The sequence below is a fragment of the Carcharhinus amblyrhynchos genome, chromosome 24 (genome assembly GCF_965287045.1).
Source record: "Carcharhinus amblyrhynchos chromosome 24, sCarAmb.v2.hapA, whole genome shotgun sequence".
Lineage (NCBI taxonomy): Eukaryota > Metazoa > Chordata > Chondrichthyes > Carcharhiniformes > Carcharhinidae > Carcharhinus > Carcharhinus amblyrhynchos.
This window is the reverse complement of record NC_137347.1, coordinates 22,801,434-23,089,791: the sequence shown is the minus strand read 5'-3', so window position 1 is coordinate 23,089,791 and position 288,358 is coordinate 22,801,434. Positions and strand designations below refer to the sequence as shown.

Genomic DNA, 288,358 nt, shown 5'->3' with positions numbered 1-288,358 from the left:
TAATTAAAATGAGAAGTACTGTGTGCTGTGCCTCAATATGAAATATACCGTTCAGTTAAATCCAATAATAAAAACAGTACAATCAATTCACAAGCATGTGATTCCCTGATTCATGCTTTGGTGACTTAAAAAGCAAACATGTTGTTCAGAGTCAGGGCAAATTTTATTCCCTTTATCGAATGATGCCTGATTTTTAAAGTCCTATTTCTTCTGTGTTGCTGGAATAAACTGTTCAGTTTGTCGGACTGGCGCTCTGTCAGTTACTTAAATCAATAGATCCCAAATTTATTTATCTCTTTGGGGATTTCTTTTCCGCCCTATTTAAATTCCTGTCTTGTTCTATCTATCTTGCTGTGTTCTTTGAGTGGCAGATCTGACCTGTGCCATAAGCTGACAGGCAGATATATACAATCTGCTGTTAATAAATCAGCCCAAAGCTGTCTAATGGCCTGTGCGCCTGATTCTTCATTCTAACACAAAACATCACAAAAAGCTTTATTCATCAAACAGAAACCCACAGGACGAATGAGATTATTTTCCTCCACATGTACATTAAATCAATTCAAACATCTCTGCAGTCAGTTCCTGTTAAGTGAATCGTCTGTTACCCACATTATTCCATTTTTCTCCGCTAATATTCATGGACTTTTTTTTATTGCAAGTGACATATTTTCCCAGCGTTATTCTTTTTTTCTGAAGTTACTCGGCAGTAGTGTTGAGGAATAATATATATATATATATGCAAGAGGCTGCTTTGTGAGCTTTATACTGGAAATGGACAGAGGACTAATCACGTTTGCAGTAGATTTGCAACCAAAATCGCCCAGCAAAGATTGCAAATGGTGCTTATCCTGTGTTTGCCTTGGTATTGGGGAAATGCAAAGTGATGATTTTTCAACTGCAGTGCAATTTAAAACCTGTTGTGCCACCACTAGCGCTAATCACATTATAATTGTTAATGTTTCAGTCCGGATGTCATCAAACATCAACTGCCTGGAGCATACAGGCTGCCAGCATCAGCTTGATCATTGCTTTCACAGATTACTGTGTCAAGTGAACCTTCAATGAGACCTTTTAATCCCTCCTGAATATCCATTATGTTCTATGCAGGAGCAAATGTACAGCAGGGGAGTAAATTTTTAAATTCTGTCTCCAGTTTGGCAGCAGATGTCGACGGTTCTCCATGCTTTGCCCATGTTATTTTTTGCCAGCGAGGATGGATGGAGTTTTCCAACAGTGGCGATTTGCCACAATCACCAGTGGCAAAATTCTGTCCTGGTGATGTATTCGCGGCAATGACCCTTGTGGAAGCTTTCCATTTCTGCTCTTGTTTGTAACACAACAGTTGCTGGAAAGGTTCTTAAAAAAGAAAGGTTGCGACCATTCCCTTCTCCCGATAAATGTAAAATACTGTGGATGCAGGAATCTGAAAAATGCTGGAAAAATCTCAGCAGGTCTGACAGCAGCTGTGGAGAGTGAATAGAGCCAATATTTTGAGTCTTGATCACGAGGCGTCATTTAAATTTGAAACATTGGCTCTGTTCTCTCACCAACATTTCGAGTCTAAATGACCCTATGTGATCAAGACTCGTAATATTGGCTCTGTTCTCTCTCCACAGATGCTGTCAGATCTGCTGAGATTTTCCAGCATTTTCCTGTTTCTATTTCCTTCTCCTGTACCAGTGAACGTGGAAACCAACAAAAATGAACAGGAAAATGCCACTTTGTTCATTTTATTTTTTAGCGTGTGCAGTAATCACCAATTCAAACAATGGCTTTCACATGGCTAACTGAGCCTCTGGAGAATTTCATCAGGAGGGGGAAGTCTTAAATGATGCGAGTCTATGGGCAGGGTTCTTCGTATGACATGCCATGGCATATTTTAAAGTGGCTTAGGCAGCCCACCATTGGCTAACGGTGGTGGGATCTCTTGATCCCGCTGCTGTCAAAGAGATTTCCCGTTGGATGCACCCACCCATGCTGCCTGGGAACCCGCAATGGGTTTCTGGCAGGAATGGCCAGAAAATTCCAGCCGTTGTTTGAGGTTCACAACAGTTGCAGCCCGGGTTCCCTGCAAGGCCCCACTTCTTCCAATGTGCTGCACAAAAGACCTTGGCCGGTGCAGAAACGGTTGAGGAGAGCCCAATGTTGGCAAGGCAGGTTGAAGCCGGTGGGCGGGCTGTAGGATCTATGAAGAAGGAATGGTTTTTAATGGTGACGCGTTGGTTCATTCAGTCCAATCAGTCCAGCCTCAATGCAGAATCAATCATTCTCCTCCACCATAGAGTCATGGGGATTTACAGCATGGAAACAGGCCCTTCGGCCCAACTTGTCTATGCCGCCTTTTTTTCAGAAAGCCCTAAACAAATCCCAACTGCCTGCATTTGACACATATCCCTCTATACCCATCATACTCATGTAACTATCTAAATGCTTTTTAAAAGATAAAATTGTACCCGCCTTTACTACTACCTCTGGCTGCTTGTTCCAATCATTCACCACCCCCATGTGAAAAAATTGCCCCTCTGGACACTTTTGTATCTCTCCCCTCTCACTTTAAATCTATGCCCTCTAGTTTTAGACTCCCCTACCTTTGGGATCTATGCCTCTCATTATGTTATAGACCTCTATAAGGTCACCCCTCGGTCTTCTACGCTCCAGAGAAAGAAGTCCCAGTCTATTCAGCCTCTCCTTATAACTCAATCCACCAAGTCCTGGTAGCGTTCCAGTAAATCTTTTCTGCACTCTTTCTAGTTTAATAATACCCTTCCTATAATAGGGTGACCAGAATTGCACACAGTACTCCAAGTGTGGCCTTACCAATGTCTTGTACAACAAACTTTGCAAACTCCAGGATGAGGAACAGCAACACAAAATAGAGTTTAAATCAACTTAGGGAAGGCTGGGAACTCCCTCTCAGACCCCAAAAATTAATGAAGAAAGATGCAGGATGTGACAGTGTGCTGATTTGTTGTGATTGTCCCTTTAAGGGCAACATAGCAGAAGAGGGTCACCTAGCTTGATGGACCCACTGTTTTTATTTCCTGAGAGTGAGTAATCAGCCCAGGGGGTGGAGACCTATCTTAGGCAGAAGATATATCGGGAGCTTTTTTTTATTTGTTTGTGGGACATGGGCGTCGCTGGCTGGCCAGCATTTATTGCCCATTCCTAGTTGCCCAAGGGCAGTTGAGAGTCAATCACGTTGCTGTGGCTCAGGAATCAGATGTAGGCCAGACAGGTAAGGATGGCAGACTTCCTTTCCTAAAGCGACATTAGAGAACCAGATGGGTTTTTCTGACAATCAACAATGGTTCCATGGTTCTCAGTAGATTCTTAATTCCAGAATTTTTTTATTGAATTCAAATTCCACCACCTGCCTTTGCGGGATTTGAACCCCTGTCCTCAGAACATTAGCTGAGTTTCTAGATTAATAGTCTAGCAATAATACCAGAAGGCCATCAGCTGGCCTCTGTAGAGTTTTTCTTATTAATAAACATTTTTCTGTTTGTGATGAAGTTTGTGAAAGTGCATCATTACACACAGAGACTCATAGGGCACAATTTTCCTGTCCCGCCCACCACGGGAATTGTAGCGGGCGGGACAACAAACCATGTCCGTTGGCCTCGGGTGGAATATTCCGACGTTGGGACGAGTGCGGCTGGAAAATCCCATCCATAATCCTAGCAACCCCTCATCTAACATTTAGGATATGAGGACATCAAACTCCAAATAGAGGAAGTTTGGTGAATTGAGTTGTGCTCCATATGAATAAAAGCATGTTTACAATTGGCTGTAAATTGCTGCCTTGGGTTTCAAAGGTTTAATAAAACAATCAAGGTAATACAAAATATCATGCCGATTTACTTCTTAAATAAAACTGCAATGTCACTCCTGCTGATTATAATCAAAATGCAGTCAAGCTTGCAAGTGGGTCAGAATCATAAATATTTGCAACATTAAAGGAAGTTATTTGGCCCATCGGGGGTGATTTTATCTTCTCCCACGTGTCAGTAAACTGACTGGCTGCAGTGTTTGTTTTATGCTCCAACTAATCTTAAAGCCAACAAGTATTGAATGGGATGCCCAATCAATGTTACACCCAATTTGCAGGTTCCCCATGCAGCAATTTTGTAACATAAGACATAGGAGCAGAAATAGACCATTCGGCCCATCGAATCTGCTCCGCCATTTAATGAGATCATGAGTGATTTGGTGCAATAATCCTCGACTCCACTTTCCTGCCTTATCCCTGTAACCATTGATTGCCTTCTTAATTAAAAATCTGTCTGTCTCAGTCTTGAACTTTCTTAGTAACCCAGCTTTTATAGTCCTTTAAGGTAAATAATTCAATACCTACCCTCTGAGAGAAGGAATTCCTCCTTATCTCTGACTGAAATGAGTCACTTCCTACTCTGGGATTAGGCCCTCTGGTCCCAGACTCTTCCTCTAGGGGAAATGACCACTTGGTTCCTACCTCGTCAAGCTTCCTGAGAATTGTATGGGTGTGATCTTACTGGTATTCATGTCATGCTCCCAGTGCAGTGAGATCGAAGAATTTGGCACCAGCCAAATCTCCGTTCACTGCAGCTGGAAAATCCTGCCAGCATGAATGGCCATGACATTCCGGACTGTTTGTCTCTATAAGGCCGTCTCCTATTTTTCTGTATAAAGCTGGTTCCATACTTCTTTTTTGCATTCAAGGGATGTGGATGTCACTGGCAAGGCCAACATTTATTGCCCATCCCTAATTGACCTTGAGAAGGTGATGGTGAACTGCCTTCTTGAACTTCTACATGTCCATGTGGTGTGGGGGGAAGGAGCTCCAAGATTTTGACCCAGCGGCAGTGAATGAATGGCGATACTTTTCCAAGTCAGGATGGCGTGTGACTTGGAGGGGATCTTCTAGATGGTGGTGTTCCCATGTATCTGCTGCCCTTGTCCTTCGAGATGGTAATGTTCAAGGGTTTGGAAGGCGCTGAATATGGAGCATTGGTGGGTACTGCAAAAACTGAACTCACTGCCCTGATGTCTCTTCAATAATCCAAATTCTCCTTAATTCAAATCAAAAATATCTCCTTTAATAAAATGAAATGTTATCTTGTTCAACCACTCCTGCGGTAAAGCAATCCAGAATTTAACAATTGTGTCCCTAAAGCATTTTCTCCTAAACTTTCTCCTTACTTTCAGTGATAATTTTAGTCTTTCTTTTTCATCACCCTATCAAAATCCTTTGTAATTTGGGAAAAAAAATCTATTAAATTTTCACAGCCTTCTCTGCCCCAGTGGAAATAGAAGGTGAAAAAAGCATCATCCAGCTTTTATCAGCTCAGGTATAACTAGGTCGCATACAAGGACAATCTCATTTATTATCTAGTTTACACCTTATCCTCAGCAGACTTTGAACTGGTTAGATAATAGTGTCTAAAAGGGAATGGTGGCTTGTTTGATGGAGAGCCATGTTAAATTAGGTTTGTTTTGCAGTTTTTAAAAAATATTTCAAGCATCCTTCAGTTCAGATTTGGCTGGAGTAAAGACTTTGGGTGCGATCTTACTGGCCCTTCACGCCACGCTCCCACTACAGTGAACTTGAAGAATTTGATGCCTTGCTAAATTTCCATTCACTGGTGTGGGTTGGGCAAATCCCACCATTGTGAATGGCCATAACATTCTATTTGTTAAGTTAAACGTGAATGGGCTGGGCTTTCTGGTAACAATGCCGCCGGTGTGATTTTGAATTTTGCCCACTTCTAAAAAAGTGAATTACATTTTCTCGTGGCAGTGTCTGGTAGGTATAGGTTTGCTCAACACCAGACCAACACCACTTTGTGGGATTTGAAGCCATGCTTGCTCCAAAACCAGAAAATCCCACCCACAGTCAACAGAATTTTGCACGGTCCACCCTCTCCCCACTACGATTACTGGAAGGTAGGATGGGAAAACTCCCCCCACCCTCCATTATCTTTTGTCTTCATCACAAAATTTGTTCCTTAGCCACCAGTTCCATTCCTCTCCCTGGTGACTATTGGATGCTGAATGAGGCTGTTCCAACCTTGGTGAGATATTTGACCCCAAGATGAGCTTCTGACTGCACATCTGTGCCATCACTGAGACCAGCTATTTCCATCTCCATAGCATCACTCAACTCAGTCTCTGCCTCAGCTCATTTGGAAGATCCTCTAATCTGGGTGGGTGCACAATCATGCGGCAATTCAGAAACATACCATGCACAAGCAGTGGTCCATTTAAGATGTGTGTCTGCACAGCCATGTGACAAACTTAAAGGAACTGCTCAGTGTGATAAAGAGGTTAGAATCATCGAATCATAGAAACCCTACAGTGCAGAAAGAGGCCATCTGGCCCACCGAGTCTGCACCAACCACAATCCCACCCAGTCCCTACCCCCAAATCCCTATACATTTACGCACTAATCCCTCTAACCTATGCATCTCAGGACACTAAGTGGCAATTTTATCACAGCTAATCAATCTAACCTGCACATCTTTAGAGTGTAGGAGGAAACCCATGCAGACACGAGGAGAATGTGCAAACTCCGCACAGAAGTGACCCAAGCTGGAGCTATGAAGCAGCAGTGCTAACCACTGTGATACCGTGCCACCCATACCATGTTGCACATAGTAACAGAGAAGCTAGAGGGTGCATTGTTCCTCTGCAACTAAAACCTTCATTCATGCCTTTGTTACTTCTAGACTTGACTATTCCAGTATTCTCCTGGCTAGCCTCCTATCTTCTATCCTCCACACACTTTAATTCATCCAAAAGTCAATAGCCCTTGTCCTAACATAAAATAAAGTTTATTTATTCGTCACAAATAGGCTTACATCTGCACTGCAATGAAGTTACTGCGAAAATCTAATAATTGCCACACTCCAGTGCCTGTTTGGGTACACTGGGGGAGAATTTAACATGTCCAATACATCTAACCATCATGTCTTTTGGACTGTGGGAGAAAATCAGAGCACCTGGAGGAAACTCACGCAGACACGGAGTCATCAAGAGAACATGCAAACTCCACACAGACAGTGACCAAAGCCAGGAATCAAACTCATGTCCTTGGTATTGTGAGGCAGCAGTGTTAACCGCGTGCCACTGTGCCGCGCCTAACACATACTAAGTCCTTTTACTCCTATGCACGCTGACCCTAATTGGCTCCCCGTTAAACAACACCTCAATTCTAAAATTCTCATCCTTCTTTTTGCATTTTCTGTTTTTACTGCAGAGTATCTTTGATTATCACTTGGAAAAATGACTGAATGTACATGCTAATTCTTTCTGGTAACTTGGAATAATAACAGGCATTTAGATTTCTAAAGAGATAGATATCTGCTGGATACAAGATACTAGTTAGACTTCAATTGGAACATTGTGTACAGGTCTGGGTGTCACATCATTGGGAGGACATGAATGCATTGGAGAGAGTGCAGAAGAGGTTGACAAGAGTGTTTCCATGGATGAGACACATCAGTTAAGGTTGCAGGAGTAGGGACTTTTTCCTTGGAGAGAAGAAAGCTAAGAGGAGATTTGATAAATCATGCAGGAGATGGACAGAGGAGATAGGGAGAAACTGTTCTGGCTTGTAGGAGGATCAAGAATGAGAGGATACAGATTTAATGTGATTTGCAAAGGGAGCAAATGTGATGTGAGGAAAATCTTTCTCACACCACGAATGGTTCAGGTCTGGAATGCATTGAATGGAAGTGTGGTGAAGACAGGTTTAATCGAGGCATTCAAGAGGGCATTAGGTTATTATTTGGGCAGAAACAATGCAAAGAGTATGGGGAAAAGGCAGGGGAATGGCACTGAGACATAATGTTCCTTTGGAGAGCTGGTGTAGACATATTCAGCCGAATGGCCTCTTTCTGCACTGCAACAGTTCTGTGATTCTGTGAAGTCCACAAGTTTCAGCAATTACAAGTGATTGCACAAAGAACACTTTTGGAATCAGAGCCGATTCTGTCACTGAACCCTGCATCCCTTAATTTATTAGTTACATTTCTCCTCAACTTCTTTTCTATTTCATCCCTTCATTTAATGTGACAAAGAAAAGGACCTTGTTCATTCTCTCCCGTAAGATTTACTAATTGCGTGCGCGGAGGTGTGTAGTTAACTCACTCTGCAGCAGATGTTACTATTCAGAGCCAATGGGATTTATAGGCTGACGATGAAACAGGATGTAAAGATGATTTAAGCTTTCTCCCAAAGTGAAAAGCTTTCTGGTAAGCATCATGGATCACGACAAGATATTTCATCACTGCAAACACCTTAAAATATTGTGCTGGAAAAATAATTGCATTAGTATAACGCAGTGCTATTAAAAAGCAAATGGGCCAGCAAATTCGGAGGATTATGAAATTGCCATCCATCCAGAACTTTAATTTATGCTGTTCTGCTATTTACATTTTGCCCTTGGCTTCCCCATTATTTTTAAGATTTGCACAGTTGTTGCCAATTAAACTCACTTCAGAAAGCCAGGGGTGGAAGTTAGCGGTGGAAGTATATTTTTAATGGTGTGATCATTGTTAAGGTAATGCCACTGAACAGACTGAAATCCGTCTCCACCCAGCCCCGACAGAGACAGCTTTCAAAATAGGGTGGGGAGAGGAGAATGTGATCGAATGTCATCGGACCCACTCTGTGACATGTCCCCACTTCTGTACACTTTTCCTGGGATTTGGATCCCAGTAATGAAGACTACCCTCAGCAGTCGTGGGCAGCAAATAAGAACATAAGAACATAAGAAATAGGAGCAGGAGTAGGCCATCCAGCCCTTCGAGCCTGCCCCGCCATTCAATAAGATCATGGCTGATCTGTCGCTGCTCAGTTCCACTTTCCTGCCCTCTCCCCATAACCCTTAATCCCCTCTCCTATCAAAAACCCATCAACCCACGTCTTAAAAATATTTAACGAGGCAGCCTCCACCACTTCAACGGGCAGAGAATTCCAGAGATTCACCACCCTTTGAGTGAAGAAGTTCCTCCTCAACTCCGTTCTAAAACGCCCCCCTTTTATCTTGAGGCTGTGCCCCCTAGTCCTGTTGTCTTTTTTGAGCGGGAAGAGTCTTTCCACCTCTATCCTATCCATCCCATTCATCATCATATACGTCTCAATGAGATCTCCTCTCATTCTTCTAAACTCTAACGAGTACAAGCCCAGTTTATTCAGCCTCTCCTCATAGCTCAACCCCCTCAACTCCGGTACCAGCCCAGTAAACCTCCTCTGCACTCCCTCCAAGGCCAAAATATCTTTGCGTAGGTGCGGTGCCCAAAAATGCACACAGTACTCCAGTTGCGGCCTCACCAATGCCCTATACAGCTGCAGCAAGACCTCCCTACTTTTATATTCAATCCCCTTCGCTATGAAGGCCAGCATCCCATTCGCCTTCCTGACCACCTGCTGCACCTGCAAGCTGGGTTTTTGCGACTCATGCACAAGGACCCCGAGGTCCCTCTGCACCGTCGCCTGCTGCAGTTTTTCACCTCGTAAGTAATAGTCCTTCCTACCATTTTTCCTACCAAAGTGGACCACCTCACACTTGCCAACATTAAATTCCATTTGCCATTTCCTGGCCCATTCGCCCAGCCTATCTAGATCCTTCTGCAGACTCTCCACACCCTCCGCACAATTTGCCGTTCCCCCAATCTTGGTGTCATCAGCAAATTTCGACACTCTACACTCGGTTCCCTCCTCCAGATCATCTATATAAATGGTAAAAAGCTGAGGCCCCAGCACCGACCCCTGGGGCACTCCACTAGTCACCATCCGCCAATCCGAATAGCACCCGTTGACCCCCACTCTCTGCCTCCTATTTGACAACCAATCCTCTATCCACGCTAACACCCTACCCCCAACTCCATGTCCCTCGACCTTCTGCAATAACCTCTTGTGAGGCACTTTGTCAAACGCTTTCTGAAAATCTAGAAAGACCACATCCACCGGCTCTCCTCTATCCACCGCCCTAGACACATCCTCATAGAACTCCAGTAAATTTGTCAGACACGACTTCCCTTTAATGTAGGCACTTCTCTGGCAGCCTTCAGTTCTACAACACCAGGTTAAAGTCCAACAGGTTTATTTGGTAGCAAAAGCCACTAGCTTTCAGAGTGCTTGCTGCCCCTTCATCAGGTGACCCTACTTGTGACTAATAAATAAACTTTAAACTTTATGGTGCTCATAACTTTCTCAGTGACAGTGTTTTCCCAGGAGTAAATTCAAGCTAGTGTTCTCCTATTGCATTCTGTGATTGCCTTTGTTTGCAGTGGAGCTATTTCCTTTGCTGATGAACCTGTTGAGTTTTTGATCTCTTCACAACATGCCCCAACATTCATTGTGTTGAAGGATATATGGATATCCTGGCAAAGTTGAAACCAATTGGTACATCACCTACCAGTCTGTTAGACTTTAATTCAAGCAGGTCTTAGTGCACTCAGAACTTTCTCACCCAGATCTCCCTTGTAATTAATGGGAGCAGATGACTTGACTTCAATGACAGGTTCTGTCATAGTGATGATAGCCCAAACCAGTCAGAATCTTTCTGCTGCTGCGGCTGAGATAATGAGTCTGCATTTTTTTTAGACGGTGTCTCACAGTATGTTCCATTTTGCTTCTGCACTCTGTGTGGGAATGCTGGAGAGGATCTGTTCAACTCAACTGCAGAGAGTTAATAGAATTCAATGAAATCAAAACAATGACACAAGAACACAAGCAATAGAAGCAGAAATGGGCCACAAGGCCTTTTAAGCCTGCCCTGCCATTCAATACAATCATGGCTGATCTATGTAGGCCTCAACTCCTTTTCTGTGCCATTTCCTCAAAGCCTCGATCTATCAAATATTTATCCACCTCCATTTTAAATACTTATAATGATCCAGCTTCCTTTACCTTTTGGGGCAGAGAATTCCAAGGACTCAATACCCTCTATGAGAAGAAATTTGTGGAGATTGCTCATTCTCCCATGTCTGTGTGGGTTTCCTCCAGGTGCTCCAGTTTCTTCCCACAATCCAAAGACTGGTTAGGTTAATTGGCCATGTTAAATTGCTCATTAATGTCCCAAGATGTGTAGGTTAGGGGGATTAGTAGAGTAAATAAGTGGGATTTTGGGCCTGGATAAGATGCTCTGTTGGAGGGTCAGTGCAGGCTCAATGGGCCAAATGGTGTCCTTCTGCACTGTAGGGATTCTATGATTCTAGGATTCACATGGAACTGTTGGCTTTATCTAGAGAGGCTGAATGGCTGATGTTAATGTGAGAATAGACAATAAATTAGAAAGGGAAATTTGAATTTAAATTTCTGCTCTCTCAAGTGTTGCATCTTTACTTGAGTGCACTGTAGGGAATGGGTTTGTGTCACAGTCAGCACTGTGGTAGCTGTGTGTGTTGGGAATGCTGTTCAGAGAGTCACATCTGGTGATGATCAGATCCAACTGGTGTCAATGCCCTGATCTCAGACATTTCCAGGACATTGTGTGGCATGGTTTGTTAGTTAGCTCGTTTCACAAAGCTGACGGTAGCAGCGGAGCTCAGATTGTCCATGTCTGTTCTCATTTAATCTTTCCCAGGCCATGATGTCAGAGGCAGTAGGAGTGTGCCTCATAGCCTGCACCCACTCTAGCATTGAAATATCCCAGCAGCTAATAACATTCTGACTTAGGGGGTGAGATTTCCTGGCCACACTCACCCCAAAACCAGAAAATCCTGCCTGAGGTTTACAGACTTTTTGTATGGTCTACTGTCCCCCCTGCCCCCAAACCCCTACACCCCCACCCACTACGATTTCCATGACGGGCAGGACAGGAAAATGACCTCCAGGGATTCTGTTGATAACCGTGTCAAGCTTGTCACAGAACAGGTCTTTCTCCTCTGCAGTGCAACATAGAAACTTATGAGGTTAATTGGCCAGGTTTGAATTGAGAGGTGGACGGAGAGAACACATTCTCAACCATTTGTAGTGGGCCGTGCATGATCTAGCAGTGAAAGCCTTACAGCAAAGGCCCCACCTTGTTTCTTTCCTCTGAACTCCGTGTTTTACTCCTACGTCTTGTTTTTACTGAGCTCTTCCCTGGCCAGATGAATGTACAATGTTGTTATTTCAGTCAACTGCTTTCAATGAGCCCGGTCTCTCATAGGGATGCTGTCAATGTTCAAACTATCAGGTCAATCACTGCTGTCCTCTGCACATTATTAGCCAGCTACAAGTAATCTGTCAGTCCTGCTGGCATGGTCCAGACATCCCAGTTTGCCAGAGTTAGCACCTTATTTATTTCATTTGTTTGCGTGCTGCAATGGATTCTGTCTGTTTGTTGAGCAGAGATTCGAAGCTCCATGCACCTCTCAGAGTTGGGTGCCAGCTGCCACTCCTAATTAAAGTTTTTTTTATTAGTGTTACAAGTAAGGTTTACATTAACACTGCAATGAAGTTACTGTGAAAATCCCCTAGTCATCACATTCCAGCGCCTATTCAGTACAAGGGAGAATTTAGCACTGCCAAAGGAATCTAACCAGCACGCCGTTTGGATTGTGGGAGGAAACTGGAGCACCTGCAGGAAGCCTATACAGACACGAGGGAATGTGCAAATTCCACACAGACAGTGATCCAAGTCAGGAATTGAACCAGAGCCTTTGGCGCTGTGAGGTAGCAGTGCTAACCACTATGCCATCGTTCAGATAGCTCTATCAGAGGTGACCAATTAAGAAGATTGTGTTCAACATTCCAACAATTACAGTTGGGCAATAAACACTGACCTTGCCAGGGATGTAAATAAATTTTTTAAAAAATCGTCACTTCCTCATTCCCAACCCAGAAACACGGCCAACATTGAGCCCATGATCCAAAAAGCAGCCCAACATCTCAGGCCTAGAAACAAAACTAAAGTATAGACTTTGGGTTTCTTCCTTTTCTTTTCTGCCTCTTTTTTTCCCCTTTTCCTAAACCATTATTACATTCCCTGGCTTTATTTTTCATTCTGGACCTGATTTCACTCTAATTCATCCTCCTGCCCTTCACCCCATCATTTCTTTCTCAATCCTTAGCCATCATTAATAATGGACAAACACTGTTTCTCCCTCCATTCACTAAGGAGCTAGGGGCCTTGTTGCCCTTGCCATTACCAGTCACACCTCCAGCAGGTTAGAGTGCAATGAAGCAAGCTTGGGTGGAAAAGTGCTGGAGAAAGGTTGACACTGGCACAAGCTATGAGATGTCCTGCTTTGGCAATATCTGACCTCTTGCTTGTGTGCGTCAGGGCGCAAGGGGAAGGCCGCTTGGCCGTGAGATCAATCATCTGCGACTGGTTTAACCTGAATTGACCCAACAAATCTGCACTAATTTGGTGATCCCGACACAAACCCTCAACAATACCATTGTAAAGTGCTCACAATGCTCCCGGGAAAACACAAATGCAATTTTATTGAATACATTGAAAGTGACATTTTGATGCATGGAGAATTTGGTTTGTGACTGAACATCTCAATAGAACATGAAGGTCAAGATCCTTCCTGTCTGCTAATGTTGCCACTAAATGGACAGAATGACTGTAACCCAGGCAACGTCAAACCCATCAGATAGTGCGACGTACAGCTAATCAATCTGTAATGAATCCTGCTGGTCTATTGACTTTTCTAATTAAACGTTACTCAAAGAACATTCTTTTCCCTTCACTTTAATTATATGATGATGCTTCTGTTTGCATTAGGACTCACCACGATTCATGCAAGTTTCCTCGACAATAAATCTAACTTCTTAATAAATATTTTCGCTGCATAGATTACTCACATTAGTTTGTCGGCCAGACAGTTTCAAATCTAATCAGACTTTCAAACTCAAGCCATTGAAACAGAAATAGCTGAGACTACTCGAGAGTACAGTGAGTGAAGGAAAAAAGTTTTTGGATCAGAGCTCTGAGTACAGTTATTGAGACTGCTCTCTCACTCAGAGGACGAGCAACTTGCATTCCCACCATTTTCTATATATGTTCCAGTTATGTTTTTAATTTGCACTTCTAACTCAATGTGCAGATTTGCCTCTGTATTACTTTAATTTGCTTCACTATACAGGATCCTCCAACTGCTTTAGTGGATGCCAATAATCACCATCTGCATGACACGTAGTGGTATTGTCACTGGATTAGCAATCCAGAGACCCAGGGTAATGCTACTCACCATGGCAAATGATGAAATTTGAATTCAATAAAAAATCTGTGATTAAAAGTCTAATGATGACCATAAAACCACTGTCAATTGCCATCTGGTTTACTAACGTCCTTTTGGGGAAGGAAATCTGCTGTCCTTACCCAGTCTGACCTACCTGTGACTCCACAGCCACAACAATGCGGTTAACTGTAAGTTGCCCTCTGAAATGGCCGAGTAAGTCATTCAATTCAAGGATGTTAGCGGGTTTTTCTGACGAGGTGGCAATTAAACTCAGGAAACCACTGTCACAGTATCAACGTAAAACCTTAATAAAAATCAGTGACCAATGGGAGAAATTATGTCGGTGGTCTCAGATACAGAATACCCAGACTGCTCGAGTAAGTTCCAATGTTATCAGTAAAAAACAGAACAGTTATACATTTTCTTAATCTTACATTTGTTTAAAAGTAATTTCATTTCATTTCCTTCGTTGATATAAATCTTTGTCAGATACTTCAACCAATCACTTAGTACTTTCCAGCATAATGGTTTCTCATTTGTCCATTACAAACTGTACGTAATCCCATCTTGGCTAAAGCTACTTCCTTGTTGCCTGGATACAGTGGACATTACCTTAAGGGGCAGAGTGGAGGTTCACAGTAGTTTCTTTGCAGTGTTATTGTAAGTCTACTTGTGACAATAATAAATAAATAAATACACTCACTGCCAAGCTGAATAGACATGTGTTCCTACATCCAGATTCATGGCTACTCTATATCTGGGCTGTGAATTGACCAATTCATGTTGTTGCAAAATATGTTCCATCATAAGGATCTCCCAGATATGAATTTGCTAACTCACAGGTTCCCAGGCTTTTGGCTCTAAACTATACAACTTTCCCATTTCATTACCTTGATTTGATTTGATTTATTATTGTCACATGTATCAACATACGGTGAAAAGTATTGTTTCTTGCCAGCTATACAGATAAAGCATACCGTTCATAGAAAAGGAAACGAGAGAGTGCAGAATGTAATGTTACAGTCATAGCTAGGGTGTAGAGAAAGATCAACTTAATGCAAGGTAAGTCCATTTAAAAGCCTGACGGCAGCCGGGAAGAAGTTGTTTTTGAGTAAGTTGGTATGTGACCTCAGACTTTCGTATCTTTTTTCCGAAGGAAGAAGGTGAAAGAGAAAATGTCCGGGGTGTGTGGGGTCCTTGATTACGCTGGCTGCTTTGCTGAGTCAGTGGGACATGTAGACAGAGTCAATGGATGGGGAGCTGGTTTGCATGATGGATTGAGCTATATTCACGACCTTCTGTAGTTCCTTGCGGTCTTGGGAAGAGCAGGAGCCATACCAAGCTGTGATATAACCAGAAAGAATGCTTTTTGTGGTGCATCTGTAAAAGTTGGTGAGAGTTCTAGCTGACATGCCAAATTTTCTTAGTCTTCTGGGAAAGTATAGGCGTTGGTCAGCTTTCTTAACTATAGTGTCAGCATGGGGGGATCGGGACAGGTCATTGGTGATCTGGACACCTAAAAACTTGAAGCTCTCGACCCTTTCTACTTCATTCCCATTGACGTAGATAGGGGTATGTTCTCCTCTATGCTTCCTGAAGTCAATGACAATCTCCTTAACATTGAGGAGGAGATTATTGTTGTCGTACCAGTTCACCAGATTCTCTGTCTCATTCCTGCACTCTTATCTCATCATTGTTTAAGATCCAACCCACTATGATGGTGTCATCAACAGACTTGAAAATCGAATTGGAGGGGAATTTGGCCACACAGTCATAAGTATATAAGGAGTGTAGTAGGGGGCTGAGAACACAACCTTGTGGGGCACCAGTGTTGAGGATGATCGTGGAGGAGATGTTGTTGCCTATCCTTACTGATTGTGGCCTGTGAGTTAGGAAGTTCAGGATCCAGTTGCAGAGGGAAGTGCCGAGGCCCAGGCGTTGGAGCTTGGAGATGAGTTTCTTGGGAATAATAGCATTGAAGGCTGAATTGCATTGCCTAAAAGTAAATATTACTTTGGTAAATATTTTGAAATGCATTTAAAGTATCAACTGATATATCTTAAAATCATAGTTACTTGTTTTAATTCTCTTACTGCATTCACATGTGGGTATGTTATCATTCCTCTTCCTACTGTTAGCGCTGTCAGTGTTGGCATTCTGTCTAAACTAAGAGAAATCGAAAATAATCGCTTTCAAAGGGCAATTAGGGGTGGGCAATAAATATTGGTCCAGCCAGCAATGCCCACACCCCATGAACAAATAAAAAAGAAATGGGTATTCATCATCATTTAGGAGGCTTTCCCAGCCCAGCCTCAATCTTCCCTGGGTGGGAGGAACTCAGCACCAAGGAGGAAACTCCTCAGCTGATTTTCGCTCCCCAAGTGTCTCCAAAGACCACCTCCCCCCTGGTTTCATCTCCCAGAAACCATCCACACACTTAGCTGGTCCTGGACTCTGAAGACTTTGAATCTGAGGACTGATTTGTGACCCCAGTCCTGGCCACTGTACTACTAGTTCTGCTGGGAGCTGCCAGCCAAACAGAGTTTTCCATTGACTCTTTGATGGTTGGCGAGGAGAAGGCCGCCATCTGAAAAATCCACTCCCCTGATTTAAAAGCCCGGAATGCGGTATGGTGCGTACTTGGCCTAAATTGGTGACACACCTGAGCAGTCTGGAGGAGTGGAGGCCTGGCCCATCTTAACAATTGGGATTCACTGACATAACCTGTATATGGATTTCCAAGAGTCATTTGACACAATGCTGCACAACAGACTCACAATCATTGGGCCCTATTTTATTATTCTAATTCAAAGTGCTGGGTGGACTTGAATCCGGGAGTGTTTCAGATCCAACTTTTAAGCCCATTCTGAGGCAACCCCATATGCCGTCTGCCTGCAAAAACATCAGTGACCCTGAATCACGCTGCACAAGCCTGTGGGCGGGGCTTAATCTGCCCAAAACCCCACAGCTCTGCACATGCGCAGGAAAAAAATGATAGAACGCTGCTCCCCTGGCACATCCCTCCCTGGCCGGATAATGCCTCCCCCTAGTCCTCACAGACATTGCTCCACTCCCCCCAACATTACTGACCCCTTTATCCCCACACCCCGTCTGCCACCCAGACCGATCGGAAGCCCCTCCTCCACCTTCCCCTTTCGCCCACTGATCTCAGGCAGAGTGACAGTGGACCCCCATTCCCCCTCACCACTGATCACAGGCAGAGGGGCAGCGGAATCCCCCCCTTCCCCCTCACTGATCACAGGCAGGATGGCAGCAGACCCACCTCCGCACCGACCCCCTCCATCCCTACGGATCTCAAGCAGAGAGCTGTCAGACACTCGGCACTCACTAACCCTCACTGACGGAGCGCCTGAATCGGATTTACATGGAGCATGTCTGTTTCGCGCCAATTCCAGATGGGCGAACATGGTGGTAAAGGGGAAAGTGGAGGTAAAGTTGGGTAGGCAGCCCATTAAGCCAATCTAAATGCATGCAAATGTATTTAACTGGCCATTGTGCCCATTTCAGGTGCGGTCCCGATTGCAGCCATTTTTGGGCCTTGGTAAAGGGGGAAACGGCGTGGAGGTGGGCACTACGCACCTCCCGCCCAACTTTACCAAGTTTTCACATCCATAAACGGGCACAATGCAATGGTAAAATTGGACCCATAGAATCATAGAGTCCCTACAATGCAGAAGGAGGCCATTCAGCCCATCAAGACTGCACTGACCACAATCCTGCCAGGCCCTAACCCCATAACTGCATGCAATAAGCCCACTAGTCTCCCTGATGCTAATGGGCAATTTAGCATGGCCAAGCAACCTAACCCTTCACTCACCTGAAGGGGGAAACGACATTCCAAAATGCTACTAAATAAACCTGTTGAACTTTAACCTGGTGTTGAGACTTCTTACTTTGGGAGGAAACTGGAGCACCCAGAGGAAACCCATGCAGACATGGGAAGAATGTGCAAACTCCACAAAGACAATGATCCAAGCCTGGAATCAAACCTGTGTCCTTGGCATAGTGAGGCAGCAGTGCTACCCCAGACTTGTGAGCAAACTTATGGCTCATTGAATAACAGGAACAATGGCAACACAGAAATTCACTGAGTGACAGGAAGCAAGGGGCAGTGGATAATGGATGTTTTTTGGAAGGTTTGCCATGGAGTTTTCCAAGGGTCAGGTATTGGGATCCTCGCTCTTCCTGATATATATTAATGATCTGGACTTTGCTGCACAGGGCACAATTTCAAAATTTGTTGATGACACAAAACTTGGGAGCATTGGTGAATTGCGAGGAGGACAGTATCAAACTTCAAAAGGACAGAGATAAGTAAATGGAATGGGCGAACAGATGGCAGATTAAGTTCAATGCAGAGAATTGTGAAGTGATTTGTTTTGGGAAGAAGAATATGGAGAAATAATACAAAATAAAAGATACAAACAGGGTGCAGGAGCAGAGGGACAGAATCACAGAATTGTTACGGTGCAGAAGGAGGCCATTTGGCCCATTCTATTTTGTTCTGAATGAGCAACTCACCTTCTGCTACTCTCTCCTGCCTTTTCCCCGCAACCCTACACATTCTTCATTCACAGGTAACAGTCTAATTCCCTTTTGTGTCCTTCGATTGAACCTGCCTCCATCATACTCTCATGCAGTACATTCCAGACTCTAACAACTCTTCTGCGTGAAGGGGCTTTTCTTCATATCGCTTTTCCTTCTTTTACTAATTACTTGAAATCCATGCCCTTTTATTCTTGACCCTTTTACAAGTGGGAGCAGTGGGACCTGGGTGTACATGAGCATAAATGATTGAAGGTGGCAGGACAGGTTGAGAGAAAGGTTAACAAAGCATACAAATTTCCAGACTCTATTAACAGAAGCATAGCGTACAAGGGCTAGAATATTGTGTTGAATTTTATAAAATACTAGTTCTGCCTCAACTGGAATATTACAAGTAGTTCTGGGCCCTGCACTCTTGGAAAGTTGTGAAGCATTGTAGAGAAATTCATTCAAGTGATTCCAGGGATGAGGGACTTATTCTCCACCTAAATCCTCCCTACTTCCTCTCCTTTGTCTTCTCTATCTTTCTGTCTCCTTTTGGAGGAAACCGGAGCACCCGGGGGAAACCCACGCAGACACGGGGAGAATGTGCAAACTCCCCACAAACAGTAACCCAAGGCTGAAATTGAACCCAGGTCACTGGCTCTGTGAGACATCAGTGTTAACCACTGTGCCACCATGCTGCAATAAGGATCGCTGTTATTGATTGCAACATCAGAGGGGGTGAGGTCAAGCAAGAGGGCAAGACTGTGAGGGTGGCCACTGGGAGTTGGTAATCAGAGCAAAGTCGAGAGAAGACAGAAAGGCAGAGAAGACAGAGGAGAGGAAATATGGGAGATTGAGGAGGATTTAGGTGGAGGCTGAAGTTTTTGAGGATGGGTAGTCACTTGGCCCAGATAGGTTGTCAACTGCAGAGATGAATTGAAAACCTGGAGAAAGCTATCATGATGACACAGTTCTGAACTAAAAAAAGAATGGAAAGGAGAGAAAAAAGTGTAGCGTGAAGAGAAAAACAAGCCTAAAGAGTAAGGAGAGAGGCTGAAGTGAAACAGACTCAGCCTAAATTGGCAACTGAACCTGAGGCATTCTGGTTTACATGACCTGGGTACTCGTTCTACAACGAAAACAGAAAACGCTGAAAAATCTCAGCAGGTCTGAGCATCCATGGAGAGAGAATAGAGCCAACATTTCGAATCAGGATGACCCTTCATCACCACTCGTTCTACTCTAGCGGCACGGTGGCACAGTGGTTAGCACTGTTATCTCACAGTGCCAGGAACCCAGGTTCAATTCCTGGCTTCGGTGACTGACTGTATGGAGTTTGCACATTCTCCCTGTGTCTGTGTGGGTGTGCACCGGTTTCCTCCCACAATCTGAAAAATGTGCTGGTCAGGTGGATTGGCCATGCCAAATTCATCCTGTTTACCTGAACAGGTGCAGGAGTGTGGTGACTAGGAGATTTTCACAGTAACTTCATTACAGTGTTAATGTAAGCCTACTTGTGATGAATAAATAAACCTTATTTTACCACCATCACACACTAATCATTAAAGACACAGCATTTGGGGAAAAGCCAATGAATCCTGTTATTCCTGACAAAGATACCTGAAAAAAAAAGTGAATTATTTTATTCTTCAAAGCGAACTATCCAGAATTGAAAAGCAACGCAGGGAACTTAGCAACAGAGGAATCACCTGTAAGAAATTAATTATTCAGCTAGGATTTTCAGAGCACGAAACCAATAAATATTTATCTAACAGAGCAGAAATTTTCAACCAGTACTTGGAGGTAAATAGCAAATGTTATTGCATTTTGAGAAACGGGTAAGTGGAACTGGTTGAAGCATCTGGATTTTTCTCTGCAGTACAGGTCGAGGGACTGGGGAGATGAAAAGTTGAGGTTACAGAGACCCCATTGGCACAATGATGGAAGTGCAGTTTACAAAGGCAGTTCCCATTATTAGTATACACCGGGATTTATAATGGGTAGGTTGACACAAAACTGGGCCAGAAATGTGACAATAGGAAATAGAGTATGTATTCAGGTGACATGCTAGTACAAGATTTTAACATATAATAGATTACAACTCATTTGCTGAATAGAGATTCAGATTTTTAAAGAAAGTGTCAAACTATTTTTATTTCAGGAGAGCAGAACAGTTTAGTCCACCTCTTGGCAGTTCTGGTACTTTCACTCTGGGTGACATATTAAACTATACTTAGATAGATTTGTCCATTTACACCACATTGTTTCCCCTGCAGCATGTGACAGTGAGATAGAAGCAAGGAATTGGCTTATGAGTTTTGATTTGATTTTATTTATTATTGCCACATGTATTGGGATACAGTAAAAAGTACTGTTTCTTGCATGCTATACAGACAAAACATGCCATTAATAGAGTACATATGGGAGAAGGAAAGGAGAGGGTGCAGAATGTATAGTGCAGAATGAACAGTCATAGCTGGGATGTAGAAAACTATCAACTGAATATGAGGTAGGTCCATTCAAAAATCTGATGGCAGCAGGAAAGAAGCCATTCTTGAGTCGGTTGGTATGTGACCTCAGACTTTTGTATCTTTTTTCTGATGGGTGAAGGTGGAAGGGAGTATGTCTGGGGTGCATGGAGTCCTTAATTATGCTGGCTGCTTTTCTGCTGCTGTGGGAAGTGTAGACAGAGTCAGTGGATGAGAGGCTGGTTTGTATGATAGACTGGGAAACATTCACGACCCTTTGTAGTTTCTCAGACCTGTCTGAGTTGGGAGGGAATGTAAGTCTAACACAGTTTTAGGGTGGTCATGCTGGGTGTCATTTTTTAATTTAATCATTTTAAGGATACGGATGTCACTGACAAGGCCAGCATTTATTGTCCATCCCTCATTGCTCTTGAGATAGTGGTAGTGACCCATCTCCCTGAACTGTTGTTACACTCTGCTGATAGGTAACAGGTTCCAGAGATTTTGACCCAATCACGGTGAAAGAGTGCCGACATATTTACTAAACAGGATGGTGAGTAAACTTGGAGGTGACTTTCCCATGAAGCTACTGTCCTTGCCCTGTGCAGTAGATGTTGAAGATTCAGGAGATGCTGTTGGACAAGACTAGGCTGGGACAGATCTCCCACAGAGTCAGCCTGCCTGGGTGTACCAATGTCAGAATCCGGTGTCTAGATTGGACGAAGGCTCACTTCACTGTTCTAGATTGGATGCATGCTTTAATATCCAGGGAGACAAAAGCAAATCATAAAACATCTTGTCATGGCTGACTTTGATGTGCCAATCTTTCCTGGAAAAGAAAACTAAAACTGTTTGACATTTAAACAGACATCTCCTGCTTCACTTATTCTCAGAATGTGCCTGTCATTGGCAAGGGTGGCATTTATTGCCAATCCCTCAGTACAATGAGGGGATAGTGGTAAGCCATCTTCTTAAAGCACTATATAACAGTTAGATTAAACTGAATGATATTCTAGGTCATTTCAGAAGGCATGTTCTAGGTAATTTCAGGTGAGGTTGATGGTCTAGCAGTTTTATCGCTAGACTATCAATCCAGAAACTCAGCTAATGTTCTGGGGACCCAGGTTCGAATCCGGTTATGACAGACAATGGAATTTGAAGTTAATAAAGATATCGCTAGACCCTATGATTTCCCTTTAGGACTTGGAGCCCACCCCAGGTAAAGTTGGAACAGGGTGGAATGACAGTGGAATTCCAAAAAAAATCTGGAATTAAGAATCTACTGATGATGTTGTTAATTGCCGGAAAAACCCATCTGGTTCCCTGAAGTCCTTTAGGGAAGGAAATCTGCTGTCCTTATCTGGTCTAGCCTATATGTGGCTGCAGAGCCGCAGTAATGTGATTGAGTCTCTACATCCTAGGGCAAATAGGGATGGGCAATAAATGCTGACCAGCCAGCAACGCCCATGTCCCATGAGTGAATAATATTTTTTTAAAAGTTCTGAGTCAAACCCATTTTTGTGGTTCTGAAGTCATTTAAGCCCTTACCAGGTAAGGAGAGCTCATTTCCTTCCCTAGAAGATCAAACCCAATTCTGATAGCATCTATTCTGATACAAACTTATTCTTCCAGATTGCTTTAATTAATCAAATTCACAAGCTGCTACAGTGGTATTTAAACTCCCCTCTCCCAAGCATTAGTCCAGACATTTGGATTCTTAGTGCAATAGCATGACCAGAATCTCCAAAGATAGATGTGTGCATGTTAGGTGGATTGGCCATGTTAAATTAACCCATAGTGTTTCAGGTGAACTAGCAGGTTACATGTACAGGGATGGGTGGGACTGTTGTTGGTGCAGGCTTGATGGGCCGAATAGCCTCCTTTTGCACTATCGCACTCTATGACTGTCACTGTCCCCCTCACATTATTTGAATTCCTAAAGGTAATTTGGAAATAAACTCACTTTCCAACGGATAAAGTAATGCCCTCTGAAATAAAAGAAATAAGATTAGCAGTATTGTTTAACCGATATTGAGAGGGGGCTGAGCTGGACACGTTGCAGCTTTGAACTGACAAGAGAAGGATTGTATATGTAGCAATGCAGCATTGAAAATGGTAAGCTGCTTTGTTAATCATTCCCTGCAGCACAATCACTTTTTTGTGGCCTTTTCAGGTTGTTTGGAAACAGGGCTGGCATTCGATCAGCTTATAAAAATGGAAGTATCACGCTGCTCAGGGATTCCAAAAACAGGTTGCTTAAGACATATGGGAGGAAAGAGGAGGTATTTTCACAAGTGAATGTAGTGCAGACTGGTAAAGGAATACCCCGCAGTGCCTTTATCCTTGAATCATCATGTTGCAATAGAGCCCTGTAATTTAATTTAACAAAATCTAAAATTCATTACACAGCATTCTAATCATTTTAGTCAAAGTTTCCAGGGGCGCAGTCAGTCGTCATCTAATTTTATCCCCTATTACTCCTCCGCTGTTCTTGGGGAACAATCAGTGAGGTACAAACAGAAGTGAAAAATAAATACAGAATGTCAAAGCTAAATAACAAACCCTGGAAGTATTTGTAAAATGGCAGCCTTGAATTTGAATAATCATTTTATTAGGAGTTTAATTCCACTGTGTTAGATGTAGGAGCAGAAGTAGGCCATTGGGCCCATTGAGACTGTTTTGCCATTGATCATTGATTGATCTGATGTGATAATCCTCAACTCCACTTTCCCGCCTTATGCCCATAACCCTTGATTCCCTCACTCGGTAAAAATCTGTCTATTGCGGCATTGAACTGGCTTAATGACCCAGCCTCTATAGCCCCTGCGGGAAAGAATTCAACAGATTCTCTACCCTCTGAGAGAAAAAAATCCTCTTCACCTCAGCCTTAAATGGACAACCCCTATCTCTGAGGCTATACTCTTTGGCTCTAGACTCTCATACAAGGGGAAACATTGGCATTGTGAGCCAATCCACAGCACGTGGACCACAGCATGAGACAGCACAGTGACACAGTGGTTAGCGCTGCTGCCTCACAGCGTCAGGCACCTGGGTCCAAATCCCAGCATGGGTCAGTGTCTGTACGGAGTCTGCATGTTCTCCCCGTGTCTGCATGAGTTTCCTCCAGGTGATCCTGGCTTTTTTCCACAGCCCAAAGAGGTGCAAGTTACAATGCTCAATTCTCCCCCAGTGTACCCGAACAGGCGCCGGAGTGTGGCGACTAGGGGATTTTAACAGTAACTTCATTGCAGTGTTAATATAAGCCTACTTGAGATTAATAAACTTTTACTTTAAGGTAGCTCATTACCTAGGGGTGGGCAATAAATGTTGGCCAACCAGTGATGCCCGTGTCCCACGAATGAATGAAAGAAAATTTCTCAGCGTCCGTAACTCACTAATACTTTGGATGTTGAATTCAACAATTTGCAGTTGCAGATTACAGAGGTCCTTTTACAGAGGTAGAATGTATCTAAGGTAACAATTAGAGGTTGCGTTTATATTGTGACAGTAAAGTGCCTCGAGATGTTTGCACAAGGCTGTTACCAAATAAAATTCAGCATCATAGGATTCACTGCTGTCCCATTGCTGAGAGAACAAATGTAACAGTTTTCTCAGGGTAGCCAGTGCATCCACAAAGGTGGTCTAACAAAGTGACCTTCAAATCCCACAAAAAATCAAGAACATGGGAGAAGCTCAAACTTGAACTGAAGCCACGCGCTACACTTTGTAAATTTGGTCTACAAAAAGCAAACAGTATCCCTTGCAGGAATATGAAATTTCATTTGTAAAGATAAAGTTAATTAATAATTAGTGCCTGGGGCAGTCAGTGAATTGAGAAATTAGCTGAGGAGAGACTTTTTTTAATGAAAGCTAACACTTTCGTCTCTCATAATCCATTGTAACATGGCCCGTGAAACTGTAAATGTGTCATTGGGCTTCTGGAGCATTAAGCCATCCAAATGGGATGAGATGGGATGGATAGACGGTTGCATGGAATTCCGGAAGAGCTGAGGAGAAGCCTGTTTTAAAAACATTTGTTTAGCAGGTGTGGGAGTCTAAACAATTTCCTTGAATCGGTTATATTCCGTTAGTGGGGGTGCTTCAGTTTTAATCATTCTCCCACCTGCTACAGTATCGCATTCCAGGAATATCCATACAATATCAACCTTCAAAGAGACTGATTCACTGATAACGGTGCAGTAATCTAGAGATGCTGGTTAATGCTCTGGGGACACATAGGTTCAAATCCTACTAAGGAAGCTGATGGAGCTTGAATTCGATTAATACGTGCAGAATGTATAGCGAGACACAGTAATGGTGACCATGACAACTCTCACTGAATAATACAAAAACCCATCTGGTTGACGAATACCCTTTAAGGAAATCTGTCATCCTTACCCTGGTCTGGTATTCATATGAATTCAGATCCACATCAATGCGATCGACTCTTAACTGACACTGAAGTGGCCTAGAAAGCCATTCATTCAAGGAGTGGGCAACAAAAGCTGGCCTTGCCAGTGCATCGCATAAAAGAATAAAAAACAAGTTATTCCTGATGTACTCAGACACCATTAATAGGAAATGTATTGATATAGCATTACTGAGCTGGTGTCCAAGCTGTCTAGCACATTATGCTTGGGGCATCTCCACATAACTCTATGCAGCACAGGATAAATTTTAAAAGGAAGGGCAGGAAAGAAGGTTTGTTGGGGGTGTGCCTCGGCAGGGGAAGGTTGTGTCAGGGGTGTGCCACAGGCGTTGGAGGCAGGTGCTAGGGGGACATATACAGGAAGGCCACGGGGTATCAGGGGATGAATCCGACATGGATGGCACAGTGACGCAGTGGTTAGCACTGCTGCCTCACATGGCCAGGGACCCAGGTTCAATTCCGGCCTCGGATCACTGTCTGTGTGGAGTTTGCACATTTTCTCCGTGTCTGCATGAGTTTCCTCCGGGTGGTCTAGTTTCCTCCCACACTCCAAAGATGTGTGGGTTAGGCTGACTGGCCATGCTAAATTGACCCTAGTGTCAAGAGGATCAGACAGGTAAATATGTGGGGAATAGGGCCTGGGTGGAATGATGGTCAGTGCAGACTCGATGGGCCAAATGGCCTCCTTCTGCACTGTAGGGATTCTATGATGGACATTGCAGGTGTGACAGACTGGACTGATGGCAGGATGGGATGGACACTCATCCTTCCTGCCCAAATAAGTTCATTCATTTTCTTCCAGTTTTGGCATCCTGTCCTCTGTGTCAGTGCACAGGGACTGACTGCTACCATCACTGCCTCCTAGGTTTCATTGCCGGTCCTACACCTACACAGATGTGTCGAGTATAGGGCTAACGGGAGGACTTTGAATAGTGTGGAAGAGCAGAGGGATCTAGGTGTATGTGTACATAGATCCCTGAAAGTTGGGAGTCAAGTAGATAAGGTTGTTAAGAAGGCATACGGTGTCTTGGCGTTTATTGGTAGGGGGATTGAATTTAGGAGTCTCAGCGTCATGTTGCAACTGTACACAACTCTGGTGCGGCCGCACTTGGAGTACTGTGTGCAGTTCTGGTCCCCACATTACAGGAAGGATGTGGAGGCTTTGGAGAGGGTGCAGAGGAGGTTTACCAGGATGTTGCCTGGTATGGAGGGGAGGTCCTATGAGGAGAGGCTGAGGGATTTGGGGTTGTTTTCACTGGAAAGAAGGCGGCTAAGAGGGGATCTTATTGAAACATATAAGATGATTAGAGGTTTAGATAGGGTGGATAGTAATAGCCTTTTTCCTCTGATGGAGAAATCTAGCACAAGGGGGCATGGCTTTAAATTAAGGGGTGGTAGTTATAGGACGGATGTCAGGGGTAGGTTCTTTACCCAGAGGGTGGTGAGGGATTGGAATGCCCTGCCTGCTGCAGTTGTAAATGCACCTAGTTTGGGGGCGTTTAAGAGATCCGTGGATAGGTTTATGGACGAGAAGGGATTGGTTTAGGTTAGTGGGTCATTGTTTTGTAACTGGTCGGCGCAACATCGTGGGCCGAAGGGCCTGTTCTGCGCTGTAATGTTCTATGTTCTATGTTCTATGTACACCTGGCTAGGCACCTGTCCTCTCCTCCACGGTATCCAGTAGACAGCCCAGCAGCCCTCAGTAAACTTCGGGGCCACTCTGTCTGGTGCCATCTTCCTGGCATGACTGCCTGCGCGTCCATCACTGGGGCTTATATGAAGCTCTCTGCTGTTCATGCCATATAGCTGCAGCCACTTTGGGCGAGTCACACGCGTGGAGATCCCCAGTGGCGATTACCTACAACCCACAGAGAACTCGGTTCTCCTCCAATTAGTGGGCGATTATGGGATTTCCCAACCCTACCCACGGACCGGGAATTCCCGCCCAAAGTCAACGGGCCATCGGCAAATGGTTTGGCAGATTTTCCATCCCCCCCGCCGCGATGGTTTCCAGCACAAGCGAGCTTGGAAAATCCCAGCCTGGGGTTGAACTGATCCACTTTTAGGAGCCGTGTTTTCAGATGTGGAGGCCCTAAACTCTGGAATGCCCGGCATGAGTCTGTCTGTCTCTCTTTCCTCCGTTAAGATGCTATTTAAAATCTCTCGTTTTGAGCAAGCTCTTGGTCCTAATATCTCCTTTCGTGACTCGGTGTCAACCTTCTGTTTTCAAGTGCCTTTGGCAGTTTTACTGCATTAAACCTGCTATATAATGACTTGTTGTTGTTGTATCTGTTGCTGGATCAGTTAGCACAGGGCAAAGGCCACCGCTGCTATTCACAAACCAATTCTTCACAGAATTCCAATAGGTCACTCAACTTTTACAATGCCAGACCTGAGCACTGATCACCATGGCAACTGTCATGCAGCAACATCCATGGAATTCTCCAACTATAATGATCGTGTAGAGATGATTGTTATTTTAACAGAATTCGATGCTGAATCTGGTTACCAAGGGAACTGCCTTCCAGGAAGGTCTGAATAAATAAATCTGTCCCCTTGATCAGCTGCCCTCTTGCTATTAAATATTCAGAACATGGTTGGCATAGGATTAGACAGGGTAGATTCAGAAAGAATGTTCCTTATGGTGGGGGAATCCAGAACCAGAGGTTTTAGGATAAGGAATAAGAATTGAGGTGAGGAAAAATTTCTTCACCTAGAGAGTGGTGAATCTGTGGAATTCACTACCATAGAAAGTAATTGAGTCCAAAATGTTGTCTGATTTCAAGAAGAAATTAGTCATAGCTCTTGGTCCTAAAAGGGATATGGGGGAAAGGCAGGATCAGGATACTGAATTTGATGATTGGCCATTATCAAAATGAATGATGAAGCAGGTGTGAAAGGCCAAATGGCTTACTCCTGCTTCTATTTTCTATGTTTCTGATACTTTGGCAGCACTGGGAGGTCCGACCAGTAGCCAATGACGGGCAGTCTCAGCCTTGGAGAATTCCGCTCTAAAACACTGTTTGAAAGATCAATTTGTAAACATTGAACTGTGGTTTAAAGTCTGTTTTCAAAATGGGTTCTCAGGATCACTAGACTTTCTCTTGTGGATTGGGGTTGGAAGCCCTTTCAGCCATACAAAAAGGGGACCTCCTCATAAACATATAGGAAAGGACATCTGAAATTCACAGTGTGGGAGAGTCCAAAAGAATAATTTTGTTGGTTTCTCCTTCAAACCTGGAGACACTAATTGATAAGTCACTGTAAAAGATGTGAACAACATTAGCCCTTTCAAACACGGCAGATGATTAAAAAGAATTCAAAATGTAAAAATTACCACTTGCATTATGTGAAAAAAATGCTCAGCATGACTACAGCATTGGAGTGGGGGGAGGGGAAGTGGGGCGTACATTATGTTTCACCCTGTTTCTAATCCTTCATGAACAACTTTCCTCTTCTCATATGCTGGTCGCTGTGTTGCTGTGTGTTCCGCTGTTAATATAAAGGCCCATTGACAAGTAGAACTGGGTCCCAGATTTGCTTTAACAAAGACCATGGTCGTGACCTGACAGTTCACACGTAGACCCTGATTCTTTTGGGTTTTTAAACTTTTGGTTGACAGTAGGTTGGGAGGTTTTGGAACACAGACAGTGTAAAAAGTATCATGCAACTCAGCTATATAGCTCTGGTGTAAAATAACCTTTTTTTTAGTAGTGTCACAAGTCAGATTACACTAACACTGCAATGAAGTTACTGCGAAAATTCCATAGTCACCACACTCCAGCACCTGTTCAGATACACTGAGGGAGACTTTAGCATGGTCGACGCACCTAAACAGCACATTTTTCAGACTGCGGGAGCAAACCACAGCATCAGGAAGAAATCCATGCAGACTCGGGGAGGACGTGCACACTCCCCACAGGCAGTAACCTAATCTGGGAATTGAACCTGGGTCCCTGGCGCTGTGAGACAGCAGTGCTAACCATTGTGCCACCGTGCTGACCTGTTTGGAGGAAGTAATTCAGGTTCAAGGTTTCCTGATTTTAAGTTATACTTCTTTCTTTACATTCACTGATGAAGTTAAATAACCTGCTTGCAACGTTAAAGCTCCCAGTATTGTAAAGACCTAGCCGACATTCTCTCTTATTCTTTCTTTCACTGAGGACAGTGACAGGAGTAAGCTGTTTCCGCCATTCAGTAAGAACATGGCAGCTCCACGCTGCAATTTTATCCATCTTTGATTTATATTCCTTGATGTCCCCTTATCTAATAAGTTTTCAACCTCAGTCTTCATGATGTTAAGCAGCCCAAAGTTCACAGATTTTGGGGAGGAGGGGGCCAGGGGCGGTGGATGGGGGCATTGGTGCAGGGCAGAGGATGAAAAAGTGCTTCCTGGTTTCACTCCTGAATGGTCTAACTCTAAACATGCAGCCCTCTGTTCCAGATTTCCCCACCGGAAGAAACTGTTCTCTGAATCCTACCCTGTTGAATCCTTTTCATGAAATGAAAGGCCTCGATAAGATCACAGTTCAGCCTTCTAAGCTTGAGGGAGAACAAGGCAACTGAATGCAACCTGTCCTTTAATTCAGTATAATTCAGATGAATCTGTGCTATGTCCCTTCCAAGACCAATATATCCAGTCTGAAATGTGGCACTCATGTTTCTTTCTCATTTAAGGTTACATGCAAGATATTAACATAGCATTAGCTGTCAGACACTAATGGTTTGCTGTTAACTTCAAGCATTTTCTGCCTTTTTCTCTCATTATTTTGAAATAGGGTTTGTCCAGCCTGACAAATTGTATTTTCCCATGTTATGCATTGTCAACCAATTCACCTTTGTGTACCATGTCACATTATTACATGGTGCCATCATCAGAGGCATTAAGAAGATTTTCCCTCTCTTCCATCCTGGACTATAAGCAAGCAGCACCTATTTAATGAAGCATTGCAAACTGGTTAAGTTACCCACAGTGTGGCAATCTTTTCATTCTTTTATCTTTGCTGTTAAACAGAGCTGACCATTTTAGACTACAACACCTCACGCCATGAATGATGATACAGTAAAATATATTTCAGCTTTCTGTATTATTCAGCAGCCAGGAAGAAAATGTTCCCAATTTTCCACTTTGCTCAATCTCCGAGTCACGACAACCATACCTCATATGCTGTAATAACTCAGGAGTCAGCTGTAAAGAAACAGTGCTTTATTGCAAAGTAAAACCACAAGCCTGTGGTGAACACATGCAGGTACCAATCAGGATGATACAACAATGGACCCACTCAGGGGCCTGCTTTATAAAGGGCTCAGGATACCAGTTCTATCCGTTAAGGTAATTACCTATTGCTATGGGAATTCATATTCTAAAAGTCCCACTGGGAGGTCAATCAGGGATTCCCCATGTGAGTCCCGGGGATTATTACACATAGTAAGATGTCTCACAACACCAGATTAAAGTCCAACAGGTTTATTTGGTAGCAAATACCACTAGCTTTTGGGGCTTTGCCCCTTCGTCAGGTGAGTGGAGATCAGAACTCCCCACTCATCTGATGAAGGGGCAAAGTCCCGAAAGCTAGTGGTATTTGCTACCAAATAAAGCTGTTGGACTTTAACCTGGTGTTGTGAGACATCTTACTGTGTTTACCCCAGTCCAATGCCGGCATCTCCATATCATGATTATTACGTATACCGTGGCTAGAATTCTCCAACCTTGCCTGGGTCTGGCACTCTCCAATCCTGCTGCTACGAATGGAGATACGGTGGAGCACCAAGTTCTTCGTTCTCACGGGCACTAGTGGTGAGGCGTTCGAGACCAGAGAATTCTGACCCACATGTTTGGGCAATAGCAGATTCTTGCCATTGCATGAGGAAGGTGCTAAGGCAGCTATTGGATTTAGCACAGTGTGGCTGAGAGGGAGACATCCTAAATGGCTAAAATGACCTTAGCATCAAGTGAATTAGCAGGGTGAATGAAGCTTGGGTGGGATTGTGGTCGGTACAGAATTGATGGGTTGAGTGGCCTCTTTCTGTACCATAGGGATGTATAATTCTACATTCAAATGAATTTATGAAAAAACAATAACAACAGTAGAAGAAATAATTTTCTGAAAATCTGGCTCATGTCAACCAGCAGTTTTATGATCCACTGAACTGTTAGATACACATAAAGTAGATTTGAGTTATTGAATCCCTACAGTGGAGAAGGAGGCCATGCAGCCCATCGTGCCTGCACCAGCAACAATCCCACCCAGGCCCTATCTCCTTAACCCCACACATTTACCCTGCTAATTTCCCTGACACTAAGGAGAAACTTAGCATGGCCAATCAACCTTATCTGCACATCTTTGGATGTGCAAGGGGACACAGGGAGAACGTGCAGACTCTGCACAGACAGTGACCTGGGGCCAGAATTGAACCCAGGTCTCTGACACTGTGAGGCAGCCGTACTAACCACCATGCCACTCTTAAAGATTAAAAGGCTGTCTATTCAACACGAATATTATTTCATTAATGGGCCCAGGAGTCTAACTCAGAAAGCAGGATGCACACCTCCTTTCCTTGATGGGGAAATGGTGAATGCAATGTGTTTAAGCACAGGCTTTGGTTTCTGGAAGTATAGACATAAACATAAAACACAGATAGTGAAGCAAAAAAAATAATCAGTTTGCAATTATTTTACCCTGATTGAACTTTATTTCTTGACATTCCCAGTGCTGTATGAGTCACCATGGGTTTTTTTTTCCCCTGATTAGATCAGTGTTGGCTTTTCATCGCTAATCAGCTAAATAAGAATGAGGCATTTAGAATCAGTTCATTAATTCTGCCAATAAAGAGCAGTTCTGGAAATTTCAAAAGCAACAAGAAAAGAACAAAGAATCTCAGCCCTCCAGGAACACAACATGCAAACAAATTTAAGTGAGGTTTTAATCTTTCTCCTATGGAAGATAATGTAAGCTTTCTTAAAAAGAAGTTAAACATCATAATGATATGATGAACCCAGTGGCCAAGCTTTCAACTATCCCCACTGTCAATTACACATGTACTGATCTGCGGGAGAGGCAATTCAAGAAGAGCCTCGAGTGGACTGAAGTATTTCTCTATACTATTGGTCTAAAACAGAAGAGATAGTACAATCTGCAGCCAATTTGGCTTATTGGATAAGCCCACGAGAACGTATATTCCATGGGCTCTCTCATAGTGTGCATACTAGTGCTCTGCCGCTGATCATCCTGGATGGCATTACACTCCACAGACTTCAGACTTGTGGGCTGCAATTTTACCACCCTGGGCCGCTACGGGAATTGGACCGGGTGAGGAGCGGACAATGGAAATGTCCATTGATGTCAAGTGGGATTTTACGATTTCGGGACGAGTGTGGCTGGGAAATCCTGTCCAGAACAGCACAGAAACAGGCCCTTCGGTCCACCAAGCCTGTGCCGACACATGATGCCTTTCTGAACTTTTGCCCCTATGTGGTCTGTATCCATCTATTTCCTGCCTTTTGCTGTATCTGTGAAGATGTCTCTTAACTGTTGCTATTGTATCTGCTTCTAACACCTCCTCCTCCAGAAGTGCATTTCAGGCACTTACCACCCTCTGTGTAAAAAGAACTTGTCTGTCACATCTCTTCAACTTATGTCCCCTAGTAACTAACGTTCCTACGCTGGGATTTGTGCATTAGAACTCCACGTGTCTTGATGTGGAATCCTCCATCCTCGCTGACACATGGTGAAAGCTCCAAGGCTGCCCATTGTATCCAGCAATCTCTCATGGCCAAAGAATGTAGCTTTGGACGGGAGTGCATGAAAGGATCCGTAACGTACAATGAGCAGGAACAGGTGGTGTTAATGGCAGGGTGACTGGATGCACTATTAACTCACATTCTTTCTCTGAACAGGATACATACCTCAGAGGTCACTAGCATTTGGCCTGCACCCTGAGTTATAGTCATCTGCCTGATGTAGGGGCAAAGAGAGGCCCAAGGATTTGGATATTGTTGGCATGCCAGGAATTGGTTTTCATCATTTTCGTCACCAGACCCTGGGGTTTTTGATTGCACATTAATGAACTTGTTTGCAATGAGTCAGCTGTGAGGGAAAGAGTAAGGTTGTTTACATATGCTGGAACGCATTTCCGCAAAGATGTTGAATAGCACCATTTCAGGAAGGGTAAGAGTTTGGAGTGTCTGGGAGGTGGACGGTGTGTGAAAAGTTGGTTAGGGGTGGTTTTGTTTTCTGTCTGGAAATTGGGAGATAAATAACATTGTAAAAAAAACTGTTACCATGTTAGCACGATGACCAGAGCAGGCATCAAGCCTATACAATAATTGGAGTTGCTAAGGGAAGCACCTCTTCAAAGAATGAAGTAAAGTGCAATGGTGGCACAGCGAAGCCTTCCCAGCTACTTAATTGGCAATCATGGGATGATCTCTTTGAGTCGATAATCATCATACCCTGCTGAGTACAAGTAATGAAAAACATGAGTGTGATTTTTTTCGTACATCTGGTAAAAAGCAAAATGAATTTCTTACAGCATTGTTGACAGGTATAGGCTGCTGATATGGAAGTGAGAATTGCCAGTTCTGCGTTCTAACCTTCCATGAGGGTTAGTTGGACACTGTGTCCATCTGTGGTGTTATGTGTGTTGGGGCATGCCCCTTTAAGGGAATGGGTCAGGTGACGTGGGACTCACCCTGAGTGGAGGTAGCCTAGGCAGTCTTGTGTTGCCCTGTGCTAGAGAACAGACGTTTTAATAAACAGGGGCAGCACAGTGGCGCAGTGGTTAGCATTACTGCCTCACAGCGCCAGGGACCTGAGTTCGATTCCCGGCTTGGCTCACTGTCTGTGCGAGTCTGCACATTCTCCCTGTGTTCGCGTGGGTTTCCTCCAGGTGCTCCGGTTTCCTCCCACAGTCTGAAAGACATGCTGGTTAGGTGCATTGACCATACTAAATTCTCCCTCAGTTTACCCAAACAGGCAACGGAGTGTGGCGACTGGGGGATTTTTCTCAACTTCATCGCAGTGTGAATGTAAGCCTACTTGTGACTAATAAATAAACTTTACTTTAAACAGTTCCAGTTAGCTTACTTCCACTAACCTCGTGGTATCAAATCTCAAAGATAATATGAGGGAAATTGGATGTCTTGGTCACAAGACTCCATCAAATCATCTCTGTCTGTAAACCTACATATTCCACTGCTCTCTCATCCAGATTATGGGTGGAATTTTTCCATCCCATCTGCCATGGGAATAGTAGCTGGCGGGAATGGACCATGCAAAGGTTTGTTGACCTGGGGCGGGATTTTCCGATCTTGGAGCGAGAGTGGCCAGGAAATCCTGCCCTATATTTCAGGAAAGGTCCTCAATCATGTTTTCCATCTTTGACCACGGAAGGTACTCCATCATGTTTAGTACGAATCTGTAAGCAAGTTACTAGCTGCTATTATGTGCAAGATTTTTAGCTGATACTCGCTGTGAAGATCATTAAAACCCAAGCACAAGTAATTGTGGTCACTGAAGTGTGGGTGATTTATGCTCTTTTCAAATGGGATGGATTGGCAGCAAATTAATTATTCAACTCAATAAAATTGGATAAAATCATTAATGAATGTTAATATACTGATTGCCAAATTAATTTATTTCAACTAGGCACTGAAAGTTCCAGCCATAGACAAATGAAATACAATAATTATTAAATGAAATTTTAAGAAAAGTACAATGAATGCTCTGTAGATTGTTTTGATTTGATTTATTGTCACATGTACACAGTGAAAGGTATCATTTCTTGCGCACTATACAGACAAAGCATACTGTATATAGGGAAGGGAAGGAAAGGAAGGAGTGCAGAATGTAGTGCCACAGTCATAGCTAGGGTGTAGAGAAATGTATTTAATACATTATGTCCTCTGTAACACCATTCAGTTTTGACAATAAGCAAATCATTCTGTCATTTCAACTTCCAGCTGAACTCGCACCTTCAGTCTCTGCCCTCTTTACCTCCCTGAATTTCATCTTCCACATAAACACAGCCACAAATATACATAATCATATTTCCTCAGCTTTGTGACATTACTAGGCCTGTTGATCTTTATTGCCAGCAGAGTTTTTATTTTCAATTATTTTCTCCACCTCAATGTTGTGAATTATGGATTTTCCCACGACATTTTTGGCTTTTTGTAGAGTCTACCTAGGCACTCCAGACTCTTTCCTTGGTTGGCTGGCCTGATTCCAGTCCAAATTAATCTCCCCTTCATTCTCATATCTGTCTTTCCACATCCTGAAACATTACCTTATCTGAGATTATTGAATGCCTATTGTTATTGTAGCTAAACTGTGCGGTGTCAATACAAGATTAAGGTTATTGGAAAAGAAAAATTTCTTAGGAGTCCCATTTGGGATTTGTGTTGGCTCTTTGAAGTCTATCTATATTGTTAAAAAGCAAATTCTAACATTATTGTGGAGTCTGTTCAAGCAGACCAATGTGAACCAGTTCCACACTGCCCAACACCAGCATCCAGGAGTGACCACAGTCCAATTCATACCAGTGCATGAACAATGCCAATGGAGATTAACTATTTTTGATGATTGTGTATTCCTACTTGATTGGAAAGAACATTAGACCCATGAGTTTCTACGCTGCTGGCACCAGTGATGTTTTATGCTGCATTTATGGTTTTAATCTGTCTTAAATTTTAGTCAGTCTGAAGTCCTGCTAACCCAGAGGCTTGGACTTTTATGTGGGTAGTGGGAGTCAGGTATATTCATGGATTGGCCACCCACTTTGGTGAAAGTGCCTTCAGAGACAGGGTCTTCAATGCTGTCCGGTGGGTATGGGCTGGAGTTGGGCTAGCCGACCTAGGAAAGAGTTCAGATGTTTCCACAGGAGCTGTTGGGTGTATATAAAAGGCGCACCTTAGTGCTGTGAGATTTTGTCCAAATTAAAAACAGCCTTCACCCCTCTTCACCACCTCACACAAATCTAATGCTCCATTGATGCTTCCTCATGCCTCCACTGCCACTATTGTCCCCATGCTAAGGTAAGGCCTCCACACACCAACTATGGTTACTCCTGTCCCTCTACCCCGATTCACCCCAATGCCAATGTAAGCCCTCAACCAAAGTCTATAACTCCTCACATGGCCCATGCCAAGGTAAGTCCCCCACCCATTCATCCCTAGAGACCTTACATGCCCCTCCCCAATGCCAGGCTATGGCACTTTCATGCTCTTTTATCCATTATACATTGTGTGGAACCAAAGAATCCTATAGCGACAATAGGATAAATTAAAAAAAGCTTTCACAAAATAGACATTCATTGACAATATTCCACTTTGTTAAAGAAAAGCTCATTTTTACTATAGGGCAATAAAAGTGTCAATCATCCAGACCCTTTAAAGTTTCAATAGTTGAAGCCATAGGCACATGAACCCTTAATCTCGTGTAAATGAATATAAACATTGTGAAATTGAGAGTAGAGATCAGCGGATTAAGCAATGGTTCCTATGGAGCTCAGGTGTTTTCATACTCTAATGGAGGTCTGAACTCTTAATGAAGCATACATAATAAGGCCTGGCTGAAAGCCCAGAAATTATCTTGTGGGGCAAAGGAGTTTTGCTTTTTAAAGTGTCAAATGATCAATGAATGATGTTTTTTCCTGCTTTTACATATCCTACTGTCATTTTAAAGTTAATTTGTTCTATACAGTGCAGCAGATGAATGGGCATGGGAGTGCTGTGGCATGGCATGGGGGTATAATCAGTCATACAGGGTGGATGAGGACCTTATCTTGACATGGAGGGTATGAAGAGGACCTTTTTTGAACTTACCTTTTGAAAGGCAGAAGGGGCCTTTCAAAAGGTAAGTTCACAACATCTCTGATAGGCCATGAAACACAAGTTATTTCAAAGCTGGCCTGATACTATAGAAGTTGCAGAGGGAAAGGATATGCCTGTCCCTGCAATAGAGCTAGCCAGGTAGGGAGTGCAGGACACAGACCTTTGACCATCTGAGTCAGTCACAGCCTTTAAAACCACTCCCGAAAATTGGACCACCCAAGAATGAAGTCAGGAACCCTGGAATCAGGACATGCCCGCCATCTTTAAAAGTGTGTGTTCCCTCACCCCCATCATTGAAAGCCCAATGTTCTTGTTTACGTGTCCTTTCTTGAGAATCAACATGCTTAAGTTACTCCAAGCTACCATTGTACCACTACCCAAAATTTGCGTTAATCTCCCATATTATATAGTCAGTAAAGCTTTTTTTATTTATTGTCGCAAGTAGGCTTACATTCACGCTTCAATGAAGTTACTGTGAAAATCCCCTAGTTGCCACACTCTGGCGCCTGTTCAAAAACACTGAGGGAGAATATAGCAAGGCCAGCGCACCTAATCAGCATGTCTTTCAGACTGTGGGAGAAAAGTTGAGGATCCAGAAGAAACCCACGCAGACATGACAAAAATGCACAAATTCCATACAGACAGTGACCCATGCCAAGGATCAAACCCAGGTCCCTGGCACTGTGAGGCAGCATTGCTAACCACAGCGCCACCGTGCCGCCCCAGTAGCAAGTAGGTGTCTGAATTCTACCAAACCTTGTGCAATCTATTTTGTTGCACAATAGCTTCTAGAAGAGGGTGTCTAGCATTGGGAACAGCAAGTGATACCAAAAATTATTACCTCTTTTTCTATATAAGGGAGAGAGAGGTTAAGGGGAAATTCTAGTTTCACCATGGAACTTGTTGTGCTATCTTTGGAACAACCTCAATGTAAGATTCCCCATATGGCTGCAGGACCATCTGTCAGACTGCAGCCACTCCTCAATCCTTTATTAAGGTAGGTTAACGTTGGCAAAGCATTCTGGTTTCCCCGTGCCCTTTGCACAGTTTACAGGTCCAGCTGATGGATAAAGATTGGGAATAATAGGCACTGACCTTTCAGCTACCAAACAGTTACACTTTTGATTTCCTTAGTACAGCCATTGAGAGCAGCCCCAGAGGAGACATGTCTATTGCTGAAAAATACCACAAATCTCCCTCTGAGATTGCTGAAATGAGTGGCTTGCTTGTTCAATAGATTTGTCAAAAACACAATGTTGTTTTGTTCACATTTTATCATCCACTGCTATTAACCCTCTCAACCCCAGTAAGCAGCAGATCCAACAAATTGTTCTCTCGTACCAGTGTCGGAATTGGTTGCTTATGGTTGTAATAACGTATAGTCCGATTTAATTTTTTTTTTGAAAAATCCTTTTATAAAAATCAAGCCTGGCCATTTGGATTTGAATTGGATACAATGAATTGGACACGTCATACAAATTTGGAATAGAGAGTATATTCATGGGCTGAGCTATAACAATCTGCAGAAAAGGAACACAATGGGAAAAGAGAAAAGTGTGCCAGAGGCGATACAAGAGAAACTGAGATTGACTAATGTGACTGTTATAAATCAGGTTTCCTCACAGATCACCTTCTATACAAGTATATTGGTGTGGTATGGTGGCACAGTGGTTAGCACTGCTGCTTCACAGCACCAATTCCAGGCTCGGGTCACTGTCTGTGTGGAGTCTGTCTACTCTCCTTGTGTCTGCGTGCGTTTCCACCGGGTGCTCTGGTTTCCACTCCTGTGGAGGTGGGTTGGCCATGTTAAATTTCCCCTTAGTGTCAGGGTAAATGCATGGGGTTATGAGGATAGGGTCTGGGTGGGATTCTTGTCAGTGCAGACTCGATGGGCTGAATGGCCTCCTTCTGCACTGTAGGATTCGATGATTCAAATCCAACCCAAACAATTGCTACCCCATCTGTCTATTCTTGATCATCAACAAAATGATGGAAGCCTCATTAACAGTGATATCAAGTGGCAATTAATCAGCAATAAGCCGCATACTGAATCTCAGATTGGGTTCCACTGAGGCTGCTTACTTCAAAGAATGTACAGCACAGGAAGAGGCACTTCAGCCCTCCAAGCCTGCACCAATCATGATGCCTGCCTAACCTAAAACCATATGCACTTACGGAGTCCATATCCTTCCATTCCCATCCTATCCATAATTTCATCTAGTTGCCCCATAAATGTCGATATCATACCTGCTCCCACCACTTTCCCGAGCAGCGCGTTCCAAATATTCATCATCCTCTGTGCAAAAAATTTGCCTTGCACATCTCCTCTATACTTTTCCTCATGCACCTTAAATCTATCTCCTCTAGTACTTGACTTTTCTACCCTAAGAAAGAGTATCTGACTATCCAGCTACTTCATTACAGCCTTGACTCAAACACAGACAAAAGAACTGAACTCTGAGGTGAGAGAAACTGCTTTTGATATCAGCTATTTCTGATGAACAATTATTTCTGGGATATTATTTGGGTGCCCCTACAGGACAAATTGGTGGTCCAAAGATATGTGGATTAGGTTGATTGGTCAAGCTAAAGAAAATTCCCCTTTAGTGTCCTGAGATGCGTAATATAGAGGGATTAGTGGGTAAAATATGTAGGGATATGAGGGTAGGTCCTGGGTGGGATTGTGGTTGGTGCAGACTTGATGGGCCAAATGGCCTCTTTCTGTACCGTAGGGTTTCTATTTCTATTTCTAAATTTTGACAGATGCAAAACATCCATTCAATACTTCCATCATTTCCTTATTTTCCATTATTAATTCCTCAAAATAACTTATGAGTGCGGAGAGTCAGGGCTTCCATGCACAATGTTGCGTTGCTTATTATCAAAAATTTACATCCTAATTGAAAGCACGAATGAGGTTATTGGGCATCAGATTAAAAATTACCCTTTAACCGAGATGTTTAGCCTCAGAGGTTGCATGGCCTATCCACCAATAAACCTCCAGAAAAGCTGAAAGTATCTAAGCAGCCCATAAAGATGAGGCAGTTTTGAACCAAGGTCACTGGGAGATTAAGAATACAATTTGAATAATGATTTGCATCACTCATTAAGAAAGGCATTCTCTCAGTCACATTTTTCATATTAACCCTCACAAATAGATAGAGATGTTATTCCTGTCTTGGCACAAAAGACATTAATTAGTTTTCTTTGTTCGCTAAAATGTCAATCACAGGTCTGGAAATGGACGTGAGAATTCTGTCGAAACAATCATATCAAAAAAATCAATGAAATGCACTGTGAATTACTCGTACACCAACAAAAAAGAATTAAGCAAGCATGTAGCTCCGGATTGTAATATATATGGAAATTACAATACATCTATATTGCAGAATTATTACCAACATTTTTGCCTTGATCTCAATAGGAGTTTAATTAGGTATTCTACTTAAAGGATTTAGACTTATTGCTGAAGAAAAATTAAGTCTGACATTAAAAGACGGGTTAAATCTATCATCCCAGTCGATTAAGCTGGCGACAGCAGTGGAAGACATGCTGCAACATAATTGTCTTTTTATTTTGCTCAATTTCAGTTCCATTTTAAATTAAAAGATATCAATCAATCGAATGCAGTATATGCACTGGCAGTCATCCCAGAAACCGATCCCATCACACCTAGTCTTCTCGTATCAGAGGAAAGTCTTTGACCTTCCTTCGAGACAATCTCCAGGAATTGATTCATCTCAGGAACGCTTCTGTAAGCAACCCCAGAGGCAATCCCAAGGGGCGGCATGGTGGCACAGTGGTTAGCACTGCTGCCTCACAGCGCCAGGGACCTGGGTTGGATTCCTGGCTTGAGTCACTGTCTGTGTGGAGTTTGCACATTCTCCCTGTGTCTGCATGGGATTCCTCCAGGTGCTCCAGTTTCCTCCCACAGTCTGAAAGACATGCTGATTAGGTGCATTGACCCAAACAGATGCTGAAATGTGACAACTAAGGGCAATTCACAGTGACTTCATTGCCGTGTCAATGTAAGCCTTATTGTGACTAATAAATAAATTTAAACTTTAAACCATTGGGGCATCAAACAAAATGCTATCTTTTTTTCACACTCCCTTTGAATGCCTCATTCTAAACATTTTGGGCATTGTCAAAGTTCTTTACCTGTGTCAAAGAAATTAATATGACTGGATAATGAGCAGTCTACTGCACTTTGGTAGCAGAGTATAGTGTACCTTCAGGATGGATCTTTGCTGGGTATGTGGATGCTGTGTGGTTTGACGCAAGTGTGATAAACCTCCAGCAATGCACCTAACCAGCACTGGCACTTCTAGCTATGTTAATACCTAATCTGAGAGGGACATGGGGTCATTGAAATCTGGGGCAGGCAATAATATTTAACATGAAGGTGGAATTATCTGATCTCATCCATACCCAGCCCACTGCCAGCAAGACTGGAGAATCTGGTGCTCAGCCGAAACACCAATCAATGACAGAATTGCAGCCGTGGATGTGGTTGGAAGTTTTTGGTCATGATTCCCTTCCATTAATGAAAAATTTCATTGATTGTAACTTGGCTTTTTCTCCTGCATCCCACCACTCAGAATCCCCACCCGCGTTCATCCCTATTAATACAACTCCCTAGGAATGCCAGATGAAGCCTGGTGATGGTCCTTGGACACAAAGAAGAAAGGCCTGATAGTCTCTTTATGAAGGGCAAAGGCTCATTAGCCATTCCACTCCCTCGAATATGATCTGGTTTCGTACATGATAAACCCTCAATTTCAACCAAAGCCTTCATAGCCAGTTATGATGGGTTATCTGAAGTCTCACCATGAGAATTCCTGATGGAATTAAGGAGAATCCCATCTTATGTTTTCAAGTAAAAATTCCAATTGCTTTGGAGGATTATTTTTTTGAAAAATAGAAGGAATAATTTCCAGAGTAATTCCATAGGATAATTGACAACAATCTGATTATCTACGACAGTACACTTGTACACCTGGTAGAATGGGATTGGTCCTCCCAATATTCCTCCCCCCACCCCCCTTACAGGAACCACTAGGCATCTGTCGCTGTGCTCAGGACTGATGTAAGACCATAAGATCATAAGATATTGGAGCAGAATCAGGCCAATCAGTCCAAAGGGGCTGCTCCGCCATTCAATCATGGCTGATAAGTTTCTCAACCCCATTCTCCATAATCTTTTTCCCTGTAATCTTTGATCGCTTTACTAATCAAGAACATATCTATCTCTGTCTTAAATACATTCAATGACTTGGCCTCCTCAGCCTTTTGTGGCAATGAATTTCATAAATTCACCCCCCACCCCGCCCCCCCCAACTCTTTTCAATGTGATTGAAATTGAGATTCATACCGTAATTGCTGTTCAGAAATCTTTCAAGATCTCGAGATGAAGCATTCAAGTCTAATTCCGATAGATCTGGTGTGGGCAAAATATTGGGATTGAATGGGTTAAGCAAGACTTCAGCTTGAATCATTAAAGCTCCTGGTTTTTAATCTTTTGAGCCTCAGTTGATCTTTTTATCTTTTAAAATGCATTCCTGCTTCTCATAGAAATCAATAATGTGATACGGCTTGCCTGAAGCGCCATAGTCGTTCAGGCACAAGAAGCTTGTAATATTAGATATGGAGACCTGAAACTTAGTCTATACCCAATGGACTTGATGTGCCGCAGTGCAGCACTCTCAGTCAGTGCACGATCTGTGTGCAAGGTTCATTAAAGGTGCAGCTTTACTTAACTGACAAGTCCTTCCTTTGATACAATGTGGAGCTTTAGAAAAATGGCTGATATCCTTAACACTGCATTAAACCCGCACTACCAACAAGATCCGTTCAATTCGACTGGGCTGTCTTTAAAGGTGGAGCATTGAATTTCTCAGCAACGGACCATTCAACAATACCAAAACATTGCAGATAAAATGATTGGGGTCTTCCTCGTAACAGCTTAAAGCTGTACTTAGTGACTGTGAGAGGCTGTTTGAGAGCTTGTAACTTTCAGATTCTGAAAGAGAAGGATTAATACAATAGCTCTATAACAGACAGGTGATATTGTACACTAGATGTTTCAAACAAATATATTCAGATTCTTACACAAATGACCAGAATCTGGTATCTATTATTATCTGAAGAAACTAGTCAGGGCCATTTTAAAAGCCTGACGAAGCCTTAGCTTTGCATTCTGCTTATGCAGATTTGGAGGCCAGTTGCAACAAAGGGGTGGTTTGTTCAGTGGCGAGTGTGGAGAATCTCTATCACAACAGCACCATATCAAGCAGGTAACTGATGCACTGCTTCCACATTTTGCATGGAAAGCAGTCAATAGGGAGAAAGATCCCTCCAGTTGAACTCTGTGGCAAGGATTCACTCAAGGATTAATTATCAATGACTACACATGTGGCTGCATCCTGAATGTGATTCCCGAATAGAGGCAAGATGGCTTTTCCCATCTTTGTACATGTGTTGTTATCACAGGGAGATAGATCAACACAAAAATGTACATTTCCCCAGAAACACCCATGGTTTATTCGTACTGTGCTGGTGCTGGCTTTTTGGCACCAAACAAGGTGGCTTGGGAGAGACCAAGCACAAACTATACCTACAGCTTCTGACCATCTGAACAGTATGGTAACCAAGGCCAAGTACTCAGGAACGGTTTAGCATGTCACCACCCCCTTCCACTGGGCCCCATGTGAAACAAAGCTTTAGCAGCCTGAGAGGCTGATCGCATTGTTTGGACTGACAGGGGGGTCTTGTGCTGTGTAACCCAGCCAAGGCTGCAGAATTATTAATCTCATGAGACAAAGAGATTTAGCACTGGAGCAGGCTGAAAGAGGAAAGGACAAGTGTGGGAGAGGATCGTCTGGCAGATTCTTACATTCATCAGGCAGGATCTGACAGTCAAACCTCCGATTAGAAAACTTTTACCATCAAAACAAAAAAAATCTTTGCCAAAAGATGATGAGTCTGCATTTGAAATAAATTTCCCCTATTTGGGTCCAGCCCACATGGTTCATAGGGCCAAATGGCCTACCCCTGCTCCTATTTTTTTATGTTTAAATGTATAATCCCCCTTCCCCCCACAGCTTGTCAATAGGTAAATCATTGCAGCATATCACCTAAACACACAGTTAAGGTTGAGGTCACCCACAACCCAATCACCAATGGGAGATCTCTCTGATTACACTGACTCAGCCTTCAGAGGGACTTCAAAAGTTAAGCTCGAACCTCTGGGTTCAAGGACACAATAGATACAAAGGATCTGAATGTTTTATTTCATTTATTAAAACGACTGCCTAGTACATTCCAATCCAAATACAAAAGTTATTTAAAATCATTGGTGGCAATTTGTGAGATTTAAAGGTGCATATTTTTTTCATTTTTAGCTGTACTAACCCACATTTGCCAAGCATACTTGCACATATTAGGAATATTTTTAAAGCTTTCTTTTAAAAATTGTATTTTAAATTGCTACCCAATTACATTGTTGCACAGAATATTTTGTATTCAGTAATATACAAATGAGTTTTAGCAGAACTCATTTGCGATGGGAAGGGGCAGGGGTGAAGGGGACTGAGGGGAAACAAAAGGCTCAAATGATTGCAAATACGGTTAGAATCACTGATTACCGTGGCAGAGTGGTTAGCACTTCTGCCTCACAGCACCATGGACCCAGGGTCAATTCTGGCTTTGTCTGGAGTCTATGTGGAATTTGCATGTTCTCCCCAAGTCTGCATGGGTTTCCTTTAGGTGCTCTGGGTTCCACCCACAATCTAAAGATGGGCAAGTTAAGTATAATGGCCATAGTAAATAGTCTCTTCATGTCTTAAGATGTGTAGGTTCGGTGGATTAGCAGGGTAATTACATGGGGTTACAGGGATAGGGCCGAGGTAAGATGTTCTGTCAGAGTCAGTGCAGACTCGATGGGCCAAATGGCCTCCTTCTGCACTGTAGGGATTCTATGATATACCCAAACTGGAAACTCTACCCCCATTGCCTGTTCAGAGCAGGTTACTCACATGCATCCAAGCCCATTGTGATCAAAATTTAGCATATTTTCCAATTTCTCAGCTGTCTGTAGCACAATAGATTCCCTCTGAACTTTTTGATCTCCCACCTTCAAGACATCATGCTGGCAAACAGTTTTACTAGTGCCAATCATCTTCTGATATTTCTGAGTGTTTCTTCACCTTGGAGCAGTGGTAGACTATTAGACTGCGTGGGGCATCATGGCTGAAGTTGATCCTTTCCTCACCACATAGCCACAATTCTTTAAGGAGTTACTGAATGAGTTGTCAGAACATAGGACTTGGCTAACTTCCCAACATTTTAGTGTCATAGAATCATAGAATCCCTACAGTGCAGAAAGAGGCCATTCAGCCTATCGTATCTTCACCGACAACAATCCCACCCAGGCCCTACCCCCTAGCCCCACCTATTTACCCTGCTAATCCCCCTGTAGGGGCAATTCAGCATAGCCAATCAACTTAACCTGCACATCTTTGGACTGTGAGTGGAAACCAGAAAACCCAGAGGAAACCCACACAGACACAAGGAGAATGTGCAAACTCCACACAGACAGTGACCTGAGGCAGGAATTGAACCCAGGTCCCTGGTGGTGTGAGGGAGTAGTGCTAACCATTTTGCCACCGGGATGTCAAAGCAATATGGAGTATTCCCATTGTAGCTGAGTTCATCCAATTGCTTTCAGACCATGGAATGAATCTGCGACCATTTTGGTTTGCTTATTATCACATGGCACCAGTTACTGATCTATCAAGGGAGCTACAATCTGTGCAACTTATCTGCATTTCAAAGTTGTTTTATTTACTTTTGTACACAGGATGTGAAAAGCACTAGGCAAATGGAAGTTCTTTTAACATAACAAACACCACCCATCACATTGTGTTTTTTTACTGTTTTTAGTGACATTACTTCGACAAGGTCCCAGCCTCTCAGAAGCCAATGTTTCAACTGAATATCTGTCACGCAGCAGCTACTGAGTTTTCCATTTTTCAAATTCATTCATAACACGTGGACGTTGCTGAATAAGCCAGCATTTATTACCCATCCCGAATTGCCCCTGAGAAGGTGATGGCAAACTGCCTTCTTGAACCACTGCAGTCCATGAGCTGTAGGTGCACCCACTGTGCTATAAGGTAGGGAGTTCCAGGATTTTGAGCCAGTTACAGTGAAAGAACAGTGATATATTTCCAAGTCAGGATGGTGAGCTTCTTGTAGGAGAACTTCCAGGTGATGGTGTTTCCATGCATCTTCTGCCTTTGTCCTTCTGGACAGTACCATTGAGAGTTTGGAAGGAGCTGCCAAAGGAGTTTAGGTGACTTCCTGCAATACATCTTGTAGATAGTACATTCTGCTGCCTCCATGCATCGATGGTGGAGAAGTGAATATTTGTTAATGGGTGCCAATCAAGCAGACTGCTTTGTCCTGGATCATATTAAACTTCTTGGATGTTATTGGAGCTGCACTCTTCCAGGCAAGTATAGAGTATTCCATCACACTCCTGACTTGTGCCTTGGACAGGCTGTGAGGAGGCGAGATAAGTTATTCATTGCGTGATTCTTATCCTTTGACCTGCTCTGGCAGCCACAGTATTTATTGGTGAAAAGAAAATTACTGGGGATGCTGGAATCTGAAACCAAAAGAGAAAATGCTGGAAAATCTCAGCAGGTCTGGCAGCATCTGTAAGGAGAGAAAAGAACTGATGTTTCGAGTCCAGATGACTCTCTGTCAGAATTTTAACAAAGGGTCATCTGGTCTCGAAATATCAACTCTTTTCTCTCCTTACAGATGCTGTCATCTTAGATGGAAAAAGACTTTCCAGCATTTTATCTTTTGGTATTTATTGGCTAATCCAGTTTAGTTTATGGTTAATGGTAACCGATAGGATATTGATAGTGGAGGAGTAATGGTAATGTAATTGATTGTCATGGGGTGATGGTTAGATTATCTCTTATTGGAGAGATCATTGCCTGGCACTTGTGTGGCATGTATATTACTTGTCACTTGTCAGCCCAAGACTGGATATTATCCAGGTATTGCTGCATTTGAACATGGCCTGCTTCAGTATCTGAGGAGTTGAGAATGGTGCTGAACATTCATCAGTGAACATCTCCACTTCTGACCTTAGATGGAAAGAAGGCCATTGATGAAGCAGTTGAAGTTGGTTGGGCCTAGGACACTACCTGAGGAACCACTGCAGTGATGATCTGGAGCTGAGATGATTGACCTTCAACCATCTTATTTTATTCTGAATATGGTTCCAACCAGCGAAGAGTTTCTTGGATTCCCCTTGACTCCAATTTTGAAGCTACATTAAGTCAAATGCTGCCATGATGTTAAGGGCAGTCACTCTCCCTCTGGAGTCCATGTTTGACCCAAGGTTGTATTGCGGTCAGGAGCTGAATAACCTTGACAGAACTCAAACTGAGCATCCATGAACAGGTTATTGCTGAGTAAGTGCTGCTTGTTAGCATTGTTGATGACTCCTTCCATCATTTTACTGATGATCAAGAGTAGATTGGGCGATAATTGGCCAGGATTTGTCCTGCTTTTGGTGTACGGGACATACCTAGAAAATTTTCCACAATATGGGCTAAATGCTAGTATTGTAGCTGCATTGGAGTCATTATGTATGCCCCTATGGACTAAGGGTGCCTAAAGAATCGCAAGATAGGCTGAGTAAGTTGAACATTGGGAGTTGTTTATTTGACGTGTGCACTGATTCACAGTCAGGTCTAAAAGAGCCCCACAAGGTCCCATACTAGATGTAATTGCTCAGGGGTCACCTGACCCACACCCTTAAAGGGGCAGTCCAGACCCCAATATATGTTATATATGTTATGTTACAAGGGGCACACACAGCAAGTCCTGGAGCACAGATTTTCAGTACGATTGCCGGGATATTGTCAGGACTTTGCAAAATCCACTGGCTTCAGCTATTTCTTGATATCAGATGGACTGAAGACTAGTGGAGGCTGAGATGGATCATCTACTCCACCCTCCTGGCTGAAGAATGCTTCAGCTTTATCTTTTGCAATGATGTGCTGGGCTCCTCCATCAGCCAGGGTGGGGGGTAGTTGTGAAGCCTTCGCCTCAAGTCACCTCCGGATAGAGAGCAAGTTCTGTCTACACAAAGCCCTAGGCTATAAGGTGGATTAATAGGAATTCAAAAGCAAAAGGGAGCTCCTGAGCTTGTGAGGCTTTTAGCAAATTGAAAGAAATTGGGAGGATAAAGTATCAAAGTTTTAGTGAACAGATTGAAAAAAAGAGTCTTAATTATCAGTTATTTGCTTTGACAATTCAGTTTAAAATTATTTTCTATTCATTGGAAAAAAAATCAACATGAGAACCTTGCGATCTGTGTGTTGGTTTATGGAAACTAATTTGCATTGAAGACTACATACATGAGCAAATCCATTCAAGCTACATTAATTTTTTCACTTGTACACTCCCAAGTGTGATAGAGAGTGTGATGGCTCAAGCAATTGAGCATCCTCATCATTTTCGGTCCATTAATTTTGAGCAGAGGAAAAGAAAAGACTTGAACAGACTGTCAAAAAGTGGCGATGGCGGTGGAGATACAGGTGGGAGTAAAAGGAATGATGTACAGGTCAGGAAAGGAGGCTAATGATCAGGAATACAATGGAGGCTGGAGACTGATCGCTACACTTGAATACACAGAAGTTAAATCCCAGTACTGCCAGCTTCTAGTCCTCTGTTCCAGGTTTGCCCCAGTGCTGACAAACTGGTTTATCTAATAATACAACTTAGAGCTGCAAAATCTCTTACACAACAGAAGCAGCACCAAAGGAAATCTATTGTTACATAGGTCATTTGGCCCAGTTTCCTCATACCATCTCCTGTCTATCATCTGAATATTTTCATAACCTTCTATTCCCCTTCTGCCTCTATATTTAACAACCCTTTTGATATTTTTGGAAACTCTTTCATCATCACTGGGTTTTTTTTGCGATTCAAGGAACGAGGTAATTGCCAATGGATTCTGATGAAAGGCTATCAACATGAAACATTGGGTGGAATTTTCTTTCCATCTGGACCATGTCCTATGGCGAAGATGAGAACATGGGAGTGTTTCCCGTTATGGAGGCCAGTCGGAAAATGCGCCATATCTTTCAGTGCTGACCTCATTGGTTATGCAACTAGGTGTTTTGCACAATATTCTGTGGCAGGGGCAGGTCTAATTTGGCATGTAGTCTGCTGTTGTATCCAGGTGCCATATTGAAAAAGTGTCCAACATCATAGACCAACTAGTGACAAAAGATGATGGACGCGAGTGGGATACAAATCAGTTTCATGCCAACCTCTGGCTGGTTTCCTAATTCGTCATGGCGGGCACCAACTGAAGTAGTCACACTCACGGGAAACTGATTTTTGCACTCAAATTATTTTTCTTCCTCAACACCCCCCCTCCATGAACTATGGGAGATTTCAGTCCATTAATATGCCTGCTGAATATTTCCTTTATTTTTATTAGATATCATTCACTTCCTTTAGTAGTGAGTTTCACATTTTTAATTCCCTATTGCATTTATCTTGCATTGGTAGCCTCATTATACCCTTCCCCACAGCCTGGCAGCTGTGTACTGTACACCAACTCACCAAGACTCCTTTAGCAACACCTTGCAAACCTACAACCTCTGCCGCTTAGAAGGACAAAGACAGTAGACACGTAGGAACATTACCACCTTGAAAGTTCTCTGCTGCCCCCCACCCCTCCCAATCACACACCGTCCTGATATTTAGGAAATATAATCACCATTCCTTCATTGTCACTAGATCAATATTCCAGAACTTCCCTCCCAACAGCACAGTGGATCTACCTACACAAGATAGGCTCAGTGTTTAAAACCACCTTTCCTAAAGCCAGTTAGGAATATAGAACAAATGCTGGCCTTGCCTATGACATCCACGCCATCACTTTTTTAAAAAAATTGTACATAGAGCTTCTGGTGTGGTTCAGCCTAGATGCAATACAAATGTAGCTTCTCTACTTTTCTCTCCAGAATAGATACTGTTAAATAAAACTTGAAATATTATAATGTTTATTGGACAAATGCAGGAAAATGGGATTAGAGCACCTTTAGTGTTGCCAGTGCAGACTTGATGGGCCGAAGGGTCTTTTTAGTGCTGTATTATTCTGTGACTCTAAAATTAACTTGTGTCATTACGTTTAATGACATGCATACAACACTAGGAGTGAATTATTCACAAGTTCACACTGCATCGTAACCACCAGCCCACTCATGCTACACCCAAAGTAGAACTCCTGAGCTTAAACACTGGGGCTGGCATGTTCCAGTTGGACTTTAAACTGGTGTTGTAAGACTTCTTAATGTTCCAGTCCCACCAGTAGGACAGGAAACTTTGGAGAGCAGCCAAAAACAATGATACCGGTCACCAATGTGGTCAGGAAAACCCCAACCCTCGTATTCAATACCAACATTACTCTTTCCCCCACACCCCCCCATCTCCAATATCCTTCATTCTTTTAACCTTCAGAGTTCTTTCCCCAGTAGATAGTTTATCTCCACCACAAACAGCAGGTGGCGCAGCTGCCAAGGTTCCAAACTTTGCAATGAATTCCCCCAAACATCTGATGCTGCTGAAACGTGGGCACTCTCCTTCCCATCGCCCCCTCCTGAAAAAAAAACATGGTGCCAAATCATACGCAATCCTGGGGATTTTAAGTGTGGTCTTGGGTAGAAAAAGAGGAGGGCAGCCTTGCCGGGTTTTCCCACCATATTTTTCAACACTTGGGAAAGAAATGGAAGGGGCGTGTTTCACAACATTGTGCTACATTGGTGGGCCTGTCCCATCAAGCACCCGATCTGAAAAGTTAGAAAAGGCCACCAAAATATTAACAAATACCAGTGGGGGTCTAGACCCCATTGGAGGGGACAATCTCAAATGGAAAATCCCACTACGTCCTAAGCCGTTTGGGACTCCCCATGGATTCTCCGGCCTTCCTGTCTGCCAAAAACAGGTGGAAATATGACACCCCTCCACCCAGTTTCTGTAGCTCAATTCATGCTATGGTTATGAATATGTGGAATTCCCTACCCAATGAAGCATTGAATGCTTTTAAGGCTAGGGATAGATACATTTTTGAACAGTAAAGGAATTCAGGGTTATGGTGAGTGGGTGGGCAAGTGAGACCACAAAAAGATCAGCCATGATCTTACTGGATGGCGGAGCATGTTCGAGGAGCCAGATGGTCGACTCCTAGTTCTTATGCTCCAAATATAGCAGTCAGAAACCTCCTCCCAGGAGTTTGCGGTGCAAAAACAAAATGATTGGGACTCTAAAATTCCACCCTAAAGTCACTGGGCTTCTGACCTGCTTTAACTGCATTGCCAAAAATAGTTTATGCACACAGAACATAGAACATAACAGCGCAGTACAGGCCCTTCAGCCCTTGATATTGCACTAACCATGTGAAACCAATCTAAAGCCTTTCTAACCTACACTATTCCAACATCATCCATATGTTTATCCAATGACCATTGAAATGCCCTTAATATTGGTGAGTCCACTACTGTTGCAGGCAGGGCATTCCACGCCCTTACTACTCTGAGTAAAAAATCTACCTCTGACATCTGTCCTATATCTATCACCCCTCAATTTAAAGCTATATCCCCTCATGCTAGCCATCTCCATCCAAGGAAAAAGGCTCTCACCGTCCGCCCTATCTAATCCTCTGATCATCTTATATGTCTCTGTTAAGTCCCTCTTAACCTCCTTCTCTCTAACTCTCTAACTGATTGTGAGTTGGGAAAATAACTTCCCACGTAACCTTGCAGTCATGACACAATTTCTTAACAGAAGAGACCTGCACAGCTCAGTTAGTCACTAGGGGAAATGCTAATGACCTTGTGTGACTGCTTGACTTATGAACCCAATCATGGAACAGTTCTGCCTTTCGGTTAGAGTGACATATCTCCTTAGAATTCACAATGCCATTTGATCTTCAGCGAGTCACAACCAATTAAACAGGACAATGCAATATGATTGCTATGATATGTTCCACAAGCATCTGCTCCACTGATGTGATCCAAGAACAACAACTCCCTGAGAAGCTTGTTCAGCAGGATCTTTGGAGGTGATGAGTGACAGATATTTCAGTTACGGCTGTTTGGTTTCAACTCCCATGATAGATGCCTCTTGAGATGGCAACAGCATCAAATAGTACCGAAAGTTTGGTATTGCTACCATCACACTCCCCAGCATAAATTAGTCAGTTCATAGAAAGAAAAAGGAGTGAAATGGTTACGTACAACATTAGAGCAATATCGTTAAATGTTATGGATGGAGAACAGTACGGGGTTCAATTTCAAGCATTACAGGACACAAATAATATTTGTCAGAAAAGACTGCATATTCAAATCACTGCAAATACTGATTTTATTTAATTGCAAGTCAAATTTTATTTAATTGCGAATTAAAACACAATAGGTTAATCTCAACTAACAACCAGGTCAGACAAATATTGAGAACGCACATATGCATCTTTGGAATAATTCTCATCAATCCAAAGATTGACAATCCCAAGTTGATCACTTTGTGCATTTGCTGCAGCCAGTCTGACAGCTCTAGCAAAAGCCCAGGACCACATCACCAGATGGTCCAGAATGATCTGTGCTACTGAAGCCAAAATTGGAAAACGGACATTCTTCCTTCATGATAAAAACAGCAGTGCAGGTATTGCTTTGCTAGCGATAAAATGGGTTTTGCCAAACTAAATTAATTCATTAAAGCCTACCAATACCAACTTTCAATACTTAGTCTTACATTTCCACAAGTCAACAATTAATAAAAGTGTAATTCTGACAGAGCTAAAATGCAAACTTATTCCAGCACCATTTTGCCGTGCCAGAGATCAAACCAAATAAGGCTCTTGTACAATGAGAAATTTAGCTGCCATAAGCCCGCTTGTAAATTCTCGACTTATGGTTTTCAATAAAAAGTCACATTATACAATTCTCAGAGAGACTCCAAAATAAAGCAAGGGTTTAAAAGTACTACAAATTTAAATCATGTCAAGAGGCTGCTTTTAATTTTAGTCAGAAATAGGAGCTCAGACTCCAGTTTGGAAGCATGGGTAACAGAAATCCATTCAGTATAGTTCTGTTTGTACAGCTGGTGGATTTTAAGTTTGGGCTCTTAGTTTTAAAGCCTTTTTTTAAAAAAAAATCTGGAACAAAGTCATATTCTGACTCTGGTCTCACAAATCCCATTTTTCAAGTCAGATGCTCCTGTCAAGAGATTTCTGAACTATGAGTTCCATCATACAGAAATCCCAAGTAGAGAAAACCTTGATTGCTCAACGTGGAGCCACTGCCATGTGAGGTACAGACAGAGAAGAGCATGCTTTGACAGCGGGTTACCTTCATTGGATGTGTGAAGATAATTGCACCCACAATCAATCAATCAATCCAAAAGATATTTTTTGCGCGAGGTCACAAAGTGTTGCAGTACCTTTAGGAGTTGCTTTGAGACCAGTTAAAATAACCAGCTGTAGGATGAGTGGTCAATCCCAGTACATAACAGATCATCTCTGGTGTCAAAGTCTTGCCCCCAACTAAATCATGCCATGCTTGGTATCTCGAACACCATGCTTCAGACTAAAAGTCAGCATCCAGTGTGAAGTTGTTATCTTCTGCCTTTGACATCACACCCATCCTCTGATATTCAGCGACTCTCTTTTCAAAGAAGTTGGTCTTCCCTTCCAGGGAAATGTTTTCCATAAAGTCAAAGGGGTTTTCAGTTTTAAAAATCTAAAAAACAAAGTTTATTAATCACACGTAGGCTTACATTAACACTGCAATTACATTATTGTTAAAATCCCCTAGTCACTACACCCTGGCGCCTGTTTGGGTACACTGAGGGAGAATAATATCATGGCCAATGCACCTAACCAACATGTCTTTTGGACTGTGGGAGGAAAGTGAAGGAAACCCACACAGAACGTGCAGACTCCGCACGGACAGTGACCCAAGCCAGGAATCGAACCTGAGTCCATGACACAGTGAGGCAGCAGCGCTAACCACTGTGCCACTAAATCTGAAAAAGAAAGAAACAGATCAAGGCGGTTAAATTTCAGTCTTTTCATACAGTAATAAAGTCGAAAGTGATTTGCTGTGACTTCAACAATTAGCAAATTATTTCGGATATGCTCCCCTGCTCCCCATTGGCGTGGCTTCCTGTGCAGCCTCTCCATAAGATCCAGCCCGATCACGTGGCCCTCACAAGATTGCCTGCTTAAAGGAGTCACAATTAGTTTATTATTGTCACAAGTAGGCTTGCATTAACACTGCAATGCAGTTACTGTGAAAATCCCCTAGCCACACTCCAGCACCTGTTCAGGTACACGGAAGGAAAACTTAGCATAGCCAATACACCAAACCAGCACATCTTTTGGACTGTGGGAGGAAACCAGAGCCATGCAGACATGGGGCGAACATGCAGACTGCACACTGACACTGACCCAAGCAGGGAATTGAACCTGGGTCCCTGGTGCCATGAGGTAGCAGTGTTAACCACTGTACCACCCATACCATACATGCATGCACATCTCCTGGGGTTTGCCACATGTCAGTCACAGCCTCTATGTGGCTGCATAAAGCCAATAGCTTTCAAATTAAATTTATCACAAAAAATCCAAGTCAACAAGTGATGTGCTTTTTATTTCAAAATCTTTGCAAAGCGCTGCTATTAAATGTGCAAAGTCTTGTGTATGTAGGCATTTGAAAAGGGCAAAAAAGTTATATGATGGTCTCAAAACATCCACATTTTTCATATCAGTCAATGAATAGCGATCAGGAGTGGGAGCAAAGGCCAATTCTCTTCATCTCCACTGACTTTTCATTAGGTTTTGAGAAATGGAATACAACATCATAAACCATCCTGGCTATTATTTCAATGAACAAAGCACTTTGTCAGCTGTTGATTTTAGCCTGAAGATGCAGGAACATTTTTGAAGTTATTTTTAAACTGGGGAGGGGGGGGGTGTCACCACAGATTTGCAATGCTGCTGTAACACAGTCAGGATTAATACATAAATGAAGACTAACCTTACTGAAACCCAATTCCAACACCAGGCGGTCAGCCACAAACTCAATGTAACATTTCATCAGGGCGCAGTTCATGCCTATCAGGTCCACAGGGAGAGACTCCGTCAGGAACTCCTGTCAAAAAGAAGAATGAAAATGGTGGCCGTTTTGATAAGGGCAAACCAGTTCTTTAGCAATAAAAGGACAATAAATCCTGGAATACCATTTGAAAAGTCACTTCAGTACTCTTGATACAGTAGAAATAGCTAAAATGTTTAAACCTCGGAGGATACCTAATGTTATTTTTCAATCTTAATAGTGACTTTTTTTAAAAATCTGTCGGTGGGGGGTGGGGTGGCAATTAGAAGGGTAAATAAGTGAGGTTAGGGCTTGGGTGGGATTGTTGTCAATGCAGGCTCGATGGCCCGAATGTCCTCCTCTGCACTGTAGGGATTCTATGAAAGGAAAGATCTTGAACTGCATTTTTGGACCACCCTGATGGCAGGGACAGAGGCAAAGATGATGGAACATATAGGCACACTCATTTCTTGACTAGCTATTCTTGCCAAGGTGGGTTCAGGACCAAATATCCATTCCAATGGATGGATGGGGGTGGGGAGGCGGGTGGAGGGAGAGTGGAGGTAGTCAACTAGGCTTGTTAAGCCCATTTTAAGAGGATGTCCAGTTGACGTTCCCGACTGTATAGGGTAGGGACGCAGGGCAGGTTAACTCCCTGCAGTTGGGCGCCTAACAATAGTGTGTGTACACACGTCTAAAAAGCCTCTCTATAGGCACAGCCGAGGGCACCCTGTAGAGGGGTTCACTCCCACCACTATCAGTGGTAGCCTGGCAACTGCATATGTTTTTTGTAAAGTTTAAAAATATTGGAGACTCAATATTTTGAGGTGATACCTCAATGTTGAAGTACCCTTTCAGTTCACTACCCTCTTATGCTTGCTGCTTCCCCCAGCTGAAAGGCCTACAGCTCGGAGCTGCCTGACTAGCCATAACCCAGTCCCATGCCAATTAAGGGGCTGCCCCCATAAAAGATTCCAGAGAGTATCTGTTTGCCCCTTGCATGGGACTCAGAACCATCCCAGCTCTGGCTTCCCACCCAAGAGAGAAGATCTAACCCTCAAGCCTCAAGCATTAAGCATGAAAGATCTTTACCTGTTCAATCCTCACTGCTTCAGTGATGACTTCTCGGACTCTTGCTTCAGAGGGCTTGTGAACCAAGTGTTTGAACAGAAGACAGGCAAAGTCACAATGCAGACCCTGAGAAGAATGGAAGTAAAGTTTATTTATTAGTCACTAGTAGACTTACATAACACTGCAATGAAATTACTATGAAAGTCCCCTAGTTGCCACACTCCAGTGCCTGTTCGGGTACAATGAGGGAGAATTTAGCACAGTCAATGCACCTAACCAACATGTTTTCAAACTGTGGGAGGAAACCTGCGCAGACACAGGGAGAATGTATGTGTGGAACTTGCACAGTTATCCAAGATGGCAACTGAACCCGGGCCCCTGGCGCTGTGAGGCAGCAGTGCTAACCACTGTACTGCCCAAGATACAGCAAAACAAAAGCACATGAATTTCAATGAGATAAGCTTCCCTCAAAAATACTAACCATGTTCCTGCAAAAACACACAATTCTTGTCTGTCCCCATCAAATTTATGTTCTCTGACAAGAGTCTGTCACAGACCCAAAACATTAACACAGTTTCTCATGTTGTCAGGCCTGCAGAGTGTTCCCAGCATCCATTATATTTTGCTTTGATAAAATCGGACAAGTGTCAGCCCGGATGGGCTACTTAAGGAGATTGGCAGCATTGTAACAATCTGTAGTGACTGCTTTGGAGAGAACCCAAACAGATCAGGTTGGATATTGGAGGAGAGGGAGGGAAAGTCTTTAGCTTTCTGTCAGTCTTTGCAAACAGCCACTTAAGAGCTCAGAGTGGTAGCACAGCCTATCAGCAGGCCTTTGCAAAAAAGGTGGTGAAGCCAGTTCTGTACTGTCAAAGAACTCAAAACACACAGGTGTCGAAAAAAAGATTTGACCCAAACTGAAAACATATGGCTGAATACAGAATTATAAAATTCTTCATTATCTCGTATGGAAATTGTTTGGTACAGGCTGTCCCTAACTTTCATAAACAATTTGCAGCTGTGGCTATAAAAAGCTTTGTTCTGGCTTATAAGAAAGCCTGTGTCTGCTCGCATTGTAATCTCAAAGAATGCAGTCAATTTTCTAGCTAATCCCAGCATCCCTGAGTTTCAAATGTCATCAAGTTAACTCTAAAAGCAATTGCATGGGCAGAAATATCTTAAAATGAAGTCTTTGAGTAAACGAAGCAAACAGGAGCTAAGCATACACAAGATCCCTCAATTAGCATATCCAAAGACGTAGTTGTTTATTGAGGGGGTTATTTATTGCCATTTAGAACCAAGCTGTTTGTATAATACGACTGATAGGTGCAAAGCCCATTCAAGCTTTATCACCCAGTCACTGCGTAGTGACGAGGTGCACAAGCAAGCAGTTAAAGTGACAGAAACAGAGAACCTCGGCAGGTCTGACAGCATCTGTGGAGAGAGAATGGAGCTAAAGCCAAGTCTGGAAAACAACAAACATCTTTTTAAAAATAAATTGATTTTTCCCCAGCTTGGATCAAGTGGAAAATTAGTTTTTGCTAGATTAACCAGAGGATGATTATCATTCATGAACAAACAAGCCAGGTTCACAAACATTAGGCATATCTTCTGCCAAATTAAACTTCAAATGGGCTGCTCACTGTCCACGCTGCTGAAAATAGCCACCTCCTACCTGGACAGCTTCTCTCAAATGGCCAACATCCCATTGACAGGACAAAGAAAATGTTTGAATGTCTCCCTGAAGTGTGGCAACATGGACCTCAAGTCACCTGGGAGGAACTTGCTGCCAGTTACTCAGAATAACCACATATACGCCCCTCGAGCTTCAGAGTGCCAATGCCTTAATGGGAAGGCAGGGCAACGGCAAGAACAGGGAAGAAAATAAAATCAGTCCTGTCCAAACATGGAAAATCAGTCTGCTTAAGTCACGTGAAAACCCATGTCAGACTCAAGACCCCAGCCCTGGAGTAAGATGTCACTTTTGAATCGCGGGACAGCTGAGGATTCTTGCCCATGTACATCTTTTTCAAGAATAAAATGGTACAAAGTCACTGAAGGGAATGAGTTTTAAACACTTTTGGGAAATTAAATCTATTACTGCCCTTATTCCTGTATGTTAACCCACTCCTGCAATCATCTTTGCCTGTAAGGTCCACTGTAAACATTAGGTATTAAATAGATATTCTCACTGGAAATAGTATAGGATTGTTAGAGTTGGAAATAGCAGGGGGCAAATTCTACAGCCAATCTGGGGGCAGGAGGCAGGGGGTGGGGGAGGGTGGTGTAGAGAGAGAGAGAGAAAGCATATAAAACATGGCTAGTTCACTACCCACCTGGCCATCCCTGACCTGGCCCCAATAATACATGGTGCCCATTAGCTCATACTTACGCCTATTTTGAGACCCTTAGTGGCTAACTAGTGCTCACTTAAAGGTCCTCAATCCAGCTCCAGTACCATAAAACCTTTAAGATCGTAGTCTCCTTTGTGCCTCCCTGTCTGACTTCCAAAATCTCCCTACCAAAAAAGCCTGGCCCCTGGTATCCGTGACACTTCATGGAGCAACTTGTGCTCCCAGCAGCGCCCACTATGGAGCTATGATGACTGCGAGAGCCGCTGCCCTACCACATTGTGCTATCAAGTCCCACCTTTAAACTGCCAGCCAGAGGGGCGGAAGTCTGACTCTCGGTCTGTTAGAGCACTGGTAGCGTGGCCTTTTACAGGAGTCAGTTAGGTGGTTTCCAACACTTGGGTGGTGGGGAGAAACAGAAAACATGCCAAACCTCTCCTACTAACCCACCCCCATGACATCCAATGATGATTCACTTGATAGGAAATAATTGCCAATGGAAGCAGGTTATTCTGTGGTACAAGGGTGTTCAGTATCTGGATGGAGTTAAAACGTTAACAGATGCACTGGTTTTCCTGTGAAGAAAATGTCATCCGTACAAAAAAAAACCCAAACCTCTCCACAGGCATTTTAAAGAACGTATTATTCTCCATCTTTAAGCAGCAGCTGTAACCACAACAAGTCCATTGAATATTTTAAACTGGTGTCTTACCAATTCACACCAAAATGACAGTTTTACCCACTGCCAAACTACAAATCTTAAATTGACCATGTTGCTTTTGTTCCAGATGCAGTGACATTAATCAGTACATCTTCTATTTAAAGAGAGAGTCCTGGCTCCCACTTACCCTGCCCAGAGGTAGGATCTCCTCACTGCAGTGAAATCTCCTTTATTTTAAAAAGGAAGACAATGGCATTCTATACATAGAACTGAACGTACGCTCTAAACAATTTGAACCCAAAGTTCACGAGGGGTCATGCATGTGGGAAAAGGTCAAGTTAGATATTTTGAAGATGTTTGGGGTGGGAGAGGGGGATTTCAGATCCAAAACATTAACACCGTTCTCTTGTCACATGTGCTGCCAGACTGCGGAATCACTGCACTGCAGAAGGAGGCCATTTGGCCCATCAAGCCTGCAGTGACAACAATTCCTTTAACCCCATATATACGTTCACTCTACCAATCCTCCTGACTCTAAGGGGCAATTAAGCATGGCCAGTCCATCTAACCTGCACATCTTTGGTCTGTGGGAGGAAACCTATGCAGAGCAGGCGAATGTGCAAACGCTACACAGACAGTGACCCAAGGCTGGAATCGAACCAGGATCCCTGGTGCCGTGAGGTAGCAGTGCTAACTATCGTGCCAAGTCTCTCCAGCATTTTGTTTTGGTTTTTATTTCAGATTTCCAGCCTCCGCAGTATTTTACTTTTATTTCCATGCAGGATCAGTTGAGAGCAAGTTTCATGTAAACCTAGTCTGAAATCAAATATTTTAAATGCATTGTTCAGCCTAGTGGCCATTTGTCTCAAGGTAGATGCAGACAAGATGTGCTGAATGGCCATGGCCTCCTACTGCACTGTAATAGCTCTGTGATTCACTGGCTGCTTTGTTTCGACATTTATAGCATGGTAATGGAATCTCATTACACATTGATTAGTGTGCGAACAGTTGAACACAAACCTGATACCAGTAACAGTTAAAGTCTAAAGCTGCTGTCGCCACAATCAACATTTACACCACATTACATCAGCAGAATGCTCTACACTTACTTCATCCCGACTGATCAGTTCATTGGAGAAAGTTAGGCCTGGCATCAACCCTCGTTTCTTTAACCAGAAAATAGCAGCAAAGGATCCGGAGAAGAAAATTCCCTCAACAGCAGCGAAGCCAACCAACCGTTCCCCTGGATCGGATAAAGGGCAGAGGAAAACGTACTCAGGATGAGAGAGAGCAAGTTTTAGGTTCAAACTCACAGTTTATAAATCTCAGATCAAAGCCCCAAGAGGAAGCAAGATAATCTAATTGTTCTAAATCAACTAGAACACCAGAGAATGTCCCAGTAAAACTCGGGTGATCCCATCAACCAAAGCAGCTCCTGGATTGGCCATACTAAATTGCCCTCAGTGTCAGGGGGACTAACTAGGGTAAATGCATGGTGTTATGGGGATAGGGCCTCGGTGGGATTGTGATCGGCACAGACTCGATGGGCTGAATGGCCTCCTTTTGCACTGGAGGGATTCTATGAATTTTATGATTTCAGCAAGATGTCGGAGTGCATCATAAATCAAAAAGAAAATACACAAGCAACAGACAAGAAATTAACAAAGCCCCTGCATTGACATAGCATGGATGTTAACTACAATTGATTGTTGTCCTTTTAAGAGCCAAGTGAAGCACAGCAGAATTTTCACCCAAGCTCAAAGGACATCCCCAAAGACGTGCTGGATTTAAGGGTAAAGGCTAGACTGTTGCGTAGTCAATTAGGTAGCTTCAGAGGGACCAAGGATTGAGCCCCTCACCCTCAATCCCTCCCCAACTAAAATGTTGGAAGACTGAAGCTTTTGCCTTCAGTTCCCATCACTATTGCCATTCCCTTACCACCAACTATCACTCTTCTTGGTCACGTAATCTGAACTCAATATTGCAACTATGACCTTTAGCATGTAGAGCCAGTGAACCCAGGTGGAATTCTTCGGCTGTTCAAGTCAACAGGATTCTCTGCCCTGCTACAGTGAATCAAGATTTGGCCAAGTGCCAAATTCTTTGTCCTCTCTTGCTGCAGTGGGACGTGAATTGCCAGAGGGATCTGGCCTCCATATCTGGTGCATCATCAGGACTACCTCCATAACATGAACAACTTCAGTTCATTTGCTGAAACATCTATGTTTTAGTTACCTTTGGACTAGACTATTCCAATGCTTTCCTGCCTCTAATTTACGAAGGTTGAAAGTTCATCAAAAGCTCTGCTGCTAGCCTTCTAACTTACTTCCTGCATGCTGGCATGCCTTTGGCGCCTGGTCCAGCAACATAGATTCTCATTCTGGTTTTGAAACTCCCTCCCCATTTTTACCCTTTCCCATCGCTATCCTACTTCAGCTTTACAGCCCTCTAAGAACTTTGCACTCCAGCCTTGGTGACTTTTCAGTTCTAACTATCACCACCAGTACAAAGCACAGGTTTGATGCCAATAAACCTACATCAACCATGGAGAGTTTATTTACTCACTGAGCTATGAGTAGCACCAAGTTGAGATGTATTTTACAAGTGATTCAATCACTTACTACTTCAGATCAACTTGCAGCTGTAAAGGACAAAAATCTAAAATTCCCCCTCGCCTTCAAGATGCTCCTACAACCTTTTGGTCAACTGTCCGATTATCTCCTTATCAGAACTTGTTTGATTGATTACAAATGGGACATCATAGTCCATTAAAAGAGAATTTTGTGCAAGGAGGGAGATGTTTGAATCAAAAACTGGCGATTACATCAGAAAAGGATTTCAGGCAAATTTGCTTGTTTAAAAAAATCTATACAGTCATATTTCTTCAGATCTCAAATTTACTTTCAGAATCTTTTCCACTTGGGATTTTCACAGTAACTTTGTTGCAGTGTGAATGTAAGCTTACTTGTGACTAATAAATAAACAAACATTTGAGTGCGTAACAAGAAAACAAAATGGTTTAAATGAATCCAGAAGACTGATTTCCTTCTGGAACAATTAAGCTAAACAGACTCACATTCACGCAGTTTCATTGCTCAGAGGCAAAATCTTTGATTTTAAGATTAACATAGTGCACTCTCTTTTATTAGTGCGTTTTTAAAGCTGGACATGTTTCATTCCCCACACCCAAATTTAATTCGGACACATACCAAACGTCGACTCCCGATCAGCAATCCACTGCAAAGCCCAGTCAGCCTTCCTCTTTACACATGGCATTGTCTCAATTGCATTGAACAAGAACTCCCTGAAAAGCACCACAGAACCCATTATTAGATCAAGCATAGACCAGGGCATTTCTAATACCTCGCTTGTATGAGACAGGAAACATTTTCAAACAGGCTTTCCCAATTTATTCCAAGAACCTCCACAGACTGGCAACATTTTTAAATATTATTCAAAGAGAGACATTCTGCCTCCCACATAAATAAGTGATGTGACATTATGAATTTCAATGCCAATTTCACAACAATTTACAGATTACCTATTGTGACCAGCTGAAGATACACAGTACTGAGCATTTTCAACCAACCCATGTTCTTCAGAACACATGTCTACCGTTAGGTGTAATTCTGTGATTGGACAACACTTGCTGAACAATCCTGAGTGCGCCAAGAATTACACTACCATCCAATTTAATATGGCCAGGTTTACAATGTGACTCAGTCTTGCTAAGGGTAGCATGAAACACTATTGCCTCAGTGCCCAGGCCCTGGGTTTGATTCTGGCTTTGGGTGACTGTGTGGAGTTTGCACTTTTGCCCCAGGTCTGCGTGGAATTCATCCCACAGTCCAAAGATGTGCAGGTTAGATGACTGGTCATGCTAAAATTGTCATTTAGAGACTCATGATGTGTAGGTTAGGGGTATTATCAGGAGAAATATGTGGTGTTATGAAGATAGGGCCTGGGTAAGAGTCGGTGCAGACTCAATGAGTTGAATGGCCTCCTTCTGCACTGCTGGGATTCTAAATAGTCTTAGTGATGGAGAACAATTGAGCATCATGGGAGGAAGGCAAACCATCAAATTAACCTATATCATGGCTACACAGAAATAGTATTCAAGCTTACGTGTCACTCTCCCCACCCCCAACCATTTGAGGTCAAAATTGCATCTTCTAGTCCCAAAAAATTAAAATAACTTTGATGAAGCTGAGAACGGAGTTATTAACTAGTTACACATTTATTAGGAAGATCTCAACTTTGAATAGGATCCACATAAAACACTCAACTTCCTACCTCTCAGAGGGATCCTTGATGTAGGCATCAATAAGGAGACTATACATCTCCGAATGGACATTCTCCATGGCGATTTGGAAACCATAGAAACAGCGAGCTTCAGTGACTTGGACTTCTTGGCTGAATCGCTCTACCTATAAAAAAGGCAAAAAGAAAATCTAGCTATTTGAATGGCTGCAAGAATTGGAGTTCCTCACAGCAAAAGAATGGTAGGAAGGACTATTACTTACGTGGCGAAAAACTGCAGCAGGCGACGGTGCAGAGGGACCTCGGGGTCCTTGTGCATGAGTCGCAAAAACCCAGCTTGCAGGTGCAGCAGGTGGTCAGGAAGGCGAATGGGATGCTGGCCTTCATAGCGAGGGGGATTGAATATAAAAGTAGGGAGGTCTTGCTGCAGCTGTATAGGGCATTGGTGAGGCCGCAGCTGGAGTACTGTGTGCAGTTTTGGGCGCCGCACCTGCGCAAGGATATTTTGGCCCTGGAGGGAGTGCAGAGGAGGTTTACTAGGCTGATACCGGAGTTGAGGGGATTGAGCTATGAGGAGAGGCTGAATAAACTAGGCTTGTACTCGTTAGACTTTAGAAGAATGAGGGGAGATCTCATTGAGACGTATAAGATGATGAATGGGATGGATAGGATAGAGGTGGAGAGACTCTTCCCGCTCAAAAAAGACAGTAGGACTAGGGGGCACAGCCTCAAGATAAAGGGGAGGCGGTTTAGAACGGAGTTGAGGAGGAACTTCTTCACTCAAAGGGTGGTGAATCTCTGGAATTCTCTGCCCGTTGAAGTGGTGGAGGCTGCCTCGCTAAATATTTTTAAGAAGCGGGTTGATGGGTTCTTGATAAGAGAGGGGATTAAGGGTTATGGGGAGAGGGCGGGAAAGTGGAACTGAGCCACAACAGATCAGCCATGATCTTATTGAATGGCGGGGCAGGCTCGAAGGGCTAGATGGCCTACTCCTGCTCCTATTTCTTATGTTCTTATGTTCTTAAAACAAACCAGAACTGCCCAAGTCTGGAGGAGATCACTATTTTAATATGTCAACCCATATCAGCTATGGTTGAATGGCGGAGCAGAATGCTCCAATTCTTTTCCTGTATTTTATAATCTTATATCTGGTCCAATTCATGATGGCTAAGATCAAATGTAGTATCGACATGCTACGCTTTGTTCAAGTCATTAGGTTGCATTTTAGCTTCATTTGAAGCAATTTTTAAAAGTGGCAGCTCGGCTTTTTGGCTAAGATGCAAATGAGATCAAGCCTTGGAAGAGGAGCTATGCCTACTTCAATCAGCTTGGATCATGTAGATCAAGCCCAGGACAGGAGGTGAGAGCCCTGTCTTGTCAGCTTGGATCAGGAATGTCTCAACTTGTTGAGACTCTGAATTGGACTTGATTTTGATTAAATTGGAATAAAAAACAAGAAAAAAAATTAGATGATATTTGTATAGCTAGATCACCACATAGGAAAAAAAGTTACTATTAAACAACATTACTTCTAGAAAAAGAAGCACCCAACTACCTGTCTAATTGTGCATGTGAAACTCTCCAACAGCAATAGTTAACTTCAATCATAGCGCCTTATCCATTTGAATTGATTCACATCTTGTACCACAATGCAGACGTTAAAGTCATACTGTCTTAATTTGTATTGAAACAATTTTCGTATGCAAATAGACTTACCAGGTTCTCATTTACAATTCCATCACTCGCCGCAAAAAATGCTAGAATGTGCGAGATAAAGTGTTTCTCCTCTCGTTTCAGGGATGCCCAGTGTGCGAAGTCCTTTGACAAGTCAACCTACAGAAATATACCACATTTCTCTCATTTCAATTGATGCACAAGCTGCCCAAAATTACCTGTGCATAGACATTAGTTTTTGTGGAATCAATTGCGGGAATGTGAGTATCACTGGTCAGGCCAGCGTTTATTGTCCATCCCTCTGCAAGAACTTCCTCGACCATTTCATAAGACATTTTAAGAATCAACCACATTGTTGTAGGTCTGGAGTCACAGTTAGACCAAACCAGGCAAGGTTGACAGATTTCCTTCCCTGAAGGACATTAGTGAACCAAATGGATTTTATAACAATCAACAATTGTTTCATGGTTATCATTAGACTTTTAATTCCAGATTTTTATTGATTATCAGTCCAGTGACAATATCACAATGCCATCGTCTTCCCATAGTTGGTGCAATGTTCATACAATGGGTGATTCCTTCCCAAATACAAAAGCTGTTAAAAATGAATTGATTAATGCAGCAGCACAGTATGAATCATAGAATCGCTACGGTGCAGAAGGAGGCCATTCAGCTCATCAAGTTTGCACTGACGTTCTGATACAGCATACAAGCTAAGCTTTATCCCTGTGACTCCATTTATTTACCTTGCTAATTGCCCTAACTTTAACATCTGGGGACACCAAGGGACAATTTAAACTGGGCAATCCATCTAACCTGCACATCTTTGGAAAGAGAGAGGAAACTGGAGCACCTGGAGGAAACCCATGCAGATTTGGGGAGAATGTCCACACTGTCACCCAAGGCTGGAATCAAACCCTGTCCCATCCTGGTGCATCATTTTGTTCCTAAATACTAGTCTTGCAACTAAGTGGACAGCAATCATTTTTCTTTCTTTTAGGAGCTAAGAGAGCTGCATCAAAATTGCTGTCTGGAGTAATCTCCAGCTCACTCGCTGTCTAAATAGATGACATACACACTTCAGTTAAATTTGACTGAAGCAAAGTACTTGGGAGATTACAACCTGTAATTGCTGTAGCTGAAGCAGATCTAAAGAGTTGTGACCGTCTTATTTTTAAACCCCCTCAAAAAAAAACTTCAAGAATAAAAGAGTACATTATATGACAATTTGAAGTTGACATTGGATATGGTGCAATATTCTTACAATATTTCTACACTAATCACTAATAAAGAGTTAATATTTACTGTAGTCATTAATGTTGAGCATAAAGACCAAGGTGTCTTTCCACAGCTTCTCGCCCTGGAGTGTGAAACAGCTAAAGGGCTTTAGACAGTGGCCGTTTCCACTGCACCTTTACTAGCAGCTGCCCCAAGCTTTAGTGCATGCCTCAGCATATTGTCTGAGACCTTGGGACATGCCTGACTGCAACACTCATTTGGTGACAACTCTTTGCACTGGAAAACCACCAGTTTTGGGCAGACCAAAGAGCATCTGTCATTGAATTCAGCCAATGAGTTGTTACTGACAATCACTTTTATTCAGGGTATTTCCCTGCTACAATCTGCAATGCATTTACCTCTTCTGCAGTCCAGAACGATGCTTCTGCCTTTTTATACATTTGCCAGATATCATGGTACTGGATTGGAAAGATGACAAACCGATTGGGGTTCCCCTGAAGAAGAGGCTCATCCTGAAGCTTTGCAGCTTTTGGATCTTGCGAGTCTACCTACAATTCAAATAGAGTTATGCAAATCACTTAAAGAAATAATCCCAGATAATTAAGGTGCATTGTTACCAGCCACACCTGGAGTTTGTGTGCAGCTTTGGTCTCCTTATCGGAGGAAGGATGTTCTTGCTCTAGAGAGGGTGCAGAGAAGGTTTACTAGGCTGATTCCCTGGGATGGCAGAACTGACGTATGGAGGAGAGATTGAGTTGGTTAGGATTGTATTCACTGGAGTTCAAGAAATGAAGGCAAAATCCCATAGAAACCTATAAAATTCTAACAGGACTGGACAGAGTTATTACAAGATGGATGTTTCTAATGGTTGGAGTCTCCAAAACCAGGGGTAACAGTCTGGGATACAAGGTAGACCATTCAGCACAGAGAGAAGAAATGTCTTCATTCAGAGACTGGTCAGCCTATGGTATTTGTTACTACAGAATGTAGTTGAGGCAAAAACACTGCAGGTTTTCAAGAAGCAGTTAGATGTAACACTTGGGGCAAAGGATGTTTCGATCTGGTGCTAATCACAGCTAAGAACACAAGTTACCTGCTTTTCAGCACTCAATTCCAGATTCAACACCAATAGGCCAAATGCACAGCAAGATTCCTTCCTTCAGTTGCATGGATTGATGCATCTCTCAGCTGGGAGGTACACCGTTAAGCCAGCACTAAACATTAGTACTTATAGATCATAGAAACCCTCCAGCACAGGAAGAGGCCATTTGGCCCATCGAGTCTGCACCGACCACAATCCCACCAAGGCCCTACCCCCATATCCCTACATATTTACCCACTAATCCCTCTAACTTACGCATCTCAAGACACTAAGAACAATTTCTAGCATGGCCAATCAACCTAACCTTCACATCTTTGGATTGTGGGAGGAAACCGAAGCACCTGGAGGAAACCCACGCAGACACGAGGAGAATGTGCAAACTCCACATAGACAGTGACTCAAGCTGGGAATTGAACCCAGGTCCCTGGAACTGTGAAGCAGCAATGCTAACCACTGTGCTACATTGCTGCCCACTATAGCGAGTTATAGCAAGATGACTTGTTGCCCCAGCATATTTATCTCTGATGCAATCCAAGATCTGATTACAAAGAAAACTCCGAAAGTAATCTAGAAATCTGTGGTGTAGAGCTGCACTTTTCTGATACCAGTTTGTTTCTGGTGCCTGGTCAGGGGAATACCCCAGGCATCCAGCAATATTAGTTGCATCAAGGTATGCACACAGACAGCAAAATAGAAAGTAACGCATCATATCCTATCACTCTCTTCTACTTTACAGTTAGCAAAATAAATTAAATCAGAGGTGTACGCATGGGCTTAAGATAGAAGTTAAAACATTAAATTTTAAAACATAGAAATGTGGAATTGTTTAATGGACAAATTTGTCATTCTACAAAAATAAAAATAGCTTTTCAGTGTCAGATAGGGTGTTTGGAGTAATTACAAACTTTGTGCACTGCTAACAAACATCTGCACCTTGTTGGACAAGGAGTAACATTTTCAAGGGTTTTTACAGCGATATTAATAATGTGACTAACAGCACAACATTTGATGGGTAAATACATATTCATTCAAGAGATAATTAGCAAAATAACAGTTGAGAAATTGGTGGAAGGAATCCAAAATAATTTAACATCTAACTTTGCAGAAAACTAATTCACCTTTACTCCCAACCTGGCTGTGTAAACATCCCTTTGGTCATCCATACAGCTATATACAGTTTAAATGCTCACTTTGCAAATAACTTCAATTCATTTAATCGAACCAAGAAATCCCCACAATGCAGAGGAGGTCATTCGGTTCTGCACTGACTCTCCAAAAGAGGATTGCACCCAGCCCACCCTACTCCTGGTCCTATCCTCATAACACCATACATTTACCATGGCCAAGCCACTTAATCTGCACATCTTTGGACTGTGGGAGGAAACCCACTCAGAGATGGGTGGAGAAGGTGCAAACTCCACTCAGCGACCCAAGCCCAGATCTGAACCCAGATGCCTGGCACTGTGAAGCAGCAGTGCTAACCACTGTGCTACCCTCATGGTTTACCTACATTTAAAAATCCACTCAGACTTGAAGATATTAAGAAGCATATCAGAATGTCCTAGTCAGCAAAATTTTAGATGAATATAGTCAGTCAGTCTCTGGCTTTGTTCACCATTTAAACAAAAACAAACCTTCCTGTTGATCTCCCGCTCTCTTAAAATTTGCATTTTATCAACTGCTAGTAATAAAAAAAACGACCATGAAAACACATCTGGTTCACCACTTTCCTTCAGAAAAGGAAAAGGAAATCTGCCACCCTTACTGTCTGAACTGCATGTGACTCCGGACCTACAGCAATCCGACTTATCCTTCACTGCCCACTCAAATAGCCTCGCAAACCACTCAACAAGGTCAATGAGGGATCTCTTTTAGGTACCCACCAAATAAACAAACTCAAATTAACTTTGGGATGAATTAAAAGGGGCAGCTCCCTAAAAGGAAGGGGAACAGCCTGAACCAAAATCAAATCACAAAGGAAACTTAAAACATTAAATCATAATGTGATTGTTAGGGTTTATAATACACCCCAGCCCCTGCGGTGCCCAGCAGGCATGGAACACATCAACTGCGCCCATAGACACCGCATACTCCCTCTCCAGGGACACCTGGCCGCGGATTTAGCTACAGTAGAGGGGCAGACAGTCAGGATGGATGACCCTGTCAAATCACCCACTGCTTGGACTTATTGAGGACACGCCTTGCCAGGCCCAGGAACAGGTTAAGGTCGATGAGAGACAAGCAATAAATGCTGGCCTTGCCAATGATGTTGAAATTCCATAAACAAAGGATGAAACATTTTTCCTTCCTGCAAAAGTCATATGCTGGAATTCTACCACCCCGCCCACATTGGAGCAGGAGAGGGGCGGACAATGCAAATATCCATTGTCCACGGCAGAATATTCAGGTCTCGCTCGTGTGAGGCTGTAAAATCCCGCCCATAGTGTCTTACTGTGCAGAATGAAGCCCTTCAGTCCAGAGTCTCAATCAACAATAACGTCCACTAAAATAAAAATCACACTAATCCCATTTTCCAGCACGTGTACCGTATCCTTCAGTCTAATGATGTTTCAAGTGCTCGTCCAAATATTCTTTAAAGATTGTAAAATTTCCAGCCTCCACTACCTTCCCAGGCAGTGCACTCCACATTCCCACCACGTTTTGGGTAGGAAAGAAGTGTTTTCTCAAATCCCCTCTATGCCCTCTCATGATTGACATCTCAACCAAGGGGAGCAGCTGCTTCCTATTCACCTTGTCCATACCCCTCAATCATATCCACCCCCCGCCGTCCCAGCCTTCTCTGCTTGAGAGAACAATGCATGCCTATCCAATCTCTCCCCAAAAAGCAAAAGAAAATGTTAAACATTTGTAATAAGAAGTTGAAAATACTTGAAATGCTGTGATCTGGTTGCATCTGTAGAGAGAGAGAAAAACAGAATTTTAAAAAGTGCCCAAGAGGTGAGAACTGGAGAAGTGCAGAGGTTTGAGAGCTGGAAGAGAGGGAGCTGTGAAAACATTGAGGGATTTGAAAAGGATGAGAATTTTAAAATGGAGGCATTGCCTTGGTCATTGTGCACAGGGGAATAGTTTCAGGTGACAAGAACGGAGGATGCTGGAAAACCTCAGCAGGTCTGCCAGCATCTATCAGGAGAGAAGCAGAGTTAATGTCAAGGACATAGAACGTATTCCAGCATCCAAAATATTTTACTCATTTTAGAGTTTCAGGCAAGTTTATTTTTGCAAAGGCTGATTTGAAGAGCATTAAATCAGTGTTAGAGATAACATAGGCATGGAATGAGAGCGTCAGTATAAGAACAGCTGAGGCAGGGGAAGAATTAGGTATGGGTGGTACAGTGGTTAGCACTGCTGCCTCACAGCACAGGGGACCTAGGTTCATATTCCCAGCTTGGGTCACTATCTGTGCAGAGCCTGCACGTTCTGCCCGTGTGGGTTTCCTCCGGGCGCTCCATAGTCCAAAAGACGTACTGTATAGAAGCAAATTTAGTGTGGATGTTGGAATCAGAAACCAAGAGAGAAAATACTGGAACATCTCAGCACATTTGGCCACATCTGTCAGGAGAGAAAAGAGCTGACGTTGAGTCCAGATGAGCCTCTGACACATGCAGCTCTTTTCTCTACTTACAGATTGCTGTCAGACCCGCTGAGGTTTTCCAGCATTTTCTCGTTTGGCCAAAGACGTGCTGGTTAGGTGTATTGGCCATTCCAAATTCTCCCTCAATTGTACCCAATCTGGCAACAGAGTGTGGCAACTTGGGGATTTTCACAGTAACTTCTCTGCAGTGTTAATAAGCTTACGTGTGACACTTCAAAAAAATGTAGATATGATGGAAGAGCAAACTGTATTGGTGGTGACACATGGTTATCACAAACAAACAGTCAATCAGCTGTATCAAACGTTCCACTATCTAGATTAAATTGTAATACGAAACATCTGAAATAATGCGATTTTCAAAAACAAGAGGTACTGGCTGGACTTTAGGAAGAGAGTTACACAAGGAAATCTTTACAATCCCAACAGTTACATCCCAAGGACAGTAACGCGATCCAAACCGGGCTAATCTTCATCCCCAACAAAAACTCACCGCAACTTTTGTCACAACTTTTCGCGCTGGTTTCCATACTGGACAGAAAGTTTCAATCATCGGCGGGGTATGGCTAAGAAAGGCTAGTTGCTCCCAACTACAACAGGATTTATAAACGTGTCAGACGTGGCCACTTTTCCCCCAGCGGAGCTTCATTACTGGTGGGGTTTAAAAGGAGAGAAAAAGAAACGAAACATCTTACCCTGCTTTCTTCCTCGGGGGGTGATATAGCACAAACGGAGATTTGATTCTGGGGGGTCAGGGGAGCTCGGGAAGACATGGCTATTATTACAGCTCTTTTCAAAACAATTTACACCAGTTTTGCAATCCCAAGGTTCAATAACTAACACCGTGTGGCTACAGGAGACTGGATTACTGGCTTGTTAAATGTATTCCCTGGCACTTTCTCAGCATTTTTAAATGTTCCCGCGCTGGGGTGGGCGGGTCATGTAGCCAACCCCGCCCCATGACAAAACCACAACCAATAGCATCCGCCACAAAGCTCAATATCAAGCGGGAATTGTACACAACGTTCTCCTGATATTAACACGGTCCTGGACATGTCAGTGCTCAGGGGATAGTTTGTAAGAAGGACGTTTTAAAACAGCAAAGAGAAAAAAAGAAGCAAATACCATTTCTTAATAGCAACACTTAATTTTAAAAAAGCCGAGGGTGGGATGGTATCTCTTTGCATAACGGTCTGCAAAAATCGACCTATCTGAGCTTATTCTGGTAATTTTACTCCGGACCTACCTGCTCACTATCATCAGCTCGACCCCATCCTGCTCCCGAACCCCTCCTTCCTTCTCCCTCCATTTCAAACCTCCAATTAAATGCACAGTAAGAAGTCTCACAACACCAGGTTAAAGTCCAATAGGTTTATTTGGTATCACAAGCCTTCAGAACAGTGCTCCTGCATCAGTTAAGTGGGGAGTTGGGTTCACAAACACAGCATATATAGACAGAGACTCGATTGCAAGATAATGGCTGGGTTAAATGCATCAATGCTTCAAACACCACCTTGCGACAGTTGGTTTTCGGTGTCTTCTACAATAAAGAAACTCCTTCCAGATTTGACTTGCTCCGTCAATGATAGTGGCACGGTGGCGCAGTGGTTAGCCCTGCTGCCTCACAATGCCAGGGTCCTTGGTTTCAATTCCAGTCTTTGGGTGACTGTCTGTGTGGACTTTGCATGTTCTCCCCATGTCTGCATGGGTTTCCTCTGGGTGCTCTGATTTCCTCCCACTTTCTGAAAGATGTGCTGGTTAGGTGTATTGCCATGCTAAATTCTCCTTCAATGGAGCTGAACAGGCGTCTGAGTGTGGCGATTAGGGGATTTTCACAGTAACTTCATTGTAGTGTTAATGTAAGCCTATTTACCTTACTGATAAACTTTAATGGCTATCTTTTATACCAGAACTTACCTACAAGTGGAAGCTGTTTTTTAGATACTTTTCCTCCCACGTCTTTCAGACTGTAGAAGGAAACCTGAGCACCCAGAGGAAACCCATGCAGACACAGGGAGAACGTGCAGACTTCACAGAGACAGTGTCCCAAGCTGGGGATCGAACCCAGGTCCCTGGCACCGTGAGGCAGCTCTGCTATGTATCTTGTACTCTAAGATTCAAGTAAGTATGAGGTAGACATGAAACAACAGATAAACTGCGGTCAAGCACATTGCACTAGAGAGTAAATGACTTCTGCATCCAAGACAGAGTCCATGGATTACTCAAGAACACACCTAGACATCAGTAAACATCAGGTCAAACAATCTGATTGAAACTCTGTCTCACAAAGGATTCCCAGCTTCACATTCAAATATCTCTCCCTGGAATTCTGTCCAAAAATCACTCCCACACAGATAGCTTTAACAATGGCCCAAATCACAGATCTTCAATCTTGCCTTCCAAGGTCCCTTCTCTCTGAATTCCCAAGTACACTTAGCCACTCGCTTACAACACATATTCAGATCTATGGCCGTGTGAAGCAGAAAACCACTGCTGTAAGTGGCTACCTTTGCCCCAGCAGCTCACGCTCTGCTAACTGCAGCTTTCTTTAATGAGGAGCCTGTTTCTTTACTGCTGTCTTTTACATTGTCAGGATTTATTCCTGTCCCCGTGTCTGTGATATTCTGGCTGGTCTCAAATTGACTGCCTCAGAAAGAGTTGATTCTTGAACAGAACACATCAAAACACTCCCAGAGCACCCGACCATTGTCATTAGGCAGGAGCCAATGTAGCAAGCATCAGAAAGTCCCTATACCTTAAATTCTACCATTAGAATTCTAATTTAGCACCCAAGGGCACACAAATCAATGGTTTCATGACAATTGTCATTGCTGTGTCCATACTAAGAAATTTAGGTGTTTTCAAAAACGTATTCATCGGATGTGATCATCGGTGGAAAGGCCAGCATTTATTGCTCATCCCTAATTCCTCTTGAGTAGCCGGTGGTATCGGAGCCGGTGCAACTACTAAATGGCCCAAACCCCTCAGTTTGATCGCCTACATCCAATTTCAATTGGGTGAGGGCCCGCAAAGCAAATTAGACACTATGTGCTCAGCCTTTTGATGTGCATGAGTTTCATGTCCTACCTGTTATTAATTTCCACAGAAATATAACTTAACCAGACAAAAGACTTGAATATTGCTCCCCTAGAGGTTCAGTCATTTGAGGTGTGCGTTTTCTATCCATAACTCATGAACTGAAGCACAGAATGTTAAGGGAGCTCGCTCATTTCTGTACAAGTAATTTGTCTTGAGATTCCTTTCCAGTGTAGTTCTAGAATCATAGAATCCCTGCAGTGCAGAAGGAGGCCCATCAACCCACCGAGTCTGCACCAACCAAAATCCCACCCAGGCTGTATTCCCGTCACCCCACATATTTATCCTGCTAATCCCCCTGATACTAGGGTCAATTTAGCATGGCCCATCAATCTAACCCACACATTGTATTTGAACTATAATATCAGAGAATCCCTACTATATAAAAAGAGGCCATTCAGCTCATCAAGCAGGATTAGGCTATTGCTTTGGATGATCAGCCATGATCATGATGAATGGCAGAGCAGAATCGAAGGACCATATAGCCTCCTCCTGCTCCGATCTTTTATGTTTCTATATTTTCTATGTTAATGAATCTTTTGGATGTGATCGCATTGGAAGGGGTGCAGAACGGCACAGAGGAGATTCACCATGATGTTGCCTGGGATAGAACATTTAAGTTATAAAGAGAGGTTGGTTAGTCTTGGGTTATTTTCATTGGAGCAGAAAAGACTGAGGGGTGACTTGATTGAGATGTTCAAGATTACAAGGGACATGAACAGGATGGATAGGGAGCAGCTAGTCCTCTTAGTTGAAGGGTCAATTATGAGGGGACACAAGTTAGAAATGAGGGGTGGGAGGTTTAGGAGAGATTTGAGGGAAAAAAAATTTGTCCAGAGGGTGGTGACTGTCTGGAATGCTCTGCTTGGGAGGGTGGTGGAGGTGGGATGCCTCACATCCTTTAAAGAGTACCTGGATGAATACTTGGTACACCATAATATTCAAGGCTATGGGCCAAGGGCTGGCAAGTGGGATTAGGTAGGCAGATCAGGACTTTTCATGCATTGATGTGGACTTGATAGGCCAAAGGGCCTTTTTTGCACTGTGACCCTTCCAACACTCCGCACCAGACCAAAAAACATCAATTTGGACACTTACAATTTTGGATCTGAGTTTCAAACAGCTTGTGGCTACAGATTCGAAAAAATTGTTTCTGAGATCAGTGTTCAGTAATTACATTATTTGTGTTCCTTTTGATGTAGGTATTTCCTTAGAGAGATATGACCCAAAATAGTCAGGGTTCTAAATAATGCACAATAATGATTTTTTTTGCCAATTTAATCATTATTGTGTAACTGCGAGGAAATGGATCTTGGGAACAAGATCACAATAAAACCATTTGTAGGGCTGTGGCATAATTAATTATATTTTCCCATGTGGGCAGAATTTTAGGCAATATATTGCTATAAAATGGAAATTGAGTATTTAAAAGCTGAAACCTGGTGGAGCTGAAAATATTTGAGCTCTTACTGAGATCATTCTCTGTGTACATTTATCTTTCTTGTATATTTGACTTTTAATTTGAAAAGTGAAAATTGAAGCAGGCTTTAGCAACTGCATTTCTTCCCTAATGTCATTTCTGCAATTGACTGAACGACCAGAGTGGGATTTATTTTACCATCTATAATGTCAAACATTAGTGCAGAAAGGCACAAAGAAATTGTACAAATAAAAGCCCACAACATCCTAAACACCTAAGGTTTTGTTACTGGCTAACCCAATTTAAGAAGAATTATTTTAGAAGTCATACTGCTTCCTTTTTCATTCATATGTGCAATACAGATCATTTCTATTACCCAGTGTCATGTTTGGGGATAGTGGGTGCCATTCATTAAAAATGCCAGCTACCCAAGAGTTCCACGTCTTCAAGTTCAACCACCCAGAAAGCTTCTTGGTGATTTTGTGAAATGGGTGTTGAGGTCACGCAAGAGTTGCAGGAGGGGCACAAGCGAATTGAGTAAATGGTACCAAGGGAACATGGTGCTGCAGGCACCATGGGAGACAGATGGCAGGACAAAGGCTGAAGACAGGCCATGGATAACTGCTATATGTGTGCTTGGGAACAGAGTCATAGATAGCATGATGGCACAGTGGTTGGCATTGCTGCCTCAAATGCCAGGGACCTGGGTTCAAATTCCAGCTTAGATCACTATGTGGAGTTTGTACGTTCTCCCTCTATCTGCATGGGTTTCCTCTAGGTTATCTGGTTCCCTCCCACCGTCTGAAGATGTGCAGGTTATGTGGATTGGCTATGCTAATTGGTCTTTAGTGTCAGAGGGACTAACTAGGGTAAAGTGCATGAGGTTATGGTGATAGGTGGTGGATGGAATTGATGGGCGGAATGGCCTCCTTCTGCACTGTAAGATTCTATGATTCTATGAACTGCTACCTGTCTGTTTGGGTACACAGTCGTGGTAACTGCTACCTGTGTATTTGAGAACAGAGTGATGGATAACTGTGACCTATATGTTTGGGTACACAGTCGTGGTAACTGCTACCTGTGTGTTTGACTATCTTTAGTGGTTGTGTGATGATGGGACCATTTCACTGTATTCATTTTTGAAAGTTAATTGTGGAGAGCTGGGGTTGGTGGTGGAGGTAGGACTGGAGCTCAGGAGAAAGGTGGTGTGTGCCAGGCTGAAAGCCTGCCTAGGCTGCCAAATAGTCTGTTACCATCCCTGGGTGATGAGCTATCTCATACTGTTGCCATCCATGCGGTGAAGGTGCTCCCAACATGCTGTTTGCTAGGGAAGTACAGGATTTTGACCCAACAATGCTAAAGGAATGGGAATGTAGTTCCAAGTCTGGATTTATTGGACCACAAAGGATAACTTGCAGGTGGTGGTGCTCCCAAGGCTCTACAACCCTTGTCCATCTAGGTGGATGGAGATTGTGAGTCTGGGTGGTGTTAGCGAAGTATTCTTCATGCATTATTGTAATGCAATTTGTAGATGATGCACACTGCAGACATGGTGTATCAGTGGTGGCAGGTGTGAATATTTAATGTAGTGGGGGGTATGTTAGTTAAGGGCAACTTTGTCCTGGATGAACTTCTTTAATGTTGTTGGAACTGCACACATTCAGGCAAGTGGACAGTATTCCATCACATTTCTGATTTGTGCATAGTAAATGGTGGACTTTAGGAAGTCAGGAGGTGTCACAGAATTCCCTGACTTTAACCTGCTCTGATAGCCACAGTATTTATATCACCCCACAGGATGTTGACTATGGAGGATTCAGTGATGGTAATGATGTTGAATGTTAAAGGAAAGTGGTTAGACTCTCCCTTCTTGGAGATGGTTATTGTTTGGCACTTACATAGTTGGAATATTACCTGCCACATATTAGCCCAAACCTGGATATTGCCCAGTCCTTGCTTTTTGTAAGCTCTGCTTCAGTATCTGAGGAGCTGTGAGTGGAACTGAACACGGTGCAATCATTTTCAAATATTACTATATCTGATTTTATGACACAGAGGGTCGCCGATGAAGCAACTGAAGGTGTTCAGGACTTTCTAGCTCTGCCGTAGCACGTTCCCCCACATCAGATGCAGCGAGCCACTCAAACTTCCACTGATTTTAGAGGGACTGGAAGATTCTGTCAGGGTGAGGGTCTGGAAAATTCCAGCAAATGTTTGGTTCTTGGACACTGCCCTGAGGAACTCCTGCCTGAAGCTGAGATGAAAAGCCCCCAACAACACAGCCATCTTTCTTTGTACTGGATAAAACTACTGCCAGTGATGAGATTCTCCTGATTCCCATTGATCTCGGTTTTACTAGGACTTCTTGATGTCACGCTCAGTCAAGTGTTGCCTTGAAGTCAAGAACAGTCACTCTCACCAGACTTGTGGGATTCAGCTCTTTTATCCACGTTTGGACTGAGGCTGTAGTGAGGTCAGGAGGCACATAGCCCTGGTGGAACCCAAACTGAGCAGATTATTCGTAAGTAAGTGCCACTTGAAATGCCAATAAGAGTAGACTAATGGGGACATAGTTGGCCAGTTTGCAATCTCTGTGGGTAGGCCATACCTAGGCAATTTTCCATTTTGTCTGGTAGATGCCAATGTTGTAACTGTACTAGAACATTTTGATTAGAGGCGTGGTTGTTATCCATGATAAGTGGTTGTGGTGGAATAATCACTTCACATTGGTCTTTAGGTTCAAGCTATTTTATTGGAAGCCTCTTCCTCAGAGCTGCAGGCACAAGGAGCTCAACTCTCAAAGTGTAACTATTTCTATTTATATTCTATCAGTATTACAGACAATTCTCTTAACATGGTTATTACCACACTCTGGTCAGTAGTATGTTAACGGTGGTCAATTCTGGAACACCCCAACAGTTACTCGGACCCATCATCTTTGTTGCATCCAATGCAGTCAGCCATTTCTTGATATTATGTGAAGTCAATCAAATTGGCTTAAGGCTGACATCTGTGATGGTGAGAACCTCAGGAGAAGGTTCTTCTGGCTGAAGATTATTGCAAAAAGCTTCAGACTTGTCATTTGCACTCATGAGCAGCTGCAGGTCCAGTCTGGCAGCTGCCTTTAGGACTCAGCCAGCTCGATCAGGAACGGTGTTACCGAGCTATTCCTAGCAATGGACTTTGAAATCCCAACCCAAAGTACCGTCTGTGTCCTTACCAGCCTCAGTGCTTCTCGGAAATATTGTTCTTTTGAAAGACTGAAAACAGAAAATGCTGAAAACACTCAGCAGATCTGGCAGCATTTGTGCAGTAAGACACAGGATTAATGGCCAGCAATAGATATGAAACATTAACCTTGTTTCTCTCTCTGTTTCTAATCCTGATTTCCAGCATCCACAGTGTTAGTGTGTTCAATTGGAGGAGTACTGATTCATCAGTTGAGGGATGGAGGGAGGTAATAATCAGCAGGAGTTTTCCTCAGGTATGTTTTTGATCTGATGCCATGAGACTTCACAGGGTCCAGATTCAATGTTGCAGACTTCCAGGGCCACTTCCTCCAGAGTCTATCTCACTGTGCTGGCCGTAAGATTTACAAGTGGATGATGATGGAACAGTCTGAGACATTCACTAGAAGATATGATTCTGTGGATACATCAAGGTACAGAGGACTATGGGGAAATGGCACAGAAAAGGAGTTGAGGCTGACATAGAGCAGCCATGATCATACTGAACAATGGGGCAGACTTGAAGGGCCTGGTGGTCTTCTCCTGCTTGCGTTCTTGTGCAAATATGACTGTATCAGGCCACAGCCTTGATTAATCTGTGGGACTGTTCTGCACAGCTATAGTGAAGAAGACATGAAGGAGGCTAGGTATGCCTTTGTTGTGTCCAATTTCTAGATCAAAGCTGGGTGGTCTTCCTGTTTGATTCTAATTATGACTTTGCTCAGTGGTTTGATACAACTGAATGACTTGCTAGGCCACTTCCATGAGCATCTGAAAGCCAACCACATCAGTGTTGTGTCTAGAGAAGCCAGACTAGGTAAGGATGGCAGATTTTCTTCCCTGAAGGGCACTGATCATAGATTGTAGAACCCTACAGTGCAGAAAGAGGCCCTTCGGCCCATTGAGTCTGCACTGAACACAATCCCACCCAGGCCCTATGCCTATATCCCTACATATTATACCCACTAAACCCTCTAGCCTCCGCTACCCTGGATACCAAGGGGCAATTTCTTAGCATGGCCAATCAACCTAACCTGTACATCTTTGGACTGTGGGAGGAAACCGGAGTACCTGGAGGAAACCCACACAGACACGAGGAGAACATGCAAACTCCACACAGACAGTGACCCGAGCCAAGAATTGAACCCAGGACCCTGGAGCTGTGAAGCAGCAGTGCTAACCACTGTACCACCATGTCGCGATGAACTAGATAGACTATCTATTATTAATCCTGACTTTTTATTCCAGTTTTAGTTAATTGACTGGATTTAGATTCTCTAGCTGCTGGGGGTAGGATTTGGACTTATGTCCTTGGATCCATAGTCCAGGCCCCTGGATTAGTCAGAGTGCACTAATATTACATTTATACTAAAGCCGCAACATGGGATTTGTTTTATTACTCATTTGTGCAATGTAAGTGAGGCAGCATTCATCGCCCATCCCTAAGCTGCCATTGTGTTCAATCCTGAGCACCACATTTTGAGGAAGTATCTCAAAGCCTTTGAGAGGGGACAGATGAGATTTAGTAGAATAGACATTAGGGATAAAGAGATTTCAGTCATGTGCAGAGACTGGAGGAGCTGGGCTCCTTAGAGCAAGTGAAATTGAGAGGAAATGCGACAGAACAAATAAGGAGTAAAGTGTGTGCCACACAGAAGGGTCAGTAACCAGGCAACCCAGCTTTAAGGTGATTGCCAGAAGAATCAGAGGTAACTTGAGGAAACCTTTTTTTTCAAACAGAGAACTGTGACCTGGAGTGCACCCCCTGAAAAGGTGGTGGAGCCAGATTCGGATCAGAGGGGAATTAGATGAAGAGAGAAGAACTAGGAAGGCAGGTGGGTAAGGGGCACAAGGATGGCGAATAACTGGATCACTCAATAGTGAGCTGGCAGAGACACAGTGGGCTGAATGGCTTCCTATGTTGTAACATTCAATGTGTAACCAAACATATTCAAGAGGTAAATAAAAATAGAAACAACTCCCATTTCCTTTTACACTGCTCACTGATTAATAGGGAGGCAATGGCCTAATGGTATTATCGCTAGCCATTTAATCCAGAAATTCAGCTACCTTTCTGTGACACAGGTTCAAATTCTATCACGGCAGATGGTGGACTTTTAATTAAACAAAAAAAAAATTGGAATTAAGAATCTACCATTAAACCATTATCGATTGTCAGAAAAACCACCTGGTTCACAAATGTCCTTTAGAGAAGGAAATATGCCATCCTTACTTGGTCTGGCCTACATGTAACTCCAATCCACAGCAATGTGGTTCACTCTTGGGCCGTTAGGGATGGACGATAAACGCTGACCAGCCAGTGACGCCCATGTCCCACAAATGAATTTTAAAAAGTTGGTAGCCTTGATCATAGAATCCTTACAGTGCAGATCATTTGCCCCATCAAGTCTGCACTGACTCTGACAGAGCATCCCAACCATACCCTATCTCTGCAAACCTACACATTTACTCTGATAATCCCCCTAATCTACACATCCCGGGACACTAAGAGGCAATTTAGCATGGCCAATCCACCTAACCTGCACATCTTTGGACAGTGGGAGGCAACTGGAATGCCCAGAGGAAACCTATGCAGACACACGCAGTCACCCAAGACCGGAATTGAACCAGGTTCCTTGATATTGTGAGGCAGCAGTGCTAACTACTGTGCCACTGTGCCACCCCAGGGGAGACAATCTTACACCTTATTCATAGAAACATAGAAAATAGAAGGAGCAGGCCATTCGGCCCTTCAAGCCTGCCCCGCCATTCATTTTGATCACGGCTAATCATCAAGTTCAGTGGCTGGAAGTCTCCAGCAGTTCACACCGGCGGGATTCTCCAGTCCTGCCGACAGCACACCCCACCCCCTCCCCCGTCTCCTGCCAGTGTGGGGTGATATCAAAGGGAATCCCCATTGACAGCAGCCGAACCAGAGAATCCCATCACTCGCCAACAACGCGGCACCTCCTGCTGGCAGGAATCAGGCGGATGGAGGCCAAAGAATTTGGCCCCATATCCTGCCTTCCCCTCCAGATCCCCTTTGGCCCCCAGGAGTTATATCTAATTTTTTCTTGAAATCACACTATGGGGCGGGTGGGGGGGGGGGAGGCATGGCTCCTAGAAATGATAGAATGAATGTTTTAAAAACAGTAATGAGTGGATAGATTGATTTTGATGGAGTCAGGGCGTATAGAAGGCGCACACACACACACACACACACAGAGCTATTGTCTGGTTGAATAGAAGAGGTGGGGTCGGCTGGCTGGGCGGTTGCCTTGGAAACCGCTATAAACAATGAGGTGCTGTTGCGAAATGAAGCGCGGCCGGAATGAAGGAGCAGAGGTTCAGAAAAGTCACAGGTAAGAGGGGCTTGGGGCGCTGCAGCGCTGCACTCGGGGGCTTACTGAGATAGAAAAGCGTTCACTCACTGAAGCTTTGATCGCTCAGTCACCGCACAGATTTACTTTTAACAGTCACAGGTGTTCAGGCGAACTGAATGTCACAAAGTCGATTTTTTTATATATATACAAAACTCACACTTTCAGGAAACGCATAAATAATTCAGTGGAAACATATCAGTGGTTTTATATATCTCTCAATCTAAACACGCTGAGAAAGTATAAAAAATAAAATTTTTTTTTACTTTGTGCCCAAACGTTCCACCGTTGTTTCTCCCCCCTGTGGGAATTAGCTCCTCCAGATGCTTATGAATGATAAATATCTTTCGGCCCATCTGAATTCACTCAATCCTTGGCTTCAGGGTTGTATGGAGTTGCTACCTCTGCTGCTGTGCCACATGCTGATCCCTCTCCGAAATGGGGTGTAACTTCACATTAGTCCTCAGGCCACTTTTTGCTACATTAGGCCTGTAACTCCTTTCCACCTCCCTGCGTTTAATTTAGAGTAATGTTTTGAATGGACTTCCTTTATCCTTTCTGGTTATGCATCTAAAATTGCGTATCTAGTGCTTTGCTTTCAGGTTGAAAGTCCAAGTTTGTCCAGCCTTGCTACCTAACTTAGATCCCAAGCACTAGGGAACAGTTTTCATAAATCATAGAATCCCGACAGTGCAAAAGGAGGCCATTTGGCCCATCGAGCCTGCACCGACAATAATCCCACACCCTATCCCTGTAACCCCAGGCATTTACCCTGCCAACACCCCTTGACACTAAGAGTCAATTTAATACAACCAATTAACCTAACATCTTTTGGACTATGGGAGGAAACTGGAGCATCAGAGGAAACCCGCGCAGACACAGGGAGAATGTGCAAGCTCCACACAGATAGTGTCCCAAGGCAGGAATTGAACCCAGGTCCCTGGAGGTGTAAGGCAGCAGTGCTAACCACTGCACCACCATTTTCTCTGAATTACCCAAGTGTCTCTTATTTTTTGACAATCAGAATAAGACATAGTACTCTAAAGTTTATTTATTAGTCACAAGTAAGGCTTACATCAACACTGCAACTCAGCCACTGTGAAATTCCCCTAGTCACCACACTCAAGCACCTGTTTGGGTCAATGCACCTAACCAGCACGTCTTTCAGACTGTGGGAGGAAACTGGAACACCTGGAGGAAAGCCACACAGACACAGGGAGAATGTGCAAACTCCACACAGTTCGTGACCCAAGCCAGAAGTGAACCCGGGTCCCTGGCACTGTGAGGTAGCAGTGCTAACCACTGTGCCACTATGTTGATCAGGGTATATTTCAGTTTAAAGACTTCTTCTGAGTTTGGTAACACTGTTTTGATGATATAGTTCATTGTGCTATTCACAATGTTGATTTTAGCCCTCCATTGATTAGACATGTTGAACATTAAATCTATTCTGCTGTTGAAGGGTGGGAGAAGTACTGGTGCAAGGGAGGGGGAGATGTGGAGGTTGGTGTAGGGGAAGGGGAGATGTGGAGGTTGGTGCAGGGGAGGGGGATATGTGGAGGTTGGTGCAGGGGAGGGGGAGATGTGAAGGTTGGTGTAGGGGAGGGGGAGATGTGGAGGTTGGTGTAGGGGAAGGGGAGATGTGGAGGTTGGTGCAGGGGAGGGGGAGATGTGAAGGTTGGTGTAGGGGAGGGGGAGATGTGGAGGTTGGTGTAGGGGAAGGGGAGATGTGGAGGTTGGTGCAGGGGAGGGGGAGATGTGGAGGTTGGTGTAGGGGAGGGGGAGATGTGGAGGTTGGCGTAGGGGAGGGGGAGATGTGGAGGTTGGTGTAGGGGAGGGGGAGATGTGGAGGTTGGTGTAGGGGAAGGGGAGATGTGGAGGTTGGTGCAGGGGAGGGGGAGATGTGGAGGTTGGCGTAGGGGAGGGGGAGATGTGGAGGTTGGCGTAGGGGAGGGGGAGATGTGGAGGTTGGCGTAGGGGAGGGGGAGATGTGGAGGTTGGCGTAGGGGAGGGGGAGATGTGGAGGTTGGCGTAGGGGAGGGGGAGATGTGGAGGTTGGCGTAGGGGAGGGGGAGATGTGGAGGTTGGCGTAGGGGAGGGGGAGATGTGGAGGTTGGCGTAGGGGAGGGGGAGATGTGGAGGTTGGTGCAGAGGAGAGGGAGATGTGGAGGTTGGTGTGGGGGAGGGGTAGGGATGGAGGTTGGTTGGAGGGGAGGGGGAGATGTGGAGGTTGGTGCAGAGGAGAGGGAGATGTGGAGGTTGGTGTGGGGGAGGGGTAGGGATGGAGGTTGGTTGGAGGGGAGGGGGAGATGTGGAGGTTGGTGCAGAGGAGAGGGAGATGTGGAGGTTGGTGTGGGGGAGGGGTAGGGATGGAGGTTGGTTGGAGGTGGTTGATGTGGGGATTGGTGTGGGGGGAGGGGAAGAGCGGAGGTTAGTGGGAAGGGGTTGATGTGGGAGTTGGTGTGGGGCAATCAGTAGATGTGGAGATTGATGTGGGGGAGAGGAGGTTGGTGTGGAGTTTGGTGCAGGGGAGCGGTAGGTGTGGGGGGAGCAGTGGGTGTGGGGGGAGTGATAACTGTGGGGGGAGGGGTAGGTATGGAGGCTGCTGTGGGGGGAAGGGGTAGGTGTGGAGGTTGGTGCAGGGGAGCAGTAGGTGTGGGGGGAATGGTAGGTGTTGGGGAGTGGTAGGTGTGGAGGCTGGTGTGGGAGGTGGACTGGTAGATGTGAAAGAGAGTGACAGAGGTGCAGTGATGCTGAGTCAGCTTCCTCCCATGTTGGGCTCTCTTGCAGAGTTTTTCAGCTGACCAAGGGCTGGAACCATTTGTTTCTCACACTTGCTGTCAATGGGGAGCTGTGGCACAACCTGCAAAGATTGCCGCTCACTCAGTGTGTGGTTGGTGTAGGACCATGGTCAGCACACTGTGCTGGAGAATGGCCACTTCCTGACAACACTTACAATTGCATTTGTTTAGCGCCATTCCACTGACCCATCAATGGTTCAGATAGCAGCAGAGGGTGGCTGCTGGATGATGTGCTGTCTCACTCAGTGGGAGCCACGCTCCATCACAAACAGCAATAAGCAGACGATCGGGTTGCTGGAGCTGCTGCTTCCTCCTCTACCTTCCCCAAGGGAAGAGGCTCTCTTTTCTAACCCACACCAGCTGCCTCCAGCGCTGCACTGGAGGGCCTTGGTCAAAGCTTTCTGTCCTGTTTTCAAGGTGCTCTCCAGGTTCCTGATGGCCAGTCAACCAAGGAGACCAAGTCTGCTAGGATTGTGTTCATTGGAGTTTAGAAGAACAAGAGGGGATCGCATTGAAACTCATAAAATTCTAACAGGATTAGACAGGGTGGATTCGGAAGGAATGTTCCCAATGGTGGGGGAGTCCAGAATGAGGGGTCATAGTTCAAGGATAAGGGGTAAACCTTTTGGGACTAACCTGTGGAGAAATTTCTTCACTCAGAGGGTGGTAATCTGTAGAATTCACCACCACAGAAAGTAGTTGAGGCCAAAACATTGTGTGATTTCAAGAAGAAATTAGATATAGCTCATGGGGTTAAAAGGATAAAGAGATATGAGGGGAAGGGAGGGAATCAGAATATTGAATTTGATGATCAGCCAAATGAATGGTGGAGCAGGCTCGAAAGGCCGAAACTGCTTCTAGTTTCTATGTTTCCTCTCCCCATTTTGCAGCTGGAATCCTTGCCTTTAAGAGGTGCTGTCTAGCTTTAAGCAATCCAGGCGATCTTGAAGTGGTGTTAGCCACACATAAACTGCAGACGCGCATTGAGGTGGGCAATCATAGAATCCCTACAATGCAGAAGGAGGCCATTCGGCCCACCAAATCTGCACCAATGCTCTTACCCAGGCGTCTCCCCACCATCCCACGTACTCCCATACATTTTACCATGTCTAATCCCCCTAACATACACATCTTTGGACACTAGGGGGGTAACTTGGCCAATCCACCTAACCTGCACATCTTTGGACTTTCACTCTACAATGCACTGAACACAGGGCTGCACATTCAAAACCATCATTAACACAAAGTCTTCTGCTGTCTGCACTACTTTGAAGTAGTGAGTGCAGACTTATCATACCTCCCTCACCATTCTGTGGGCTAGCCAATTTTGCCTCCCTGGAAATGGGAATGAAAAACTGAAATCACTTTAAGGCACATCTGCTGAAGGTCTAATGGTGCATTTTCATCTACTTACTGTTGAGGCTCATTATCATCACTTTTTCTCACTCTCTGTATACCATCCGACATCTATAGTTTGCACTCCTGACCCCCATTCAAGGACTACTCAATGACACAATGCTTTATTGCTAATCTCTGGAGGTTACAGTGGCTAAAGTGGCATCTCTCATCGATCTAAGCATTATGAAACACCTAAAAAAAAGCCTTCCCGTTCTGCCCTTTGTCCTGCTGCAAGGTTGGAACCTCACAACAACATCACACTATTCATGCTGGCTTACATCTTATGCTTTTAGCATTGTTAAGATCATTTCAAGCTGAGATAGTGCAGATGAATCATGGTCTTAGCAAAACTGGGTAAAACTTTGCTTCATTAAAACACAGACAGTTAGAAATCTAACAAATCCACCTGATTAAGAATTTTGGAAAATCTTCTCATGGCCCATATTACTTCAGCAATACCAGAAGATGAGGCGACACATATTTAATGTGCCCACGTGTGCTGAATCAGAGAATATTTCCTTGCAGACCCTGAGCAGTGATCCTCAAAATGCTCATCATAGAATCCCTACAGTGCAGAAGGAGGCAAATTTGGCCAATTGAGACCACACCGACTCTCTGATAGAGCATCCCACCCAGGCCCTATCCCTGTAACACCGCGAATTTCCCCACCATTCCCCCTAATCTACACATCTTTGGACACTAAGGGGCAATTTAGCATGGCCAATCCGCCTATCCTGCACATCTTTGGACTGTGGGAGGAAACTGGAGCACCCAGAAGAAACGCACACAGACACAAGGAGAATGTGCAAACTCCACAACCTAGTCACCCAAGGCCGGAATTGAACCTGGGTCCCTGTCCGGCAGCAGTGTTAACCACTGTGCCACCATGCCGCCCAAATAATCTAAGAGGGTCATATAAGATGTGTGCGCGCGCACACATTCTGTCATACATGCCAACCACCCTTGACAATGGAATGGGCATTCAGATTTTTCACCCTTTGAATGTATAAATGGAGGGTGGGAGGAGGGGAAGGGGGAGAGTGGTCTATTGCTTCATTTAAGACATTCTTCCCTGCATTTGGCTGCCCTGAATGGAGTCGGCACTCTTGGAGGCTGCCACCCCCCAAAAAATAATGAATTCTATTCAAAGAAGAGCTACCTGAATGTGGATAAGTGCTCCTCCTGCTCCTGAGCATACTCAAAGACTATTGGAGGTTAATGCTTGGATCATTCCTAATTGCCTCATCCCCTGGGACCTCTGGGTAGGGAACTGTGAAGCCTATTACTAAACTTAATGTCTGTCTTAACAGTAAGCTACCTGAGGATGTGCAGAAGGCACCTTTAGCTCACAGCAAAAGAAAACATGCTGGAAAATTTCAGCAGGTCTGGCAGCATCTGTAAGAAGAGAAAAGAACTAACATTTTGAGTCCAGATAACCCTTTGTCTGAAAGCAAAAGAGAAAAGTCTGGAAAATCTCAGCACCTTTTGCTCAATGGTTTAATTACAGGTGCAATTTCCACAAGGCCTCAGGCTTCGTTCCCTCTGCTTTGTTAGCACTGTTAGGCCATTGCTATCTGATTTCTCCTCCATTCCTATACTCTGGTCAAAGCTTGACATTTCCCAGGAAAAGCTGTGACACTGAGCTGCGAGATACGCCAAATCATCAGCCACTTTCCAATACAATGGGAGCAGATTAATCACTAAGAATAAGCCTCCTGACAAAACAAATATCAGGGACTGGATTTCCACCTCCTGTGAGGTGGGAATGGATAAAATGAGGCAGGCGGGACTGGAACTTCAAGGTTACCCCTCCATTTTTGACTCAAATCGCCTTCCTCTAATCTGGAAACAAGCTGGGTCATGACCCTGCATAAACATCCTGTGACATCAGGGTGACCATTGTAAAGGTTGAGGGGAAATTTGAATTTCACTCCCTGTGCGATTTTCGTTGTGAATGGAGGGATTTGTAAGCCTGCAGGAATCCAGTTTGTGAACCTTGGGGGTAGCCTACTGAGGAGTTGAGAAAGATTTGATAGATAAGTTATTAAAAGGTGTTGCCTACACCCCCTTATGTACACCTTGCCCCCTCATATCTCCTTGCTCTCTCCTTGCCCCCTCTTATCCTCATGCTTGCTCCATGCTCCCTTTGATCCTGCATGTCTCTTTCCATTCCCCTTCTATTACCCTAATGTTCATTCTATAAAGAAGCTTTGAAAATCTCCTTTGAAAAATCAGCTCATCTTACAATCTCCTGAGAGTGTCAGTTAACTACAACCAATTATATCAATGAATAGTGCTTTAATCTTCTTAACACTTCCTGACCATACCTAAGTAAACAAGTATTGCAAATCACACCAATTAAGAATAACTTATTACAATCTCATAAAAGTATCATTAGCTTGATGGGAAAAGAAACTTTTGTTACGATGAACCCATTAGCCAATCTTGGTGCTTAGTTGAATAAATAGATAACTAGCCATCTGTTCAAACTGCTACTGTTGATACAGTTAACAGCTAGTCTCACAATGAATGGTTGTCTGAGATACAAAGCTGACTGATGGACTCAGCCCTGTAGGAAATGTTGATACATCTTGAAGGGGAATGTTAATTTGGTTTGGTTGACACTTTTATGAAGTTGTAACAAGTTTTTATTCTTTATTGTGCTTAATGGTGCCTGTTTATTTACTTGGAGGTGCATGTTAGTATGAGGGGGCATTGAACTGGACCAATCTCCCAGAGAAGTAAGGTTGGCTTTCTAACCAGCCAATGGAAGTCTGCACATCTCCGTTGCTTCCTCAAGCCTGCCTAAAGAGGTGGCAGACCTGAATCTAGCCTGTCTGCAATTCATGGGGCCAAATAAACCATGAGAAGTGGCGGGTATGACTGCGTTGGGGTTGGAAAATTGGGAAAAGACATGACTCATGTTTCCTGACACTGAAGGAATGATCAGGCCCTGAGTATCTCTTTTAACGGCACTTGCTGTTTAATTTCAGTTCTTGTGGAAGGGTTTCTCGTTTAGATTTAAACAACTGTTCTGACAGATCGCTGTTCACAATTTCCCTCTGGTTTCTGTGCCTGTTAAATTTTGTTTATCATTTGCCAAGTCAAAACGAATGCTTATTTGGTAATTTTAGCTGGAGACTTTCACATGCTAATTAATTTTTATGTCATTTTGTTCATTTCCCACCCAAACACAATAATAAGCCTCACCCTGACTTTTTCTATTTTGCTCCTGGTCTTCCAATTAACCAGTGACTAACCAACTCCCTTTCAACCAGTCGAGTATTTTTTTTAAAATTTTCTGTCTAATTGCAACACCACCTCTTTATTTTGGGCCTGATTAAAGTCCTAATTCTTTATTGACGCAGTCATGTCCTCAGGGGTGACACAAAGGTTAGCACTGCTGCCTCATAGCACGAGGTACCTGAGTTCTATTCTTGACTTGGGTCACTGTGTGGAGTTTGCACATTCTCCCCATGTGTGGGTTTCCTCCCACACTCCAAAGCTGTGCAGCTTAGGTGGATTGGCCATGCTAAATTGCCCCTTGGTGTCCCAAGATGTGTAGATTTGGGGGATTAGCAGGATAAGTATGTGAGATTAAGCAAGTGAGGTGACGCAAGAGAGGCTGGATAAGATGCTCTGTCGGAGAGTCAGCGCAGAATTGATGGAGCAAATGGCCTCCTTCTGCAATGCAGGGATTCTCTAGTTCATGTCACCAACCGTGTAGGGTGGGATTTTACGGCTAAGCTCATTCCAAGATTCCAAGACCAGAAAATCCTGCCTGAGGTCCACGGACCTTTACATGGTTTGCGTCCCACTCGCTACAGTCCCTGTGGTGGGCGGGATGGGAAAATTCCACCCAGAATTTGTCAATAAATGCTGCTCCTATCATAGGTTCCCTGCACTGTTAATCACCTTCATATTGATAGCAATGATCGGAGGCCTGAAGTTCATGTGGTTTGCAGACACTTACGCCGGAATTTTACCGCCGTGCCTGCCATGGGAACTGGAGCGGGCGAGGGCCGGACAGTGGGAAAGTCCGTTGACCTCAGCGGGGTTTTACAGTTTCGGGATGAGCGGGGCCATAGAAGTTCCGCCCCTGAGTGGGCACGGTCAGCTCACGGTACTTTGTGATTGAAAAATATGAGCAGGTCCTCATTTGCCATCAAGGAGACTGCCTTTGCTCTTTGTGTGCTCCAGATCTGGGTATCTTGCGCCCTCCTGTGGTAAGTCAGTGGTTGCGGGAACAAAAATAATACATTTAGCAAGACTCTATGTTGAAACAAATGTACCAATTTGCATGCAATGTTTCCAATTAGCGGGCTTTTCAAAAACAAAATCAACAACTTCTGTTGCTGGAGAAGCAGAATATTCCACGCTTAATTAATCAATTCCAACTGCCTGAACTAAATATCATGTTAATGACAATGTAATACCATTTTCCTTCAAAGCCTTTGTAACGTATGAAGCTCATTCCTAAAACTTAAATTAGTCATTTCAGTGGTAATATGCTAGATTCTAAACACAAAGTCGTGTCAGATAGTTTGCATAGGGTTGCCATGGACCAGATATTAGTGAGTAACTTTTTTATCTGAAGCAATAGATGCACCATTCAGTTTACTTTTTTTATGAGGAAGTTACAATGAAACTGTTGGCAATCACTATGCCTTACTTGGAAAATTGCAATATCGTTTTCTACCACCAATTAAAACAAATCTCTATTGAGATACTACTCCTATCTGACCATTCTCATTTTGGGTGCTTATGGAGGGCTACACCATGGCACAGTGGTTAGCACTGCTGCCTCATTGCACCAGAGACCTGGGTTCTATTCTCAGCTTGAATCACTGTCTGTGTAGAGTCTACACATTCTCCTCATGTCTGCGTGGGTTTCCTCCGGGTGCTCCGGTTTCCTCCCTCACTCCAAAGATGCGCAGGTTAGGTTGATTGGCCATGCTAAATTAGGCTTTTGGTTTAGCAGGATTAGACTATTGAGTTGGATAATTATTATGAGCCATGATCATAATGAATGGTGCAGCAGGCTCAAAGGGCCAAATGGCCTCCCCTGCTCCTATCTCCCATGTTTCTACCTAAATTGACCCTAGTTTCGGGGGGGGGGGGCAGAATTAGCAGGGTAAATATGTGGGGCTATGTGGATAGGGTGGGATTGTTGTCGGTGCAGAGTCAATGGGCCGAATGGCCTTCTTCCGTGCTGAGGGATTCTATGATACAGAGTGATTGAGTTCAATTGCTCAGCTCATCTTCTTAGTCAGTGGGTCAAATTCAATTAGAAAGTGGAAACCCAAGTATTTGTGAAAAAAGTATTTTGCAGATATTATAAACAAAATACAGTCCAAAGATGTGCAGGTTAGGTGGATTGGCCGTGCTAAATTGCCCCTTAGTGTCAGGGGGACTAGGTGGAGTAAATGCTTGGGGTTATGGGGATGGGGCCTGTTTGGGATTGTGGTTGATGCAGACTTCATGGACTAAATGGCCTCCTTCTGCACTGTAGAATTCTATGATTCTGTGAAATAGCCTGAGGCTCAGGCTGCATCGTGATTCTTGGTTCAGAGGTATTGCTAGGAAGAACATTCTCCATTGGGAGAGAGGGGACATGGGGAGGGGGTAGGGGGTTGGGGGAAGCGGATGGGATGGATAATGGTGGGGAGGAAAATAGGGATGAGGATACATGGGGGGGAGTGAGGATACAAGGGAAGAGTGAGGTTACAAGGTGGGGTGAGGGTTGGGAGTGGTATGGAGGTGAGAGAGTGACTATAGGGGAGAGAGGGAGCTTGGTGTAGGGGAGGAACAAAATATGGGGGTGGGGAGAGGGACTCTGGCAAGTAGAGGATACTTGGGGGTCTGGAGAGGGACTGTGGGGGGAGAGGAGCTTTGGGGAGAGAGAGGAAGGACGGTGGGGCGAGGAGATTTGCACTGACTGCTGTCACTGACATTTAATCCTTGGCTATGGATCCAATCGAGAGAGACTGGAAGCAGTTTTCCGCCACTTCTGTGTTGCAGAGCTAGATTGGAGATGACACAGAGAGGCTTAAAAATGGAGCAGCAGGAGAAAATAAATAGATTAGTAAATACAACGAAATAAGTAACAGTGAGAAGCCAGAAGTGAATCAGCCTTTCAGCTTTCCTTGTCCTCTCCAGGGAGGAATGATGTCTCCATTCACTCTTTACCCCAGCTTTACAGTTTCACAATGATCTGAAAACGATTTACAAAAATTAAATGTGACATTCAACATAGGTTAGCACAGTGTGCACTCATTGTAGAAGAACCTCGAGTTCTCACATAATGTTCTTCTGCCTAATATCTCATGAGCAACAGTGTTTTGGATGTTAAGATGGTACAAAAAGAATGGAGACCCTTTATGCAAGTGCTATGATGCATATCAGCTGTAAACGTAGTCCAAAGTCCAAAGATGTGCGGGCTACGTTGATTGGTCATGCTAAAATTGCCCCTTAGTGTTCTGAGCTGTGTAGATTAGAGGGATTAGCAGGTGAAATATGTAGGGATATGGGGGTAGGGCTTGGGTGGGATTGTGGTCAGTGCCGACTCGATGGGCTGAATGGCCTCTTTCTGCACTGTAGGGTTTCTATGAGTCTGTGTTTCCTGAGCATGCCCAGTGTTTCAAGCCTCCCATTCACTTGTTGAATGACATTTTAATAGGCCAGCACCTGTGTGGAGTGACAGTCGCAGTCACACTGCGACTCTGCTTCTTTTCCCTTCCTTCAGTCTGGAGGTACACATTTCTCACCCAATCTTCCGACTGTGTCTGTTAAGAAACGTTCTAAGTACTGGAACTTTTCAGTGCAGTGTCGCAACAGGGGGACGGATGGTGGAGGTGGGGGTGGTAGTGAAGGCACTCCCTGTGTTTTACAGTGCTACAAAAGATAATTAAAGTATTAGTCACAAGTAAGGCTTACATTAACACTGGGAAGCACAGGGGACAGGAGTCAGGAGGGTGGGGGAGTAGTCATATCAACTTACGAATTAGGAGGAGTAGACCATTTGGCCCCTCATGCCTGCTTCACCATTCAGTAAGATTACGACTCACCTGATTGTAACTTCAACTCTCCGTCCCCACCTTTTACCTTTCACCCTGGTTAGCACTGCTGCCTCACAGCGCCAGGGACCCAGTTTGATTCCCGCCTTGGGTCACTCTCTGAGCAGAGTTCTCTCCATGTCTGCATGGGTTTCCTCCGGGTGCCCTGGTTTACTCCCACGATCCGAAAGACGTGCTGGTTAGATGCATTGGCCATGTTTAATTCTCCCTCAGGTACCCAAATAGGTGCCGGAGTGTGGCGACTAGAAAATTTTCACATTGACTTCATTGCAGTGTTAATGTAAGCCTACTTGTGACTCTAATAAATAACCTTAAACTTAAAAGGGTCAACATTACCAGCAACTTCCTCCCACGTCAGGTAAATGAATGTGGGCTGGAGGGCTGGACTGTGGGCTGGAGATCAATTGGTTCTTGCTGTTGTCAGTAAGTTATGGACGTCAATTTCACCCCAAGTCACTTGATTACCTTAAAGACTCACATTCCAACCATTACCTTGCAATTGTGTCTCTGCCTATATATGCCCTGTTTGTGAACCCAGCTCTCCACTCACCCACCGAAGGAGCAGCACTCCGAAAGCTCATGATTCCAAATAAACCTGGTATGTTGAGACTTCCTACCATGCCCATCCCAGGCCAATGCCGGCATCTCCACATCATGACCCCAAATCTCGACCTTAAGGCGTGCAACAATTGTCAAATTTTCAATCCTTGCATCCCACCCCTCTCCGGCCTAGACCTGAAGAAAGAACTGATTCCCTGGTGGTAGGCTTCAGAGCCTACCATTTAGAAAGGAACTCAACCTGGAGGCTTCACCATACTCAACCTCCATCAGGTCAGATACTTGAAGAGAATGTATGATTTAAACTGGAGCAATGGCGGGTGGGGGAGGGCAATGTGAAAATTTAGGTATTTATTTTTTCATTTTTCCATTTTTGAATGGATCTATCTAATACCTAGAATTTTGCCAATATTCATAATTGAAATCTGCTTTTGTCATTTCTAAGTTGTTTTAGGTAGTTGAGATCCTATCACAGTTTTGTAACAGGGCAAGAGGAACTGTATAATAATGACTAATGTTTCACTCGCTGCAGGTTAATGCCTAAATCTGAGGGACCGGGTGGGGGTTTGGAACAAATCCATGTCCTCGTGTACCATGGATCTGAAATGGCCACTTGTGTGCGCTAATGAGCCATCTTCTGCATAGGTGATGTTTGAGGAAGGGTTCTGTATTTTTCTAACTGGTCCAAATTGTCTTTTTTTTCCTTTCTGGGCAGTGACTTTCCTTGGCTCAGACGTGTGCAGAGTGCAGAGTTGCTCCCTGGCCCTCTGCCTGTGCTGTTCGATTAAATCTTGTGAGAATCCCAATGGGCACCCTCCTTCAATTTTCCTTCTGTCTCATGAGGCAACCAGGCACGCCACCTCTGCTTGGTGGCTGAAACTGAGGTGGCGCTAGAGGATGATTGATTCTGAGAAATAATAATAATAATAGCATATGCTGGGCCAAAGTGAATAGATTAACCAGTTCCTGTGTTATGTCTGATTAGGTGATCATATACTGAGTGGAGAACTGTCACTACCCTCAGTGACAATATGATATATCATGCGCACTCCTTGGAGCCTCACAATAAAGAGATTCAAAGACTTAAGTACAAGTGGACTCATTACATGTCGTCAGGAAATTCCGGTGAAGTAACATTCATAATATTAGTTGTAAATATCTCTTCTGTCCTTGTAGCTTGTTTATGCTGAGAGGTCCCTATTGATTGATCCACATGCTAAAAATTCTCAAAGCAACGTTGTTTGATTTGTCATAAACTGCTCATTTTTTAACATATTTGTTTTATTTCTCCAAGCTTATTGGGCAGCATGGTGGCACAGTGGTTAGCACTGACGCAGCAGCAGGGATCCAGGTTCAATCCCCTCCTTAGGTGACTATTTGTGTGGACTTTGCATGGCCTACCCATGTCTGTGTGGGTTTCCTCTGGCCGCTCTGCTTTCCTCCCACAGTCCAAAGATGTGCAGGTTAGCTCGACTGTCCATGCTAAGTTGTCCCATAATGCCCAAAGATGTGGAGATTAGGTGGTTTGGTCATGATAAATTGCCCCTTTGTGTCCAAGAATGTTCAAGTTAGGTATATTGACCGTGCTAAATTGTCCCTTAGTGTCCTAAGATGTGCAGGTTAGATTGATTAGCCATGGTAAATACACAGGGTTATGGAAACAGGGAAGGGGGGAGGGCCTGGGTAGGATACTCTTTTGAAGAGCTGGTGCACACTTGGTGGGCCAAATAGTCTCTTCTACACTGTATGGATTCTGTCGTCCTTATATTAATCTTTTAGGACTATCCACTTCAGATGTCATCCTACTCCCTTCACTGAACCTTTTAATGCCATGATTACGAAAAACAAAGCATTTTTTTAAAAAAATAAGAAAAGTAAATAAAATCAATGTGTAAAATATGGATTAGAAACTGAGGTTTAACATCAACAAGCCATTCTGTTGAAGAATAGCAAAGTTCCCTCAGCTTTACCCATTTACTACACTGTTCTGGCTCTTAACTCTCAAGCTTAGCAATATATTTGTTGACTATCTTAGCTTACTTTCTTTTTAACCTTATTGTCCTGTGCTACGGTTCTTATTGGTGCTCCGCATGGATTTCTCAGTTCAATTAATAACTTGTTCATTAAACTTGTGTGATCTTTCCTCTAGTTTATCCACAATATATATTTGGCTTTATATCCTATAAGATGTCATTTTTCACAGGACTATTTTTATGTGACCAATACAGCACAAAAACACAGCTAGGGTTCCATTCTTTCTGACCTGCATGATCTATTATTTTCATCATGGGTGGGGATTCTCCAGTCTTGCCCTGCCTGTCCTGTTGCCAGTGAGGACGAAGGATTTGGCATTCCAGCCAAAACTCCATTTACTTTCCAGACAGTCCCCAAAGGTTTTCAGCTCACGTATGGATTTTCGTAGCAAAATGTACGCCAAAAAATAGTACAAAGCAATGAATGTGACATAACCAAAACAGAAAGAGACGGTGTTGTGTCAGCCAGAATACGAAAGTAGTTGCCATGATTTTGTGCCCGCTTTCAGGTGCAAATGGCAAGATGGGCACAAAATATCGTGAGACTCAGCAAATGAGAATCTCACTGGCAAGATGATGTTTTCCAATTCTCCCTATCCAGGCGGTGACACAAGAAGGCCTGGATCCTCACTTCCATGCATTTCAGTACAACTAATGGCATCCCCACCATATCGCTCCTCCCCCCCCCCCCCCCCCCCCACTCACATTTGGAATTACTCTAGTTCACAACTGCATTCTAAAAATGGGAACCAGGTGAAAAGAACATGTCACATTAAAATATAGCCGCCTGAGGGAGAAGGACGTGTCGGGGCATTATCCTCGCATTGCACCTTGGCACTACCCATCACTGCCCCTTGGAATCCTGATTCTACCTGTCGCAGCCTCTTAGAACCCTGGCATTTTGCCTGGGGTTGGTGCCAGGGGAATTGCCAGGGGCTCCACTGGGAAGCTCCATTAGGGTGAGGGGGTGTTTCCCCTGATCGGTTGGCGGGGATCCCCCTTGTGTCTGTGGAGGGAGGGGGCTTTCCTGTGTCCGTGAGGGGAAGGCCCCACATGTCCGAGGGGAGAGACTGTGCCCATGGGTGGAGTTTCCGTGTGTATGTTTGGGGGTTCCTCTTGTTGCCCATCAGGGATCGGGTGACCCTTTCTCGCAATTCCAGCCTTCCGTTTTCTTCCAATCTGCCCCAACATCGTGGTGGCGTGGGGCCGCACCTCCAGATTTCTTCTGCACTGAGTGCTGGATTACCTGGCAAGAAAAGGCAATTGCGCAGCAGGCGAGCCAGAGGCCGGTTTTCTGACCTCAGCCTGCATTCTGTGCAAAACAAAAGGAGGAAAATTCCACCCAGCGAGTTCTACTTTCATTTACTTAGTAAAAATGAAATTTTTATGCATGGTGTCTAGCGCTGTCTGTACTCAAGTTGACTAAGAGTGCCTAATGTTGCTGATACCCAGAATCTCTGACAACTGGAAGGATGTAAAATCCTTTAAATGAAAGACCTTCTCCTCATGTCCAACCCAAAAGCCTCACTTGTTTAGACCTGAATCTGTACCCCTTTAAGATATGCAAAGATATCCTCCTGTAAAAATGAATTGGAACTTCCAAAGGGGTGAAGATAGCAGCAAACAGGATGTAAAAGAAGCTTTGAATGGAGAGATGGATATTGGGTTCAAAGGTAGTGATCTTGGAAGAGTCGCTCTACAAGACATGGGCTGAACTTTGGCCTTTTGGGCGCGTGCAATCGACGGGCTTGGGAGTGGATGTCCTTCCAGATGTGATTGGACCCTGACCATGATTTCATGCTGATCGGCTAATTAACTGGCAGCCAGTGTGAAACATGTGCTGAGGAAGGCTCCGCGCTGCTGGAGGGGCAGGCGGGTGAGAAGAGGGTGGATGCCAAGTGAAGTGAGGGTGGGTGTTTCCAGAAAGTTCTCTGTAGGCTGACAGCTGCTGTGGAGCAGCCTCAGGGAGCTCCTGTTCTGTTTAAATGAAATGAACTCAAAGAACTGCTGTAAAATTGTGTGCACGCCACAAATTCAACCACCCAACAGCAGACCAGGTCACACCTCGTCCCTCAAAAATCGTCTTTTGTTTTGTATCACTCCAGATGTTTTATCCCACCCTGGAACGTGCTTGTTGATAAAAGGTGAAGGCCACCTAGTCCGTTGGCCTGAATGCCAATGGAAGGGTCACGTAAAATCGCCACCAATCTCATCAACTTTTACAGATGCACCATAGAAAGCATTCTTCCTGGTTGTATCACAACTTGGTATGGCTCCTGCTCTGCTCAAGACCGCAAGGAACTGCAAAAGATCGTGACTGTAGCCCAATCCATCATGCAAACCAAGCTCCCATCCATTGACTCTGTCTACACTTCCCACCACCTCAGAAAAGCAACCAGCATAATTAAAGACCCCACGCACCCCGGACATTCTTTCTTCCATCATCTTCCTTCGGGAAAAAGATACAAAAGCCTGAGATCACGTACCAACCGACTCAAGAACAGCTTCTTCCCTGCTGCCATCAGACTGTTGAATGGACTTACCTTGCATTAAGTTGATCTTTCTCTACACTGTAGCGATGACTGTAACACAATATTCTGCACTCTCTTTTTTCCTTCTCTATGAACGGTATGTTTTGTCTGTTTAGCACACAAGAAACAATACTGGTCACTGTATGTTAATACATGTGACAATAATAAATCAAATTAAAATCAAAATATCCTCCCTAATAGGCTTAATTGCCTGCGTAATTCTCAGTGGACCCGCTTCAGATCCCACAGCTCTGATGAAGGATCATCCAGACTCGAAACATTGGTTCTATCCTCCCTCCACAGATGCTGTCAGACCTGTTGAGATTTTTTGTTTACGCTTCAGGCTGCCATGTAAAGGTTAAAGTTTATTTATTAGTCACAAATAAGGTTTACATTAACACTGCAATGAACTTACTGTGAAATTCCCCTAGTCACCACAGTTCGGTGCCTGTTTGTGTCAATGCACCTAACCAGCGTGGCTTTCAGAATGTGGGAGGAAACTGGAGCACCAGGAGGAAACCCATGCAGATTGCAGACATGGGGAGAATGTGCAAACTCCACACAGATGGTGACCCAAGCCGGGAATCCAACCCGGGTCCCTGGCGCTGTGAAGCAGCAGTGCTAACCACTGTGCCACCCCATGGTGGTGTCACATGCGAGTAGGATGTCCTGACATCTTCTTGGTCTTTTTCATGTGTTTGCAGGTCGGACATATGCCCACTTTATCAGCATTAAATTTTGGTTGTGGTTTAATAGCTGCATTGTTGCTCTACTGGTGGACCAAAAAAAGTAGGAAATGAGTGGGAGTCAGGTTGGAGAAAATAAAAGGTTTAAAGTGTTTCTTCTCTCACATTCTTCCCATCTCCACCTTTCACAATGGCTGAGCAGGAGAAAATTTCCCAGTTAGTTGGAGCGGAAGTGGCAAGGGATTTGAATACAAGGACAAAGATTATCTGAGTCACAGATTTTGCTCAGAATGCTGTGAGGAGTGTGCGGTTCTTTGTATAAAGATTCAAGGCACAGTGTTCCTAGTTGGCTGGGGTTTGCGGAAAATGTACGTGGGTGAGCAGGAAGGAGAACACCTGAAAATGACACCTCAAGGTGATGAAATAATTTCGCAAGTACTATGGGATTGGTGCCTGACCATGAATATTACCCAGAGGGATTGCTGACAAATGAAATTGCTCTGCCTAGTAATCAATCTTAATGTTCGACAATGGGTGGAGGTGTTCTAGTTTTTTGTTATTCATTAGTATCACAAGTAGGCTTACATTAACATTGCAATGAAGTTACTGTGAAAATCCCCTGTTCAAGTACACTGGGGGGGGGTGGATTTATCATGACCAATGCACCTAATCCAGCACGTCTTTTGGACTGTGGGAGGAAACCAGAGCACCCGGAGGAAACCCACGCAGACACGGGGAGAAGGTGCAGACTCTGCAAAAGCAGCGACCTGAGGTTGGAATTGAACCCGAGCCCCTGGCGCTGTAAGGCAACACAGTGCCACCAATAAGTAATAGATCTGATTGATGAGCCTGAAGATAACCGTAAGGTAGAAATCAGAAACCAGGATCCATGAAAAACAGTCACTTTGAACTTGATTTGTCAAGGTTCATCACACTCAGAGCAATGTAAATCTGAAATGATATCTAAATCACGAGATAGACCTAAAAGATTCCTGATATTGCAGTCCGTGCTGAAGTGAATTCTGAAGGAAATTTGCCTTTGTAAGATATGACACTCTTCTTATTTGCTGAAAGATTGTCAGTGTGAGTATGAAAAGGGGAATCCCATATGCACTCAATTCTTTGCTAAAATTATTGATGGGAATTCAACTCAGTGGAAATGATGTTAAACAATCAGCATTGGCTGCGTCATAGTATCCAAGCGAACAGTGTTGCAAAACAGGAATACAGCATTGCGCTGCACAACACAGCAGGGCAATTAATCAAACAACTCAGAAGCTAGAGGCACGCTCCAACATAATGATAACAAAAACTCACAGTTAGAATGAGAAGGGCTGGAGATTTGATAGAGCAGTTATATTGGAATGCGTCCATTACATCGTCTCACTTTCTCTCACTGTTCACACAGAAACAGATGTTTGGATTGACCACATTATACAAAGAGGAAGGAAGGTGCAATTCAGGGATCAAGAATATAAGGGGATCACAGTCCCCTGAACACTGAACAGCTCAAACCTGTGGCAAATTTGAGATGAGCTGTTTTCACTTCAAAACTGGATTGCTCGCTTTGTGATCTGCTGGGATTGAGTTCTACCCACCACCATTTCCAGAGTCAGAGATAATTTCATCAACCTGGCCAGCTGCTGATAAGAGAGAATCTGTGAATGTAACTGAGGAAAGTTTGAAGTGAGGACAGCATTGTTGCAATCAGAGATGAGGTGTAAGACCTTAAAGGGGTACAGATTCAGGTCTAAACAAGTGAGGCTTTTGGGGTGGACATGAGGAGGAGAAGGTCTTTGTCAGATTTCATTTAAAGGATTTTACGTCCTTCCTGTTGTCAGAGATTCTGGGTGTCAGCAACATTGGGCAGTCTTAGCCGACTTGAGTACAGACAGCGCTAGACACCATGCATAGACCGATGCGAGGCCTTTAATGACTTGTGCATAAGGAAACCATCTTGCAGTTGTCCTGCAAGTATTTCTGAAGTTACAGAAAAACAACTCAGCAATTATAGTCCATTACAGCAAATCAGAAACAAGCAATTTTTCTAATCCTTCATTTGCATATATATTTGCCAATTCAATCCTGGCTTTTTGCCCTTCCTCATTCAATGAAAAACTGATTTCTGCTAATCCTTCATTTGCATGGCATATCCTCATATCCCACCTTTGGTATTTGTTATGGAAAAACCTGGTCTTGCTCACCCTCTGGTGAAGGCCAAAAAGCAGAATGTTATGGGGTTTATGCAGATGAAGAATAGCCTCTTAATACTGAAATAGCAGACACTAACTCCTTTGAAGACCTGCCAGCGGATAAACATTTTAAAAACTGTACAGAGAAGGCACAAAACTAATTTCAACATTTTAGCTTCCACACAATTTAGCTTCCAAACTATGAAATTTCAATCTGAGCATTTTAACTCCTACACTGTCATGACCTCAGACCCATCGTAATCTTTCACTGGACCTCATCCAGATGAGCAGCAGTAAGAGTGGGTGAAATGAGGACCCTGAGGCAGCAGCCACCAGCTAGAAGAGCTATCTAATTCAATCCAGTATGTGGTTCCTGAGTGGAGTGGCTACATCCTGAGATAAATCAATGTGTGGACTTGCAGGAGAAGAGGCTTGGATAAAGCAGGCATGGAGAAGATGTTTCCACCAGTGGGGAAGACTAGAATTAAGGGTACAACTTCAGAGTGAAGCGATGGTCCTTTAAAAGTGAGATGAGGAGGAATTTCTTCAGTGAGAAGGTGGTGAATCTGTGGAAGTCAGAAGGCTGTGGAAGCCCGGCCACTGAGTGTCTTTAAGACAGAGGTAGATAAGTTCTTGATCAATTAAGGCATCAAGAGTTAAGGGGAGAAGGCAGAAGAATGAGGATGAGAATCATATCAGCCATGATTGAATGGCGGAGCAGACTCGATGGGCTGAATGGCCTAATTCTGCTCCTGTATCTTATGGATAACAGGGAAATGATTGGTTGGTGAATATTTTGCTAATTTATCTTCAAAACCTATATTATTTATTAATAATTGTAAGATTTTACTGGTTGTAGTAAAATTTACTAGCAGCACTAAAGGTAGTCAGGAGTAATAGTGTTTAGTTAATGTAAATGAATGAAGAATAAATTAGTTAATGCATAATCAAGATGGCAGGATAGGTGATGTCTTGTGGCTGCAGAATGTGGGAATTCCTGGACACTGGGGTGATCTAGGGCAAACAAATTTGCAGTATGTGCCTGCGGCTTGAGGAGCTTAGGTTCAAGGTTATTCAGCTGGAAGCTGAGCTGCAGACATCACAATGCATCAGAAAGGGAGAAAGGTATTTGGACACTTAACACCAGGAGGAATTGAAACCCCTTAGGATAGGGTCTTCGATTGGATTTGGTCAGGAGCAGGAAGTTGAAGCAGGTCTGGGGAACCAGAAGCCAAAAGCGGAAGAGCCTCAGTCTTTTCAAATGCCCAGTATGTTAGAGCTAATGCAACCTCACCAACAACCTGTTCTAGGCCCATCACGCTGACACTATAGTTAAGAAAGTCCACCAATGCCTCCACTTTCTCAGAAGGCTAAGAAAATTCAGCACATCTGCTATGACTCGCACCAAGTTTTGCAAATGCAGTTTACAGAAAACATTTTTCTGATTGTATAGCTCCTGCTCTGACCAAGACCACAAGAAATTACGAATGGCCGTGAATGAAGCCCAGTCCATTATGCAAATCAGCCTCCTATCCATTGACTCTGTCTACACTTCCCTCGGAAAAACAGCCAGCATAACCAAGGACCCCACATACCCCGGACATTCTCTCTTTCACCTTCTTCCATAGGGAAAAAGATATAAAAGTCTGAGGTCACATACCAACTGACTCAAGAACAGCTTCTTCCTTGCTGCCATCAGACTTTTGAATGGATTTATCTTATATTAAGTTGAGGTTCCCCTACACCTTAACTATGATTGGAACACTACATTCTGCACCCTTTCTTTTCCTTCTCTATGAACGGTATGCTTTGTCTGTATAGCATGCAAGAAACGATACTTTTCACTGTATACTAATACATATGACAATAATAAATCAAATCAAATCAAAAAACCTGTATGGATGGAAGAAATGCCTGCAAGGTAGATGAGCAACAGAGGATAGCACATGGTACAGGAAGCAGGGGTGGGGGGGGGAGGGGGGGCGTGGTGGAGTTAATAGGAATCTAGTGGTAATTGAGGACAGTATAGTCAGGCGGATAGGTATAGTTGTCTGCAGCCAAGAGGGGGAGTCCGCACGGCTGCCTGACTGATGCCATGGTTTGGGACATCTGCTCTGGGCTGGAGGGGAACTTGCAATGGGAGCAGGGGGTGGAGGGAGAGGTTACAGGAAGAAGATCCAGTGGTCATGGCCCATGTATGTACCAACGACATAGGTGGAACTCGAAGAGAGGTTTTGCTGATGGAGCATGAGCAGCTGGGGACTAAATTACAAAGCAGAACTTCAAAGTTCATCATCTCTGGATTACTATCTGAGCTACAAGGTAAATCGACCTCAGTTAAATCCATGGCTCAATGATTGGTGTGAGAGAAATGAGTCTGATTCATGAAGCAATGGAAAAAATGGGAACTGTATCACATGGATAGCCTTAACCTGAACCATGTTGGGATGAATGTTCTGGTTAGTGGTATATCTATAGCCTTCTAGAGAGGGCTTTGAGCTAAATGGTGAGAATAAGGGATCAAACTTGGGAAGATGTGATGAATTAAATGGAGAAGACAAGACAAAAGGGCAAGGTAGGGATAAGGGATATGATGATCAGAACATGGTTTCAAAGAACAGAATGTACAAACCTAAGAGTGCACCAGTAGATAAGACTAGAGATTACAAAAATAGTAAGAAGACAGAACTAAAGGCTCTGTACCTGAATGTTTTTAACAAAATAGAAATAAATATGTGACCTGATCGCCATTACAGAAACATGGCTACAGGACAACAAAGGCTAAAACCTAACTGTTCAAGGGTACAATCTTATGGGAGGATGAATAACAGTAAGTGCTACTGTCCCATTTTCTCATAGCTTCCACTGAAATCCCAAGTAACTTTGTGTGGAATCAGGCAGGAAAATCCAACTCTAGTTTTATAATGTTATTAAACCAGGATAATAATTTTTTAAAAATTGTATTTCAGTTTGTTTTGACACATTGTTGGTTCAGTGTGAGAACACCAGTGACTAAAGCTGGGAATCCAGATCTGTTTTCACATTCTAAGAGTATCCTACATGAGAATATAAATAAATCAGCTGTAGTTCTCCGACCGTTCACGCTGGTGGGATTCTCCAGTCCCGCTGCGGGTCTGCGGGTTTCCCATCAGCGTGGGAATTCACATTGATAGTGGCGGGACCAAAGAACCCCGCTGCTAGCAAGCAACGCGCCACCGTCTGCCGGTGGGGAACTGATGGCTGGGAGGCCAGAGAATTTCACCCATCACACCTGATATTGACAGATTCAAATGATTCAAACTGTTTATATGAAGATTAAACTAATGCTGAGAAACCAGAAGCATTTTCAACTGCAGGCACTGTATTTGACTCTGCCTTCGCATGTTTTAAATGATGACACGCAATTACTTGAGGATAAATAGTGCGAAGCTCTTGCTATGATTGCTCTGCATCCCTATCTATCAATGAACAAAACAGATACAAGGTGCTTCTCCCATCAGCACCCATTATGCATCACAGTACATAAGAACATAAGGACAGAGCAACTAGGAGGAGTGGGTCATTTGGCTCCTTGAGCCTGATCTGCCATTCAATAACATCATGGATGATCTTTTCGTGGACTCAGCCCACTCACCATAACCCTTAATTTCTTTACTGTCCAAAAATTTATCCTTGCCTTAAAAACATTCAGTGAGGTAGCCTCAACTGCTTCACATAGAATTACACAGATTCACAATCCTTTGGGTGAAATATTTCCTCCTCAACTCAGTCCTAAATCTGCCCCCCTTTAATTTGAAGTCATGCCCCCGAGTTCTAGTTTCACCTGCCAGTGGAAACAACTTCCCTGTTTCTATCTTGTCTATTCTCTTCATAATCCTATATGTTTCTATAAGATTTCCCCTCATTCTTCTGAATTCCAATGAGTATAACCCCAGTCTCCTCATAAGCCAACACTCTCAACTCTGGAATCAACCTAGTGAATCTCCTCTGCACCCCCTCCAGTGACAGTATATCCTTTCTCAAACAAGGAGACCAAAACTGTACAGAGTACTCTGCATTTCTTATTATTTTTTTCCTAAGTTAGTGAATACGATAGATTTTCTAATCTGTATTTATTATTGTGGTTCTGTAGGATTCAATTCATCATCTATCGTCGCTACAATACCAACCAAGTATCAAACAGTGAGGTATGAAATACCCGAGAGGAAAGGGTTTGGTTCTCAGGCGAGGAGATTTGATGATGATGCGCAGGTAATAATTCTTCACACTTCCACCAACTGATTGCAACTACAAACAATTTTTAAATTATTGATTAAAATCATATACTGTATATATGTGCTAAGATGGTGAATTTCAAGACAAAAGGACTCCTTATTTTCACATAGTTTAAACTTTCAGTACTTCCAGCTCAGAGAGAGCATGGTGTCAGTGTTCAATAATGAGCCTTGGGTGCTCTGCCAGACTCCCTTTATGAGAGACAGACAGAATGCGGGGATCCCAGATGCATTGGTTGTCTGACATGTAGGGAACCAAAATTCCGCCCACTCTTTACAAAGCTAATAACGTTGGGCAGGAGGAAGAGACTTGCTGGACAGCGAGTTCCCACTGGAGGCCATTTTGCCCAGTGCATAAGAAAAATAGCTTCCACGGTGGCATGATGGTTAGCAGCTCTGCCTCACAGCACCAGGGATCCAGGTTCGATTCCAACCTTGGATGACTATCAGACTGGAGTTTCAATCAACCCTCACTCGCTCACTCCCTTCCAATTCATCACAGAACATTTTACTTTGAATACAAACACTTTCAAGTTCCCTTTCAAGTCACAGATCGTCCTGCCTTGGAAGTAAAGCATAACGTGGAGATGCCGATGTTGGACTGGGGTAAACACAGTAAGAAATCTTACAGCATGTGTTTGCTATCAAATAAACCTGTTGGACTTTAACCTGGTGTTGTGAGACTTCTTACTTGGAAGTATATCACCAGTACTGAGGGTGTCTGTCCACCATACCAATAGCAGGGGTGTATTCAGGAAGGCAGTTCACCACCACCTTGTTTGGAGATTAGCAATAAAGGCTAGCCTTGACACAGCACCTATTATTACATGGATTTAATAAACAAAATCAAAAATGCCTAACAGAAAGGAAACTTTCAACTTTTAGATTTCCTATTAGTTCAGCAGTCCTTGCATTTTTCCTTTGGCTGTGAATTGCTTTGGGATCTCCTAAGGTGCAGTAGAAATGCACATTGAAATCTAGGTCCTAGAAAAGAAAACACAATGGCTGGAATCTCCATGGGAAGATGATGGACTAATGGTATTATCAGAAGACTATTAATCCAGACATTCAGTGATGTTCTAGGGACGGAGGTTCAAATCCCATGACAGCAGATGGTGGAATTTGAATTAAATAGAAATATCTGGAATTAAGGATCTACTGATGACCATGAAACCATTGTTAATTGTTAGAAAAACCCACCAGGTTCACTAATGTCCATTCGGGAAGGAAATCTGCCATCTTTACCTGGTCTGGCCTACATGTGAATCCAGAACAACAGCAATGTGATTGACTCTCAACTGCCCTTGGACAACTAGGGATGGGCAATAAATACAGGCCAACCAGCGATGCCCATGTCCCACAAATGAATAAAAAAGATAACATATTCTGGCACCAGGACCATTTCTGGGTTCTGAACCCACTTGAGCCAAAGGCCTACCAGCAAAGGAGATCGTCCATGAAGCGATCAATTAGCAGGCTGTCTCCACAGTCACCGTGAGAAACATGGGAGGGTGGCCCACGGGAGTGTGCAGCCCACAACCCCTTCATGAGAGTTGGCGCCGTTGAAGATGAGGGATACCGGGGGCTGCCTCAAAATGGAGGCACTCATGAAAGGTTTCAAAGTCAGTATAATAAATCAAGGCTCAGAATTTTGAGGAGCCTCAGGGTGGAAGGGAAACACCTCCATCAGATGCTGTGACCACAATTGGACCTCTTCTTTGAGCCTTTTAGCTCATTCAGTCTCTGATAAGCCATCTGACTTCCAACTGAGGCACAGTGGCACAGTGATTGGCACTGCTGCCTCACAGCGCCAGGGACTCAGGTTCAATTCCAGCCTTGGGTCACTGTCTGTGTGGAGTTTGCAAATTCTCCCCATGTCTGTGTCTGTTTCCTCTGGGTGCTCCAGTTTCCTCCCAAAGTTGTGCAAGTTAGGTGGATTGGACATGCTAAATTGTCCCTTAGTGTCCAAAGATGTATAGGTTCGGGGATTAGTGGGATTACGGGGATAGGGCCTGGGTGGGATGCTCTGTTTGAGAGTTGGTGCAGTCACAATGGCTGGAATGATCTCCTTCTGCACTGTATGGATTCAATGAGAGGCTGTCTCAGAAGATTGCAGGGCTCCTGACACAGAAGGGACGCCTGTCCAACACTGGAAAATAACATCAATGTTAGAAAGGTCTCTTAATTCCGGATTTAATGATGTTTATCACTTGTTTGCCTCCATTGACTGGGTTGCTGGTGTCTGTGGCACGCTTTCCCAAGAAATTGCCCAGAGGGAGGTTGGACCATGTCAGGGAACAGTCCTGAGGGAGTTTTTTGCTGCTTTACTGGGGCTTACTTGAGCTCCAAAACTAGTCCCACATGACCCAGAAGATTCCATCCAATGTTTCAACTCACCTCACCTGATCCATAAGCAATGTAAAACCACCATAGTACAAACTGTTAGGCTATAGCTGTGGAATGTTAATGTCACATAAAACACTTCTGCTGGATCTCAAGAGAGAACAATGTGGGACAAACATGGATGGTGAAAGAAAACATGTTAAACGCTTGTGAGGGCCCACAGCAGGGTACGTGGGAGAAAACCACTTTAGCTTAGCTGAAAAAGTAATTAAGTAGTGCTCTAGCTCCTGGCATTTGAGATTGCACAGTCTTGTGCCACAAACATCTGGGGTGGGATTCTCCAATCTCGCCCATGCCCACCTCACTGCCAGAGGAGAATTTGGCACTCAGCTGAAACTCCATTCATTGCAGTGACCCTGGGGAGTACCAGCCATGGGAGAAATCAGAGGTTTTTGGCAATGGTTTCTCATTCATGCCCAGGGCCCGTTCCTGTCTCAAATCTTCATTACAGCACAAAAGGCTAGTGCTACCACACAGCCTCTTTAAAACCAACGTTAAATCTTTTCTTGGGTCCAGTGGCATCATTCGCATCTGTGAAAAGAAACATTTTTTCAGAGTTGACTCGTTATGTAATATCTACTTATAAAAATACCAGGGATGTAACAATCTGACCACCTTGATTAGAATCACAGAATCCCTACAGTGCAGAAGGAGGCTATTCAGCCCATCGTGTCTGCACCGACAACAATCCCACTCCGGCCATATTGCTGTAACCCCATGTATTTACCCCTGACACAGAGGGGCAATTTAACAAGGCCAAACAACCTAACCTGCACATCTTTGGGACCGTGGGAGGAGACCAGAGGACCCAGAAGAAACGCACACAGACACAGGGAGAATGTGGAAATTCCACACAGACAATCACCCAAAGCTAGAGTTGAACCTGGGTCCCTGGCATTGTGAGGTAGCAGTGCTAACCAGTGTGCCACCATGCTGCCCTGATTGCCAGGATATCACTTATTTTGCCTGTATCCCCTTGTGTGCATCTACAGTCCTTAAATCATTGAATCCCTACAGTGCAGAAGAAGGCAATTTGGCCCATTGAGTCTACACCGACCACAATCCCACCCAGGCCCTATCTCCATAACCTGACACATTTACCCTGCTAATCCCCTGTCACAAGGGTCAATTTAGCATGGCCAATCCAGCGAACCTGTGCACATCATTGGACTGTGGGAGGAAACCGGAGCACCCAGAAGAACCCATGCAGACACGGGGAGAACATGCAAACTCCACACAATCACCTGAGCCCAGAATTAAACTCAGGTTCCTGGCGCTGTGAGGCAGCAGTGCTAAGCACTGTGCCACTGTGCAGGATTAGAAGAATGAGGGGAGATCTCATTGAGACGTATAAGATGATGAATGGGATGGATAGGATAGAGGTGGAGAGACTCTTCCCGCTCAGAAAGGATAGTAGGACTAGGGGGCACAGCCTCAAGATAAAGGGGGGGCGGTTTAGAACGGAGTTGAGGAGGAACTTCTTCACTCAAAGGGTGGTGAATCTCTGGAATTCTCTGCCCGTTGAAGTGGTGGAGGCTACCTCGCTAAATATTTTTAAGACGCGGGTTGATGGGTTTTTGATAAGAGAGAGGATTAAGGGTTATGGGGAAAGGGCGGGAATGTGGAACTGAGCCACGACAGATCAGCCATGATCTTATTGAATTGTGGGGCAAGCTTGAGGGGCTAGATGGCCTACTCCTGCTCCTATTTCTTATGTTCTTATGGGTGACTGGCTGATGGACAGAAGACAGAGAGTTGGTATAAATGTTTTTTTTTCTGGATGCAAGAAGTAACTAGTGGGGTGCCACAGGGTTCGATCCTTGAGCTCCAGCTATTTCCAATCTATACTAATGACTTGGATACAGAGGGTAGAAGACTCTGTAGCCAAATTTGCACATGGCACAAAAATAAGCAGGTCAGTAAGTTGCAATGTGGAAATAAGAATCTTACAAATGGATATAGATAGGTTAGGAGAGCGGACCAAACTGTTGCAGATGGAGTTTAACGTGGATAAGTGTGAGGTCATGCATTTTGGTCGCAAAAATGGGAAGGCGACTTACTGTCTAAATGGGGAGAGACTTCAGGGTTCCCCGGTGCGGAGGGATCTGCATGTCCTCATTCATGAGTCAAAGAAAACTAGTGTGCAGGTACAGCAGATAATAAAGAAAGCAATGGATTGTTGGCATTTATAGCTAAAGGAATAGAATATAAAAGAAAGGAAGTATTGTTGTGACTATACAAGGCATTGGGTGAGGCCGCACCTGGAGTATTGTGCGCAGTTTTGGTCTCCTTATTTGAGGAAAGATGTAGTGGCATTGGAGACAGTTCAGACGAGGTTCACTAGATTGATTTCAGAAATGAGGGGTTTGTCATATAGGCCTATTCTCTCTGGGATTTAGCAGAATGAGGGGAGATCAAATTGAGATATACAAGATGATAAAAGGCATGGATAAAGTAAACATGGAGCGGATACTTCCTCTTGTGGGGCATTCTAGGATGAGAAGCCATAGTCATAAGATAAGGAGTAGCAAATTTAAAACAGAGGTTTGTGAGTCTGTGGAATTTGCTACCCCAAAGTGTGGTGGATGCTGGGACAGTGAGTAAATTTAAGGAGGAGTTAGACAAATTTTTAATTGGTAATGGATTGAAAGGTTATGGGGAGAAGGCAGGAAAATGGGGATGAGGAGCATATCAGCCATGATCAAATGGTAGAGTGGACTCGATGGGCCAAATGGCCTCATTCTGCTCCTATATCTTATGATCTTATGAACTTATGAACATGGTGAGTCTTATGATTCTCTAGAATCACAGAATTGTTATGGCATAGAAGGAGCCATTCGTCCCAACATGTCTGCACAGGCTTTCCAAACAAGCATCCTGACCCTTAATGCCATTCCCCTGCCTATTCCCCGTAACCCTGTACATTGTTTCTATTCAAATTGTGTTTACAGTCAACACAAGTGTAATTTCCATTTGGGTATAGAGCAATCACTTCAAGGTGATCTAAATATCTTCATAGACATCTTCATTGAGCTTGTTGCTTCTTGTTTGTTGTACCAGGTGGTGAAATGGTTGTAAGTAAGAGTTGAAACAGACATGGGCGTAATAGCTGGAAGATTATAACTGCAATTGGGGAGTAGAGGAGGAGGGAGATGAGCAGTTATCAAGAGGAATGGAAGACGTGGGTTGGAATGTATGGCTGGAGAAGATTACTGGGTGAGGCTAGGAAAAGATTTCAAAATGAAGATTGAGGATTTTGAAGTTAATTTGATGGTGCAGAGAGTGTGTGTGTGTGTGTGTGTGTGTGTGTGTGTGTGTGTGTGTGTGTGTGTGTGTGTGTGTGTGTGTGTGTGTGTGTGTGTGGGAGGGGGAGGTGAAAGGTAAACAGTGCTTTATTGGCATGGGACCTGGGCTACGGAATTCAGGGTCAGTTGAAATTTGACTGGTTAATAGCTAATAAAGAGATCATTTCAGAGATCGCACTGTGAAGTGTCAAAGGCTTGAGTGAAGGCTTTAGCAGTGATGGCAGTCAAATGGGGGAGGACAAGGAAAGGACTGGTGGTTTTGAAGACTCAAATGAGGGTGAAATGGTCCTTAAGCAACATTGGACCCAACCTATAAACATCAGAATTGTTGATAGAGGCTAAATAAATTGCGTCGAGATACAACTGAACGGCTCCAGCTCTGCCCGTCCTTGAGCTGTAGAAGTGTATAACACATTAGGACTTAAAGTTAGATATAGTTAGTTAAATTATACGGCAATAGCCCTGGAATCAGTAAAGTCGCAGAGAGGTTGATCTGAGTGTGAACGATCTGCTTGCAGAAGCTGACCATATATAAATGACTTTGCTGAGGGGTAGCATGTGGATGATGAACGAAGGGGACCAAGAATGCAACCCAGGACACACAGGCAACCGTGCAATCAGGAGAAGAGAATGGATTTGAAAATATCCAAACCAGACACTAACCGCAGTCACAGTGTGCAAACAGTTCAGACGATTATAAAATTTACTTTTACTGACCAAACACAGTTAGAGCTGAACAAATGCTTTTGTTTGAAATACGTGGAGTTTAATGAGCTCTAAGATGAGCCACCAGATGGCAAAATCTGCCAGAGGTGAAAGGAATTTAACAGTCATTTTCTAATAAAGTTTGGTTAGCCTGTGAACTGTGCAGATTAGGGGCAGGTAATGTTTGCCAATGAACGAGAAAGCATTCTGCTAAGTATGTGAAGCTGTTCTGAAAATATAGTCCATCTTTCCATTAGGATTTCCAGTTTGCAAATCACTAGTAATGGTTGAACACCCCTTCAGGTCATTGCCTCTCGCCTGGTCCCATTTCATATTGACACACCTACCTGTCTTTCAGTGCCCATTGTCCACCTCCCACTTTCACCCCATTTAGGGTTCACACTATCCCCATTCTGCCCTCTTCCTTCAGCACCACTCCTGGTTCCCACCAGTGGCCACTGCTACTCGGAAACATGGAACTCTTGGAAGGTGGTCCGGGTACAATTTCCTGATCTTGCAAAGACATCAGGAATATTGCTACCTACAGTATTCGGCAGAATTCTCTGGCCAGAGCACCAGACAGCAGCCAAGAGTAACAGTGAAAAACAGAGCCAGAAATGGCAATGATGTCCATCTGTGAGCATAACAGATATTCACCGAAAACCTCCAACCTCGTCCGTGGCTGGGATTCTCCGGGGCTGCTGCAGTGAATAGAGTTTTGGCTGAGCGCTAAATTCTCCATTCTTGCTGGCAGCAGGGCGGAATGGACGAAATCAGAGAATCCTGGCCAATGATTACAAAATACCGAATTCCAGTTGTCCAGACGAGGGACTCCAATTTAAACCTTCTATAGGTGAGTGATGAGTTTTGAGCTGGAGGAAATGAAAGCTTTTTAAAATTTTCTTTCCGGGGATGTAAACATCGCTGGTCAATCCCTTATTGCCACTACTGAATGGCTTATTCAGCTGTTTCTGATTCAACCATATTGCTAGGAGTCTGGAGTCAGGGGTAGGAGTGTCTGGAGTAAGCCAGACCAGGCAAATTTTCTTCCTTAAAATAATTTAGTTTCATGGCCACCATTGATGTGATAAACATTTAATTTCCAACTTTATGAATTAAATTTAAATTCTACCAGCTGCCTTGGTGGGATTTGAACCCTTGTCCCCAATACATTAGCCTGGGCCTTTAGTCCAGTTACGTTCCCACTACACCATCATCACCCCTGAGATAGTGCCATAGGATCTTTTACATCCAGGGGTCTTTGTTTAACATCTCACCTGGAAGGCAGCAATGAAAGCCTCTCCTGGCAGTGCCTGGGACAGGGTACTGCCTGAGCATGACACTCTCTACCCTGAGAGCTGTATTTACCTACCTGTGTGACCCCTACAGGGACAGGTCTCCATTTGTTGGATTCCTTTCAAACAATGTTGGCATGGCAGACTGACACAAAATGGTTACTCTGAGGTTTTAATCATTCCCTTGTACAATTCAATTCTCATTCTCCAAGATTGGACTCAGATGCTTTCTGCATCTAATGACACATGGTGCAGACAAACCACATGCTTATGCCAGTTTCCATTTCCAGTTTTTCTCGTAACCGGTTGTCAAAAGCTATATCTTGAGGGTGAGATAAGAGTGGTGCAATAGATAGAAATACTTTTTTTTTGTTTAAGGAGAATGTTTAAAGATTCAGCTTTGTTCTATGGGCAGTTGGATGTGTCTGGAAAACATTTAGCTCAGATGCTGGGAGAGCAGGATAATTACTCATTTTAGCCACGTGGTGTATACTTAGAATGGGGCAAATGAATTTTTGTTTATAGATGAAGATTTCCCTGGGTTTTTAATGAGGTTGACTGTTGGGGTCATGTGGCTAATAAGAGGAACTATGTCTGCAGGAGAAAAAAACAGCTATTCAGATCTGGCTGGGTTTTGTTTGAAGACAGAGTTCTTCAAGCTGCTCTGAGAATCATTTTCTCTTTCTGAAAGCTTCAAGACTGTCTAAACTCAACGTAGCAAACATATTAATGTGTGCTCACTGTATTTAATGTGGCATTGCAGATCCGTAAGTGGGATGTTGCTTATTTGGGATTGAAACAGTGATTAGTTAAATATTAAAGTTGTTTTCAACTGTTAATAGTTAAGCTGCTTCATTTGTTAGAGTTATTGTTAAACTGTGTTATTAAATAAAGTTAGAAGCAAAATATTATGGATGATGGAATCAGAAACAAAAACACAAAATTCTGGAAAATCTCAGCATGATGAAGGGTCATCTAAAATTGAAACATTGGCTCTTTCTCTCCCCGCAGAGGCTGTCAGACCTACTGAAATTTTCCAGCATTTTCTGTTTCTGATATTAAATAAAATTTGTTTTACTATAAAAGACAGCTAATTTGTTAGTGAAATTACTATTAGAGCAAAGCATCCTATCCTCACATTTATGCCAAAATAGAAAATTGTTGGGGTCCAGCCTGTCTTCGTAATATTGACGTGCAGTTTGGAAGGCAAATGCAATGTTAGCATTCATGTCGAGAGGGCTAGAATACAAGAACAGGAATGTACTTCTGAGCCTGAATAAGGCTCTGGTCTGACCCTATTTGGAATATTATGAGCAGTTTTGGGCCCCATATCTAAGGAAGGATGTGCGGGCCTTGGAAAGGGTCCAGGGAAGGTGCACAAGAATGATTCCTGGAATGAAGAGCTTATCGTATGAGGAATGGTTGAGGACTTTGGATCTGTACTCATTGAAGTTTAGAAGGATGAGGGGGAGGGATCTTATTGAATCTTACAGGATACTGCATGGCCTGGATAAAGTGGACATGGAGAGGATGTTTCCACTAGTAGGAAAAACTAGAACCAGAGGGCACAACTTCAGGCAAAAAGGCCGATCCTTTAAAACAGAGATGAGGAGAAATTTCTTCAGCCAGAGAGTGGTGAATCTGTGAAACTCTTTGCCACAGAAGGCTGTGGAAGCCAGGTCACTGAGTGCCTTTAATACAGAGATAGATATGTTCTTGAATAATAAGGGGATCAGGGTTTATGGAGAAAAGGCAGGAGAATGGGGATGAAAAAAATATCAGCCATGATTGAATGGTGGAACAGACTTGATGGGCCGAGTGGCCTAATTCTACTCCTATGTCTTATGGTCTTATATACCTTAAGGTTCTGGTCCAGTACCCTAACAAAGGATATCACTCCACTTCTAACATGGCTGACCAGTGGGCTCTCCCGCTCTTACCAGCTGCTATAGGGTGTTGGAAAGATTTACAGGTTGATAATCAAACTCTTTGGTCATTTGATGAACACAACTCCTGTGGCCATCAAATCCTGGAATGGAACTCAAACCCAGGGCTTCTAACTCAGAGGCAGGGACAATACCCACAGTGTCACAAGATTTCACTTCTCCAAAATTCCCCGCATGTTGATAGTATGTAATCTTTTTCTATTAATTTAAGATACAAGGTTATAATTGAGGGCTGAGGTGATCAAATCAGTTGAAGGAAATGCCATTGGTGAAAATTCTATAATGTTTTGTGCTGCTTTTATTGTAAAGAGGAGCTGAGATAAACATTTCTCTACCAAACAAAGCTTCTGTCATGTTTTGGGTACATTGGAATACGGGGAACTAGTGAATTTAGCAAGTGTCTTAATTGTGGTTTGGTGGGATTAGTGGAATGAAAATTCAGTGAATGTTGAAGTCTACAATTATGGGCAAAGCTATTGGATGTTTTGTCTCAAAGTTGTCTTTAATGAAACAGAACCTTGTGATAGCCTCCCTTATGTAATGCCAATGAGTAAGGCAGGTTTCTTCAGATATACCCAAGTAGGTGTGCCTGTTGGCCTTGCAAAATGTTCCTGGGACAAGGGTGGGAGGTTCCCAAATGCCTGAGGTTGTAATTGTACATACCTTTATTCCATCTAGGCGAACTCCCGTTCCTCCTCCAAATCAGTGCCTGTCATGGGAATGTCCAGAGAAATTCCCAGTTTATTTGCTACTTGCTTTATGTTCAGTGGGCCTCACAAAGAGATTCTGAATCTTGTATGGTTGAATATTAATTGATAACATATAACTATGTACCTAAATGCAGAGTGTAGCCCACGCTACGAGCTAACTCCATGCTTGCTTCTGCACCAGTCTCTGTCCAGTGAACAACTCTCTCGAGTCTCAGGTCATGTCTCTCCTTACAACACACTGTGACCCATATTGTATCCCACACCACATTAGCCTTTGCTATGACAATTACCCTTATACTAGACTGCCAGTATTCTGCAATGAGTAACTCCCCTCTGTCTTTCCAGAGCCTATCCCCTATTTTCAGGGCAAAAGTCAATAATGTGATAGAATACTCTCCGCTCACTTGGAGTGTGGCTCCAGCAACAGATCTGATGCAATCCAGGACAGTTAACATGATTCCTACATTTTAAAAGGGAGAATTCCAGCCATAATCTAGTTCAGGAAACCATGACAAGAATTCCCCGGCTGTCCATGCCAGCAGGATCTTCTGGTCCTGACGATGGCGCACCCCCAACATGGGTTTGCTGGCAGTGCGGGGTGCAGTCAGTGGGAAATCCCATTGACAGCAGTGGGACCAGAGGAACCCACCATCAGAGAATAGTGTACTACCTCCCGCCACGAGAAACATGCAGCTGGGTGGCCAGAGAATTCTCCCCATGGACCAATTAAATTCATGTCACTTGTAGGAGGGAGTCCTTACCCAAAGATGGAATGGAAAAACATTTAAAAACTGAAACATTTAACAGGTTTCAAAAGGGGAGATCAGGCATAATCAACATTTTCTTCTCTGAAGAGCTAACAGAAAGGGTAGATTATGGCTGGAATTCTCACTCTGATGGGATTTTCTGGTCCCGTGGGCAGTGCAGCCCTCGCTGACAGTTTCCTGGTGGTGTGAGATGGCTTCGATGAAAATTCCCATTATCTGTGGTGGGGCCAGAGGATCCCCCACTGGCAAACAGCACACTGCCTCCCGCTGCTGAGAAGACAGCTAGATAAAGCACTTGGGGTGAATGGGATCAAAGATTAGGGGGAGAAAGCAGGATTAGGCTCTTCAGTTGGACGATTGACCATGATCATGATGAATGGTGAAACGGCTCAAAGACCCAAATGGCATCCTCTTGCTTCTATCTTCTATGTTTCCATGTAAAATACTGAGGGGAGGCCAGAGAATCTCACCCGATATGTATTTGGATTTTCGAAAGGTCTTTGAGAAATTACCACAAAGTAGACTCTTGACAAAGGTCAGAATATATGGAGTCGGGGGACAAGGTGAGAATGATAGTAAAGATAAAAAATAAAGTATACTTGGAAAAAAATTAAAATCTAGAAATTTGCAATGGTTGATGAAACCAACATTCAATGTTTAATGAAATGATTTGGAGCTGGGAATCAAAATTTGCAAATAATGCTATACAAAGGAGGACTTCAACAAAATAGAAGACGGAGTTTATAAACTTTTCGGATGTGTATGTCAGGGGAGGTAGTGGCATAGTGGTATTGTCACTGGATTACTAATACTCTGGGGACCCAAGTTCGAATCTTGTTATGACAGATGTGGAATTTGTATTCAATAAAAATCTGGAATTAAAGGTCTAATGATGACCATAGAATGACGGTTGTAAAAATCCACCTGGTTCATTAATCAATGTCCTTTAAGGAAGAAAGTCTGTCATCCTTACCTGGTCTGGAGATCCACAGCAATGTGGTTGACTCTTAAATGCCCTCACAAATAGGTAGTTAAATTTGTAGATTGGTTACCTGCCACGAGTGGATGATTAGCCTGTGCCAGTGATGACCCACCACTAGGAAGGTTACCTGGTGGAGGAGACCTTTTGGCCCACTTACCTGACACCAATAATTCTGACTTTTCCCCTTCTTCTGCCTTCATATCCGCCTCCTGTGGGTTGCTCATTGAGAGAGCAAGGCCTCAAAGAGATTTGCACAAGGAATTTGAGATAGAAAGTATGTAGGTTGAATGTGGGAGTATTAACCAAAGGAATTCAGGTTGCTCCTTTTTGGGGAAATTAGAACTTGCAGAGGTTGGGGAACAAGAAAGGGAACACTAGAATAATCAAGCCTAAAAGTGGGCACACCTGGACAATCTTCCAGGTTGTTGAATAGTTGCCAGTATATAATCTATACAGGAACAGCTTTGATAATGGCAGTTAGTTCTGGAGCACAAATCTTCAGTGCTTCAGTCCAGAATGCTATCAGGGCTTAGAGCCTTTGCTGTATCTACTGCATTCAGCATTTTCTGAGATCACATGGAATGAATCGAATTGGATAAGCTAAAAGAAATTGATGAGTGTAAAATCAATCCTTCAATCAGTCTCCTGCTGCTTAGTTGTTATCCCTGTTGCATGTCACTTTTGGTTCTCTTCTGCCACTTCAGTCACTGTGTTGTGCTGTTTGCAACTTACATCAGTGTCAAACACAATCCAAGGACTCTTCACATTTCTAACACAAGGAAACAAGTGATTGGTTCACCCCTTATCACAAGTTAATGAATCAGCTGATGCTACACTTTAATAAGCGAAAGGTAATGCTGGGATCTGAAGAAAGAACAGAGCAGAGGCTACTAGAAAAACTCAGCAGGCCTGGCAGTGTCTATTCAAAGATCAAGAATTAACTTCTTGAGTTCTCTGACTCTGCGTCAGAACTGAAGGGAGAGAGAATATGTTAGAACTGTAGAAACAGAACAAGGGGTAGTAACTTTAAGAACAAAGGACAGATGGCTTGGTGTGAGGGAGGGAGCGGCAGGGGGTGGTGGGGAGTATTGGGAGGTGAAGGCATACTTCATTTGGTTTGACTGTCCATCTTCTTTGTAAATGGAAACACCAATGGTGAAGGGTATTGAATGCCTTCATGTCTAAGGTTGAAGGCATTGCACACTTACCTCTGTCACTACTTTCCCATTTGCTCCCAACCTCTCCCACAATCACCGATCCAATAACCTGCTCACAGGGGGTCAGTTTCAGTTCGACCAGGGCTCCAGACCTCATTACAGTTTTGCTCCAAATCTGGATGAAAGAGATGAATTCCAGGGCTGGGGTGAGAATAATTGTCGTTGGCAACTAGGCAGCATTTGACCACTGTTTGGCATCAAGGAGCCCTATTGAAACTGAAATCAACATGAATCGGGGAAAAGTGCCCTTTGGTTGAAGTCACACCTAGCATAAAGGCAGATAGCTGTGATTGTCGGAGGCTGATCAGCTCAGCAGCTTATCACTGCAAAGATTTCTCAGAGCAGTGTCCCAGGCCCAGCCATCTTCAGCTGCCTTATCAATGAAAATCTCTCCATCTTAAGAAAGAATGGGAATGTTCATTGCTGGTTACACAATGTTCAGTTCCATTCTTTGATGTTATGGTGATCTGCATCTAGCAAGACCTAGGCAACAATCTGGTTTGTCAGCTAAGTGGCAGGTAACATTTACACTGTGCAAGTGCCAGCTAATGACAATCTCCAACATAAGAAAGTCTAAACAACTTCCCTTGACATTATCATTACTGAAATGCCCATCACCTGATGAGTCACCACTGAACAGAATCTGGACCTGCCATATAAATACTGAGGTTGCAAGGACAGGTCAGAGGCTGGGGAATCCATGGTGACCAACTCACCTGCTGACTCTCCAAAGCCTGTCCTTGGCACAAACTGAGAGTGTGATGAAATACTCTCCATTTGCTTGGATGAGTGCAGCTCCAACAACACTGATGAAGCCCAGTATCATCCAGGACAAAGCAGCCCACTTGATCAGCACCCCTTCTATCACCTTAAACATTCACTCCCTGCACTATCAAGACATTGCGAGTGGCACTGTGCATCATCTACATGATTCATTGCAGCAACTCACCAAGGTTCTTCAACTGTACCTTCCAAGCCCTTGTTCTTCTGAGTGATGGAGGTTTGCAAACACATGTGAACACAACCACTTCCTCATTCTCTCCAAGTTACGGATCATCTTGGCTTGGAAATATTGTCACTGAATCAAAAGCCTACAACTCCCTCCCTAACAGCACTATAGGTATACCTATATCACGTGAACTGCAGTGGTTCAAGAAAGTGGCTTGCCATCACATTGTCAAGGGCATTTGAGGTTGGGCAATAAATGCTGACCTAACCAGTAAACCCCACATGTGGATGAATCAAATAAAATCTCTGCTGTGATAGTGCTAGTGACGCATTAATACACCAATATCATATGTTGATCAATAAGCATTTACATCGACATTCCTTTACAGAACGAAAACCCAGGACCAGGTTCCTATGGTTATGGTCATGGATCGATTGAAACTTTCAGCACTTCTGTCTCCAAAAGAGGAATGGGAGGACTTGCGTCCAAAGTGAGTTTCTACATTCTCTTATCAGAATCTAATTGTGATATCAAGGAACATATCCAGCCCTTGTTTGGTGAGCATGTTGCTATTTGTGCTAATTGTTCTGCAAATGGTTGAGTCTTTATGTAAACATTCTCCTTGAAACAAACAAATAACAGAATCTGTGGGTGGAATTCTTCCATGCTCCCTCCAGAGGGATAAATGGTGTGTGGAGGTAGGGGTGGGGGTGGGGAGACAAATTGGCAGAAGGCCTGCTAATTGGATTTACATCATTGTGAATTTACAGTGGGATCTTGCAATATTGCCCACCATGGCAGCTGGAGGCTGGCATGAAACCAATTCGCACCCTACTATTGGGATGTAGCTGAAGGTCCAATCAGAATCTTGCATCTAAGTCCGGTTCTCTGTGACGCCAGCGGGAAAACACAAAAAACACACACTGGCCCAGAACAAGTTTAGCCCAACATGGCATGCCAAAGGTTGGGACTCACCTGAAGAAGGCCTGGGGCTGTGTCTGGGAGTTTGGAGTAGAGGCAGTCAGCAATCCTGGAGCCTGGAAGACCACAGCAGGGGGTGGGGGAAGCATCAGTCATTTGGATTTTCCAATTTGCGTGTCTTGAGATGGTCCATTTCCCAGCCTCAGAGGTTCCTGGAGATCCATCCTTTTCCTTCAGGAGTGCGTCTTTTTTCTTCAGTGGTGGGTCAGTGATGTCATGTGCTTTTTCAATGTGGCATCTGAGTATGAGGGCAGACCGCAGGCCATCATACTCAGAATTTGGTATGATGGCATACACATTTGGTGTATGTGCTTGGCTGAGGAGGCAATGGTGTGAAGCTATCATGTGTGGGATTATGAATAAACATCTCTAAGTCAGAATCCAGCCACAGAAAACGGTGTGAAGCCCTGGATGCTTAACTAATTATGCCAGAGAAGATATGGGGATGTTTCCCACCAGCCCTTGCATGGGAAGCACTCTCCATCCCTACCATGGGACTCAGTGCTGGATGCAAATAACAGATTGTCAAAGCCTTGTGCATGGGAAGTCTCAGATCAATTTAAATCAATGTCAGTTGGAGACTGACATGCACTGAGTCCTTTCCACATTATTCTCTCCATTCCATAGCTATTCCAATGGTAACATTTCTTTCTTTTTACCCATTGCTTAGGCACCTCGTCAGGAGCGGAAAAGATTTTCTCAGACTCCAGGAGCAAATGCCTACAATATTCCATCATCATTTTTATCAAAGGTGGATTATCACTTGGGGAACAGCAGCATGTTCCAGCCTCCCATTGCCATCAAACTGGATGATATCAAAAATGTGACACCAGGTCCCAATGAGTATGATGTGAGTAGCGAAACTTGACATTACTGAAAGGTTGCTGCAACTGGAGGAAAGTATCAGAGAGCTACTAACTGAGTGAAGCAGTATGTCATCACGTTAGAGTCCAAAACGAGACACAAATTAGTTCATTGTTGATCACAGTGATTTATTTGAACTATTTTTAAACTCACACACTTGCTAGAGGCGGCACGGTGGCACAGTCGTGTTTGGCACTGCTGCCTCACAACGCCAGGGACCCATGTTCAATTCCAGCCTCGGGTCACTGTCTGTGTGGAGTTTTCACATTCTCCCCGTGTCTGAGTGGGTTTTCTCCGGGTGCTCTGGTTTCGTCCCACAGTCCAAAGATGTGTGGGTTAGGTGGATTGGCCGTGCTAAATTGTCCCTTGGTGTCAGGAGGATTCACAGGGTAAATGCGTGGTACTTTTTTCAATGTGATGTGACTGAGCTATAGCAGGTTGAGGCACAGATAGAGGCAAATGTGCGATAACAGCACCAAGTCCTGTTAATCTGCAGTTTCACTGTTACAATCTCTCAATCACATAACATATGTTGGGTAGCAAATCCTAATTGACTGATAGTTCAGTATAGTTCCTTGTGTAAAATGTGGCTTCATTCACATATTGTCAAATGACTTGTGTGCCAGTAGTAATGTGCGATGTGTAGATTACAGGGGCGGGGGATGGTGGGGTTGCATATTACGTGTGCGATGCGGGGGAGCGGTGGCAAATGTGACTCACATGTGGCTTCAGGCACAGCATGCTAGGGCAGTTGAAGCTGAACAGTAATAAACTGTTAAAGTTCCCTTATTCCTGCATAAACCCTCAACAATACATGGAGTCAGGAGCTGGCTGAGATGGCATTGATCCATTTACCTTTGATAAGAACATCACCAACAACTGGAGAAAGTTTGACAAGCCGATGAAGATCCAAGTCTACACATTGCTGAACCTGGCAGGTCCACAGGCTGTGGAGAAATCGGAATCCTTCACATTCCAGGAGAAGGAAGACCAAGAGGACTCTGAGGTAGAGTGAAAGAAATTTGAAGAAATCTGTATACCTGTAAAATCTGCAATTATGGGTGGCACAATCTCAACACTGCCAGTCATAAACCCAATGAATCGATAGAGTTGTATATCGCAACACTGAAAATTCCGGCATAAAAGTGCCAGTTTGGTGCTCTCACTGATGAACTGTAAGCGACTGTATGGTGTGTGGAATATACAGTGACAATGTGTGCAGGTAGCTGCTCTGTGAAGAATACTTTAACATTGGAATCTGTCATTAATATTTGCATGTTGAATGAACAGTCTGAGAGGAGCACTGAACAATTAAGAAGAAAAGCTGAAGACTTTTTAATACAAAACACACCCTGCTCAAACTGCAATGGCCAGCCCCCACAGGAAAGAAGTGCATGCTTTATATCTCCCAAGCACTGTAAGAAACATGGTAAACAGAATCACTTTGTCAAGTGTTATGATCAAAGCCATATCAATCAGTTCCTGTTATAAGACATGCTGCAGCCAGCTGTCTCCCCAAAACTCAGTGTATAAACAAAAACAAAGTGAATGAGCTGGAGATAAATGAAAATCTTTAACCTCCAGATGCATTCTCCTGTGAAAGTGTTGATTTCTTCAGTGAAAAGGATGAGATATTCACAACTCTCAACATTGCCCACAGTAATGTCAACCTGAAAGTTAACATTGATACTGGGGCAAAATGCAGTGTTCTGTCGAAGCCACTGCTGGAGAAATCGAGCCCTGTGCTGCACTTGATTCCATCCAAAAGTAAACCTTGCTACGTATAATGGACAAACCATGTGCAAAGACAGCACAGTCACCCTGGACTGCTCGCAGCCCAACTTTCAATTCCGTGTAGTCAACCAGCATGTTAAACCAGTACTGAGTCTCCATGACAGCAGTGCACTAGGATCTGCCTTGGGCTGGATGTGCATGTTTCACAGCAAGAAGCATTCGAGATGCTGAAATACAGACCTGTTAGACTGTGATCTAATTGGGAATCTGCCTGTTATATATCACACAAGCCTGGGTGATTCAATGTCACTCACTGTCTGTGCTCCAAGAAGAGTACCCCTTGCCAGGAAACAGAAGGTAATAGGTGAGCTAGACAGAATGATGAGACTCATTCTCAAAACGCCCCTCCATACTGCGTCACCACACCTGCAGTGAATGATGCTCATCCTCCCATGATACAACCTCACTCTGATCTACAAATATGGTAAGGAACTATCATTAGCGGATGCCCTTTCCAGGGCTCACCAACCCCTCCACTAAGCAGGCCGAGAGTGAGGAAGACATCGACATTCTGACCATCCAAGTGTTGTCATCGTGGAGACGCAATGAACTCGAAGCTGCTCTGCAAATGGACCACGCTCACAAACAACTCCATGACATCGTCCTGAAGGAAGGGTCTGCAATAGCATAAGAGCTTCTTCATGAGCTCTGTATGTTTTACACTGAGAGTGTAAGATGCTCTGATACTGCACAGCCAGAGGTTCCTAATTCCTCACTATCTACAGAAATACTGCACCCAGCAGCTCCTCCAAGGGCACCCAGGGGCCAAAGCAACAAAATACAAGGCAAAAGAAACTATGCACAGGCATATATATACGTATATTGTCCAGGTGTGCACCTTGCAATGGGCTCAGGCCTCACCAAGCTGAAGAACTACTGCACCTTCCTGAGATTCCAGATGCTCCATGGTCACTCACCACAGCAGATGTATTTGAATGGGAAACAGCATCTGTTCCTCAGAGTGGATGACCATTAATGACTTATCTGACATGATGCGCATTACAGTAACCTGGAAACTGAAGAGATACTTTGCCACGCATGCCAGTCCTCAATGGCTAATGATGCACAGTGCCTGCCAGTTTATGTGCAGGGAGTTCAAGGACTTTTCCCACATATAGGACTTTGAGCATGTTACAAGCAGCCCCCTTTTATCCACATTTGAATGGTTTGACAGAGTGTGCAGTACACTCAGCAAAACACCACCTCAGACATTGCCTGTGCGACAGCTCAGACTTTTATGCTTCATTGCTTCGTTTGTGCAAACTGCCAAGGGAAGGTCTGCCCTCACAAGCACAACGAGTGTTCTCTAGATGCACCAGAACCATATTGCCAAAACCCAGTTGCACCCTAAAGTGGAAGAAAATGTGAAGGAAGCTCTTCTGAAATGATGACAAAGAGGGAAGAGCTACAATGACCACAAAACTTGCAAACTCTGGACTCTGGAGCTGGGCCAGACAGTTGGAATGTAAACTCTGCGGGTTTATGACAAATTGGGCATAGTCATGCTCCCCAGCACAACAACAACACAGCCTCCTCAGATGGCGCCATATATGTCTGGAACCTGCGTTATCTGAACTAATCCAACCGAGTGCTACAGAGACTGACACATTGAGTCGGCAGTCCGTGTCTCCCACACTAGCTGAGATGGAAGCCCTTCCTGCTCCTAATGCAACAATCCCTGGAGCCACCACGCCCATCCGGGGTTGACCTGGAGCTGTCCATCATGTGGACAATATCCCAGCTGTCTCCCAGGCACAACCACCCTGTGCAACTACATGCTTGGTCTAATGTGCGGGGGGAGGGGGTGGGGGCTGGGGGCATGGCTGGGCAGAGAATGTATTATTTCCGAAGAGGAAAATGGCACAATGTCATTGTTCCAATGTGCAGGGTGGGGGTGGAAGATTTCTTGAAATCATTGCACTAGTAATTTGTATACATAAAGGAAAGTGAACATTGATGTTATTTCCATAAGCCTTTTAATGTATTAACTGCTGAAAATTCAATTAGGCACAAATTGTAGCTCATAATAACAGATACAGGAGGTGATAGTCATGTCATATGATAGATGTGCAGAGGGAATTCACTCCACTGTTTACAACTCTTTCCTCAGATTTCTAATATTTACCTTGGGAAAATGAACAATGTCTCAGCTGAATCTGCATTTTTATCGAAAACCAGCAGGAACATGCTTGCTCCAGGCACTCGGAAGGGACCTTCCCCTTGTAAGTACACACAACCTACCAGTACAGGGAAATAATCTGCGCCTAGTTGCTTTTTGCATAAATAGCACAAGGTTCACGGAAGAAATTAGGTAAATTATTGAGGAAGTTGCAAATAATATTTAAGGTTTGATCCACTTATCCCCGTACTACGATCAGAGTGTTGATCTGACCGTAGTACGGGTGATTTGTGGTTTTGATACGGGTAGTAAGGCTGATTTGCATGTTTATTATACTTATGCTTGCTCACTTGACAAACACGAGGGGTCACAGGTTCAGTGACAAACACGAGGGGTCACAGGTTCAGTGACAAACACGAGGGGTCACATGTTCAAGGTGAGGGGTGGGGGGGCGCGAGGTTTACCTCAGATATCAGAAGCACGTATTTTACACAGAGGGTAGTGGGGGCCTGGAATGCACTGCCAAGCAGGGTAGTGGAGGCAGACATGCTGGGATTGTTTAAGACTTACCTGGATAGCCACATGAACAGACTGGGAATGGAGGGATACAAACGAATGGTCTAGTTGGACTAATGAGCGGTGCAGGCTTAGAGGGCCGACGGGCCTGTTTCCTGAGCTGTATTGTTTCTTTGTTCTTTGTTCTTTAATCAGTGTTGCTGAAATCGAGGTGGACTTTTGTCACAAAATGGTTATCCTGTAAAAGTAAATCAGCCTTATTGTTGTGAATGTTCCATTATTTTGAGTTCACTGAAAGGGATTAAAGCTGTGTGGAAAACTGAACTTGGCACAAAGGCCAGGATTTTCCAGTCCCGACCGTGTCTGCCAGTTCAGCGACAGCACTGGAAAATATGATGAGAACTGCAAAGTTGCGTTTTACTTTGGTGTAAACGTCTGTCACTATTATTCCCTCCTCTTGCCGATGATGGGACTGTTTTCTGGATGTTCAATGTCAAGAACATCATTTGAATATATTAATATATATAATTATCAGGCCCCTAAACCCAAACCACCTTGCCTATCAGAAAATCCATCCATCTCAGCATGACGATAGAACATGTGGTGTGGGCTCCCAAGGCGGATGCCTGGTTGCAGACCTCCCAGGGGTGCTCAGGTGTGTGCAACAGTTGAGGGGGAAGAGAGTCATGGCTGGGCACTACCTGGACACTGCCTGCTCCCAGGTAGTGCCAGTGGAAGTGCCAGAGGAGTGCAGAGGGGACTCCAGGGTGGACTCCTTGACTTTAAAAATGGTGCCTAGATCCTCAGCTGACCATCAGTGAAGTGATTGCTGTGCAGGGAATTTTACCTTTTTTTTAAATGTGCTTCAGGAACATATGTTCTTATGTTCTTATTTATTCGCCACAAGTAAAGCTTACGTTAACACTGCAATGAAGTTACTGTAAAATTCCCCTAGTCGCCACACTCCGACGCTTTGTTTGGGACAATACACCTAACCAGCACATCTTTCAGATTGTGGGAAGAAACCGGAGCACCCGGAGGAAATCCAGGCAGACACGGGGAGAACGTGCAAACTCCACACAGACTGAAGCTGGGAATTGAACCTGGGTCCCTGGCGCTGTGAGGCAGCAGTGCTAACCACTGTGCCACCCTGCTGCCCCATTCTTCTGAAGTCTAGAGAACACAGGCCCAATCTCCTCAGTCTTCCATCATAGGACAACCCTCCAATCCCAGGGATTAATCTAGTGAAGCATTGGTGCACTCATTCCATGACCAGTGTATCCCTCCTTAGACGAGGAGACCAACACTAGACACAATATTCCAGGTATGGTCTCACAAAGACTGTGTACAGCTGCAGCAACTGCAAAGCACTGTAATAGGCAAACAATCTTTCCTAAATCTGGTAACCTGATTTCTTTCCTCATCCCCTCACTGGCCACAATTCTCCACTGATTAACACCCCCATTGACCATCCAACTGTCCCTGACTGACCACCCCCAACTAACCTCCTGACCCCTCCCCTCCACTGACTACTGGACCCCACACCGATGACTCGATCTTCCAAACTTGCCTTCTCCTTGACTTCCCAAAGTGACCTGGCCCTTTGAACTTACCTGCTTTACAGTTGCTAGTGCTGTAAGAAAGGGAGCATGGCTTCTTTACCCTTGACTCAGCTGCCCTTAACAAAAGGCATGGGGAAACTCACTGCAGTAAGCCTTTCACACCCAGTCAGAGTCAGGAGCTCGAGCAAGAGAAAAGGTGAGTAACTAGGGTTGATTCAATTGTGATTGCCGCTCCATGGAAGTTCAGGGCCATGAAATACACAACCTAACATCACTGTTAATATGTCAGATGCTGAAACTCTTTTCCAGGTCATTACAGTGTCAACCATTCTTTGACAAAGGAGTCATCAAGATCCATAGTCTCCTCTTTTAGATCCAAGACAACCCGCCTGAAAAATCCAAAGGATTCAAGTCCAGGACCAGCCGCCTATCAACCTTATAAACCAATGGGACAAGACAGGATGCAATTTGTACATCTGCATCCCTGGTACGTGTAGCTGACTCCATCTGAGTGGTTACTGTAGGTCAATACGGCAAAACCTAAATGTTGGAGGTCTGATGGTGGGAAAAAATATGATGTATAGATTCTGAGTTTTCAGAAAGTGTGAAGTTTTCATCCTCTGAGTTTAATGGGAAATTAGGGGTGGGCAGTGGAGCGAAGGCACAATTAACAGTGTGTAGAGCCATTTGACCTATAGTGATCTTCAAACAAAGATCCAAGAATCTAAACAATTGCATAACACAGTACGTGTAACTTTAGATCAGGAGTAGACCGTTCAGCCACTCAAGTCCATTCTATCAATCTATTGCAACATAATTGAACAATAACTCAATTTTATTTATCTTCCTTTACTTCACAAAGTCTCGGTGACCATATCCAATAAAAGTCAATCAATCTCTGCCTTGAAATTTTCAGTTGACCTATATTCCTATAGTTATGTGAGTATCCGGAACATAGGCTAGGGACTGGGGAACATGTTATGGCTCGAATTAATTTTTCAAATTATACTGCTGAAAAGAGAGATATGTTGCTGGGATTTCCATCATGCACACATTGGGACACATACAAGAATGCCAAGCACGATGCCAGGGACCCGGGCTTGAGTCACTGTCTGTGTGGAGTCTGCATGTTCTCCCCTTGTCTGCCTGGGTTTCCTCTGGGTGCTCCGGTTTCCTCCCACAGTCAGAAAGATGAGCTGGTTGGGTGCATTAACCCGGACAGGTGCCGGAGTGTGCGACTAGGAGAATTTTACAGTAACTTCATTGCATTGTTAATATAAGCCTTCCTTGTGACTAATTATTAAACTTTAACTTTAACTTTTAAGAGGTAGTAGAAAAGGATGTTGAGTGCACAAGGCATTGCATGGAGAAAACATTTGAGACAATTTCACAAATGGATAAATTTCACAACTGAGACCCTGTGGATAGGTTCCAACATCATGAAATGAGCTGTAGTTAACTTCATTATGTAAATCACTCGGGCTAATTCACTGTTTTTGTGGCATAGATTTATTATCATTTGAGTAAGTATTTGTGACTTCTCATATTGTTTTGTTACAATTTATCTCTTCTAGGAAGAAACATTATATGTGTCTCTCTGCTCCTCCCTTCCCAGTACGTAAAAACCCCACTCCTCCTGGTCCCGGATACTATGACGTTGTTGATTTTCACGATCCACCCAAGCATTATATGTCTAATGCTGTGTTTGTATCTAACACGAGCCGCTGGGCTGGAAATGTCCACAGCAAAGATGTTCCAGGGCCAGGTATGAGACTATGATGGTTACTGATAAGGAACAGAAATAGCACGATGTTGTAACTTTCGCAATAGATGGTTGGCGCTGCTTGTGAAGGTTGCAATGCACACTAGAGCTTGCAGATGATATCAGCGACTACTGAGAAAACCTTTAATGACATAACGAGCACGCTGGTACATTCTTGCCGTAACTTATGGGTATGCTAGAGGGGCCTGAATTTAGGCTGATTCAAGCCTTACATTAAAGTTTAAATTTTTTTATTAGACGCATTAACATCTAAAGATCTAAACATCTAAAGATATGTAGGTTAGGCGGATTGGCCATACTAAATTGCTCCCTAGTGTCAGGGAGCTAGCTAAGGTAAACACATGGGGTTACGGGGATAGGGCCCAGGTGGGATTGTGGTCGGTGCAGACTCAATGGAGCGAATGGCCTCCTTCTGACAGTAGAATTCTACGGTTCTATACACTCTGTAGGTTTATGAGGTTTTCACCCATCTTGATACAAAGGGAAATGTCAGTGACTCCCAAAGCAGCTAGTTATATTCAACTCCCATCCAATGTTGCTAAATGCCAGGTATTTATCTCCAATACATATATGTAATATACCATTTTGATGCACACTCTCAGCTCTAAGGTTGGTGACAAAAATTAAAATGAAATGCATTTGTGTGAAGGAATGTATGCAAAATAAACTCAGGAATAATGGATGGATTTGTGGAGGTTGATTGCCAAAGGAGGTGAACAAGTAAAAACCCTTAAAATACCACATGATAAAAGCAGATTTGACGTATCCAGTCATCATAAATTAGTGGCTTTTGTGGCTATGCTGCACTTGGCACAAGCAGATAATCTGGAAGAGTACCACCGGTGTGCTAGTAATGCGATAAAAGTATTAACTTTCACCTGATGAAGAGGCAAATCCCGGAAGCTTGTGAGTTTACTATAAATAAATTGGTTGAACTTTAACCTGATGTTGTGAGACTTCTTACTGTGTTTACCCCAGTCCAACGCCGGCATCTCCACGTCAGAATTGAAGCATCCCAGCCTCCATATGGGTGCAAAAGAAGGTGGAGAGGAGATTTGACCGAGATCTTCAAAATCATGAGAGACAGAGTAGATGGAGAAATGTTCCCTTTGGCAATGTGGGGTCAGGAACCAGTGGATACAAATTTAAGGCAAGAGAACCAAAAGATGACACGTGAGAAACATGTGAGATTCAGTAGTGAGGATCTGGAATGCACTGCCTGCGTTACAGAGGCAGATTTGATTGTGTCTTTCAAAAAGGAACCGAATAAACTCCTACAGGGAGAAGAAACAATTTGCAGGGAAAAAGGCAAGGAAGAGGGACATTGCATTGCTCTTGCAAAGAGCTGGCACACACCCCCATGGGCTGAGTGGCCTCCTGTGCCTTAAGCATTCTCCACTTTCATAATTGGACCCTACTGGGAAGGGGAGGGAAGGAGAGAGTTCAGGGGAGCTACCTGGATCATCAAAGGAATATTTTTATGCACACAGCAGGGGAGGAGAGGCAATGTGGAGGTAGGTGTACAAAGCAGCACCTCATCCCTCCTGCCCTGTGCCACATAAGCACTGTTTGTTTGGGCCCGGGGTAGATGATGGGAATGTGTTTCCAGTGGGGTGCATGGACACCATTGCCATACAAAATGTTGACCCTGCAAGCTGCAGCTGATCCACCCAGAATGAAAGTCAATATATGTTAAACACCAATAAGGTACAAATTGTAAATCAGGATGATTGTGCTGACTGATGGGGTTTTAGCGAATTTTGTTTATTGATTTCCCCAGGATGTCAAATACAAATGCAACATGATTACCAAGCAGTTTTGCTTGCTTCCTTGTGTTAAAACCACAAGCCAACTGTTTGCGGTAAGCCTGCAAAGCACAAGGAAATATTGAACGCCCCCAAAAAAAAAAATTTTTGCCAGCTTCACTCACCATTACTCTCCACCTACAGTTTGCAAATTGACACCTCCTAATGGTTCTGAAGGTTGCAGCACTCACAGAGAGATCTCTCCCCGTGGGAAAAGCCAAAGAGTGTAACTGTTGTCGATGAAATGTCACAAGGTCTGTAAGAACTTTCAGGAATAGGGAGATACTTGACTACAAAAAAAACCCTGCATACCATCTCAACTTAGCCATTTCAAAATACCACACAGCTGTAAAACATTGCAGGGTCAATTTGCAAAAAAGAACTCAATAAACAAATAGTTGCATTCCTATTCTTGTTATGATAGATAGCACTCTGCCATTCCCTTTGCACATTGCCAGGTTCTTACTAAACATAGGTTTCTGAAGCTGTGTTGAAGGAAAAACTTGGTTCTATTTTTAAAACTTTCTGTAGTGTTTTTTGTTGCATTTTGGCAAACTTCTCAGTTTTCTGTCTTTGCAGCAGGTAAGTTTCTCTTTGGGCAGTCGAACAAAAGCAAAGCACGGTGGATGCTGAAAATCTGAAATAAGAACAGAAAGTGATGGAAAAATATCTCAGCAGGTCCGACAGCCTCTGTGGAGAGAGGAATGTGGAGTTAATATTTGGAGTCCAGTATGGGCGGCACGGTGGCACAGTGGTTAAAACTGCTGCGTCACAGTACCAGAGACCCGGGTTCAATTCCGGCCTCGGGTCACTGTCTGTGTGGAGTTTGCACCTTCTCCCCGTGACAGCGTGCGTTTCCTCCGGGTGCTCTGGTGTCCTCCCACAGTCCAAAGATGTGCGGGTTAGGTTGATTGGCTGTGCTCAATTAATCCTAGTGTCAGGGGTAAATATGAGGGGTTACGGGAATAGGGCGTGGGTGGAATTGTAGTCGGTACAGACTCGATGGGCCAAATGGCCTGCTTCGTAAGATTTCTATAAGGAAGAGTCACAGGGACTCCAAACGTTAACTCTGCTCCTCTCGCCCTGAGGCTGCCAGATTGACTGAGTTTATCCAGCATTTGACTCCCTTTAGTCAGGTTGTGGGAAAGGGTCCGGCAGTCATGGATCAGCAGCTCTATTTTCCTCTCTGCTGCCTGGAATGGGAAAGTCAATTAGGCAGAGTGTATAAGGGGTTGACATTTCAACTCTTTTGTGGGGAGAATGAATTTTCACCCCATCAGCATTTAAGAATATTGGCACTGGGAAAAGAAACTCCTTCTCAGATTTTTAAATTCTTACCTCTGTCTATGAGTTGTGATCTAATGATTTGCTAAACCCTTCACAGATGTCATCATTTCAAACCTTCCAATTGTAATTTGCAGCTTATCTATGTAGATTCATAAACATTCACAGCGTAGAGGGAGGCCATTCAGCCCATTGTGTACATGCTTCTCAATAAAGACCTGACCGCACTAATCCCATTTTCCAACCCTTGTTCCATAGCCCTGGAGTTATGCTGGCACAAGCGTATATCTAAATAATTCTTCAATGTTATGACAGTTTCGGACTTAACTACCCTTCCAGGCAGTGAGTTCCAGACTCCCACCATCCTCTGGGTGGAAACGTTTCTCCTCAGCTCCCCTTTTAACCTTCTACCTCTCAACTTAAATCTATGCCCCCTGATTATTGACACCTCCATTAATGGAAAAAATGCCTCCTATCCACCCTGTCTGCGCCCATCATAATCTCGTACATCTCTATCAGGTCCCCTCTCAACCAAGGAAAACAGCCCCAGCCTATCCAATCTTTCCTCATAGCTCAGACCCTCCAGCCCAGGCAGCATCTTGGTACCCTCCTCTGTACCCTCTCCATGCAATCCCATCCTTCCTGTAATGCAGTGACCAGTACTGCACTCAGTACTGCACTACCCTGCTGTAATATGAAAAGCTGTATGTTCATATGAATTATAGATATGGGTGAGAGGGATTTGTGGAGCAGATTGATGTGCCATATTTTGTGACATGCCTCCTTTATCCATGGTACTGACTAAGATAGTGTTACCTTGCCAGGCTGCCTGAAACACATTTTATTTCCTCATACCCTTGCCTTGTGCAGCAAGACGCTCAAGCTGCATTGCTCTTGCAAAGAGCTAGCACAGATTCAATGGGCCGAACTACTGTCATCCAACAAAAGGGCTTGGGGGTTGCACCAATCTGCCTCTTGCACAACAACTGTTTTGCATCCCTCCAGGTTAAGTTTTCTTGCAATTGACTTTTAACAGCCAGTTCTTTTCCACCATTCGGTGTATGGAATGACTGTCATATATTCAGCAATTATTTTCAGTAAAAGACTGAGAGAGGTTTTGCCTCCGTGTGCAGCCGTTCACTTTATGTAGTAAATGCCTTTAACTTTTCCTCCAGCAGTTCTAATGGGGAAGTAAGTGTGAGATTTTTCTCCAAAGTGCACAGAAACACTTCCATGTGGAAATGAGCTGACCTTGTACACTCACACGGGAAAAAGTCTGACAACACTAGGTTTAAGTCCAACCGATTTATTTGATAGTAAACTCACAAGCTTTCGGGGTTAGTCCCTTCGTCAGGTGAATGGAGAGTCACACGGGGTCAATTCTCCATGAATACCACATGTTGCAGTCCAGATAACACTGAGACAAGGAGTGAGGGAAATTTTACACTCCAGTTTTTGGAGGGCAGGAACAGTGGAGGGGCCGAGGAGTTGAGTGTGAGTCCCAAAACGGCTTTTACTGTTGGGATACCCTTTCTCAATTAACATCCCGCTGCCCCCTCCCAAGGCATTTGGGGCCCTGGTCTTCACTAGGATGAGTCTGTTCGGAGATCCTGTTATTGCTAGGGTGAGACTGTTTGGGCCCTGTCGTCACTAGAGTGAGGCTGTTCAGGCCCTGTCATCACGAGGGTAAGGCTGTTCAGGGCTCTGTCATCACAAGAGTGAGGCTGTTTGGGCCCTGTTATCACTAGGGTGAAGTTGTTCAGGGCCCTGTTATGAGGGTAAGGTTGTTCGGGCCCTCTCTTCACTAGGGTGAGCTGCTCGGGCCTTGTCTTCACTAGGGTGAGCTGCTCGGGCCCTCTCTTCACTAGGGTGAGCTGCTCGGGCCTTGTCGTCACTAGGATGAGGCTGTTCAGGATTCTTATTACTAGGATGAAGCTCTTTGGGGCCCAGTCATCACTAGGATGAGGCTGTTCAGAGCCCAGTCATCATTAGGATGAGGCTGTTCGGGGCCCTGTTATTACTAGGATGAGACTGTTTGGGGATCCTGTGATCATTAGGATGAGGCTGTTCAGAGCCCTGTTATCATTAGGATGAGGCTGTTCAGAGCCCAGTCATCATTAGGATGAGGCTGTTCGGGGCCCTGTTATTACTAGGATGAGACTGTTTGGGGATCCTGTGATCATTAGGATGAGGCTGTTCAGGCCCTATTATCATTAGGGTGAGGCTGTTTGGGTCCAGTCATCACAAGGGTGAGGGTGTTCGGGATCCTGTTATCATTAGGATAAGGCTGCTCAGGGATCCTGTTATCACTAGGGTAAGACTGTGGTCAGGGAATTGAGAAATGGAATTCAGCTGTTCACCTATATTCCAATCAATCTTTTAACTCTAACCGCTGTCCAGTGACATCCCTTTCTCATCCCTCTGATTGACAGTGTGGGGAAGAAGTTTCAGGTTGGTTTTGAGGAAGTGCTCGCTGATTGTGGCAGTATTTGCCTCATTGCAAAGTCAAGTTATTAAAATACGAATCACAAAGTGGTTATCATTGCCCTACACCACAAAACCAGCCAACTGGTCACTCTGAGCCTGCCCATGCAGAGTGTTTGCTTATCTCACACTCAGCACACATTCCATCGTGGAGACCAGAGACAAACCTGAGACTGAGCCTCAAATCTTAATGTTGTAACTTGGCCAACTCTTGCTACTCGTCCTGCCTCTCATGACACCTTGCCCAGTGTAAGGATTCCAGTTTTGGGTGGCTACCTTCTCAGGTATGTCCTCGGAGGGGAATAAAAGGACAGTGGGTGGAGAACTGATTAAAGGTCAGGATCAGTTGTCAAAAGTGTTGTAAATCTGGGAGGAGTTCTGAAGCATTAAATAAAAACACAGTTACTGAGTGTGGCCGGTACTGGCTCTACATCAGATTAGTGCAGGGGCTTTGAAATAGGTGGTCACATAGATAAGGGAGCTTATAGCTGTTGAAGACTTTGACCCACAGGCACAGAGGCAGCCACTGATGTTACAGTGTCCGTTCCATTGGTGCTGATCAGGGTAGGACATTATTCCTCAATTCTGCCTGTCCATATTTTGATGTCTATATTTTATACATCGTATAAATATAATTTTATAATTCTTATTTAGCTAAGAAGTATGAAATAAGTTCATTACTGGCGAGGTTTTCCATCATTGTGGCCACGGCCTCCCTTTCAGCTGAGGTTTCTGTTCAACAAATGCTACCAAGTGGGCAGCACGGTGGCTCAGTGGTTAGCACTGCTGCCTCACAGCGCCAGAGACCCGGGTTCAATTCCAGCCTGAGGTGACTGCCCATGTGGAGTTTGCACATTGCCCCCATGTCTGCCTGGGTTTCTTCCAGGCTCCGATTTCCTCCCACACTCCAAAGATGTGCGGGTTAGATTGATTGACCATTGTAAATTACCCCTTAGTGTCAGGGTGATTTGCAGGGTAAATACATGGGGTTACAGGGAGAGGGTTTTGGTGAGTTTGCTGTTGGTGTAGACTCGATGGGCCAAATGGCCTCCTTCTGCACTGTAGGGATTCTATGATTCCAAGTATAAATGACAAAACACATTAAAACCAGCCTGATCATAGAAACTTCCTTATTAACATATTTTAATAAATAAACATTTCCTGGTGCTCCTTATAGCTGATCATGAGGCTATTTCCAAAGTTTGGTCATGGTGAGAGAATCAGGCCTCTGTCAGTCAGGGAGGTGATGGAGTAAAGTTGGATCATGTACACCACATCTGAGAGCCATCACACAATCAGACAAGAGCAGACTATGGCCAGAATTCTCTGATGCTGTATGCCCCAGCACTGCTGACAGCAAGAATGGAGAATTTGGTGCTCAGCCAAATCTTCATTCAGAGCAGCGACACTGGAGAAAACCAGTTGCAGATGAGGTCAGGGAATCCCAGCCTCCACACATTGCAATGGGACAGAAAATCCCAGCTGCAGACAAGACCAGAGTATCCCAGCCTCCACTTGCTGCAGCAGGACTGGAGAATCCCAGCTGCGGATGAGGTCGGAGAATTTCAACCTCCTTTCATTGCAGCAGGACTGGAGAATCCCAGTCTCCATTCACTGCAGTGGGACCACAGAATTCCAGCCATGGAAGAGGTTGGAGAATCCTGGCCTCCATTCACTTCAGCGGGAGTGGAGAATCCCAACAGCGGACAAGGTCAGAGAATCCCAGCCTCCACACACTGCAGCGGGACTGGAGATTCCCAGCTGTCGATGAGATTGGAGAATTCTGGCTGATAGCTGTGAACTACACTCACCTTCAGTAAAACTAATTCAGCAGAGTTGCAGACTGAGATCGCCATGATTCCTGTATTTTTGATAGCTTTAAGGTGTAATTGTTAATTAAATCTGTGATAGCTTGTATCATATGCTTAGCTGACCCTAGCAGAAAACTAATGGGAATTTTATGTTTAATTATTCATATAGACACAAACTACCAATTCAGGTGAATAAATTACTAATACTTCCAGCTAAATGAACAGCATGGTTCAAGGATTGTAATTTTTTTTAAGATAGGAGAGGATATTGAAAATTGGAGAAATAGCCTGTGATATTTTTACCCTCATTTTCCCTAAAACAATCCAAGACTGTCAAACTTGAAATCCTTGAACAATGTAAATGGAAAAGTCAGTCTGGACTCCAACTCAAATGCACTTCTTTCAGATGGGACTCCAGTATCTTGAAGTTGGAACACTCAGAGAAACAGTATTGTTTAATCATTGTGAATAGTCCTTGCCAATCTTGAAGTTTAAGTTTATTTATTAATGTCACAGTAGGCTTACACTAACACTGCAATGAAGTTACTGTGGAAATCCCCTAGTCACCCCTTTTCGGATACACTGAGGGAGAATGTAGAAAGGCCAATGCACCTAACCAGCACGTCTTTTGGAAGTATCACTAAATCTTAATTAAAATACTGTTAGAAATGTCTTCCAAAGTGCTATCACGTGCTGTTGTTTATCTGTTCTTCCTTCCACAGCTTCCTATGTGCCAGAGAAGAAAGGCAAACAGTCGTTCCTGTACAACAGTGGTGGAAAGTGGGTGCCGTTATAGACATTGATGGAGAAGCAAGCAAGGATAAATGGCTTTCCAGTGATTACACGTCACATCAGCTTATATTGCATATATGAAGGTGTGATCTGTGCTTTGGATGGCACTGGACACACAACAGCATGGATTCATCATCAATTTTGTCAGAATTCTATTATGGAAAAAATACAATCATAATCAAGTTTTGGAATTTATTATTAACCTCGGATTGGGGACAGTTTCACCTGCATGTATCATGTAATGAACGTTTCCTAATGAAATATAAAAACTTCTCCTCCAAAGAAGAACAACTTTTTATTTTCTGTAGGAATCAGTTGAGGGCATTTGCATTTAAACTGTTGCTTATATTATCCATACAGGTACTGAAAGCATAAAGGTGTGATCTACTTTAAATCTTGGGTTAACATATTTATTTATCATTATTTCAACCAAACAGCTCACGTAATAACACTTATTCTCCAAAGTAAAACCACATCATTATGGCCATTATAAGAAATTAGGGAGAATGTGGTGATTCAAAACTGCACAGGATAGCATGTTATGTTAAATGCATTTGTAGTGAGTCAGCTTTATATTGTTGGCATCTCTGAACAAAATGCAAGCTGGTGTATTAATAACAAACAACTGTGTTCCTTAAAATTTACCTTTTTGACCACGCTTTTGGTCATCCCACCTAATATCTTCCTACAATGCGACTAACTCATTACCATAGCTATTAACCAATTATACTGCAAGGACAGCCATGAAAATGGGAATTATTGAGTTTGTTTTTGTGCTTGGAAGCTGTGGGTTGGCCATGTTCCACAGATATAGCAGAGAGGATTTTAAACCAAATAGAGTGGACCAGGAATCAAATCTGGGATGATGTGGTAAATCAAATAGTAGAGACAAGTGAGAAAGGTAGTACCATGGGAAAGGACAGACAAGAAGGGACAGAGAATACAAATGTAAGAATAAATCAGCAGATAAGACTGGAGATTACAAAAATAATAGAAGGACAAAATTAAAGAATTCGTATCTGAATGCATGTAGCGTTGAAAACAAAACAGATTTATCAATAGTGCAAATAGAAATAAATAAGGATGATCTGATAGCCATTACAGAGACAAAGCTACACGATGACAGATTGGGAACAGAATATTGAAGGGTGCACAACATTTAGGAAGGATAATAGCTAGGAAACAGTGGTGGCTGGTTCGTTAATTAATGATGGTATTAGCACAATAGAGAGGGATGACCTAAGCTCAAGTAACCATGACGCAGAAGCAGTTTAGATAGAGATGAAGAATGATAAAGGCAAGAAATCACTTTTGGGAGTGGTGTACAAGCCTCAGAGCAGTAGAGCAATAATCACTGGGGATTTTAACTTACATTGGAAAAAATCAGATTGGCAAAGGCTGCCTAATGAGGAATTAATAGAATATTTTCAGCATAGTTTCTTAGAACGGTGCCAATTCTGGCACCAATCAGACAGCAGACTATATTAGATCTGGTACTGTGCAATGAGATAGGATTAATTAAGCGTGATAGTGAGTGAGTCTATCGGCAGAAGTGATTATAATGTGATTGAATTTTACTTTCAGTTGGAGGGAGAGAAGGGCGGCTATAAGTAGCATTGGTTTGTAATGGAGTTCCTCAGGGATCAGTGTTGGGGTCCTTGCTCTTCCTGATAAGAAGGCCTAGACTATGGGGTTCAGGACATGATTTCAAAATTTGATGACATAAAGATGGAAATGCTGCCTTGAATTTCAAAAGGACGTGGACATTTTGATAAATTGGGCAGACAAGTGGCTAATGAATGTAACTGCAAAGAAGTGTGAGATGATTAATTTTGGCCGGAAGAATATGGAGGTAGTATAAAATAAATGGAATAGGGGGAATTCAGTGTATATGTACGTTGACCATTGAAGATGGCAGGGCATGTTGAGAGAGCAATTCATGAAGCATACAATATCTTAGGTTTTATTAATAGGGACATTGAGTACAACAGTAAGGAGGTCATGTTGAACTTGTATAAGACATTAGTTATGTCTCATCTAGAATGCTGCATGCAATTGTGTACACCATACTTAACAAAGGATGTGAGGCATTGGAGAAGAGATTCAGAAGAATGATTAAAGGATAAAGAACTATAGCTATGAGGGTGAATTGGGGAGGTTGGCACTGTTTTTCTAGAAGTAGAGTGCATAGAAAGAGTGGTGGAAACAGTTTTTGAATGTTTTTAAGGCAAAGGTAGCTTTCTCAAACTCAAGAGATGAGGGTTCTTTAAATCATTCACCGGAGGAAGCTGGTGGGAGAGTGTCAGGAGTGGACTGGAAGATATCATTGTGCCACAGCCTCACTAATGATATTTAAATCAAGATTTACATATATTTAAATATTATAATCAGCCTTGAGTCCTTCCCAGGTGCAAGGCTGATCATGCTGGAAACTGGGACCCAGTAAGATTGCGAAAGGAGAGAAATCAGGCGCAAACTTGATTTTTGATCTCTCTTACGATGGGCTGGCTCACCTCACCCATTGACTGGCATGACAAGCAGGTAAGATTGCCCTTATTCTACAGTCATTCTAACCCAAACCATTTGATAACTGGATTAAATGCTGACTAATCCTGACAACATTTAGACCAATACCTACCCACTAGACCAATACCTGAATAACAAGATGTGCAATACTCAATATTTAAATGTAGCAATATTCTTTTATTCTCATCACCATTGATACATTGGTAGGTTTGAATAAACACCTAGACTACCACTGTAATGACAAAGTACAATACTTCATTTTGAGTATCCCCTATGGCTCCTCAAGTCCGTCAAGCCAATTTATGCCACTTCCATGCTCATTCATGCACTTACAGATCTCTGGGCTTTCAGTCAAGAATAAATAATGAGGGTTGGCTGAGAGTGCAAAAACCAAAACCTCATGGAAACTAATACTTGATTGAAAGCTCTGGTTCTGTGATCTATGCTGTCAATTGCACAATGTTAAAGCAGTTTCAAGTGCTTGCAGTTTTTGTTATTAATACTTTAAAGGGTTTGAATGGTTGACAATGGTTGCCTTCAGTAAAAAGGAATTCTTTGAAGGAAGTGGAAAATAATCAATGGATGACTTTTTAAAAAAACTTTTCTAAAACATTCCAATAAGGTTTATTTGTTCTACATAATGGATAGTGGTACATGGACATGGGAATGCCATTGATTGGCATGGGACGCATGAGGATCCACAGGGAATAAATGGGGAGCATAAGGTGGTATGGTTGGGGCATGGCCGAGCATTTGAACTCAATCTTTCAAAAGGTTCTCTTGTGCAGCCTATGGTTCCTAACACCTCCGACTCTTGGAAAAGCTGGCTTGACTCCATGACAGTTGCAGGGGATTAGGATAAGCCTATCTGCTCAATAGAGCTTGCTAGATCAGGACTGCAGGATGCAGGCTCGTGATCCAAACGCTTAAAATGCCCTGGTGAAAATCAGAAATCCAAGAATGGGAATGCCAATTGGCATTGAACCCTAGTTGTCATTTCTAAAGCACACCAGAATCTCCCAGCTCTGTGAAAATTCAGCTCTACGCTGCCTAGTTCCAGACATATCTGCTAGGGGTGAAGCGTCTCAGCATCTATCCTATCAGGTCCTCTCAGAATCTTTTATGTTTCAGTGAAACCACTTTGGTATTCTTCTAATCTTCATAGGGAATAGAAAAATCAACCTTTCCTCATTACGTAATCCTCTCACCCAACCAGGCATCAATTTAGTTAGCTATTGCACATCATTTAAGGCAGCAATATCCTTCTATAGATACACAGTCAGACTCTGTACGCTATATTCTGGGTGTGGTCTCACAAATGTAGCAAAAGTTCCTTTATCTGGTATTTCAACTCCTTTGCAATAAAGGGCACCATACCTTAGTAAATGTTTGTTGTACCTCCATGTAAACTTCCCTGTTCCAGGAACAAAGAAACTCAAACACCAACATTGAATAGTTTTTCACCATTTGAAAAAAATGTTCTGTTTTCCTTCTTCTCTTACCAAAGTGTATAACCTCACATTTTCTCACCTTGTACTGTATTTGCCACTTCCTTGCCAAATTAGTAAACCTATCCGCATCTGTTTGCAGACTCCATGGGCTGCAGTTTCTCAAGGTCTTCAGCACCCAGCCTAGGATCAAATGAACAACCCGAGCCCACACTTACTGTCAGCACAACTGATGATGCAATCTTCCTGGAAGTTGTCTCCCAATTGGCTGCCTCTGAACTCGTTGTCTTATTAAGCATAATAAGTATTATTATGCTTAATACAGCTGGTGGACATGGAGAAGCTATATGGACTATGGAGCCTATAAAACGCTTGGACAATAGGTATTACACTCCTAGGAGTGGAGAAGAAATCCCTCTGTTTGAGGTGGGAATATGGCCTATCCTGCCCTGAACTCCATGTTGGGATATGACCCCTCCAGCTCAAATGGATCTCATCTTGCCAGCAGCGTCCATTGGTGGATCTGAAGGTGGTGGAGGCTGTTCTATCAGTGGCAGAATGCCCGTGTGGCCACAAAATCAGACCTAATGTGATCCGTAATTGCCTACCTATCCATGAAAAATGTCTTGGGTAGTGGGAATATATCGGGAGGCCATCCTAATAAGCTAACAACTATTTTGCCTGCCCCTCTCCCACTCCACCGCCATCACCCCCATGTATCTGAGTCCTCTATCACAACCTTGCAAGATTAAGCCTTTTGTGCCCTCCTTATAATGTACTTTCCCATCTAATGTTGTTTCATCAGCAAGGGACCTTTATTCTTACTCATTGTTTCCTGTCCTTCAGCCAATTCCCCCTCCATATTAAAAATATTGCTCACAATCCTATCAGCTTTTATTGTGTGCAGCAGCCTTTCATGTGGCACAGTATTGAATGTTTTTATTGAAAATCCTGTTATAGAGAGGGGAGAAAAGCAAACTGAACTCTTCCATTTTCTTGCCGCCTGTCCACAAGGAGAGGTGTTTTAAGTTTTGAAATAGGCTGTAGAGTGTTTGGCCAAATGATCTGTGAAGTTCATTTTTAAACTGACTCACAGAAAATTCTCTTTAGCACTAAACCAGAAGTATTGTTTATTCCTATATTCAAACCAGCACACTGGTCATCACAGTTACACACACACAATTTCACACACACACACACACACACACACACATATATAGACACACACTCAGACACATACACACACACGTGGGCTCAAGAGAAGCCCTGAAGATCTGAGACAGCAGCTGAAGATTGGTGACTCTGTGCGATAGTCTGTAAGGCAGATACCCTTTGGAGCAGTGGTGTTTTGCTTGGTGTGGCTGAAGATCTGAAAGTGTGTTGGGAAGGTGAAGATTGAGTATATGCAGAGATCCACAGGAAAGGAATCTCAGAAGACATGATTGAAATACTGGAGGTGGATTCTTGTTGAAGCTGCCTGAGTGGAAGCAATATTTAGAGAGAATTCCAATGCGAGTTCTTCAGATATGTAGGTTGGAATCACTCAAGAGAAAGACAGAGTTTTAGTTAACTGGTAGGCTCACAGAATAACAATCATCTGGGTGGGATGCTGGTAAATCCATAGAATTTTTTTTGGTCACATCTGTCATTTGCTTTGGAGTGTGATATGTCTGACCACATTTCACCTATTGGTTCACAATGTACTTCATACTTATCCTGAACATTAAAGTGTAAGATAGGTATGGTAAATTGATTTATTTTTCCTTATTTGTATGTGTCTGTAAATATATAGCTGAGGTCAAGGAATAGTGAACACTTGAATCATTTTACTGTATTTGTACTGGAATTATCCAACATTTTTGTCAGGTGTAATATAGTTAGTTTTTCTTGTCTAATAAATGTTTATTCTTTGTGTTAAAAATTCATCAGCAGATTCCTGTGAATTTGTTCAGTAGCTTACCTCCACGCTTTCTAAAAATATGGAAGTTGGGATCTATCAAACCAAGTTTCACTCTGGGATTGGAATTATCCAGTATTAATGTCTGCTGGGATCATAATCCAAATACACCACCTTCTCAGTTCCCTGTTATCTAACCAGCTACTTAAACCTTAAAAAGAATCAGGCTGGCCAGTTATGACTTCCCTTCCACAGAATTGTGTTGGGTGTGTGTAATCACATGTTGATTTTTTAATTGCCCTGCTACCACATCCTTAAAAATGGATTCCAGCATTTTCATGATGACTGATGTCAGACTAACTCCCCTATGGCTTCCTGTTCTCTCAGCCCCATCTTTCTTGGAAGGTGAGGTTACATTTGTTACCTTCCAACCCATCGAGACTGTTCCAGAATCTAGGAAATATAATACATTCATTATTTCAATTAAGATTTTTTGTCTCCCTGCAGGAACAAAATTTGTGTGTGCTGTGGAAGCATCCCATAGCTAACATTTAATTATGTGGTAAAGTATCACTTCCTTCCAAATTACATGCTTCAGTTGCAGGATCTGTTAACCATTGGTAAAAGCTACACTCATTGACAAAAGTGAAAGGAGAAAACTTAAACAGCAATAAATAATGTTAAATAGATCCTGGGGGGGGGGGCGCGATTCTCCCAAACAAACTCTAAGTGCTGAATTCATTTGAAAACTGGAGTAACTCCTGCCAATTTTTTTAACATGATTTTCAGAAGGAATTTCTGATATTGTGTGCACTGCAGAGTGTCCTCGAGGGATTCACACTGAAAATCAGGGGGCAGGGCTTGTTTCCACTGGAGAGGCCAGCAGCATAGCGCTGAGTGGGCCACTGCGCATGCCCCGATCTGTCAGCACCCAAGATCGGTGCATGCACAGTGGCCTCATACTGCCACCTACCTGCTCACTGGCTAGCCCAGTGACTCCAGAGCGCTGCCCGTCCAACCATCCCACTCCCCAGTCGCTGCCTCCCGGATGTCTCCAAGCCAAGCCCAATGTTTTCCCTCCCCACTGCCCCCTCCGTCCCCCCCCCGTTGCCCCAACCCCCCCCGAAAGCCCCAACCCGCTGGTCGACCCAATCACCCCCTTCCCTCCTTCTGCAATCGATCCCAACGCAGAGTGCCACTGGGTCTCCTACATCCACCAATTGACTCCCCAATAGGCCCCCCCAATAGACCCTTCCCCCTTGCTAGCCAAACCGCCTTGGAACTGCCCAATGCCTGATGGGCAGTGTCAAGGTGCCCGTTGAGCAGTGCCTTCCAGGGGGCCAAGTTTGTACTGGCTGGAGGAACTCCCTCCTTACCCCTGACCTCCTGGGGTGTGGGGCTCTCCAGCAGGGTTGGGCCATCTGTTCCCCGTTAGTTGGGAGCTGTTGTAAACCCTGATTTCTGTCCTGGGCCCACTTATAACATTCAAATTGAAATTTCAATATTCAAATCAGCTCTGCAATGATTTCCGCATGGAGTTGATTACTCCAAAAAACTTGGAGCTGGAGACTCATGGAGGCCATGGTGCCCAGTGAGGAATTTACTAAATGGCCTCCACTCAGCGAGCTGAGAGAAACGTCTCCATGCACATTAAAGTATGCTCCAAATCAATAATAGATCTTTGTGTTATTACATTGTGCCACAGGTTAAATGACCCAGTCTTGTCCTTGGTTTCTGTGATACTTTGTCCCGACATTACTTCATAAACAAATTGCTCATTGTGGTCGTACATCCATCAATCCTTAAATCATTCCACGCTGATGTCTCGGAAACATAACATGTAAGAGTACCAATAGATTTACAACACACTTGACTCACGCGCAGTTTCTCCCCCCAATACTATTGTGCGCACCCATCAGCCTCCAGTCTGTGCTTGTATGAGCGGCGCTGTCACTGAGCGGTAAAAATAATGCAGCAAACAGCATATCGCAAATTACAAGTTTTTTATTTAACATTTTTTTAAAACATAAAATAAACAATTCTTTTGGTCATGCAACAATGTTTTCCAGTTAATAAAATGTATCTGTTACTTGTTCAATCTGCATTTTCCAATATTATTTATAATCCAGTAATTGACAGTTACAGTCACTGGTACAAAAGGACTAATGTCTGGTTTACCCCACAAATAAAGATGAACTGATAAACTACAAGTGGCACAGCTACCTAGGTCTTTTTGGGCCGTCCATTCCCTGTTGCTGGTGCTTTAACTGTTGATACCTGCCATTGCCATTAATTGCTTCTGATAAAATATTCCCTTTTTGTGAAGTAATGCAGACCTATGACTCTAGCACTGGAGGAAGAAAGAGATGAACAGCTCCCCCATATATTTCCCCCATTGTCCACCCAAACTACTGGTACAAGCCAGATTGTTAGGAACTGGTGCTGTGTCTAGGACTGAGAATAGTCCTGAGCACAATTCAGGGCGGGCATTAGTGCGAACAACTAGTTAGTGTTATTAAATCGTGAGGCATACAAAATATTTTATTTTTAAATGTTATAAATGTCATCATCTTAGAACCATTTACCTCCTTTAACAAAAAACAGGCTCTTTGTTTAAATTCATTTTTACAGGATGTGGGTATCGCTGGCTAGTCCATCATTTATTGCCCATTCCTAATTGCCCTTGAGCAGGTGATGGTGAAGAGCCTTCTTGAACTGCAGGGGTTCCTGATGTGTAGGCACGTATACAGTGCTCTTCGGGAGAGAATTCCAGGATTTTGACCCAGTGACAGGGAAGGACCGGCAACATATTTCCATGTCAGGATGGTGAATGACTTGGAGCGGAAATTCCAGGTGGAGGTGTTCCCAGGTATCTGCTGGATATTAGTGATTGTGGATTTGGAAGGTGCTGTCAAAGGAACCTTGGTGAGTTCCTGCAGTGCATCTTATAGATGGTGTACATGGCTTCCACTCTTTGTTGGTGGTGGAGGAATTGAATGTTTGTGGAAAGGGTAGCGATCAAGCAGGCTGCTTTATCCTGGATGGCTTCGAGCTTCTTGAGTGTTGTTGGAGCTGCACTCATCCAGACAAGTGGGGAGTATTCCATCACAGTCCTGATTGTGGACAGGTTTTGGCAGGGGTCAGGAGGTGAGTTACTCATCGTAGGCTTCCTAGCCTTTGAACTGCTCTCTGGAAGCCTCAGTATTTATGTGGCTGGTCTAGTTCTGTTTCTTGCTTAGCACCAACTGTATAATCTTTCCCTCACATGGAATGTAGAAACATTATGGTAACTGGGGGTGGGGGTTGGATTCTCTGGCTTCCTTGCAGTGTGTTTCTCACAGCACGGAGGCAGCATGTTGTTCATCGCTGGCAGGAGCCTCTGGTCCCACTGCTCTCAATGGGTTTTCCCATAGACACCACCCCACACCACCGGACGACCTGCAGGAGGGGGTAGGCCATCAGCAAGACCACAGGATTCCGCAGGAGCAGACAGCCAGAGAATCGCAGCCAAGCTAACTAACAGATAGTTTAAAAACCCATTTGGTTTACTTAAATCCTTTAGGGAAGTAAATCTGCTTTGCTCTGGCAAATATGTGATTTCAGGTGGCAGCAATATGGTTGACTCTTAATGTCTTTCTGGGATAACCAAGTGCAAGTTACAATGGCAGCAAAGTTGAATAAGACTATAACTGGAAAGACTACCTAGTATCATTCAAAATGTCAAACTTGGACATGGCTAAGGCACACCTTGTATATCCAGGTACAGAAAGGTGGGAGGGTGTGGGGTAAGAGGAGGTTGAAGTGGGGTTGGTGGAGCAGTAGAAAGATAGAACAAGAAAAGAAATACATTTTCTTAAAAAAAACATTTTTTTCAAATTTGTGAACTTTGTAAGCTGCATCTCCGTAGCTACACAAGAGATGGATACAATGGCACATAGACACAGTGGGAGGCTTAATTCTCTCATTGGAAGAGAAATGCATCAATTAAGGGAATTTCATTTGAAAAGATAGACTTTACATTTCTCAATTGAAATTTTGACAGGAATTTGGCAGTGACGTGTTAATGCCGTGTCATTCAGAATCACTGAAGAAGCAGATTCATTATCGTGGGATGGCAAAAATATATCAGGCAATTCTGAGACCACGCCCACAGTTTGAAAGATGTTATAAAGAAAACATGAAATGTCCATCACCGCACTGTTCATACTTGAGTCTTACTCTTTATATGTACAATATATATGCTTCACAATGCGGAGATCTTCAACGCAATACTAATAGATGTCATAAACTGACTATCATAATACACAAACCCCATAATAATCGTAATAAGTCAATAGAAAATCAGGCAAGACAATTCATAACAAGATATTCTCCTGCCCTTGTGCTGAAGTTACTGAAAGTGTCAGCTTGAGTCGATAGCACAAGCTGACTTTATGTCTCAAGCAAATGCTCTCATTAACATTAGTGAAGAGAGAAAAACATACACTCAGAGAAAGACAAAGACTTGAATCATTCTGATTCGTCTTATCTTCAGGCAGAGAAATGTAATGTTTCCTTAAGAAGTTTGTCAAGCAACCGTCCATTAAATTTGGAAACTCAGTAAAAATATGATAGCACAAGACAACAAGCCAGTAGGCATCAATGGCCTCCCTGGTTTACTGCCTTGAAGAACAGTACTTCTATGCTCCGATTTTGACAGTAACAATGCAAGAGAACATTTGCTATAAAAATAAAGAAGTTATACATGGTGATAGATTTTTTTTGAAATAGTTAACATAGCTATTAATATTTTAAATCTAGTCGTCTCAGTAATATTTTGGTAACTGGGTGATTGCCCAGGTCACTGTGTGTTTCTCCCTCTTTAATCCAAGATACAATAATTTCTACACACCCATTGTACATTGCTTTAATATTTCAAATCATGATATGATACCAGCACACCATAATTCAAAAACACATGACTCCTGTAAGTTGATCAGTTTCCAGATTTTGGAAATCCTCGAGGTCCCCTTAGAATTTTGGCATTAAAATGACATGAAAATTTCCTCAACTGAAGCATTAGGGGAGTATATCACAGATTAATACATGTGAGTAGAAAGGATATGATTGTGAAACTGTACACTTCCATTTATATTTCAAGAAAATATAAATATTTTTTGAACTATCACAGAGATAAATATTTTTTGAATTAGCGCAGAGTCAATGTCCCTCAAAGGAGAAAGTAGATTTTTAAAGTTTTATTCCTCTGAGCAATGAACTCTTCCACTTACTTCATGAGTACCGTAAAAACATTTTATAGCAATGGCTTTGTTATTCCTTGTAAAAATATTTTATATTGAAAAACCTGATGAAAATTTGAAACCAGTTGAATTTGCAATTAAAAAGACACACATGCATTGCAGAGAAAGATGACTAACCATAATATCACACATTCAAATACACTGAAGTATACAACTGACTGCCTAGTGATTCCATATATATTGTCCAACTAAGAAAAATGTATTGGGCAGAGCATGTAGCACTTTTGACACTGGAGACTTGACAAGTTGAATAGTATAAACAAATAAAGGAGGAAAAAAAAAGTTCTTCAATGATACAGGGCTTCACCCAACATGAGGATAGATTAAAAATTAGATAACATTGAGATCTTCATGCTTGGCTTCAACAAGTCCATTTTTACAACTGGCCAGAAGAAAGTGATCTTGGATCCATATATTGAAAGCAGCTAATGGTATTTGTATCTGGAGAGAAGGAGAAGAGGTAGAGCAATAACTGGTGTGTTGCTAATTTTGAGGCTCCATTGACTTTGTCCATGAGTGCTGAAACTCTTTAAACCTCTTTAAGTGTTATCTGACAGCCTCCACTTATGTCTTTTATCTCCACCAAAAATGCAGCGTGGTTGCAGTAATGCTGCACGATGTTATCATCCATGTTTACCAAGATTCTGTGGGAGGGAAAATGAAAAATGAGCGTTAATTAGGGCTCATTAATTGCAGTCAAAGCTCTTAAGGCTAAAATAGGAACGCCACTCTCAAGGGATAGCTTCTCACCACACGTGAGTCATGTGAAAAGCATTCAAAAGTACTTTTAAATAGCTTTTAATATGGCAACCTCCTTCACATGACGTGGCAAAGTGACTGAAACCGCAGTCTTCTATTTGATGAGTATTGTTTAATAAGCCTACAGGACACATGCTTCTAATGAGGAAGAACATTTTGAATTTGCACCTCCGCTCTGGTTTGGAATTCAATTCCATTCCTACTTGTTGCAGATTCAGCTGCATCACAACAAGTTGCAACTTGCTTAGAGAGTTAGCGCTAAAGTGACACAACCAGCTTACAAGACTTATGAATTCTAAATTTAAATACTAAATTCCATCAATAAACTGGGAACACCTGTTTTGATGTTCTTTCAATGAGTCATTGAGCAAGGCCCAGAATCAGTGCTCAGATCAGTAAGGCCACATTCCAACCAAGTCACGAACAAACATTCCAAGGTGATTAACTATTTGTGTGCATTCATTTCCTCTTATTCACCTGCAGTCCCTTTTGCTTTGCAACTTTTTTTATTGAAATGATCAAACCCATAAATCATGTCTCAGTTTAATAATGCAGGCTCTTACACTGGCATTTTTATTATCAGCTTGAATAAACACCTTGAGGAAGGTTTCAGGATCCTATTTGACTTCCTGTCCTACCTATTGTTCAATGTTAAAAATGTGTCCTGAAATATCACAAAATGGTGCAAGTTTAAGAATTTAACTAAGGACATTGTGAAGAAATACCATTCTCCAGATTTAAAAAAATGCAAAGAAACTTTGAACTTCACTGTGTAATCATAGGATCGTAGAATCCCTACAGTACAGAAGGACGCCATTTGGCCCATCGAGTCTGCACTGACCACAATCCCCCCAGGCACTATTCCCACAGAAGTCCCCACATGATTATCCTGCTAGTCCCTCGGACACTAGGGACAATTTAGCATGGCCAATCAACCTAACCTGCACACCTTTGGACTGTGGGAGGAAACCAGGGCACCAGAAAGAAACCCAGGCAGGCACAGGGAGAATGGACCAACTCCGAGCTTGGAATTGAACCCAGGTCCCTGGCGCTGTGAGGCAGCAATGTTAACCACTGTGCCACTGTGTCGCCGTACTGAGAATTTAATCATAACATAATGGCTTTCTGGAAATACAGTGGACAAAGGAGTGAAAAACATTTTGAAAGAACAACACCAGCGCTATTTTGAGAATTTGTGATTGCTGTTAGCCTTTCCAGTTTACAAAGGTCTGTGTTGATCGGAGACAGTTTTGGTTTCGCAGCAGTGTATTTGTAGCGCACTTTACTCTGAAAGTCAACCAAATAGTATTGTGTGTGACGCCACTTTCATGAGCTAGTCTGGGAATGCTGTTACAGAACTACAACTGTTGTCAGGTTAAAATATCTACTTGGACATTAAAATATAACAATCAAATAGAATTACAACACAAACGCAGATCATTTGACCCAAACAGCTTGGGTGAGATTTAGTGGGCCGTTTCACTGCAGGCTGCCAATTCCGTAATGGCTGTTAAATCTCAATACAGGGCTATAATGGGATGTACACGGGTGAGATCTCGGTTCGAGATCTTTCCCACCTCCTCTGCCGGTGACATAATCAGATTCGCTCACAGAAGGGGTGTGAACTTGATTCCCATGAAGTTAAATACAATTAAACGCCTTGCACTGTAACACCTGGCCCCCGTGGAATGCTCCCTTCCCCTCGCCCTGTGCAGTGTGATGTCACACTGGTGAGAATCACTATTGGTTTTCAAAAGCAGAAACCAGTGGTAATGACCATGCCGAGGGTACTGATGTGCCTGGAGCCCCCAGGAGCTGAGGCCAAGGCTGTACATTGTCCTCTGGTTCCCAAGTAGTGTGCCAGAGGACAGAAATGTGCCCCTAAGTGGCACTCGCATGGGGCACTGCTGGAGGTAACCCTCTTACATTGTGGTGGGAGGGTGGGGGGTTCCCATATGTGTAGTGGGTGAGATAAGAGAGAATAAGAGGAGTATGTGCTGGCGATGGAGGGGGAGAGTAAGGGAGAGTGCCCCTCTGATACTTCGTGGTGAGGGGCGGGTGGTCACTCCTAAGCAGGAGCGGTCTTCCATGGCTGCAGGGGGTTGAGAGGGAGTTTATTTTGTTTGCAGATCGGGGCACCTTGTAAAGATTATGGCTCAATCTCTGTGGAGTCAGCCACCCACCTCCATCAGGCCCTACTCCGGCGGAGCAAGTTACGCCCCAGATTTTTTTGCTGATGCAGTATCTGAGGATCTGGTCAGAAAACGTGGCCATACTTCTGGGCAGAAACACACTAATTTTCACTCAGAAACTGGCACTTTGCCATTTTGTTGTAAAATTCCAGCCCCTTATATTGGAGTTATCTTACACGCACAGTTGTATCTTCAATTTGTGTCAATAACTTGTTCATACTCGTTTCCTTCAACATCCTGCTAACTTATTCTTAAATGTTAGTATGGTCTTTGCTTCAGTTGCTAACTCCAGCAGCACATTGCACACTTGCCAGCTTCTGTTTAAGAAAGATTCTGTGCTCTCTGTTCTTTATCTCTTTTCCCTTCATTAGGTCCTTCAATCACTGGAGTCAAGACTTTTCTATGTGTCCCTTCATACTTATTATGTTTTCAGAAATTGTTATCACATTGTAGACATTCTTATTAATATAAAATTTCTCTGCATTATATGGATTAGGCAAACTGGTACAAATTCAGAAGTAGTAAAGTGGGATGCAGATTCACCCTGTTGTTCGCCATCAGTGTCCATTTTATTCTTGCCTTTAATAGTCCATATAAATCCATGTATCCAGAAATGTATAAACACACCAATCAAGAAACAATCCAGGCCACAGGGGTACCCGCTCTGCCAAGATCCTTTTTGTTAAGCGTTAATAGTAAGTTGCGATAATGAAATAAGAATGTTATGATTGGATATGGACAGGTTAAGTGAATAGGGCTGCATTTGGCAGCTTAACATGGAAACGTGTGAGATTATCCATTTTGGTAGGAAAAAAAAACAACGGCAAGTTATTATCTAAATGGAGGGAAACTTCGGAGTGCTTCAGTGCAGAGGGGTCTGGGTGTCCTTGTGCATGAATTGCAGAAAACTAACATGCAAGTACAGCAGGTAATAAGGAAGGCAAATGGAATCTTGGTTAAAAGTTTGCTAAAGCAATAGAATATAAAAGTAGTGAAGTGTTGCTGCTCTGGTACAAGTGAGACCGCACTTGTGTACAGTTTTGGTTCCTTTACTTGAGCAGGGGTGTAGTTGCATTGGAGGCAGTTCAGAGGAGGTTCAGTGGACTGATTCCAGAGATGGGGGGTTTGTTTTACAAAGAGAGATTGGGCAGTTTAGGCCAATATTCTCTAGAGCTAAGAGGAATGAGAGGAGATCTAATTGAGGTGTACAAGATGATAAGGGAAATTGACAAAGTAGATGTGGAGAGGATGTTTCCTCTCGTGGAGCAATCTGGAGCAGGAGGTTATAGTTTTAGGATAAGGGGTGGCAGATTTAAAACAAAAGGAGGAAAACAATTTCTCTCAAAGGGCTCAGAGTCTGGCATTCATTACCCAGGAGTGTGATGGAGGCAGGGACATTGAGTAAATTTAAGGAAGAGGTGGACAGATTTTTAATTAGTAAGGATTGAAGGGGGCAATGGTGAACGGGCAGGAAAGCAGAGTTGAGGCCCAGCTGAGATTAACCATGATCTTATTGAATGGCGGAGCAGGCACAAGGGGCAAAATTGTCTACTTCTGCTCCTAGCTCTTATGTTCTTAATGGCATTACTTAAAATTCCCCAACCGCTGATAACTCATAATGTCAGAGCTACCTCAGATGATATCAACTCTCAGTTCAAAATCTCCCTTTGAAAAGCATCAGATGCTGTATCACTTCGAAACCATGGAGCTTACTCATAGTTACATTGTGATTTAAATTCAGTGTTACCCTTACCCCATCCACCGCTTCCCTATTACCCAGTAAATTTATCTATTTTTGTTACTACATAATTGTTCCATGTATTTGATTTGATTACTGAGTCTGCATAGGAACATTTTAATGTGAACCCGTGGTGCGGTCGATGAACCATTAAAATCCTGGTTCACTTTGGCGGGACTGGAAAACCCTGCTGACATGAAGGGCTGGAAAATTCCAGCCGTCCTTGGACCGTGAACATGTTGCTTGAGTGAAACACCATTATTACCAAAATACCATTATAACGTAGGGCATGGTCTCACCGGCCGTTCACGCCACGCTCCCACTGCAAAGAGGTCAAAGAATTTGTCAGCCGGGATCAGAGAATCCCGCTGGCATGAATAGCCGAAAGATTTCGGCCATTGTCTAAAAGAGAAAGTCACTCCACAGATGCAAGTAATGACTACAATTATCCTAACTTCAGAGTTGTGTCTGATATAAAAATCTACAGCTGAAGAAAAGATTCCCTGTACTAGTCATTACTTCAATCTGTGTGCTTAACAGCCCATTGGCAGTTGCTACTAATCTGGCAGTATAAATGAGATACATACAAAACAAGAGGTAAAATCCATTCAATTACTCACCCTTTCATACAGTTCTTGTAAACTTTGCAAATTCTCTCCTCAAGCAGTCCATACTTTTCTGAAATCTAGGTCAAAAACATCAAAATACAATTGATCAAAGGGTCATGCAAAATCACTTCAAATATCTGAGGTAATCTGTGCCTAATAAGTGTTGAAAACATGCAAAAGAATGATAACATATTTACTCAAAGTTTCTACTGTCCATTGAGAGTGCTTAATTACAGCATTCCTACAGTGCAGAAAGAGGCCATTCAGCCCATCAAGCCTGCACTGACAACAATCCCACCCAGGCCCTTTCATGTAACCCCATGTATTGACCCCGCTAATCTCCCTGAAACTAAGGGGCAATTTAGCATGGTTAATCCACCTAATCTGCACATTTTTGGAGTGTGGGAGGAAACTGGAGCACCCAGAGGAAACCCATGCAGACATGGGGAGAATGTGCAAACCCCAGACAAACAGACATGCAAGGCTGGAATTGAACCCGTATTCCTGGCGCTGTGAGCAGCAGTGCTAACCACTATGTCACCTTGCCACCCCACACCCGCCATACATTTTCCCAAATAAGGCATTCTAGTCAAAGACAAAAACATGCATTTACATGGCATCTTCAATGCACTATAAAACAAGTGACACCGAGCCACATATTAGGGATGTTAGGGCAGATGACCACAAGTTGGAACAATAATTGTAAGGAGTATCTCAAAGGAGGAAAGCAAAGGAGAGAGGCAGAGGGAGAAAGTGCTTAGGACCCAGACAGCTAAAGATACAATCGCCAGTGTTGGAAGGATCAAAACTGGGGATACTCAAGAATGCATCGTTAGAATAGTACAACTATCTCAGAGAGTCGTAGGCTTGAACAGATTTCAGGAAAATGAGCAAGGGAAAGCCACAAAGGGATTGCTAAACAAAGAGGAGGATGGTAAATTGAGGCATTGCTTAATCAGCAGTCATCAATATATGTGACGATGGAGAATATGGAATGATAGGAAATTCCCCAGCGCTTCCAACCTACATTCTCCTCAAGCTGTGGATCAAAGGATTTACACTTGCTTCTCTATAACCCTTAACTTCCAGCAGTATTTTCTGTATCAGTCTTAACAATTCCAATCTTAACAAGTTCAATGGATGGATTTGCCCACAAATATCAGTGAAAAAAATCTAAAATAATGAAGGAAACCAAAACATTAGCATTTGTTGCTGCTGAGCACATTATCACCAGTGGTGAAGAAAACCTTGATGATCTGGTAGTTGATTATATTTGAGTCTTTCCAGTTTGTGAAAAGCTAACACAACCTTAATTCAATGGGATCTCAGAAGGCAAACCATTGTTTGCACTAGTAAGATGTTTGCACTTATTTGGAAAGGTTCTCCATAGATGCTGCCTGATGGTTTGAGCTTTCCCAGCACTTCCTTTGATCTTACTTGATTTCCAACATCCACGGTATTTTGATTTGTATTTTGAAAGATAATGTCCCAGTTAGAGTGACAGGCAGGGGAAAATGTTATCACGTTGACATGCCAGCATTGCACTGCACATTTTCATCCCATAACGCCTTAATTTCCAATTGATTTTCCAGATGAATTTTGCAAATATGCAGAGTGGACCATACTTTTTACATCAGTTTTCTTCCACCTCTCCTTGGTTCTCGTTGGGTACAGTTCCACAGCTACCAGACACACTCTTGAGGCATTCGAGGTCTTGTCTGCTGGCTGAACAGCCAGTGAGAGATCTGTGCTGCCTCTTTATCAGAAGGCCCACCAAACCACAAGCCAATCATTGGCTAGGCCAATGGGAAGTTTTCCCAATTGGGAAGCTTGGAGCTGCCGGCCAGAGTCCTCAGCAGTACCACTGCTGCCAGGCATCAGAGTCCAAGGATCGTGGAGTGGCCCAGGGTAGGTAATATGGGAAATGACATGTTGCAGAAGGTGGTGGTGGTGGTGGTGGGGGGGGGGGGGGGGGGGGGGAGAGGGGGGGGGGGGAGGGGGGGGGGGGGGGGCGGGGGAGGTGGGGGGGGGGAGGGGGGGGGGGTTGCTGTAGGGGCTGGGCAGCAAGGCCAGAGGTCAGCTCTCAGCAGTTCCCTCACCCCTCCCCCCCTACCCAGTATTGAATCTCTCAAACAAGCAGCCCGTAATGGTTTGCCTGTCATGGTTTCCACATGAAGACGGGCCACCTGTAGCTGCATTAACACCAGCATCGGAAGGATGATGCCCTCATGGTCATTAATTGGCCTCTTAAAGGCCTCAATTGGCGGCAGGCTGGGATAGTCGACCATGGGCCTTCCCACCCAGATCTTAATGCAGGCAGGGGCAGAAAGATGGTGGGGTTCGATTGCATCGCCAAACTGCCAGAGTAAACCTCTTTCCCTCCTCCACGCTCACCACGAGGGAGAGCACAAGATTCCTCCCTCTGACACAAACAAAGTAACTAAGCCTGATCTTGTCCTCATCTGACACCCTTACTGGTACACTTCTGGTAGATCACTCGGTAACTATCAGGAGCTGGAATCCTGATCAAGTTACCCCTCCCTAACTCAGGAACTCTTGAGCCATTTGTACCTCTCATAAAATCTTGCAAACTGAGATCAATTAATACAGCATTACTTAGGGACCTTCATGCTTTACAGATTATTGGCATGGTTGCTGGTTTCTGATATGTTTGACCTACCTTACCTAGAGAGACTGTGGTCTTACTCAGGTACTTGCTTTATACTGGTTTATTAACATGATGTATAAGTAACTATACACCCAGTGATATAGTAATAGATCATAGTCATGTTGGATCTCAAACAATGACGAGACACAGTAAAAGAAAGAGATACATATTCTGGTGAACTGGTGCAATGGCAATAATCTATCTCTCAATGTTAACAAAATGAAAGAGATGGTCATCGACTTCAGGATGTGTAGTGGAGGGCATACCCCCGTCTACATTAATGGGGATGAAGTGGAAATGGTCGAGATGTCCAGATCACCAACAACCTATCCTGCTCCCTCCACATTTATGCTATAGTTAAGAAAGCCCGCCAAAGCCTTTACTTTCTTAAGAGACTAAGAAAATTTGGCATGTCCGTTATGACTCTCACCAATTTTTACAGATGCACCATTGAGGGCATCCTTTCCAGATGTAAAACAGCTTGGTCAGGCTCCTGTCTGACCAAGAACGTAAAAAACTACAAAGGCTGGTGAACATAGCCCAGTCCTTCATGCAAACCAGCCTTCCATCCATTGATTCTGTCTATACTTCCCGTAGCCTCAGAAAAGCAGCCAGCATAATCAAGGACCCCACACACCCCGGTCATACTCTCTTCCACCTTCTTCCAACAGGAAAAAGATAGAAAAGTCTGAGATTACATACCAACCGACTCAAGAATAGCTTCTTCCTTGCTGTCATCAGACTTTTGAATGAACCTATTATATATTAAGCTGATCTTTCTCTACACCCTATCAGTGACAGCAATACTATATTCTGCACCTCTCCTTTTCTTGTCCCTTATACACTCCATGAATGGCATGTTTTGTCTGCAGAGTGCCCAAGAAACAATACCTTTCATTGTATCCCAAAACATGTGAAAATATTAAATCAAATCAATACAAAAAAGATTTGCGGCAGAATCTCTTGAATTCAGTGTATTCCATATTTTCTTCCTCTCTTTCTCTTTCTCTCGAGTCCAGCTCATAACAGCTTATGTCATTGATCCATCAATCATTAGCATATCCATTCTGATAACCCATTACACTACACTTCTGGTCTTTATGGCTTAAGTACTCATTGAACAAGTATAGTTAAGTATAGGAGGGTCCCATTAAATTAATTTTTATTATCTGGATGAACGTTAGTTGAATTCAGTTGGTACTACACAAGTATCTACATAATCAGTCTTCTCATGGATGCACTGAACATTATTTCTCTTAAACTCAATGGGGTAAAGGAGAAACAGATTGCCCCACCGAGTTTTGCTATACAGAGTCAAGTGCAGATCAATGCGAAATTCCTCAATTTGTTGGAAATGCCATCATAGGTTTAATACCATGAAATGGGACTCACACATTGCATTTTTCCCACTAACCTTACTACATTTTAAAGCAAGGTATTCACTAGAGAGAGGTAGGTAACCTGATACTAACAGCATTCTTCAATCCATTAAGGTTGGGTGTCTTCAAGAGCAGAGCATCGAAAACTTCATCTGACTCCCTTCGTACATATAACAGCACTAGAAAGGAATTTAAAAATATATCAATTATATTAAAATTTATACTTGATCATTACTTATCCCATTTTTCAAGGAAAACCATGCAAAGCGAAGAGTCAGTATCAATATATTATCTTTACACATGATATATAATTATAGAATTGCTCCATATCATTGTTCATTAAAAGTTTAAAAATGCAGAAGAATTTGAGAATTGCAATAACTCACAGAACTACCCAATATTCCAATAACCTTTATCAAGTGATTTTCTATATTTTACAACAAAAATGATTACGGCTCAATGTTTATTCTGTGCTTAGTTGCATTAAGTTTGACACACTTAATAATGGATCTACATTGTATGCTGCAGCATTTTAATTTAAAATACATAAGCATAGGATTCATTCATTCCTAATAAATAAGGGTTTTGATGACAGTCTCTATTTTTAATTAATTACACCATGAGGGAGTTTGCTTCTTGACCTATGACCCATATATGAGATTATATTAAATGATATGAATCTATTATTCATCATATAAAACCAACAGAGATTTCAAACAAAGCACACTACTTAATATTCTGCAACCTTCAAACACTAAAAAAAGAATTATACTCTCTGGATATTTATTCCCAAGTTAGAGGTATGAATATAAAATTATCTGGAGAGAAGTTCATCCTACACAGGAATTTGAATATTTTGATCTTTTTTTTATAATGCATAAACAGCGTAATTCGTTTCTACTTTAGAAAGATATAGCACTAATTGATACCAAGGGATGGGTTATTTTCAGTAATATTTTGATAACTATTCAGTTCAGTTTTCATGTGGGCACATTCATTTTTATGATAGTATTCATGAAGTTTTGAGTAGTTTTAAATTTTGATCATAATGAGCTCTCAAAAATATAAGTGTTATGAAACAGCCATGTCAGAAGGTAATGTAACCCATTAACCCTCACACACCACCCAAGAGCAACAGCCAGGCCTGGGTTTTTGCAATGACAGAGAAAATTCAGAAATCCTGACTCCCAAGACAGCACCTACCATTTTTAAAGGGGAGAGATTGGGCCCAGGTCAGAATTTGCACATGTATTTCACAGAGACTGTAGCCCATATAAGTCAACAACTGCCACCTATCATGTCTAAGTCTGGCAGTCCAGCTGTGTGAAAGATGACATGTGCAGATCAGATTGAATGGAGCAGATTTGTGGAATCCATTGGAGAGGTAGGGTACCTTTGGATATGGTCCCGGGACAGCTTTGGGCGAGGTCAGGTTCTTCTTGGGTGAGGTAAGATGTCTCTTTGTTTTGTTAAATATTAGCATGAATGTGCATGAACCCATTTACCGTCATGCCCATTGGACCTGTCAAAAATTGTCAAAATGAACTGTCAAAGGCAACTGTCAAAAATACCTGTCGAGATATTTAATATTCCCATCCTTTAAAACATTAAAAAATGTCGCGTATTTTTTTAAAAAGTGCTTGCTATTTAACTCTTGTGTGTTGATATAACCCTAGGAATTTCCATTCCTGGATCAGTGCAGCATGACTGATTTCATATACCTTCTATCATTAAAGCAGGGTGCTTTGACATTTCACAGTTTTACTAACAATTCTAAGTGGTTGAAAACTCTTTGAAGTGGGATTATGAATTCTGATACTAAATGTTATAAGGGATTATGCACTTGAATTAAATATTTATTCTGATAAGGGATTTTGCAGTTGAAGGATGAAAATGCCATGAATTGGTTTTTATGAATGAGTTTTTTAAAAATCTGCATTAGAGACTTAGAATTTCATTTTGTTTCATTTCAGCATGGCTCCTGAGATCCGCCCACGGTAGACACTGGGTAAGTTGTCATTGTTGGTATAACAGCAAAGTATGGTGAGTGGGAGGCATGGATTGGTATGAGTTAGTCTTAAGTTGGAAAAGATAAAGGGCCAAGGGGTTGGCAGGAGTGGCATAGGTTGGCATAAAGGATACAAGGGACCAAGGAGAGGGGGGATGAAGGGCATGAAGTTGTTTTATGCTTTACTGTCCTTTTTTAAAAACTTAACAACAGTGCCAGACCACAGAGGCAGGCATTCCACCTAACCCGCCTCTGCATTCATCCTGGGGTTCACCCCAGAAGGAATATTCCAATTTCCAGCATACTTTCTCCAGGATCGGATTTCCAGAGCTGGGCAACATCTCAGCTATGTGTTCCCAATCCAAGAGCGGAAATCCAGGCCTCGGAATGGTAACAGAGCTCAAGATGATGAAATGAAATCCCAGCAACAGGTACTAAAATGCAACACCATAGCATTGTGTAGTAGTCTTGTCACTGGACTAGTAATCCAGAGACCCAAGGCGATTCTCTGGGGACCCGGGTTTGAACCCCACCTTGGCAGATGGTGAAATTTGAATTCAATTAAAAAAAAATTTGGAATTAAAAGTCTAATGATGACCATGAAAAGACTGTCACTTGTTGTAAAAGCCCATCTGGCTTACTAATGTCTTTTAGGAAAGGAAATCCACTGTGCTGTGGGTGATTCCAGACCCACAGCATTATGGTTGACTCTTAAATATCCTCAGGAATGGGCAATAAATGCTGGCCCAGCCAGTATTGCCCACATTCCATGAATGAATTAAAAGAAAAGGAGCTAATTGCCCTTTTAAGTGCCTTAATTGACTCCCTGATGCTGCCATGTGGATAGCCACAGCTATCGATAGCAGTCTCCAGGGAAGTGCAGAAAGGTGGGGGAACATTGGGAAACTAGCCAACATGTATTGTTCCAAATTTCTACGCTGCCCCAGTCATCTCCAACCCTGGGGGCTGGGAAAATTCAGCCCAATATGATATTGGATTTAGTTCTGTTGAACTTTGCTTTTCTTGTGGCCTCAATAGACTTTCGCCTAATGAATGTATCTCTGCAACCACTATTGTTACTGTCAGTAAAATTCCATGATGTTTTGCTCTTGCTTCAATTTATGGGCCTTCAAAAATCCGGGCCGGAATTTTACTGCCCCACCGTCATGGGAATCGGAGCAGGCAAGGGGCGGACAATGGAAAGCTCTGTTGACTTAGGATGGGATTTTATGATCTTGGGACAAGCAAAGCGTAAAATCCCGCCCAAGGAGTTTGAAATGTCCAGCAGTTTAAGAAAGTATTTATGAGTTAATTCTAAGACATTTACGAGCCTTCAGATTTTGAACTTATGGCTTCATCAAAACGAGCTGTCTATTTGGTTCCTTCTGATTTTTATTATGTTTGTTGTTAAAAGTCACAAATCAAATCCAGACGTATTTCCCAATCTTTACTTTAAACAGTAATTTGCATTATCAGATAGTTATTTAATAACGAAGCGTAGACAAAAACACTAATTCTACTTTACCTGGTAACTGGGGAAGGTCTGTAAATTAGTGAGTATAAAACTCAGTTGGATTGTTTAGCAAGAAAGCTATTGAATACTTGGCCTAATCTGCCTCTGACAGGTATCACGGTTTCTGATTACATTACTGTTTAGTTTGGAGCTGCTTGCAGGGAAACAAATGAAAACTGTCTCTTTTAGTGATCCATTAGATCTATAAAAGCGACAGTATCCCATTGTTGCCTCTGCCATGCTACCCCTGAAACTTGGGCTACCATGCATGGTAACATTTTATACATGTTATCGGACTTTAAAATTAATGGTGGTTCAATCCAAGCAACTGCTCTAGATGCCATTGTTTTAAACTGAACAAGGGCGCAAATCTGTACCTTAACCCAGTCTATCTCTAGCAGGTCTTTTAAATAACAGAGCGAGCCTGTGATACATTCCTGTTTGACACCAGTCTTCAGAAAATAGGTACAGTTAGGCTGCCAGGCAGGGGCCTAATTTACATTCAAAAGTGAATATCCGCTGACGAAGGCCAAACTGACAGCTAGAATTGACGAGACTCAGTATGTAGGCACTAAAGATCAAGGTAAATATTTTCACTGAGCATTCCTTTCTGTGGATTCGTGGTGGGTCAGGAGAAGTAGGAGAGCTTCACACATCCTTTGGCCTTCCTAGCTCTCGTCTTTCCCAGCGATGGCATCTCCTCTCAAATCCCAACTTTAAGTACACATTCCTTCCATGGCTTTCTAATGGCTCTCTCACACAGATTTCCGGCCCTGCTTACTGACCCTGAAGCAACTCCTGCCAACTTGGGGACAGGAAGTAGGGGTAATACTGAATTAATTCAAGTGAGGCCCAGGAGTAAAATGGCCAAGGCAAAGCAAATCTTTGCCAGAACGTCCCTCCCACTCTGTACTCTGCCACTCTGAGCACTCGGTGTTAAAGACAATTTTGGTTGTACCTCTTTCTGGTTCACAAAGCCTGGCTTGTTTGGCTGGTGGGTTCAATTCATCTTTGTAGAGAATCTTGTTTTCCCTTTTCATTGGAAACCTGCATGGTAAAAGCACGCGATTAGGAGTGATAAACAATACTGTCAAATGTCACATCAGAATGCAATTATGGGCACATTGTTGTCAATTCAAAATTTTATTATCCAAATATATTCTAGGCATGTGCGCAATGCAAGTTGAGATTTCAAGCACCTGATGTGATTTTAGATATTTAGAGTAAATCTGATTTTTTTTTAAAAAGGGCTTCATCTCACTGCAATTCTTGGTTCAGTATGTTGGTCACCAGTGAAATGTACCCCAGACCTTCTCATCAGATTGAAACAGAAATGCCTGTCCTGAGTGGCATCCTTTGCTGCATCAGTGTAGAATGGGAGTACACTAAGTATTGTCCTTAACTGAGTCTACAGGAGGATTTTATATAATCTAGGTGAATTATTCTTAATGGTGCCTGTTGCAAGGTGTATCCTTTTAATTTTGTATGGAGAGTACATGTGCAATGATATAATACGAGCCTTCAGTGTATTTACACTGTAACTACCCAGCAGAGACTGGTAACTAGTATTCAGGTTCAGTCAGGCTGAATCCTGTTTCCATTGATTGATTTCTGCCTGGTTGGATCCTGTTTACGAGAAGGCTCTGTAAACACCTGGATGCATGATTGTCTCTTAACATTAGAAATGTAAATGTTTGCGGAACAGGTGGGAGAGAAATCCTTGATGCGTTTAGATTGAGGTTATTGCAAATAGTCACAACAGTTGCTCCCTCCAGCACTGATTCACCGTGGTTGCAGTGTGTAGGATGCAGGTTGCCAAGGCTTCTTCAGTAACAAGCCACAGCCTCCATCAGAAGAATAAGGCTCGTAGATGCAGGGGATCACCATCACCTGCAAATTTGCCTTCAAATCACACAGCACCTTGATTGGACATATATCACTGTTCCTTCATTAGTGCTGGGTTTAAATGCTGGAACTCTGCCTAACAGCACTCTGAAAATACCTTCAATGCAACAGCAGCAGCAGTTCAAGTGGGCTTCTCTGATCAAAGATGGCAAAATGTTTAAAACTACTGGTTCCTAGCTCCAGGGACACAGGTTCAATTCTGGCCTTGGATGACCGCCTGTGTGGAGTTTGCACATTCTCCCTGTGTCTGAATGGGTTTACTCCGGATGCTCCGGTTTCCTCCCACAGTCCAAGGGTGTGCAGGTTAACTGGATTTGCCATGCTAAATTGTCTCTTAATTTGTAGGTTAAGCGGATTAGTGGGGTAAATGTGTGGTGTAATGGGGATAGGCAGGGGGTGGGCCTGGATAAGATGCTCTGTCAAAGAGTCTGTGCAGATTCAATGGGCCGAATGGCCTCCTTCTGCACCGTAGAGATTCTGTGATTCTATGCTTCTCTGATCAACGTATTCTTGGGGTAACCTGGGACGGGCAGTAAATTTTTCCACCTTTTCTAATTTTCTAAATTTCTTAAAAAGGAGGAACATGCCAGGATATGGATGAGATTGAGGGAGTGGCAGAATGTGAATTGTTCCTTAAGAAAGGCAGCATGAACACATGGATTGAATGATTGTTTTCTGTGCTGTAATGAACCTATGATTCAGTAAAGGAACCAAGAGTTAAGGGGATAAGTGGGAAAGTGGAGTTGAGGATTACAATATATTGGTCCAACAATGAGGAGGACTAGTAATCCAGAGACCCAGGGTAACGCTCCAGCGTCCCAGGTTCAAATCCTACTACTGCTGAAGGTGAAATTTGAATCCAATAAAAATCTGGAATTAAAAATCTAATAAAGACCATGAAACCATTGTCGATTGTTGTAAAAGCCTACCTGGTTAACTAAAGTCCTTGTCGAAAATACCCTTATCTGGTGTGGCGAGATGCACAGCAATGTGGTTCACTCTTAACTACCCCCTCTAAGGCAATTAGAGATGGACAACAAATGCTGTCCTGGCCAGCGATGCCCACATCCCACAAATGAATAAAAAAGTCATGATCTCTTTCAATGAGAAGAATTCAATTCTCGTTGAATGGCACAGCAGACCGGATGGGCCAAATGGCTTACTTCTGCCCTTACATCTTATGATTTTATGAATGCTGGCATTGTCAGTGATGCCTGCATTGCAAAAATAAATCTCCCTTCAGCCAGCGGAAGTGATATGACCCTATCCCTTCCAGTCTCACTTTGCTCTGCTCTGGCATCAGCTCAGGCTCTGAGCTCACATTTGCACTGTTCCTTTCACATCCGTGCAGAGCTGAAGTTACTTCATAGCAAACTGACAGTGTAAATGGGCCCTTTGTCTCCATCCAGAGCTGCTTTAATCTTTTAATTAAACCACAAAAAAACTATAATACATTTTCGTAAACTGTTTAATCTACAGTCTTGCCTGTGGCCTAACAGAACTGTCGAACACTTTCAGCATGAGTTGTGTGGCTGAAACTGAAACTGTGCTTAAAATTAAAAATAAAATCAAAGCAGCGTGATATATAATAACTCTCACCCGAAACACGGGTCAAAAATATTTCAACCTCAGGTTTCAGCTGGAGGTGTTTATAACAGGTCTGGCTGCCCTTTCTGTTTCACTCTCATAACTCACAACTGTGACTTGTTCTGAAATTTATCTTAAAAATAATTCCCAAATGTGGACAGCCTTACACAGTTGCTCCACTGTTTATCTTCAGTGGCCATTATCTTAACTGTGCAGTTCAACGATGGCACAGTTATTCATAGAAGAACAAAATAACAATTTGTAGCTGCGAATTAATCTGTGATGACGGCGGTTTTAAGTTCCAGAGTTAATTGAAAGCTTGCGGTAAGATTTGGAGGATTAGTTACTCTTTTGGACTGACATTCGGCTCATTCACCTGACTTCATAAAACATATCCAGCGATTAATACTAAAAGATGAATGTTCCATCATTTACACTGACATATTTTTCAGTGTAATTACCTTTTTCGCTGTTTCTATTCTGAAGCCGTTTTGTGCACGTTAAGCTTTGACATGCACACAGAGTCAGATGAAAAGTTTGCCCATCAGTTAAAAAGGACTTTGAATTTATCGAGTGCCCTTCAAAAGCTAATGATGTCCCAAAGCGTTTTACAACCAATTAAGTTCTTCTGAAGTGTAATGTAAGAACGTTAAATTCCACTGTCCCCTGTAGGAGATGGTGTCAGTACGTAAAGTAATTTGAAATTTCCTTTATGGCGCTGTCAAAGGCTCTCTAATTATCGAATTGCTGAATGGAGGCGTATCGCAAGGTTCCTCTGAATTATAGTGAGGTACCTCATTATCAACCACATACATACACATAGCACCATCAACATGGAAAACTATCCCCAAAGCACTTCACAACTTCAGAGTAAACAAAAACTTACCTCTCAGGATTTGTGACTTCACAACTCATTGAATGCCCCTGAAAAATAAAGTAAATTAATATAATTTTCCAAGTATTATTCAGGGTACTTTAAAAATAATAGCAGTTACTACTAACGTTAAAAGAGGACTTTGGAAAGCAACTTTGCAAAGATATTTCTCCTCATTTGCATGGGTTTCCTCCGGGTGCTCCAGTTTCCTCCCACCCTCCAAAGATGTGCAGGTTAGGAGGATTGGCCATGCTAAATTTCTCCTTAGTGTCCCAAGGTATGTAGGTTAGGGATATTAACAGGGTAGATGCATGGGGTTACGAAGATAGGGCAGGGGAGTGGACCTGAGTGAGATGCTGAGTTGGTGCAGACTCAATGGGCTGAACGGCCTCCTTGTGCACTATAGAGATTCTATGATCTCAGTCCAAAAGGGCCAACATTAAACTTGGGTTCTGGACTTTTGATCAGTTAGAAGGGAAACATCTTCCTAGCTTCTACCCTGGCAAATAGCTGAAGAGTTTCATATGTTTCATCTGATCGCCTCTCACTCTTCCAAACATTAGAGGAAAAGGCCTCAGGCAGTATTTTCCAGCCTGACCAACGCCAAGATCATCTAGTCCCACCGAACATCAATGTACATTTGGTTGAGCCACTGCTTGCTGTCCTACAGCGGGTCCCACTACAACAAGGGCTGGAAAATCCTGGCCTTCATCTACTCCATTAGGAGCTGGATGGTAACATATATATATATGTATGCTCAGTCTCCAACCACAGTGCAAAAACTAACTTGAAAACAAGATGTGGCTCAAATGGTCCATTCATCACATAGGATTACATCCAGTTTATGGACCAAGGAAGTCAGCTTGATTCCCAGGTTCACGTTGCACTGCCTAATCTCTATTGAGTCAATAGTAAAGGCATGAAAGTTGGCCTCTGGAGTCAAGGAAGTATTCTCATCTTCAGGCTAGGAAATAATGCAATGTACCCCTTTGGAAAGTCAACAGCGACAACAGGCTGGGCCCTGTTTTACCACTTTGATTCTGAGTGCTGAAATTGGGAGTGTTTCAGATCTGACTTTTAGACCCATTCTCAGGTGCCCCTATATGCACTCTGCCTGCAGAAGCCTGTGGGCAGGGCTTAATGCTAATCGAAATACTGCTGCTCTAATTGGAGCCTTCAGTTGTGCATGCCCAGTGAAACAAAATAGAAAAATGCTCCCCTGCCACATTGCTCCTGGGTCTGATAATGCCTCCCCACCGGCCCCCCCCAGATATTGCCCCACACCTACAACATAACTGTTCCCCTTATCCCCCCAACTACCCAGACCGATTGCACCGCCCTGCTCCTCTCCCCCCCCATCAATCGCATGCAGATTGGCAGCGGATTCCCCCTCCCCCCCCCACCAATCACACACAAAATGGCAGCAGACCCCCCCCCCCCACCACACCTCCTGCCACTACAGAACCATCTGACTCGCTTCTCTCCCCCTACCAGAGAGCGATCTGATCCACTCCCTCCCTCCCCCAGATGAAAGAGTGATCTGACCTGCCTCCCCCACGCCCCCTGCCTCCCCCACCTGAGAGCCATCTGACCCTCCTCCCTCCCCCTCACCACCACCAATCTGAATCAGAGAGCTGCCGGCAGCTCTGAACTCACCTCCTCACAGCCTGGAGCGCCCGAATTGGATCTTTGTGGACCATGTCTGTTTCACACCAAATCTGGACGGTGAACGCGGTGATAAAGGGGGAAAGTGCGGGTAAGTTTGGGCATCCAGCCCATTAAGTCAATTTAAATGCATGCAAATGCACTTAAATTGACGTTGCGCTCGTTTCGGGCGTGGTCCAGACAGCGGCCATTTTCGGCAATTGGTAAAAGGGGAATGGGCACGGAGGCAGGCGTGGATCGCGTTACTTGCCTCATGCCCAACTTTACCAAGTTTTTGTGTCCGAAAACGGGCGCAACGTGATGGTAAAATCAGGCCTGTTATGCTGCCTTCCATGTTAAAAGTAAAGTTTCTTTATTAGTAACATGTAGGCTGACATTAACATTGCATTGAAGTTACAGTGAAATTCCCCTAGCCGCCACCCTTTTTCGGTCAATGCATCTAAACATCACGTCTTTCAGACTATGGGAGGAAACTGAAGCATCTGGAGGAAACCCACAGGGAGAACGTGCAGACTCTGCACAGACAGTGACCCAAGCTGGGAATCGAACCCAGGTCTGCTGGTGCTGTGAGGCAGCAGTGCTAACCACTGTGCCGCGCTCCCCCCCAGCCCCACTGCGGTGCTGAATATTTCAGTTCAGGCATGAAGAATAGGTAATTGAGGTGGACTTGCTGTTTGCCCATGAGATTCAACTCGGGTAAGAATAAGAAAGGAAATAAAAATCTCAACTGGAGACTTGTAAAATAAATAGTAACGATCTTTCTACAGTATTAATGCACTCATCGGCGCATTTACTCACCAATCCAGTCCGTTGTGAGTAAAGAATGTGGGCTTCTGGGGTGAATAGAACTGGAGGAGAAATTAGATCTGATATTGGCTTGAAATATGTAATATCATTTCCCTTGTGGTCTGGCCGTGAAATCCTCTTGCTGATGATGGCTGTTAAATGAAAAGGATGAGACGGGAGATTAAGAGCATATTTCTTTGCAGGTTGATAATGAATACAGATAGAAAAAGGCTTTGCAGATATCCTCACTCAGAGCAACAGGTTTAACAGAGACCAAATTCCCATCCACCACAGCTATTGCAAACTTTACAGTCTTCAATCACTCCAACAGGGCAGAAGAAATCAAGAGCTAAGAAATGACATTATCAAAGCTAACCCACCCCAAAGACAAATGGCAGAGGGTCGCAGTGGCTGTAGCGGGCGGAGGGGGGGTGGATGGAGGGAGGGCAGAGAGGTTAAACTATCAAATGAGCAAAATTGTTTTTATGGCAATGGATTTCATGGCACCTGAGTATATCAACACGGAAAGGAGATTAAACTTGGATCCCAATTTCATTACTGAGTCAGCTTGCATTGAGTCAGAAAGCCCAATATTGAAAAAAAAACAGGAGTCACCAACTAATTGCCTTTTCCAGCACTTCTTGTGAGCCAGGAGGAGCAGGAATGGGTCGCTCAAAGAAGCCTACAACCTCTTATCTGCAGGTCATAGTCTCTCTCCTTTTGCCAATTGTTGACTCCCTCCCTGCTACCAGCTGCAATATCTGTTCTTCCCCCAAAACTGTAAATACTGACTGAAATGACTCCTCAGAGGCTGGTCTTCCTTCATCGGATTCCCTTTCCTTACAAACTCAATACCACTCCTCGACTGCTTCTGGTACAAAGTGAGAATCAGGGATGCCAGTGGACCTGACTCTCTCGTACACAGGTGAAGGGTGCGCGTGTGTGTGTGTGTGTGTGTGTGTGTGTGTGTGTGTGTGTGTGTGTGTGTGTGTGTGTGTGTGTGTGTGTGTGTGTGTGGAGGTTGGGGGGACGCCAATATTATGAGTTCAATGAGACCCATACGGTTGGCCTCTTGGAGTATGAGCTCCCTGACTGAGGTCATAATTGCCTGCCCAATCAAGAAGCTGATACTCCAAGAGGCCAACCTTGGGCGTCTCACTGAAGTCATAATATTGACTTCCCCCCAACTCCACCGCTGCCTCTCCCCCTTCTTGTCACATTACTGCTGAATATCTCTGGTTGTAGTTCTCCCCAGCCCACCCCAACTCCAAGCCACGTCGTTGGTTTGCCTATTAATTGGGCTGGCTACTGGGCGAGAAAGGGATGTTGGGTGGGAACTGATAATGAGGACTTGCTGTTTAATTCTGTAGGAGCTCTGCAATCCCCTGTTTCCCATCGCCTGCCCGCCTCTCTGAGAATATCAGGAGCATGGAGTCCATTCCTTCCAAATTTTTCAAATCAATCTAATCTACCATTCACTCACTCTGACTGGACTTGCCGTGTCAACCAGAGCTGTACTTTGCAAAATGCTTTCATCTCGGGAGGAATATCCCCAGTGGCACAAATGGGAAATCTGGGTTTCAAACACCAGAGTCCTTATGGCTACTCCAAGTGAGAATCCCACAGTAAAAAAATTAAAAACAAAAAATGTATCTCCTAGAAACCCAAAATGAAAGTGAAATATAATGCAAAACACAAACCAGGTCAGTCAGTATCTATAATGAGAAAAAGCAGGGTACGTAATATTGTGGGATGTACTCTTCATCAGACTGAAGATTAAATAGTAAAGAGTAAGTTTAGTAAAGTTAAGAAGTTGGAGAGGAAATAATGGTAGAAGATAAGAGGAAAAGGACATATAGCAAGGTAGTTAATGAATTAACTAGCCTGAAAGGTGTCAAGTAGAAAATAAGTGATATAAAAGATAATACAGACATATAGAAAGAGCAAAAGAATGTGGAAATAATGGGGGAAAGGGTTGAAAAGGCAAAGGAGGGTCACATGCAGAACAAACATTTGCAAAATAAACAAACAAAAGAAGAGGAAAAATGTAAAAAATGTGCTTGCGGCAGAAATTGAATTCTAACCAAAAAGGAGAATCCCAGGAGACAAGAGGATGAAGAATGATCATACGTTGAGATCCCAGGTTACAGCTGGCTCCGAATCCTGAAAACTATCACCCTCCTCCCAGAAATTGCCAGGCCCTTCCGACATCGCAAGCAACAACTGCTATGAAGAGTGCAGCTGGGTTTGAAGCTGCCAGCATCACGTCTCTGCGTGGGTTTCCTCCGGGTGCTCCGGTTTCCTCTCACACTCCCAAGATGTCCGGGTTAGGTTGATTGACCCATCAGGGGGATTAGCAGGATAAATACTGGGGGGGGGGGGGGGGGGGGGGGGGGGGGTTATAGGGATAGGACCTGAGTAGGATTGTTGTCGGTGCAGGCTCGATGGGCCGAATGGTCAGGATTCTATGAAAATCGCAGTTAAGACAAGATAGATAAGAGGCAGGATTTTTCCTGTGAGCTAGTGAACCTCACGGTTAGGCTGAAACGGGGGTTAGGAGACTGAAAGTGGGTGGGAAAAGAGTCATTCAACATGATTTTCCTCAGAGGGACTAATTAGCAGTTGCTAACCAATTAAAGGCGGTGAGCGGGCTCTTGAAACTAGAGGGCCAGAGGATTTATAGCTTGAAGGCAGCCATTGGATGCCGTGGCAGTTAATTGAGGGAGAGGATGCTTCAGAATGGAGATGCCAGTTGTATTATTACTTTCTAGGTTGACATACAAGAAGCTGAAGGGCAGGAAGAAAGTTTGAGCACAAAGCTTCAATGGCAACTTGTTGTTTCAGCCAACACTGTGCAAGAGAATTGAATCACATGACACTTCATAACTTCCCCTGTCGGCATATATATTAGCATGAGCACATATTAAAATGATTATCTTTAACATATTAGCAAATCCTCTTTCGTGACATTGCAGCGTCATTCCAACTATATTAAATTTAACATAAAAAATGATATTTGTAGCAAGGCCATACTATGGTCTGAGGACAGGAGTGAGGTTGGAGGTGGGGGGCCCTCTCTGGAGCCCTGTCCAATTGGCAACCTATGGCTGCTGCAGCAGCCTGGCAGTGCAGGGAGGGCCTCTAGGCCTGGAGTCAGGAAGCCACCTCCAGGCGGCTAAGTTAGCCTCTGCCACCCATGTGCACTTAGAGGCCATCTTTGGAAAATCCCGTCTGGCCTCCTCCAGTGGCTTCAGGTTGCCATTAATTAGTTGAATCGGTTTAACCCTCTGTCAGGGCTGAAAACCCTACCAGCATCACCATACCACCACCTCCACCACCAACCCCCCACCCCCTGATATTCTTCATTTCAGGCCCGGTTTGGGGGGCAGAATGGAAACCGGCACACGGGACAGTCCTGCCCACCTCCACTTCTGTCCCTGACCCATCGAGGATTGTGGCTTTTGAATCTTACGTTGGAGTTGCAGCAGGAAACATTTGGATGTCAGGTTGGAAATGGAAAAGTGATTGTTAAGGTGAAGAGACACGGGCAGTTTAGGGTAACGAAGATATTCAGCAAAACTCCATTTGGGTTTCCCAGTTTGGAGGTGGTCAGAAGGTAAGGTTGAGAAGGTTTGTGTGAGCACACGGACAGAGTGTTTGAGACACTGGGCAATGATGTGACAGAAGGAAATAGGCAGACATTGCACCTGCTGTGTCTGCAGGGGAGGGCACCACTACAAGGATAGCTGGAAGTGGGGATGGTGGAAGATTTAGCAAGAGTATTTTTCAGGGAACCAGGCCCTTTGAAAGACAGAGAAAGCTGAGGAAAACATGCTTAATTTGTGGGAGCATTTTATGTACAGTGAAAATCGTTGAAGGGGAGCTGCGAATTGAACAGAAAGTGAAAACAAGAAGGACTCTACTGATGTGAGAGGAAGGGGAGGGATAAGAACAAACAACCGGGGAAAGGGCAGGATGCAGAGTTCGTTTGAAAGAAACGGGAGAGATTTAAGTTTCGTTATCATTGTCACAAATAGGCTTCCATTAACACTGCAATGAAGTTACTATGAATATCCTCCAGTCACCACACTCTGGCATCTGTCTGGATACACTGAGGGAGAATTTTGCGTGGTCAATGCACCTAACCGGCACATCTTTCGGATTGTGGGAGGAAACCGGAGCACCCGGAGGAAACTCATGCAGACACGGGGAGAACATGCAGACTCCACACACACAGTGACCCGAGCTGGGAATTGAACCCAGGTCCCTGGTGCTGTGAGGCAGCAGCGCTAAGCACTGTACCAAATTTCAGAAGCTCTGTGGGAAATGGGGTTGTCAGAGAAAACTGAGGAGTTCTTAGGTTTAATGATGCATTTACTCCCTCTGTGTATTCCATCTTTCCCCGTCTCTTGCTCCACTTTTTTTTCTCTATTTTGTAATGTCACTAAAATGTCTGTTCATCTCTTTGCCATTAGTCCGTTGAAGGATATACATTTCTCTTTACTGATGGCTGACTAACCTACTGTGTATTTTTATCATTTTCTGAATTAGAACCCTGCTGTTTTAAAAAAAAAGTGATTTTTCTCCTGATATTTCACAGAGAATTTAATCTTATCCTCCTTTGAGTTCTTCAAGTTCAGTATTTCCTATTCAGGACAGAGCATATATTTTGTACATTCTTGACTTTGCTCCGCGTCTGTTGTGCTGGAGGTAGAGTCTTGTGCCATTAGGATTTTCATACACTTTATTTTGTAGGGTTTTGTAATGCCATCCCAAACAGTGGCTGGAATTCTCCGACCTCGCTTGTGGCTGGCATTACCTGATCCTACTGCAGTGAATGGAGATTTGACCAAGTGCTGACTGTAAAGGTGAAGCATACAAGATCGGAGAATTCCAGACAGTGTTTTACTTACTGTCCGTGGTGGAATCTGGGAACTTGCTTTTTCTTTTTGACTGTTTGCGTTCTTCATCTCTCATTTTCCTCTCAGCACCCTGGAACAAAGGACAGAAGAAGAATATGGAGTCACTCTCAGATTGTGAGCTTCAAGTTAAATTGTTAACAGGAAGCAACTTGCTTCCTTGTGTAAAATTGAAATAGTTAATTGTAACAGCAGTATAAGCAGTAGTGAGTCGGCTAGGATAATATTCATTGGAGTTTAGAAGAGTGAGGGGGACCTCATAGAAATTTATAAAATTCTAACAGGATTAGAAAGAGTAGATTGAGAAAGAGTGTTCCTGATGGTGGGAGAGTCCTGAACAAGTTTGAGGATAAGGGGTATATCTTTTAGTACTGAAGTGAGGAGAAACTTCTTCACCCAGAGGGTGGCGAATGTATGGAATTCACTATCGCCGAATGTAGATGAGGTCAAAACATTGGGTGTGATTTTACAACCTTGCTTGAGTGAGACCAGAAATTCCCGCCAAGGTCAATGGACATTTTCGTTGTCCGCCCCTCGCCGCTCTGATTCCATGACCAGCGGGGCGATTGTGGGATTTCAAGAAGGAATTAGATCTGTGGAATTCACTACCACAGAAAGTAGTTGAGGTCAAAACATTGTGTGAATTCAAGAAGGAACTAGATATAGCTCTTGAGGCTAAAGCGATCAAGGGATACAGGGAGAAGATGGGATCAGGACATTGACTTTGATGATCAACCATGATCATAATGAATTGCAGAGCAAGCTCAAAGGGCTGAATTGTCTACTCCTGCTTCTATTTTCCTTGTTTCTGTGTTTCTACAAAGTACTAATAACCAAATGCTACATCATCATTCTCAAAGAATCCACACACTGTATTTCCTGTTGGCGGATCCAGTTTGTAGAATCAAACAATGATGCAACACAATACAATACAATAGGCCATTCAGTCCGCCATGCCTGTGCCAGCTCTTTGGTTAAGATATCCAATTAATCTTATTTCTCTGCTCTTTCCCCATAACCCTTTAACTTTGCTCCTTTAAAGCACTTATCTATCTTGCTTTTGAATATTAGTGGTGAATCTGTCCCTGCGATTCCAGAATTTGTGAGTCACCTTAACCCTGTATCCTTTGTGAAATGATTGTAACAACTCACCCTGTAAAGAAATGTTTCCTTCTGTCACCTCCAGTTTTTTTGCTCGTCACTTGTTGCTTTGGTTACTGACTCATCTGCTACTGGAAATCATTTCTTTTTATTTACTCAGTCAAATCCACTCAGGATTTGGAACACCTCCAACAAATTTCTTCTTATCTCTCTCTATTCTAAGAATGCCCTCAGACTCTATACATAACTGATGTCCGTCATCCCTGTCACCAGTCCAGCAAATCTCTTCTGCATCCTTGAAGTCTCATGGTTCCAGAATTGAACACAATAGACAGATTTTCCATTCCCATCAGTGGGTTTGACTTCCAGAAGAGTTAGATGGACTCAAAATATTAACTCTATTTTCTCCCTGCCAGACCTGTCAAGCCCTTCCAGTATTTTCTGTTTTTTTTTCAGATTCCAGCATCCGAGGTATTTTACTTTTATTTATGGGGTGGCACAGTCGTTAGCAATGCTGCCTCGTAGCTCCAGAGAGCCGTGTTCAGTTCCGGCCTTGCGTCACTGTCTGTGTGGAATTTGCACGTTCTCCCCTTGCCTGTGTGGGTTTCCTCCAAGTGCTCCGGTTTCCTCCCACAGTCCAAAGATGAGTGGGTTAGGTTATTTGGCCATGCTAAGTTGTCCCTTAGTGTCAGGGGGACTAGCAGGGTAAGTATGTGGGTTATGAATGGGATTGTTGTCAGTGCAGTCTCAATGGGCCGAATGGCCTTTCTGCACTGAAGGGATTCTATGGGACAAATTTTCTGTTCCGCCCACCATGGGAATCGGAGCGAAACAAGAGGTGGACCACGGAAAGGTCTGTTTTAAATGCGGGTGCGGCCAGAAATGATTCTATGGTATGACCTCTTGATGTCTTTTATTATTAGCCTCACTTTACTACATTTGCATGTTTCATGTCATCTGCAGATGCTAATATTATAATGTATCATATCAATTCGAGGCCATTGATATATCTGAAAAAAGCAGTGGTCCCCATACTCTGCCCTGGGGAGCACCCATTGCGTACATCTTTTTGTAGCAATCCAATTGATCTCTTTACCTTCTTTAGGCATTGCTAATCTATCACTTTAATCTGATTAATGCACTAGAGAAAAATAGACTAGTGCTCCTAACAGTTTCATCTAACTGATTCTATTTACTGTCTATGCAAAGTATCTGGTCAGGAGACAAACTATCAGATTGTTATTCATTTCCAAACCCTTGCATTTACACGGTTTTTGAAAATATAAGGGTGGTGTTTAGGTCCACATACCATATCACCGGATAAACAAAACAGACTGTTTCTACACCTTGGGCGTACCTTAAACTCCAAGGAGTTCTTTCTCACCCATTCTCTCTTTCACTGTCACATTCCATTTCAGCTCCATCTGTTATTTTGTGATGGTTGATGCCTCAGGTATATATTACATATCTTTCACTAATCCTAGCTCGGGTTTTAAAAGAGATCCTATCTCTTTTCATTTTTTACCATTATTCACAGCGGAAAAGAAAAACACACTTACGCCAAAGACCTCTGTAGGACACGAGAGGTTTATTATAACAATGGCTCTTCAGCCAGTGCAAGTTTTATGGAATACTCCACAGCCATTGCAGTCAACAAGATGGCACTTTCTTACCAGGGCTGAATTGCTAACTCAGTGCCGCTAAGGACTACAAGCCTTTCAATTGCATTCACCCATCATCCAATCAATGTAAAAATACAGTCAAACACCTACTAATGCACTCCTAACTTCGTGAAATCATTCTTTCATAACTTTCCCACTTGTAACAGTAACGCTATGTACCCGTCTAACCTATGACAACATGGATTTGATCACTTGTTGAGAAAGCGGGTGCCTCACTTACCATTATAAACATAAACATCAGGAAAAAGATACAATAGTCTGAGATCACGTACCAACATTTTCAAGAACAGCTTTGTCCCTGATGTCATCAGACTTTTCATTGAATCTCTACAGTGCAGAGGGAGGTCATTCGGCCCATCGAGCCTGCATCAACAACAATCCCACCCAGGCCCTATCCCCTTAACCCCGTGTACTTATCTTGCTAATCCCTCTGACACTGAAGGGTGATTTAGCATGTCTAATCAACCTAACCTGCACATGTTTGGACTGTGGGAGACAACTGGAGCATCTAGAGGAAACCCACGCAGATACAGGGAGAATGTGCAAACTCTACAGTCACCCAATGCCGGAATTGAATCTGGCTCTCTGGCACTGTGAGGCAGCAATGCTAACCACTGTGTCACCATGAATGGTCTAATCATATATTAAGCTGATCTTTCTCTTCACCCTATCTGTGTCTGTCAAATTGCATTCTGCACCCTTTTCTTTCTTTCTGCCCTATGTACTTTATGAACGGTATGCTGTATAGCGCGCCAGAAACAACTCTTTTCACTGTATCCTAATACATGAGACAATAATAAATCAAATCAAGTCAAGTTTTAAATGACTAGGTTAGAGGTCTCATGTGTTGCCTAGAAAAGGTTTACCTTCCAGAGATGGGGGGAAATTTTCCCATCACATCCGTCTCAGGAATCGTAGCAGGAGAGGGGTGGATAATGGAAAGGTCCATTGACTTCGGGTGGGATTTTCTGATTTTGGGGTGAGCATGGCTGGAAAATCCCGCCCATGGTCTGCAAAGCATAGAGCCTAGAAACAGATTCTGATAGCCAGGTTTTTATTTCGAACTTGCCCACTCAGGACATGAACTGATGAGAAGCCTACAGACTTTTTCCAGCACTTTCCGCTTATCATTTCATCAGTTTCAATGGAGTAATCACGTTCCAAAGAATTGACTTAACTCAATCACTCAGGCTATAAGCGCACAAGTCAGGGGGCATTCCTCAACTGCACTCACCCAAAGTGTTTGAAAAAATTTATTTTGCAGGTTTTGGCATTTCAGTTGTGCAATGTATATTCCTATCACTGAGATTGTTTTCATTGCAGCAATGGCAGAACATTTTCTTTTTATCAGAGATTCATCTTATGCACAAAGAGAAAAAATTATCTTTATCCACTGGCATCAATAGGGGTTTCAGACAGGGAAGAGAACAGGATATATTTTCTCCCGTAATGTTAACTCTTTGCAATAAAAAGATAGAACTTATGGCTCTTGCCCATAATAAGCCACAACGTTGAATAAACCCAATTACAAATATGATCTACAGTTTGTCATTGCACGAAAATTAATGACGCAATACATCAATCCTTTACCAAATCCAGTTTGGCATTGGCAACTAACTAGAATGCTCACAATATTAGAACGTAGCCATTGGAAACTTAATGGATTGTTTTCTGTGAACAAAATATTAAAATAAATTTTCATACAAATTATACTATTGTCACCTTCATACTAATGCTCTTGATATTCTGTCAATTTTTTTTAATCTCCAACTCAGAAGAGCAACTTTTAATGAACATTTTTATTTTCTAAACTATCCTTAGCGTGTCACTGAGCCAGGCTAACAATTTTGTACCAATCAGGACTGAAGAGAGGGCATATTTGTGCTGTCGTTTGATGCTTACTGGGAATTAAACTATGATCAGCCACAATCACCACTTTCTTTTTGTTAATATCTGAAACTTTTTTTTTTCCCACAATGTATCCACTTTTTATTTTTCTTATCTATATTTCTTGACCTTTGCTAATTATGGGACATAGGACTCAGAAGCAGGAATAAGCCATTAGCCCTTCAAGCCTGCTCCACCATTCATTACAGTTATAGCTGATCTGGCTGTGGTCTTAACTTCATGTTGCTCCCTGCATTAACCTTGTCTCCCTTGCCTAACTAAAGTCTATCAGCCTTGAATACATTTAAAGAGCCTACCTTCTGAAGAAGAGAATTCTAATGCCCATCTGAGAGAAAATAAATTCTCCTCATCTCCTCATCTGCCTTAAAGGGGAGCCTACTTCTTCTTAAACTATGTTCCTCAGTTCTGGTTTCACCCCCACAAGAGGAAACATCCTTCCTTTATCCACCCCATCCAGTCCCCTCAAGGTCTTTTTGTTTTAATAAGATCATTCTATAAGATCATGCCACAAGACATCAACATCCAAACACAGCAGCTTTTAAGACACCACAAGCGCAGATCAAACTGTACCTTGTCCACAAATATTTTGATCTGACAGACGGCCCGGTGAATAGGCTTGTCTGATTTGGCTTCACAGTCATAGGTGTCTATCTGGAGATTCAGGGGAAGACCTTTGACTCCCTTCTGTGAGGAGAAGTCTGTACTGAGGCAGTTAATACCAACGTAAACCTATTAGAGAGAAAAGAAAATGGAAGAATTATTATTTTTTGCACGCTGATCAATGCTCCCTTTATAATTAAAGTATCCATTTGGGTGAGTCTGGGAATTTTGGACTGAAATGTTAGAGGATTCTGATTATGATTATCTCTGGGGAGCAGGTGACACATTAACATTCTCAGCTACTGAAAGAAGTATTTCAAATGAACTCTTTTTTATAGGTGGATCCAACGGATAATCACTGGTACTCTGGGCTAAACAGGGTAAAGTGACTGGGCAACAAGATGGCAGATAGGCTATGATGTGCAGAAGTGTAAGGTTCTTCACTTTGGTCATGAGATTTGAATTGTGAAATATTTTTTAAATGGTATGAAACTTCTAAATCTAAATGGTGGCATGGCAGCACAGTGGTTAGATGCTGCTGCCTCACAGTGCCAGGGACCTGGGTTCAATTCTGGCCTTTGGTCACTGTCTTTGTAGAGGCTGCACATTTGCTCAATGTCTGCATGGGTTTCCTCCTGCTGTTCTGGTTTCCTCCCACAGCCCAAAGATATGTGGGTAAATTGATTGGAGGGTAAATATGTGGGGTTACAGGAGTAGGGCCTGGGTTGGATTGTTGTTGGTGCAGACTCGATGGGCCAAATGGCCTCCCTCTGCAATGTAGGGATTCTATGATTCTATGAAATGTTGAGAGAAACTTGGATGTAATTGTACAAGGGGATACAGAAAGTTAGTGTGCAGTGACAACAAGCAATTAGGAAAGGCAATTAGTATATGTTGGTCTTTATTGCAAGGGATTTGGAATACAATAGTAAGGAAGTGTTGCTACAACTGCACAGGGTTTTTCTAAGACCATAGTTGGACTACTGTGCTATGGAGTTTTGTTCTCCATATCTATGGAGGGATATACTTGCACTGGAGGGGGTTAAGCACTGGTTCACTGGGACTCTTTCCTGGGATTAGTGTGTTGTTCTATCATTAGGCGCTGAGTAAATCAGGCCTATGTTCTCTGGATTTTGAAGAATGAGTGGTTTTCTCAATGAAACCTACAAGACTTTGAAGAGGCTTAAAAAGGTAGACACTGAGAGGATGTTCCCTCATTGCTGGGAAATCTAAAATAGGTTGTGGACATTCCATTGTCGAGTATATTTAAAACTTGGGTAAGTACATTCTTACGGTTTAAGACAATCAAGGGGTATGGACAGTGGGTGAGAAAGTGAAGTTGAGGCCTAAGATTGGATATGAATATATGGAATCTTGGAACAAGCTCAAGGGGCCTAATTCTTATGATTTTAACTTTAGAATGAGATAATATTATTTGATGGACTCGAAGCTCTGTCATACTTCTACTAATGAAATGACCTGCCAACACTAATATAATTTCAAGGGTTGTCCTGATGTCTGCAGAGTGTGATTTTTACAAAAAGAAACACAGGAATTATTTGTTCATGACTGATGCACAAATCGATAGCTGTGAAAATATTGCAGAACCATCCAGCTATGTCCAAACAAATCCAAGTGAAGCTCTTCAGAGTGTTTATTGCACAAAGCATACACAACATCTGTTGCTTTACCGTCAGCATAATGAAGTCCGAGCTGTAATAAAACCAGTCATGTGTAACCTTATTGAAATTAAAATCTACTACGCGCTTTATTCCTTTCATGATGATCATGTGGCAAACGACCAGATTCTGCTGATCATTCACTCGCTTCGGCTTGTTTATGACATTACTATTCAACTGGGTCCCACAATAGCCAGGAGTGACAGACAGCCACCAGCTCGAGGCATCCAAAATCAATCGACCGGAGGAACTCTGCTTCAGAGCCATTTGGAAATTTCAGTTACCTGAGGATCAACATCCGTGAGGTCCCAATGCAACTATTCCAATTAGAGTTTCAAATAAAAGAGACCTTTTGTTCCTGGCAGTGAGGTTTGGTGCATATTTGTTTGCTGGCGAATTAATATTTTCATCTGTTTTGGCAGGAGTACATTTCAAATGCTTTGTATGGTCTGAATTTTACCCTGAATGTTGGAATTCTAACATCGCGGATGTTCTGAGCCCGCACTTGCTGGCAGCGGGCACAGTTTGGCAATATTATTGGAGGCAACTTCCTCTGGAATCGTCATTAGTATGAAAACTGGGTAGGAGGTAGACATCGTCAGCCCCACCACAGGCCTCAGTTATGGAGAGGCAATGGCCAGTGGTATTATCGCTAGACTATTCATCCAGAAAACCAACTAATATTCTGGGGACCTGGGTTCGAATCCTGCCATGGCAGCTGGTAAAATTTGAATTCAATAAAAAATATCTGGAAGTAAGAATCTACTGTCAACTATTGTCGATTGTTGGAAAACCCAGCTGGTTCACTAGTATCATAGAATCCCTACAATGCAGAAGGAGACCATTCAGCCCATCAAGTTTATGCTGACTCTCCGACAGAGGTTCCCACCCAGGCCCTTTTCCTGTAACTTCATGCATTTACCCCACTAATCCCCTTAACCTATACATCCTGGGACGCTAAAGGGCAATTTAACTTGGCCAATCCACCTAACGTGCACACCTTTGTGACTGCGGGAGGAAACCGAAGCACCCAGAGGAAACCCACACAGACATGGGTAGAACTTGCAGACTCCACACAGGCAGTGACCTGAGGCCGGAATTGAATCCAGATCCCTGGCACTGAAGGGAAGCAATGCTTACCACTGTGCTGTCTTTGTAAGCACCTGAGGCCACTCGCCCATGCCACACATCATTCCCCATAGCAGCAGATGTTGTTACCTGACATCCCTGCCAGCATTAACCAACTAGTAGAGATAGAGATAAATGACTCCTGAACACTTGTTTATGTTTCACCCAGCTCCTCCTCAGTTTTATATGTACTTTGTATATATTCAATTCATGACAGACCTTACAGTAACTGAGTGATATCTTATCATAAAGAAAGATTTGAATTTATTTCATGACACTTGTAACGTAAGAAAAACTGCGTCAATTTCTACACAATAATGTGGTGTTGATTAAGGAATAACTTTTGGCCAGGACAAAGGGAAGAACATCCCTGTCTTCATTGCCATAGTGCCATGAATGTTTTACATCCACTTGAGGGGCAGACCAGGCCTCAGTTTAATGTCTCATTTGAAATACGACACGTCTGACAGTGCAGCACTCCCTCGGTACTGTACCATCAGCCATTAACTATTAAATGGCTACAAGACACGACGTGTACCCCTCATCAAAAGCAACCTTTCTGGTTGTATCACAGCTTGGTATTGCTCCTGCTCTGACCAAGACCACAAGAAACTATGAAGAGTTGTAGCCCAGTCCATCATGCAAACCAGCCTTCCATCCAATAACTGCATCTACACTTACCGCTACCTCGGAAAAGCAGCCAGCATAATCAAGAATCCCAAACATATTCTTCTCTGCTTTCTTCCGTCGGGAAAAAGATACAAAAACCTGAGGTCACGAACCAACCAACTCAAGAACTGTTCCTTCCCTGCTGCCATCAGTCTTTTGAATGGACTTACCATATATTAAGCTGATCTTTCTCTGCACTCTGGCTATGACTGTCACACTATATTCTGCACCCAGTCTTTCCTTCCCCCTTAGGTACACTAGAATGGCGTGCTTTGTCTATACATCATGCAAAAAATAATACTTGTCACTTTATCCCAACACATAACAATGATAATCAAATCAAACCAGGGGCCTCCTCCAACTGGTGTGGGGTGGGGTAGGGGAATTGATGTGACCATAATTCAGCCCTCAGTAACAAAATGGCAAAAAAAGTATCTTTTTAAGAAATTAAAAAGCTATCAGAGGTCTACCATTATTTAATATTATACAATACTATGTAAAATCACTGCATAAATCAATCCACATTAAATACTTGCACATAAACCCAGAAACAAACTGCCATCTAAAATTTCTATTACAAAACAAAAGGAAAATAACAGCATTGCCATAATAAATGACAAATCTGCCCCGCAGTTCAATTCTTATTAGTATCTGACTTATTGTTTGGACCTCAGAATTACATTGTGTGATATGACTGCATAAATGCAAAGTGGTCATGTGCTTAAGAGCGCAAAGCATCATTTCAAACATACATCATATATTTCGAAAATTGTTTTGTAAAAAATCCGTAGTTAAAGAAAACCAATTGAACTGTAAATAGTTTTTTGGGGGGTGGGGGGCAGGGTTTGGACTACAATTTAATCTCGTTCCAGTCATGTGGCTTTTCTCTCCATCTTACTCAAGTTTCCTTCAGCCAACCAAACTGGGACAGCTGCAGAACGATTACAATCAGACCCTCAAGGAGTTTCGTTTCAAGCGCATTTATAGACCGTGCTGTCAAAGGAGTTTTAAATCATCTGTCACAGCTGGATCAGACGTATTTTTAAAGAAACTTTATTTCCTTGTTCTGCTTGACAAGAGAGGAACATGAACATAACAAATGAGCACTAAAGGTTGCTTGTTTCGCAGGAAGCCACCTCATTGTTGCCGTGTAGCAGTTAAGGAAATAATTCCAAATTACTATAGAACCTCAAAGAACAGGTGCTAGGGAGACAGAGGGGCAACAGAGGGGGATACAACACTTTCTTTCTCCTTGTCTGCCCTGGTCTGTAATTAGCGTGAACGTATTGTGTGATTCCACACCCTACAGCCTTTAGGGAGTAAGATTTGAAACATTGCAGGTAATTTTCAAGGTCTACATTATTGAGTACATACCCTCAGGATTGTTACATACCTAATAGAATGATGCCCACATCCCATCTCTTAGAGTAACTTAACTAACAGGTTATCATTCTATTGTATGATTAGACACAGATTTTTCTGCAGATGTAGCTTGAACTCAACAATATTACATTCAAACATATCCTACAAATCATTTAGACAGTGATCTTCAGTAAGGCAATTCTATTAAACCATCAACAATCAAATGCAATCAGATCAATTTAAGAACTTCATAACTTCTTTAATCTCACAGCTTTTGGAGTTGTGATAGGAATTGTGTATATTGCAGCAGCCCTTAACTCAGTGAAAATAATTGTCAATTTTGCAAAGATGGTTCATGGCAGTTGTCACAAGACAGAAGGCAGGTCCTGCCACATTTTACTTGTAATCTTTCACCCTGCCAAAACTGGATTGCATACTTTCCTTGAAGCTGGAATTGCAGCCAAATAACAATAAACAGATGCTCAAGACATTCAGACTGAGGTACTCCTCTGCTGTCAGGTGTGGCCAGTAACAGAGGTCAACTCTGGTCTCTTTGAATTGCTGTTCCTCTAACATCTCCTACAAATGAAGCGAGTTACTGGACTGCTTCAGGAGTGTATCGCTTTCTGGATCTTCATGATGTTTTTGTGATAATCAAATACTCCTTTTCTGTTCTTAAGGAGGGCCCCATACTGTCAGGTGCAGACCACTTGTTCTTATAGAATCATAGCATAGAATCCCTATAGTGCAGGAGCAGGCTATTCGGCCCATCAATCCTGCACAAACAACAATCCCACCCAGGCCCTATCAATGTAACCCCACGTATTTACGCCAGTAATCCCTCTGATTCGAAGGGTCAATTTAGCATGGCCAATCAATCTAACTCCCACATCTTTGGACGGAGAGAGGGAACTGAAACCCCTGGAGGAAATCCACGCAGACATGGGGAGAACATGCAGACTCCGCACAGGTAGGCACTCAAGGCCGGAATTGAATGCAGGTCACTGGTGCTGTGAGGCAGCAGTTCTGGCCATTGTGCCACCATGCCAGCCCAATATATACTCCCTCTGGAACTCATTTTGTTCATGTGGTGCTTTGGAAATGCACTAAGGAATTTACACAGGATTCAGAAGCGGCCATTAAATCACTTGAACATGTTCTGCTATTTGATTGGATCACGGCTGATCTGTATCTTAACTTTTTCCACCTGCTGGTTCTAGAATCCTTAAACCCTTGCCAAACAAGAATCTATACAGCTGAGCGCTGAAATTTTCAATAACAAAGCCTCAAGAGCCTTTTGGGGGAAGAGGGGAAGAGTTCCACTCCGCTTTGCATGAAGAAGTGTTATTCTGACATTACCCCTGGAGGGGTAATCTTTAATGCAAAGGCTGTGTCTCCTTGTTCAGTTCCTTCATCCTGCACAGACCAGATCAAATGCTATTTCTTCATCTATTCTGTCAATTCCTTTCATTATCTTAAACAGCTGAAATAAATCACCGACATAAGCAAGTCTCCAGTAAATGCCATATGGTCAATTTTGTGGTGTCCAACTTGTGGTGAGCATGTTCCATGGCAATGGCTGTGTGGTTTAAGATGGGGCGTGGCACATCTCAAGCCTGATTTGGTGTGCCATTTTTGGTAACGTGCAATTTTGAGGGTAGGATGAGGTAAGCAGATATATTCAAGGCAATACAAGCCTAGGCTATGCAACCTGGCTTTATAATTTAATGCTTTCAGCCCCACTGTTGTTTAAATGGCAACAATGGGGAGGCAGTGGTATAGTGGTATTGTCACTGGATTAGTGACCCAGACTAATGCTCTGGGGACCTGGGTACAAAATACAGCATGGCAGATGGTGAAGTTTAACTTCAGTAAAGAAAGATTTGGGTATTAAAAGTCTAACGGTAACCATGAAACGATTGTTGGAAAAAAAAAACATCTGCTTCATTGATGTCCTTTAGGGAAGGAAATCTGCCATCTTTACCTGGTCTGGCCTACATGTGACTCCAGACCCAAAGCAATGTGGTTGACTCTTAAACACCTTCAGGAATGGATAACCCATTTAGTGACTCCCATGAACAAATATACTTTTGAGAAAACAGCAGCAAACATAAAGAGGGGTGGAACTGGCTAGGAATAAAAACGAAGGATACAAAATCATGAAACAATAGAATCGTACCACGGGATCCCAAAGTGCCTGTGCTGACTTTTTGAAAGAGCTACCCAGTTAGTGCCATACCCCCATCTATAGTTCTTTCCTTTTCAATTATAGATCAAATTCCCTATTTAACATTGTTATCAAGCCTTCTTTCTCTAACTGTTCAGGTAAAATTCCAATCAACAATCATTCAGCAATGTCATTAATCTCTCTTTAAAAATCTACTTGAGCTGCTCAAGCCCGAGAGTGTGTGATGAATGTGTTAAGGAGGCTGTGATAAGTGATGTGAAATTCAATGTGGCCTCTAACCCTAAGGGATATTCAAGTGAAAGAGGCTCTGCTTACCTCATCCTACCCTCAGAATTGCACATTGCCAAAAACGGCGCATCAAATCAGGCTTGTGATGTGCCACATCCCATCTTAAACCACACGTCCATTGCCATGGACCATGCCCACCACAAGTAGGACCCCACAGAATTGACCATATGGCATTTACTAGGGACCTGCTTTATGTTGGTGGAAATAATAATGACAGCAACATGATCTTACTACAGCAGCAGTGGATTTTCAGCATTTTCTAAGCAGCTTGCTCCCAAAATGAAGCCTCCTGAGAAGTCTTTGAGTGGGATTTTCTGACTCTTCTTTTTGGTAGTATCTTCTGGTCCTGTTAGCGGCCAATGTCAAGCCACTTCCGCCACCAGAGAACATGCCATGGCGGGGAGGGGAGGGCCGGGGGTGGGGAGTCTGTCGGTGGGGTGGGGGGGGTGCGGTTTGGTGGGGGTGAGGGGGCTGGAAAATCCCACTCCCTCTTAGTTATTTTTGAAAAGAGACACACGTTGCCCAAGGCTTTTGTCTTGGATTCATCAGGACAAACACAAGAGTGCCAAGTTTCAGAAAATCACAACAATGTGCGCTGCAGGTGGAGTTTTTTTTACTTATTGGGGAGCTTGATGAGCCAATACTTTCCTATTGGTTTGTCCCTCACAAAATCTTGGTTAATCAGAGTCAACTTGCAAACCAATCAATACCCACTACTCCTGTAGTTCCATGTCCCAACCCCTCTCTGAATAAAAGAGTTTTATTTACTGAATTTCTTGTATTTATTGGAAACTGGGGAGGGAATCCAGCAAGATTTAGGAACAGTTCTCAAACAAGAAAAGGAAAAATGGTTTCCAAAAGCAGTCTACCAGGCTATTTACTGCAACTGGGAATTTTTATTCAATGTTTTGGGAATTTTATGACCATTTATTCACAGAAAAGCTGCAGAAAACAGTTTCATTTATTTGTTGAGATTTCAAAGCGAAGTATTTTCATGCAAATTTTCAAAATAATATTGAGAAGAACATGCTTGTGAAGTAAGCATTGAAATTCTTTTCCTAAGGATAGAAAACAATAAGCAATTTATGACAGTATTGCAATAATCAATAAATGCCCTCACTTCACCCCGGCCCACGTTGTGTTTGAAATTCCCCGGTCCTCAGCACTCAAAAGTGCTCAGGAGGGTCAGTGCAGACTTGATAGGCCAAATGGCCTCATTCTGCACTGCAGCAATTCTAAGAAAACATGATTAGGTACAGGCTTTGATGTTGAACATAAGGAGGTAAGGAGGTCAGGGATACACACCCAGGGTGGGATTTTATGCTGCTAAGATTTTACAATCCCAACAAAGCATGTGAACAGTTCACTACATTTTACATGCCAACTTCCACCATGGCTCCACCCCAAGAGTTAGGATTTCAAGCAGACGGCTACTGAGGAGGCATGCAGCAGACTCAAAATTGGAATGTAAAAGAGTAATTAAAAGGAGTTTAAGACAAACAAGACGCTGAATTCATATGCGGATGTTTAGTGTGGTCATTATTTTGTACTGTCTTGTGATGGCCAATCTTAGCATTTGTTCTGTAAATCCACGAGCTATCTATGAAATAAAGCAGCATGACAACTTACACTAGGCCTGATCTCAGCAAGTGTTATTTTCTTCAAGACATGCACATGTGATGGACATGGACTGGAATCTCCAATCTCACCCACATCTGGGATTCTCCAGTCCCGCTGCAGTGAATGGAGATTGGGCTGAGCACCAAATTCTCCGTTCTCACTGGCAGCTATTGCAGGGCAAGTGGGATCGAAGAATTCTGGCTATAGCATCTGCTTCAGATCACAAGAGGTTACTACTGTTACACCTTTGGCTTATGGAATCATAAATTTAGTTATTGGGTGGTGGGGACACATACTTAATATAAGATGATCAATCCACTAAAGGAAAATGACAGGAATTATTGTACCTGAACAAAGATCTATGGTAAAGAAACTTCTATAAAATATGTTAACCTTGCTTTAAAAAAAAATCGCCTATTTTAATACATCTTAAAATTAAGCACATCTCTTCATGTTTAAATCAGCTAGTAATCAGTTTTATTCCATTTGGTCAGTAATGTTACTCCTGAGAGTTTTTGAATATAAAAATCAAAGATTGATTGGAGGGCAAGTGACCCTTTTTCTCCAGAAGGGAAATGGGATAATAAAATCGCTGGCTACCACCTCCAGATTCCCGCAATAGAATGGGTGTTGTCCTCTGTGTTTGCCTCTGGGGAAAATATTATGAGGCCGCAGACATGAGCTCCAGATTGTCTTGCAGTCAAAACTGGCAAAGCGATTGAACTGCCGAGATAATTGGCAAGATTGTCAGAAAGAAGATAGCTGTTACAACCCATAATTGCGACTGGATCTCCTCTGCAATTTTGCACTTGGGCTGGTTGAGTAGAGCGCACTTCAAGTAAAGCTAGTTTAAATTTCAATATAAACCTTATGGGTTGTAATCATTCAAAAAATCCAAACCTTGTAGCAAACATGATACTCCTCTTGTGGGGAAGTGGTGGTGTAGTGATAACGTCACTGGACTAGTAATCTGAAGGCCCAGGTCAATATTCTAGGGACTGGGATACCCGAACAGGTGCCAGAGTGTGTGATCCGGGATTTTCAAGCAATTTCATTGCAGTGTTAATGTAAGCCTACTTGTGACACTAATAAATAAAATTTAAATGTGAACAAATCCCACTGAAGCCACTAGGGGTGGCAGGGGGAGGGGAGGTGGGGGAGAGGGGGATTTAAATTCAATTAATAAATCTGGAATTTTAAAACTTTAGTTTCAGTAATGATGACCATGGCAACTATCATTGATTGTCGTAAAAACCCATCTGTTTCACTAGTGCCCTTTAGAGAAGGAAATCTTCCATCCTTACCTGATTTGATCTACACGCGACTCTAGATCCACAGCGAGCCCCTATCAAACCCCTACAAAGTCTAAAAGGCATTAAACCAGACAAGCCACCCAGCCTGGGAAATGACAATGACAAACTCAACCCTGCTAAGTCCTCCTAACTAAAATCTGGGGGTTTGTGCCAAAATTGGTAGAGCTGTCTCATAGGCGAGTCAAACAACAACTTGACATGGCCACACTCATTGAATTGTACCTTACAATGTCCCAGACACTACCATCATCATCCTTGGGTCTGTCCTGTCTCACCGACAGGACAGACCCACCAAAAATGGCAACACAGTGGTATACAATTAAGACGAAGTTGCCCTGGGAGTCATTGACTCCAGACCCCATTAGAGGATGTGATGGTTGAGTGGTATTATCCCTAGACCATTAATCCAGAAACTCAGCTGATGTTCTGGGCACCTGGATTCAAATCTTGCCACGGCAGCTGGTGGAATTTGAATTCAGTAAAAAAAATCTGGAATTAAGAATCTATTGTTGACCATGAAATCATTGTCAATTGTTGGAAAAATCCATCTTGTTCACTAATGTCCTGGACAATTTTAGGGAAGGAAATTTGCTGTCTTTACCTGGTCTGGATTTATGTGACTCCAGAGCCACAGCAATGTGATTGACTCTCATTTGTCCTTGGGCAACTAGGGATGGGCAATAAATGCTGGCCAGCCAGCGACATCGATGAATGAATTTAAAAAATGCCTCATAGTATCAATTCAAAAATGGGCAAGGAAAAGACCCATACCTTTTGAGAGCAAAAAAAAACTCATTCTCTATCGTAAATGAGTGACCCCTTATTTTTAAACAGTGACCAGTTCCAATACCTCCCTGTTCTAGTTTAGTTCTTGTCTCTGTTACAGATTTCTGAATTATTATAGCTAAAAGGATTGTTTAATAAATTATTTGATTGACTTAGCTTTTGCTCTCTCTTCTATTAGGGACTTTGTTCACCTGAAGTGCTAATTTGTTGCTGTTTTATGAATACAAAACCTGAAGGAAACAGAAGCAAATTGAAATAGAATTTCCATATCATAGTTGAATATGAGGACAGGAAATGAAGTGTGAAGGACAGGAAGTATATCCATCAGCACTGCTTTTATATCAATAATGGATTACATAAATCTAGTGAGAGACAGACTGGCACAGATAGATAGGTAGACTTAAGATTCAGGTGGGTGTCTTGTGGAAATCAATTTATTATCAAATAATTTCATCGTTTCTCTTTGATCAGTTGATTCCAGGTACAATGGCTCAAAACTGGCAACCTCGGGACCGAGACTCTGTTGGATTTCAGAACCTGCTGGATTGCGGATTGGGTGGTCCAGACCATTGGCAATTAGGATCAAGCTGGGCCAGGTGGGGTCAACGGTACTCCTGAGTGTGGAAGTAGGCCAGTGCGCAAGTAGCAAAGGGAGTAACTTAGTCAGGTGTCATACCATATCAGTGTAGTGTTTAGCCAAATTATCCAGGTAAGTTAATGTTTTATCATTTTACTCTATTACAATTAATTCTCAAACTGCCTAACTTTCAGACAACTTTGCGTTTTTGGACAGTGGGATTTGAGACACTGTACTGTATTATCTCGGTTAATTTATAAATATCATTGTCAGTGACTGGGTTTCCCCAGTGATATCCCATACATCTCCCAGTTTTACCTTTGCTTCCGTGCTGGTATCCCAGACAAAGGACAGAGCATTAAATGCCACTTCTTTCACACAGCTGATGGTGTTGCTGCTTTCCTTGTAATCCGCTATAAAAGCAAATGGATAGAATGAACCTATGTATCATGTAAAGAAATATGAACTAAGCAAACTTCTGAGAGCGATGTCAGCATTCTCCTCCCAGTGATGTTGTTCTGGTGAGAGATGGTGCTTTTAGAGATATTGTGAGACCATCAGAACTTTGATCCAGTATTCTGATAGACAACAGTTTGCTAATGGGATTTCACCATCCTGCATGAGCTCACTATTGTCTGGCTGCTGAATCCCAGCAGTGCTGGAACGGGTCTGCCAGTGAGGTACCTGAGGACATCATGAGCAGGTAAAAGGACAGAGCTGCCCTGATGATCAGAGCATGGGAGGTCCAGTAGGCCTTGGGATCTCTTGCCAGCTACCCATGGCAGCCCCAGTTAGTGGCAGCAACATGTGGAGTTTGCACATTCTCCCTGTGTCTGCGTGGGTTTCCTCTAGGTGCTTCAGTTTCCTCCCACACTCCAAATATGCGCAAGTTAGGTCAATCGGCGCATGGTAAATTTGCCCCTTAGTGTCCCAAGTGTAGGTTAGGAGGATTAGCAGAGTAAATACGGGGGGGGTCAAGCAGATAGAGGTCTGAGTTAAGATGCTCTGTTGGAGAGTCAATGCAGACTCGATGGGCACTGTAGTGATTCTATGATTCTATAAACATGCATGGATGGAAAGACAATCCACTGGAGTCCTGGAACTACCATCCCGTTATCAGTTATGTGCAGCAGACAGGGGTAGAGCAGCCTCTGGCAGTATCTGCGGACGAGGAGGGGCAATGCATATCAGGCAATAATACCTCATAGCCCAAAGTTTCCAACCATCCCCACTTCTATTCCCTTTGATTGCATTAGTGAATCCAACGCCAGCCATCCATTAAGATACATTTTTGAATGTGGTTCCTACTTTAATAATAAAAGTATGCTGGATGCCTCAAAAGTGAGACTAATTTTGAATTGCTCTAACAAAACACTTCCACGATAAAATAAATAAAAGCAACATATTGCAGATGCTGAAAATCTGAAATAGAAACAGAAAATGCTGGGAAAACTCAGCAGATCTGGCTGTATCTGTGGAGAGAGAAACAAGGGTTAACGTTTCAGGTCAGTATGATTCTTCACAGATATGATGGGCTGAATGGACCTTATCTTTGCTGTGACCTTCAACAGTTCTACATGAAATCTTTCCTTCCTTTCATTGTTCTAATCCTTCAGGGAAGTCCTCTGGTACGTATATTGACCAGGCCAGAAACATCACCTTTCTCTCTAGACAAACCCACAAGTGACTGAGGTCTATCATTTCTTAGTCTGAACCATGTGGGGAATTCAGCAGACACACTGTTTAACCATTGGCCCCATACACACACACACACACACACACACACACACACACACACACACACACACACACACACACACACACACACACACACACACACACAAAACCCCTTGTCTGGTGGCTTCAAGAATGAAAAAGTTTAGGTCCTCTGTAAAAAATGGCTTTTCACACCCCTGCCCCTATAGTCAGTGGTTGCAGGTTAGCAAGACAAGTGAACCACATTACACAACACAGCCATTCATCCACAATCACATCCTATTACAATGTATGTACATAGAAACAGACCACTGGGTATTTATATTATTCTGGTTTCCGCTCGGGTTTATACTCCGCCTGAGCTTTGTCCTTGGCCGCATCCTCACAAACTTGCCTGCTAAGCTGAATTTCTACAGCACAATTTGGCTGACTGTTGATGTGAGGCTAAAGTCATCCTGGGAATTTTTTTGCTGATTATTTGAAGCAATTGACTTTGCAAGATTGAGCAGTGTGTCACCTTGCAGCACTTTTGCTTAACTGCACTGGCATCTATAACACTCCTGGCATGTATTTTGCTGAGATTGTATTCAGTTCCTTGTGCGATACCTTCTCCAATCACCAGTTAGACTTTAAATTTTCCTTCAAATCAAAAAGTCACGACTGTTCTTTATGATTAAGCATCTTAAATTATTTTTCCATGCATTTCACTTCATCAATTGACCCATTCCAGATCTAACATAATAGAATCCTCTCTGTAAAGGATTTTAATGGATCGCAGGTGAAATGAATATTGAATATTTCAATAAATATTAATGACAGTGAATGTTAAATTTTAGTGTCGTAAAGATTGATGTTAGTCTTCAGTTCAATATCAGCATTTTCAGCATATTTCCGTCAGATTTTCAGGAACGAAAAAAAGTGAAAAGTAATAGGAAAGAAAAGGAATTGGAAATAAAATGTGGGCTGTGATTCTCCCATCTTGCTGTGTTAGTTTTTTTAGCGCAGTGGGCTGGAAGTCTCTTGCCAACTTGTGAGATTCGTGTTGCATTCGCACCCTGCTAGCATCTCCCAGTGCCGTATTCTGGTGGCATCTCCTCCACACTGGAAATCAGTGGGGACGGGCAAAGAGAATTTACATAGGCATCTGAATATCATTTGTGGTCCCGGGACTGAAATCTCTGGACCCGCGAGCCTCTCCCCTCCCTATCCACAGTATTTCACTCCAGTGGGAATTACATTAGCTCCCCACTTTCAGGGAACTAGAGGCCTGACCCTGTTGGAATGAAGGAGGGGCAATCGGGGCCTCTAAAGGGTCAGGCGGTGGGGTGCTGCCCCCTGGGCATTGGCACCTAGGCAGTGCCAGCCTGTGCACCCTGGCGCTGCCCGAGAAAGTACCAGTGCCCAAAGGGTATCCTGGCACTGCCCATTGGGCATGGGGTGGTGCCAAGGGGCATGGCCTATGGGGGATCTGGGGGGGGTACAACGCCTGGTGGGGCAATCGGTGATGGTGGGGGTGGGGGGGTTTCCGCTGCCACTGTGCAGGCAGGATCGGTGGAGGAAGGAGGGAGGCCAGCCATCAGGGCGGGCTGGGTGGTGATTGGGGGTGAGCAGCCTGCTGTGAGGAAACGGGACGTGGGGCATGGGAGGCAGTCAGGACTGTGGGGAGGCATAGCTGAGAACCCCAGGGTTGGGGAATGGGAGTGGCTGGAGATTGGGGTGGGGTGGGCTGGGAGGGGGTTTCGGGGATGGTCCGGGAGTGGCTGCTGGGAGAGTGATCAGGCCTTGGAGAGGAGGGACTGGAAGAGCCAGCGTTGCGAGATCGTGGGGCTGGCCAATGATCGAGCTGGCCAACAATCGGGAGGTGGGCAATCCGGGGCCACAGCGCACACGGCAATCTTGGCGTTGACAGATTGGCGCATGCACATTGGCCCACTCAGTAGTTTGCTGCCAGCCTCCCAGGTGGGAATAGCCCCGCCTATTGAATTTTAAGTATATTTATGCCAGTGACTTCTGCAGTGCGCAGAGCGTGGGAGATTCTTCACTGTGGAAACAACGGGAATTACTCCAGTTTTCTTGCAAATATGACACTTAGAATTTTCTGAGAGAATTCTGTCCCTGATATCCATGATGGTACTAATTTCCTTACCAAAATCAATGACCCGTTGCTTGACTGTGTGTTGTCGGGAATGCCAATGTTTCCAATACTTCACTTGTTCCTCCGGAGTCTTCGCATTGTCAAAAACAGCCATAATCATACTCTACATAGAAGAAGATAGTAATAGATCACTTAGTTATGGAACACTTTTCTGAAGCAAACCCTCAAAATGCAAGCAAAGGACAGGTTGGGAAGTACTGGAATTCAGGGCGTTATCTTCTGTAACGAAGTCTAAGTTCAGTGGTGGATGTGGAAGTGTGAGTGATTGTGTGATGATACTGTGTCTTTAAGTAATGTATTTGAACTATGTTCTTATGCAGGGTCTGTTGTAGCAGTTCTATGCACTCGATGTCATTGTGTCTGTTCTGAGTTGTTGCTGCAGAAACATAATTGCTTCTAATGGTGAAAATGTTGGTTTAAATCTGAACTAGCGCTGCTCTGCTATTCTCCCTTGGGATTTCACAGAGTAGGGCTTCATTGGGATGAATGACACGTGTGGTCATATGCTGGGGAAGCTCATACAGAATAGTCAAGTTTAGTTGCTGTGTGCAAAGTTGAGAGAGAGCAGTGCCTTTTTTTGCCCCTCTCTGAAGTTGGAGACGAGAATCTGCCAGGAGCTAAGTCTCTTTTTTTGAGATTCAACTGTTTGAGAGTTTTTTTTCTTTAAGAATTGCTCTTTTGGAAACTGCTGTCTGAATCTCTGTCCAGACCTGTTAAAAAGCTAAAAGTCTAGCCTCACATGAGCATATTTGTTTTTTTGTGTGAAATAATTCTGAAGAAAGGTGTACACCTAGAGGGTATTGCTTTACATTGGAACAACAGAGATAGCTAGTTGTTAAGGATTGTATTTTGTCATGTCTAAGTATTTTAATTGGAAAAAATTGTGCTAATTCTTTTTCCTATATTCTAATTGTGTTCTTAAATTAAGTTTACTTTGATAAAAACTTCCTATTGAATCAGTTGTTTCATACCTGGAGTGAATCTACTATATATAAATGTATGTTGATGGTCCGGAACTTGTTGGAAACTTGTACTGACATGTCTATACCATGGTGACCTTAAAAAGGTGCCACAAACTGGCATCTGCACCTCACCATGTTGTCCATTTGAACCACCCTGCCTGCACCCTCACCAGAGTAGTGAGAGGTTGATTTGTCATAGTGGTAACCACACTGAAATCAATGAATTTCCTGGGCTAACTCCAGTTTTCACATTGTTGGCGTTTAGACAGGAAAACAACGGGATGGGTGCCATGGCATGATGGGGAAGACAGTTCATGTGAAACTGCTTGTAACTTTTGTAAATGCGAAAAGCCGATTTCAGGAGACGTCCTTGTCATTCTTCAAATGAGGATGAGCTTGAACTCAAACTTTTCATGTTAGAAAAGATTAATGACGGGTGACTGCTCACTTTTGACTTTGGATAGTTATTGTGTTATTGCATTGTCAGGGTAAACTAATGGAAATGGCTTCTGATAACATTGGATGCTGAGCAACTGTACATCGTACATTCTAAACTACAAATGATCCTTTGGATGATAGAGCACGAATTGAAGCTTTACAGTTTAAACATGTTACCTTTCAACATGCTTTACTGAATTTAACCCGCACACACAGTACCTGTGAGAAGAACAGCCCCATTTTTATTTTTGGGCCTGGGGCCTTCTTCAAAGGGGCCCACCCCAATCATCATCTGTTCCCTCCACACATATGGACTGAACCATTTGGAGCTGCCACCATTTTCTGTTGTTACTTTGCAGACCTCCAGCATTTCAACTTTTTGCTTTCTGAAGGCAAAAATTCTGTTAGCAATCCGATAGAGGATCCCGCCCATCGCCACACTGCAAGAAGGGTGTGGTCACACTCAGAAAGGTGCAGGGGAGATTCTCCAGGATGTTGCCTGAGATGGAGCATTTCAGCTATGAGGAGAGGCTAGTTAGGCTGGGGCTGTTTTCCTTAGAGCAGAGAGGACCACATTAAGGTGTACAAAACTATGAGGGACATAGACAGGGTAGATAGGAAGAAACTTAGGGGAGTCTGTACCTGGGGGGGCAGGGGGTTGGGGGGGTGGTGGGCATAGATTTAAGGTAAGGTAAAGGGGATGTAGAGGGGATTTGAGGAGAAATCTTTTCACCCAGAAGGTGATGGGAATCTAGTAAAGGTGGGAACCCTCACAACATTTAAGAAACATTTAGATGAGTGTTTGAAATGCCATAGTATATAAGGCTATGTACCCAGTGCTGGAAAATGGGATTAGAATAGAGACCAGCATAGGCACAATGGGCCAAAGGGCCTCCTCTATGCTGTAAAACTCTATTTTCAATCCTAAATTATGAAGTTGTCAGTTTATGACAATAGTTTACAATAGCCTGATTTGCCCGAGTAATAAATTCCTCCACAGTATCCAAGACTGAATGAACTGAATGAACTGTTTCAGGAGATTTTAACCAACAATCACCAATTAAGAAAGCTATAGGTTTCTCGAATCCAGAAAGAAATATTGTTGGCATTCAGATCCAGTATTGTAATACTTTCCATGCAAATGATAAATTAAAATCAAAAAAACCCTACAAAAGATAACACCTAAAATATTGTTCGACGTTGGGATTATGGAGATTGCTTAAGTTGTGATGAGGCACAAGTGACTTACTTCATAGACCACCCTCCAGTCCAAGCTGCTTTCCCATCATATGTGTTGCCTTAGCAAAAGCTCCTTTTCAAACTTACGTGATTCCATCTGGTGATCTCCCTTTGCTCACTGGGCAAGTGGAAGTATCACTAAGAAATATAACTGTGAGTGCTGACACATCACACTTAGCTTTCAAATCTGCTGTGACTCGTTTTCACCTTGGTAAAAGAATTGATTCAAAATGTTCCTACATTTGGACCCTCTGCCTTACTTTAGAAAATACAGGAGCTTCATAATAAATGTGGCATATAAGCATAGATCTTGCTTTATGAGAGGGGCACCATAAGTGTTTGGTAAAACCCTCTTTTTTAAGGGTGGAGAAAGGTCACTGGGGCACAGTCCATTCATGCCATGCTCCCACTGCAATGAGGTTGAAGAATTTGGAAGCCAGCCAAATCTCTGTTCACTGCTGCAGGATAGGAAAATCCCATCTGCACGAATAGTGGTAAGATTCAAACGGAATTCTCCAATCTCATCCACGGCTGGGATTCTCCGGCCCCAGTGCTCTAAATGTGGGTTTACGTGAGCACGAAATTCTCTGTTCTCGCTGGCAGCAGTGACAGGGCGTACGACGTTGAAGAATTTCAGCTGTTATTTCCATTGTAAGGATGTTGTGTAAAAGTAAGACAATAATGTGAAATGGCCATGATCTGCATGGTAACATTGTGTGTTTGCCAACGATTAGAAACTGCTTGGGAACCTTTTCTTTCCCCATGAAAAGCAGATCTCTCATCTGGATATATGTCCAGTCCATACATCCTTGCAGCTCGGAATTAGCCAGATGTGTTTAAACATTGACATGCTCGCGACATTAGTGGGTGGAAAACACAAATGTGCAACCACAAGACTCCATCCCAAGAGGGCACATTTGGTGTCCATGTGAATAATGATCATACTAATTTATAAACAATTTAACAAGATCAAGTAGGTGTAAAAACATATCAGCTCACAGCAAATTTAGCTAGTTGTGCAAAAGAAAATCGAGCTTAATGAAGCCAAGATGTAGAATCTAAAACATCTTACTCGGACTTTGGTTGAGGGCAATTGCTGACATTTGTCACCTTCCACAGCTCTCAATGTGATTGGGTAAAACTGCCCCTTGTTGAGGTAACCCATCGATTCCTCCCCTGGTTTCTGGTTGACAGATTTAGGTCCTTCCAGCATACACTCAAAATCCACTCTTAAAATGAAGAAAAACATATCGTAAAAACAATTTTGTCATTTTTTTGAGCACCTCAGGAGTGTTTTTTTTTTCAATTTTATCTTCCCTTGAGGAAATGTGGCTGCTGGCAATCTAAATCAGGTATCTGACAACATGTGGTTTTCTGACTATTTATAGGTTTGTGCCAGCAGCAATACAAGGGGTTGAATGGCCTCCTTCTGTGCTGACAGTTTCTATGGTGATTTTGTGAATTCTATTCATTTCTAATACACTCTGCCCAAGCAGTGGGCAAAGCTTCTCTCCAGCAGCTCCAAACCAGAAAAGTCTGTTGATTAAAATAAATTCACACTTAGCCTAACGTTCATGGCCGTGATGTAGGAACTCAGAACAAGGCAAAAGGAATCTTTTACTAATCACTATTTGCTTTGAAACATGTACTTTATTGATTGCACCATGAAAGCTTTGCCAAGGTGATTAATCCCAGTTAAAGTCCCAGTACATTCAGAACTGTAATAGTTTTGCTTGCAAATGGTAAATAAAAATGAACAAGATTCATGGAAAACTGTTCAACACTGAAATAGGTTCTGGCTCAATTTGAAAATTCAATTTTCTTTTTAAAAGACCACCATTATTTGTATCACATTAATACTTTATCTAGCCTATCCTAACATTGTGTAACTAAGACCTCTCAGAGGATTTGATATTCTGTTTAGTATCCTTCTCCCACACCAACCCCATCAGTAGCCGATCCTTGGGCAAGATTCTCCAGCCTTCCAGCCGTATGTTTCTCGTCGGCAGGAAGTGGCGTGTTGTTTGCCAGCAGCAGGATTTTCTGGTCCCACCATTGTCAATGGGAATTCCCATTGACGTCACCCCATGCCAGCAGAAAATCTGTGGGGGTGGGTGCACTGCCGGCGGGACCAGAAAATCTCACTGGCGTAAACAGCTGGAGAATTCCAGCCCTTAACAAAAAGTGTTTTCATAAAACACGAAATAGAAAGTGGCTTTCTTTAAAAAATATTTGACCTAATGGTGCAAACTGAGGGAATACACCTACCTTGGTTTACTATTTGTAATGTTTTCCTCATCACAGGATGGTCTTATCAAATCATTAAGAAAGGCCTATTTAAAGAAATGGAAAAGATTATTACATTTGATACATCCACAGTATTATTTCCCCAAGTTTTCCATTGTCCACTTTGTGCTTTCCTTTTCAGATGGACAAGTCTGTCCATGTGCATTGCGTTGGAGCCAACAAACCAATAGAGCTCTTTAACCAATTTCCCAGCGCCAATTAATTTCCTCTTAAATTTTTGGTCAAGGGCAATAAACTCATTCATTGAGAAAGCTTTGTTGCTTAAAGTAAATAAGAATGGTGATTTACATTATCGCTGTCTTAATTGAGAATTCAGTTTTGTAGCATTGAAATCACAGAGCCTAGCTCCATATTGACACATAAAACATGCTTTAAGATCAGCTTTACCACTGAGCTAGTTAAAGCAGTGAGTAACTGAACTAACTGGGTGGGGAATGTCCCAGGTTCAGTCTATGGCTTGTGTTGAATTAACTGAGCCCCAAGCAAATATTCCAATTGTCTACATTGGTCTCAGGCTTCAGATCCATTGGATGGTGAAAAAAGGGAAGTAGGATAGAGTTCTGTTTCCTGGTAAGTATCCAGAGACCCTTGTTGGGGGAGGAAAATGTTGGATTTAGTCAATGTATGTCACAGAATCACTACAATGCAGAAGGAGGCCATTCGGTCCACCAAGTCTGCACAGTCAACAATCCCACCCAGACTCTATCCCCATAAACCCCCATATACCCTGCTCATCCCCTTGACACCAAGGTACAATTTAGCATGGTCAATCAGTCTAACCCGCTCATCTTTAGAATGTGGGATGAAACCAGAGCACCCAGAGCAAGTACACGCAGACACAGGGAGAACATGAAAACTCCACACAGACAGTGACCCAAGTCTGGAATTGAACCTGGGTCCCTGGTGCTGTGAGGCAGCAGTGCTAATCACTGTGCCACCATATAGTTCCCTGACCAGTAGAACTATCTGGGATGACACATAAAGAGTGCCCATGAAACCAAACCTCATAAGTGAATTGATGCTTTCAGAGACAAAAAAGGACAAAAGGGACACAAAAATTAGGAAGAAAATATATTTTGAAGTACCTGCAATAGGCAAGAAATTTTATTGGCATTTATTGCCTTTTGTTACATGGAGTCTTTGAATTGCATGAGTGTCTTTTTGTATTTTGAAAAGTTAAGCTCAAAGATTTAACAGTTCAAATTATACCACTGAGTGGTTATGTGGATGCTTAAATTTTACAATGTTCTGCTCTCCCTAATCTCTTCAATCCACGCTCTCCTCAATTTGGAAGTCCAGTGCACGATACTGTCATGGTTACAATTGATGGAACATCAATACCGGAATTCTCCAGCTGTTCATGCACCACCACCATTGCCAATGAGAATGGAGACTTTGGCACTCAGCCAAATCTCCGTTCGCTACAGCGGGACTGGAGAATCCCAGCCATGGGCAAGGTCAGAGAATCCGTTCCCTAACACATCAGAGCACATGACGTCTTTCTCCTACTCTTTTCCCCAGTTCTGTGACAGACATTTTAGGGCTATGGGGGGGTGGGGGGGGCGGGGTCTAATAGATAGAACTTTGGTCTTTCCTATCTGGGCCCTGGATCCAAATCCAATTCAGACTAATATGATATAGCTCTGCTTGAAATGAATGTGAGTTTAAATTTATTTGTTAGTGTCACAAATAGGCTTACATTAACACCGCAATGAAGTTACTGTGAAAATCCCCTAGTTGACACGCTCTGGTGCCTGTTTGGATACACTGAGAGAGAATTTAATGTGGCTAATGCATCTAACCAGCATGTCTTTTGGACTGTGGGAGGAAACCAGAGCATCTAAAGGAGATGCATGTGGACACAGAGAGAACATGCAATCCCCACACAGACAGTGACCCAAACCAGGAATCGGACCCGGGTCCTGGTACTGTGAGGCAGCAGTGCTAAACACTGTGCTACAGTGCCACCACAGTGGTCTGAATCTAGCATTCAGGGCTCATGTTATGCATTGTCCCTTATCGAACTCTATTTGGCACCAAATGGCAATCACATCCAGAATAGCCTGGGGGTTGTTGGCATGGGAAATGGTAAAATGACACCTTTGTGCAACAGAGCATGTTCTTCTGATGCAGGGACTGAGATTAGAGCAAGCTTTACGTTGCTGGCCCTGATTTAATCACAGTAAAAAGTCTGACAACACCAGGTTTTAGTCCAACCTATTTATTTGATAATATACTCGCAAGCTTTGGGCTAACCCGAAAGCTTGCGAGTATATTATCAAATAAATAGGTTGGACTAAAACCTGGTGTTGTCAGACTTTTTACTGTGTTTACGCCAGTCCAACGCCGGCATACCCACAGCCTGATTTAATCACACAGTGGGATCAGTGTTAGGAGCCCAAGCGAGTGACAGGTTTGCATGTTGATGCCCAAGAGATGACTTCATAGTGTAAAACTTAAGACAACTAAATTTAAGAGAGCTTTGCTATCCATGAAACAGAAGGGCAGCAGTAACTGAATATAGCTAACATTGGTAGGGAAAATAACTTCACTTTGCAATTTCAGCTTTCAATTTCTTATTTAACTTGGTAGCAGATTCTCCAATTGTCAAATTCTGATTCACAAACTAAAGTGCGCACTAATTCTTCAAATTTACATGTTGGTAGCTGAGCTTTCAAACTTCCTGCTCCTTTACTGAGTCCAGTGATCTTCGGCTTTAACAGGAGTTCAACAATTTTGGTCTGTCACTTTCTGTTAGTTCTATACCCAGGACTAATTCATTACCATTGGCTAAAATTTCACAACGTAAGTTTGGATAGGCATTTATTCTGCATAAATACCTCACCGAGCCCCAAAAATATACAACAAGACAAACTTCAGAATATTCATGCATTTGTTCATTCCTGGTACCTTCCACATCTGTCCCTCATTCGTCCCTCCTCCACCACAGAAACGCAGAAACATTCAGTCATTCCAGCTCCACTACTGCTTCACCAGTTATTGCCTCAATGGAAATAATTTATTTGAATCCTGTCTTCTCTTTGAAGCTCCTTTCTCCTTTTAATTTTTTTCTTCATATCATTTTAGTACTTAGCTAAAAACATAACCTGATGACTCATTGCAAGGCTCTTGTCTAGCCAACCATTGTGCTGGGAAGGGGGCGGGGGGTGGGGGGGGGGTCGTGGGGATTGAGTATTATCACACCATAAGATATAGGAACAGAATTAGGCCACTCGGCCCATTGAGTCAGCTTCTCCTAATGTTTCTCATGTGTTTCTCATCCCCATTCTCTTGTCTTTCTCCGTAATCTTTGATCCCCTTATCAATTGAGGACCTATCTATCACTGTTTTAAATACACTCAATGACCTGGCCTCCACACCCTTCTCTTGCAAAGAATTCCACAGATTTGCTACCCTCTGGCTGAAGAAATTCCTCTTCATCTCAGTTCTAAATGGTCATCCCTTTACTTTGAGGATGTGCCCTCAGATCCTTGTCTCTTCTACCAATGGAAACATCTTCCCCATGTCCATTCTATCCAGGCCTTTCGGTATTCTGTAAGTTTCAAAGAGATCCCCCTCATTCTTCTAAACTCCATCGAGTACAGACTCAGAATTCTCAAATACTGCTCATACGTCAAACTTTTCATTCTTGGGATCATACTCGTGAACCTCCTCTGGATCCGCTTCAAAGTCAGCACATTCTTCCTAAGATATGGGGCCCAAAATTGTTCACAATGCTCCAAATGGGGTCTGACCAGAGCCTTATAGAGCCTCAGCAGTAATGCGAAGATTAATGTCCTCCACTACTCTACCTCCCCTCTGTGACCAAATTGAAATCAAGACCATGCCAAGCATAGAAACACAGGCAACAATGGAAACACAGGAAACAATGGAACACCTTTCATGTTCCATTGGTACACAATCAATTTAAGCCAATACCTATATTAATCGCTTGGGACTTAATCTTGCTAAAATGTTATAACTAGCTCATTTTCATGAACAATTACTTTAACAAATATTCATATTACAATGAAAACTAAACCTACCTCAGTTGACATGTCCTTGAACGCATCTTTGAAAGTGTTCTCAGGAGCCCACCTTTGTGTTGGTTGCGTCATTAAAATATTATCAAATGAATCAGTTAGACTGCAGTCATATAGATCCGAGGGAATAACGGTATAGTTATCCAACAGCGGCTGTGACTTGGGAGTTGTAAAGATAGAATCTGAATGGAGCCGCTGGGATCTTCTGGTCGGATCAGGGTACTCTGTTGACATGGTGATATCTTCGGGCAAAAGTTTCATAGCTTGAACAGAGTTATCCAGAGACGTCATGTCTTCAAATTCAAATCCAATTCCAGAGTTACTCCTGTCGGTAAAATGCATTTGTGAAAAGGCATTGAATTAAACTTTTCCCCCACCCATATTTCATTTGATCATTCTCTTTTCGGAAGGCTTCCTAGTCCAAACACTCACGTCTGTGATTGAGCCACTGAGAGCCAGCCTGCTTTCAGTGAGGCAATAAGTCAGTCAGTGAGTGAGGAGTTCAGTCATAGGGTTCCTTCCAGTATAAGAGCAGGTACAATTTTAGCCTATCTGTCTGGTGGATACCAGGCAGGTAGGCAGTTACAATGCCCTGTCGATTTAGCCCATGATTTCCTGCCTCTTTTGCATTGATTCTGATTTTAATGTGACTCTTTACAAAGAATGGAAAAAACACCTGGCTGAAACTAAAGGAAGTCCATCTTTAAATATGCAGAGTGATGCCATCGTTATAACTCTGGCCTGAAGAGAGGAGGCTGTTGTAACTTTCCTATGAGGCCAAGACAGTGAAAGAGGATCTGGGACCAGCAGAACTTATCTGAGATTTCTTTCACTTTTTATTTATGTTGCCATGCCTGGAATCCTAACTGTCATAGAATCCCTATAGTGGCAAAGCAGGTTATTCGGCCCATCAACTCTGCGCCAACCACAATCCCATATCCCCACATATTTACCCTGCTAATCCCTTGACACTAGGGTCAATTTAGCATGGCCAATCAACCTAACCCACACATCTTTGGAGTGTGGGGAGAAACCGGAGCACCTGGAGGAAACTCATGCAGACACAAGGAAAAAATGCAAACTTCACACAGACAGTGACCCAAGGCTGGAATTGAACCTGGGTCCCTGGCACTGTGAGGTAACAATGTTAACCACTGTGTCACCATACTGCCCCCTTCATTCTAAAAAAAGAGGGAAGAGGCAAAGATGCATCCAAAATTATTCTTATGGAGCTGGAGAAACAGGACTGTGCATTCCTCCGAGCTCCATAAAACTAGTCCCACCATTGCCCAAATTGGATACACCCCACCCCCACCCCCCCGCCCCCACTACCCCCGGCCTCCATTCCTCGTCCATCTTCTGACCTACAGGTTGCCTGGGTACCATCATGTTGTGGCTGAAATGAGGGAAACATATCCCACAGCAGTCTGTCAGACAAATTAGAACAGGGACTATCTCTGTCTGGAAATACTAGGCGGCAGTTGGGAGTGGTGGTGATGATGGTGGGGATACAGAAGAGGGGTGCGGGGCATGAGGGGGTGAGGGCTAGGGGTTTGATGGCTGGTGCACCAATCAGCCACAAGCCATTGTGTTAAAAGTGGGGCAGAGATGAGGAAATGGTTCGTTTCCATTTTAATGATTTTCTGGAAAGATATTTGCTTGATTCTGGCTCTGAGACAGAGGATCATTTCTTGTAGCATTTTTTCTTGCGTTGGAAAGGGGGAAAACATGTCCTGGTTCTACAGTTAAAGAGTCACTCGGGATTAAGAAGAAATAGAAAGCACCATTTGTCCACCGAGGAATTCAGCCCAGTGCTTTCTGCCATTTTCAACTGAATAAAATGTAATGTGGCCTGTCAGTGAGGGAAAAAAAACCATCAAGACCTCAAGGTATTCCATACCTCTTTAATAAATTTGGTTCACACTGGCGAGGTACTTTCCCAGGCAGAAGAAACCTTTCCTGCTTTGGGACCTATAAAAGAAACAACATCACATTTAAGAAAAAATGAACACATGGAAAGATAACAGAAATTTATTAGCTGGCAGTGTGAACTGCCAAGAGAAATTGTATGAACACATACTGAAGAGGGTCCAACCTATTAGCTCGTTCATATCAATTCATGTGCACTGAGTAACTTGGATCTTATCTGGCTTTTGAGAATGAGATAATAGACTATGGTTTCCTATATGCTTCTTGAATTTTGTAGCACATTTTATAGCAGCATTACTATTGCTTTGCAAGCTCAATGTGCACATCTCAAGTGCAACACTCAAAAACCTCTTCTCTCCCCTGCATTCACATCTCTCTCCCCTGATGTAAAGGGAGCAAATGATTACGTAGCAGCCCTGAGTTTTGCATTTATGCCAGTTGTTTGATGCACCAGTGAATTTCTCAGCGGTTTGACTGGCCATCACATGCAGTCACTTCTTATTTAGGATTTCATAAGGTATGGAAGAGAAAAGGCCATGCAGCCCAGCCAGGGGGTAGAATTTTTGACCCCGTCACCGCAGGGCCACAAAATGAAGCGAGACATTCAAACATTCATTGCGTTTGGCGGGACTGAAAAATCCCACTGTCGGGAGGGGCTGGAAAATCCTGCTCCCATGCGAAGCCATAAAATTCTGGCCAACGTTTGTGATCCACTTGAGCCTTGCCCATCCTCTCAAATAGAAGTTAGCCCATGTTTTGTTTCAATGCCAATTGTTTCTTAAATTAAGCTACATTTTATTTGACAAAAAACAATGACTATAATAGCAGTTCAAACCTTCCAATTACACAGTATTAACCAGAAAGATTTATCATGTGACATCCCAACCACATAAGCAGGGTGAAGACAAAAGGATATTGGATGGGTGGTAAGAGAATTTCATTAAAGATGAGTTGTATAACACAATGACATGAGCAGCACAAAGAAAATGATTTCTGGTGAGGCTTTTATTAAATGGAGAATTGAAATGTTGACAAGGGAAATTAAATTCAAATCTGTGTGCAGCGTGATGTTAATGGAACTGATTTGTGGAGTCCAGGCTTCCAGCCATGTCATAGAACTGTCTGAACATAAATGAACAGAATAAACAGGAACAGGAACAGTCCATTCAGCCCTTCGATCCTACCCTACCCTTCGATCAGACCTTCTTCAAATCCACCTTCCCGCACTATCCCAATATCCTGAATCCCCTTAGTATCCAAAAGCCTATAGATCTCTGTCTTGAATGTATCAATGGCTGAGAATTCACCTGCCTCTGGGTGATTATGGTGCAATTGGTGTTAACGTTCACTGTTTGGACTTCCTAGGCTTTTAGGGTGTGCAATGGTGGAATAGCAGAAAGATATAGAGGTACATTTTCCAGTCCTGCCCATTGCGGGAATTGTCGCAGGAAAATTGGATGGACCATTTGAAGGTCTGTTGAACTTAGGCAGGAATTTCTGGTTTCATAGAGGAACAGGGGAGGATTTTCCAGCAATGTTCGTTTCAAGACTGGAAAATCCCAACCAAGGTTAACAGACCTTTGCATGGTCTGTGTCCTGCCTGCTATGATTCCTGTACCAGACGGGACAGGAAAGTTCCATCCATAGAGCCATGGAGCAATACAGCATGGAATCAGGTTCTTTGGCCCAACCAGTCCATGTCCTCTGAGCTATTCCCAATTGCCCCATTTGATACTTATCCCTCTAAACCTTTCCCATCCATATACTCATTCAAGTGCTTTTCAAATGTTGTTGTTGTACCTGCCTCAACTACTTTCTCTGGCAGCTCATTCCATATAACCACTACCCTTTGCATGAAGTCATTGCCCCTCAGGTTCCTTTTAAGTCATCCCCCTTTCATCTTAAACCTATGCCCTCCAGTTTTCAATTCCCCTTTCCTGGGGAAAAGACTTTCGGCGAGCAGGGGATGACAGGAAAATCTCACCCATAGAATCACAAAGAAAAGGGAGAGGATTAAAATTTACAGCAAATCATTTTCATCATTCCAATGCCATTTTGATTCTGTGCAGAGAGCAAAAAGCTCCTTGAATTGAGTTCTGGGGCAGCACAGTGGTTAGCACTGCTGACTCACAATACCAAGCATCTGGGTTCGATTCCTGGCTTGGATTACTAGTTGTGTGGAGTTTGCATATTCTCCCCATGTCTGCATGGGTTTCCTCTGGGTGCTCTGGTTTCCTCCCACAGTCTGAAAGATGTGCTGGTTAGGTGCATTAACCTGAATGGGCACCGGACTGTGGCAACTAGGAGAATTTCACAGTAACTTCACTGCAATGTCAATGTAAGCCTTACTTGTGACTAACAAGTACATTTTTACTTTTTCAATTAAAAACCTGCTTTAGTGAAAATGTGATTGCCTCTTTGGTCACATACTTTTCAATCTAAACAAATACCTTATAATAGTCGTAGAGGAAACTCAGAGCTGCTACACTTTCGTCATCACCATTAATGCTCATCATGGCCTTTGTTGCTGCAGTTAGTGGATTTTCCAGGTAGTTTTTCCAAGCTTCATCCTCGTTACTGACAGAATGTAATTGGAAATTGACTCCTTCATTGTGGAGCACCACCACAGGCCTAAAACTGAAAAAAGATTCATCAGAATCATAGTGAAAACCAAGTCAGTTGGCGTCATTGAGACAAATGGCTGCTGTGAAAAATACACAAAACAATTATTTGAGGGGAGTGCCGTGATGGATGAACATGCAGCGCCACACTGACTCAATACCACCAGTTGCAGAGATCCTCGTCATGTAGAGAACCATCGAACCACAGAAAAATTACAGCACAGAAGGTGACCATTCGACCCCATCTTGTCCATGCCAGCCCAAGCACACCCAGGTGCCCTTGTTAATCCCACCTTCCTGCACACGGCCCGTGGGTGGGATTTTACAGCCTCGCTCATCCCAAAACAGTAAAATCCTGCCCAGCGGACCTTTCCATGGTCTGCTCCGATTCCCATGGCAAGCGGGATGATAAAATTCCAACCCATAACTCTGTAGCTTACGGCACTTAAGGTGTAGATCCAGGTACTTTTTAGAAGAGTTTAGAGCCTCTGCCTCCCCCATTAATGCAGGCAGAGAATTCCAGACACTCGTCACCCTCTGTGTTAAAAGGTTTTTCCTCATGTTCCTCATGAACAAAGTTGGAGAAAGGGACCTTTCCCATTTCCCAGCAGGCTGCACAAGAGCAGGTTTGAGCCAATGTTACATGACCAATGAGACCAATAATAACGAGGATAAGCTAATTTCATGGAATTTTGAATTTGCCGCTGAACCCAATGGTCTGTTTGGTGCCTCCGGACTCTGGGCAATGGGTCAATACCAATAGGGAAAGTGGAATGCTGTCACATTCTGAGGAACATGTCCTTTCCTCATGATGACACTCAGAAGGGAGATATATGATCAGGTGCCAGGGTAGAATTTAGCCTGCTGTTTATGCCAGCAATGAACCAATACAGTGGGTGGATAAGATGTCAGCCAGCATGCCAATTACTGTCAGTTAAGCGCCTCATCCCCCCTCTGCCACCATATTGCAGCAAGTGAGGGAAAATGGAACAAAGGAGAGCAACCTTTCACAACCTTGGACTAGAAGGCAGAAAGAAATGCAGGGGTGGAGGGTGTGGGAAGTTGTCTCCTCAGAGGAGTGCTTTGTAAACTTTGGGGCACCCTGCCAGGATGGCACCCCTGACACCTCCCATGTACCTCCACCCCAGCTTCCAGAAATATCCTCCCATCCCCCACCCTCCTCCCTAGAATCCCTAATCCTTCCCTGGCCAAAACCCCTGGATTTAACTGTCAGTTCAGTTTCCATGGATCCTCTTCTGGAAACTCCTTGTAATCCCAGGAGCAGCCACTGCTGAGTCCTGGCGCTGCTGGGACTATCATAGAATCGCAGAATCCTTACCTAGCTGAAGGAGGCCATTCGGCCCATTGAGTCTGCACCGAATCTCTGAAAACTGCCAGACAATCAGATTGAGGGTGGGATTTCCTTTCCCTATGGAGAGTAAGCCCCAGTCTCAGCAGTTTGATTTGATTTGATTTATTTTGTCATATGTATTGAGATACAGTGAAAAGTATTGTTTCTTGCTATACAGCAAAGCATACCATTCATACAGAAGGAAGGAAAAGGGTGCAGAATGTAGTGTTACAGCCATAGATAGGGCATAGAGAAAGATCAACTTAATGCAAGATAGGTCCATTCAAAAGTTTGACATCAGCTGTTCTTGAGTCGGTTGGTATCCGACCTCGGACTTTTGTAACATTTTTCCGACGGAAGAAGGTGGAAGAGAGAATGTCCGAGGTGCGTGGGGACATTAATTATGCTGGCTGCTTTAATGCTGCCTCCGGCAATTGATTGCTGCAGGACAGCCTAAATGTGGTAAGCTCACGACAAACTTTCGACCAGGAGTGAGCAAATGACCCAACGTCCCCCCACAACCACCCATGTGAAAAACACCCCAGTAATTTTAAACAGGACCAGACCTATTTGTCAATGCTTGCTTGAATGATGCTTACGTTTCCTGTGAGGATAACTTGTTCCATTTCAATATGATTTATTCTCCCTACTATTTTTAACATATAACAAAATAGCCAAGCCTTGTCACACCCCTCAGTGACATTTTAACTACAGGTCTCCTTGCTGCTCTCCAACAGTTTGTTTTCACAAGCTTCTGTCAACAATCATGTCCACAAATCAACCTTCTAAAGAAAAATATTAAATACCCACACAATATAGCTATCTGCTTGCAAGGCTTTGATCTTTCTGAGATAATGGTTTCATTCCCCACGCTCACCCAGAATTAACACAGTATACTCCTCTTAAAGGCACCACCTTGCACTGTCTCAAATTCTTTTCCAGTAAAACAAATAAACATTGGGCAACTAAGGTCATTTCAGAAGAATATATTCCTGCCATAAAGCTTTTAAGTTGCGGGGAGAGTTTCTTTCCCCTTTGAGAGATATGTACGTAATTAGGTTTCTTTTCTTTAAATTATAGGCATGGAGAGAGATTCTCCCACCTCCCCATTGTGTGTTTCCCACCAGTGGGAGGTGGCTCGTTGTTTGCTAGCGGCGGGAGTCCATCTATGTCGATGGGAATTCCCACTGACATTACCCCATACCAGCAGGACACCCGTGGGTGGGGGAGCGCTGTGAGCAGGACCGGAGAACCCCATGAATGGCTGGAGAATTCCAGTCATGGGGTTTTGCAGAACAGGTGACAAGATGGCCATCGTTGAAGAGATTTGAAACCGAACATTGCCCTGCATGCAAAATAGCATCTCTCAACCAAATTCAGGAAAACTCAACAGGGTTACAGGTCCAAAGATATGCAGGTTAGGTTCAGTTGATTGGCCATGATAAAATTGTCCCTTAATTTCCCAAAATGTGTCGGCTAAGGGGGAGTAGCGAGCTAAATATGTGGGGTTAGGGGGATAAGGTATGGGTGGGACGCTCTGTCAGAGAATTGATGCAGACTCAAAGGGCCGAATGGCCTGTTCCAGCACTGTAGGATTTCTATGATCTTTTTAAATTAGCAATCTATGGATGGAGAGGAGTCGATAGGCTAAGGGTGAGGGAAAAACCATCAGTGCTCAATTATCTTCTGCAAAATGTCAATTTGATGTTCCAAGAGAAGTGAAGGAAGTGTTACATTGCTTTCTAACAGGTTATCACCTCAGCACTGCACCACATCAGGCATTGATCCAACAGTGTCTCTCAGCTCTCGAAGCTGACTCTGTTCCTATATCAGACAATATGAATGCGGTACATTGTTTGACTGAGGCTGCTGGGAACTGATTGTGCTTATCTTAACAACACCGAGCAAGGGGAAACATTTCCATAGAAACCATAGAATCCCTTCAGTGCAAAAGGAGGCCATTTGGTCTATCAAGACTACACCAACAACAATCCCACCTAGGTCCTTATCCCCATAACCCCACATATGTACCCCACTAATCCCTCTTACCGACACATCCCGGGACATTAAGGGGCAATTTAAGCATGGCCAATCAACCTATCCTGAACATCTTCGGACTATGGGAGGAAATTGGAGCACCCGGAGGAAATCCAAGCAGGCACGAGGAGAATGTGTGTATATAATGAAACTAACAGTGCAAACTGATCCCCATAGTGGAAATCGCTCTCACTTCTGAGACTGCCACCGGAACTTCGACTCCAGAATGGAAGATTCCAGCCAATGACTACATTTTCCACTTACTAACTCTTGACAATTCTGTCCTTTGAAGTAAGTCAGAGGAAAATCAAAGTCTAGAGATAGCACAAGCAGAAAACCCCAACCAGAGAGGGGATGATTTTAATCAAATCCATTTGATAGGAATCCTATCAGGACTGGATCTATCACTACTTCTACATCCCACCCAATTTTACTCTGTATTGAAATAATTTATCTTAGGCAGCAAAATAGCTGGAATTCTCTGGACATTACTCTCAGTGAGATTTTCTGGTCCCACCGGGGGCCTGCTGTGGATTTCCCAGCAGAGTGGGGTGACTTTGATGAGAATTCCCATTGACAGCGACAGGACCAGAGGATCCCATCACCAGCGAGCAGCATGCCGCCTGCTGCCATCGAGAAAAACATTGAGGGGAGGCCAGAGAATCTCACCCAATATCATTAATGTCAACAGCCCGGAGATCCAGATAATTTGTAGCACAGAATTGAGCCAGTTGCCCCTTTGTATTTGTGCCAGCTCTTTGCTAGGGCACTTCATGCCTAGCCCCACTGCATCTTCTCCCTCATACCTTTATTTTGTTTTACTTAAACATTTATCCATTGTCCCGTAGGTCTTGTAGTAATCTCTTCCTTTATCATAGGTAACAAAGCATGTCATTTTCTCCCCATGCAACCAAATTTCTACCAGTCTCATTTATCATTTTGTTCATTTCGATTTTAAATCTGGATTCCCTTGTCTGTTTATTCCCTCTTATGAATGCCCTTCATTAAAAATCTCTTTTAAACAGTCCCTTGGATCTTTATATTAATGGGAATAGTCCCAATATCTCAATCATCTTCTCAGATTTGTTATGTGCCTCATCCCCACATCTTCAGATAGTGCTGCCAACAGACAGCCTGTAGATGAGAGGGTGGAAAGTACAAACAGAATCCTGCAAGCCTGTGGAGGTTATAGAGCAGGAGTGGGAAAAGAAGGCATGGATATGTAAGCGAGGGGCCAATTGAGGGCAGTATAAGCAAGCCTTGGTCTTCTACGATCTGGAAACTGATTTTTTTCTACATTTACTGAGCATTAATAATTAAAATAGTTGATTTAAAGTATTGGCTGAAGATCCAGCTTTCAACCTCTTCATTCTTTTGAAGTGTATATTTTCAGATGGATTCGACAATACCATGCAAAAACTTACAGTGAACAATTCTACTTTGGTTAATGTCTGCGCGGAGTCTGCATATTTTCGTGCGTGCATGGGTTTCCTCTGAGTGCTCCGCTTTCCTTCCGCAGTCTGAAAGACAGTTAGGTGTATTGGCCATGTAAATTCTTCCTCAGCGTACCTGAACGGACGCTGGAAAGTGGCGACTAGAGGATTTTCACAGTACCTTCATTGCAGCGTTAATGTAAGCCTACTTCTGTCACTAAGAAATAAACTGTTAAAAAGTAAAAAGATACTACACAATTGTAGTAGTAGATGGGATACAAAAGAAAAATATATTTATCTCCACATGCAACAAAGTCCCCAACAATCAACAAGTGAATCAATTGGTGAAGCCAGGCACTTTTTATAATTGCATCAAAAAATACCTGAGGATATCCCGGCATGATAGCATAGTCATTATGTTACTGGAATTGTAATCCAGAGGTCAATTCTAATAATTTGGAGAATGAGTTCAAACCCCACCTTGGCAGTCAGGAAATTTAAATTCAGTCATTTAAATTAACCTGAAATGTAAAATAGAACCAGTAATGGTGACCATAAAGCAATGGGATAGTCCTCGAACAAGGAAATTTACCATCTTTACCCAAATAGGCTTACATGTGATTCTGGACTCACAGCAATAATATTGACTCTCAGTAACTAATGACTGTATAAAATCCTGGCTCAGTCTCAATTGAATAGATTGGAAAGTGTGGAGCTGTTGTTCATCTCAGAAAAGATTGAGAGGAGATTTGATAGAACTGCTCAAAATCATGAGGGGTCGAGACAGAATACCAAGTTAAGTGAAAAGAACCAACAGCAACATGAGGAAATACTATGTGACACAGGTTAGGATCTGGAATGCATTGTCTGATAGTGTGGTGGAGGCTAATTCAATTGTGGTTTTCAAGAGAGGATTGGAAAAACACCTGAAAGAAAAAATAATTGCAGGGCAAGGGCAGAGGGAGCAGGTGGTGGGATTAACTGAAGTGCCACTGCAGGGAGCTGGCATGCTTCCAACTGGCTGCATGACCTTCTTCTATGCTAGGACCAATCTATGATTCTGTGACCCTTAACTGTCCTCTGAAATAGTCCAGAGTGAATGGTGGTTCACCACTGTAATGGCAATGAATGATGGGTAATGATTGCTGATATCCACAACCTCGGAATGATTTAAATAAAACTCCATGCTTGCACACTCAGTGGGCAACCTCCACCATGGATATCTGGCAATGGCATGTGTGCAGCCCACATGTTTCCTGGCATTAATTTTAATGGAGAGAGTTATTTGCAGAGCATCTCTGATTTTGAATTGCACAGCAAGTGACCAATGCCCCTCCACCAGAAACAGAATCAGAACAGAGTCAGGTTAATATTAATATTCTGACTTAATATTCTTTAATGACCACTGCAATGAGAGAATGCACATGGTGTCAGCAATAGAATCCCTACGGTCCAGAAGGAGGCCATTCAGCCCATTAAACCTGCACCCACAACAGTCCCACCCTATCCCCGTAACCCCACATATTTACGCTGTTAATCCCCTTGACACTAAGGGACAATTTAGCCTTCAATTTAGCCTGGAGTGTGGGAAGAAACTGGAGCACCCAGAGCGAGAGGAGAATGTGCAAATTCTACATGGACAATCACCCAAGACTGGAATTGAGCACAGGTACCGGGCACTGTGAGGCCGCAATGCTAAACACTGTGCCATCGTGCTGCACTTGGTGCCCTGGTGATTGATTCTTGAAGAACCACATGACCTTTACAGCTTTGAATGCCAGAAGGTTCTTCAGTTTCTACTTTGTTACATGACTGGAGAGGTATACTAATATAAATTCCTCATGTTGAGTATTCCAAAAATTGAACTAGAAAAGCCAAATTGTAGAGATATTTTCAATTCACAATATGAACTAGAGGTTAACCAAATAACCCTCATATTATATTCTAGGTTCTGGTATGGGCATGATCTTGTAATCTTCAAAAAAATAAGAACAGCAGTTGCTGTTACCCAATCACACAACATTCCAATATCAGTCAGATGAGGGTGGGGAATAAAAATTGAGCTTTGAAAGCATTTAAAATATTTCAGTTTCATTGATATTGGAAAACTTAACAAACCCAAAATCAAAATGGCAGCTGCGTATGATTTTGTTGAAGATAATTCATGCAAAACCAAATTTAAAGTTCAAGCAAAGGATGTTACTTGGGATGCCTCAGGGTTCAAATGCAAGAAGTACTCAAAGATGGTTCCAACTGGCTCGGACATTCATGGGGGAGTCAAAGACCTGGGAAAAACACATCGTTCTATCCTCTGGCAGTTGTGGTCATGAGGAGATGATCTCTATCAATCATAGAGAGGCATAGAATTGGGGATTGGAAGTTCTCCTTGTTTTGCAAACTCAGAAAGCAATGACACCTACACTGGCACCCCTGTCACTAATCCAGAAAAAATTGCATTTGTCATGCATACATCTTAGGCTTTCTTATTTACTGGTTGGCTCAGCAATCACTCACCACGGTCACCCTCTCAGTTAAAGGAAGACTTACAAATAAACTCATATGCACATGTATTTGGTAAATGCATACAAATTATGTTGGGGGGGGAGGGGTGCAGTATGAGGATGGGTGGGGTTTCAGTATCCCTGATAGGCAGGAGAGATTATGATAATCCCACTCTGAAAATCACAATGCAGCAAGTATTGAGCATCACTCTAGCCACCAATGGTTAGCATTGCTGCATCACAGTGCCAGGTTCGAGTCCTGTCTTGGGTCACTGTCTGTGCAAAGTCTGCACATTCTCCCCATGTCTGCATGGGTTTCCTCCGGGTGCTCCAGTTTCCTCCCACAGTCCAAAGATGTGCTGGTTAGGTGAATTGGCCATGGCACCTGTTCGAGTACACTGAGGGAGAATTTAGCGTGGCCAATTCACCTATTCTGCACATCTTTGTACTGTGGGAGGAAACCGGAGCACCTGGAGGAACCCACACAGACACGGGGAGAATGTGCAGACTCTGCAATGACAGCCGGGTCTTGAACCCAGGTCTCCAGCGCTGTGAGGCAGCAGTACTGACCACTGTGCCACCCCAGACATCTGAGGCTACTGTTTTCAGCCCCTGCCACCAATACCTTTCCCACCAAACACCCTTACCACCAATTCTAGCCCCTTCAGCAATTATTATTTCAATTTGAACAGGATGTTTGAATTCTTAACATCCTCTTTAATCCCAAGTTAAGCTTCAGACCCAATGTCCTATCACAAATAAAAACAAATTACTGCAGATGCTGGAATCTGAAACCAAAAGCGAAAATGCTGGAAAATCTCAGCAGGTCTGGCAGCATCTGTAAGGAGAGAAGAGAGCTGACGTTTCGAGTCCAGATAACCCTTTGTCAAAGCTAAAAGGTTAATCATCAAATTATTAAAAGGCATAGATTTCTATGTCTTTTAGCTTTGACAAAGTGTCATCTGGACTCAAAACGTCAGCTCTTTTCTCTCCTTCCAGATGCTGCCAGATCTGCTGAGATTTTCCAGCATTTTCTCTTTTGGATCCTCTCACAAATCACCGTCCACTTCCACCTCTGGAACCTCAGAGCCTACGTCAGCACATCTGTTGCTGAAAACGTCATCTCTTTGTCACCTGCAGACTTAACTACTGCAATTCCTCTCTGAGACAGCCTACTTACTCTCTGCAACCTTCAACTTATCCAGTTTTCTGCTACTTCCTATCCTGTATCAAGTCTGGTTGATCATCGACAATGATTTTATTGAATGGTGGAGCGGGCTCGAGGCTCTAAATGACTTATTCCAGTTTCTATGTTCCTATGTTCCTAGTCATGTGATCACCTATATTGATTCTTGGTCGTCCAATGTTTCCAACTGAAACTTTGATTCTTGAGTTTAATGCCCTCTTGGCCTTATCCCCTATTTTTGTAACCCTCCTTAGCCCAAAACTACCCACCCCACCAGCTCATTGTTCCACTGTTTGACCTCTAGTGCATCTCCATTTCCCTTCTTCCACCATTAACCCATTTCTTAAACCCACCTATCACTCCACTTTCACCTCCATACAGCTCCTTCTTCAGCTCGGCATCCAATTTAGGCCCCTGTCAAATGCCTCGAAAAATTTGCCCATATGAAGTTCAAATATTATAGCACATTTGCTGGAACACCACACGCACTCATTCATTAATTAATGTTGTGCAAGTTTCATATACTTTGTAATATCCATTTATTTTGTAATGGACAGAAAATTGTGTGGAGTAGGCCCTAAAATTCCTGTCACATAACCCTGGCAAGCAAAGCAAAGCAAATTAATAGAATTACCACTAACATGCTATTCAATTTAGGTATGTCAACACATAAACAACTACATGCCAATGGTGCGCAGCGTCTTTGATAACTGATGTGACGTTGACCTATCGTGATTCTTTTTCCAAATTGTTACACAGAGAGAAATGGGGCCTGTAAGTTGAATAAAGTTCACACATTCAGAGGACTTTTATCAAACTTATGATGGTAAAGGTTTAACATTCTTGAAATTTATAAAATCACATGGTGCAGAAGGAGGCCATTCAGCCCATCAAGTCTGCACTGACCACAATCCCACCCTGGCCTTATCCGTATAACCCCATGCATTTACCCTAGTTTGTTCCCCTGATACTAAGGGGCAATTTAGCATTGCCAATCTATCTAACTCATACATCTTTAGACCGTGGGAGGGAACTGGAGCAGCCAGAGAAAACGAGGAGAATGTGCAAACTCCACACAAACAGCAACCCAAGCCGGGAATTGAACCCGGGTCCGTGGTGCTGTGATGCATCAGTGCTAACCACTGCACCAACGTGCCACCTTAAGCTTATGGCTTATAAGCTTATAGTTAAGGTTTATAGAATTTGCTTTTGATGATGTTAGCAGGCAAATGTTTAACATACTTTTAAGTTCATTATTTGAGGGAGACATGAATGGGATTGGATTCCAGAATTGGGAAATTCTCTGCATGAACATTCCTGGAGATTTTTATAAATTATTCCAGTTTTGACTGTTCTGTTTACTAAGGGTGATCACGTTGGTCGATCTATGAATTTGTTACATAAAGCAAGGGAGAAAGAGTTTTCTAAGTTTCACTATGATTAGAAATAAAAATAGTCCAGAAGGGTTTGCATTCTCCAACTTAAGCAGCTATTGCAAAGGGCCAAAGTAGTAAGAGGCCTTAATAAATCGAGGGCTTTGCGGGATTGTGACTCACAGAATAATCAATCCCAAACAAGCAGATCCATTACAAGGGCTACTACCTTGATTTCTGAATGAGTACAAGATAAGGATAAGGGTCTGTGATTGATGAGAGTCATCTGCTCTACATTTGACCTGTGAATCCACAATCGAGTATACTGTTGTCAATGAAATTGTCTCTTCAAGTTATGACCCAAGCTACCCCAAAGCTAGGATCATCACCTTTTATTTCTTTATTGTCTTTCTTTATTTTTCTTTTGCCCCTCCACTCTTTCCCCCCATTTATCCCCCTTTTCTTACCTTTTCTCCCCCTTTGCTTCCCCTTTTCCCCCTTTTTCTTAATTGTACCTTGCCCCCACGCATCTCTCCCCACACCTTCATCTGTCACAACTTGCTCTCTGATTTCAGCTTCTCTGCCATTTGGCCACACACACCTTCTATTCTCTCTATGGACTGTCATAAGCACCTCTTAGCCTTTCCCTTGTTTTTGTGGATATGACTCATCTTTCATTCTCTCACCCTGCAGTATAAATATCTCCCGCTTTCTATGCCTTTTAGCTTTGACAAAGGGTCATCTGACTCGAAACTTCAGCTCTTTTCTCTCCTTACAGCTGCTGCCAAACCTGCTAAGATTTTCTGTTTTGGTTTCAGATTCCAGTATCCGCAGTAATTTGCTTTTATTTTATCTGGGATCATCAGTAGAGACTGGGGAATTGAATTTGTGATCTTCTCAGTTAACAGTCTATCTGGTAATTTACCCCATGGGGGACTAAGGCCTTGAACCAGCAAGATCACAGATACAATGCCTTCTCAATGGCAGGATGCTATCTTGGAAACCTATCTTCAGGTTAGCAAAGGAGAAATCAGAGTTAATTTCTATTTCTGGTTGCTATCCAATAATGCTGGGACATAAGAACATAGGAATTAGAAGCAGAAGTAGACCAGATGGTGCTTCAAGTTCATTCTTTCAGCCTTGAATACATTCAACTTTGGAGCATGCACAACCCTCTGGGATGGAGAGTTCCAAAGATTCATAACGCTCATATTCCTCTTCATCTCAGCCCTAAATGACCAATCCTTTATCTTAAGTCTGCATTCCCATGATCTAGATTCTCCAGCCAGGGAAAATAACCTCTCCATGTCTACTCTATCAAATCCCATCAGAATCTTGAATGTTTTAAGGGGGTTACTTCTCATTCTTCTAAACTCCAAAGAATGTGGGCCCAATTTATCCATCCTCTCCTCATAGAGCCAATCTAGTGAATCTTCACAAAGTAAGGATATCTTTCCTCGGATATACAGATCTATACAATGTACAGAATGCCCGATGTGGTCTCACCCACACCTACTGCAGCAAGACTTCCTTACTCCATTCCCCTTAAATAAAAAAAACATGCCATTTGCCTCCTAATTGCTTGCTATGCTTGCATGCCACTTTCCTGTGTTTCTTGTACAAGTATTACACTCGTCTCTCTGAACATCAACATTTAGAAGTTTTGTGCCTTAAAATATATTTTACATTTCTATTCTTACAATCAAAGTGAGAAACCTGACCATTCCCACATAGTACTCCATCTGCCTATATCTGTCTTTATTATTTATTTATTGTCACATGTAGGCTTACATTAACTTTGCAAATGAAGTTACTGTGAAAATCCCCTAGTTGTCACACTCCGGCGCCTGTTCAGGTACACTGAGGGAGGATTTAGCATGGCCAATACACCTAATTAGCACGCCTTTCAGACTGTGGGAGGAAACCGGAACACCCGGAGAAAACCCACACAGAGACGGGGAGAATGTGCAGACTCTGCACAAACAGTGACCCAAGCCGGGAATCGAACCTGGATCCCTGGCACTGTTAGGCAGCAGTGCTAACCACTTTATAGCTTCTCTGTGTCCTCCACAAAGCTTACAGCTTTGCATCATCAGCAAGCTTGGCTATATTACTCTTAGTCTCTTTGTCTAAGTCATGAATGTACATTGTAAATAGCTGAGACCCCAGCATTGATCTAGGTGACATTTCACTAATTACAGCTTGCCAACATGAAAATGCCCCTTCTATCCTTATATTCTACTTCCCGTCCATTAACCAATTCTCCTTCTATGCTAATATATTATCCCAACCCCATGAACACTTATCTCGCACACTAACCCTTTGTGTGACACCTTATCAAATGTCTTTTGGCAATCCAAGTAATACTGGTTCCCCTGGATCTATCCCATTAGTTATACCCTCAGGAAACCTATCTTAAATGAACCTAATAGGAGTTCCCTCTTGTATCACCACATTGACTCTCTCTGATCATACTCTGCTTTTCTAAGTGCATTGTTAAGACTATCTTAATAACAAATGGCAGTATTTTTCCAAAAACTGGGTAAGCAGAAGGTGAAACAGGCATGCCTACATATTGTTAATCAATTATGCAGTGCAAATTTCCTTTCCACAAACTTCACTTCCTGTTGCTTTTCTATCAGTATTAACCATTGTGATTTTTATGTCAATATTTTCCATTCAGTCTTACTAGAACTATAGAATCATAGAATCCCTACAGTACAGAAGGAGGCCATTCAGCCCATCAAGTCTGCACCGATCACAATTCCACATAGACCATATCCCCATAAACCCATACATTTACCCTGTGAATTCCCCTACTACTAGTGAACTATTGCAATACAGTTACAAGCTCGGAATGAAAACCCTGACATGATTATATAAATAGACTACACAAGAAACAGAAAAAAAGAGTTGCATTTCTATAGTGCTTTTCATAACCTCAAGACATTCCAAAGTACTTCAGAGTCAATGAAATATTTTTCAGGTGTAGCCACTATCACAATGTAGATTTTTTTTAATCCCTACAGTATTGATGGAGGCCATTCAGCCCATTGGTCCACGCTGACTCCAAAAGTGCATCTTACCCAGGTCCGCCCCTCCTCCCTATCCCCATAACCCTTGTGCATTTACCATAACTAATCCACCTACACAACATCAGACACTAAGGGGCGGTTTAGAATGGCCAATCCACCTAACCTGCACATCTTTGGACTGCGGGAGGAAACTGGAGCACCCAGAGGAAACCCACGCACTCACATGAAGGAAACTCATGCAGACATGGGGAGAGTATGCAGACTCCACACAGTTCTCACTCCCAAGGCCAGAATCAACCTGGGTCCATGGTGTAAATATATATATACATTAAATAATGTTTTACATTTGTAAAGAAGATAATATAGATAATTGGTTACCCATTCCTTGGCATTTACTAAAAAGTCCAAACCATAAACATACAGACAATAATAAAGGCAAATAATTGTTTGGTCAGGTGCTTGGATACATTAGTCCAAGAATTATGGTGTTGCTGTTCTGAGTGGGCTGCTAATAGACACTCAAGAATGGTTCAGGCCAATTTGAAAAGAAATAATAGCACCTTTCACAACTTCAGGATATCCCATGGCACCTTACAATCAAGGAAATACCTTTCATTTTGAAGTGTCCTAATTGTTGTAATGTAGGAAGCCTTGATCCCACAATAGACTTCCAGTTAGATCCCTCCAGAATAATCATAGAATAGAGAGGCGGCACAGGGCCACAGTGGTTAGTGCTGTTGCCTCATAATGCCAGAGACCCGGGTTCAGTTCCAGCCTCAGGTTACTCTCTGTGTTGAGTTTGCACAATCTCCCCATCTCTGTCTGGGTTTCCTCCAGGTGCTCCAGTTTCTTCCCACAGTCCAAAGGTGTGCAGGTTTGGTTGATTGGCTAAGCTAAGTTGCCCCTTAATATCAGGGGGTTAGTAGGATAAATAGGTGAGATTATGGGGGATAGGGCCAGGGTGGGATTGTGGTCGGTGCAGATTCAATGGGCTGAATTGCTTCCATCTGCACTGTAGGGATTCTTTGATTCTAAGATGAGGAACTCAGAGGTGCATTGAGTATAGCCTGTATAAATTCCCACTGACTCCAAACCACAGCTTTGTTCCTGTTGTTTTAGGAACAGAAGTATCTAATAACTTTTCAAAAGAATGAAAATAGCCTTTAAATTTTTGGCTAGAGATTTTGACAGTAAGCTAACAGGGCCCTCCCATAGTAATCTAATATTTCAATGAAGTGCCAAGATTGCCTAATTAGTCCCGAAACCATTACACAATTTTCAACTTATGGAACCATTTGGAGGCAGGGCTCTTCAATTATCTAAAGCATTAGTCACAATGAAACCTGACAGATTCAGACATGCTGTTGCTAGGGGTGGTTCGAAACTACAAGCTCCTTGGATCCCTGAACTGTTATATTTGTTACAGTGGGCAGCGCACCCATACTTCCATTCACTGAGCGTTACTCTCCATAGAATTACATAGAATGCACAGTAAAGAAACAGACCTTTCAGCTCAACAAATTTGTATTAGTCTTTATGCTCCTCTTCCTTTGCACCCATCTTCACTTAACACTATCAGCATAACCTTATATTGAGTTCAGCTTCATATAACCATCCAATTGTCCCCTAACTGCACCAATGCCAAATAGCTCAACAATGCAGAGGGATCTGAGTGTACAGGTAGACAGATCACTGAAAGTGGCAATGCAGTTGGAGAATGTAGTCAAGAAGGCAGAAGGCATGCTTGCCTTCATCGGGCTGGGCATTGAGTTTAAAAATTGGAAAGTCATGTTACAGCTTCATAGAACCTTGGTTAGGCCACACTTGAAATATAGTGTTCAATTCTGGTCACATCCAAAGGTGAAGGCTTTGGAGAGAGAACAGAAAAGATTTATCAGGATGTTGCCTGATATAGAGTGTATTAGTTATGAAGACGGGTTGGAGAAATTTGTTTTTTTCTTACTGGAGCGATGGAGGTTGAGGGGCAACTTGATAGAAGTTGACAAGATTATGAGGGGCATGCACAGAGTGGATAGTCAGAAGCTTTTACCCGGGGTGGAAGAGTCAATTACAAGGGGGCATAGGTTTAAGGTGTGAGGGGCAAGGTTTAAAGGAGATGTATGAGGCAAGTTTTTTCACACAGAGGTTGGTGGGTGCCTGGAACTCACTACCGGAGGTGGGGGGTGGTTAGTGGAAGCGGATATGATAGTGACTTTTAAAGGGCATCTGGACAAACACATGAATAAGACAGGAATAGACAGATATGATCCCTGGAAAGGTAGGGGGCTTTAGTTCAGTTGGGCAACATGGTTGGTGCAGGCTTGGAGGGCTGAAGGGCCTGTTCCTGTGCTGTAATTTTTTTAATGTTTTTTGTTCTTATTCCCTGTGATGATTAATTCCACATTCGAGCCTCACTCTCGGCAAATAAATTTCTCCCGAGTTCCCCAAATTAACAAAATTGGAGATTTTATCTTTTGCTACCTCAAAGGATTTGGAAAAACAATGCAAAATATACTCAAATGTTTGTGAATGTAAGGCAAAGTGGGTTTGCTTGTGATGACTTTTCATGATATTCAATTCAGAAGAAGCTGGCATACCCAGAGTAATGTAACAGTACGACTGATGGGATGCTATTGATTAAGCTTTGGGGGCCAATGTTCAAGTCAATAGGTCAGGTATAATAACAATATCGGTGTGCTGAAATTATAATGTCAACTCAGCAGTTGCTATGCAAAGCTAAATCCCAAGGCTTGCAGAATGAAGTGCTGGCCTTGTTGGAAGCTACCAAGACAAGTTATGGACACATTTGAAAATGCTGCCTGTGCAGTTTTGGCCTTGTGCACCGAGTGTGGTGAAGGGTGTGCTGCAGAATCTTGGGACAATGTAACCCCTGCAAGATAAAGGGATAAATGTCAAAGGAATTAAAGGCTCAAAGAATTGAAGCAAGCATTTGCAGAATTGAATGGAACAAACAGAGCAACACTTCCTCATGCTCCTGATTGGTCCATGATAACATTCTACTGTTGAGGATGAGAAGGGTTGTTCTATTCAACACTCCCAGGACAAATTAATGCACCCTCCTCCATTGGGACGCTGGCTACAGCACCTACTAGATATGGGAATAAGCATCGGAGATATCACAAGATTCCATACCACAAATGATGCATTTTGAATGGCTTCAGGTTTACTGTTCATCTCAGCCAAGGCATCACGATCTTATATATCTTTCATTATATTTTGTGCTCACCCATACTTGAGTGAGGCTGTATTCATGGTGTAGGATACAGTTGAAAACCTTGACACAATTTTATCTTCTATACTTCTATAATAGAAACATGGGGGGGAGGATTTGTTCACATTGTACAACAGCAGCGCTAAACAGGCTAAGGTGATTCTGAGGGGCCAGACAGTAACACTGGGATCTACCTATGCTGCTCACTCAGCTTTCACCACCCATATCACTGAGATTTATAGCAGTGCTACCCAAAGCTTTCTCCTACAGTCACTGGCAAACAGGGTGGACTTTGGATTGAACACAAAACAGTTGTCATTGGCTCCCTGCACTCTAGATCATGTATCACTGCAGTTATATTGGTCATCACTGCATGGAATTCTCCCATTTTCAGACAAAATGCCACACAGTGGGCAGGAATGTGGAGTGTTTTGAGCTGTGATGCTCAATGGTAAAACATGCCAAATTTCCCAGATCAGGCATCATTAATTATCCACTTTGGCAGGAAGAATAGAGAAGGAGCATATTATTTAACTAGAAAGAGTGCAGAAACGAGGGTTCAATTCCCAGCTTGGATCACGGTCTGTGTGGAGTTTGTATGTTCTCCAGGTGTCTGCATGGGTTTCCATGAGTGCTCCGGTTTCCTCCCACAGTCCAAAAGACATGTTGTCTAGGTGCATTGGCCATGCTAAATTCTCCCTCAGTATACCTGAACAAGCACTGGAGTGTGGTGACTAGGGGATTTTCACAGTAACTTAATTGCAGTGTTAATGTAAGCCTACTTGTGACACGAATAAATAAATTTAACTTAACTTACAGAAGGAATTGAGTGTCCTGATGCACAAATTACATAAAGCTAGCGTACAGGGACAGCAAGTGATCGGGAAGGCAAATGAACGGTTGGCCTTTAATGCAAGGAGATAAAAGTAGGAAAGTTACATCTGTACAGGGCTTTAGTGAGACTGCAGGTGAATTTCTTCCATTGTCATACTAAATGCCATGGCGGGGCTGGGAATGTGAAGAGTTTCCTGCTGCAAGACATCATGCCAAATCTCTCAGCTTCGATCTCATTAATTATGTAGCTGTGTGTTTCACACTATTCCATGGTGGAGCAGGCCTGGATGATGCACAGTCCATCATCATTTCCAGGCTCCATATCGAAAAGGTGCCTAACATTACTGACCCATTATTGAAGACAATAGGTGAGCCATCTGGAAATGAACCAAACATCCGGGAGCACTCCGGGGCCAGAAGGCCTGAGAATGAAGATAGATCTCCAGGAACATCATGACGCTGGAAGATGGACCCCCTCCACGGCATCAAATATGGAAGGTTTACCTGTAGATGCTCCTGCCACCCACTGCTATGTTTCTCCAGGGTCCAGGATTGTGGGCAACCTCCATCCTGAACTCCATGTACCACCCCAAGTATTGTCCAGATGAGTCCTGACATCTGTATGCCACCTTGTTCCAAACATGTTTCATATCAGCGTGTTTTCCCATCGGCATCGTGGAGAATCTTCATCTGCATCCTAATTACAGGAGGTAAATGAGGTTCAGGCCGGCCTCTGATGGATTTTCTGACCCGCCATGGTGAGCACCAGCAAAAGATCCCACAGTAAATTCAAGAAACTGGTTTCTTGGTCTACCAACTACCTCCGGCATCAAAAATGGCAGTGGGACTTGTGAATACTAAGGAGTACTGTGCCCCATGTCTTGCTATTAAGTGGGAACAGAGATGAAACATCAGACCCTGTTTGATCTACTTACTGACATCAGTTTGACCGACTACAAAACAGAGTATGGGCTAAAGGTGCTGAAAATGCTGGAAACACTCAGTGAGACTCAACATCTGTCCAAATACCCCCTATTTTCCCGATTGCTCCTCCTATCACCATGGGGCCATGAAATTTCAGCCTGTTAACACTGTTTTCCTCTCTACACAGATGTCATTTGCTGAATATATCCAGCATTTTCTGTTTGTCATTCATATTAACAGCGTCTGCAGTGTTTTGCCATTTTATTGGGGATTAAATGCTGTTGCTCAGTGATAAAAGTTAGGAAGTGGTTTTTCACCATTCACTACCTACATGAATGATGAAAAACATTGCTGAATTGTTTCGAGTTTTCATTTAAATATCCTAGAATCAAATCTCAAGTCTTGTACATCCAAATAAGTCAATTTACTGGACTTCATCAATGTAATCATATAGCTTAATGTGTATACCTTTTAAAGTTTTGAGTTTTCTCTGAACCCTGTGTCAGCAACACTATTGATGCCATGTACTCTTTAAAGGGGAATGTCTCTTAATGTCTTAATTTAGAAACAAAACAAAGGCAGGAATGATAAAAGCAAAAGACCGCAGATGCTGGAATCTGAAACAAAATGCTCAAACAAACAAACTCTCAATAGGTCTGACAGTGTCTGTGGAGAGAGAATAGAGCCAACTATTCCAGACTTGAAATACTGACTCTATTCTCTCTCCACATACAGGAAAGGAAATGGTTACTTTAGTTGATACCTTTGTTTTTAATCATCCAAGAAATAAATAATCTGGCTGATCATACTGTTTTGCCAATTCCTCTACAATCCACAGGAAGCACAGAGAATAAAAGTTCTCAATCTACATTTATTTGGATGTATAAATTAAAAGAATTGCAATATCAGGTGTCTGGAGCTACTGCAAAGTTCTGTGCATCACTGCTCTCACTCACAGACACATGAGGAAAGATACATGTGAACTGCAGGAGGAATGAATTGCATTTTTCAGGAAAATTGTCATTTCTTATGAAATTATGTTACTCCAACAGAATAATCTGGTCTTTTCTGGTGCAACTGTTCAATTTGCAGATTCTTTTCAATTTTCCACTGCTGGTAATGGTAAATGTGAAGAGTGCTTAATCAAATGCAAATATTTGGAAAGTTGTGGGTAATTATAACATGAATAAACTCACAGTAAAGATAATCCCACCGGTGCAGACATCCACCAAAGTGAATGGATCAATTTTCATTGATTTCAGTGCAGGTATGACTCAATTTATAAACTGACCCATATGACTGGCAAGTTCCATGGAGCAGGTACGCTCTGCTGCTTTGGTTTTGTCATGGGTGGCACTGTGGTTAGCACTACTGCCCCAGGTTCAACATCACTGACCTGTTATTGAAGACCCAGGTTCAGTGGCAACCTCAGGTGACTGTCTGTATGGAGTTTGCATATTCTTCCCGTATCTACGTGGGTTTTCTCTGGATGCTCCAGTTTCCTCCCACAGTCAAAGATGTGTAGGTTAGGTGGATTGGTCAGGCTAAATTGGACCTTAGTTAGGGGGATTAGCAAGGTAAATACGTGAGGTTATGGGGATTTTTCCCCATAAAATTTTTATGGAATTTTATGGAATTTTTCAGTTCAGGTTTTCCAGTTGTACCTTTCTGATTTACATTTTGAAGTATGTTGGGCAATTTTAACTTGTTTTTTAACATTGTCAGTATAAAAATGCCAAGCACAGTATCCTACCAACAACCACACTCAAAGAGAAGGGTGCACCATAACCTGGGAGCTATGAAATAGCCCAAAGAGATGGTCATGTTTGTGTAGTGGTTATGATGCTGGACTATTAATTCCAAGTTTAGGGCTATCATAAAAAGCATGAAGTGTTATTAGTTAACTCTCATTTATGGTTACTTATAATCAAGAATTTAGTTCATTCTGTCCTTCAGTGATGGAAAGTTCTAATCTGCCCTACGTGTGACATCAGTCCTGCAGTATAGTTGACTGTACTGCCCTCTAACAAGCCACTCAATAGTAAAACAACTATTACAGTCACCAGCCTGGGAGTGTGAGCAACACCCAGAAATTCATGGAGAATGCCCCTTGTTACGCCGACAAGGGATGGGAAGTGAATGGGGATTGAATGGCTTTTCTCCCAACTCGAGAACAAAGTTAAAAGAAACAACCCTTACAAGGAACAGGAAAAATGGGTGAGACAAAGATCCTGTTTGCCTCATCAGTGTTATTTTGTCTTTCTCACCAATGTTATTTTGTCTGCTGTGCCAATGTTATTTGCTTCCAGCGACTATGCGGTGCCAAACCACATTCCAATGGTGATTGCTTCCTACAACCAGCCTGCTATGTATATGTGCCTGCACATAAATATGCAGGTATATTAAGGCGTACAAATGTAATAAAAAGTGCTACTAATTTTTTTAAGTGTATCACTTTTTTTTAAATCCTAACTATGGAAATCTGGGCAGGAAGAGTTCCACAATTACTGAAAAATGATGCAAGTCAGTAAACAATGTGAGTGGGTTTCTAATCGTTCTAAGTCAGTTGCCATTAATCAGTGAGGCCCCTCAATCACATGAGCAGGTAAAAAGTCACATATATTGCAGTAGTCTTCAAATGTGCACCAATAACCCTATTGACATCACAGCACATCATCTGTTCAATACTGGAGCTTTTAGTTCTGAGCACATCATCAATGCATAACTAATAACATGCTCGAGAAATATCAGGAACTATTTCATCATTAATGATAGAATACAATTGAATAAATAAAAGGTTACAGAAAACAATATTTTATTTTATGAGATGGCACCTTCACAAAGCCTAGGTGAGAGTACAATTAAAATCTAATCTGTATATAAGTGAATAACTTATAAATAACATAAACTCTTACAAAGTCTAACTTCATTCAAATGTGAAGTTTTTGCTAACACCAGTCCCAGTCCATTACCAAGGTGCAGAGGAACAACATGAGTCTTTTTCAGAATAGGGGGAAAAAAGGGCCTTCTGGTCCAATAAACCTGTCCTCGATTGATTTCCAGCCATCTACTTGCATTCTTGTCTTATCTCTCAATTTCCTCTCTCTCTCATGAAAGACATATGGTTGTCCCTTGAAACCACTTCCAATTATATATGCTTTAAAAGTCTCCCTCTGGTAATTTACTTCTCCAGTCATTTACCCGTTGTGTAAAACATTTCCAGTTACCTTACCTCTAACTTTGTGATTCTTGTGATTTCTGATATTTGAACTTCTTGACGCAGTGAACAAAGTGCCCGGTCTATTTCAGCAATCCCTTCCATAATCTTGAAAACGTAATTTAAAAAACCTCAAAGTCTTTTATTTCCCCAAAGGGACCAAATCCAATCTCCTTAATCGCTGCTTGTAATTTTAAATTTTTGATAACAAGAATCATCTGAGTTGGATTTTTTTTCTGTCAGGGGCAGTAATAAGTCCATCCTCCTGATGACAGGTCCACAGACATGACTACCAAGGGGGTCTGATGAAACTTTAAGCATCAACAATAAGGTTTCTTCTGATTTATATTCTGTTTGGTGGTTAATAAACACACTATCTTATTGACCTTTGGCCTTCTACAACATTGCATAAGGCTGCAGGTGCTATACAAAACTATAAAACCCCTACTGCACAGATAGAGACCATCTGGCTCTCTGAAAAAGCCCCTTTGACCTATCTCCATAACTCTGCACATTTACCATGGCTCATCCCCCTAACCTACATATCTTTGGACACTAAGGGACAGTTTAGCATGGCCAATCCACTTAACATACATCTCTTTGGACACTAAAGGACAATTTAGCATGGTCAATCCACCTAACCTACACATCTTTGGACTGTGGGAGGAAACTGGAGCACCCAGAGGAAGCCTACATGGACATGGGGAGAATGTGCTAATAAACCTGGAAGCTGATCGTGAAATTAAGGAATAAGAGCAAAATAGGAAAAGCAGTGTGACGGCTTTTATGTCATTGTGTGGGTATTTTTTGAAACAGTGAAATCATACCCTAATCCTGGGCAGTAGATTTTGTACTTAAAATTAAAATAATAACCTTTACATTAAAATTGTACAAAGAAAATGCAGAATCGTGTAATTAAATGGTCATACCTCTTTATGGTATTGTGTATATCATATTGTAACGCTATCACATGGTACACAAAAAAGTTAAAGTTTGTTTATTAATCACAGGTCGACTTACATTAACACTGCAATGAAGTTACTGTGAAAATCCCCAGGCACCATAAATTCCCTTTCAAGAGAATTCAACTATATAAGGTTCTTATTAAAGATATTGATTGAGGTGATAATTCTGTTGCAATAAGCTGCGCTCTGAACTGATTGTTGCGCCAATGAAATGGGAATATATTTGCCACAACACAGTCTATCTTTAGTGTCATTTTCAGGGCAGCTCAAGGAATAGTACACACACGAAGTAATCTATCCAATGCTTATGAAGGACACTATAATCATAATAGTCTTGAAATGTAATTGAAATGTCCCCTTTCACATTAAGCGGCATCCGTAACAAACTCTAAATGCAAGGATGAGTTATGAGAAAATATTGCTTAAATCTCTTACATTACAACGAAGTCCACACTTCAAAAGTACTTCACTGGCTGGGATGTGAAAGACATTATACAAACATAAGTTTTCTTTTTAAAAGGCTCTTGATTGCTATTTAGTTTGCAGTCTTTTTTATACATTGCAAATCAATTTGAACAAATGTATTTTTATTGTCCAAACCTTATTGTTCCCATAATACAGGTCCTTGAAAGTTTTCTCCAGGCACAGTCACAGCCATCATTGTTTCACACAGAATTATTACAAAGTTCAAAGTCAGTGGTGCAGAGATGATCCCCATGTTAATATGACTCACCTTTTCCGACATTTTACTGGAGACAGTCCAAGCAGTGAAGTATTAGATGAGGAGAGAGTTCAGAAATTCTATTACCAGCACAAACTCTCAATTAATGTCCACAATTGGTGAGAGAGAGAGGAGTATAATTTTGGATAGAATGCTCATACTATGATCCCATGAGAAATATTAAAACGTTAATCTGTTCCGACATCTATAGGAATGTTAGAATAGAAGTGGGATATTTAAGATCTTAAACCTGTTCCACCATTCACTGAGATCACAGCTAATTTGTGACCTAACTCCTTTACCCAATATTCTTTAGCCTTGGGTTAACAAAAATCTATCAATCTCAGTCGTAAAATCAACAAATACCATTTACGGAAGTGAATTCCAAACTTAATCCACTTTTGTGTAGAAGTGTTTCACTCCTGAAAGGTCTGGCCCTAATTGTCCCCTTGGCCTATTCTCCCTAACCAGCCAACAGAAATAGTTTCCCAACTTGCAAACTTAAGCTTTCAAACTCCTGGATGGACGGCATGGTGGCGCAGTGTTTAGCGCTGCTGTATCACAGCATCAGGGATCCAAGTTCAATTGTGGCCTTGGGTGATTGTGTGGAGCTTGCACATTCTGCCCTGTGCCTGCATAGGTTTTGTCTGGGTGCTCTGGTTTCCTCCCACAGTTAAAAAATGTCCAAGTTAGGTGGATTGGCCATCTAAATTTCCCCTAGTGTGTAGGTTAGGTGGATTAGCTATGGTAGATGCCCAGGGTTTTGGGGATAGAATAAAGGCTTGGGCCTGGATTGTATGCTCTTGAGAGGGTCAGTGCAGACTTGATGGGCTGAATGGCCTCCTTTTGCTCTCAAGGGATTCTATGATTCTATGAAAAAGGATAAATAGACTACTTTCTAGTTTGTGTAATCTCTCCTCGTAATTTAATCCATGGAGTCTAGGTAACACCTTGGTAAACCTATGCTGTATTCCCTCCAAGCACAACAGACCCCTTCTGAAATGTGATGCCCAGAACTGCTCACACTACTCCAGATGTGGCCTAACCAGGAGTTTGTATAATTGCAACATGACTTCTAGTCCTCCAATTTCTCTTGATCAGTGCCATTTGCCTTTTTTTCATTATATTTTAAAGACCTATGTATATGGAACCCAAATCCCTTTAGACTTGCACTGTTTCTAGCTTTTTCCCATTTTGAAAGTAATCTATTCTGTCCTATCTTGGTCCAAAATGAGTGACTTCATATTTGTCAACATTGAAATCTATTTGCCACAGTTTTATCCATTCACCTCATCTATTAATATCGCTTTGTCATATTTAAACAAGTGATACAAATCCTGCGTATTTTCAGTATTGTTTGTATGGAAATCTATCTTCAAAAGGTAGCGAGTTAATGTCCCTATCTCTGAGCCAGAAGCTCTGGGTTTGAGTCCCAATGCAGGACCTGATGGCCAAGGAAAGTGTGTTTATAACATGGCCCACAGATTATCAACGTGCAAAGTTCTTCCAACAAGCCAACGGTAGACTGTCAGAGTAGGGGAGGCTACTGGTCAGTTATGCTTGACGTGGAGTGGCACCTCTCTGGCAACAGGGTGGCAACCTATGCCAAGTAAAAACTCACTGGGTGGGATTTTCCAGCCACGCTCACTGCAAAACCGTAAATCCCACCTGAGGTCAACGGATCTTTACATGGTCCGCCCCCCTCGTCGCCTACAATTCCCATGGCAGCCGGAACAGGAAAATCCTCTCTGCTATTTAATCAGATGAAAGTCTGCCTTGCGCGCCGCTAGGTGTGGGTAAAAAACAACAATCACTAAATAAAATGTTGATAGGTTCTTTCTGTTGTGAACATTGCATAAAACACAGCATAGAAACAGGCCATTTGGCTCAGCAGTACTGTGCAGGTACTTGTACTCCACATAAGCCTGATTGTGCTCAAATTGCCTTGTTCCACCTTGCCCCCATATCTCTTTATACCCTTTTCCCTCATACGCGCATCCAATCTCTCCTTTGTTGGGTTGATGTTATCTGAAAATGAGTTCTAATTCTCACCATTCCTGTGTTAGGAAATTCCTGCTAAATTTTTGCTTAATCTGTTGTGGCAATCTCATTTTCATACCCCTTGTTCTACACTCCCCACATGTAAAAATAGTTTATTCGCATCCAGCCAATTGAAAGCCTTCATAATTATAAAACCCCTTCCTCTTACTCTTCTTCAGAGAAGAGAACTAAGCCTGCTCAACATTTCCTTATAGTTGCATCCTCTCAATTCTGGTTACATCTTTGTACATTTTTTTGTGCTTTGCTCAGGACCACATTTTTTTATTGACATGTAACATGTAGTCAATAAAAAGCACTTGCGGTTCACATGTGGTCCAGTCAAGGCTTTACTTAAATGTAAATTGCACATTATGTTTCCAAGAACAGGTTTTCTATTAAAGAGTAGTTACTGGATAGTATACAAGAATTTATTCACAATTATAATTTACCTACACAGCAACATTCTTTGCATTTCCAAAGAAGTTCACTGTGTGTAACTGAGATACTTTGACATGATATGGCACTGCATAAAAACAAGACATTATTAATTGGACATTTATAATGTAGAAGCCATCATTATGTATTGTGCTGTGTGCTTGGGTACATAATGCTGTAACATTACCATCCACCATTGACTGTTCCATCTCAGACAAGTTATTCCATTCTTTTCTATACTCATGATCTAGTGCACCTACCTTTTCATAAACTAGGTTGTAGCTTTGTGAGTCTCCTCTCCAATCGAACAGCTCAGCTTGAATAACAACACGTTGGGCTTTCTGTTTGAACACAACGATGCTTCACTCCCAGTCTTGCTCAAACTGAATGTGCTGCAATAATGCGTGAACGTCACCTTTAATTTGTTGGACCGCATGCAGAACCACAATTTGCTCAAACTTGACTTGACATGGTGGAGAATCCGTTTCCCCCCCAGTTTGCCTCAAGACCCTCCAAAAGCAAGAGCTGAGTGTTGGCCAACTTATTCCATAAGAGACCTGATAGCAGCCTTGGCAAACATAATGTGAGTCAGTTGTATATCCAACATCACATTAATAAGGAATGGTTTAAGCAGAGTCTTGTGGCTAATACAAATATGTCAAGCAAAGACACCATAAAATAAAAGCTGGAAGCTTAATAACAACTGACAACAATCTGAGTGTACAATCGCAATGTTTAATGAACGGTTTTAGCGTATCTGTCCTGATCTCATTGACTTAATTTTGCCTCTTGGCAAAAGAAGCATTGGCCCTAAAATCAGCAGTAAACAGGTGCCCTCTAATTGGTATTGCTCAGGCAATGCTGCTTTGTTAGAAGGGTTCTTTGCCTTACAGCAGTTCAAGATTTTATTAAGGTTTGAGTGCTTCACGCATGTCGAAATCACATACATTGGCAATGTTACTTCATCTTAATGAGCTTCTTCACTTTCCCAACACCCACTCAATAAGGAAGAAAATTGCACACATAGAAATGTGCCTCTGGCGAGCCAGTACTCTGCTGTCGAAACCAGCAACTGACAGCAGGGTACTTTAAGTTTGTGTAATTCAAATGGTGGGCTTGGTCTGACAATGTGACAAGTTATCTGTGATCACCTTGACTTACAACATCACAATAGGAACTGAGGGAACTAAGAGTTTGTTGACAATAAAAAGCCTTTCCTAACCCTCTCTCTCTTCAAGTCACGCAATCAAGTTTAAGTGCATTACAACACAGGGAAGTTTTTTTTTAACAAAAAGACATACTTTTTTTTCCTGTCTCTTGATTTTTTTTGGGATTAACCAAAGGAATAGCAATTCCATAGGTGATCGCAGCAGGAAAATCCGGTCAGTTCTTTCATAAGTTGTTGGTCTCGTGGATCTGGCACAAAAAGTGCTTTTGGGCTAGGAAGCAAAATACTGTGGAGGCTGCAAAGCTTAAATAAATATGGAACATGCTGCAACTACTCAGTAGGTGCGGCCGCAAGTGTTAAGAGAGAAACAGAGTTGATATTTCAAATCTGTTCTGAAACAGCCCGATGTGGGTCTTGCCCACCTGCTGGAGGATCTTGAGGATCTCCAGTCAGTTCCAGGAGGGTAGTGGGAGGCCTGGTGATTTTTAGTATCCTTCAAGCACTTTCGTGGCCAGCTTGGGATACCGGAGCATAGCAAAGGAAACTCTACCTGTCAATGGTTGCCACCCAGTCAGTGGCCAGCAGCTCTCCATTGCTCGTCAGCGCCACCAGGAGAGGTGGCAGCTGCTTGAAATACACCCATCTGAGGCCTAGTGTTACTGAAGGACCCAGGTCCAGAGCTGATTGAGGGTGGGGATGGTGTGGCAATGATGGAGGGGGAGGGGGGGTGTGTGTATGGGGGTCAGTAGCAAGCACAGCTTTCAGTGGCCACCCCATCCCAGATGCTGGGTTCCTCAATTAGTCACTGACAATGAGGGACCCTCCCTTTGGAAAGCTTGGGTAAACCGTGCAGCTCCCATTTATCCCTGGGTTATCACTGAATTGTTGTGGTCTCAGGAATAATGGATGTTAATTGACTCATTTATGAATCTAATTGGCAGCCTGCTGTTGGTGGTAGGATATTCTGTGTCAACCACGCCCATCCTCCAACCAAACACTGACATGAGGCTGTTCTCGGGTTAAGTAGGCCCGGTTACCATGGTTCCCGCTGTGACAGGCTGCGTTAAATCCAGCCCACACATCATGTCAGACCTGCTGAGTATTTCAGTATTTTTTTAAATCTAAGTTAGATGGGTTTGTTTCAAAAGTAGAGAGCCACTGGAACAATATTAATGGTGTCAACTTCTTTTTAAACAATATACAAAAAATATTTCCATTTCTCTCCTCTGTTCCAATTTAATAACAACTGCTCTATACATCTGAGGTGCATCATTGGCACTTTGGGGTGGTTAGATATCATGAAAGGTGCTAAATGAACTCATGTTATTTCTTTCTGCCTTTCTTTTCTGAAGTTCCTGTTCCAAGGAGGGACACAGTTCCAGGTCACTGTCTTACTCTGATTCCAAAGCCAACTGCCTATTCTTCTTGTGTTAGAATATACCCTGTAAAGCCACTAAGCCCCATGGACCTCGCAGGTCACAATGTCAGTGTAAATGGGAAAAATAAACTTGGGTTTGGAGTGGGATCCAGTTCCACCAGGTTTTTATTCCATTTTCTTTTCACTGTGAAATCCTGCCCTGTTGCATATTTCTCCTTGGTGTGGATACCATTAGAAAAGGTGAGACTAAGGGGAAAATAACATGCATCAGAAATCCCACCATTTCCACCATCAGTGTGCAGTGTGTTCCCAAAGTAAAGTACATAATACGTAGGTACACTTGTGTGTCAGAATAAGATCTGTCAGAAATAGGGTCCCAAAATGCAAAAATTGCTGTTTTCACAATGAAAGTTTTAGGACAGCATCAGCCACTGCCACTCAACTCCAAAGCTTCCACAGACATATCCCTAGTGCTCTGTAAAATGGATGGTCAAGGAACACCAGAAATGGTGCAAGTGTCTGCCCTCCAAGGCAGATCATCTGAGTACTGAAATTGAAATGTCAAACATTATGGGGCCTGAATGAGCAGCCATTGTGACCGCGGTGATTCTATCCTCCTAGCTGTTTACATACAGTATAATCGCTACTGTACAGAAAAAGGACGTTCGGTCTATCAGGCCTACACCAACAACAATCCCACCCAGGCCCTTTCTCTGTAACCCTACATATTTACTCTGCTAATCTCCCTGACACAAAGAAGCAATTTAGCATGGCCAATCAACTGAACCAGACACTCTTGGAGTGTGGGAGGAAACCGGAGCACCGGAGGAAACCCACCCAGACACAGGGAGAATGTGCAAACTCCACACAGGCAGTGACCCGAGGCTGGAATTGAACCTGGGTCCCTGAGGCACCCTAGTGCTCACATGCAGTTATATTCCAGCACAATCATCCAATAGTAATCAGCATCAAGGACTCTTTTGCAGCCCCTGACGTGAACTATATTCACCTCCCTGCAGCTCCTCTGACAATGTACATTCCCTCTCTAATGAGCGTCTGCAATATATTTGTTCAGCCTCTTCTGCACACATTCTTGCAAATAGCATTGGAACATCATTGGCAGATGCCCAGAAGTTCATTATCTGCCTTTTAGTGTTTGTTTCATTAACAAAGTACTAAATGTGTGACAAAGTGTTCATCACTTGAACAATTGCTATTTTCAGTTCAGTATATTGACAAGTTACAGAGTTTGTTTTGGACTGAAATGGTAAAAGAATAAGTTCGTCTATATATATATCAACGTGGCTTTCAAATTTGCGAATTGAACTTGCTCCCCTGACAAAACCCATTTTTGTGAAATATATCTCAAATCATTTCATTATTTTCTCATTACAGCGTAGGAAGCGTTGCATGATTTCCAATTTACAAACAATTTACGCTGCTAAATTTCTCTCCCCGCCACTTACTTCAAGTCACAATTTTACGAGCTCAATTGAATTTCTAATTGTGAGTCTGGGACCTGTTTAAAGAGCAGAATGGTTGTGTTCTGCCAGACAGCAAGGCAATTAAGTGATTAGCACATCCACATTTACAATGAGGAAGCGCAGATGGCACCACAGAGTACCCAACAAAAATTCTCCTGACCCATTGTACACTGACACAAGGGAAGTGCTGCTTTTTAACAAAGGTATGTACTTTCCAGGTATACGCATGTGATGTGGAGTTGCTGGCATTGGACTGGGGTAGGCACAGTAAGTAGTCTCACAACACCAGGTTAAAGTCCAACAGGTTTATTTGGTAGCATAAGATTTTGGAGCACTGCTCCTTCATCATCACTCACCTGGTGAAGGGGCAGCACTCCGAACGCTCATGCTACCAAATAAACCTGTTGGATTTTAACCTGGTGTTGTGAGACTATTTACTATGCAGAAGTAGATATGGGTTTGCAATTCTGAGTTGCGCATCCACATCATTGACTCAACTCAAGAGTTTTTAAAGGAGTGACTGGCCAGGCCAGACTTTTTCCATCTGGTTCACAAGGATTCTGCAATCTCCAGCTGTCTTAGAAGAAAACAATTCTCCAAGTTACACAGCAAAGTCCTGTGTGAATCCCACCGCCCCATCTCTTACATCTGAAGTAAATCTTCTCGTCCCTCTCCACCTTTTTCTCATTAATCAATAAGTTCCGCCATTGCATTCATCGCTGTGTTGGTTTTTTTTAATCCATTTTGGTTGCAGTAAAAGCTGTATGATCATTGGATTCAAAACATCAGCTCTTTTCTCTCCTCACAGATACTGCCAGAGCTGCTGAGATTTTCCAGCATTTTCTCTTTTGGTTTCAGATTCCAGCATCTGCAGTAATTTGCTTTTAGCCTTAAGGTCATTGTGGTCTACAGCTGATCTCAGATTTTACCTGATCAGCTGTACATTAGTCACATCAATTCATAGGTTATACCCATTTATATGAACTTATTTCATAACCAGTTAAGATCTACATCTCTTGAGATACATCCTGTGGAGTCTTCCTGTCTCAAATTGCATCCATCTCCCAACCGTGCAGCCAGTGGAATGGACAGATATCCATCAAATCTTACCCATGTAAGATCTCTGTCATTCAGTGAGGTACTTCACTCATCAGTTACATTAATTGAAACAAGAGTAGCCCATGTGAGGTTGTCATAGAATCCCTACAGTGCAGAAGAAGGCCATTCAGCCCATCAAGCCTGCACCAACAACAATCCCAACCAGATCTTATCCCTGTAAGCTCACATTTTTACCCCACTAATCCCCCTATCACTAAGGGCAATTTAGCATGGCGAGTCAACCTAACCCACGCACCTTTGGAATGTGGGAGGAAATCGGAGCACTCAGAGGAAACGCATGCCGACACAAGGAGAATGTGCAAACTCCACACAGACAATCACTCAAGGCTGGAATTGAACCTGGGTCCCTCGTGCTGTGAGGCAACAGTGCTAACCACTGTGCCACTGTGCCACAGTGTTGTTCCTTACTGAAGTGTGATAACATGACAGCAAGCAGATAAGGTCATAAGGTCATAAGAAATAGCAGCAGGAGTTGGCCATTTACTCCCTCTCTGTTTACACTTCCCACTGCCTCGACAAAGCAGCCAGCATAATTAAGGACCTCACGCACCCTGGACATTCTCTCTTTCTCTTTCTTCCATCGGGAAAAAGATACGAAAGTCTGAGGTCACATAACAACTGACTCAAGAACAGCTTCTGCTCTGCTACTGTCAGACTTTTGAATGGACTTGCGTTGAATTAAGTTGATTTTTCTCTACACCCCAGCTATGACTGCAACACCACATTCTGCATTGTCTAGTTTCTTCTCTATGAATGGTATGTTTTGTCTGTATGGCATGCAAGAAACAATAGTTTTCACTGTATGTTAATAGATGTGACAATAATAAATCAAATCAAATCAAAATCAAGCCTGCTCCACCATTCAGTAAGACCAAAGTTGATCTGAATCATGGCCTTAATTCAATTCTCCTGCCTACCCAGAGCCTGATGGTCAATTAAAAATCTGTCTGACCCAGTCTTGTACATTTTCAATGACCCAACGTCCACTTGTCACCAGGAGAGAGAAATACAATCGGTAACGTCCCTCTGAGAGAAAGAGATTCTCTTCATCTCCCTCCGCATTGCTAGACCCTTTATTTTTTAAACTGTGCCTGTTAGTTTCACAAGGAGAAATGTCCTCCCAGGATCCACCTTGTCAAGTCCCTGCAGAATCTTCCAAATCTCAACAAAAATTACCTCTGATTCTTCTAAACCTCCTCAGTATTATAGGCCGATCCTCTTCAATATTTAGAAAACTCCTTCATCCCAGAAATTAGCCAAGTGAATCATCTATGAACTGCTCAATTTCAAGTATCTCCCTTCTGAAGTATGGAGATCAAAATGTACGCAGTGGATTGAATGCTCCTAAGTCCCTGTCCACGCCAGCAGTTTGATGATGGGCGCTGAGGGAGAATCTGATGGGAGGTCCAAAAATCGGTATCACATCAGTGTGCATTTACAGCGGGAATTTTTGCTAGTGCCTACCATGGCAGGCTGGAAAACCCACCAGACGCTGGCGTGAACCTCATTTACTTCCCATTAATGGATGGGGATGAAGACCACACATACTTCCAATGCCAGATTCTCTGCAGTAATAACAAGTCAGCATAAAACAATGTGGAACACAGATGTTGGGACTGATCTGAACAATGCCTGGGGCTGCCTTCGGAGTTCAGGATGGAGGCTGTCAGCAACCCTGGACCCTAAAACGCCACAGCAGTGGGAGGGGGGAGAATCTATGGATGCATCTTCCAGATACAGGTGACCTGGAGGGGATCCATCTTCTGCCTCAGGATGTTCCTAGAGATCCATTTTCTTTCTCAGGAGGTGTTGGGCACCTTTTCAATATGGCACTCCAACATAATGGTGGACTACACATCATCCAGGCCTTCCCCACCACAGAATGCAGCGTCAAACACACAAGGGCATAATTAATGAAGTCGGAGATTTGGCACCTGCAGCAGGAAACAATCCACATTCCCAACCCCGCCATGGCATTTAGTATGACAATGGAAGAATTCCACCCATAGTCTCACCAAAGCCCTGTGCAGATGTAACTTCCCTACTTTTATACTCCATTCCCCTTTCAACAAAGGCCAACAATTCATTTGCCTTCTCGATCACTTGCTATACCTGTATGCTAGCTTTTTGTGATTTGTGTGCTGGGACATTCAGATCTCTCTGTACAATGGGTTTCTGCATTCTCTCTCCATTTGAATAACATACAGCTTTTCATTTCTTCCTGTTAAAGTGGACAAGCATTGTGGCACAGTGGTTAGCACTGCTGTCTCATCATCTTGGTGACTGACTGTGTGGAGTTTGCACATTGTCCCCATGTCTGCATGGGTTTCCTCCCACAGTCCAAAATTGAATAGGTTAGATAGATAGGGGAGTGTGTGGGGTTATGGGGTAGGGAGGGGGAGAGTGCCAGGATAAGCTATTCTGTTACGGAGTGAGTGCAGATTTGATGGGCCAAATGGCCTCCCGGCACTGTAGGGATTCTATAAGTTTACAAATGTTTTGTCTATGCATTTAATCTAACTATATCCCTTTGTATGCTCTTTGTACCCTCCTTACAACTTACTTTCTTACTTATCAGCAAATTTAACTACCATATACTCGGTCCCTTCATTCTGGTCATTAATATAGATCGTAATAATTGAGGTCCCAACACTGAACACTTGTTTTCGAACCAATCCTCTATCCATGCTAAGATGTTACCCCTAGAACCATGAGCTCGAATGTATTGTGGTAACCTTTTAGGTGACATCTTACATTTTTACAAATCCAAATGCGCCACATTTCTTAGTTCGTCTTTATCCATCCTTGTTACTTCCTCAAAGGGTTCAGCCAAGCACGATTTCTCTTTCACAAAACCATGTTGACTGTGCCTGATTGTATCATAATTTTTGAAATGTCCTGCCATTATTTCCTTAATGATAGATTCAAGCATTTTCCTAATGACAGTTGTTAGACTGTTTCCTGCTTTCTGTCTCCCTTCTTTCCTGAATCAGGTGACGGTCACAGAATTTAACATGGTTCAGACAATAAAGAGAAGAAATGGAAATTGGAAACTTAACTGCAGCATTTTAAAGTCAATGCAATCTATTTGGCTACAATGTGCAGAGATAAATGATAATTAATATTGAAATGCTTTCTAATAAACACAATTATGTAAGACAGCACATGGTTTGTAGAAAGGTACTAATTCGCTTTCTGCCTCTGACATTGCCATGGCACTGCAAATACACCATCCCTCAGTATAATTGAATAAAATGGATAACTGAAGGGAAACATCCAAATTACAGGAAGCCTGGCAGTGAACAGCTGCTCATAGCAAACCTTTTACAAATGTTACCTGACTAAATTTTCTTGAAAACCTAAAACACTGGGCAACACAGTGGGCACAATGGTTACCACCGCTGCCTCACAGTACCGGGGACCAGGTTCAATTCTGGCGTTGGGTGACTGTCTGTGTGGAGTTTGCACGTTCTCCCCGTGTCTGCATGGGTTTTCCATGCAGGTGCTCCAGTTTCCTTCCACGGCCCAGAGATGTGCAGGTTAGGTTGATTGGCTGTGATAAAATTGCTCCTTTGTTGCCCAAGATGTGTAGGATAGGAGGGATTAGCGGGGTAAATAGATATGGTTATGGGGATAGGGTCTGGGTCCAATACTCCATCAGAGATTCAGTGCAGACTTGATGGGCCAAATGGCCTGATACTGCACTGTAGGGTTCCTATGATTCCATGAATATGATTGTGTAGCCGCTCACAACTCACTCGCCAATGTGAAAACCACTCAAAACGTCTCTAGTGGTTTCCTTGGTACCTGACACGTCTCATTCTTGTTGTGCAATTCCCAGGGATCTTGATGGAAGAGGCCACATCTTCATTAAAAACACTGTTTTACCAAAAGTCTCAAAATACTGCTGTTCGAGCATTCAGCGCCAACTAAAACAAAACGCCTTAAAGATACACTTGGCTGACAACGACACGCATCTGCTTTGATCATCAGTGTCTCAATGACAGCTTTCGTGCATGTCCCTGCTATTTCTCTATCACTGAATAGCAAACCTCAACCAGTGGGTGCTGAAAATGTACAATCAGTTCAGATTGACAAATTAAACACTGAACACCAGTGAAGCAATCAGGGGATGTTCACCCCGACCCTTCAGACTGTTCACAGCCTTTTGGAGATGATACTAAATCCTGCAATGTTTTTCATTCGAGACCGTCTAGTATGCGCTGTGTCGTTAAGTAAATTTATTTTCTGAAGTTTTACAGCCTCAGCTTTGCCCACCGCGCTGAATTTATTTGTCTATTTAGTTTGGCTAACTGCTAAGTAGTAAAATGAAAGTGCAGCAATCGAGCGTGCAGACGCTATGGAAGAGACTTCAGACCTGAGGCAGTCAGAATGACTGGCCACAGTTGTGACATTGCCTAATGCCTATATAAATTCAGCGCATTTGATTACACTTCTGTGAATATTTAACAAGTAACGCAAAACCGTAACAGACAGCTTTTGTGCGGGTAAAAAATAACAGGCGAGATGGTCCATTCATTTATTTGCTATCTATTTAGTGGATTTACCATTATCCCAGTGAGGAGGGATAAGAGTTTGGGTATCTGAATGTTAAGCTGATATCCAGCAGGGTACTTGGGTCTGATAGCAGTTGGGTGATGACTCCCCTATCACATTTAATTAGTTGTCCTGATTTGGAAAGCGAATCAAACTAACAAACCTGTCCCTATCAGAAGCAATTTCGTTACGGGGAAAAAAAAGTCTGCTGTATGCAAACTAGTGGAAGAAATTAGTTGCCCCGCGTACTACTAGGAGCAAAAGAGAGCAGGGAGAAATTGTTTTCTAATGTTGGTGCGCATTCAAGAAGATGATTATCAAGTCAGATCATGAATGATCTGTCACGGGATAGTAAAACAGATCATTCACACCCATGGAGTAAATACAGAGACAAGTATAAACCTGTCCGATTTCTCGACGATTTCTCCTTTCTGACACTTCAATTCTCATCACTGTCCTGAACGTAGAATGGAGCATTTGCTGAAACCATGACTACAGGATGCTCTGATGCGATCACATGGTCAGACCTAATCTTTCAATTACATTCTTCAGGTTTCTTACGGTGGTAAGAAAGGAAGCCACACAACTGTGAACATTCCTAATAATGTTCACTTCTTCCACTGGGGATACACACAAAGCAAAAACCCATCACACCGCAGCACAAACTTGGCCCTCAACTTTTCAGGAAACACCACAGACTAATAGCACGGTGTAAACTGGCACGTGTTCCCTCTCCATGAACAGGGCAGTATCTGAAAATAAAGTCACGTTAACTGTCGAGACTTGTCTGTGCCACAGCATTCACTTACCCAAGCTCTTTGGACATAGTCTGGCTCTTCACAAACTCCGCAATTGATTTTTTTTTATAACAGCTGCTCTCACCCTCTCAGGTCAAAAAACATCCAGGTGGTTTTGTGTGATATTTCTAGTTAAAAGCTAACCGCGTCAGTGATGGATCTCTATTTATTTCCCTTAAGGTTCACTGCAGGAATTTTGCTGACAGCTAGATTCTCCAGCCTTGTTTCTGATTGGTCTCCTCAGATACAGGTACGCCTGCAGGTGAGTCAGACAGGTGTACAATAACAGGTGCAATCGCTTAACCCTTTAACCACTGGGTGCTTAGAAACTTTACCTTCCCTGAATTTTTAGAGCAGAAGAACTTGCACTAATTATAGTGCATTCCTATTGCTCCATATATCACAAAATGTTGACTTCTGATGTCTAGCAACTGTTAAATGTAGAAAGAAAGGGGAGAATTTGGCAATAACAGTGTGCCACACACAAAGCAATGTAATAAATGACCAGATCATCTGTTTTTAGGTGTTCTGTTGGTTAAGGGATAACAGTTAGCCAGTACACCGAAAGAACCTTCCTCTTCTTTCAAATAATGCCCTTCTTTAATGTTTCCCCCCTCACTGGAAAGATGCATTGTCTAATAGTGCCACTCTTTCTCAAGTATTTCACAGAGGTGCCAGCTGTTGAAGCACCTGCTCTACACATTCTAAAATATGTCTGAAGTGACATCTCAGAGTTTCAAAACTCAAACTCGGATATGTCACAGATATGTGAAGCCAGGATGTTCAGCTGGGGAATGCTGGTGTCAGGATATTGTAGGCAGAAGCTGTGGAAAAAGAGCCTACATTAAGTGCGCATGCTGGAAGAAAAAGCAAGCTATCAGCGAAAATAATAAGAAGCAAGAACAGAACAAAGCTGCATGTAAACACAACAAAAAGAAGTATTGGCTAAGAGGATTGGTTAATTAACAGAATGCAAAGAGTGGGGATAAATGGGTGTTTTTCTGGTTGGTGATCGATGACTAGGTGGTGCGCCTCAGGGATCAGTGTTGGGACCATAATTGTTTACAATTTACATAGATGATTTGGAGTTGAGGATCAAGTGTAATGTGTCAAAATTCGCAGATGACACTAAGAAGAGTGGAAGAACAAAGCGTGCAGAGGACATTGAGGGCTTCATTTTACCATTTTGAGTCTAAGTGCTGGGCAGACTTGAAACTGGGAGCATCTCAGATTTCACTTTAGACCCATTCTTAGGCACCCCCATACACACTCTGCCTGAAAAAATATTAGTGATTCCTAATTGCGCTGGATGGGGCTTAACGTGCCCAAAACCCCGTAGCTCCAATCGATGCCTCCAACTGCGCATGCGTGAAAAAAAACAATGGTAGTATGCTGCTCCCCTGCCACATCCCTCTCGGATAATGCATCTCCCTGGCCCCCACAGACATTGTCCCATCCCCATAACATTACTGACCCTCTTATCCCCCTCCCCCTCACCATCCAGACCATTCACGAGCCCCTTCCTTCCCCCCCACTGATCTCAGGCACAGTGACAGCAGATCCCCCACCTTCCCTTCCATTGATCTCAGCAGAGTGGCAGCAGACCCACTATTCCCCCCCCCAACACCGCACCCCCCAGCCAATCTCAAGCAGAGAGCCATCGGATGCCCGGCACTTACCTTCTGGAGCACCCAAATTGGACTTCTATCGGACTGCTATGGAGCATGTCTATTTTGCACTAATTCTGGTTGGGCAAACACAGTGGTTAAGGGGGAAGTGCCAGCAAATTTGGGCATTCAGCCCATTAAGTCAATTAAATGCATGCAAACACACTTAAATGGCCGCTGTGCCCATTTCAGGCGTGCTCCCAATCACAGCCACTTTTGGGCCTTGGTAAAGAGGGAACCGGTGCAGAGGCAGGCGCAGATCGCGCTATTCACCTCCAACTTTACCAAGTTTTCTCACCTGAAAATGGGCACAACACGATGGTAAAATTGGACCCTGAACGTCTGCAAAGGAATATAGATAGTTCAAGTGGGTGGGCAAGGATCTGACAGATGGAGAACAATGTTGGAAATGTGAGGTCATCCGTTTTGGTAGGAATTACAGCAAAATGGACTGTTATTTAAATGATTAAAAAATGCAGCATGCTTCTGTACAGAGGGACCTGGGTGTCCTTGTGCATGAATCATAAAAAGTTGTCAGCAGGTGCAGCAGGTAATTAAGAAGGCAAATGGAATTTTGTCTTTCATCGCAGGAGGGATGGAGTTTAAAAACAGGGAGGTTATGATGCAGCAGTATATGGTGCTGGTGAGGCTGCGCCTGGAGTACTGTGTACAGATTTGGTCTCCTTACTTGAGAAAGGATATACTGGCACTGGAGGGGGTGCAGAGGAGATTCACTAAGTTGATTGTGGGGTTGAGAATGTTGGCTTATGAGGAAAGACTGAGTAGACTGGGACTATACTCATTGGAATTCAGAAGAATGAGGGGAGATCTTATAGAAACATCTAAAATGAGGAGGGGAATAGATAAGATAGAAACAGAAAGGTTGTTCTTGCTGGCGGCTGAAACCAGGACCAGGGAACAGAGCCTCAAAACAAGGGGGAGCAGAGTTAGGACTGAGTTGAGGAGGAACCTCTTTGCCCAAAGGGTGTGAATCTGTGGAATTCCCTGCACAGTGAAGCAGTTGAGGCTACCTCATTGAATGTTTTAAGGTATGGGTAGATAGATTTCTGAACAGGGAAATAAATTAAGGATTATGGTGAGTGGGTGAGTAAGTGGAGCTGAGTCCACAAATAGATCAGCCATGATCTTATTGAATGGCAGATCAGGCTTGAGGGGCCAAATGGCCTACTCCTGCATCTAGTTCTTATGTTCGTCACTTATGTTAAGAAGCATTCATGATTGTAAAAGAGTTGAGAGAAACAAAACAACTCAGAGTCTGAGGATTATTAGTCATTGAGTGTGCTCACCATTACTGATGCAAGAATGGATTTGCGGAGACTTCAAAGTCATTCCAAATTCAATATTGTGTGTGGAACAATTCCTCTGTCCTATATTGATTACGGGTTGAAAGAGAAGCCTTAGAAATTATCTTTGGAGTAAAGAGATTCCAGCAATTCTTGTACGGAGGTTCACACTGTTGATCGACCATTTTCCATTAACAACAATTTTTGGATCACACACAGGAATTCCATCACTGGCAATAAGTGGAATGCAGAGATGGGCATTAATTTTGTCTACGTATACTTACACCGTTAAGTATCAACAATCAAGTCTTCATTGTATTGCTGGTAGACAGTACACCTGTCTGCTGACAAGTAATGAAATACACCAGAAGTGATCCAATACTCTCCAGGGTAATGGAAATGGTGCTAAAAGACAAGACATCAGAACCAAAGCCTGATTTGAAACTGTACTCCACTCGAGATTGCAGTCACTTGTACAGTCTGGATATCTTTTTTGGGGCTTAGAGTAATCATCGGCCATCATTGAGAAGAAGAGTGTTGGACAAATTACATGAGGGTCATTATGGAATCATAAAAATGAAAGAGATAATGAGGAGCTATTTCTGAGAGCCTCGATTGGATGCAGAAATGGAGGAAGAAGCTCTAACGTGTTCTTCATGCATGAAGGAGCAAAAGCTGCCATTGCTAACACCGCAACATTCTTGGAAATGGCCAGAAGAGGCTTGGCAATGGGGATATGTTGACTCTAAAGAATGTTTTGAAGGACATATGCTCCTAGTCACAGTCGATTCTCATTTAAAGTGGCTGTAAGTCACCATCATGAAGTCAAGTTCATGAGAAAAATGATTGAGAGGTTAGAAGAAATCTTTAATGGAATTGGATTTCCTGAGCAATTAGTGAATGATAATATTTATCTCTCAAGAGTTTGAATGTTTCCTGAAAGAGAACAGCAGACAACATATTAGGCCTGACCATAACATTCTGCTACGAATGGATTAGCAGAACTTTGTGTATAAACAATGAACCACATGTTAAAGGCAACCAGGGAACAAGGTTCAAATGTCTAAATCAATCCCTATTCATATATAGGAATATTACTCATTCAACAACAAAAATGTCTCCAGCATCACTGGTGATGATGAAGCGACAATTACGTTTGGCATTCAGCTTATTGAGACCTTGAAAGATTCACTAAATTGTCCAGAACAAACAACAAGGTCAGAACAAATGGCAGCAAAACAAAGCTTAACATTGTGCCTTCTGACAAGCACAAGATGTTCTGGCTAGGAATTACTCCTCAAGAGAGAAGTGAGTTCCTGCCACGATCATTGCACAGACTGGACCTATCTGATATAACATTCAGACTAAGGTAATATCATCTGGAAGAGGTATGTGGACCAGCTGCTGGTAGGGAAAATGGATCCATCAGAGATAGAACCTGCAACAAATCCAAAATCAGCTGTTCCAGATTCTGACCTGAACCTTCCTGAAACCCTATCACCAACTGATCCGGTTAATTTGATTTGGTTTGATTCATTATTCTTAAATGTATTAGTATACAGTGAAAAGTATTGTTTCTTGCACACTATACTGGTAAAACATACTGTACATAGAGAAGAAAAGGAGAGAGTGCAGAATGCAATATTACAGTGATAGCTAAGGTGTAGAGAAAGATCAACTTAATGCAAGGTAGGTCCATTCAACAGTCTGATGGCAGCAGGGAAGAAGCTGTTTTTGAGAAGGTTGATACGTGACCTCAGACATTTGTACCTTTTTCCCGATGGCAAATTATACTGGCCGTTTTTCTGAGACAGGGCAAGTGTAGACAGAGTCAATGGGTGGGAGGTTGAGGAAAACAACATTTCCATTTCAGACCAAGCATAGAGTCACCCTCCAGTTACATGTTGGAGCTGGTCAAAATAATTGCAGTCAACACTCATGCAAAGTTGAAAATGCCAAACTAGTGTCAAGGAGCAGATGCCCTGAGGTTCACCGGCAACCATTCAGAGAACAATGCCCTCCAACCATCTGTTTATTGATCATTGTTGTTTGACTATTGTTCATGTTACACTTGGTTACATTTGTTTGGGACTTTCGATTTAAAGGGGGAGAAAATGTGGGCAGGATTGTCCAGCTGTGCTCGCTTCAAGACCAGAGAATCCCGCCCGAGTTTGATGGAGCTTTTCAAGGTCGAACCCCGCCTGCTACAATTCCCGTGGCGGGCAGGGTGGGGAAATTCGGCCGTTATGTAATAATACTGACTTTGGAAAAGCATCACTGAAACTACACTAAGCACTGTGTAATAATATTTGCATGATTTCACTAGAACTGACTTCATCGATTACTAGCACGGATAACTGTGCAGAGTCAAGCAGCAGCCTGCTCTGAGCACACCCTGTTAATAATACTCCCTTAATTTGTCAGCCTCTGTGCCTCCTAGCATCAATCCTGTGGACGTAGCAACATATATCTATATATTCTTAAATAAATGAAGTAGAGAACACACATCAGTGTATGAATATAAACTGCTGGACTGCTTTCAATCTCATCACAGAAACAAAGCCCAGTTCATTGTGGAATATTTTACACATTACACTGAAAAGTAAGCAGCATTGAGCATTCAATCTTTGACAGATTTTCCAGCAGCACTGAAGATAAGGACAAGGATACCATGTGACTCGTTCATTTCAATAACTCAAAATACAGTCAAATAACTTCAAACCCAATGAGCCAACGAGCAACAGGGCTGATGTAATGCCCTGTGCCACAGCACTGTCCTATAGTTCATTGCTTCCTGAGTTAGAAATGTAAGATTTGCCAGACAGAAAAGATCATGGATTGCCTTCTACCATTTGCCTAATCAAGTGATATAAAAGTAGTGGAGTAGTTAAAGAGCCAATCTTTATTACCCAATCTTGTATGCCCAATCTTTGCCAATTAATCTCCAGCAGACCCAGACATGTCCACGGCATGGTGGCACAGTGGTTAGCACTGCTGCCTCACAGTGCCAGGGACCTGGGTTCGATTCCCATCTTGGGTCAATGTCTGGGAGGAGTTAGCATGTTTTCCCTGCGTCTGCGTGGGTTTCCTCTGGGTGCTCCGGTTTCCTGCCACAATCCAAAAGACATGCTGGTTAGGTGCATTGGCCATGCTAAATTCTCCCCCAGTGTACTCGAACAGGCGCCGGAGTGTGGCAACTAGACGATTTTCACAGTAACTTCATTGCAGTGTTACTGTAAGCCTGTGACACTAATAAATACACTTGAGGAAACCACCAGTGGTTGAAAGCTTTGAGAACAATAGGTGCGAAGTCATTTGTTCCTCCAAATACTACACTGACTCGTGGCATATCTCAAATTACTCACTTCAGATGGATTTAGTTTAGACTGTGTGAGGGGACAAGAAAAATTGAGACAGCCAATGTGCTGCCAGCAGTTCTCAATGAAAAGATTTAAAGACGGTTAGAGAGAGAACTGTAATTCAAAATATCATTTACTGGAAGATACCTGTCTGATTTGCATCTGGATTACTCTGATTCCATTATCACCCAAGTGAGTCTGTTCGATAAATTCAACACTAACTAAATGCAATAATGTTTCTGAAGATTAGTTTTAATTTCCTCCGCTCCATGCATGGGCCATGTCATCTGGTTCTGTAGTTCAAGATGAAACAGCTTGTTACGGGTTATATTGTTTGGTCCCTGTAGAATGCAGAAAATAACTATTCCGATCTTACCCCTTGCCAAGTAATCATGGGACCATCTGACCTTTCCCACTCTGACCTTGAGCAATCCATCCTGATCAAGGTCCCAGCCTCACCTCCTCACACCCCGTCTTAATAGATTTTGAGCTCGGTATGAGGCTGAGCTCTTCTGTCGTCTTCACCTCTTCTTTGACCAAGATCTTCCCTCCAACCCCCTCCCCCAGGTAGATGTTTTACCCATCTCCAGTTTTCTTCCTCTACTGGGACGCAACTCTCTCTAACCCTCTTTAAATCTTTTCATTGAGAACTGCTGGCAGCACATTGGCTGTCTCAATTTTTCTTGTCCCCTCACACAGTCTAAGCTAAATCCATCTGAAGTTGCAGCTCTCTATTCTCTTGTGTCTGAATCCAACATTGTCAGAAAAACTGCTGACAAGGATGATACTGTTGGTTGCCTGATATGCCATCCTCTACATGATGAAAGTAAGCCACAGGCACAGCAGGCAGTAAAGAAGGCAAATGGTATGTTGGCCTTCATTTCGAGCTGATTTGAGTATAGGAATAGGAATGTTTTGCTGCAATTGTACAGGGCATTGGTGATGCCACATCCGAAGTATTGTTTGCGGTTTTGGTGTCCTTATCTGAGGAAGGCTGCCCTTGCTATAGAGGGAATGCAGCAAAGGTTTACCAGGCTGATTCCTGGGATAGCAGGTCTGTCATATAAGGAGAGACTAAGTTGGTTAAGATTATATTTATTGGAATTTAGAAGACTGAGAGGGATAGAAACATAGAAGATAGAAACAGGAGTAGGCTATTTGGCCCTTCGAGCCTACTCCACCATTAATTTTGAAATTCAATATCCTGGTTCCCCCTCCCCCCATATCCCTTGATCCCTTTAGCCCTTACAGCTATAACTAACTTCTTCTTGAAATCAGACAACGTTTTAGCCTCAACAACATTCTGTGGTAGTGAATTCCGCTTCACCACCCTCTAGGTGAAAAAAATTTCTCCTCACTTCAGTTCTAAAAGGTTTATCCTTTATCTTCAAGCTATGACCCTAGTTCTGGACTCCCCCACCATCAGGAACATTCTTTCTGAATCCACCCTGTCTAATCCTGTTAGAATTTTATAAGTTTCTATGAATCTACCCTGTCAAAGCGATAAATCTTTCAGCACTGAGGGGAGAGAAACTTCTTCACCCAGAGGTTGATGAATCTATGGTATTCACCACCACAGAGTGTCATTGAGGCCAAAATGTTGTCTGATTTTAAGGAGAAATTAGAGATAGCTCTAGCAGCTAAAGGGATCAAGGGATATGGGGGGAAGAAAGGACAGGGATGATCAGCCATGATCAAAATGAATAGAGGAGCAGGCTCGAAGAACCGAATGGCCTAATCCAGTTTCTATGTTTCTGTGTAACAGAAGCCAAATACCTACTCTTTGACATTTCTTCCTATTCTACTCTCTATCCTCTGGGAACAGATTCCGCCACTTAATGTTGAGCCGTTGTTTCCAGGGCAGTCACTGACCTCAGCTACTCTGGAGATCTTCCCTTCATTTTTCCCAACCCAGAACAGGTCGTTTCAGCTTCCTCTCCAAAATCCATAAACAGGACAGTTCTGGTAGACCCATTATTTCAACCCGTTCCTGTCCCATTAACGACCTAAAATATTAACTCTGTACCTCTCTCCACAGCAGCTGTCATACCTTTTTTTATTATTAATTCATGGGACTTGGGGATCACTGGCTGGCCAGCATTTATTAGTCATCCCTAGTTGCCCTTGGAGGGCAGTTGAGTGTCAACCACATTGCTGTGGCTCTGAAGTCACACATAGGCCAGACAGATTTAAGGACAGCAGATTTACTTCCCTAAAGGGCATTAGTGAATCAGATGTGTTTTTCTGATAATCGACAATGGTTTCACAGTCACCTGTAGATTCTTAATTCCAGATTTTCTTAAATTAAATTCAAATTCCACCATTTGCCTTGAGCAGGATTTGAACCTGGTTCTCCAGAACATTAGCGGAGTTTCTGGATTAATAGCCTGGTGATAATACCACTAGGCCAGCGCCTCCCCTGCTGAGTATTTCTCAGAATTTCTGCTTTTGCTTTTGAACGGCGTCACATCTCAGCCTTTCTTTTTCCAACGGGGACATGCTGAATTTGCCAAATCAACTCACAGAATCCAATCCCTCCGCCATGTCTCCTCCCCACCCTCCACCCCCTCAATTATTCTGCTTGCTCTCAGAAGCTGCATTATCTTCCCTGTATTGCAGCAGCAACTGTTCTGAGTGTGTGGATGGACCAACAAGTTATGAAGTGGTAAGATTGTCACAGTTTGTTGTCTCAACGTCAATCTTTCCCTGCCCTGCACACTTGAATTGCATTACTCAATGCCAAGGATTCATGTTGCAATGGTTCCAGTTCATTGTTAATCAGGATCCGAGATCTTTATTGTTTTCTGTAGTTTTAATCTCTTTTGAATTAGGTAATTGTTCCTTCTGGCAATCTCTGTCCTCATGTGAAGTACTTTGTATTTCTTCATGTTGAATTTCATCTCCCTGTTTGCCTAATCTCAAGCCTATTTAAATACTCCTCCATCTTAATCCAATTCAGTATTGGAGACAGTGGCAGAATAGTATTGTCACTGGACTAGCAAACCAGTAGACCTAGTCTAATGCTCTGGGTTCCACCACAGCAGATGGTGAAGTTTGAATTCAATAAAAATCTGGAATTAGAAGGCTAACGCTGACCACCACTGTTGTAAATCCAGCCACCACAACCACCACCAGCAGCACCCCCCACCCCAGCCCATGCACCCCCCACATCTGCCATCTGCTTTTGGGAAGGGAATCTACCATCCTTACTGTCCAGGCTACACGTGACTTCAGGTCCACAGCAATGTAAATATCCTCTGAAAGCCAATCTGTCCAAGTCCCAGCCAACATTTATTTCCCAATCTGTTTATCAAAATGCCACAAATTGAGGTACAGATGTTGTTGGATCTGCTGAGTTTCTCCAGCAGTTTCTGTTTCTGCTTCCGATTCCAGCATCCACAGTATTTTGCTTTTATCTAAGGTAAATAAATCTCAGGTTGAGATGTATCCAAGAATTGTTAGGGTTGCAGGAACTCTGGTCCAAATACTCCAGAAATTACTGAACTTAAAAAATGAGATGGAGTACAGGAAAAAGATAGAGAATTTAGTGAAATGGTGCAACGACAATAATCTCTCCCTCAGTGTCAGTAGAATGAAAGAGATTGTCATTGACTTCAGGAAGTGTAGTGGAGGACATGCCCCTGTCTGCATCAATGGGATGAAATGGAAATGGTTAAGAGCTTCAAGTTTCTAGGTGCCCAGACCAACAACAATCTCTCCTGATCTCTCCACGCCAACGTTATAGTTAATAAAGCCCACCAAAGCCTCAACTTTCTCAGGGGATAATCGAACTCACCACTAAGACTCACCAATTTTTACAACAACACCATAGAAAGCACCCTTTCCAGATGTATCACAGCTTGGTATGGCTCCTGCTCTGACCGAGACCACAAGAAACTACAAATGGTTGTGAACATAGCCCAATCCATCACGTAAACCAGTCTCCCATCCATTGACTCCGTCCACACTTCCTGCTGCCACAGAAAAGCAGCCAGCATAATCAAGGACCTCATGCACCCTGGACATTCTCTCTTTCACCTTCTTCCATTGGGAAAAAGATACAAAAGTCTGAGATCACGTAACAACCAACACAAGAACAGCTTCTTCCCTGCTGCCATCAGACTTTTGAATGGACCCACCTTATATTAAGTTGATCTTTTTCTACACCCTAGTTATGACTGTAACACTGCATTCTGTGCCCTCTTCTTTTCTTCTCCTGTATGAACTCTATAAATGGCTTGCTTTGTCTGTATAACACACAAAGAAACAATACTTTTCACTGTATCCTAATGCATGTAACAATAATAAATAAAAACCAAAAAGAAAGAATAAAGGTGGGTTTTGCATCATTTATAAATTAAGCTAAGGTAATTTTTAATGAAATATTTTTAAAAATGTTCTCCTCAACCATCGCTCTCAGGATTCTATTGATCACAATGTACCTGTTGTGAAATATATCCTGTATTTATTTTTTATACCAGCTTTTCCGGATGAACTATATCAAAAACCCTCTTGCAATTCAAGTCACCACATCCACTCCCTCACCCCTACTGTGGTCGTTTGCCACACCTTCAAAGAAAACCAGTCAGTTGGATGAACAAAATATCCGCTTCATGAAGCCCTGTTGACAATCTCTTGTGATCTTATTTCCACTCAGGTGTTCCATGATCTTATCTTTAATAAGGGTTGGTATAAGTTCTCCACGATAATGCACTTGCCTGAAGCTTCTTGAGTAAATACGATCTAAAAATAGGAGTAACACCTGCCCTTCTCCAGTATCTGACATCTCTCCAATGTTCACCAATTCCTGGCACATTTGGGTCAGAATCTTGACCATTTCTCCCTTTGGTTCCTCGTGAATTCTTTAATACATCTCAACCCATCCCTGAGATTTATTTGCCTTAATTTCTCACATTTTGATTAAAGGATTGGGAACAGTGCATCTCAGAAAATGATTTTGTTCCCTTTCCAGGTCAGATAAGTTACCCATTTTGTCCTTGGTTAAAAAAAACTGAAGCAAAGGATGTACTGGACCTCTTTGCAGGCTGTGTGGCATCTATCGTCATGCCCCCCCCCGCAATCCTTATTCTCAGTGCATCACTCCGTGGACGAGATTTTAGAGTTTTGGCAGGGTGGGGGAGGTGGAATGGAAAGTGAGTTGTCAGCGGCTTCAGTCCCCATCATCCCAGCACTTGAATCAGGCATTGTCAGACTGCCCCGCAGGAAGGTGGCTAATTAATGGTCCAAAGTGAGAGGGAGTTCCCCACCCAATTTAATCTGTAGACCAGAATGTCAGGCAGGACTGGGGTTATACAGGAAGCCAGACACGACCACCAATTTAAAGATCCCTTCCTTTACAATCTCTCCTTATCTCTTATGACAGGCTGGAAACATACAGAAACTGCCACCTTCCCAAGCAGACTGCTTGCTGCCGTGGGCAGTCCTTTACATCCACTCTTGTACCAGCCAATCATCCGTGCTGTCAAGCACCACCAAACATTTTCCTCTTCCGACGCCCAAAGAATGAGTGGGCAAAGAAAAATTGCATACAGTTGGGTCATTATCAAGGCCAATGACTTGTTAATTTATTATTGAAAAATAGTGAACAGGCTCCCGGTTTCTGTGCCTGCTCATCGTTCATAATATTGGGCAGTAGCATCATGATTGCCGACCTGACATCATCATGCATATGTGCTGGAGGTGCAGGTAGGGAAGAGGAGGCAGCCTGCCTTATTCGTGGCCATGGTGGCATAATGGTTAGCACTGCTGCATCACAGCACAAAAGACCCAGGTTCAATTCTCGCCTTGAATCACTGTCTATGCAGAGTCTGCACATTCTCCCCATGTCTGCGTGGGTATCCTCCGTGTGCTCCAGTTTCGTCCCACACTCTAAAGATGTGCAGGTTAGACAGATTGGCCATGTTAACTTGACCCTAATGCCCCAAGATGTGCAGATTAGGGGGATTAGTGAGATAAATGTGTAGGGTTATGGGGATAGGGCAAGAGGTGGGCCTGGGTAAGATGCTTTGTTGAAGAGTCAGTACAGACTCAATGTATGAATGGCCTCTGTCTGCACTGCAGGGATTCCATGGATTCTATGGATTTCCAGAAATATATCTTGTTTTTCATTCTTCTTTAATTAACAAAAAAAATTACCCTTCACTTGACTTGCTATATTCAATTCAGTTTCTTTAGTGCCTTTTAGCAAGTTAGTGCCTTTTAAACACAGGACCATTGCTGTTCATGAGTGTACATTGGTCTATTTAACCACCTCCTATAGATTCTACACTCCTCTAAGTCTCAAGGCCCATTACGACAGGGGTCTCAACTGCTTGAAGAACATCCCTGAAATAATTGTAAATGTTGTTTACATTTCAATAGCCTCTCCAATGTTTGTAATGTTAAATGCAATAATTACATTATGATTGTTGATACTGAAAGCCTCACCCACTTCTACGTAGGGATTTGGTCATTTCAATTACTCATGAGAAAATCAAAACATTTTCTTCTATTGTTGACTCTTTAATAAACTGAGTCATAAAACAGACACCCATTAACTCTAGAAATTCCTTCACTGCCTGATGTTGGGCCAGATTTTCTGTTAGAAATAATGACGAGGCTAATAGCCCTCACGGTTATTTTAATGGAACTTAGGAAGCAAATCACAGCAACCACACATACTTTTCCAAATGTATTTCCGCAATGTGGCTATTGCTGGCCAGTCCAGCATTCATTGTCCATCCCTAATTGCCCATGAGAAGTGGGTAGTGAGCTGCGTTGATGAACCACTGCAGTCCCTATGGTGTAGGTACACCCAAAGAGCTGTTAGGGAGGTACTTCCAAGATTTTGACCCAGCAACAGTGAAGGGACAGTGATAATTTCCAGGTCAAGATGGTGAGTGACTTGGAAGAGAACTTCCAGATGGTGATATTCCCAACTACCTGTTGCTGTTGTCCTTCTAGATTGTAGTAGTCATGGATTTGGAAGGTGCTACCTAAGGAACATTGGTGAGTTCCTGCTGTGCATCTTGTAGATGGTACACATGGCTGCCACTGTTCATCGGTGGTGGAGGGAGTGAATGTTTATGGAAGGAATGGCAATCATGCGGGCTGCTTTGTCCTGAATGGTGTTGAGCTTCTTGAGTGTTGTTGAAGTTGCACCCAACCAGGCAAGTGGGGAGTATTCCATCACACTCCTGATTTGAGCTTTGTAGATTTATATGGCTAGTCCATTTCAGTTTCTAGTCAACTCAGTTCTAAATCTGGTTCCCCTTATTTTGAGGCCATGGTCCCTAGTTCTAGTTTCACCTGCCAGTGGAAACAATTTCCCTGCTTCTGTCTTGTCTATTCCCTTCATAATCTTATATGTTGCTAGAAGATCTCCCTCATTCTTCTGAATTCCAATGAGTATAGCCCCAGCCTACTCAGTCTCTTCCCATTAGCCAACCCTTTCAACTCTGGAATCAGAAAGAGTGAATCTCCTCTGCACCCGCTCCAGTGCCAGTATATCCTTTCTCAAGCATCAATGCCTAAGGAGTCGCAAATGGTGCTGAACATTATGCAGTCATCAGCAACCATTCCCACTTCTGATCTTATGATGGATGGAAGGCCATTGCTGAAATATTTGAAGATGATTGGGCCCAGGATACTACCCTAAGGAACTCCTGCAATGATGTTCTGGAGCTACGATAATTGACCTGCAACCAAACCATCTTCTTTTGTGCCAGGTATGACTCTAACCAGTGGAGAGCTTCCTCCCGAATCCCATTGACTCCAGTTTTGCTGGGGCTCCATGAATGATATTCAATCAAATGCAGCCTTGATGTGAAGGATAGTCACTCTCACACCGCCTCTGGCATTCAATTCTTTTGTCCAAGTTTGAACCCGAGTTGTAATGAGGTCAGAAGCAGAATGACCTTGGTGAAACCCATATGCATTGTTCATGACAGAAATCAGAATGTTGCATCCAAAATGCCCAGTTCCTCCATTGAAGTTCATTGAATGGTGTGAAATTGTGGAATTACCTGATACATACAAAGCAAAATCATTGGAAAATATCAGGGCTTGTCTGTTCCAATATAAGTACTTTTTTAATGGAACGGTAAGTCGTAATTACTGTTAAATAATCTCTCTGGTGGTGAAAATTAAATTTTGCAGCTGCCATAGGAGGAGAGATTGACTGAGTTATCTTCTTAACCAACCACAAGGAACAATCAGTAATGAACCGAGCCGAGTCCCAGGAATCAGTCTGGGAAACTTTCATTGCAAGAACATCCTTCCTCAGATAAGGAGACCAAAACAGCACACAATATTCCAGGTGTGGTCTCACCAAGGCTTTGTATAATTGCAGCAAGACATCCCCGTTCCTGGAGTTAAATCCTCTTGCTATGAAGGCCAAAATACAATTGCTTTATTTACTGCCGGCTGCATCTGCATACTTACCTTCAGCAACTGGTACAGATACCCAGGCATTGTTACCCATTCTCCTGTCTCAATTTATAGCCATTCAGATAATAATGTGCCTTCTTGTTTTTGCTATCAAATTGGATAACCGCACATTTATGCTGCATCAGCCATGAATCCACCCACTCACTTAATTTGTCCAAATCATATTGAAGTATCTCTGCATCTCCTCATAGCTCATCTACCACTCTCCTCTTCTCCCCACCCACTCAGCTTTGTGTCCTCGGCAAATTTGGAGATATTTTAGTTTTCTCACCTAAATGATTAATAAGTCTCTGTCACAATTCCAAAATGATACTTCCAACTGAATTTAATGATTCCCTGGAGGCAAATTCGGAGGGAGGGGAGGGGGAGACATTCGATCAAATGGAAGGGCACAGGATGTGAGCCCTGTCAAGCTTGCCTATGGCCTTCTAAGGGGGTCCCTCATTAGCAAGTACTTGGCGCCTGATTGTGGGATCCAGCATTGGGAATAAGGGAGGTATGACTGAAAGCCACCTTCCCACCGTTGCTCCCCCATCCACCATCCAGCTCACCAGAAAACTCTTCCCTGCGAATGCCACCTCTCCCCAATCCTGCCTACAGTCATCGCTATCTGGGGACCCAGCAGTGACCCTCAAGATAGGTCCAAGTGTAATGCTGACAGGTGCCACCACTCTTGGTCATGCTGCCAGTCATGCTGCTAGCCTCTGTTTGGTCAGCAGTTCTCAGGGACGCGATTTCTGCCCTACCAGGGCTTGATTGCATAGAAGACCCGATGCTGTCCAAGTCATTGCCTGATTACCTTGTGAAAATATTTGGCCTCGAGGAGAAAAGTAGCGCATGGTTCCCACCAGTTGAGACCCCAATCACCGGCATGGGGCATAGATCAGCTAGATAGTCAATATCTTTTCCTTTAGGTGGAGGAGTCTAAAACTAGTGGGCATAAGTTTAAGATGAGAGAACAGAGATACAAAAGGGTCCAGAGGAGCAATATTTTCATGCAGAGGCTAGTGAGTGTCTGGAATGAGCTGCCAGAGGCAGTAGTAGAGGCGGGTACAAATTTGTCTTTTAAAAAGCATTTAGGCAGTTACATGGGTAAGATGGGTATAGAGGGTTATGGGCCCAACACAGGTAATTGGGACTAGCTTAGTGATTTAAAAAAGGGTGGCATGGACAAGTTGGGCTGAAGGGCCTGTTTTCATGCTACAAACCCTTCTATGACTCTAAGAAATTCCACTTTTTGTCCACCTTTTCTTATTGTACACCTTGAGAGAAAGTGTATAATCTTGAGGTTTATATATACCACCACATTACCCTCATTTCTCCTGCAAAAGGCTTGTTAAAACACAGAAACTAGAAGTCAAAATAGGCCATTTGTCCTTTCAAGCCTGCTCTGCCATTCATCTTGATCATGGCTAATCATCAAATTCAATATCCTGATCCCCCCTTCCCTCCATATCCCTTGATCCTTAGAGCTATAATTGAAACAGTTTGCATTCTTCCAGATATAGATTCCACTGGTTTGAATTTTTTCACCATTAATCTATGATGCAAATGACACCCTAATTCATCATCCAAGACGTACATTTAATTTGTCAGATTTCTTGCCAACCGAGGAAGTGAAACCTGAAGCTTCCCAACAAGTAATGAATGAAAACAAAATGCCTAGTGGTCCCAGGTTCACCACACGCTCTCTCAGTGACCAGGTTATGAATGACTTTGACAGAGGGTTGCACACTAAACGCATTTCTGTTGTCCCACCTGGTGAACAGTGGTTGCTGCAGGTTCGATCAAATCACATTCAAAAGGAAATGGAGTGAAACAATCCAGTTAAGTGTGAAGGAAAAGACAATTTTAAAATATGATCATTCTACAACTAATATAGTGTTCTTAGAATGTGGGCATCGCTGACAGGGCCAGCATTTATTGCCCATCCTGATTGTCCTTGAACAGAGTGGGCCTTTACAAAAATCAACAATGGCTTTGTGGTCGTCATTAGATTTTTAATTCCAAAATTTATTGAATTCAAATTTCACCATCTGCTGTGGTGGAATTCAAAGCCAGGTCCCTGGAGAATTACCCTCAGATTTGGGATTACTGGTCCAGTGAACATACCACTACCTCCACTTATAATTACTGGCTGGAATTTTACCACCCCGGAGCATGTAAGGGGCAGAGCATGGGGAGGTCTGTTTGTCTTGGGTGGGATTTTATGGTTTCGAGAAGAACGAGGCCTTAAAATCCTGCCAACAATGTCACAGGACCCATAGTATAGATTCCAGTTTAATGGTCTGGAGCTGTGAGTTCAAATCCCACCACAGGAACTGGGGAATTTAAATTCAGTTAATTAAAAAAAAATCTGAAATAAAAAGCTAGTACCAGTAATGATGATCATAATACCATCAGATTGTTGTAACAGCCTATCCAATTTACTACAGCCCTTTAGAAAAGGCAACTTGCTGTTCCTACCCCGCCCGGCGTATATGCATTTGGGGACCCACTGTAATGTGACTGACTCTTACCTCCTCTGAAGTAGCCCTGCACAGCACTCTGTCCTACTCAGCAAAGTGGCTTATCACACACTTCACAAAGGCAATATAAGGATGGCACGGTGGCACAATCGTTAGCACTGCTGCTTCACAGTGCCAGGAACCTCGTTTCAATTCCTGGCTTGGGTCACTATCTTGTGGAGTTTGTACATTCTCCCTGTGTCTGTGTGGGTTTCCTCCAGGTGGTCTGGTTTCCTCTCACAGTCCAAAGATGTGCAGATTAAATGGATTGACCATGCTAAATATCCCCTGCTGTCCAAGGACATGTAGTTTAGGTGCATTAGCTATGGTAAATGTGCAGGGTTATGGGAACAGGGTGGAGATGAGGGCCGGGTGGCAGTGGGCCTGGGTAAGATGCTTTATTTGGAGAGTGGGTGCAGACATGATGGGCTGAATGGCTTCCTTCTTCAGTGTAGGGATTCTATTGGATGGCTTTTCAGCCCTTTGGCTAAGATCTGGTGTAGAATCAAACCTGACATTAGGTGTAATGCCTGTTCTTGTCAGCTTGGATCAAGTATGTCACTTTAATGGGGACCATGAATTGGATTCAGTTTGAATTCTTTCTTGGAGGAAGCAAGGAAATGGACTAAGGGCTTGCTCTGTCCACTCTGCACCTTGGCTTTGTTACTTTTAACAAGGAATAACATTTGTTTAAAAGGCAATGTAAGATGGGTAACAAATGTTGGACTTGCCAGTGTCTGTGAATGAATATTTAAAAATATAATTTTGGCAAATCTATTCAATGGTCACTGAAGAATTATAACTTGAGTTGAAACAGTCATCTTAAAATGAAATATTATTAAATCAAAATGATGATATTTATATGGTGCTAATCTAAACAACCAATGTGTTTGCAGTTTTTGAATGATGCTAATGTCTTACTTTTTGACTGGAATCAGTCAATGTGAATTCTCTGAGATATGTTCTCATAAAATTCAAACTCCCCAGGTTTAGAAGAGAAAACAGGCTGAAAAGGGTTTTATGGGAAAATATTAATCATTAGCCAAGGAACAAATAGCCTGCAGACACTTAGAGGGTCACTTCGCCTTAGTGCTGGAGTGTAGTATTGTCAGTGTGGGTTGGGCATGTGTTCTCAAAACCACCTAATTTTCCTTTTCATTGACATTGTTGTTGACTGTGATTCCTTTAACGTCAAGGCTTACACATGGGTAATGACCACTTGTCTAAAGTGCTGGAGAGTGATGGACACATGACCTATCCCATCTTTAAGCCTGTAGGATCATATCCAAGCAAAGAGTCAATGAGAGAAACAAAAGGAGCGAATGGGTAAACGACGTTTACACAGTTGACATGTTTTATGATATAGGCAGATTTACACAAAGACATGCAAGGACGTAAGTAGCACTGTTTAGATCCACGATAACCTAAATAGTGTGTGGGCTGGTAATGGAAATGAACTGAAAGAAAAAATAGATGTGGCACAAATTGTTTTTTCTACACATGAACCAAGTGTGGAATACAAGGGAAGTAGAAAGAAACTTACACCAGGAGTAAGAAGAGCTAAAAGGGATCATGAAAAAGCATTGGCCAGCAGGATTAAGGAAAATCCCAAGGCTTTTTACACATATGTAAAGAACAAGAGGATAGCCAGGGAGAGGTTTGGCCCACTCAAGGAGCAGGGAAAGAATCTACATGTGGAGGCAGACAAAATGGGTGATTTATTAACTGAGTACTTTGTGTCAGTATTCACCAAAGACAAGGACTTGGTGGATGATGAATCTAAGAAAGGATATATAGATAGTTTGAGTCATGTTGAGATCAAAAAGGAGGTGGTATTGGGATTCTTGAGAAAAATCAAGGTAGACAAGTCTCCAGGGCCTGATGGGACATACGCCAGAATACTGAGAGAGGCAAGAGAGGAAGCTGCTGGGGCCTTGAGAAAAATCTTTGTATCCTCACTGGCTGCAGGGGAGGTCACAGTAAGAAGTCTCACAACACCAGGTTACACACAGAGACTTCTTACTGTGTTTACCCCAGTCCAACGCTGGCATCTCCACATCATGACTACAGAGGAAGTCCCAGAGGATTGGAGAATAGCTAATGTTGTTCCTTTGCTTAAGAAGGGTAGCAAGAAAAATCCAGGTAATTACAGGCCAGTGAGCCGTACATCACTGGTAGGGAAATTATTGGAGAGGATTGTTCAAGACAGGGATTTATTCCCACTTGGAAATAAATGGACGCATTAGTGAGGGGCAACATAGTTTTGTGAAAGAAAGGTCATGTCTCAGAAACTTAATCGAGTTTTTTGATGAAGTGATGAAGATGATTGATGAGGGTAGGGCAGTGGATGTTGTCTACATGGATTTCAGTAAGGCCTTTGACAAGGTCCCTCATGGCAGATGGGTACAGAAGGTGAAGTCACATGGGATCAGAGGTGAGCTGGCAAGGTAGATACAAAATCAGCTCGGTCAAAGAAGACAGACGGTAGCAGTGGAAGGGTGTGTTTCTGAATGGAGGGCTGTGACAACTGGTGTTCCTCAGGGGTCAGTGTTGGAACTTTGCAGTTTGAAATACATATAAATGATTTGGATGAAAATGTAATTGGTTTGATTAGGCAGTTTGCGGATGGCACAAAGGTTGGTGGATTTGCAGATAGCGATGAGGACCATCAGAGGATACAGCAGAATATAGGTCAGTTGGAGACTTGGGCAGAGAGATGGCAGATGGAGTTTAATCTGGACAAATGTGAGGTAATGCATTTTGGAAGGTCTAATACAGATAGGAAATACACAGTAAATGGCAGAACCCTTAGCAGTATTGACAGGCAAAGGGATCTGGGTTTACAGGTATACAGGTCACTGAAAGTGGCAATGCAGGTGGAGAAGGTAGTCAAGAAGGCATATGACATGTTTGCCTTCATCGGCTGCTTTATAGAACCTTATTGAGGCCACACTTGGAATATAGTGTTCAATTCTGGTCGCCATACTACCAGAAGGATGTGGAGGCTTTGGAGAGGGTACAGAAAAGATTTAATATGATGTTGCCTGATATGGAGGGCATTAGCTATGAGGAGAGTTTGGAGAAACTTGGTTTGTTCTCATTGGAGCGACGGAGGTTGAGGGGAGACCTGATAGAAGTCTACAAGTTTATGAGAGGCATGGACAGAGTGGATAGTCAGAAGCTTTTTCCCAGAATGGAAGAATCAGTTACTAGGGGGCATAGGTTTAAGGTGTGAGAGGCAAGTTTTAAAAGAGATGTATGAGGCAGATTTTTTACACAGAGAGTGGTGGGTGCCTGGGGCTCGTTGCCGGGGGAGGTAATGGAAGCGGATACAGTAGTGACTTTTAAGGGGTGTCTTGACAAGTACATGAATGAGATAGGAATAGAGGGATATGGTCCCCAGAAGTGTAGGAGGTTTAGTTCAGTCGGACAGCATGCTCAGTGCAGGCTTGGAGGGGCAAAGGGCCTATTCCTGTGCTGTAATTTTCTTTGCTCTTTGTACATTAAAATGAGAGACAGAGTTTAATTCAAAACTAAACTTTGTTTTATTCTATCTGATGGATCGCAGGCCCTTAGTAGTGATTGCAATATATTCAATTTTATGCAAAGGTTTCAATGATCATCGCAATTTCAGCCAACATGAATTCAAATATTGAAGTCTCCTCATCAACAAAAATATAAAACAAAAGCTGGATATTGCAAAGCACATCAAGACCCATGGGTGTATTAATGTTTCTGTCTTGTGTATGTGTGGTTATGTTTTATTGGCGCCACCATAAATAACACTAGGTGGTCCCCAGAGCATTTGTGTCAGAGTAAAACCCTGGGCCCGGCCTTGGCTAACTTTGTTAAACATAGCTTAAAGTCCCCTAGACAATTGCATAATAACCTCTTTCAATATTACATCCAGAAGTACAAATACGCTCATGTACAAACAAAACAATGAAAGAAACATTACTGAAACCAGACGGAAAACTAACAGAAAATATCCCCTTTAACAAATGCCCTACAAAAAGGTATTGAACTGCAAATGCTGTTGAATCATTACTCAATCAGCGTAGGTATCTACTCTCAGTATGTGCTTTATATTCCCATTTGTGCACATACTTAACATATCAACCAGATCTTTTCAAAAGTAATGTATTGACTTTGCACACAATGCTGTTGTAGATCTAATGGGGATTTTCAGGTCAATCACATCTCGTTCTCTAACAATGTCTAAATGAATACATCAGTGATTTAGCAGTACACCTGGCGCTTATACTGAAGTTGCTCCATCTTCGCTTCGAAAAACGTGCAGGATGCCATCCACAAAAAATTGTAAAGCTGCCATAGATACCTGGATGTCGTTCTTGCAATTACACACTATGATGAGTCAGTTATAACACCTATGTTGACAGGGAGGAAAGAATTAGGATGTCATTTCCTTTAGCATAAAGAAAATGGTACACTGACATCGCGTGCAACTTGCTTTAGCCATTATACCAGGAAACATCAACATGATGCATACATGGGCGGCACGGTAGCACAGTGGCTAGCACTGCTGCTTCACAGTGCCAAGGACCTGGGTTCAATTCCTGGTTTGGGTCACTGTCTGTGTGGAATGTTCATATTCTCCCCATGTCTGCACGGGTTTCCTCCCAAATAGGCGTCCGACTGTGGTGACTAGAGGAATTTCACAGTAACTTCATTGCGGTGTTAATGTAAGCCTTACTTGTGACTAATAAATTAACTTTACACTGTACAATTGATCAATTAAACTTCAACTATTTAGCATGAAGAAAGTGAGAAGGGGAAAAAAGATAGACATGGAATTAAGAAGTTTTAGTCCCCAATTCAGGAGATAGGTTACAGTTTCGGATTATAAAATCATAGGTTCAAGATCCTGGCCAGAATTTTCCAGCCATTCTGGACTTTCTGGTTCCGCTGCAGGAAAGGAAGATTTGGCTAAAAGCTAAATTCTCTATCCTTGTTGGTAAGGCAGCAGGGTGTGAATAGACAGAAAATTCCCCCCGCCCCAGTGCTGAGGGAGTGCTGCACCATGAGAAGTGCTTTCTATTTTGAGAAAGATGTTAAACCAAGGCCTGATCTGCCCTCTCACATAAATATTAAAGATCCTACAGCTCGATTCTGACAAAGGGCAGGAGAATTATCCCCAGTGTCCGAGCCAAAATCTATCCCTCAACCAACACCACCAAAGAAGAAATTACCTCATTTGATCACATTGCTGTTTGTAGGACTTTGCTTGAACAGCACAAATTACCTGATGCATTTCTTAGATTACACGAATGACTAAACTTCATAGTTTCATTAGCTGTAAAGAATTTTGATGTGTTTTGAAAGTTGCTAAATTATTGCCCTGCATCTTCATGCATTTCCTCCAGGTGGTCTGATTTCCTCCCGCAGTGCAATGATGCGCCAGTTGGTTGGATTGGTCGTATTAAATTGCCCCTTAGTGTCCCAAGATATATAGGTTAGGGGATTACTGGGGTAAATACATAGGATTATGGGGATAGGGCCTAGGTACAATCCTCTATCACAGTGTTGGTGCAGACTTGATGGGCCAAATGACCTCCTTTTGCACTGCCACACTGGCAGTGCTCAACTGACAATTCCAGTCTATACAGTGGTCACTGCTAGTGTATACGGTGACCATTGCCAGTCTGCACATTGACCATTGCTGGGCTGTTCAATGGCCATGGCTGGGCAACCCCCATGTGTTAGGTGGGTCCTACCAGGTGGGCACTGTCAGTTGGGCACTGCCTGGCAATTTCCCCAACCACCCAGGGCTTTAGTGGCGTCTGAGCTCCCTGGCGTTGCCATCATACCGTGTCTCCACTAACGGAGATCAGTAACGATTCTTGCCATTCTCGCGCTGCATCTGGACAGATTTGATTAGGTTATGCATTAAATGCTACTTTACATATACTAATCAGACGCATGTCCTTTCTGGGCACGATCCAGTTCACGCCATTAGGAATGGGCCAGGAGAATCACAAACTGTTTGGCGTCGATGCAAAATGGTTTTTTAGGCCCGGATGCTATTCTTTGGGACCAGCATCATCTATCAACAGCACAGTGAGGTCGGAGAATTGCTCCTCCATTTGTGTCAGGCATGGAGGAGGCAGTCTCACCCCATTCTGAAAACTCACCCACTGTAGCCAGCACAAGACTGACTTGTAAAACCTTAAATGTTAAACTTAAAAACAGCTTGGGTAGGGTGTGGGTAAAGCCACTTGAAAGATTGGGTCCTGTGTCAATTTCATAATCAGGCCTAATTCCACTCAATTTGGCAAGCTGCCAGTGTGTGATAGGCTTGCTGTGGACAATTTGGGACCAAATAAGATGCTGAGGAGGTGAGGAGTCTACTTCAGCCTGAGTGAGTGGCCAGCAAGGGAAATGGATAAATTGGTAACAGCAGGATGTTTGTGATGGGGAATGATAGGCTTTGGTCTTCTTGCTGTTTCGCCCATCCAAAACATGATGTTGGATAAGTCGTCAAATAGCCCAGAAGCAATGGCGGGGTTGAGAGTGTCAGTGAATATAAAGTTAGGTGTTTTTGCATCTCACAAAAAAACTCTTTCAATGTTGCCAAGGCTTTAAGAGTCAGTCCTTGAGTCTTCGCAGGTCATATTGGAAGGCTGGCAAGAGAAACCACTATTACAGAGGCTCATGAGGGAATCTCAAAGCTATAGAGCCTCTTATCACCTTTGGGCTATCCTTCCTCTTACAGATTTCAGGCTTTTAAAACCCAAATATTACGTCATCTAAAATAATTCTCTGATTTGAATTTTGAACTTTCCTGCTACCTTACCCTGTGCGCCTCTCACCTCAATAAACCTGTACCGGTGCAATGTTGGGTCAGCAATAACATTGGTTTCCTATCTCAATCCAATCAGCCCACACGCATCACTCTTTTGGAAAATCAACCTCAAATAATTTGAATGAGGTCAAATGTGACATTTGGAATCAAGATTGGGGTCTCAATTAGGTATGACTCTTAAACTATGCATATTCTAAGTTGTTACCATAACAGCATCTCCACACCCTCTTCAATAGCATTGCACACAGGCTTTAAGTCTACAGAAGTTATGCATTTGAATATTTTCTATTGTGAATTCCAAAGGCTGGGCTTATGCCAAACCACACAGGATGCCTATATGATGCTACAATCAATAACACTATTGTATAGAGAATGCCACAGAGTCTATTACTGTCCTTCCCTTATCATCTCCACAATTTATTGAAACACCTTTCCTAATTACTCTTTTTTTTCCATTTTGGGTTACGTGCAGTGCAATGGATTTGGTGCTGCTCCCAAAATGCTGTGTCCGTGTGTGGCAGTTCCAGCTGTATATTGAATAAAGGTAATTCTGTTTGGCAGCTTCTTTGGCCAGATGTTCAACAATAATCTGGATACCAAGCAACGCCAGGTATTCATTTAAAGGCTTCAGCTCTCCGGGTATTAACTCCTATCGGAGCAGCAGTTTTGCTCTTATTTCAGAAATATGTTTGATGCGATAATTGCACCTGCAGGAACAACATTCATTACGATTTTAACAAAAATAATCATAAAATTCTTAGAAAGAATTACATTAAAATCTTGAGAATCAAATGAGTCCGAAGAGGCTAAGAGATTTACATTTAAGTAGCAGCTTTCAACTACTCAGGATTCCCTGAAGTGCTTTACATCTTTTGAAGTTACTGTTCTCAGAATGTTAGCAAACACGACGCAGGTACATTATAGAATCTATGGTTGGGATTTCCAGCCGTGCTCACCTCAAGGCCAGAAAGTCTCGCCCAAGGTCAACCAACACTTGCATGCTCCTGTCCCATCCACTACAATTCTCTTGGAGGGAGGGATGGGGAAACTCTGCCCAAAGAATCCCAACAGCTCAGAAAAGGCCATTTGGCCCATCGAGCCAGCACCAACAACAGGCACTATCCCCATAACCCCATGTATTTAATCCACTAATCCCCCTGACAATAAGGGGAAATTTAGCATGGCCAATCCTTCATATCTTTGGACTGTGGGAGGAAACTGAAGCATCTGGAGGAACCCCACACAGACATGGGGAGAACGTGCAAACTCCACACTAACAGTCACCTAAGGTTGGAATTGAACCCGGGTCCCTGGCGCCGTGAGGTAGCAGTGCTAATCACCGCGCCACTGTGCCGCCCAAGTGAAATAAATTACGAGTATTCCCAGGGGAGAAATTGATGGGACATTGGAAAGCAGGGTGAATTGGCAATTGTAGCCAGAACACACATCCAAGCAAAGGACATTAGGCTTCATTTCAACAGAACTGCAAAAGCCAGTTAAGCATCTCGATTTAGCTCACCAGTTGGGCTGACTCTGATACCACACAAGGGGAGGGAAATAGTGGGGGGAAGTGAATAGGATAGAGATGGGTTTGAGCTGGCAACAACAAGAGCCAGGAGGAAAGTATAGTGTAAAAAAACTTCATCAAATCAGGCAACTTGAAAGAGGCCCTTCAGCCTATCGTATCTGTGCTGGCTCTATCAAAGAACAATTTAATTACTTCTACTTTCATAGCCCTAGAAATGTTGTCCAACTCTCTTTTGGAATTTACTATTGACTCCACGTCTACCAGTCTTCAGACAATGCATTCCAGTTCATAACTCATGTGCAAAAGATATTCTCTACATCTCCATGAATTATCTTAAACATGTGGTATCTGGTTACTGATCTTGCTGCCGATGGAATCAGTTTCTTCTTATTTGCTTCATTAAAATGCATAATCTTGAACATCTCTATTGAAGAATCTCCTTTGTTGCTTCTGTTCTTAAGTAAGGAGAACTTACATTTTTGAGGGCAACCTCAAGTAATCTCTTTAAAAACCACCACCAGATAGGCTTCTGTAAGTCAAGTTGGGGTAGAATCCTAATATAAGTATTATGACCTTGATTTGGGTGTTCAAGGCCCCTAGTAGCCTAATAGTCCCTAATAGGCACTGGGAGGTCACTGGAAATGATTTTCCAGCCCTTCACATTGGTGAGATCATCTGGTCCGTTCGACAGTACACCCCCACTGCATGTCACTCAGCAACAAGGAGTGGAGTCAGTGGAAAAACCCATTGACAGCAGTAGGAACAATAGATCCCACCACCAGCCAAAGGTGCTGCCACCAAGAAAAACGCCATGGAGAGGACAGAGAATCTTGGCGATTGACTTCCAATTGGTAACTGGCACACTTCAAGGGCAGATTGACAATGAGAAATCACAACACAAAATTTTTTCCTCAACAGAAGTTAATTTATTTAGTGTCACGAGTAGGCTTACATGAACACTGCAATGAGGTTACTGTGAAAATCTCCTAGTCAACACACTCCAACGCTTGTCTGGGTACACTGAGGGAGAATTTAGCATGGCCAGCGCACCTACCAGCACATCTTCCAGACTGTGGGAGGATACTGGAGAACCCAGAGAAAACTCATGCAGACATGGGGAGAACATGCAGCCTCTGCACAGACAGTGAGTCAAGCTGGGAATTGAACCCAGGTCCCTGGTGCTGTGAGACAGCAATGCTGACCATTGTGCCACCTGGTATTTACAAACGTTTGGTCCAGAAACTAGGCACAACAAGGTCAGATTCCACCTCCTCTGTTTTAGTTGAGTTGACTAAGGGATCAAGAAGCTTCTGCATCAGCTATAGTTTGCATTTATTTACCATGTTTAATACAGTCGAATGCCTAAGACGCTTCCCAGAAACATTACCAAACCAAACTGGCACCATGCCACATAAAGAGATTTTAGAACCAGCTGATCAGGAAGATTGTTCAAAAGAGAAGGTCTGTGGTTCTACTCAAGGGAAGAGACAGGTAGGGAGGTACAGAGTATTAGGCACAGAGTTGCAGTGTCTGAATCAACTTCAGCATCAAGGTTGCGACCCAAAGTTATGCTAACAGAGAAAAATATACACATGGAAAAATTGGACTTTAAAAAGACCTGAGTTTTATATTTTAAAATGGACAAAAATCCCAAAGGTGGCTGAGAATGTACACTTAGCGACTGACAGGAATGGCCGCAGGGTGCTTCTCTGAGGAACAATGGAACCCCTCCCTGTTTCCAGAAAAGGTTCTTGGAACAGCATCCAAAGATTGTTTACCATCCCCAGAAATTCAAAGGTACATGATGACTGGCATCTCAAAGACTCTGGGTGTAATTGCCAAGATGGACTTGCATATTTTGAATTTCTAGTTGGAGTGTACAAAAAGGGAATTGAAAACTAGCCAGGAGAGAATGTGTGTGTGTGTGTATGCATGTACGTGTATGCATGTGTGTGTGTGTGAGAGAGAGATTGTGTGCATGTGTGTGTGCATGTGCATGTCTGTGTGTGTGTGCGTGCATGCATTCGCTCACTGCTGGAAATGTTCCACATTGAAGTTATGTGACACAGTACCAGAATAAGTGCCCCTGCTAAAACAACATAGCCATATTTTGCAGGAATATCTAAAATCTCTGTCTCTGAATTAGAAGTCAACCTGCCAACAAAAAAGGATCGCAGCCAAAAAAAAAGAATTGAAATAACTCTATCAAACCGCAGAACACTCGAATCAAAGAATCAACTATTCAATTCACAATGGCATCAGTGCTTGATCACCTATTCCTTACAACTCAAGGACTGTTCTGTCTAACTTTTTATTGCTATTTATTTACTATTGAACTCAATTATTGCTTCTAATTTATAAGAATGCAGGTGCATGTATTTTATCATTTCTCCTTACCTTTTTAGTAGTTAATAAACTTACTCTATCTTTACTCATGAAAACCTGGTTTAATTGGTTCTCTTATTTAAAACATGAGAAGGTACCCACGAGAAACCTTGTCAGATTAAACCTCGTTGCCACCAGCAGAGAGTGGGTTGAATAAAGACATCTTTCCTCACCAGATTTGTGACAATTTGGGGGTACCCCAGCCAACAGTAACAAGTCGAGGGGTTCGCGTCAAAATCAACAACTTTTGAGAAACCTCACCAGGGGCTGGTCCGAGCACCAGCTGGGTGATGTCTGCACTGCAATTGAACTTATAAATGAAGCCAGGGAACTGAAAGCATTCAAAAGAATTTATTATCTTATGTTTCTATGGGTATGGAGAGAAAGCGAGAGTGGGATACTGAAAGTGCATGATCAGCCATGATCATACTGAATGGTGGAACAGGCTCAAAGGGACAAATGGCCTACTCTTGTACCCATTTTGTATGTTTCTATGTTCCTCTGCACTTTTCTTCTTTCCACTGCCCTCTGCCAACCTCACGCCATTAACTGACGGGGTAGCAGTGATGGCAACACATTGAGCCAGATACAGCCATAATCAAGGTTCTCACTGACTGATTTGGACCCTGTTTCATGAAGTGACTGTGAAATCTAATCATCATAAATCTCCTTTTAGAATAATAAGTGCATCCTCTGGGTCCTGAGATTTGTGGCAGTGTGTTGCCAGTAAGCCCTGTAACAGAAACAGCTCACCACCACTTTCTCAAGAGCAACTAGGGATGGGCAATAAGTGCTGGCCAGCTAGTGACACCCATGTATTATGAATGAATACAAAAAATAAACAGTATAGGGAGTGATGTACCTATCAATGGAACAGCACATTATTATCCATATTGCTCATTTCTTCTTCTTTGTAAGTATTAGTTACCACTCTATGCTTTTTTTCTTTTACACCAGAAGAATTATTTGGGGTTCGCATCTCTTTTTGTTTCAATCGATGTTCCTCAGTGGTTATCAATTAGAGGCAAACCTCCAGGGAGGAAAGTGATGGGTAGAATCTTCTGCTCCCTGAAGTAATGAGGGGGAAGATGGGAAGGACACTTAATTAGGCAGGATTGTGTCATACCTAAACCCTGCTGCTTTCACTCCTCTCCTGCTTCACGGCCGACCTTCCCACCCAATGCAAAGGCAGGCCCTTAAGTGGTCAATAATGATCATTTAAAGGCCTTTCCATAGCTGACGGGCTTAACAGAGTTCCGTGTAGGCCTGCCCACATGAGACCTTCACAACTAGTAAAAGTGTGCAGTCAATTGCCACCAGGTGGGAGTTGGGGGTCCTTCAATCAAAGTCAAAGTGTGTCTGACCTATAACCTTGACATAAAGCAGCGGGGTGCCTGCTGGGAGCCACATCCCTTCTCATGCTTCTGCTTCCCCTGCCTTCCTCTCCCCATGCCCTCACCCTGGGAAATCCCACCCCGCCCCATCCCCCCACCTCCCACCGTTTCACCCACCTTTCTCCACGATCCTGGAATTCGAGCGAGTGTGGTTATGGCAACATCCTTCTTTGTGGCAGCTCCTGGTGGGAGGGATGTCGATCCCTGGGGTTTTGATTCTGGAGGTAGGCCAGCGAGTGGTCTCAGATTTGCCTGATTGGCAGAAGATCCAACAAACCTTCAGTGGAAGAGGTCTCTCGCCAGCTCTCTTAGTGGGTGAGATCTTTGCTGTCATCAGAAGATTCTGCCAAATATCAATCTATTCAATATCACCATTGTTGAGGTAAATCGAACACCAAATTCAGAAATTTGAAAGATGCCGCCCAAGAATCCTACTCCTTACATGTTGCACAATGGTCAGTATTTAGCTGATAACCTTTGTATTTTAATCCATGGTGGGGTGTGAAAGTCAGATATTTAATCTCTAGTTACTCACAAAACATGCTAGAGGGAATAAAGCCTGGTGCAGTTATATGAAAGTGAATATTTAGTGAAAAGGTAATTGATAGTCACAGCCAAACAAACTCTCTACACCTGAAAATGTAACTTTACAAGTGTGGAGTTTCATTATTTCAGAATTTAATTAGAGTTATTGATATAAAAATTAACATATTTTTCTTTACTTTTTCTTTCCATTTTATCTCACTCAGTCTTAATCCCATAAATCATTCATTTTGTTTTCTGTACATGATTTTCTAATGAATTAAATCTAATTTATACTCTCAGGTTCATATTTTCTGCTTTAATCCTTGCCTCTGAGAGTTCAACAATCTGATGTTTGAAGAGATTCCTTTTTGCTTGCCCTGCTCACACATGTCACAACTCCCCTGTGGAGGGTGATGCACAGGTTCAGACACCCGTTGGCAACAAGTTACCGCCCAAACACCCCGCAAAAAGACTGTGGGGCAGTTTCCGGTTGGGCAAACAGTAAGCGTGGTTCTTTCACCATTGACCATAAACTCTGAGCGGATTTTATCCCTAAAAAAATCTGTATCACCACATTAATGTCCCTGACTCCACCCAGGAGGTTGTGTGAGAGTGACTGATTTGCCCAACTGAGGAAAGTGAGTCTGCTCGCTTGACAGCTCTGTGACTTGAACTGGTGACCTTTTAGTTTGGTGCAAAGTGCACTTAATGTCTAGGCTCTGACTAATTGTTCTCTCATTCTCAATTTCCCACCAGTTCCTCCTTCCAGTCTAAAGTCACAGGTTGTTTGGTTAAAAGGCAGTGATACAGACCCTCTAATCAATGGAAATGTGGACTTTTTTTAATTGCTACCATGGATCAGGCAGTTTCGAAAATACTACTCATCTTCTAACATGAGACAAGTGTGCATAGACACCTTCTGAAAGTCTCTGACGGCACAACAAAGGGATACTTCAGGAGCCTACAGAATACATGCACACTGCAGAATTTGCCTGAAGGACACTAGCATCTGAATTGCAGCTAACCAGCTACTACCCAGGCATGTGTCTGTATGTGTGATCTATTGACACGGGCTGATGTATTCCAGGCTCATTTTCTGTTTTAAAGATTGTCTTGTTCAAATATAAGCTTTGAACCTCCAAGAATGCTCTTACAATCATAAATGTATCTTTGTTATGAAAGACCTGGGGGCAAATACTCATCTTGAGTGTTGATGCAAAACGGGTGATATTGGATTGGTCGCATGTTACATATAACACCTGCGCTGGGTTGCAGTGCTGCAAAAAGTATTGGTCAATCCAGAGACAATTTCCTATCCCACAATATTAATATAGGAACATAGAAACATAGCAGCATAGACCCTTCGGCCCATTAAGCCTGCTCCATCATTCAATATGATCACGGCTGATCTGGTTGTGGTCTCAACTCCCATCTGTACCATCTCTACACCTGAAAATGTAGCTTTACAAGTGTGGAATTTCATTCTTTCCCTCCTCTGCCAGCCCACCCCTCCCATATCCCTTGACTCCCTTATCTATCAAAAATCTGTCTGGCTTTCCCTTGAATGAATTAGAAATAATCATGATTAAATAAGCCATTCGGCCCATCTTAGTTCATGCATCCAGCAGGATCCTAATGTTTTCCCATTGCAGGAACCAAATGTTTCCCCAGTAACTCCAGGCACTTGAGCTCCCTCCTGCTGGCTAGTCAATGAGTCACAAAGATTAAAACAATAAAGAGATACACAGGCTGGAATTTTACTGTCCTGCTCACCATGGGAATGGGAGTGGGCGAGGGGCGGACCATGGAAAGGTCCATTGACTTCATGTGGGATCTTATGGTTTTAGGAAGAGCAAGGCCATAAAATTCCACCCATTATTCTCCCCAGGAAAGCAGTACTTCACAGCGCCAGAGACCCAGGTTCAATTCGCGGCTTGGGTGAAGATCTGTGCAGCATCCGTACGTTCTCCCCATGTCTGCGTGGGTTTCCTCCGGGTATTCCGGTTTCTTCCCACAATCTAAAAGATATGCTGGTAAGGTGCTGTGGCCATGCTAAATTCTCCCTCAGTGTACCCGAACAAGCGCCGGAGCATTGCGATTCGAGGCTTCATAGAGAAGGAATTGAGTGAGTGCAGAATGTAGTGTTACAGTCATAGCTAGGGTGTAGAGAAAGATCAACTTAATGCAAGCTAAGTCCATTCAAAAGTCTGACAGCAGTAGAGAAGAAGCTGTTCTTAAGTCGGTTGGTACGTGACCTCAGGCTTTTTAACTTTTTCCTGATGGAAGAAGGTGGAAGAGAGAATCTCCGGGGTGCGTGGGATCCTTAATGATGCTGACTGCTTTGCTGAGGCAGTGGGATGTGTAGACAGAGTCAATAGAAGGCAGTCAGCAATTAACTTGAAAACAGTTGATGGTTCCCACTCAAGGACAGGGGAGGGAATCTATGCGTGGAGCCAGAGGAAATGGGGGAAATATTAAATGAGTACTTTGCATCAGTATTCACCAAAGAGAAGGACTTGGTGGATGATGAGTCTGGGAAAGTGTGTGTAGATAGTTTGAGTCAAGTTGAGATCAAAAAGGAGGCGGCATTGGGGATTTTGAGAAACATTAAGATAGACAAGTCCCCAGGGCCTGATGGGATATACCCCAGATACTGAGAGAGGCAAGGGAGAAAATTGCTGGGGCCTTGAGAGAAATCTTTGTATCCTCACTGGCTACAGGGTAGGTCCCAGAGGATTGGAGAGTAGCCAACGTTGCTCCCTTGTTTAAGAACGGTAGCAAGGATAATCCAGGTAATTACAGATTGGTAAGCCTTACATCAGTGGTAGGGAAATAACTGGAGAGGATTCTTCAAGACAGGATTTATTCCCACTTGGAAATAAGTGGATGTATTAGCGAGAGGTTTTGTGAAGGGGAGGTCATGTCTCACTAACTTGATTGAGTTTTTCAAGGAAGTGATGAAGATAATTGATGAGGGGGGTAGGGCAGCGGATGTTGTCTGCATGGACTTCAGTAAGGCCTTTGACAAGGTCCCTCATAGCAGACTGGTACAATAGGTGAAGTCACATGGGATCAGATGTGAGCTGGCAAGATGAATACAAAACTGGCTCAGTCGTAGAAGACTGAGGGTAGAAGTAGAAGGATGCGTTTCTGGATGGACGGCTGTGACAAGTGGCATTCCTCAGGGATCAGTGCTGGGACCTTTGCTGTTTGTAATATATACAAATGTTTTGGAGGAAAATGTAACTTGTTTTATTAGTAAGTTTATGGATGACACAAAGGTTGGTGGATTCACAGATAGTAATAAGGACCGTCAGAGAATACAGCAGGACATAAATCGGATGGAAGATTGAGCAGAGAGATGGCAGATGGAGTTTAATCCAGACAAATGTGAGGTAATGTATTTTGGAAGATCTAATAAAGAAGGGAATATACAGTAAATGGTAGAACCCTTGAGAGTATTGATAGGCAGAGGGATCTGGGTGTACAGGTACATAGGTTACTGAAAGTGGCAATGCAAGTGGAGAAGATAGTCAAGAAGGCATATGGCATGCTTGCCTTCATCGGCCGGGGCATTGAGTTTAAAAATTGGCAAGACACGTTGCAGCTTTACAGACCCTTAGTTAGGCTGTACTTGGAATATAGTGTTCAATTCTGGTTGCCACGCTGCCAGAAGGATGTGGAGGCTTTGGGGAGGGTACATAAAAGATTTACCAAGATATTGCCAGGTATGGAGGGCATTAGCTATGAGCAGAAGTTGGATTGTTCTCACTGGAACGATGAAGGTTGAGGGGTGACCTGATAGAAATCAACAAGATTATGAGGGGCATAGACAAAGTGGATAGTCAGAAGCTTTTTCCCAGGGTGGAAGAGTCAATTACTACTGGCATAGCTCAAGGTGTAGGCTTGAAGGGCTGAACAGCCTATTCCTGTGCTGTAATTTTCTTTGTTCTTTTCTTTGTTCTTTGATTCCTTTAAGTAGTCCGAAAGATATGCTGGTTAGGTTCATTGGCCATGCTAAATTCTCTCTCTCTGCACTCGAATAGGCACCGGAGTGTGGCAACTAGAAGATTTTCACAGTAACTTCATTGCAATGGCTTGATGTCAGAATGTGGATATGCCGGCGTTGGACTGGGGTAAACACAGTAAAAAGTCTGACAACACCAGGTTTAAGTCCAACCGATTTATTTGATAGTAAACTCACTAGCTTTCGAGGTTTCCCTCTTTGTCAGGTGAATGGAGAGTTCTGGCCTCAGACAGAGCTGTGCTTCATATGCTCTGTCTGAGGCCAGAACTCTCCATTCACCTGACGAAGGGGGTAACCTCGAAAGCTAGTGAGTTTACTATCAAATAAATCGGTTGGACTTAAACCTGGTGTTGTCAGACTTTTTACTTGATGACAGAAGACAGAGGGTGCTTGTAGAGGGTTGTTTTTCAAACTGGAGACCCGTGATCAGCGGTGTGCCTCAGGGATCAGTGCTGGGTTCACTGTTATTTGTCATTTATATTAATGATTTGGATGAGAATTTAAGAGGCATGTTTAGTAAGTTTGCAGATGACACCAAGATTGATGGTATAGTGGACAGTAAAGAAGGTTATCTAGGATTGAAATGGGATCTTGATCATTTGGGCCAGTGGGCCGATGAATGGCAGATTGAGTTTAATTTAGATAAATGTGAGGTGATGCATTTTGGTAGATCAAACCCGAGCAGGACTTACTCAGCTAATAGTTGGGCACTGGGGAGAGTTGTAGAACAAAGAGATCTAGGAGTACAGGTTCGTAGCTCCTTGAAAGTTTAGGGACAGATGGACAGAGTGGTGCAGAGGGAATTTGGCACGCTTGGTTTTATTGGTCAGAACATTGAATACAAGAGTTGGGACACTTTATTGAAGTTGTGCAAGACATTGGTAAGGCCACACTTTGAATACAGTTCTGGTCACCCTATTATAGAAAGGATATTATTAAACTAGAAAGAGTGCAGAAAAGATATAATATTAGAGACAAAATGCCGGTGGTGCCAGAACAACACCCGTGGTACCAAAACACCTGTTACGCCAAAACAACCCCTGTTGCACCAAAACAACACTTGTTACGCTAAAATAACCTCTATCGCTCCAAAGCAACACCTGTAACGCCAAAACAACACCTGTTACACCAAAACAACACTTGTTACACCAAATAAGGTTGCTCCAAAGAAACACCGGTAATGCCAAAACAACACCTATTACACCAAAACAACACCTGTTACATCAAAACAATACTTGTTATACCAAAACGACCTCTGTTGCACCAAACATCATCTGTAATGTTAAAACAACACCTGTCACGCCAAAAAAATGGGCATTACTCATATGTACTTTGTGGCCCTTTCCTTCTTTAGGGAGGAATGGCAGCTACATTATTGTGGAAGTAAAGGCAAACAAACATTGGAATCCATTTGCAGTGTTGCCTAAATTGCACAAGAATTCTATGTTTTTGTGCGTGTGTGCTTGTGATTCATGTCACTCTTTGTGCTTCACTGACCTGATGATTCAGCACAGTGGTCACGCCTAGTAAATTCATTGTACCATCCCATTTAATCTTCCTGGATGAAAATACGATAGATGCCTGCCAGTCTCGAGCTGGAAAAATGCCTGTAAAAGCCTTCCTGTCACATAAATAATAATGCCAGAAATCTTCACTGATGTTGCTATTTAAGTCAATGTGGTTGCCTGAAGGTAAATGAGGTGACAACCACAGCATACATATTTCCCCAAATCTTATTAGGTATTGATGTATTATGGAGAATTCCTGTTCAAGGAATAACTAGTTTCACATAAAATTATACTTCATCATCAAGACCTCACCCTGACAGATTGATTGGACTTTTCAGTCACACAATTTGTTTCATCCTTTTAATCACAGTGGAACAATTGCCACATAAATATTTAAATTTTGGATTCTTCACTTCAAAGAAGGGCGTTGAAGCAATAATAAAAATGCAGCGCAAATTCATTGTGATCGTATCTAGTGAGAGGAAACACAAATTAGAAGGAAAAGTTTGGGAAATTGGGATGTATTTTTTCCAAAACAGATTACAGAGTGATTTGATATCATGAAGTGATGGAGGATAGTGGGGCAGCACAGTGGTTAGCACTGCTGCCTTACTGCACCGGGGACCTGGGTTCGATTCCTGTCAGTGTGGGGTTTGTACATTCACCCCGTGTCTGCGGGGGTTTCTGCCGGGTGCTCCGGTTTCCTCCCACATTCTGAAAGACGTGCTGGTTAGGTGCATTGACCCGAACAGGTGCCAGACTGTGGCGACTGGGGGAATTTCACAGTAACTTCATTGCAGTGTTAATGTAAGCCTTACTTGTGACTAATAAATTAACTTTACTTTGGTAGCTGGAGAGTGGCTGATTCAGCGACTGAGGAGGCTCGAATTGGGGATTTTGTCCCTGAATAAAATGGTCAACAAATGTTTTGAAACCTGCAGAGAGGTGGGAAATGTTCAATGGCCTTAGCTTAGTAAGATAATGAAGGGGCACAGGAAAAATGCAAAACAAACAATGAATTGAAAGAAATAAGAAAAATACCCAAACCATTCTTGATCAATAATGTCTTTGAACTGTTTAATTCTCCTCTGACTGTTATCATAGAAGAATCCCCATGATGCAAAAGGAGGCTATTTGGCCCTTCAAGCCTGCACTGGTTCTCCAACAGAGTATTCCCACCCAAGCCCTATCCTCATAACTTCACATATTTACCCCACTAATCCCTCTAAGCGACCCATTTTAAGAAACTAAGGGGAAATTTGGCACGGCCAATCCACCTAACCTGCACATCTTTGGAGTATGGGAGGAAACCGGAGCATCCAGAGGAAGCCCACGCAGACTGTGCGAAGTCTGCACATTCTCCTGACGGTTGATCCGAGTCGAGAATCGAACCAGGTCCCTGGTGCTGTGAGGCAGCAGTGCTAACCATTCAGTGGATACTCAGTGATTATTCTCAGTGGTTTTCTGAAATTTCGGTCTCTTAATTCTTCCACCACTGCTGTTGGGTGGGATTTTCTAGCCAAAAATCCCAAAACCAGAAAATTCCACCTGAGGTCAACGAACCTTTGCACGGTCACCACTTGCCTGCTACGTTTCCCATGGCGGATGGGATGGGGAAACTCCCCACTTTGTGTCTCTCACTTCACATACTATATTATAGCTATCCTGCTGCTCAGTTCCAAATCAAACCCAGTCAAATTCATTACGTACACAAAAAAAAATTTTTCATTTCAGGTAATGAAGACCAGAAATCACGTTTAATCTTTGCTCCATTTTTGCTTTGTTTTCTTCAGATTTTATTTCCCTTTCTCAGCAGCTGTTCTGGTATCTATTCTCCATGATTTGGATTTGGGGGTCAGTGACAAAGTGATGTCACTGGCCATTCACCTTGTTGTTTTAGAATGTAGATTTACTCCAATTCAGGACTATTATTTGTCCGGCTGGGGGAGCAGTTCTAGCTTGAGGTCAGGGTTAACAATCTATTGATGGCTTCCACTTGTGAACCAAGTGGCCACAGCTTCCCTGGCCTGTCCTCAAGTGCTTGAGGGTCATCCAAATTTTCCATGGAAGTTGAAATTTGACATCTCACCATTTGGGTTCGATACCAAGTTGTGTTTGGTGATGTTTGTAGTCAATAGGGAGGTGAGCCACTCAGAGGTGAGGCTGTCATCAGTTTGTAAGGTTGTGAGGTGAGTGTTCCACAGGGATGATGAGATTTTGGATGGGTGCATGGGATTTCTTTTGAGGTCCTGTGTCAAGAGGAGTGCTTTGTTAGCTCTCAGCCGATATTTCACCTGTGGCTATCCGAATATTGTGCTAGCACAGAAAGCCACTCAAGCTTTGTCGGTCCCAATATCTCAGAAATAATCCCTATGGCTTCCCAGAGGTGGATATCTGCCATGCTTGTGTAGTAGCTCCTGAGTTAGGTTGAGCAGCAGTACTCTGTTGTATAGTCACTCAGGGGAAGAGAATCATTGCACAAAGTGTGGGCTCTGCTGCCCCAGTTGGGATGCATCAGTTTCCATATGTGATTCACTCCTCCTTTGACCTTGCCTGCTGTGTTCTGAAGGTGTTGCCAGTGGGTCAATGTACATTAAGAGAGATGCCAAAATATCTTGGCATTGGATCGAGGCTGAGTGGTCAGCCACAGAACTGGCCATGAAGTTCTTCCCTGGCCTTTGAGTTTCTCAGGTGAAAGGCTGAAGCAACAATCTAGTCAACATTTCTGGAAGGCTTCCAGAGAAGATAAATCTTCAGTGAGTGTTTCCATAATGTCCTGAAGATCTTTAACCTGCCAGGGCCAAGTATTTAATGTATACAAAGAGCTGTCACTTTGTGGGAGGGAGGTCACTGATGGAGATGCTGAAGAATTTTGATTGGTACAAGGCCTGATCCCTGAGGGAGATCCTTATTGATTACTTGTAGGCAGCTGATTTGATGTCTGAGGTTCACCCGATTTCTGATCATGACCCTCCAGAATTGACCCACCGTGACTCAGTCTTTAGCAGAGGTGGCGTTTGATCAGGGCAAGGAGCAACATGGCTCTTCAACCAATGAGATTGATGACTGCTCATTGACAGAATCTAAACCAGAAATTATCCTTTAGAAAATATAAATTAGATTTAAATCATATACAGAGTGCGAACAAGAAGATTGGGAAAGGAAAAAAGCAGACAGGGAAAGTAAAATAAAAGTTACTTTGTACAAATTTCCTTCTGAGGAAATGAGAACCCACATTTGTAACATAAATTGTTCTCCCCGTGTTTGTATGGGTTTCCTCCGGGAGCTTCAGTTTCTGAAAGACATGCTGGTTAGGTGCATTGGCCATGCTAAATTCTCCTTTATTGAATCCAAACAGCGCCAAGTGTGGTGACTAGGGGATTTTCACAGTAGCTTCATTGCAGTGTTAATGTAAGCCTACTTGTGACACTAATAAATAAACTTTAAAATTTAAATTCTTCAGGGCCAGAAAAGTTGTTTAGTTAGCACTTATCACCCCAAGCATGGTGGAGTCAGAATCATTAAATGGTTTCAAGAAGGAAGTAAATATATTTTTGTTTTAAAAGTGGATTAAAGGGATATGGGGAACAGGTGGGGAGGTGGATTTTAGACCAGGGAGAGATCAGCCATGATCTGATTAAATGGCAGGGCAGGCTCTGCCTACTTCTGCTCCCAATTCTTATATTCCCACGTTCCTATTAAAAACTTGCTTAATTCTGAATGGATCAGCTGCTATTTTTCTGGCCATTTCAGGTTTGCAAAGAGTGGCCAAAATCCTAAGTCCAGGCTATTGCAGTATTTCAGTGCCAGGTCTATCAGCAAGCATTATAACAGCAGACTGTCAGGGAGTCTCGGTGATAGCAGTTTCCATATCTGTGTGTTGTGCAAGAAGTTGCAGTGAGTGCTGTTGGCCTCATCATTTCACAAAATGGTGCTGTGAGCTGCTAGCTGTGTGTTGTTAGCCTGGTTTCACAAAATCAGACTCCATGTTTACACTGTCTACTGTCTGCTCTGTCCTCAGCAAAACCTTCAGCCTGCTGCAGGGCCTCTCCTTCAGCCACGTACGCGCCACCTCACTAAACTCCAAATGCAACATAATTCAAAGCTCTTTCTCGCACTATTTTGATGCCTGTGAAGGGATTGAAAGATTCATTGGAAACACTGAATAATTAATGTATCCCTTAAATCACTGGTGGCAGGGCATTGTGCTGGCCCTTCTCCCACCTCTTCCTCCTGAGGTGAAGACTCTATATGCCATCTACCTCCTCCAGCTGTTTTTAAATTCATTCATAGGACATGGGTGTTGCTGGCTGACCAGCATTTTTGCCCATCCCTAGTTGCCCTTGGAGGGCAGTTGAGAGTCAATCGTATTGCAGTGGCTCTGGAGTCACATGTAGGCCAGGTCAGGTAAGGATGACAGATTTCCTTCCCTAAAGGACATTAGTGAATCAGATGGGCTTTTCCGACAATCGACAATGGTTTCATGGTCATTAGTAAGTTCTTAATTCTAAGTTTTTTTTATTGAGTTCAAATTCCATCATCTGCCATGGGGGGATTCGAACCCTGGGTCCCCAGGGCATCAGTTGAGTTTCTAGGTTAATACACTAGCAATAACACCATTAGGCCATTGCCTCCCCCAAATCCCATCTGGATTGTGATATTGTGCAGGACACCTATTCCTACGAGATCTTTCTGGAGCATAACTCGCAAAGCAGACGAACATTTACTTTAAGAGCCTGAAAGTAAATGTGATGATGCTCCTTATAGTGCCATGTCTTTTGTTAAACCTGGCTGTTGGTGTGATGCAGATTGTAATGGACAGTGGTAAAAGTGGGAAGCCACGATCGCCAAGAAAGAATCCTTCAACATTATTGACAGATTGGAAAAATAGTAACAACTCCTTGGGAACTGGCACAGGCATGCATGACCTTTTAGTTGTGGTCAATTACAAGTTGCACTCTGAGTGAAACCCCTCACAGTTGAGTAAATCCCACTGGCTTGTCCTGTGCTTTCCTGATAATAACATGAGTGCATTGCAGTCAATGTGTCAGCTACTACAAACTGCCACCTATTAATAGATGGGAGGGTGAGTAACCAATATGCAAAGCACCAAATCACTGCAACTCCAACAAACTTGGTAACATAGTTTACACTACACTGAATGCCTGCAGCTTTTAGAATCCTGAAACAAACAGGTTGAACAATGGGTGGCTTTTCTGTTCTTTCGCAATAAGATCACACTTGGACAGTAGTTGCAGCATGAGTGGCACAGTGGCACAGTGATTAGCACTGCTGTCTCACAACTTCAAGGAACTGCATTCAATTTCAGCCTTGGGTGACTGTGTGGAGTTTGCATATTCTCTTAGGAGGGAACCGAGTGTATGGTGTCGAAATTTGCTGATGACACCAAGATTGGTGGAATGGCAAATTGTGCGAAGGGTGTGAAGAGTCTGTAGAAGGATCTAGATACGCTGGGTGAATGGGCCAGGAACTGGTAAATGGAATTTAATGTTGGCAAGTGCGAGGTGGTCCACTTTGGTAGGAATAATGGTAGGAAGGATTATTACTTACGTGGAGAAAAACTGCAGCAGGCGACGGTGCAGAGGGACCTCGGGGTCCTTGTGCATGAGTCGCAAAAACCCAGCTTGCAGGTGCAGCAGGTGGTCAGGAAGGCTAATGGGATGCTGGCCTTCATAGCGAGGGGGATTGAATATAAAAGTAGGGAGGTCTTGCTGAGGCTGTACAGGGCATTGGTGAGGCCGCAGCTGGAGTGCTGTGTGCAGTTTTGGGCGCCGTACTTACGCAAGGATATTTTGGCCTTGGAGGGAGTGCAGAGGAGGTTTACTAGGCTGATGCCGGAGTTGAGGGGGTTGAGCTATGAGGAGAGGCTGAATAAACTAGGCTTGTACTCGTTGGAGTTTAGAAGAATGAGGGGAGATCTCATTGAGACGTATAAGATGATGAATGGGATGGATAGGATAGAGGTGGAAAGACTCTTCCCGCTCAGAAAGGACAGTAGGACTACGGGGCACAGCCTCAAGATAAAGGGGAGGTGGTTTAGAACGGAGTTGAGGAGGAACTTCTTCACTCAAAGGGTGGTGAATCTCTGGAATTCTCTGCCCGTTGAAGTGGTGGAGGCTACCTCGCTAAATATTTTTAAGACGCGGGTTGATGGGTTTCTGATAAGAGAGGGGATTAAGGGTTATGGGGAGAGGGCAGGAATGTGGAACTGAGCCACGACAGATCAGCCATGATCTTATTGAATGGCAGGGCAGGCTCGAAGGGCTAGATGGCCTACTCGTGCTCCTATTTCTTATGTTCTTATGTTCTCATGTCTGTGTGGATTTCCAGATTCTTCCTACAGTCCAATAATATGCAGGTTAAGGGATTGGCCATGCTAAATTACCCCTTATTATCCCAAGATGTGTAGTTTGATGTACTAGTGGGATAAATGTATGGGGTTACAGGGAAAGAAACATAAGTGCCATCTTTCCCATTCTGTCGGAGTTTTGGTGCAGACTCGATGGGCTGAATGGCCTTCTTCTGCACTGTAGGAATTTTATAATTCTATGACCCTGATATGCATGAGATTCATGAGGCTCCCATCTCCATATAGCTGCCATTGGTACAGTGGCACAGAGTGGGAAGTGAGTGTGGATGGATTAATAACTATGAGTTCCATTTTACCCACATTGTTCTTACCCGGGAATGAAGGACAAAGAGGGTTAAAACTCCCTCCCCTCCGCATTGTGAAATATTGACAGCCAAAAGGGTAAACATTCATGCCCGCGTGGGGTATTTTCTCAGCTTGAGCTGCATAAATATACTTTGTCCCAGATAAGCCAAAAAGTGTCAATGTCATTAATGATCTTGTAATGACATTATGAACTCCTCGATTTTAACACTGGCATCGTCCCATTTTGAAGGCATATGTTAATGTTCTCCATTAAATAACACAAAGGAATGTCAGCAGGTCACCATGCTCGAATGGAGTGTGCTTTAATGATAAGGCACAACACACTACCAGGAAGCGTTGGTTCACAATGTATCAGACTGCTGAGACTGCGTGATCAGTTATTTACCTTACAATACCCCTGAATGCTGGATGTCTCCATAAATCAGTTTATGAATTTATTATTAACTGCGATGACACATATGCACACTGAATTTTGAGTTCCTGAAATCTGATTTGCATTAGGTGTGTCTGATGCAAGGCGACCTGTTCCATGCAACAAACATACCTGTGGGCAAGAACAGTATACATTTGTTCCGAAATTTGGGCAGCGAGGTGGCACAGTGGTTAGCACTGCTGCTTCACAGTGCCAGGGACCTGGGTTCAATTCCTGGCTTGGGTCACTGTCTGTGTGGAGTTTGCATGTTCTCCCCGTGTCTGTGTGGGTTTCCTCCGGGTACTCCAGCTTCCTCCCACATTCTGAAAGACGTGCTGGTTCGGTGCATTGACCCGAACAGGTACCAGAGTGTGGTGACTAGGGGGATTTTGCAGTAACTTCATTGCAGTGTTAATGTAAGCCTTACTCGTGACACTAATAAATAAACTTTACTTTAAATTTAATCAGATTTTATACAAAAGTATCTGCTGCAACTGACCTCTAAGTTCACAACAAACTTGAACTTGCAGAGTGTAATTGATGCAAAATACTGCTCTGGTTGGGAATTCGGGGCAAACATCAACACAAGTCTCGTAATGTAAACATGGTGTTAATGCCGATAAGGACTAGTAAGGGGGAGGATTAGGACCTTTTGGACTTTTCAAAGCCATGACACTTCTCAATCTTGTTAGACAAGAGCTTCAGATCTGCAGATAACACTAATAAGGCAGTGTAGTGGTGGCAGTTCCTTGCCCCGCAGATTAGGTTGGTGCATGCCATTACAGGGAGTCACCTATCTTTTCTAAACAGCACATAATTACTGTGATTAGACTGAACGCTTTTGCAAAAGCGACAACTCATCCACGTAATTTTCTCGGAGATGCATGTTCGCTATCCCCATTTTTCCCGTTTATGATGTAGCATCTGAGTGCAAAGTGTTCACACAGAACAAAAGGATTCTCATCCCCACTCCCCAAGAAGTTCATCTTTTTTGCAGTTCCTACTGGTATAAAGATAGGTATCGTGAGGAACTTATATGCCAAAAAATTGTGGTCGATATATATCCACAAGCTGGGATTGATGGAAACATATACACTGATTGGTATTCCATTAGTGTCATTTACACGGCAGTCAGCAGAAAAGCAGATCAAGTACAAGGTCACAGAAAGAAGAACTTGTACAGCAATATAATCCAAAGTAAATAGCACTTATTCAGCGCATACAGCTCCCTCTCTTAATATGGCATTAGCAATATTAGATATGTGAATAAATGTACAACATCTAACAGCAAAACTCACACAAATTTTCCCACTAATAGAAAAACAAGGCAGTGCAGATGCTGGAAATCTTTCGGGTAGATGAATCTTCATCATAACCGTCTGAAACATCAACTCCATTCCTCTCTTAACAAATGCTGCCTGACCAGCTGAAAATTTCCAGCATTTTCTCTTTGTATTTCATATACTTCCCTGCTGATGATTTCCATTTGCTATTAACATGTTGCAATGCTCATGACTGTTCTCTCCAAATATCTTTCCCTTTATTCCTTCAGGAGTTAA

At 43.1% G+C, this 288,358-nt stretch overlaps 3 protein-coding genes across 4 annotated transcripts; 1 reads left to right on the top strand and 2 right to left on the bottom strand.

Annotated features, from left to right (window-relative positions):
* Window positions 1-54,125: 54,125 nt before the first annotated feature.
* On the bottom strand, window positions 54,126-72,372 carry LOC145357759 (ribonucleoside-diphosphate reductase subunit M2-like). The gene is made up of 9 exons (XM_080211224.1): window positions 72,295-72,372; window positions 67,286-67,435; window positions 65,691-65,807; window positions 64,008-64,141; window positions 62,924-63,018; window positions 60,824-60,957; window positions 56,724-56,828; window positions 55,575-55,688; window positions 54,126-54,278 (listed from the first exon to the last, which is right to left on the bottom strand). The coding sequence occupies exons 1-9, from the start codon at window positions 72,370-72,372 to the stop codon at window positions 54,126-54,128; spliced, it is 1,080 nt and encodes a 359-aa protein (XP_080067350.1).
* Window positions 72,373-82,649: 10,277 nt separating this feature from the next.
* On the top strand, window positions 82,650-138,710 carry stpg1 (sperm-tail PG-rich repeat containing 1). Its single transcript, XM_080211392.1, has 8 exons — window positions 82,650-82,704; window positions 106,130-106,248; window positions 120,939-121,040; window positions 122,202-122,381; window positions 126,300-126,411; window positions 128,696-128,873; window positions 129,961-130,151; window positions 138,276-138,710. Exons 1-8 carry the CDS (start codon window positions 82,674-82,676, stop codon window positions 138,347-138,349), a joined length of 987 nt encoding a protein of 328 aa, XP_080067518.1. The 5' UTR covers window positions 82,650-82,673; the 3' UTR covers window positions 138,350-138,710.
* Window positions 138,711-146,205: 7,495 nt separating this feature from the next.
* On the bottom strand, window positions 146,206-244,375 carry LOC145357838 (grainyhead-like protein 3 homolog). 2 transcript variants are annotated; one of them, XM_080211373.1, is made up of 16 exons: window positions 244,228-244,375; window positions 208,258-208,444; window positions 205,779-205,849; window positions 203,882-204,203; window positions 199,797-199,861; window positions 198,601-198,757; window positions 194,881-194,992; window positions 191,337-191,431; window positions 179,379-179,537; window positions 174,112-174,190; window positions 169,211-169,350; window positions 166,760-166,797; window positions 163,340-163,428; window positions 158,954-159,039; window positions 154,826-154,890; window positions 146,206-150,160 (listed from the first exon to the last, which is right to left on the bottom strand). In XM_080211373.1, exons 1-16 carry the CDS (start codon window positions 244,242-244,244, stop codon window positions 150,046-150,048), a joined length of 1,797 nt encoding a protein of 598 aa, XP_080067499.1. In that variant the 5' UTR covers window positions 244,245-244,375; the 3' UTR covers window positions 146,206-150,045. The 2 variants fall into 2 exon arrangements, with proteins under 2 accessions (XP_080067499.1, XP_080067500.1); XM_080211374.1 differs by lacking the exon at window positions 244,228-244,375 and adding an exon at window positions 233,973-234,341.
* Window positions 244,376-288,358: the final 43,983 nt, after the last annotated feature.

Excerpts from the sequence above, each read along its gene's own strand:
- LOC145357759 (XM_080211224.1), bottom strand. The coding sequence starts at position 72,372 with ATGTCTTCCCGAGCTCCCCTGACCCCCCAGAATCAAATCTCCGTTTGT. Across the intron at positions 56,829-60,823 it reads AACTGATCAGTCGGGATGAA|GGTCTGCATTGTGACTTTGC; the intron begins GTAAGTGTAGAG and ends CATTCTTCTCAG. Across the intron at positions 55,689-56,723 it reads AAGCAGTGAGGATTGAACAG|GAGTTCCTGACGGAGTCTCT; the intron begins GTAAAGATCTTT and ends TCTTTTTGACAG.
- LOC145357838 (XM_080211373.1), bottom strand. Across the intron at positions 205,850-208,257 it reads TCCTCTACGACTATTATAAG|GTCCCAAAGCAGGAAAGGTT; the intron begins GTATTTGTTTAG and ends TTTCTTTTATAG. Across the intron at positions 174,191-179,378 it reads TCAAAATATTTGTGGACAAG|GGTGCTGAGAGGAAAATGAG; the intron begins GTACAGTTTGAT and ends CCTTTGTTCCAG.
- stpg1 (XM_080211392.1), top strand. The coding sequence starts at position 82,674 with ATGAAGGAGCAGAGGTTCAGAAAAGTCACAG. Across the intron at positions 122,382-126,299 it reads CAGGTCCCAATGAGTATGAT|ATTTCTAATATTTACCTTGG; the intron begins GTGAGTAGCGAA and ends CTCTTTCCTCAG. Across the intron at positions 128,874-129,960 it reads TTTGTACATCTGCATCCCTG|GAAGAAACATTATATGTGTC; the intron begins GTACGTGTAGCT and ends TATCTCTTCTAG.